This window comes from Pinus tabuliformis, chromosome 3_1 (assembly GCF_031772625.1).
Source record: "Pinus tabuliformis cultivar Carrire ecotype Pingquan chromosome 3_1, CPIR1, whole genome shotgun sequence".
NCBI classification, from domain to species: Eukaryota; Viridiplantae; Streptophyta; class Pinopsida; order Pinales; family Pinaceae; genus Pinus; species Pinus tabuliformis.
The window spans coordinates 318,213,766-318,502,123 of NC_142301.1; the positions used below are offsets into that span (position 1 = coordinate 318,213,766).

Below are 288,358 nucleotides of genomic sequence, written 5' to 3' on the forward strand. Positions count from 1 at the left end.
TGCAAGAGACCCCTGGATTCACTCTAATATATATAAACTTGATTACAGAGGATTGTTTCAGGACTCCATGGAAATGAAACACAATCGACCTCCTACCCTCTCTGTAGGTGCCTTTATTAATATATAACCACAAAAAGAATTACATAATTTATTTGGTTAAAATCCAAAAGAGTAGGATCTAATCTACTAAGAATAGAAAAGAAATCATAATTTACTAAAGATACACAATAGTTAGCTCTTTGATCCTCCTTGTGATTTTGAGCAAGCCATTTATTACACACATTCATCACTCTTCAACAAACTCAACTTTTCTAGAAATTACAAGGGGATTTTTTTTTAATTATGCCCCTGAAATATATATATATATATATATATATATATATATATATATATATATATATATACTCTCTTTGGAAAAATAATTACATTTTATGAGGTGAAATACCACTGGTAAATTATAACAAACAATTAAAAACCACGAATACCAATATTTAAAGTTTATTCTCTATTTATTTATCATACACAACGAGGTAAATTTACAATGAAGTGCTATAAATGGATATGAAACTTGCATGCAATAACATCTTCTAGCTTGGAAAAGAGAGAATGAAATTGCCTTCCTGTGTAAGAATGAAATTGCATTCTTGATGGAGCTAAAAATGAAGATTCTATTTTTCAAGCTTGAAAAGGAAAAAATGGATATGGGTGACCACTTTTCCTCCAGATCTGACACAAAATTGCAAGCTAAAAAATTGAAAACTACAAGCCTATAAGAAAGCCAAGCTATGAATCCATATACTTGGGTTTCTTGGCTTACATAGAAATATGACAATAAAAGAGTAGCAAGCGATAAAGAATAATTTGTTGGACATTGGGTTTAGCGCTCCCCGTGTGTTTCACAACATGGACTAACTGCCTCTAGTGGATCCTAACTCTAGCGATTGTAACAATGACTAATTCTTGTGAGTTTTGGTTTAACGACAATCGTGATTCCACCAAGTGGTATCAAAGTGACAGGTAACGAGTTCAAAACTCACCCAACTCGCTCTAGGGGGGACATTGTTGGACATTGGGTTCAACGCTCCCCATGTGTTTCACAACATGGACTAACCGCCTCTTGTGGATGCTAACTCTAGTGATTGTAACAAAGAGTAATGCCTCTGGGTTTTGGTCTAACGACAATCGTGATTCCAACATAATCAAGCATGAACATACATAAGACCAAATATAACTTAATGGTCAAATATTCTTTTGTTGAAGAAAAAGAACCTATGAACAAAGAACTCAACTAGTAAACAAATAGATGATCCTTTGCAAAATGACACTGAACAATAAGATTTGAGGCTTTGGTGGGTTGAATACTCAGTGCATTACTAGAAAAGATCTCTACACACAATTACACGATGGAAGGACTATTACATTGTTTCCCACACAGTAGATTAATTCAATTCAAGTATTCACAAGGGCTTTTACCCCACCCTTGAAACATCAATTCAACCCATTATTATTACAATATTCCAACATCCTCACAAGATATTTTTGCAGCTAAAGAACCATAACATAAAAAATGAATCAATTTTTTTATAATTGCAAGTAATCATGCAAAATGTAATCAAATTACCATCACGAAGATAAAAAATGACACTTATATGAAGTCTCAAGCTACTAAAATTACTGGGAGTGGACCTTCTCTAACCAACCATACGCTCAACTACAAATAGGGCTTTATATAGATGGCCACCCCCTAAATAGGTTATGATACCACAAGGGGAAATTTTAATCACTTAAGGAATGGTAAATGCAAAGGTCACTTTCCCTCATAGGCAATTAAACCAGCAGAGGGTTGCCACAAAGTTTTTAATGCCTCCTTAGTTGGCTTGCACAACACTAGGAAACCTTTTCACTACTTAAACACTCCCTTAACAATTTCCTTCTCACTCGTGCTTGTTAAATGATGATCGATTTTGTAGCCCTCTCTCAACTCGACTAAGTCTTGAGCTCCTCTGCATTGAATTCTAGTAGTCTAGCATAGGTCTTATTAACGTAAAATACCCAACAAGTTAGCTAGCACTCGAATGGCACCTCTCTGCACAATTTCTAACAACCAATTTGATTTCTACTTGCCTTGAATGATCAAGCAATGATTCAACTCTGGAAACGGTTGCTTCTTTGCTCATAATTTCTTCTCCTAAGACCACTCTTACCCCCCCGCACTCATAGTCACAACCCTACTTGTGATTCCTCCATCCTTGGCTCGGGAATTTGTGGGTCAATGGAAAAATCAAGGTGGGTACTTTCCCATACCTTTGATGGACACTTCCAACTATTTAAACTACTTATGAATTCCTTAATTGTTATGGGAGAATGGCTCTTGAACCACTAAACCTTCCTAATTAACTGTTTTTTAGGTAAAACAAAAGAAGAGAGTATTTTTCAAATTCAATTATAATGACATGGCTTTTAGAAATAGTAAACAATATTGTAGGTAAGGGAAACCCCACAACCCCCTTACGAGTTACCAGTTAGTTACTTGTGTTAGCATTTTTCATCGAGTTCAACTTGTCACAATGATATATAAACATTCTTAAAACAATTAATTACAATAATACTCAAAATGAAGATGTATACATTAATGCAATGAATGGGTGAGTCATGCATGAAAAAACACAACTACATCACTTCCAAATAGATAAATATATGTGAGTATTAGAATACGGATTCTATTTACTATAAAATAGGGAATTTTTTAAAGATTCCCACTTACTTTTAAAACGTACAAATATTACTATTTTACTAATTATTAAAATATCAATAATAAAATATTTTATAAAAATATTATATATATATATATATATATATATTTCCATAAAATTTTGATTTATTTAAAAATAAAATACTAATACTATAATATAAAATTTGAGAAAAATGTTAAAAAAATTAAATCTACAATTTTTTAATATAAAAAATCAACTCATGAATTCAACATTTTTTTAATGGTGGTCGTATAAGTTGTAAAGGAATTTTAAGTTTCCTAATAATTTAATAAATCTTTATGACATAATAAGAGAGATGAAAATATTAAAAAAAATAAGGGATATGTTTAGAAAAGTTATATATATATATATAAAGGTTCTGCTCCACTTGAGCTTTGTGTCTCGTTCTTATGTTGACCATTCGCATCATTCTAGTTTTGGAAATGCCTTTGTTAATATATATTTGTAATGAATGTGCACCAAGGTGCACAGCATTTAATGTTGAACATATTGTGTATTGAATGTCCGTACCCTGCCCCCTGTGGGAAATTTATTGGCACCGCCTCAAAATGTAGGTTTGTTGGATGTTGAATCTCATATTTAATAGCTTTTATGCGCTTTACAGTGGTATTTATGAGTTAATTATAAATTAGATATAATTATTTTGATGTATTTTGTTATGTTATTGTGGAAGTGTTTAAATATTACTAATTTTTTTTCGAGGAAGGAAATCTATTTTTTTCTAAGTTAGCATTGGTATTTACGAATTAATTTTAAATTAAATATATCTAGCATTTGCATCTTATGTTGCAAAGAAAACGCCGTAAGGCATAGAGTGGGGAAGAATAGAGACATGTATAGAGTGGGGAAGAATAGGGACATGTGAATGGACATTGTTGAAAGCAAGGGTGGATGATAATGAGTTACAATTGCAATAGTTAGTTATGTGTATTCCGAAAATAAATATTTTGTAAATAATAATAGTTTGTGGAAGAATTTATAAAAAGTATGCCATCAACTACACAATTGATATCTACAGAAATAGAAGGCTAGAAAACAAGAATTTTAATTTATAAGATCCAATTTACATGGTTGGTCAACATGTAGAAACCCCTTGTGTCATTGCTCTATCCAAGTGGGGAATAATAATATGACAATGGAATCACTGTTGTGAATATGCAGAGACATAATGCTATGGCATGTTTATAGATCGTTGTTGGTTGAATGACTTGCAATTGGCTTTCAAGCTGCTGGTTCACCATAAGTTGGATCTGAAGAACAAATAAAGCTAGGACAAAAGGTCCAAATTTATGAAATTATTAGTTTCTTCCTTCCCCACCTTTCCATTATTGCTATTATTATTATAATACTAATAATAATATTATTATTATTACCAGATAGCTCCCTGGATGCTGTCAAACAATTAATATTTATTTTATTAGAACAAATCAAGGTACGGATAGAAAGCTAAAATTTCTGAAATTATTAGTTTCTTCCTTCCCCTCTTTTTCGCTCTTAGCATTATGACACTTCCTTTCACATCCTACAGTGGATTGAACTTGCAAGAAAATTTGAGGTGAACCTTATACCTCTGCCTCTTCTGTTCATTTTTGTACAGAAGGAGGTATATACATCTTCAGTTCATATTTCTAGCCATTATCAACACCTAATACATGCTTTTGTATACAGGGAATTAAATTTTCATCATGTTTGAACTCAACTATTTGCCTTCCAAGGCTGGCTAAAATGGTTGTTGGGCTGAGGGCCTCCACTGCAAATATTTTTATTGACAATGGCCCTTACAGAGAGTTTATTTTCAAGCATTTTCAAGTGGCTTCTGTGGATGAAGAAAGTGCAGCAGTAGTTCTAGTAAGTTGATCAGTCTATAAAAGAAATTCCCATCTGAAGCCCTGAGTAGGCTATGAGTGAGACTTTTTGCCTCTACATAAGAGTTCATTAGATAATGTGTTCTACAAACCCCTCTCACATACTCAACTGCATGACTGCCCTATTCAAGAAGCCAGCTATTCCAATAAGCATGTGAATGAAAATCACCTATACAATTTACCAATTACAACAACAACCAAGCAACAAAAAAAAATGTACTCAGCAGACTAAGGCAACAAAGGGCCAATATACTGGGACTCTCCATTCAACTAGGTATTACCACCTATATTTTATCTTGATTTAAGTATATTTCCAGTAACAATTCACCAAACTGTAGTTAGCCTATCTGATGAAACAATATCACCAAAAGTTCAAACTACACATGTTACCAATAAAACTGTTGGCTAAACCTATAAACAATCTTAATCATCCACTTCTACCTGCCTTCTTAGTATTAGGCTTTTACCAACACGTGTGTGATTAAGTTGTTTCTCATCTTCTATCAGCTACCAGGCTTGACAGAAAAGAAGTGCAAATTTCCTGCCTCCATTATCTAATAGATCTGCTAATTTCTGAATCATTCAAAACTTGAACAGGGCCAATATATTGAAATAACACCATGAGAGCCTCAGAACTTATGCCTCCATTTATAAGCTATCTTAACTAAGCTATTTCTTTTGGTAATCCAAATAACAAAAAAACCATTCCATTTCTTGCCTTTAAAACATATATTTTCATCCAAAAAATTCTAGTGGTACGCAGAGGCAGATTCAGTGAATTTTACAATTCACGCTAGTCTTGGTATGCAGAGGGAGATTCATTGAAATCAGATATTTCTTTCAGCAAAATATCGCAGTGTGATGAATATGTTGGCAACGATTAAATGACCCCTGGTCCACTGCAACGAGGAGAACATGATTCAATAACTATTCGAAGGCTCTGCATGTACAAATGTAGTACATTGTTTTCTTCTGCCCAAGCAGCATTTATGGTTGTGATTATCACAGTCTTGTTAGGCATTGAAGTTTTTTCTAGATCACTCCCTAAATCAAAGGCAGTTACAGATGAATTCAACTCTGAACTCTGCAAGAGATTGGCTCTTAATTGAACCGTAATAGCCATGGAAATTTATTTATAAAAAGTATGCCATCACCTACACAATTGATATATATAGAAAATAGAAGGCTAGAAAACAAGAATTATAATTTATAAGATCCAATTTACATGGTTGGTCAACATGTAGAAACCCCCTCCACTACAAATATTTTTATTGACAATGGCCCTTATAGAGAGTTTATTTTCAAGCATTTTCAAGTGGCTTCTGTTGATGAAGAAAGTGCAGTAGTAGTTCTAGTAAGTTGATCAATCTATAAAATAAATTCCCATCTGAAGCCTTGAGTAGGCTATGAGTGAGGCTTTTTTCCTCTACATAAGAGTTCATTAGATAATGCGTTCTACAAACCCCTCTCACATACTCAACTGCATGACTGCCCTATTCAAGAGCCAGCTATTCCAATAAGCATGTGAATGAAAATCACCTATACAATTTACCAATTACAACAACAACCAACCAACAAAAACAAAAAAAATGTACTCAGCAGACTAAGGCAACAAACTGGTCAAGTAATAATCCTCAAAAGGGCCAATATACTGGGACTCTCCATTCAACTAGGTATTACCACCTATATTTTATCTTGATTTAAGTATATTTCCAGTAACAATTCACCAAACCGTAGTCAGCCTATGTGATGAAACAATATCACCAAAAGTTCAAACTAAGCATGTTACCAATAAAACTGTTGGCTAAACCTATAAACAATCTTAATCATCCACTTCTACTTGCCTTCTTAGTATTAGGCCTTTACCAACAGGCGTGTGATTAAGTTGTTTCTCATCTTTTATCAGCTACCAGGTTTGATAGAAAAGAAGTGCAAATTCCTGCCTCCACTACCTAACAGATCTGCTAATTTCTAAATCATTCAAAACTTGAACAGGGCCAATATATTGAAATAACATTTCGTTTGCTCGAAATTGTTTCAATCTATGATTGTTTATATAATCGTCTTACAACTTGTATACTTTTATAGAGGAGTGTGGTTTCCTAGCATGCTTATGTATGAAATTAGGTCCAAATAAATGGCAGGAATTTGACTGATTTTAACGTTTGAGCATTTTCAAAGCATTTCATGTTCAGCTTGTTAGTGTCAGTCTTTCCAGCCTTCCTACAGTGATCAAATATGCTCTTACAAAGTGGTCTCAGAGTGTCAAGGTCAAATTTTGTTATTTCAGTGAGTCTTCAAGCAAAATTTGGTCACTACGCATTAGGTCTAGGGTTTGCCCAAATGTCAGTCCATGTCATCATTCAGCTGAGCCTATCATCATTCAGAGGGTTTTCATTATCATCTCAGTGTCTAATGAGTCTTTTTACAACTTATTCATGCTTCAGTTGTGCCTAGGCAAGGTCATTTCCCTCTCCTAGGGTTTTGAAGGCAATTTCTCTTGGGCGGCTAAATAATCGGCAAAACTTGTTTCCTGATGTTCATACACCTTCCCCTATCCTTAAAATACCTTATCAAACACTTCCCATCCCTTAGATCCGCCAAATTCCTCATTTTTGCGCAAACCCTAGTTTCTAGCTACAACTTGGCAATTTTCTAGGTTTGGCCTGTGTTTTGCCCTTTTGGACCCCTTCCCCTTGCTCAATCTCTGAGATTCCACTTTCCTCTGCTCCCTAACATCCCTCCCTACTCCCAAAAATTTCCCCAAGAATTTAGAAGCCCCCTATCCCCTTCATTTCGCTCCATTTCGACAAAATTCCTTGTTTCACACATCGGGACAAGTTGCACTCAAATGATGTTTCAGAGCAATAAAAGATGAATTTTCGAAAACTGAGAGAGGTTTTTTTCCACAACATGCCAAAGAAGAAAAACCTCCTTCACTTTTTGCACAGGTGTCATGGTTTTAGAGAAATGTCAAAATTACAATCGCCGGATCCAAGGCGGTTGGCCAAGGCACAAAAAAGGAGAAAGAGGCCAAATCCCCTCCGTATCTTGGCTGAGGCTTCACTCAAGGATCATGGCACTCAATAGCCTAGCCACAGCTCAAATCCCAAAATTTTTTGAGAATTTTGGGTAATTTTGGCAATTTTTGGAAATTTACAGGTTTTGGCTCCTCAACGGGTCTCACCCCCGGTGAGACCCTTTGTCATGGCAACTCCTTTTCACAAAAACTCAGCATTTCCTGATTTTTTATGCAAAGTTACATATGCCCATGGATGGACTTGAGTTTTTATGGAGTTTTGGGCCTCCAGAAGGTCAAAATACATGAAAAATTTGACTTTCTGCCACTTTTTTGAACTGCAGAAAGCTGTCTTGGGAGAATTGATTTTTGACAGGGCAAATGAACTCCAAATTGAAAAATTATAGTTGGGTTGGAAAGTAGACTCAAAGACCTTTCCAACGAGCTATCCTGCACCTGATTCTGACACCGGGAAGTGCCTCAAACAGAGCTCCCAATGTGCGCGACCCGTTGAGAAAATGTGCGCGACCCGTTGAGCAGACTTTGCCAGATTTCACTGTACAGCTCGGAAAAGCACAGTTTGACTTGGTTTGACTTTTTGGGGTTGAAGATGATTATCTTTGATGTAATAATTGTAACTCTAAGACACTTTTACTCTTGTTTAACACTTCTAGAAGATTCATTCATGTCAAGGGTAAATATTTAATGAATGGATTGGTTTCCTAGCTTATAGAGGCAAGTTGTTTTGACTGCCTAGATTTTAGTGCTCAGTTTAGAATTAGTTGAAACAGCTCCTAGAAGGATGAGCTCGACCCCTAGAGGCAAGGGAAGAGGTTGGCTTGCCTATATTATGTATTTTCTTAATCATTTTCAGAGGTTGGAAGGTTGGACTCTTGAGGGAGAAGCTATCACTGTATTATTTCACTTGTATCTCTGCAATTTTTGGCTAAGGAAGACCAGGGTTTTGCAGTCATCTTTGGGATTCTTGTGGACTCATGTGTTGATGGTGTGTTTCTTCATGTTCTTGTAAGCTTTGTTATGTGATTCATTTCCTTTCTATACTGCTGCATATTAAACAAATGAAGTGATAAAGTTAGAATTCATGCTTGCCATGCTCTACTTTTAAATTTGTTTAATTTCTATGTTTTCTACTGTCTAAAGAGAATTCAAATTCATTGTTTTCTCTCTTTAGCCTTCTTATCTTTCTTCCTAATCATCCACCTCAGTCATAGGCATCAATACGGTCTCCTACCTCGCCCAAAGAACCCCCTGCAGAAACTGTGTCAAATCCCCGCACCCAAAATTGCAATTCCTCAATTTGCCACCAAAAACCCAAAAAACCCCAAATCAACCTTTTTCATCAGTTTACTAGCCTAATATCAGTGTTACCTTGTTGGTCATCTCATCCCATTGAAGATATACCGAGATTGACCGGAGAGAGCCTTCTCCTGCCCCGTAGGGCTAGCTACGAGGCTGAATGGTTTGATGTAGCTTTGAGGTTTGCCTTTTCAGCCTGAGGTGAAATTTCAAGTGCTAACACAGCTAAATAAAATACTTAGCTTGTTGTTTGTCTACTTTACAGTTTCCAGCAGCAAACATAATTTACTTTTATACTGGAGTCTAGCCTTGAACTCTTAAATAGAACTCTACACATGTATCCTTTCTATTAAGAGTGTTGATTTTTTTTTTTTTTTTTTCCTGTTCATTTTCTTTTCGACTGTGACTGATGCTTGTTCAAAACAATGTTTTCAGACTCTTTTCGGACTCCTGAATCTTGCCAAGTCCACTGAGTCGCCGCTGAAAAGAGTAACTCCTAGACACTCTTCTGTCATAATCCCCACTTTCCAGACTCCTCTGAAACTTGCCAACACATATTCTGAGTATTTTTTTTTTCTCTTTGCCAAGTCTGAAAGATTCTGCTGAGTCTTCCTGAGTCACAGCCCAACCGAGTCTTAGAAGAGTCCAAGTCTGACAACATTGGTTTGAAACAATTTCTTTTTCAAGTCAGGTCAGCACATCTTCCTGTCCTTCCCACAATATTTATGTATGTGTCCATGTGTGTAGGATGTGTATGTGGATCTATTGCCCACTTTATTTCATTTGAGTGAATCAATCATTGTTAAGATGAACTTTACAACAAACCAGTTTGTAAGTGAGGTGTCATGAACATACCTCTCCACAAAAAAACTGAACTCTTGTGCAATACAAAATTTGTTTCATCTATGGAATGAAAATTTTGTTTGATACTACCAAATTCAAACTGGATCGAGAGAAGTTTTTGTCCAATGTTTATTGAGAGTAAAATTAGTCTTTTAACTAGATGTTCTGTATAGGCAATTGTTAAAAATGGTCAACTAAGGTCAAATTCCAGTATGGACGGCTCCTTTGTATGAGATGATGATGGCATTGGATTCCTCTTCTCGAGAGGACCAATTTGACCTAAAGCACAATGGATTTTGACATGCAGAAATGTATATTTGAAGTCAAGTCCACAATGTTGGTTTTGGTCAAGGTCAGCCCCACAGTCATGTAGGCTCATGAAGCCCAAAAGACATGACCTTTGACCCACATTTAATTGTACAAATATAAGATGAGTTCACTCCATTTTGGCATCAACACACATGATTTTCTCTTTCCTCTCATGATGGATTCTACTTTCTTTGAGAAACTATCTCTCTCCCATACGTGAAAATTTTTGGAGGACGGATTTCCTGTGATTTTCTGCGGGTGACTTTTCCAGTACACAGAGCAGCATGGACTAGACATTTTGACCAACTGTTTGACTGCGACTTTGATGGATTATTACTCTGCCAGCTAGGCCACACTTGTGAGTAGAGGAATCGAGCACAAACTAAGGTGTTTGACCACAGGTCTGAGGCTGGTTTAACCGTAGACTGTTGACCAAGTTTTGACCAGACTTTTGAAGGCTGCCTTGACTGTGTTTTGACTTCCTAGAGAGGGTGAATTTCTCTCTCCTTTTACCAAATAGATTGGGCTGATTTGACTGAGTTGTTAACCGTTGATTGCTGTATGGTTAGGATAGCTTTGACTGTTGTTGACTTCTGCATATGTGACTTTGACTTTTGGACATTTGATTGGGATCATCTATGGCAAGTCAATATATTGAGTTTGACTAATGTATCATTGTACTTATGGATTTCTCTCTCTGTGAACATTTGATATTATCAAGAAGAAAAGATCTGTGGGTTTTCCCCCTTGTCGGGTTTTGCCCTAGCTTTAAGTCTAAATCATGGTGTCCTCTTGTCTTGGCTTGTCTTTTGCATTTATGTTTGATGTTTTTTCATCAGTTACTGTCATGTGATAATGGTCAACGTGATTGCTAATGGATTAATGGAATTAATAATGGGCTAATGGATTAATGAAGTAACTGACCTCTGACCTAAGCAAAGAACATGTTAACTAAAAAATTAACATGGTATTAGAGCTAGCTGAGGTCAAGCCCAAGCAAGAGGAGGAATGAAATCTCAAGAGATGAAGCAGTGGACTGTTAATGTATTTGAAGTATCTTGTTGCAAGCCTTAGAAAACATGAGAGGTCTCGAAAAATAATACAAGTCTAGGTATATGCAAGAGCTGGGCTAAATAGCTCATGAAGGCCATTAATCAAATCTGAAGATGCTAAAGTCCTCCTTCAACAGCTAAACCACGTGTCATGATAAGAAGTCAATGAAGAGTTTTGTTTTAAGAATTTGTTGATCCGAGTCCAATCTTCTCATTGGATAAAGCAGTCAACAGTATGTTTGAAGATCTGATCCCTTTGGCACCTTTGCATCAGAATTCTGAAGCTAGCAGCCCTTCCATCCAGTCACCTGTGCTCACATAAATTCAAGTCTTGTAAACAAAGATGTCCGACAAGCAAATTTATTGAGGATCAAATAAGTGACTCTAGGGATACATATATTTATTTGGATTTGATCAATGAATTAAAGAGAGTCCTATGGAGCAATGAAGAACCGAGTTGTTGGCCTAGTTCTCTGAACCATTAAGAAGGAGCCAAGTGTTCCTATTGTTCTGAGCACAAGAAAAAATAAAGGTCTGCTATGCAATGGAGCTATCTCTCTTTTACATTCTGGGCATAAGTATGCTTTTGGATAAGTATTTTGAAAAGAAATTTATTCTCCTAAGAGGCCAAGAAAAGTGCAAGAACACAAGAATATGCCAAAGGTCATTTCATGAAGCCAACCTTGGAGAAAGGATTACTCTGTTCTCGATCTTGTGGTATGGAGGCAGAAATGTTATGGCTCGGTGAACTCTGTCTTATATTCTCTCTCGCTCTTCAATTCAGACAGTGAATCCGACCTATTCATGCCTCTTTGTTCTCTGAGTTATTGAAGAGAAAAAGTTTTGTTAATGTCGATTGTTTTATCTAAGAAGATGCCTACTTATTCCTTGTGCTTGTAATAAGGCCAAGAAGCCTATGTCACATAAAGCACTGCTATATACTATCATGCTCTGTGAATTTGGCTGACCAATATAGGTCATTGGGGTTGTGATTTCTTGATCTCTGGGCTATAAAAGAAGAAAGGCGGTGGACTTCTCATTCCACATATTTGTAAGGAAGCGGAGAATCTTTTAAAGGACAGTTCTAATGCCCTTCATAATTTAAGGAAGTCAAGATTTTGAATGCATATATTTGCAAGCCTTGAAAAGACAATCAGTGGGCATCCTATGTCATCTATATTAGTAAAATCAAGGAACCCTATTTTGTGTATTGAAGAAGAGGCCAAGTCCTTATCACTGTTACAAGCGCATATATATATATATATATATATATATATATATATATATATACATATACAAGTGTTAAAAGCCTGTTCCATTCAAGCCAACTTGCAAATCAATAAGGAATATATATTCATGTCTTTGAAACCTTCATAAGAGGTGCCCTGAAGCCAATAAAAATAGAGGATGCAGTTATGAGAAGGGATGGTCCCCTTAGACATCAATCTGAAAATGATTTTTGAAGAATAGTAAAAGCCCTCCATAATGTCATTATATAGCAGTTGATGTGATTTTGTTAATAAGGTTTAGTGGCAGCCCTCCATGTGATCCTATTTTTGGCTAGCAGCTGAAGCAAAGGAAGTTCATCCAAGAAAAGTATGCAGCTCCTTTGTGTTGGCACCATTGGATAAGGGTGACAGTACCCTTGGAAGTCTGGAAGATAGAAGAAGTGCGAGGCACTTTGGAGCAAACCCCTGTAGCAACCTGTGTGAACATAAAATCAGAGGTATGGTACCTCTCAAGGTGCCTCATGAAGAACACATTGGAAGAAGGATGTGCATGGTTGATACTATGTCTTGGCGACCACGATGAGTAGAGGGAACTATGAGGACCCTGATTTTGGCATCTTGATTAGGTCATTGGGCAATTTGATGCGTTGAGCCAGGATCTTATGAAAGACGGTCTTATGAAAGACGGTCTTATGAATATGGATGCCCAGATGCGAAGGACCCCTCCTCATCATGGATTGGGTAATTTAATGCATATTACCCATTTAATGCAGTAATTTAATTTTTTTAGGTACTTTTGATATGCTATTTGTGGAGGTAATATTTCAATGTTCTTACAATAGGAAACATCTAAACATTCAAGTGTGTTGATGTTTCTGTCCAACATATTCAGTCGAAGAGTAGTCGTATAGCATTCAAAACTTCTGTCAAGGTGATTCGAACATCAAATGAATTTCTCAAAGGAGCTTGCGACAGGATGCCCCACCCACAGGTCTGCGCTTCGACTCTCGCAGGCTTCTCCGCTGAATCCACGCAAGCAAATCCTCCTCAGGTCATCAATGTTATGGTGAAGGCATTGATTGGCATAGTGGAGAGGACATTCATGGTCAGTTCAAAGCTGACAGGGGAAGTGGCCCTTGGATTAGAATGGGATGCTCTCGAGTACTATCTCGAATTACTGGATATGACAGTCGATGATCTCTCCCCAAGCCCTCTCCAAGTTCAGCTCAAACACTCTTGGCGATGTGAAGACATTTCTCAACGTAGGTCTCACCAATCAAGACACCTGCATGGAAGGATTCGCCACTGTAAATAAAAAACAATATGACTTCCCATGCCCTAGATCCACCATCCGCCAGGTTTCAGAATGCTTTCGTAGCACAGGCACCTGGTGAAGGCCAGGACAAGAGCCTGTCTCACCGGAAGAAATAGAAACGCTGATGTCTGAAATGTACACCCAGAAAGGTGCGTCGTTGTACTCGTCGGGCATCACAACTCTAGTTTTCCTCCTGCGCTCTGCAGCCACTGCTCTCCTCTTGCGCTCTGCAGACACTGCGAAGCCAAAAGTAATGAGATTGATACCATGCTGTAATCGGTTATGCTGACCATTGCACAAACCATTTCCCAAACGAATTTGTAACCATTTTGTAACCATTCTGATCGAATGGTTGAAACTTTTGCAATCGTCTAACATAGGATCCTATGGCGTACAAGGATGACAGGTGGGCAGAGAGGGGAATTAATTTCAGAGGGAATGCCTTACGGCGTAATTAAGAGTTTAAATGCATGTTGAATAGTGATGGTCTAATCCCACGACCTCAACCTAGTTATCATGTCATGATTTGGCATGAACGACAATCCTCAACAATTTTCATGCCTACCAAAGTCTATTAAACCAACTTTTCTTCCCATTCTATTTGGTCAACTGTTAAACAATAAGCATGAAGTATACACACATGCATTACAATAAGCATGAAGTATACACACATGCATTATGTTATGTCTCTGAGCCATGGGTTTTGTACTTCGAAGTGAACCAAAAGGGGTTAAGATTTTGCTGGATTATCCAAAACGTAAGAAATGCACTACAACATTGGATTGTTTCCATTCATAGAGATGGAACATTTACTTGAACATCTAGGGGAACAAATCATAAGATGGGAATTCCAAAGAGCTTCATGAAGAAGAAGCCATGGGTTTTGTAGTTCGAAGTGAGCCAAAAGGGGCTAAGATTTTGCTGGATTATCCAAAATGTAAGAAATGCACGTAAGAAATGCACTACAACGTTGGATGGTTTCCATTCATAGAGATGGAACATTTACTTCAACATCTAGGGGAATAAATCATAAGATGGGAATTCCAAGGTTGTAGATGTATATGGAAAGTACAAAGAAACTTATCCTTCTATTTTATTTTCATATAAGTTTAAAGAAAACCCTGGAAATCCAAAATTAAATTTTCCATTATGGGTTAGTGAAAATTTTATTTTATTTTCATATTAGTTTAAAGAAAACACGAGAAATCTAAAATCAAGTTTGCCATTATGGGTTAGTGAAAACTCTATTTTATTTTCATATTAGTTTAAATAAAACCCTGGAAATCTAAAATTAAGTTTGCCATTATGGGTTAGCGAAAATTCTAGGTGATCTGGTGATCTCATAGAACTTTAAAGAAAACCCCGAAAATCCAAAATTAAGTTTTCCATTATGGATTAGTGAAATTTTTGGGTGAGCATGAGTTAAAAAGTAAAGGAGAAATTATTATGGATTAGTGAAAATTTTGGGTGAGCATGAGTTAAAAAGAAAAGGAGAAATTTGGGACTATTCAAAGGGAAAAACGACCACAAAAGAGAAGAAAATGAAGCAAAAAAAGAGCAATCCTATTGTTAAAAAGCAACCCTAATTCACTTGGGAACAATATTGAGGTGGAAGACTTAGAGGAAGAACAAAGTGATGATGATATATGTATCAAAAGCTTGGTAAAACACTTTAAAAAGTATTACACTTCAAACACGAGTAAAAACAACGAAGTCTTATAAAGTGTTTACCAACAAAGACCATGTTATAGAATCAATAAATTCCACAATTTCAGAATTTGAGGACAATCTCTTGAATAAGGAACGGGTCAAGTTGGAATCCGTTTCGGTTTTCATATTTTTAACCTTTGAAAAAGGTTAGGTGCCATGTCCTCTCACATTCGATGAAGTTTAAAATCATAAACAAAGTTTTCAATGATATCAACGTTCTAAAATATCTCCATTTTATCATTCTATTCCTTTTCATCATTTTTAACCCTTCAAAAAAATTAATTAATTATTTACAACATATAACTTTAAAATTTTCTAATAAAACCATTGGAAAATATATCTAAGATATATAATATCATAATATTATTTTTGGAAAACGAGTTCCAGAGCAATAGTTCATGAACACATCACAAACCATCATAAAATTAACCCACAAAGTTTTAATTTTTATTGAAAGTTCTCTTCATAAGAGTGCCACATAACAACATACTAAAAATAACCAGTAGAACATATTTGACAGTGTATTTAATTGCCAGCTAGCTAAGAATTCAATGAAATGCGTGTTTAGACCCTATTCATTAAAATATATGTCGAGAATTTCGACACTGACCACGCAGACGCAAAACAAGGTGAAGTGTAGACTCCTTCTCGATGTTATAGTGGGCCAGAGTTCGCCCATCCTCCAGCTATTTACCAGCAAATATGAGCCTCTGTTGATCAGGAGGAATCCCTTCCTTGTCCTGAATTTTCGCTTTTACGTTATCAATCGTATCGGAGCTCTCAACCTCTAGTGTGATCGTCTTGCCTGTCAACGTCTTCACAAATATCTGCATACCACCACGGAGCCGAAGGACAAGATGCAGGGTTGTCTCCTTCTGAATGTTGTAATCCGCCAGAGTCCTCCCATCTTCAAGTTGCTTCCTAGCAAAGATCAATCTCTGCTGATGGTCTTGCCGGTCAGGGTTTTCACAAAGATTTGTATCCCACCTCTGAGGCGGAGGACAAGGTGAAGAGTCGACTCCTTCTGGATGTTGTAATCGGCAAGAGTGCATCCGTCCTCAAGTTTCTTTCCAGCAAAGATCAACCTCTGCTGATCCGGTGGAATCCCCTCCTTGTCCATGATCTTGGCCTTGACATTGTCAATTGTGTCAGAACTCTCAACTTCCAGGGTAATTGTCTTCCTGGTCAGGGTCTTGACAAAGATTTGCATCCCACCTATAAGATGGAGGACAAGGTGAGGAGTGGATTCCTTCTGGATGTTGTAGTCGGAGAGAGTGCGTCCATCTTCCAACTGCTTACCGACAAAGATGAGATGCTGCTGGTCTGGTGGAATTCCCTCTTTGTCCCGAATCTTGGCCTTTACATTGTCGATGGTATCAAATCTCTCCACCTCAAGGGTTATGGTCTTACCGGTCAAGGTCTTCACAAATATCTGCATCTTTAAACGAAATCAACACAATACACAACCTGCGTAATCACGGAGCATAATTAGAAACCCTGATTAACATTTAAAGGCGTAAATAAGCCAAAAAAGCTCCCGAATTTCACAATCTACACTCGTAGCCGAAATCATCTTTTATAGATCTCGAGCAAGTTAAATAATTTAAAGCCAAAAACAAAAGAGCAAAATGAATCCTCATGGGATACAAAGACAAGTTAACAGAAAGAGCATAACCTGACAACATCTATATGTCTAAAATCTGGAAGAAAAAGTGGAAGACAACAGGGAAAGGATTCAAAACAAAGATCAAAGATAGACAGAATGGTCAACTGCATGAAAGACGAAAAAGATAGAGAAAACTGATACCTGAAGGAAATCAAACGGAAGAGAGCACAGCGATCGCGTTCGGAAAATCAGCCAATACTGTAAAATGCAATGAAGAAGAAGAGGCGTGTCGCCATATTTAAATGGCAACAAGGGTAAGATGGTTCGTTCGTAAAGGGACACGTGTAGTCGTTCCAAACAGTTTGTTCTGGAATATCTATTATTAGTGTTGGTGGGAGAAACTACGAGGAACGTGGGGCCGTTGAGAAAGAGGAGTGGAAGAGTCGATACAGAGCAGAAGGAGCATCCATGTAACCGTATCGATCTTCGCCGCATAATTGCTGGGGAGTTATTAACTGCGTGGAGTATCAATCTTCGTCACGCAATTGTTGGGGAGTTAGTAACCACGTGGAGGTATCCATCTTCGCTGTATAGTTGCTGGGAGTTAGTAACTGTTTTTAGCTATCGATCTGGCGGTAGAAGATGCTTCTATCATCTAACATAGATAATCAATTGTCCATAATCGCACACTGTAGCAGCTTGGGGTGTTGATTTTAGAGGGGAACGCCTTACGGCGTAATTATTTTCATGTATTTTGTTATTTTATTTCTGAGAGTGTGGCAGAAGGTTCAAACGTCACCAATTCATTTTTTTGAGGAAAGAAATCCGCAATCGTGGTATTTATGAGTTAATTATAAACCAGAAGTAATTATTTTATGTATTTTGTTATATTATTTCTATTTATTATTATTATTTTGGTCTATCAAGTGACCTAAGACTTGACCTAAGCTTAGATATCTTGATTTTACTGTAAAGCATTGTAATTAAGTGGAAGAATATTTTTTTTATAAGTTTATTGAAGTTGTTGATATCAAACCAGCCCACAGGGATACTCATTTAAGAGTTCAGAAAACTCTAGGCTAAAACTATTACAACAATATTTATCAAAACAATATAGCTCATTATACCACTCACATAACTTTAAAATCAACCACTAAAAATAAACCCAATTAACAAATGTCAACAATTCTATGCGAACACATCCAAAATTCAATAAAAATATTTATAAATCCACTGCACAAACACAATCAACTATATTCAAACACACCTCATCAGACATTGAGCTCCAAATCTACCAAACAATAAATTCCAAATCCAAATACATATACAAGTGTTAAAAGCCTGTTCCATTCAATCCAACTTGCAAATCAATAAGGAATATATATTCATGTCTTTGAAACCTTCATAAGAGGTGCCCTGAAGCCAATAAAAATAGAGGATGCAGTTATGAGAAGGGATGGTCCCCTTAGACATCAATCTGAAAATGATTTTTGAAGAATAGTAAAAGCCCTCCATAATGTCATTATCTAGCAGTTGATGTGATTTTGTTAAGAAGGTTTAGTGGCAGCCCTCCATGTGATCCTATTTTTGGCTAGCAGTTGAAGCAAAGGAAGTTCATCCAAGAAAAGTATGTAGCTCCTTTGTGTTGGCACCATTGGATAAGGGTGACAGTACCCTTGGAAGTCTGGAAGATAGAAGAAGTGCGAGGCACTTTGGAGCAAACCCCTGTAGCAGCCTCTGTGAACATAAAATCAGAGGTATGGTATATCTCAAGGTGCCTCATGAATAACACATTGGAAGAAGGATGTGCATGGTTGATCCTATGTCTTGGCGACCACGATGAGTAGAGGGAACTATGAGGACCCTGATTTTGGCATCTTGATTAGGTCATTGGGCACTTTGATGCGTTGAGCCAGGATCTTATGAAAGACGGTCTTATGAATATGGATGCCCGGATGCGAAGGACCCCTCCTCATCATGGATTGGGTAATTTAATGCATATTACCCATTTAATGCAGTAATTTTTTTTTTTAGGTACTTTTGATATGCTATTTGTGGAGGTAATATTTCAATGTTCTTACAATAGGAAACATCTAAACATTCAAGTGTGTTGATGTTTCTGTCCAACATATTCAATCGAAGAGTAGTTGTATAGCATTCAAAACTTCTGTCAAGGTGATTCGAACATCAAATGAATTTCTCAAAGGAGCTTGCGACAGGATGCCCCACCCACAGGTTTGTGCTTCGACTCTCGCAGGATTCTCCGCTGAATCCACGCAAGTAAATCCTCCTCAGGTCATCAATGTTATGGTGAAGGCATTGATTGGCATAGTGGAGAGGACATCCATGGTCAGTTCAAAGCTGACTGGGGAAGTGGCCCTTGGATTAGAATGGGATTCTCTCGAGTACTATCTCGAATTACTGGATATGACAGTCGATGATCTCTCCCCAAGTCCTCTCCAAGTTCAGCTCAAACACTCCTGGCGATGTGAAGACATTTCTCAACGTAGGTCTCACCAATCAAGACACCTGCATGGAAGGATTCACCACTGTAAATAAAAAACAATATGACTGCCCATGCCTTAGATCCGCCATCCACCAGGTTTCAGAATGCTTTTGTAGCACAGGCACCCGGTGAAGGCCAGGACAAGAGCCTGTCTCACCGGAAGAAACAGAAACACTGATGTCTGAAATGTACACCCAGAAAGGTGCGTCGTTGTACTCATCGGGCATCACAACTCTAGTTTTCCTCCTGCGCTCTGCAGCCACTGCTCTCCTCTTGCGCTCTGCAGACACTGCGAAGCCAAAAGTAATGAGATTGATACCATGCTGTAATCGGTTATGCTGACCATTGCACAAACCGTTTCCCAAACGAATTTGTAACCATTTTGTAACCATTCTGATCGAATGGTTGAAACTTTTGCAATCGTCTAACATAGGATCCTATGGCGTACAAGGATGACAGGTGGGCAGAGAGGGGAATTAATTTCAGAAGGAATGCCTTACAGTGTAATTAAGAGTTTAAATGCATGTTGAATAGTGATGGTCTAATCCCACGACCTCAACCTAGTTATCATGTCATGATTTGGCATGAATGACAATCCTCAACAATTTTCATGCCTACCAAAGTCTATTAAACCAACTTTTCTTCCCATTCTATTTGGTCAATTGTTAAACAATAAGCATGAAGTATACACACATGCATTATGTTATGTCTCTGAGCCATGGGTTTTCTACTTCGAAGTGAACCAAAAGGGGTTAAGATTTTGCTGGATTATCCAAAACGTAAGAAATGCACTACAACGTTGGATTGTTTCCATTCATAGAGATGGAACATTTACTTGAACATCTAGGGGAACAAATCATAAGATGGGAATTCCAAAGAGCTTCATGAAGAAGAGCCATGGGTTTTGTAGTTCGAAGTGAGCCAAAAGGGGCTAAGATTTTGCTGGATTATCCAAAATGTAAGAAATGCACTACAACATTGGATGGTTTCCATTCATAGAGATGGAACATTTACTTCAACATCTAGGGGAATAAATCATAAGATGGGAATTCCAAGGTTGTAGATGTATATGGAAAGTACAAAGAAACTTATCCTTCTATTTTATTTTCATAGAAGTTTAAAGAAAACCCTGGAAATCCAAAATTAAATTTGCCATTATGGGTTAGTGAAAATTTTATTTTATTTTCATATTAGTTTAAAGAAAACCCAGGAAATTTAAAATCAAGTTTGCCATTATGGGTTAGTGAAAATTTTAGGTGATCTCATAGAACTTTAAAGAAAACCCCAGAAATCCAAAATTAAGTTTGCCATTATGGATTAGTGAAAATTTTGGGTGAGCATGAGTTAAAAAGTAAAGGAGAAATTTGGGACTATTCAAAAATTTGCCATTATGGGTTAGTGAAAATTCTATTTTATTTTCATATTAGTTTAAAGAAAACCCTGGAAATCTAAAATTAAGTTTGCCATTATGGGTTAGTGAAAATTCTAGGTGATCTGGTGATCTCATAGAACTTTAAAGAAAACCCCGAAAATCCAAAATTAAGTTTTCCATTATGGATTAGTGAAAATTTTGGGTGAGCATGAGTTAAAAAGTAAAGGAGAAATTATTATGGATTAGTGAAAATTTTGGGTGAGCATGAGTTAAAAAGCAAAGGAGAAATTTGGGACTATTCAAAGGGAAAAACGACCACAAAAGAGAAGAAAATGAAGCAAAAAAAGAGCAATCCTATTGTTAAAAAGCAACCCTAATTCACTTGGGAACAATATTGAGGTGGAAGACTTAGAGGAAGAACAAAGTGATGATGATATATTTATCAAAAGCTTGGTAAAACACTTTAAAAAGTCTTACACTTCAAAAACGAGTAAAAACAACGAAGTCTTATAAAGTGTTTACCAACAAAGACCATGTTATAGAATCAATAAATTCCGCAATTTCGGAATTTGAGGACAATCTCTTGAATAAGGAACAGGTCAAGTTGGAATCGGTTTCGGTTTTCATATTTTTAACCTTTGAAAAAGGTTAGGTGCCATGTCCTCTCACATTCGATGAAGTTTAAAATCATAAACAGAGTTTTCAATGATATCAATGTTCTAAACTATCTCCGTTTTATCATTCTATTCCTTTTCATCATTTTTAACCCTTCAAAAAAATTAATTAATTATTTACAACATATAACTTTAAAATTTTCTAATAAAACCGTTGGAAAATATATCTAAGATATATAATATCATAATATTATTTTTGGAAAACGAGTTCCAGAGCAATAGTTCATGAACACATCACAAACCATCATAAAATTAACCTGCAAAGCTTTAATTTTTATTGAAAGTTCTCTTCATAAGAGTGCCACATAACAACATACTAAAAATAACCAGTAGAACAAATTTGACAGTGTATTTAATTGCCAGCTAGCTAAGAATTCGATGAAATGCGTGTTTAGACCCTATTCATTAAAATATATGTCGAGAATTTCGACACCCACCACGCAGACGCAAAACAAGGTGAAGTGTAGACTCCTTCTGGATGTTATAGTCGGCTAGAGTTCGCCCATCCTCCAGCTGTTTACCAGCAAATATGAGCCTCTGCTGATCAGGAGGAATCCCTTCCTTGTCCTGAATTTTCGCTTTTACGTTATCAATCATATCGGAGCTCTCAACCTCTAGTGTGATCGTCTTGCCTGTCAACGTCTTCAAAAATATCTGCATACCACCACGGAGCCGAAGGACAAGATGCAGGGTTGACTCCTTCTGAATGTTGTAATCCGCCAAAGTCCTTCCATCTTCAAGTTGCTTCCTAGCAAAGATCAATCTCTGCTGATGGTCTTGCCGGTCAGGGTTTTCACAAAGATTTGCATCCCGCCTCTGAGGCGGAGGACAAGGTGAAGAGTCGACTCCTTCTGGATGTTGTAATCGGCAAGAGTTCATCCGTCCTCAAGTTACTTTCCAGCAAAGATCAACCTCTGCTGATCCGGTGGAATCCCCTCCTTGTCTTGGATCTTAGCCTTGACATTGTCAATTGTGTCAGAACTCTCAACTTCCAGGGTAATTGTCTTCCCGGTCAGGGTCTTGACAAAGATCTGCATCCCACCTCTAAGATGGAGGACAAGGTGAAGAGTGGATTCCTTCTGGATGTTGTAGTCAGCGAGAGTGCGTCCATCTTCCAACTGCTTACCGGCAAATATGAGACGCTGCTGGACTGGTGGAATTCCCTCTTTGTCCTGAATCTTGGCCTTTACATTGTCGATGGTATCAGAGCTCTCCACCTCAAGGGTTATGGTCTTACCGGTCAAGGTCTTCACGAACGATGGGGAATAAATCATAAGATGGGAATTCCAAGGTTGTAGATGTATATGGAAAGTACAAAGAAACTTATCCTTCTATTTTATTTTCATAGAAGTTTAAAGAAAACCCTGGAAATCCAAAATTAAATTTGCCATTATGGGTTAGTGAAAATTTTATTTTATTTTCATATTAGTTTAAAGAAAACCCGGGAAATCTAAAATCAAGTTTGCCATTATGGGTTAGTGAAAATTCTAGGTGATCTCATAGAACTTTAAAGAAAACCCCAGAAATCCAAAATTAAGTTTGCCATTATGGATTAGTGAAAATTTTGGGTGAGCATGAGTTAAAAAGTAAAGGAGAAATTTGGGACTATTAAAAAATTTGCCATTATGGGTTAGTGAAAATTCTATTTTATTTTCATATTAGTTTAAAGAAAACCTTGCAAATCTAAAATTAAGTTTGCCATTATGGGTTAGTGAAAATTCTAGGTGATCTGGTGATCTCATAGAACTTTAAAGAAAACCCCGGAAATCCAAAATTAAGTTTTCCATTATGGATTAGTGAAAATTTTGGGTGAGCATGAGTTAAAAAGCAAAGGAGAAATTTGGGACTATTCAAAGGGAAAAATGACCACAAAAGAGAAGAAAATGAAGCAAAAAAAGAGCAATCCTATTGTTAAAAAGCAACCCTAATTCACTTGGGAACAATATTGAGGTGGAAGACTTAGAGGAAGAACAAAGTGATGATGATATATTTATCAAAAGCTTGGTAAAACACTTTAAAAAGTCTTACACTTCAAACACGAGTAAAAACAACGAAGTCTTATAAAGTGTTTACCAACAAAGACCATGTTATAGAATCAATAAATTCCGCAATTTCAGAATTTGAGGACAATCTCTTGAATAAGGAACGGGTCAAGTTGGAATCCGTTTCGGTTTTCATATTTTTAACCTTTGAAAAAGGTTAGGTGCCATGTCCTCTCACATTATGGATTAGTGAAAATTTTGGGTGAGCATGAGTTAAAAAGTAAAGGAGAAATTATTATGGATTAGTGAAAATTTTGGGTGAGCATGAGTTAAAAAGCAAAGGAGAAATTTGGGACTATTCAAAGAGAAAAACGACCACAAAAGAGAAGAAAATGAAGCAAAAAAAGAGCAATCATATTGTTAAAAAGCAACCCTAATTCACTTGGGAACAATATTGAGGTGGAAGACTTAGAGGAAGAACAAAGTGATGATGATATATTTATCAAAAGCTTGGTAAAACACTTTAAAAAGTCTTACACTTCAAACATGAGTAAAAACAACAAAGTCTTATAAAGTGTTTACCAACAAAGACCATGTTATAGAATCAATAAATTCCGCAATTTCAGAATTTGAGGACAATCTCTTGAATAAGGAACGGGTCAAGTTGGAATCCGTTTCGGTTTTCATATTTTTAACCTTTGAAAAAGGTTAGGTGCCATGTCCTTCACAAATATTTGCATACCACCATGGAGCTGAAGGACAAGATGCAGGGTTGACTCCTTCTAAATGTTGTAATCCGCCAGAGTCCTCCCATGGTCTTGCCGGTCAGGGTTTTCACAAAGATTTGCATCCCGCCTCTGAGTCGGAGGACAAGGTGAAGAGTCGACTCCTTCTGGATGTTGTAATCGGTAAGAGTGCATCCGTCCTCAAGTTGCTTTCCAGCAAAGATCAACCTCTGCTGATCTGGTGGAATCCCCTCCTTGTCTTGGATCTTGGCCTTGACATTGTCAATTGTGTCAGAACTCTCAACTTCCAGGGTAATTGTCTTCTCGGTCAGGGTCTTGACAAAGATCTGCATCCCATCTCTAAGATGGAGGACAAGGTGAAGAGTGGATTCCTTCTGGATGTTGTAGTCGGCGAGAGTGCGTCCATCTTCCAACTGCTTACCGGCAAAGATGAGACACTGTTGGTCTGGTGGAATTCCCTCTTTGTCCTAAATCTTGGCCTTTACATTGTCGATGGTATCAGAGCTCTCCACCTCAAGGGTTATGGTCTTACCGATCAGGGTCTTCACGAATATCTGCATCTTTAAACGAAATCAACACAATACACAACTTGCGTAATCACGGAGCATAATTAGAAACCCTGATTAACATTTAAAGGCGTAAATAAGCCAAAAAAGCTCCCGAATTTCGCAATCTACACTTGTAGCCGAAATCATCTTTTACAGATCTCGAGCAAGTTAAATAATTTAAAACCAAAAACAAAAGAGCAAAATGAATCCTCATGGGATACAAAGACAAGTTAACAGAAAGAGCATAACCTGACAACATCTATATGTCTAAAATCTGGAAGAAAAAGCGGAAGACAACAGGGAAAGGATTCAAAACAAAGATCAAAGATAGACAGAATGGTCAACTGCATGAAAGACGAAAAAGATAGAGAAAACTAATACCTGAAGGAAATCAAACGGAAGAGAGCACAACGATCGTGTTCGGAAAATCAGCCAATACTGTAAAATGCAGTGAAGAAGAAGAGGCGTGTCGCCATATTTAAATGGCAGCAAGGGTAAGATGGTCCGTTCGTAAAGGGACACGTGTAGTCGTTCCAAACCATTCGTTCTGGAATATCTATTATTAGTGTTGGTGGGAGAAACTGCGAGGAACGTGGGGCCGTTGAGAAAGAGGAGTGGAAGAGTCGATACAGAGCAGAAGGAGCGTCCATGTAACCGTATCGATCTTCGCCGCGCAATTGCTGGGGAGTTATTAACCGCGTGGAGTATCAATCTTCGTCGCGCAATTGCTGGGGAGTTAGTAACCACGTGGAGGTATCCATCTTCGCTGTATAGTTGCTGGGAGTTAGTAACTGTTTTTAGCTATTAATCTGATGGTAGAAGATGCTTCTATCATCTAACATAGATAATCAATGGTCCATAATCGCACACCGTAGCAGCTGGGGGTGTTGATTTCAGAGGGGAACGCCTTACGGCGTAATTATTTTCATGTATTTTGTTATTTTATTTCTGAGAGTGTGGCAGAAGGTTCAAACGTCACCAATTCATTTTTTTGAGGAAAGAAATCCTCAGCTGTAGTATTTATGAGTTAATTATAAACCAAAAGTAATTATTTTATGTATTTTGTTATATTATTTCTATTTATTATTATTATTTTGGTCTATCAAGTGACCTAAGACTGGACCTAAGCTTAGATATCTTGATTTTACTGTAAAACATTGTAATTAAGTGGAAGAATATTTTTTTTTATAAGTTTATTGAAGTTGTTGATATCAAACCAACCCACAGAGATACTCATTTAAAAGTTCAGAAAACTCTAGGCTAAAACTATTACAACAATATTTATCGAACAATATAGCTCATTATACCACTCACATAACTTTAAAATCAACCACTAAAAATAAACCCAACCCAATTAACAAATGTCAACAATTCTATACGAACACATCCCAAATTCAATAAAAATATTTATAAATCCACTGCGCAAACACAATCAACTATATTCAAACACACCTCATCAGACATTGAGCTCCAAATCTATTAAACAATAAATTCCAAATCCAAATCCAAGAATCTGTATGACACGCATCCCAGATTCAACAATGATATTTATGAATTGCTTTGACACAAGCGGTTCTATTCAAACACGCCTCATCAAATATTAAACTCCAGATGCAACAATCTCTATAAACTCTGTGTTGACATTAGCAATCTCTAAGACACTATTTTGAGATTTAATATTCTGCCACTGGGTACTAAGACAAGACATCACATAACTTGGTAAGCCTCCCTGGCCGCTCGCCATAGCTTACCATGCACGCCATTTTAATGACGATGGGGACTCGCCAACTATCCATTAGATGTTTTGCGAGCTTGGTCAACCTCCTCGCCATGGCTTACTATACACGCTATTTTAATGGAGATACGGACATGGCCAACCATTCATTTGATATTTTCTGCAATTGAATCCTCATTCCATTATTCATGATTACAGAGAACATCTCGATATGCGGTCTTGGGGTCCAATCATATAAAATTGATGCATTATTCCTGCTTTAAAGGATGGTCCAGAAGTTTATGCAACCAGAAATCACTATAAGTAAAATAGACCAAATGTTGAAAGTCTAAAGATGTCCATTGAGCACATCCGAGCACATCTGCAAGGTACATAACAAAACTGCTGCTGAATTATCGGAAAATGGATTTCAAGCCATAGAAGAAAGTATGCACATTATGATGAAAACGGGACCAGATGGAACAGAAGTAGAAAATCTAAAGGTGTCAGGGTAAATCACTGATGGGCGCTTAAAAAGCAGAACTTCATCGGTGATAAGTCCATATAAAATTCTTGTTTCTTTTTGTTTAAATTTTGCATCTAATTTTGTATAGAAATCATATAAGGAAAGAGCACATTAATATTGTGATTTACAGAAAATGTAAATGATCTGAACCACATATTAGTCGCTGTGTAAATTACAAATGTGGCTGAGAGTAAATAGTATCATCAATGTTGTAATTCTTAAATAACAGTTCAAATGGATGTAAATGGAGAAGTTTCTCCCTAATGTAATCATGCTATGAATATCTTAAAGTTTATGAGGAGAATATGTCCATCATAAATATGCACTGGTTTAACCATAATATAAAACAGACTATTTTTTTTAGCTGAAAAATAAAATATCTCATGCTTTGGGTCCCTTGATTGAGGCCAACATAGTATAATTCCCTTGAATCAGTCGAAGTTGCCTTTTACAGGTGACCAAACCTGGGTTACAGAATATTGAGATGGCCAGAAATAACTAAAGATTACTGGGAATGCCTTAATAAATTTTGAATATGGTATTGTCTATTGAATTTACAAATTTGTGGGATTGATAATTGTTTTGTTTGGATTTGGTAAAAGAAATTTCAAAAATTTAGAATGTTGGAATGTTTGAATAGTTTTCGATAGTGGAAATAGATTTAGCATTATTAAAAATTTACAAAATCCTTAAAATTTGACACAAATAATTTAGGTTTTCAAAATTTTTACTAAATTTTACTATAACTACAAAAATTTCCATTATTTTCTAAACTATTTTATAGATTTTTTAAACTACCCTATGAACCGTCTTCTTTATTTGTTGTGCTGTGGTACGTGGGACTCCGCTTGCGAATCCCCGCAAGATGTAAAGCAAAGTGCCGTGTCTGCCGGAATATGCTAATTCGAAATGTGTGGCGGTGGGATTGAAAATATTACATGATAGGTTTATATTGGTCAGAAAATATGGCATTGTTTGTGGAGCCTCTATTCCACTACTGAATTTTCTTTTTCTTTTTTTGGAGTTGTGAGTTACTGAATTTTCAGTTTCTTTTTTTCTGGAGTTGTGAGTGGGAGTGCGCTGCCTCCATTGTTATTTTTGTTATTTTTATGGAGGGTGTAAGGATTAGTTGTCAAGAAAATCATGGAGGCTGTTGTTGTGACCAGAGCTGGAGCCACTGCGAACCAGACACCCCAGAGGTGTGTAAAACTGATGAAGACAACTTCCAATGGGGAATGGCAAGGCGATAATCCCATTGATTTTGCATTCCCGCTGTTCGTAATGCAGATCTGTATTGCGCTGGTCGTCACCAGAACGCTCGCTTTTCTGCTCAAGCCATTGAGAAGCCTCGCGACATAGCGGAAATCATTGTAAGCTCCCTGCTAATAGTTTTATTTTCCAATTTGTATGGCTACAAATCCCAGATACACTGGAAACAATCTCAGAGCAATAGCTCGTCTGTGAACGTCATGACCATAGGAATTTAGCCTGTGACCATAGGAATTTAGCCTGTATCAGCAGTTATTCTTACAACAAAATATATACATATTTATGTGATTGATGCGTTTAATGAGTTAACTTCTTTGAAAATAAACTAGTGCACTAAGTTTCAGAAGTCTATTTTTTAACCTAAAAAAATCGATTTTAATTAAAGTCTATTATGCAGAAAATAGAGAAAAAAAAATAAAAGCTCTTACATACACTTATAAGACACAAGATATGCTATGGGAAACCCTTTCAGGAGAAAACCTAGCTGGAAAGGAGCTAGAAAGGGAGGTCACTCCTCTTTGTCTGTGTGGAAATATGGCTGCAAGTACAAAGAAGTATGGCTTGTGGCTCGTGGGCTACTACAATGCATTGCTCCTCTCTGTGTGCTCTAGCTCTTATCCTTCTTTGCTATTTTTGCTCATATATGGAACAAATGAACTCGAAAAAATGAAATTCCTCTTCCTCTTAGTGGCCCAGTTATAACACAACACCCTGATAGTAGTTGAGTTTGACTACCTCGACACTTAAACCAAAGTTACGATATAGACTCTTCTAGAGTCTTTTACATCACAATCATGTGGCTAGCCCATTTTCCATGAATAATGGGGGCTCGGGCAACATCATCTCGAACCATGGTGGTGAAAAACAGGGAGGTCAACTTTTGAGTGGCATGACTTTCACATACGATGATGTGCTTCTTGCGTCGTTGGAAAGATCCGTGTGTGTAGAATAACATAAAAATATACAATGCTAAAGAGCCAAAGTTTTACCCCCAAAAAACCTCATTTGATGCCTCAAAACACTCCCAGAAGGTTTTAGACCATGTTTTGCCAAACTGGGTCCCGCTAGTAAAAACGGTCCTGTGACCTGATTCCTCCACTTTTTCCACTCTGAATGCATCAAGATGGATGACAAACAATATAATGATCCAATTCATATTATGAATGCCGGGAGAGGAGAAGACAAAAATACAAATTTGTCATGAATCATAAGAACATTAATAAAAATGCAAGAACTAAAATACATCACAAAAATATGAATAGATGTTATAGACATTTTTGTGCCTTACAGCTATAAGCATGAAATGTCCATAATCTAAGGGATCCAAAGTCCCTAAACATGTTGTTCCTACCCCTAGAGGAACAAGGCTAACAAACCACAACAATTCACAGAAGTTCTCCACCAAAAACTGCTCAAAAACAAGTCAATTCAGGATCAGTTCAGAGGCTCCACTAGCTGTCTGCGCTGAAATGCAAAGTCTGAACTGGCTACCTGCACTGCAACGCAGGTAGAAGCACTACCAGGGTGCGCTGAGCGAGAGTTGACAAATGGCAAGTTCATTCAACAAGGTGTCAAGACCCAGGAAGCTTCCAGAATCTTCCTCAATGACACTTGCCTCAGTGAATTCGACTAGTGATGAGTAAGAGGTTCTCAATCTCCAAGTGGAAGCAAGAACCTCCAAGTGGAAACAAGAACTGACAGAGGGAGAGGACACTAGTCAGATCTCAAGCTGACTCATCCTCTCTCCAAACATCTATATATGGATCTCTCCTCCATGAGATCTAGAGGCTGGAATTTTGTTATTGCAAAGAATTGCTGTTGGTTTGAGACTGGAATCATTGGGTGCTTAATGCTTTGAAGGGAGGTGAAGATAGGAATTCCATTTGCTGGGAAGGAGATGCTGGATTGGAGCCTTCTTGGTTGTATCTCTTCCTGAACCTTGTTATTCATCAATAAAGCTATCTTGGTTTCTCCTATATACTGATGTATCTTTGATGTATGAATGCATTAGTATGTTTAGTTTACTCCTAATCCTGAACTAGTTATGAATATGAATCTATGTCTTTGTGTAGTGTTCTCTTCTTGTGATCTTGCAGAGACCTGTTGAAGCTGGGTGAGCGAGAAGGCAAGTAGCTGGGAACTCTCAAAGAGAAGAGAAACCGAATCGAGGGACAAACGGAAGACACCGGTTAGTCCATCCATCTCTCTTCATTCTTAATTCATAAAGGAAGAATACTAGAATAGCTGTTTCTGTTTGTTGCTAAGGCACTGTCACACCTTAGGTGGATAGGATCGTCCTGTATAGGCATTTTTCCCCACAACAAATTGGCGACTCCGCTGGGGAAATCTATTTAGTCATTTTATTTGTGTCTCTATCATTGTTTGTTTCATAGACTCAACAGCAACAATTGAACTGCATCTGCTATTCTCAGATGCAAAGTAGACAGTTGCTGCTTTGATCCAATCACTGGATTTGTCTATGATCTGAACAATGGACTCACAAATGATTTGATGATCCTTTGTGATAGATCTTAGTACTCCCTCAAGGCATCCCTTTGATTGTACCTTGCTTGTTGCTTTTATTTGGCCTGAAACCATAGATTAATCAGCAATCTGTGACCCAGAACCCAGTGAGAAACTCTCGTTTCTCCTTCAGCGCAGACCCTGTGAAGAGGTTCTGCATTTCAACGCAGGTCCCGTGAAGGCCACCTGCGCTGAATGTCAAAACCCCTGTGTTGAGGTTGCGCTGATCCAATTAGGCCTTGTGCAGCTGGGGTTCTCTGCTCTGTTTTGCCTTGTTTTGATCTCTGATTTTTGCAGCCTGTAACCAGCATAGGTACCAGTCTGATAACTCCTTTTCTCTGCTTAAATTCCACCTCCTTTTGTACAAAAAGACTGTGAGTGTTTTTATGTGTTTGTGGCGTCATTTACAGTTTTCCTTTGCATGAGTGAAATAATCATCCTGTAGCCCTTGATTCAGATCTGTTGATTGTGATCTTAGGAGAGAGTTCATTGGCTGTTTACAGTTGATTATACATTTACTTTTGCTTTTGGTTTGAGTTTGTCTCTTTTAAGTGTCGAAACAAGTGTTCATTTCGAAAGTCGTAAAGTGTTGTATTCTCTTCTACCCTTTCTGATTTCGAAAAAGTAAACTTGTTTGTATTTGTCATTTAAAAGCAAATTCAAAGTTGTACAAAAAGCTTTCTTTTTAGGCATCAATATTAAGAAAGCAGAAAACAAACACCTGCATTGTGCATTTGCATTTTGATAGTTTGCATGCTTGATTTAGGAAAAGTGCATTAGAGTGTGCTGATTGCTCTTTGAGAAAAGATGGTGTCTTTCTTTTCCCTTTGTAGCTAGGATTTTCATAGTTGAAAAGATATAAAGCTTGCTTATCATCTTTAGACTGCATTTAGGAATTGTATCATACATCTCGTGGTGATCCAGAAAGGCAAACTTCTAAAAAGATCAACCTTAAAATAAATTGAATGAACTTAACAACGCTTTGCAACATAACGCACAACATAGAGGTCTAGGCTAGAGACGTGTTCCGGCGTCGTAAAGCCTGGTGACTGTCGATCTCGTTGATGGTGGGTGATTCCTCCTGAGGGACGATAGCGCCAATACGGATTGTGCTCCCACGTACCGTCGCGTATATATTGGGAGACCCCTATAGGAATATAACCTTTATCCTTAGGAAGCCGTGTTGGCCGCCCTACTTATCGCAATGCACTGAACACAGCATTCAGAAAGATCGACCGCCCGTACCCTAAAAAGTATTCTGCGGTTTTGCGAAAAGTTTGGCACACCCTCTGCCTAGAACTCCAGAGCAGTTCCTTTTGGCCTTTTTCAGACTCTATAACGGAAAAAGTCCATCCGAGCATTTGTCACTTCGGGCTCGTTAAAACATCGAAGGAGACTAGAGTCATCTTTAGCTTTTCCTCGACTCTTTAAAATTGAAAAAGCAAGTTGTGTCTAAGCGTCGTTAAAAATTTATTTTAAACGAAACAATCACCCTTTATTCCTGCGTTGATCTTTAGGTTGAAAAAATGGAGCCCACCAACCAAGGAATTCCCCTTGGTGGAAATCCTAGTCCCTTCTCCTCTTGGGGAGATGTTGGTGCGCCCCATATGGCCACATTGTCGCTTCCAGGACTGACAATTGGCCTGCCGGTCTGGCTCTTTTCAACCAATGTCGTTTAGAACACCACTATTCCTGAACAGTCGAATCAACAGTTAGACCAGACCAGAGTTACCCACCAGCCTTCTACTTCATCTAATTCTTCCTCTCCTCCTTCCTCTTCGCTTGACGGAACTGGTAAAACAAAAAACCAAGTTCCTAAGGAGAAGAAGGAAAAGAAGAAGAAAGAGAAGAAGAAGAAGGAGGCAAAAGCGATTGGGGGCAAACAAGCGTCGTCTGACAAAAATCCACACACAGCACTGACTAGGCCTAAATCGCCATGTGTCATATGCAAGGGAGACCACTTCTACAGAGATTTTCCCTACATCCCTCGGATACTAAGGGACTGATCTCCCCGTTTGCACAATTCGGTGGCGTCAACCTATGATAGCCATGTTGACAGCACACCGTCAACTAGTGGAAGTGAAGCCACAGGACAGAGAGGGAAAGCTAGATTTCCCTGCAAACTGTGTGAAGGCAACCATGCCATCCACCGTTGTCCCTTCTTAGACGAGGCTAAAAGAGTTTTGGAAGATCGCCTGATTTTACGAGCGCAACTTCCTCCTGGATATCAAAAACTCCTGCCAAGTCCTTCACTAGTTGAGAACCCGGCTGGCCCGCTCAGATGGTCAGCCGAAGCACCTATCATTGAAGATGAACCGTCTGAATCCATACCTGACGAAATTCAAAAGGTTGAGGCAGCAGTTGACCCGGTTTTGCCTTCAGAGGCTCTATCTTCGAATGATACCATCACAGAGGAGAATAAAGACGACACCGTCCAAATTCTCTTCATTAACACAGACTCCGACGAACAAGGGGGCAATTTGCCCATTCCTTTATCGCAGGAAGGAACTTCGTCAGAGTCATACCCGGCCGTCTATTCGGTCCCACCACCAAGCAACCTAGTTGTATCCTTCGACTGGAATCAACTAGGCAGACCCCGCTTGCCAGCTAGCATACCATTCAGAATTATCGTTCAAATATACAGAATGGTAATGGCTGGCACAATCATTGATGAGGGGGCATCTGTGAGTATCCTTTCCTCTATTGCTTGGAAAGCGCTTGGTTCGCCAGCGCTTTTGCCTGAAATGAGAAATCTATCAGGCTTTGATAAAGGAACCAGTCGACCTTTAGGGATCCTCCCCAATGTGCCTATCACATTGAAAGGGAAGACCGTTCAAATGAACGTGATGGTCGTTCAAGGACCCTTGGATTATAACCTACTCCTTGGACGAGACTATATATATTGCATGGGAGCCATCATCTCCTCACTCTTTAGAGTAATGTGTTTTCTACATGAAGGAAGAGTGGTCAAGCTCGTGGACCAACTTTCATTTCCCGGATCACGCATCGCAAATAGTCATGTGCCATCCCTAAATGGTCTCTTCATGCAAGAAGTGTCTCAACCCACGGTCCGTCCTCCTGATGAGCGCGAGTAATCCGGGAGGATATGACTGGAACCCAGGGGGCATGCATCCTGGTCTGCTTCGGCAGGAAAACATTGGGTATAGAGTAGGTTTCCGCGGGAGAATATGACTAGTCTGTACCCCGTCCGTCTAGGAAGAGGGGTTATTCTAGAATAAGATTCTTTTGTCAAAGTTATGTGAGTTGGCGGGCATCGTCGCTCACCTTTGTTTATCTCGGTAGACATCGCCGAAGAAATGTTCTGTTTGAAAGATTAATGGAACAATCTTTGGGTAACCTAAAAGAGGTAGGCCTCTCTCGGTAAAACAAATGTTTTATTGGACTAAAGTAGGGGTAACCTTGAAACTCTATTTTATACCTGGGGGCATGCAAACCTTTTGGAGTGCAAGCAAGGGGCGGCTATTTATTTTTTAAATTTTTAGGACCTCTAACCCTTTAAACTCGTAGGATTAGTCGTTTCCGAACTTGCATAACGAAAGGATCCGGAGCAAAGCTTTGTAAGATCTAAGCTCCCTAAAAAATAATATCTTCAATGAGACATTCTTATCATATGACTGGGTTAATCGAGCAGTTTTAGCACACAGTTCATGCTCGTTAAAAAATAAACGCAAGATCCGAGCAGTTTTAGCACATAGTTCATGCTCGTTAAAAAATAAACATAAGATCGAGCAAGTGTTTCAATCCGCGTTTAAGCTCGTTAAAAAATGAACTACCCGGTAAATAACCGCTATGAATGTAACATTATCAGCCATTAAAGCCTTGGTCGTGTTTGCACCATCACCTCCACTTTTCCATTGGCCGATCGTTCACCTCCATCTGATTGTTTACCCATTTTGAGGAACAGCTGCGAAGAGTGATTTCACTAGCCATCATTGTGACACTGTCGTGATTGGAAAATTCCAACCTGTACCTGGAATCAGCTGCTAACCCGTTTAATCACTCGTTCCTCAAAAGACGAGTCTTCTTTAAGCTCTTTTCATCTGACTCGTAAAATATGAAAAGATTGCCGAGTTTTGGCCTTCCAGCTCGTTAAAGCAACCGGAAGTGCTATCTCTCCTCTAGATTTTAATCTTTTTGGACCTGAGGGATTATTGCACAAAAAGATCGAGCGCTTGTTTTGTTCGGCTCGTTAAAACTATCAAAAACTCATCCCTTCTGTATTGTTTTATACTTTTTCGGACTTAAGGGATTAGATGACGAAAAATGACTTTTGGAGTTAACTTTATGTACCTTTTCAGACTCTCTAAAAATGAAAAGGACCGAGTTATCTTTGTCGTTAGACTCGTTAAAATCATTAAATAGCGACAAACTTGTCTTTAGACGAGAACGAGTTTCACTATCGCTAGGCTCGTTAAAACATAGCGATGGGCTTGCCCGAAGGGCAAGTTATAGAACAAGCATATGTTATCCTCCTCAAGCTTGACAAAAATAAAGAGGTACTGGTCAGCAATGACTGGGGAAAAATTGGGAGAAACTCAAGAAAACTTTAATGGTAGCAAGTCGCTCTTGAACATGACACTTTTCCTCCGTACCACAATCGGGTTGGGTTGTTTCATTCACCGGTCACATCACCATGGTTTCGCCATACCATCCATATTTGGGGTAATGCTACCAATCCATCGCATCAGTGTCGCCATATGTTCAAGAGAAGTCATTCAGAGAAGTCAACCGTGTCCCATCCACTGCCGTACATTATCCTTCATCCTTTCATGACCGCCACCCTGAATCATATGTCACAGATCGTTTTCACCTCCATCAAAATCATTAGCTCCGTTCCGTGTCATTGATGTGGGATTCATTAAGGCCCTCCTTTGATGGATCGCTTCTTGTCGATATCAGCTCATTATCCAAGAAGTTGATCTAGGAACACCCCCTTCAGTACTTTGAAGCTTGCATGCCTCAATGGCAAGTTCTCACTTCCGGCGACAGGTATACATCAATGACCTTCGACCGAAAGATTTTGCGTGGTGTTCGACGCCAAGTCCTTTATTCACACCACGTGAATTGTACTGCAGTACCTTGAGGGTCATTATCATTATCGGTGATTCCTCTTGCGCTTGTTAACGGTTTACCTCATTGACCGGTAATCAAGCGATGTCTTTCCATGTTCGACTTCAGAACATTTCTCACATGGATCGACTTGTACTTAGAGTGAAGATCGAACGAGTTTGAAGACCCCAGATCTAGTTTCATCCATCCGGGCTGCGATATATATTCAGGAAAGATAAAGACTTTGACATGTACATCATTGCAGCAGATAATCATCCTACCCAAAGGATGATAATTTCATCAAAATTATCAGTCTACCATCAGACGATTGTCTGTTCTATGTACAGAAAAATGAATTTATAAAGCTGAGCATGGGAATGCCCGCCTCAGCTAGATCATGAAAGCAGTGTGAAAAATAATGTATTGTATTGTATCTTATTACAGGTCTCCTCCCAGCATTGGATGAACTTCGGATCCTCCTGATAAAGCATTTCACCCGATAAACGGCCTCATACTTTAGGGGGCAACTGTTATAGACATTTTTGTGCCTTACAGCTATAAGCATGAAATGTCCATAATCTAAGGGATCCAAAGTCCCTAAACATGTTGTTCCTACCCCTAGAGGAACAAGGCTAACAAACCACAGGAATTCACAGAAGTTCTCCACCAGAAACTGCTAAAAAGCAAGTCAATTCAGGATCAGTTCAGAGGCTCCACTAGCTGTCTGCGCTGAAATGCAAAGTCTGAACTGGCTACCTGCACTGCAACGCAGGTAGAAGCACTACCAGGGTGCGCTGAGCGAGAGTTGACAAATGGCAAGTTCATTCAACAAGGTGTCAAGACCCAGGAAGCTTCCAGAATCTTCCTCAATGACACTTGCCTCAGTGAATTCGACTAGTGATGAGTAAGAGGTTCTCAATCTCCAAGTGGAAGCAAGAACCTCCAAGTGGAAACAAGAACTGAAAGAGGGAGAGGACACTAGTCAGATCTCAAGCTGACTCATCCTCTCTCCAAACATCTATATATGGATCTCTCCTCCATGAGATCTAGAGGTTGGAATTTTGTTATTGCAAAGAATTGATGTTGGTTTGAGACTGCAATCATTGGGTGCTTAATGCTTTGAAGGGAGGTGAAGATAGGAATTCCATTTGCTGGGAAGGAGATGCTGGATTGGAGCCTTCTTGGTTGTATCTCTTCCTGAACCTTGTTATTCATCAATAAAGCTATCTTGGTTTCTCCTATATACTGATGTATCTTTGATGTATGAATGCATTAGTATGTTTAGTTTACTCCTAATCCTGAACTAGTTATGAATATGAATCTATGTCTTTGTGTAGTGTTCTCTTCTTGTGATCTTGCAGAGCCCTGTTGAAGCTGGGCGAGCGAGAAGGCAAGTAGCTGGGAACTCTCAAAGAGAAGAGAAACCGGATCGAGGGACAAACGGAAGACGCCGGTTAGTCCATCCATCTCTCTTCATTCTTAATTCATAAAGGAAGAATACTAGAATAGCTGTCTCTGTTTGTTGCTAAGGCACTGTCACACCTTAGGTGGATAGGATCGTCCTGTATAGGCATTTTCCCCCACAACAATAGAGAAAGACAGTGAGAATTAGAGAAGAAAAATTTCATTAAGAAGAACCGTTACATGCAATGAGGCCAACTTTGGGACCTCTCTTTCTCGACCTTCACTCTCTTCCTATTGCCTTCTTATATTATGTCTTGTTGATTGATTCAAATTTGGTTCAGTTTGAACCCATTAGTGGCATATCAATTAAGTTCCTTTTTACACACAAATATGAATTTATAATTTATACATCCAAAATTAGGTTATAAGCCCCCCTAAGATCCAGATCAATCCTCCCCCTTAGATAATGATGGTTCCCATCTTTAAAAATGATAACAAAGAGGGACTCCATTATTTTTAATGTACCATGATGATTATACTATGCCATGAGCCATTGAACATAAAGGTTTTGTGTGGTTAACCCATAACCATCATCATTACAATGTGCCAAGTGCCAATGAAGAAAACCTAGGCTTTGTGTGGTTAACCCATAATCATGTGTTTGTGGATGATCCATAATTGAGTTGGCAATCACAAGTTTGGAGAAATGCGTTGTGTTGTTTAGGCATAACTATGGGTTTGTGGATGACCCAAAACCATGGTTTTTGTTCTTTTGTTTTTTTTTTTTTAAATTTTTCTGGAAATGAACCTCTTATTGCAACTACAAATAATGAAATCAAATTATGTCGAAGACCCATTTGAGGTATTGAAGAGATATTTCCATTGATATAAGAAACTTGCATTTTGATGATATTTGGTGTGATAAAATCATTCTTGAAACTCAAGGTACGCATGATCGCATAAATTTACAAACATTTGTGACTTCTATAGATGATATCTTTCAAACCAGGAAGCCGAATCAAATTATTTAAATAATCAATTTGAGCTAATGGAAAATCCTTTAAAATTAGCTAGTGTGCACCCTTTGAAGTGCTCTGTAGAGGTCACAACATCTGCATGAACTTCATTGAATATTGTTGCCTTGCATTCCATCCATTTTTATGCTTCTATGGAAGCCATACCACCATGGACAAGATGAGAAATGGCTGAGATGAGGCCATTTAAGATTCTATGTGTTGCATACAAATTTTTAAGCTATGTCATGGCTGTATAAATCTAACAACAATGAATGCAATAATACCAAGTGTAAAGAGCCACAAAGGATGCGAAGGGTTTGTAGAGTAACATGGGTTGCTATAGAGATCATGGAACCTGCGTGTTGTAGACAATAGATGTAGTGAATCCATGTAAGAATGCTCCTGTAATAGTGAATGAAGATTTGAGGATAGAAAACCCTGTAATTTTTACAAATCAACTGTGATACTTACAATGTATGGCCAAATAAATGGACTCCAAAAGTATCAAAAGGAGATTAAAGATTGTTTCAAAACATTGAAACAGAAATATGCTTCAAACGCTCATTCCCATGGAGTTGTAACATGCTCTAATACCACTGATCTAGATCTTGGGGGCTAAGATCCAGAAGGCTTGAATGCCGAGAGAAGAGGAGAGAAGCATACACATATTCCATGAAACTAATCATAAGAACATTGATAAAAATGCAAGAACTAAAATACATCACAAAATTATGAAGAGAGAGAGAAAGTGAGAGTGTGAATTGGAGAATAAGAATTCCATTAAGAAGAACCATTACATGCAATGTAACCAATTTTGGGACCTCTCCTTCTTGATGTTAACTCTCTTCCTATTTCCTTCTTATAAGGTTCCTTGTTCATAGATTTAACTTTGGTTAGGTATGAAACCATTAGATACATATTGATTAAGTTCTCGTTTACATAAAAATATGACTTTATGACTTATACATCTGAACTTAAGTTATGAGCCCCCTTAAGATCCAGATCATGAAATTTCTGATGTATTCAATTGAAAAAATGGATAGAAACTAGTGTAATGAACAAAATTAATAACAAAATGTCATGGAAAGGATTAATGATTCTACTAATTATGGATAGGGATATGTGATTATGAAAAAATTGTTAGAATCTTGTAGAAAATTGTGGAAATGAAGCAAAGAAAATGAGATAAATTTGATCATTAATGAGTTATTTATGTATGGATGGCATAAACTTGAAATAGGTTGGTGTAGGTGTTCTTATGGATCACTCAAATTCTTGGACATGAGAGTTCAAGAAGAATTTTTGGTAGGAAATTTTCTCAGTAATTTGAAATTGTATATCTCCAAAGAGATCATAATCTTAAGAGTTTGATACCAATTGATATGTGAGTAATACTAGTGATGAAAAAGAGATTTTCATGCAGCAAAATATCATAAGAGTTCAAATATTGTTAGTAAGGGCTTGGTTGATTGGTAAGGGTGTTGTTATTCTCCAGACCAAATGTTCAAATTGTTGAAAATGCAACAAGATGATGGAGCTTAGTGAAAAGAAGTCGCCTTCACTAAGTGGGCCCGCAGGCTATTTTTGGCGCAAAGTCTATTTTTAGACATATGGATCATGGTCTATGAGTTGCATGATACTATTTGTGGATGATTGGTCATGTTGGTAAAAATAGATGGAATTCTATTTTTAGACATATGGGCGGAGTCTATTTTTAGACTGCCAGGATAAAAATAGAACAGTGGAATATTATTAGCTCTTAATAATATTTGGACTATAAACAATATCTTATCCTCTTGGAGCACTTCAGTTCAAGCTACGGATGTGGCACATGCAACTGCCAGAAGGAAATACGCTTTTCTTATGGGTTAGTTGAGCTATTTCATGATGGAATTCAGTTATAACTCAAGTGATTGAGTTTGGTGGAGTTGATTGAGGAGTTGATGGAGTTGTGTTCAGTTTGACTTAGTTGAACTAGTTGTAATTAGTCTAACTGCAGAATACACTAGTGATGAGTGATGTGAATTAATTATTAATTAATTCACTAATTATTAACTCATAAATCAACTAAAGAATACATCAGTTAACTTAGTGCATGGACAATTCAGTGGAGACAAGTGTTAGAGGTGGGTGAAAGAGTGAGACTGCTATCAGTTGTGACTATAGCTGTGCATGGGATTTGCACAATCATTGATTGAGATTACCAATGAGGATTGCGTAGTACAACAAAAGGGAATTCGAACTTGGATCATTCCTATTCTCACATTGGATTGCGCAGTAGAGGCCCTTGCAGACAGCGGAGGAGATTTGAACCTGTGACTTGATTCAGATCTGAGCTAGTTTATGTGTAGCAGGTGGAGATAGTACTGAGTACTTATGAGGAGTATTGTACTATGTATTGTTACATGTTCTCTATCATTATAATATACAGAGTTTGGGGTTTTCAGCGGTATGCTTTCCCCATTACATACTGTGTTAATGTGCACATGTGATTGATGTTTCATTGTTTTTAATTCCGCAAATTGATGATCAACGTAGAGGAGGTTATGTATTATGCATGCATTCTGCAAATAGTGTATAATCAGGATAATCTCTGTGAATAAGTGTTATATTATTCAAAATTTCTACATGGTATCAGAGTGAAGTTGATCATCAGATCTATTATTCAGAAAGTGGTTACATTTTATTTCTTCAGGCAGAGTCTGTAATCAGGCCAGGTAGCCTCTGGATTCATCCTTCTTTTGGAAGGTGAGATATCCGGTGAATGCCCATATAGTCAATCTCTGTACGAGAAATACTCTGTTCTCGCGAATTTTTAGATCAGAAGCGGTTGAGTTTTTGAGCTGGTGGAATTCGAATTTGCAGCAGTGTTTTCTTGGTGTCAAAGTTGAAATGTCTTTCAATGGATTGCGATTGGAGTATTCTCTTGAAGGCAACTCGAATTATATTGCATGGAAAGACATGATGGAGGTGGTGTTAGATGACAATGGGTTGAAGGAGTTCATAGATGTTGAGGTCCCAAAACCTACTGATGCTGCTCATGTTGAGGTTTGGAAAAAGAAGACAGCAAAGTGTCGAAGGATTTTGTTGGAGGGTGTGAAGGATCACATTGTATCCATCCTGCATGGAAAGGCTTCTCCATAATTGATGTGGAAAGCGTTGACAGATTTATTCCAAAGCAAGAGCGACCAGAGGAAGTTGGCGCTCAAGGATAAACTCAGAAACATTAAGTGTGAGAACGGAGATAGTATGCCCAAGTATCTCACGAAGTTCACTCAATGCTGGGATGAGCTGGGAAGTGTGGGGGTGACTGTCAATGATGAGGACTTGGTGAGCTTGGCTCTCTGTGGTCTTCCGAAGAGTTGGCATTCCTATCAAGACTCTGTCAATGGTCGGGAGAAATTGCCAGGATGGGAGAGACTTTTGTCGGATCTTGTGCAAGAGGAGATTGGGCGGAATACCAGGGACGGATCTTCATCAAAGGCATATGATGAAGAAAATTGCGCTTTGGCTGCCAAAGCAAAGAAGGGGAAGGAGAAGGGTTCTATTTCTGAATCCAATTCTTCCAATGATGGGAAGAAGGTTGACAAATCGAAAGTGCGATGTTTTCTTTGTCATGAGGTGGGCCATTATGCTGCAAATTGTCCACGGAGAAAATCCAGGAAGGGATCCGGGGAAGGATCTAAAGGTGAGGCACTTGCTTCACAGTTTGAGTTGGATTTCACACTCTTTGCATGCATGGTTTCATCCATGGTGGGAAGTGGTTAGTTTCTTGATAGTGGAGCTTCTTTCCACATGACCGGTGACAAGAGTTTGTTCAGTACTTTGGAGGAGAAAGATCTCCAGATACTCATAGTGATGGGTAATGATGAAAAGTGTAGTGTCTCAGGTGTAGGCATGGTTATTTTTCAGAGGGAGCATGGAGCTCGCCTTACCTTGACCGATGTCAAGTATGTACCAGGACTGGAGAGAAACTTGGTGTCAATCGCGATGCTAGAAGACAGAGGCTATGGTTTAGTCTTCAGTAAGGGAAAGGTTTTCCTTAGACACATCATCACTAGACAGGTGAAGCAGATTGGTTCACGGGTCAAGAACCTGTATGCTCTTGAGGTTCAAGATACATGCAAAGCCTTGAGCAGCGAGGCAACTGATGGAGACTTGGTGGTTGAGAGGGAGCGTATATTACCTCTCAACATGCAGATCTAGAAGAAGTCTCAGACGACTATGGAGGAGCCACGATTGGTGCAGCAGCTTCAGGAGGTTGTGGAGTAGCCACAATAAGGGAAGCTGAGAGGAGATCGAGTAGAGACATCTACTCATGCAAAGACCTCCAGTAGGGGGAAACTTCGAGCCAGGTGGGCTGAGGGATCACATGCAGCCATACCTCCAAGTAGGAGGTGAGGCGATATAGAGTGATCGTCCCAAGGAGGAGGGGCAGGATCCTTGAGGTACCCAACTTCTTGGATGAGACCTTGCTACAGGAGCCCCGATGTGGAGTAGCAGGAACTGACTGATTGGGTAGAGACAGATGCGGATGGAGCGACAGAGAGAGCGACAGTGTAGGGAATCCCAGGACAACGCATAACTAGCAGGCTACAGCAATGCGAGAGGCACAAGTGTTTTTCACAGTGCTAGGTGGCACAGAGAAGTGTGCAATGGTGCGAGATGCATGGAGATGTTGCAGTAGCACAGATGTCAGAGAGGGAGCACTTGTCAGTAGCAGGTAGAGCTTCAACATCAGAGTATGTTCCTAGCCCAATAGAGTGGTCAGTTGGGAGTGTTTTTGTTCCAGAGTTGTAGGATAGGGGTTGCAGATAATCCATATCTTGTTGAGAGGGAGTGTTGAAAATGCAACAAGATGATGGAACTTAGTGAAAAGAAGTCGCCTTCAATAAGTGGGCCCGCAGGCTATTTTTGGCGCAAAGTCTATTTTTAGACTATGTCTATTTTTAAACATATGGATCATGGTCTATGAGTTGCAGGATGCTATTTGTGGATGATTGGTCATGTTGGTAAAAATATATGGACTTCTATTTTTAGACATATGGGCGGAGTCTATTTTTAGACTGCCAGGCTAAAAATAGAACAGTCGAATATTATTAGCTCTTAATAATATTTGGACTATAAACATTATCTTATCCTCTTGGAGCACTTCAGTTCGAGCTACGGATGTGGCACATACAACTGCCAGAAGGAAATACACTTTTCTTATGGGTTAGTTGAGCTATTGCATGATGGACTTCAGTTAGAACTCAAGTGATTGAGTTTGGTGGAGTTGATTGAGGAGTTGATGGAGTTGTGTTCAATTTGACTTAGTTGAACTAGTTGTATTTAGTCTAACTACAAAATACACTAGTGATGAGTGATGTGAATTAAGTATTAATTAATTCACTAATTATTAACTCATAAATCAACTAAAGAATACATCAGTTAACTCAGTGCATGGGCAGTTCAGTGGAGACAAGTGTTAGAGGTGGGTGAAAGAGTGAGACTACTATCAGTTGTGACTATAGCTGTGCATGAGATTTGCACAATCATTGATTGAGATTGCCAATGAGGATTGCGTAGTACAAAAAAAGGGAATTCGAACTTGGATCATTCCTATTCTCACGTTAGATTGCGCAGTAGAGGCAGGCAGACAACGGAGGAGATTTAAACCTGTGACTTGATTCAAATTTGAGCTAGTTTGTGTGTAACAGGTGGAGATAGTACTGAGTACTTGTGAGGAGTATTGTACTATGTATTTTTACATGTTCTCTATCATTATAATATACAGATAGTTCGGGGTTTCAGCTGTATGCTTTCCCCATTACATACTGTGTTAATGTGCGCATGCGATTGATGTTTCATTGTTTTTAATTCCGCAAATTGATGATCAACGTAGAGGAGGTTATGTATTATGCATGCATTCCGCAAATAGTGTATAATCAGGATAATATCTGTGAATAAGTGTTATACTATTCAAAATTTCTACACAAATCACCCTAGAGACATATTCAACCCTCATGGGGATACTACACCATTTATTATGGTTGTAGTTAGGGGAACACCTTGAAAAATTTGACATAATAGATACCCCTCATTCATCACTACTTAGGTAAAATATAGTTGTTGTGACCTTGTAAGATGTATTCACTTTATTTTAATAAGTTTTCATATTAGTAAAAATACGTTTTCTTGCTTGTGGCGATGATTGTTTTTATAAAAAAGTAATATGACAAGTATATACACACTATATTGTATTATGATAAATTTGACAATGTCTATTCACGTGACAATCTTTTACTCATATATATATATATATATAATGCATGATTAATATAAGCATTGTTTTATACAATTGTTATTTTGTATCTTTATATCTTTCCCTATAAAACCTACGGAGATCCTTAATATGTGAGCCAATGATTCAAATGTACTAAATTAAAACTACAAGATTCATACAATCATTAAATAACTTTCAATTGCCATAAAACATGGCTTTCAAAATATTGAAATTACATATTAGTATGAGTCTCTCTTTCTCTCTCTCTCTCTCTCTCTCTCTATATATATATATATATATATTATGCATGATTAGTATAAGCATTGTTTTATACCATTGTTATCTTGTATCTTTATATCTTTCCCTATAAAACCTATGGAGATCCTTAATATGTGAGCCAATGATTCAAATGTACTAAATTAAAACTACAAGATTCATACAATCATTAAATAACTTTCAGTTGACATAAAACATGGCTTTCAAAATATTGGAATTACATATTAGTATGAGTCTCAACCATGCTTATAAAATAAGAATATTACCAACATTTACTCACTAACTTAGCCCTTCTATTCTATCATGTATGAGCTCTCCTTTTTCATCCACTTCTAGAAGTATTATTCCTTTCTCTTCCTTTGTGAATGTAAAAATTAATGTTAGTTCCTTTCCATGTCATGCTCCCCAATTTTATTTTATGCATATTTTTTTTGAAACTACTACCAACCATAATAAAATTTTAATGAATAATTAATGTATGGTTTTTTTAGTTTGTTTTTGAGCTCATGGAACACATTGTTTTTGTGGTCCCCTTGGTCTAACCTTCATCCCGTGTTTTAATGATATTCACCTCCTATTTGCATCATTTATCAGGAGGGAGATTGAATAACATGCAATGCTCATCTGACATCGTCCTTGTAAAAAATATACTATGTGCATTTTTTCAATCACTCAATGGCATGAGAATTGGAAATTTCCATCTCCAACACTACTAATATCCTATCCAATGTGGACTAGAAGAAAAATGCACCATATCATGTCTCTTAGCTAACAGGGAGATTGTTCTTGCAGAATATTTCCCAGATAAGAAGAAAAGTGAGCTCATGATCACACAATTAGAATAATGTCTAAGAATTGGATGCATGACTTGGTCCATTTATTCCTCTAAAATCCATGTGGCTTCTTCTAACCCTTTACCTTCCAAAGAACCATGTAACCTTTGGTTTTATGACTTTTATTTTTACCTACAAATCTTTCCTCCAAAATATCTTTCCAACTTCTTCTCTTTATCACTCTAGAATATTCTCTTCATATGTTTATAGTAAAAAGTATTGTTCTCTTCATCCAAAACACTTTCATTTTACTCATACAAATATGCCACATGAATTTTAGAAAAATATCCAACCCCTTAGGAAATTCAAGTGCATAAATTCTTATTTTATTTTTCAAGATCACATACAGTCTTATCTTATTTATATTAATCTTGATATATGTTCTTGTTATGGATCTCTCATTTATCTAGTGTGCTAACACTAGGTAATTTGTTCATATTTATTTGATGTTCTTATCTTATCAACAATCTAGTTATAACATTGCCTACATTGTTGTAGCTACTACTTTATCTTCTCATGCACTTCCTTCATATGCTCAACAAATTATACATCTACACTTCCCTATTTTGCTTCAGGAAAAATTGCTAAATTCACAACTCATTATCTTGACCTACCATTCACAATAAAAAAGTTTTCCTACTCATATACGTGTTCACTTAGTTGTTCTATAAAAAATCTACTTGTGCCAACACCACATCCCATTACCCCAACTTTCTCCTACCATATATCATCTCAAAAAATTTCCAAGGCTCATGTTCACTACCTTAGTGTGGCCCATGGATCTATGAATGTTATCCATAACTAAACTACACTTATATATAGCTTAGACTTCCACAAGTGTTGAAAATAGCAACAAGACATGTTAAAAATAACATAGAGAAAAATCCTAATTTAATTTTGTCCTTGAATTAAATTAGGAATAAAATTATAACTGCACATCTCATGACAAGTTGTAATAGTTAACTAAGTTAATTTGACTTAGTTAGCTCAATTAATTTGAGTTGAGGGTCTAACTAGAGTCACGTAGAGTGTCTCCTACAATTAGGAGCACTAGTTGAGTTTATTTTGGGTTGTGATTATTTAATTCAGTCCAACTGAGTTAAAGTCAGTTAAACTAGTTCCAACTGATGGAGGAATTAGTGGGAGGTCTAGTAGTGGCGTGTAACCTGTAGCAATGGGGTGTAACCTGTCGAACAGTGGGGTGCTGCCTATAGTGATCAACCAGTAAACTGAATATTCACTCATAATTAACTCATGCATGTTAGATTAGAGAAAGACTCAGTTGAGGTTGGAGTTCAAGGACAATGTATTATCAGTTGTAAAATCATCTAAATTAAACAGATGGGGCATGCAATAAGAGGAATGCCTAGGAGGATTGTGTAATTCATAATTGAGGAATTTATCCATTAAATAGGAGACAATTCCTTGAGGAACAAAGCAGGAAGTAGGAGCTTGGAAGGCTAGAAATTTGGCTAAGTATTGGCTAAAGGTAGTTAGTCAGGCAGAGGATAGAAAATATTTGTGCAGGTCGAGCTCAAGTTTGAGAAGAGCATATTGTATTCATCCAAGGCTTGCCTAGGAAGAAGTGAGACAAATATAGATAATGCAGAGGTTGCTCGGGCTTGAGCAAAGCATTGTAATCTTCTCATATTTTCTGATTGATGCAATATTAAATACAGATAACATGGATTTTTAGCTGTGGATTTCCCCAGGAAATCATTGTGCTATGCGTTGATTCAATTTGTTCTCTTGTATGATTTGTGATTTCGTGATCGTTTAATTGTTTCCGTTGATGAGTAGAGTAGATTCAAATCTATTGTTTTAGCATATTACAATTAGCAATTTGAATCTACAAGGAATTTCTACATGGTATCATATCTAAAATCACAATAGAAGATAATAATTCGAACTTTTTCTTGCATATTGATGGAGCTCTAGTTCAGGGTAGATCTAGAAGACCCTATGTGTAGAGTTCTTAATGGAGCAAGAAGGTTGCTAGTGGGAAGTTCAATAAGCCAATGTTTGGTGACACAAAAGGATTTGTGATAATTGATATTGGCATAATAAGGAGCAAAGGGATTTCTCACTGGGAGATGGAGACTCAGAGGGAGTCTAGTTTCAGAGGGGAAAGCCCTATGGAAGCTAGTACTTCAGGATCTGGGGAGATCAAACTCATTATTGCAGTGATTGTAGCAGCAATGTGGAAGTAGCAACAAAGCAGTAGCAACAACAAGATGCATAGATAAAATTTATCTCATGTATGCAAAGTCTTGAGGAGCAAGGAAAATACTAGAGACTTGGTGGTTGATAGGGATCATGAATTACCTCTCAACATGCATCCTCAAAAGCAACCTCATCAAGTTGTGGAGCAACCACAATTGGAGAGCAGAGAGGAGATAGGGTGCAACCAACCAATCAAGTAGAGGCATCGAGTAGGGGGAAATTTCGAGCCAAGTGGGCAGAGGGAGTACATGTAGCCATACCTCCAAGTGAGAGGTGACATGATGTGAAGCAATAGTCCCAAGAGTGTAGAAATTTGGGTAGGGTCCATTGAGGTGCTTTTTTGCCTCATGGATCATTACCTTGCTACAGGATCCCACAATATTCAGTAGTAGGAGGATCAATGTCAATTAGATGCTGAGGAGTGCATAACAGTGTTGACAACATAGCAGGAGGCTCAGTAGCAAAGTCAACAACAACACAATTTTCCTAGTAGACAGTTGTAGACATAGTTGGTTCAGTTTATTTTTTTTGTATGTTTTTTTAGTTGCAGATGTTGCAGTAGCAACAACAATTGTGACAAGAGTTTCATGCAAAACATTCCAAAATTTCTAGATCGGGATAGAGTTGAATTCCTTTCTTGTTGAGAGGGAGTGTTGAAAATAACAACAAGAAATGTTAAGAATAACATCAAGAAAAATCCTAATTTAATTTTGTCCTTGAATTAAAATGGGAATAAAATTGTAACTCCACATCTCATGACACAAATATTTGTTTTCTACAATCATTGAAACATAAAATTACACCTATGAGTACATGCAACTAGACCAAACTTATTATGCTCGCTTGCACAAGTAATTAAATCCTACATAATTGGTCACTATAAAATTGTTTCCAACAACAACCCCCTTTTTTTCATGATAGTTTTAGACGATGAAAGCAACAACTGGCCTACTGAAATTTTCTCTATTTACACTTCAACAACATTATTAAATTCATTTTCACATTCATACAAAAATTTGCAGATGTAGGAAGCTATATCTATTGAAATTTCTAGTGCATAAAAGCTACAATCATTAAGACATTTAGTCTAAGGATTATTGTGCATAAAAGCTACAATCATTAATACATTTAATCTAAGGATTTATGTGCATAAAAGCTACAACCATTGAGGCCTTTTGACAAACACTTTGCAACACATGCAATCTACAACCATTAAGGCATTTTAACATATAGTTTGCAAGCATGCAATGTACAACCATTGAGGCATTTTTCCAAACATTCGACAACCATAATACCTTAAGGCAATTTCACAACAATTAGCTAACATGAATCTAAGATTACATCACCTCATTTTTCATTGTCTCATAGTAATATCAATAATTATTGAATTGAATTTAACACATAAGTAAAACTACCAGCCATCCTCATTGATGCATTTCTACAAACACTTTAGGGACACGAAAGAATTATAGGTATTGGGAAAATTTTAAAAATAACATGCATTGATGTAACTACAACCATTGGGGATTTTTGACAAACAATTAGCACACATGAAGTAATTTATCATAAAAATGTTGAATTGTGTGAGTATCAACCATTGAGACATTAAATAATAGTTTCAAGAGCATTAATTGTATTCGTATACTTAATATAAACCGACTTTTATATCATAGATGGTAATATTACTACAAAATCAACAATAAGTTGTCCATATAAAGTAGCAACAATTATGAGAAATCAACTAGATTCCAAAATCAAAGTCTGAAAACATGATTTTTGGAATCAAAATGGGGGTTACATGGTCATATCACATGGATACCCCCTGATGTTGATTTGAATAACAAAAAAGCGCTCAGGGATACGATTATTTAAAACAACAAAAGAAATAAATCCCTACTATATCATTTACAACTTTTGTTAAAAGCTTAGTATGAAAACTTTATCTACGACTGTACATGGAGAAAGAAAACCCAAATTTATGCTAATATGATATTTTCATCAAACTCATGGGAGCCTAAATGCTTAAGCCATTAAGACCTTATGTCAATTCATTTGCAACAAAATCGTACAAAAAAAACTGACATAAAATGAACAACAACTATTGTGAAATTTCTTTAATCATTTAGTGTGCATCATTTTATATACATCTAAGTCTCAACCAACAACCTAATTCACAGTAAGAAAAAACCATGCTATCAAATGTAGAAAGTGAATTTAGATACTAGATATGACCTGGTATGGACAAAAATTCATTATAGACTGAACTTGAAAACTTTGACAACACATTCTTGTTTTAATCCCCTGCATGTACATTCTCAAGTATAACTACCATTCATTATTGGTTAGCTCAGAAATAACTCTCTAAATATATCATAAGCATTCACAAGTATCAATTTGCAATAAATTGAAATTTCTACAAAGTTTTAAACTAATAATAAACTAAAATTTCAAGAATAGTTATGAATATACCTAATAGTATATATATGCAACTCCAAAAAGATGATGGTATGCTGCAACTCCAATATCTGTACCAACTCATTGTGAACCATCCAGTTTTCCACCAAACCATATATAGGGAGAACTTCTCCCCTTGGAACCCCCGAGATGTAAGAGCTCACAAACAATACCAAAATATAGCATTAGAGAGATATACAAGGTAATTTGAGGAAGAGAAGTTTCACTTCCTCCCAATACCACTCATGGTCAGCTCTACCAGGTAGAGCTACTTAGTAATTTAGTTTAGGAATTTCAAATTCATTTTAAATACATTTGGATGCTCTCCAAGTCTCTCCCTCTCACAATTTTTTTTTTAAATATCTCCAACTCTTGGTATCACAATGCACCTCCCTCCAAGTAAGAATACATGAGGCACATATATAGGAGGAGCAAAAAAAATTTGTCATAAAGGAGGAGTAATATGCATGCCTTGTGTTCCATTTAGAGGAGTGTAACTCATGCCATTAAGGAGAGGTATGAATGCCTTAGTTAAGGAGAGTGTAACATATGGATTAAATAGAGCATACGAGGAATCTTTTATGACATGACTTTAATGAGTGTAAGAAGAATATGCCAATCTTTGATGAGTGCATAAAAAATAGTGTAATGTATTGTTAAAAGAGAGGGAGTTACATAGAGCCATGCGAGTCATAATGGAGAGAGGCATGAAGTGATTGAGGAGATGAAAGTGACTTGTAATCCCCTTTTAATAATAATATCATAGTCTCATAAAAGATAATAGTAATATTAATAATATTTAGGATTAAGTCGAGATTTAACTATTAGAACTGATTAATGATAAATTAAGTGATTTTCCTTCAACTATGCTTGATTACCCATTGATTAAAGGTGGTTTAATATTTTTGGAAAGTCATACTTGAGATGATAGATATGACTTTATATTTTTAGAAAGTCACTCCAAAATTGTTAGAAATGATATTTTGTTAAGGTAATTCATCCCTGAGCTACCCATAAGTGGTATTTTTATCCCAGAGAATAGGGATTTTGCATCCCCATTGCATGCATCTACGTGCCTTAGTAGATTGAGGACTAGGCGCGCTAATCTACTCCAAGGATCCAAGATTCCACACCTTGATATTTTAAATATTTAGGAATCCACATCTCAATCCTTTTATTATAGATCCAAGACTCCACATATTTATCTTTCATGGATTTAGGACTCTACGCCCCATTCCTTTTATTATAGATCCAAGACTCCACGTCTTTATCTTTCATGGATTTAGGACTTCGTGCCCTAATTTTCATGGCTTCTCATCTAATCTTCTTTGAAACTTTGCGCTTCACCTTAAGGTATTGATTGTGATCTCATACCGATCTAATGGTTCGTTGGTAAGATCTAGTTCCAAGACTAAGAATTCTACATGACTTCTGCAATCATTTATAATTTGAACATCCTTGTTTACAAATAACCACGTGCCCTGTCACATAATTCTCAATACAAGATTAGGCATATATAATCATACAAATCATGTATCATGACTTACACAATCATTTCTAATTTGAGCATCCTTGTTTGCAAATAACCAAGTCCCCTGCCACATCCTGCTTAGTACAAGATTAAGCATATATAAACATACAAATAATGTATAATCCATAAATCATAATTAACCACATGTTCCGCATAACCATGATCATCCATGGATCTATGTGTCTCAATCCTGGATCACCATCTATGTCATACATCTATGTCCAAACTAGGATACCAAAAGAGAAAACATCGATAATATGCTCTTAATCAAAATCAATTCTTATACACACAACCATAGATATTATCATAAGCACACAACAATGAGGTGACCCAAACTAGGTCTATAGCATATAAGCATGTACATAAGTCTGACATGCATAATCTTATATCACTGCATCAAAATCACCCTCTCTAAGTGTCATCAAAGTTATCTCCCCAAGAAGGGACACTACACTCGCATCAAAATCCACATGGAACACTTTGACAATATCAATTAAAGCCAAAATCAACTTCTTTATCACCTTCTTATTTAGTAGTGAAAATCCTCATTGTTTTTTTGTGTTCCATTGGAACTCTTCCTTCCTATTGCATGTTTTAATCAAGATAAATTCCACTGAAATTTTGATAAACTTTGTGTACAATATTTCCTTGTGAATTTTTCTTACCTAAAATATGTTTTTAAGTGTAGGTCGCTCCATAACAGTTCTCACCTTCTCGATATCATTTTAAAATTATATTGAAATATTAAAAGTTCCAAGTACATAAGTTCTTATTTGATGAAAGAACACTCATACTTATCAACAATGTTTACTACTTTAGATATTCTAGTACCTGAATCAAATTCATTCTATGCTCTTCTTTTCTCTCAGCGAAAAAAATATATCATCGATATATATAACCTACACAAAATTTTCCAAGCATGGTTTCAACGTATCATTCATAAAATTTATGAAAGAGTTGGGTGTGTTTATCAACCTAAATGGCGTGATCGTCCATGCATGAAATCCTTCCTTTTCCTTAATGGTTGTCTTCCACTATCACCTCCTTAGATTTAGATTTGGTCATATAGACTCTTTGAATCAATCTTGGTGAAGCACTTCACTGCACTTACATTGTCCATAAAATCAACCACCATTAGAAATATGAACCAATACTTGATGGTAATCTTGTTGGTGACCTTTGAATCAATTCATATCCTCCAATCTCCTCCTTTATTTGGTGCTAGTACACATATGGGATTGCGCAATGACTCAATATTTGTTAAATTATTTCTTTATCCAAAAAAGGCTTGGATTTCTCTATGAATTTCCTCATTCTTTGTTCTATTCAATGTATAGGGTGCCTTATTTGGAAAAATCAAACCTAGGATGGAATCTAATGGATTTGGAACACTCCTTGGGGTTGGTAATCCATTCAAAAGTTCATTTGAAATAAATTCCTTAGAATCAGTCAAAAACTCTTTCACAATACTGTGGATAATCCAGATCATGCTACTCCAGTAAAAAACTCTTTCACCTCTACTAAAAACTTCACTTTTCTTCAACTCAAATTTGACATCTTTGGGAAAAGATGTGAAACAATACTTTGGTCACTTCTCTTGAAAACCTCCTTCAACATGCATAGAATCACCCTATTACTACTTATTTTATTGGCTTGTTTTACCTCCATGGGAAATAATATAATTTCACCTTTCTTAACCAAAAAATTATTCTTTGATCCATTATGGAAAAAATTATTGTCAAATCACCAAGTTCGTCCCAACAAGAAACCAATAGACAACATCACAAAGAAATTGGTCATGGTATTTTCTCAAGTGGAAATTTGTCAAGCATTATTCCTACATAGTACTTTGGTGTCCCTTTTGCAACCAAGAGGCTCTAAATTAATTTGGGTGGTTTTCATTTTAAATTCAAGTTTTGAATCACCTTGCTAGAAACGAAGTCTCAATTCTACCTCTATCAACAATAAGAAGGAAACAAATTTACCTCCAAAATTGTATTTGGTTTTGAAGATAGCAATTCATTGCTCAAAATTTTTCTCCTCAAGTTGTCTCTTTAGCTCAAAAACACTATGTGGATCATGAGGTTATCTTCATGATCTTGTTGAGCTTCATTAACATATCTCCAACTATAGACTAGACATAATCTAACCTCCTTGAGTAATGTGCATTCTACCTTTTCAACCTGGACTATTTTTATTTAAATTCCTTGAATGCTTGACATAAACCCAATGCCTTTTTTTCTCCATAATTGAAGCACATTTTATTGAATCTTCCTCCTGTTCCTCAAAGATATCCTCTCCCCCTAGAGGCTTTATAATTATTCTAAATAATTAACTTTTAACACTCTCGTTGGTCTCCTTTGCATTACTTGCACTTGTTTTTCCTCTTCTAGACACTATTTTGCCTCTACATTCCATCCTCTACCATTAGAATTTTGTTTCTTTCTTGACAACTTCTCTTCGACTTTTAAGGAAATATGGGATGCCTCTCTGACATGCCAAATTTTCAACATGTTGAGATTATGTAACATGCATATTTGATATGGTTAATGTTTCTATCCCCTTCCACTCTACACTTTAACAACAATATTCTCTTGAATCACTCTCCTCTTCCTCTAGGAGATCCTTCGCTGCTAGGTCGTTCATAATTGCCTCCAAATTTTTGACCCAAAAAACTCATGTTGGTATCCTCTAACTTACTTCCACATGTTCATCCTTTGCTAGAAATCATATTGTCTCCAAGTTTTGTTCCTTTTCCTCAAGGCACTTTATTGATTTATTAATAAAATTTGTTTTCAATCAAGAGAAGTTGGTATGACTCCATGATAAACTCAATGTCACCATAATGAGCTCATATTGGATAACATATATGAAACCATCAATGCATCTATCCCTTGCATTGACCCACACTTGAAGCATGTTTTGTTGAATCTTTCTCTTTTTTCCTGTAGTATATACTTAGCTTCTAGGAACTCCATAATCCTCTAGAGATTTCATTCACAACACTCATAATTTTACCTTTTTCCTTAGTTCCAGTTGTTTGTCTCATATCAAACATGATTATGTTGAATCCATTTTTGTTCTTTTTTCTCACGAACTTTCTGACTTTTTTTACAACTTCTCTTTAACCTTCCAAGCAAGTGGGGATGCCATTCTCAACATATTGAATTCTCATGATGTTGAGTTTATATTGAATATCATATGTAATACCATAAATGCATCTAATAAGAGTCTCATCATGACCTTTATCATTTTATTCAAATATAATAAAAAAACTTATAAAATTCCTCAATGTATTTGTTCACCAACATTTCTTTTTCACTTATATCCCACAAAATTCTAAATAGATTCAACAAGATAAACATTTTCTTTTTACTTAAATCATACAATTTTTTTTATAGATAGTACACCCATAGTAACCTACCCTTCAACTTGCAAAAGATCATATCCAAATCTCATGTAAGAAGTTGTTTAGATGTTTTAAAAAATGTATCTTACACTATCAAAATTATTAACATCATAACAAAAAAGTCAATATAAAATTACTCTAAATCATAGAACATTTAGACCATTCTATGCTATAAATATGTTATTTGATATTTGGTTTGAGCAAGATTACATTTTCAACTTGACCAAATAGTTATTATAAAGAAGATTATAAAACAAATCTCCTTTTCCTAATTTTTTAAAATTATATTACAATATATTTATGCCGAAGGCATGGTTTATATTGGAATTGGGCTTGAGGAATTTATATTTTCAATAAAATGAATGGTTGAGATTGCAATCCAAGTGAATATTCTTCGTCTAATACATGATCCAATGGAAAATATGAAAATTTTTCCAATCGTTTTTCAATTTCTTAAGTATGCTCCTCTCTTTAATTTATTAAAAAATAATTTGTGAAACATGGCTATCATTGTAATTTATTAAAAAATTATTTATGAAAAGTGGTGTCGTCATTTGATTTTTGTTTGATTCATTTGATATGGCTATTGAAATGTGGGTTGGACCACTTCTTTTAGTTTCACACACTCGCTGCTTCTTAGCATTACCTTCCACACGACATAGTATTACCCTCCACGCAACATAGTATTACCCTGTGATCACTGCACATAGTAAAACCTAAATAAACCTACCTAAATATGGAACTGTGTATGATGTTTGTTATTTGTGATTGCAAAGGTACAAAGAAAATAAAAAAACCCAAAGGATTAGAGACATTTGACTAGATAAATTTCAGCCTTGCTAATTCATCTTTATTCATATATGGCCTCAAATTTATTCATGTACTACCTCATGTTGTAGGGAAAAGTATCCGACTCGGATGACCCTAACCCACTCTAAGGGTGACAGTTCCTTAGCAACAACTGTAAAACAAACTACTGAAGGTTTACTTCTTTATGAAAGCAAAAGAGGATGGAGAAAACACTAACCGTTGCCTTGCGCTTAATGTCGAATCCAAACTCTCCTCTTTGGCCGCTTGCTCCTAGCTCTTTGTCCTTCTGCTCGCCCAGCTGCAATGAGATCCTGCACAATGACAAAGAAGGAAACTACAAGAGGCATGCAATCATAACTGGTTCATGGATTAGTGTAAACCAAACATGCAATCATCAAAATACATAATTGAAACAAGAGCACATAGAAGAACCTCAATAGCTTTTATTAATGAAGAAATAAAGGTTCTGAGAGGATTACAACCATTGCAGGCTCCAACCCAGCAACACCTCCCAGCAGAAAGAATTGCTCTTCTTCACCTCTCTCAAACAATCACCCAATAACTCAAGAATGAAACCAACAGCATATCATTACTTTGCACAAAATTCCAGCCTCCTGAGCTCATAGGAGAGAGCTCAATATATAGATGAATTGAGAAAGGATGAGTCAGCTTGCAACTGATGTGTAGCTGCCTTGTGTCCTCTCTCTCTTCAGTTAATCTTTAGTTGATCTTCAGTTCTTGAGTCCACTTGGTGAACCTTGCTTCCACTTGGAGAAACAAAGCCTCTGACTCATCACAAGGCGAAATACCTGATCCAAGTGTCAATTTTGGAAGATTCCAAAGCTATGACTCACTCTGCCACATGTCCAAACTCGCCCAACGCAGGTGGGCTTTGTTCTGCCTTCTTTGCAACGCAGGTACACCATGGAGCAGTTGTGTTTCAGCGCAGAAACCCAGTGGAGCACCTGCTTTGATTTCAGGATTGCTTGTTTTTGAGTGTTTTCAGGTGGAGAACTGATCTGAGAGCTGTTGGTTTGCTGACCTTGTTCCTCTAGGGGTAGGAACATCATGTTTAGGGAACTTTGGATCCCTTGGATTATTGACAATTCATGCTTGTTGCTGCAAGGCACAAAATTGTCTATAACAGATGCCCCCTAAAGTATGAGGTCGTTTATCGGGTGAAATGCTTTATTGAGAGGATCCGAAGTTCATTCAATCTGCTGAGAAGTGTCCTGTAATAAGATACAATACAATACATTATTTTTCATACATTTTTCATGATCTAGCTGAGGCGGGCATTCCCATGCTCAACTTTATAAATACATTTTGGTACATAGAACAGACGATCGTCTGATGCTAGACTGATAATTCTCTGCCGAATTTATCATCCTTCACTGATAATTCTCTGCCGAATTTATCATCTTTTGAGAAGGATAATCATCTGTTGCAATGATGTACATATCAAATGTCTTTATGTCCTGAATATATATCGCAGCCCGGATGGATGAAACTAGATCCGGGGTCTTCAATCTCTTCCGATCTTCACTCGATGTACAAGTCGATCCATGTGAGAATTTCTTGAAGTCGAACATGGAAAGACATCGCTTGATTACCGGTCAATAATGTAAACCGTTAACAAGCGCGAGAGGAATCACCGATAAGGATGATGACCCTCAAGGTACGGCAGTACAATCTACATGGTGGGAATAAAGGACTTGGCGTCGACCACCATGCAAAATCTTCTGGTCGAAGGTCATTAATGTATACCTGTCGCCGGAAGTGAGAAACTTGCCATTGAGGCATGCAAGCTTCAAAGTACTGAGGGGGGTGTTCCTAGATCAACTCCTTGGATAATGAGCTGATGTCGACAAGGAGCGATCCGTCAAAGGAGGGCCTTAATGAATCCCACATCAGTGACACGGAACGGAGCTAGTGATAATGATGAGGTGAAAACAAACTGTGATGTATGATTCAGGGTGGCGGTCATGAAGTGGATGAAGGATAATGTATGGCAGTGGGTGGAACAGGGTTGACTCTTTACAGAACCACATCTCTTGAACATATAACGACACTGATGTGATGGATTGGTAGCATTACCCCAATTGTGGATGGTGTGGCGAGGACCATGATTCTGCGATCGGTGAATGAAACAACCCAACCCGAAGCGGACGGAGGACAAAGTGTCATGTTCAAGAGCGACTTGCTACCATTAATACTGTGAGGTTCTCCCAATTTTTCCCCAGTCATTGCTGACCAGTACCTCTTTATTTTTGTCAAGCTTGAGGAGGATAACATATGCTTGTTCTATAACCTGCCCTTCGGGCAAGCCCATCGCTATGTTTTAACGAGCCTAGCGATAGGGAAACTCGTTCTCGTCTAAAGACAAGTTTGTCGCTATTTAATCATTTTAACGAGTCTAACGACAAGGAAAACTCGGTCCTTTTCATTTTTAGAGAGTCTGAAAAGGCACGAAAAGTTAACTCCAAAATTCCTTTTTCGTCATCTAATCCCTTAAGTCCGAAAAAGTATAAAACAATACAGAAGGGATGAATTTTCGGTTGCTTTAACGAGCCAAACAAAACAAGCGCTCGATCTTTTTGTGCAATAATCCCTCAGGTCCAAAAAGATTAAAATCTAGAGGAGGGATAGCTTTCCGGTCGCTTTAACGAGCTGGAAGGCCAAAACTCGGCAAACTTTTCATATTTTACGAGTCAGTGAAAAGAGCTCAAAGAAGACTCGTCTTTTGAGGAACGAGTGATGAACAGGGATAGCAGCAGATTCCAGGTACAGGTTGGAATTCTCCAATCACGGCAGTGTCACAAGGATGGCTAAGTGAAATCACTCTTCGCAGCTGTTCCTCAAAATGGGTAAACAAACATATGGAGGTGAACGATTGGCCAAATGAACAGATGGAGGTGATGGCATATAAACACGACCAAGGGCTTTTAATATGGCTTTCAAAGGTTACATTTCTCGAGGTTGTTTACCGGTTCATTTTTTATGCGTGAGCTTGAACTGCTAGGGAAAGATTGCTCACAATCTACGTTTATTTTTTAACGAGCATGAACTTCTGCACAAAAACTGCTCGATTCTTGCGTTTATTTTTTAACGAGCATGAACATTGCTAAAACTGCTCGATGATATGTTTGCATGCCCCCAGCATAATAACGCAAATCGAGGTGCATGCCCCCCAAGCTTCATTGCATTCAACTTTGTTGGTTGGAATGAAGGTTTACCATTGAGATCTGGAAAGGGGATCGTTTCATTTTTTAATGAGGTTGACATAGATGAGGAATGATGCAATCATAACTGGTTCATGGATTAGTGTAAACCAAACATGCAATCATCACAATATATAATTGAACAAAAGCACATAGAAGAACCTCAATAGCTTTTATTAATGAAGAAATAAAGGTTCTGAGAGGATTACAACCATTGCAGGCTCCAACCCAGCAACACCTCCCAGCAGAAAGAATTGCTCTTCTTCACCTCTCTCAAACAATCACCCAATAACTCAAGAATGAAACCAACAACATATCATTACTTTGCCCAAAATTCCAGCCTCCTGAGCTCATAGGAGAGAGCTCAATATATAGATGAATTGAGAAAGGATGAGTCAGCTTGCAACTGATGTGTAGCTGCCTTGTGTCCTCTCTCTCTTCAGTTAATCTTTAGTTGATCTTCAGTTCTTGAGTCCACTTGGTGAACCTTGCTTCCACTTGGAGAAACAAAGCCTCTGACTCATCACAAGGCGAAATACCTGATCCAAGTGTCAATTTTGGAAGATTCCAAAGCTATGACTCACTCTGCCACATGTCCAAACTCGCCCAACGCAGGTGGGCTTTGTTCTGCCTGCTTTGCAACGCAGGTACACCATGGAGCAGTTGTGTTTCAGCGCAGAAACCCAGTGGAGCACCTGCTTTGATTTCAGGATTGCTTGTTTTTGAGTGTTTTCAGGTGGAGAACTGATCTGAGAGCTGTTGGTTTGCTGACCTTGTTCCTCTAGGGGTAGGAACATCATGTTTAGGGAACTTTGGATCCCTTGGATTATTGACAATTCATGCTTGTTGCTGCAAGGCACAAAATTGTCTATAACAGATGCCCCCTAAAGTATGAGGTCGTTTATCGGGTGAAATGCTTTATTGAGAGGATCCGAAGTTCATTCAATCTGCCGAGAAGTGTCCTGTAATAAGATACAATACAATACATTATTTTTCATACATTTTTCATGATCTAGCTGAGGCGGGCATTCCCATGCTCAGCTTTATAAATACATTTTGGTACATAGAACAGACGATCTTCTGATGCTAGACTGATAATTCTCTGCCGAATTTATCATCCTTCACTGATAATTCTCTGCCGAATTTATCATCTTTTGAGAAGGATAATCATCTGTTGCAATGATGTACATATCAAATGTCTTTATGTCCTGAATATATATCGCAGCTCGGATGGATGAAACTAGATCCGGGGTCTTCAATCTCTTCCGATCTTCACTCGATGTACAAGTCGATCCATGTGAGAAGGCAAATATATATAGTTTTCACCATCCTACGACGACGTCGCCACTCATGTATATGATCAGATATGTGAGTGGCCGTTGTTTGTTTGAAGTTGGTAAGGAGTTCTGTTCCTGTTTCATACCTTATCGGTAATTGAAAATGGGTTAAGAAAGTCGTGGCTAAGGAGCAGAAATTGTCGAAAGAGGCTCTTGGCAATTCAATATACCATTTAGCCGCTGGACCTGTCAATGTCCTCTGGAAGAGGCGAAGTCTTATCGAATCATCATTCAGGGTGTTTGATGAACACCATAGGTGGAATGTCATCACATGATTCGACGGGTCTTCACCTGGATTTCCATTGAATTTAGGAATGTCCGATGGAAGTTTATGCGGAATCGCTGGCCACCAAGAGGCATAAGCAATTGGATCATTAGTCAGCCGGTTTAGATCTGGCAATTCTAGAGTTGCTAAAAAGGGCAACTGTTGGTTCAGGTTAGGCGAAGCATATCTAGGATAAGATGGTATCACCTGAGCAATGGGTCTTTGCAGACCAGCATAATGCTGACAACTTTGACAAAGTTGATGGGCATAACCATTATAGCATGGTTGCCCATTACTTACAAAGACTTGTTGCTCAGGTCCTTGAGATGATTGCTGGAATGGCGGTCGTTGAGATTGAACCAGCTCTGGTTGTTGGACCATTTGCTGTTGACCAATACTGGATGGTTGACCAAGATGAGGAGTCACAGTACTTGTTTGAGCCTGAGTCGCTCCAGATAAGGAGGCACTACCCTGAGATTGTGATTGAGCCGCTGAGACAAGAGGTTGTTTTATTACAACAGGTAGCGCTTGTACTTGCGACGCATTCGCCATAGCAGGTGTGGTGGGAATATTCGACACAGGGTGTACTGGTTGCATTGAATATGCAACTCCTGATTGTTGAGGCAGCATTGGTACCCGACCGCTGGATGTAATTCCAGTTTGACCTGATCCTTGTTGTAAACTCTCATATGGTTGTTCAATAGGAGGGAACAATGAAAGAGCATACTGCCCTCCACATGGTGGAAATCCAGTACTTAAAGGGTAAAATGGCCTTTGAAGACACACTGGATCAATTTGTTGAGTTTCAACATAAGAAGTACCAGATGATAATCCGGATGAAGAAAAAGGAACTAACCATATTGTCGTCCCTGATGGGACTCCGGCTTGTTGTTGACAATTTGCCGGGACAGATGGTATACCAGCGAACATCGTTGGAGTAGCAGCAGGAGGTTCTGCTGCTGCTGTGTCGGACGACACAGTCCTAGATGTCGACGGTTGTTCAGACATATCTAGTCTATCCAAAAGATTTCTTAGCGATTCTACAGGAACTTCCACTTGTGGTGGACTAACTTCGAAGATCAACGAGGGAAGGGTGATGATTATTCCACTTAAAATAAATTTTATAACGACGCTTTAGACACAACTTGCTTTTTCAGTTTTAAAGAGTCGAGAAAAAGCTAAAGATGACTCTAGTCTCCTTCGATGTTTTAACGAGCCCGAAGTGACAAATGCTCGGATGGACCTTTTCAGTTATAGAGTTTGAAAAAGGCCAAAATAAACTGCTCTGGAGATCTAGGCAGAGGGTGTGCCAAACCTTTCGCGAAACCACAGAATACATTTTACGGTACGGGTGGTCGATCTTCGTGAATGCTGTGTTCACTGCATCGCGATCAGTAGGGCGGCCGACACGGCTTCCTAAGGATAAAGGATAAATGCCTATAGGGGTCTCCCAATATATACGCGACGGTACGTGGGAGCACAAGTCCGTATTAGTGCCACCGACTCTCAGGAGGAATCACCCACCTTCGTCGAGATCGACAGTCACTATGTTTAACGACGCCGGAACACGTCTCTACCTAGACCTCTATGTGTTTGCGTTATGTTGCAAAGCGTTGTTATGTTCATTTAGTATATTTTAAGTTGATCTTTTTTAAAGTTTGCCTTTCAAGGTTCACCACGAGATGTATATGACAAATTCCTAAATGCAGCCTAAGATGAGAAGCAAGCTTTTTCAAATCTTTTTGACTGATGAAAATCTTAACTACTGAGGGAGAAGAAAGGCAAATCTTTTCACACAGTTCATACAGCACAAACTAATGCACTTTCTCCTAAATCATCATGCAAACAGTCAAATGCAAAATGCACAATGCATGTATTTTCTTTTCCCTTTCTTAATGTTGATGTGTTACAAAAAGAAAGTTGCTATATAACTTTGATTTCGATTTAAAGCGAAAACAAACAAGTTTGTCCAAAATCAAAAGACACCTTAAGATTCACTTGTTTAATCACTGGAAATACATGAAATCAAACCATAATGACGAAAGTAAAAAGACTAATCAGCTATGGACAGCAAACAAGCTAACTCTTTAGACCAGCAAAATGCCTAACACAGGTTCAGATATAAGAGGCCAAAAGCAATACTAGTTTACTCTTCGTTATGGGAAATTGTAAATGATTAAGAAATACAAAGAAAAAGTACAATTTCGTTATATAACAGAGGCAGAATGATGGCAAGTAATATTGGTTTCAGAACAGGCACAAGACTGACACCTAGCAGCAAAATCTAAGTGAAAACAGGCAAGAGAAAGGAGGAAACCCCAGTAGCACTAGGCAAAACTGGATCAAAGCAGGTAGTACACTGCCTGTTTGACATTCAGCGCAGGTCCCGAAGGGACTACCTGCGTTGCAAAGCAGGTAGCCTGTGTACAGCCTGCTTTGGAAAACGAGACTTACGTTTTCTCAGTTTCCGGGTCACAGTTTTCTAAAAAATGCACGGTTTTTGCTCAAATCAGAAGCAATCAGTCAAGCATACTCAAAGGGATGATTAGGAAGGTGAAAAGCTATCACTAAGAGCTTACAAGGATCCTTGTAGATCAGCTCTTAAAATCATGAACTTGCTCAGAAATGAGCAAGAGTAGCTGCCCTCTACTTCGCTTTTGATATAGTCAAAAGCTTTTCGATTTGGTACTCTTTTGTTCAGGAAATGAATAGAAAAATACTACAAACACAATCAAACGGATACGATCCCCAGCGGAGTCGCCAGTTTGTTGTAGGGAAAAGTATCCGACTCGGATGACCCTAACCCACTCTAAGGGTGACAGTTCCTTAGCAACAACTGTAAAACAAACTACTGAAGGTTTACTTCTTTATGAAAGCAAAAGAGGATGTAGAAAACACTAACCATTGCCTTGCGCTTAATGTCGAATCCAAACTCTCCTCTTTGGCCGCTTGCTCCTAGCTCTTTGTCCTTCTGCTCGCCCAGCTGCAATGAGATCCTGCACAATGACAAAGAAGGAAACTACAAGAGGCATGCAATCATAACTGGTTCATGGATTAGTGTAAACCAAACATGCAATCATCAAAATACATAATTGAAACAAGAGCACATAGAAGAACCTCAATAGCTTTTATTAATGAAGAAATAAAGGTTCTGAGAGGATTGAAACCATTGCAGGCTCCAACCCAGCAACACCTCCCAGCAGAAAGAATTGCTCTTCTTCACCTCTCTCAAACAATCACCCAATAACTCAAGAATGAAACCAACAACATATCATTACTTTGCACAAAATTCCAGCCTCCTGAGCTCATAGGAGAGAGCTCAATATATAGATGAATTGAGAAAGGATGAGTCAGCTTGCAACTGATGTGTAGCTGCCTTGTGTCCTCTCTCTCTTCAGTTAATCTTTAGTTGATCTTCAGTTCTTGAGTCCACTTGGTGAACCTTGCTTCCACTTGGAGAAACAAAGCCTCTGACTCATCACAAGGCGAAATACCTGATCCAAGTGTCAATTTTGGAAGATTCCAAAGCTATGACTCACTCTGCCACATGTCCAAACTCGCCCAACGCAGGTGGGCTTTGTTCTGCCTGCTTTGCAACGCAGGTACACCATGGAGCAGTTGTGTTTCAGCGCAGAAACCCAGTGGAGCACCTGCTTTGATTTCAGGATTGCTTGTTTTTGAGTGTTTTCAGGTGGAGAACTGATCTGAGAGCTGTTGGTTTGCTGACCTTGTTCCTCTAGGGGTAGGAACATCATGTTTAGGGAACTTTGGATCCCTTGGATTATTGACAATTCATGCTTGTTGCTGCAAGGCACAAAATTGTCTATAACACCTCACCCATTTTTCCTTATTCACATACAACCTCAAATTGTGCTAAACATAAGGTTTTGCATACGACCTCACCCATTTCTCTTTATTCACATACGACCTTCAATTGTGCAGAAAATAAGGTTTTTATTTCACAATATGTGTAAAATCTTATGCACTTCCAAGGATTTCCAATGAACACAATAGTTGTTTAAGACCTAATCATACTTTCATACTTATCATGTCAACAAATTTCAAATCCTTGGTTGTACAAAAAACACTGATACTCATAAACTAATATGCCATATTTGGGTAACTTTATGTAGGTTTTAAGTTTTATTATTTTAGGATTTTAAAGCACATGCAAGATCTATCAATAAGTCACAAAGGAAGAAGTGAAAAGAGAAGCCTAACAATGACACATCATCCTAAAGTTCCATGTCATTAGTTCCAAGTTATGTCTTATCCAAATGTTATCTAAGGAGTCTTATGAATCATCCCGTTGCCACATAATTTGTGGATATAATTATGTGATTTAAAGAAAATGAGAAATGTAAAGTGTGTGGAAGTCCAAAGGTCACTCTTAGAATGTGAAATGTCATGTGGAAGTGTTGTGCCCTACAACAACCCCCCATTTCATATCATTTATATTTACAAAATTATTATATGGAATGGGTCCCTTTAGAAATTAATTGGTATCAATAGCGCATTCTTTTTAAGAGGTCCGCAAACTAAATGAAGACATTATTTAAAACCTTTTGAAAAACCCATTTTTGATCAAATAAAACAATCTTTTATTATTGCGATAAAGCGATCGCAAGATCGCATATCGCAATAACATAGAAAACACAAATAGGTGGCACATTGGTCTCCGCCGATGCGATTTCGCTATCGGCTATCGGTTGATTCTCTATACACATTTTAAAACGCCCATGACATAAGCCCCGATGCAATGCGCAATCGGCGATTGGCTATCGGCGATACTTTATATGCAGGCTAAGCACCTTAAATCATTCACCCCGGTCCGATGCGATTTCGCAATTGGCAATCGGCAACATCCCATGTATAATAATAAGGCGCCCAGATTTTACCCCCGATGCGATGCGATATCGGCAATCGAGCAATCAGCGATACACTATGTATGCACATTGTTATGCCTTTTCACGACGATGCGATGCGATTTCGCTATCGGCGGTCGAGGGTATGCTATCCATATGTTTATATAACACTTATTCTCCCGATGCGATGTGATATCGCTATCGGCGATCGGCGTTTCAAAATTGTCAACATAAAGATTTAAAGTGTTCCCGATGCTCGGTTATGATATAGTGCGTATTTCGAAAAAGCCGTTAAATGGAGGGATATTGTGATCCATTCGTATTTAAAGTTTGATCTCTTAAATAATCCATCACCTGCACTCAACTACCAAAATATCCATAGCACGCTTAAGCGAGCCATTCAGCCGAATAATGGTGTAGTGAGCATTTAAGGGGTGGCAGGCCTTAAACGGCCATTTAATGTATCTGTAAGATCTTCCCATCGATTGGATCCGTAGCCATTTTTAAGAGTTAATCTCTCAGCACGCTTTAATCAATATATCTTTCCCGTATTGGATTTTCATTAGCATATTTCTGTGTTACTGTTATTTTCGCCTCCGTGTAGAATTCATCCATAGAAGGAAGCTTGAGCAAGATGGGGAAGAAATCCAAGAAGACAGCGGGCGCTTCCGCTACACCAGTTGCAGGACAAGCTGTCATAGACAAAAAGAAGGGCTTAATATCTGATACTACGTGTACGGGTCTCACCAGAGTTACTTGGCAAGGCACTTACAATCTGATTGAAGTCGAGCAACCAGTAAAGACAGTAACAGAAGCTAGTGTGGATTTACTTCGGAAGTCTGAGAGTACTCTCAAGGATTTAGCCGACTCTTTCCTTCACAGGATAGCAGCCAGGGAGCAAATTCTCCCATACACAGACGTCGTGCGATGGGCGATTGAAGAAATCCCAATCTTGGACAGAACTTTCAGCACCAGAGATGGGAGGATTTTCGGATCATTCAAGGCAGATGATCTAAGGCAAATGTATCATTTGCCCGAGCCAGAGAAGGTATATAACAAGGCGTTCCTGGAGAAGTTTGCAAGCGATAATGAAGTTGAATCTGAACCCATCCGGGATTGGAGACAGAATCCAGCCAAACATAAACACGAATCTTCCGGTAAGTACTCGGTTGATTCTCTGGCTTCTCCTTATTGCTATGCAGGGATAATGATGTGTAGATTATGGGGATTGCATGACTCTGCTAATTTTACCATAGAAATGGTTCCTCTAATGGAGGCAACAGTAAACAGTATAATTATGGATTGGGCCACTATCCTTTCTGACAAACTAGCACAAGCTGTGCTTGAGTTTAGAAGCAAGACCCGGATTTCTGAAAGAATAATTCCCCCATTTTACTACAGTGCCTATATTCTAGATACCCTCTGTTATAATTCTGAATTCCCCGTACTCGGCTGGAGGTGGACTGCGCAAGACCCCTCACCCATTCATATATATCACCAGAAATTGTGGAAGTCTTCTTATAAACATCATCTATACCAAGTCTGTAATGGTTTTATGTTGCCTATTCATTATTCCATTTTTGATAGACCTGCTCCCAAGATTTCTTATCAAGCCGGAATTGATTTAACCGGAATAGGTAGTTGGTCTGGAGAGGAAAGGTTTACCTACATAAGAGTTTTCGGCAGCCAAGCCAGACCCCATGTCCTCCCTCTGTACATACCAGATAAACTTCTAGCAAGGGAAATTTCTTACCAAATCATTTCCGAGAGTGTTACACAAACACTCAAGAAGAATAAGAAGCAAGGCTGGCCCTCTTTTCCTTTGAGGTGTGGTGTATATACCCTGCATGACCTCAAACATGCAGAAAAGGAAGCCACAAAAATTCAATCCTTGACTCTAGCGACTCTCCCAAATAGGCATTTCGATCCAAGAAAAGTTGCCTATAATGCATTAGAACAGGCCAAACTGACAAGATTTGATCATAAGGAAGATATATTTGATGACCTGTTCTCCTCAGCCGAGTCAATAAGCCAGGTTAGGCAATTCGCCCTAGCAAAGTATAATGATGAAGGGTTGACTGAATTTAATAAACTTAGAGAACAGAGGTTGCAAACTCTGCCTCTATATTTACTAGCAACAACCCCAACAACATCATCAAGCGAGCCTGGTCGGAAACAGTCAAGCGAACCTCCTGTTACAACAAAAGATCATAAAAAGGAACAGGAGGAAAGGCAAAGGAAAGAATAGGTAGAAAAGCAGCGGAGAGCACAAGAGGAAAGATAGAGGAAAGAGATAGAGGAACAACAGAGGAAAGAGATAGAGGAACAGCAGATGAAAGAACAAGAGGAAAGACAGAGGAAAGAACAAGAAGAGCAACAGAAGAAACAACAGGAAGAAGTGCAGAAGGAGTCTGAAGCCGAAAAGCAGAAACAAACCACCATTGATGTCAATATAGATACTCGTATTGACCCCAAATTGCTCCAGGAATGGAAGCAATTTGACTCTATCATCAGTGGGTTGGAATGTTCCAAAGATACAGACACTTCCAAGACAAACGATACACAGGACATCACTTCACCTCAGGTTCTAAGTGGAACCAGCGGCCCACCCATTTCTAAGGATGTTGAAGTAATACCAAAAGACCCCTCCGACCAAATCATTCTACAAGTAGAAGATATTCCTCCCCTGGATGTTTTCTACAGCCCGAGGCATAGAGCAGTGGTAAAACGACAAAGGAAAAGAAGGAAGATTGATCAACCTTCCCTTTTCCCAGAACAAACTGTTACGGGCAGCGTGGTTTGGAAAGAGGAATTCGACCCCTCCGATGACCTAACAAAACTGTCGCAGTATGCAGGAGCCTATTCGGCAGCGACAATCGACAAGGCATCGGAGGTAAGTCTTCTACTGAAGACTAAGGACCAAGAAATTTTCGCATTACAGGCAGAGTTGGCTGAATCAAAGCAGAAGGCAGAGCAGGCGGAACAACAATTGTTGACACAGCAACAAATGAATAGTCAATTAACTCAGAAATTGCAGGCAGAGAGGCAAAGGATCGACCAAAGCACGATCCAGAAACAGAAGGAATTATCGGAGGCATTGGCACAATTGAGGGCAGCAAATGAGCAAATGATGAAACGAAAGATGAGCAAATCGCTCAATTGTCATCGCAGCTCGAAATAATAAAGGGCGCTCCACAAGTGGATGAGTTCAGAGCAGAAGCATTGCAAATAAACACTGCATTAATATCACAAATTAGGCTCCTGTGTCAACAACTCACTGAGGCAGAGCCATTGTGTGAACTAACTTCATCCATAAATTAGCAGGTAGAGAAGGCCAGGAATGAGCTAGACCAAGCCGAAGAGATCATAATCGCATATCTTGACTGGCAAGATTATGATCAAGGGAAAGCAGCAAATTTGCCCAGGATCCTAGAAACATATAAGGATATACTCTTCACACAATGGCAAACTCAGGTGATGAAAGCAGAGAGGGCGGCTTCAAGATGTAAATCAACTTCCAGCAATATAGTTGATCTAGTTAACAACACTCTCTACTTAGCAAATATGATTTCCCAATGTACACCAGGAAAGATGACAACAACAAACATGTTGGAGCAATCATGTTATCCTGACTTGGAGGAAAAGGGGAGATTAATCGCCGGGATTAACAGTTTAACCTTCGATGCGTATTGGCTCTTCCTGATTAAGCCGCACACACATAGAGCCGCCCTTAAGTGTTTAACAGATGCAATCGGGTGTATAATTCCCGATATTTAGGATGCCACCTATGCTGCTCAGCTCAGTTCGCGCCTCAACAAACCTCCTGAAGTAGAGCCAATGCTTGCGATAAGTCAGCTCAGATTTAAAGGCAAGCAGCCTACTTGATGAATCATGCCGCCGATTGCCAGATCGCTGAGGAAAATAGGATCAATATTTATTGATACCAATTTAGTAGGATTTCAGTTTAATAGATATTTAGGTTAATTTAGTATTTATAGACCCTTTCATGTTTTTAGAAAGGGTCGTAAAGTTTTGTATCAGACTTAAAAGACTGAAGTTTGCACTTTTGTGCTTCAGTCAATATTCTTTTATAAAACTGGACCAATTGTTCTTAATTCGACAAGGAAGCTTTTTATGCAATTGTGCACTATTGTCTTTGTTGAGAATGTTTTTGCATTGAAGGAAGAACTACAAGTAGCGATTTGATATTGGGAGTGTCACGCAGCTCATATGGTATTTCTATCTATGTCTGAATTCATTCCTTTCATGTGAATTGCTATGTGATTATTCTTGCTATTATTGATTATATGCATGCGCTGTAACAACAGATCTAGATTCATTCCACTATTGGATGTTTTATGATGTGTTTCTTTTCTAATCATGTATATGTCAATGATATAAATGATAAGTGTGGTAATATCGCTTTAATCGCTTTGCTTAACTATTTAAGCATAGTAATCATGAATGAAATAATGTCTATGTCTGTTAAATAGAGTCATCTATATGCCTGTTTATAGACACAGATCATCAAGCGCTGCACTTTAAAGCTCAAATAAGTTCCCGAGATAGATTATAGTTTAAGTATTCTTGTTGATAGTTTAGTTATTCGCTCACCGTTAGCTTAGTTTATAAATCATCCATTCATCCCGTTTATCTACTTTTGGGAAACTGGTCCCATTATCCCTAGTCGGAGCCACTATTCCAAACGGAAAAGGAGCTGTACTAAGGTCCGGACCGGGTGGTTATCCCCAATGTTGTTGCAGCGATTTTCGAGGCTTCAACATTTTTGGCGCTAGAAGGAGGGCCGACTGTGAATGGCAAACAAACCCAAATCTGCAAGCCATTCTAAGAGTAATTCTCCCTCCAAATCCCCTCAAACTTCTCATTCGCATGCTGGTTCGCCAGTATCCGAACAAGAAGAAGAGGAATCAACTACCACTGCTCAAACCCATCATACTCCAGAACAATTAAGTCTTGAATCACCTGAAGTTCAGTCTCTTATCCATAAACTTCAGAGCTTCTCGATTTCGCCACAGAAATCTGAGGTATCACAAAGCAGTGCGACTTCGCAGTTCAATTTACCTCATCCTCTCACCAGACTTCAGAGCGAAAAGATCGGTATAGAACCCACTGAGTTCCCTTTACCGAAAAGGAAAAAGGCGAAGAAAACTACTGAAGGATCTGACAGTGAAGAGCTTTCATCTGCATCCTCCATTTCAGCTTCTTATGTGCAAAGTCAACCACCCACTTCCCCATTACATATTGTCATTCACCAGGGATTAGGAGCTTTAGCATCCCAACCTGCACATTCCTCAACATTATTTCCTTCCCAGACATCTGGAGTTACAGCGGTAGTATCAACCACTACTGCTATTTTAATGGCAGATCCATGGACCAGACCTGGTGCAGTCAATATGCCTGCACCATTACATCCATTACCAGATCTTCCTGAAAAATGGCTACCCAAGTTTAATCCAGATAATGGGACCCAGGCTGAGGAACACATCAATAATTTCATGTTGGCAGTCAACTTGAAAGGAGTAACAGAAGAAGATGTTGTTGTTAGGCTTTTCCCTTATACCTTGCAAGGATCAGCGGGATCCTGGTATTTTTCCCTACCACCTGGTTCCATTACCAGTTGGAACACTTGCCAAGAGCAGTTTCTTACCAAATATGGAGATGATATGTCTTTGGCTACCCTAATAAATGACCTCTCCAATTTGAGAATAGAGCATAGGGAGCCAATTAAGGAATTTAATGCCCGTTTCAATAAACTCCTAAATAAAATCCCCACAGCCTCCAAACCAAGTGAACAAATTCGGAGCGAATGGTATATAACAGCTCTGCCTGCCAATATAGCCATCTTTGTAGACAGGGCTGGGAAACCTACCTTAGCCGAAAACATGAAAGAAGTGCTTGCTGTGGAGAAACGCATCAATGCCCTGGAAAAGAAAACTGCCTTGGAAGACAGAAAAGCCAAAAAGGTCTCTTTTAAAGATGACTCAAGAAAGAAAACCTCTAAAGACCCCTATGACATGGAAGGTTTGCAAAAGGTTCTAAAAACTTTATCAAATGAAATGGTTGAAATAAAGAAACAGGTAGCTGAAACATCAACCAAAAGGCCCTTTAGAACTTTTAAGAAAAATGAATCAAAGCCACCAAATGTCATATCTAATGCTGATTCAGAACAAGAAGAAGAGGAAGAGGAATCGATTTCACAAACTAGCGATGAAGAAGAAGTAGTAGAATGTCACGGAATGTGGGATTTTATACTCCCCAACTCTGATACCGAAAACGAAGAAGAAGCATTTCCGGTCACTACTAGAAGCAAAAGTATTTCTGAACCTGTTCAGATAACGTCAAAGAAAAGGAGTGCTGGTGCTGCTACAACCAAAGAAAGAACACCTGCAAAGAAATCACCTGTGGCAGTTCCCCAAAACCAGCCTTCAACTTCTAATACTCCTTCAACATCTAAAACATTAGTGGTATCAGATTCAATGGAGTATAATATTGTTGATGATATGAAGAAAACTAAAGCAAACATTACTATGTTTGAACTTAGTAAATTAAAGCATCAACAGAAATTACTTCTTAAAGAATTGAATGCTGTTCCTTCTACACCTCTTCCCAGTGCAAAAGCTGCTAATGATTCAGGCCAACCTCCTCCAGGAATGGTTGAAGCTACCGATTCAGTTCTGATTGGAGACAGGTCAAATTCTCACACCCCACCCTTCCTTTTAACCTATGAGATTTACAATAGAAACTTGCACAACTGTTTAATTGACTCAGGGGCATCATCTAACATAATGCCAGCTTCAGTTTGTTCTAAACTGAACATAGAACCCCAAAAGTCTGCTATTCATATTGTACAGTTGGACAGGACCAAAGTACAGGTGTTAGGAGAAATTAACTCTGTAACCATTAGGTTATCCGCTGATGCAAGAATAGTGCAGAGGATTGATATCCTAATAGCTGATATACCTGAGTTTTACGGTTTAATTTTGAGTAGGGATTGGTCTGAGAAATTGCATGGGTATATTTCCACTGATTGGTCACATATGTGGCTTCCCTACAAGGGCAAGCCAAATCAAATAAAGATCGATCGGGAGAAACATATGACCCATACGGTTACTGAATTCGAACAAGAAAACCAGCCGGTAGCATTCAACAACAACATTTTGGGGAATTATTCATCAGAGTCATTCTTTGGTAACTTTGTTGCCCCACCATCCCCTTTCTCTGTTAATCATTTTACATCTCAGATTGAGAATTTTTCACAAACAGATAGGTCTAGATGTTTCAAGGATGATGAGAAAACTATAAATAAATTTGTTAATACCTCTTTATTTTGGTCTTTATATTTCGATGGGTCCAAGTCTAACGAGGGATCAGGAGCAGGGTGTATTTTGGTTAGCCCACAAGGAGAAAAGACAATGCTGTCCTGTAGGCTAGAATTTGAATGCACTAATAATACAGCCGAATATGAAGCTTTAGTTCAGGGATTATATAAAGCAATCGGCCTTAAAGTGCAATATCTAAAAGTATTTGGTGATTCTGAAATTATTGTGAAACAAGTAAGAAATGTAATTCATTGTCTTTCGAATCACCTCAAACATTATCAATCGCTAGTATAGGAACTTACCTCACACTTTGCTGCATTCAACATTTCTTCCATTCCCAGGTCTCAAAACTCGGCAGCCGATCTCCTAGCTAATGTAGCTTCCAAGCTCTTACCTTCTGAAGACTACAACCCAGATAGATTTTCTGTAGAATTGCTTTTTAGGCCTTCAGTGCCTGACAATGTCACTAATTGGAGAGTATTCAATCATGATGAGGATGTTTTACAATTCTTAATTTCCGAAAAGTCCTATGATAATCAAATCATTGAGGAAGATGAACATGACTCCCAAATGAGAGAAACACCTCAGGAAAATGCAATTCCTAAGCTTGTGGTAAAGCTGGAAGATCTTTATGATATTAAAGACAGGTTTAAACCTGTAACTAATGCAAAGCTCCAAAGCTCTACCCTTAGGTTTGAATTGATCAATCTAGGTACTGAACAAGCTCCTCAAAATATTAATTTAGGATTAGGACTTTCCTTTGAAGAAAAAGAGGCATTCATTAGATTGTTAAAGAAAAAAAAACAGGTCTTTTCTTGGAAGTATGATGATTTGAAGACTTATGATACATCCATTATCCAGCACACCATTCCAATGCTGCCCGACCAGAAACCGATTCAGCAGAAGTTAAAGAAAATACATCCAAACTTAGAGAGCCAGATAAAATCAAAACTTAACAAACTCTTGAAAGCTAAGATTATTTTTCCTGTCCGACACTCAAACTGGGTCTCTAATATGGTACCAGTCAGAAAGAAAAATGGCGACATTCGAATTTGTATTGATTTCAGAAATTTGAACAAAGCGAGCTTGAAAGACAATTTCCCATTACCTACTATGGAGAAAATTCTTCAGTCGATAGCTGGCTCCGAATTAATGTCCTTTCTAGATGGTTTCTCAGGATATAACGAAGTACTGGTTCATCCTGATGACCGGCTTAAAACTACATTCAGAACAAAATGGGGAACATATGCTTATCAGAAAATGCCTTTCGGACTTATAAATGCAGGAGCGACTTTTCAAAGAGCTATGGATATAGCTTTTAGGGGGTTGATTAATAGAACAGTAGTCGTCTATTTGGATGATATTACTGTATTCTCAAAAGAAAGATATAATCATTTGCATGATCTAAATCAAAATTTTCAGCGTTGCAAAAGATATGGTATTTCTCTTAACCCTAAAAAGTCTTTCTTCGCTCTTGATCAAGGAAAGCTCTTGGGATTTATTGTGTCCAAAGATGGCATTTATATTGATCCTGATCAGATCAAAGCAATCTCTGAAATCCCTTTCCCACACAGTAAAAAGTCGATGCAGTCATTTTTAGGCCAGATCAATTTTGTTAAAAGATTTGTTCTAGATTTTTCTCAAATTATATTGCCACTTCAAACAATGATTAAGAAAAGTTCAGTCTTTAAGTGGGGATCAGCAGAAAAGGAAGCTTTTGATCTAATCAAGCAATCAATAATCAATGCCCGAGCCTTGAATACTCCAAATTTTTCTAATCATTTTACATTGTATACCATTGCATCCGACTTGTCTTATGCTGCAGTACTCACGCAACTAAATGATCACAATTTGGAAGCACCCATTTCATTTTTTAGTTCTAATCTTCAGGGTGCTGAATTGAATTACTCCGATGTAGAAAAACAAGCCTTTGCTGTATTTAAAGCAGTCAAGCATTATAGACCCTTCCTTTTGAAAACCCACACAAAAGTTATAGTTCCTTTCCCCACAGTTAGGCAACTATTAATCCAAAAAGAACTGGGTGAAAAAGGGCAAATTAGGTCACAACGCTTCAAGAATATGACTTAGAAATTAAACCAGCAAAGATTGTTAGGGGTCAAGGTTTTTGCAGGATATTGGCAGGAGCATCCAACATTCCAGAATCAGGCGATACAAGTCAAACTGAAGAAATCAATCAGATAAGTGCCACTGATTCTCAATCTCAATATGCAGATTTAATCTTTTACTTAAAAAATGGTTATGCCCCTCCACACCTGTCTTATAAAAACAAAAGGGCCCTTAGGTTAAAAGCAAATAATTTCACAATTATCGATGACGTGCTTTTTAAGCAGAATTATGATTCTATCTTGTTAAGATGCCTTGAGAAACCTGAAGCCCAAAAGGTTTTGCAGGAGTTACATGATGGACCAGCAGGAGGACATTTTGGAGCTGACACAACAGCTCACAAAGTTATTCATGCTGGGTACTATTGGCCTACTCTGTTTAGAGATTCCCACGAATATGTAAGGAAATGCTTCAAATGCCAGACTTCTAGTGGAAGACAACGTAAATCAGCTTTCCCTCTGCAACCAGTCAACATTGAACAACCATTTGAGCAATGGGGATTGGATATCATTGGGGAAATTACTCCACCATCTTCCAAACAACATAGGTATATCCTTACTGCTACTGATTATTTTACTAAGTGGGTGGAGGCCATTCCTTTGAAGATAGCAAATTCCGAAGCAATCATTGAGTTCATAGACCAATTCATCATTACCAGGTTTGGTGTCCCGAATGCTCTTGTATTTGATAATGCATCTTATTTCTCAGGCAATGCTATGTTTGATTTCGCTATTAAAAGAGGGTTTAAATTGAAGTATTCTGCTAATTACTATCCCCAGGGTAATGGCTTAGCCGAATCTACTAATAAGAATCTGATCAAAATCATTAAGCGAACTATAGAGCAAAATCATAAAAACTGGCACAAATCTTTAATGTTTGCATTATGGGCTGATAGGATAACACAAAAGGCTTCTATAGGATCTTCCCCATTCAATCTTGTGTATGGAAAAGAAGCAGTATTGCCCACAAATCTTGTTCTTCCTTCTTTAGCCCTAGTACAGTACATTGAGGAAACTCCTTCTTCTTCTATTCAGCTTAGACATGATCAAATTCTAAAATTAGAAGAGGAAAGAGAAAAAGCTAGAGTTACTCATGCCAAACATCAGCAAATCATCAAAGCAGCTTTCGATTCAGTCTCATCCGGTTCAAAACAATTTCAAGTCGGTGATTTAGTTCTGAAATGGGACAAAGCCCATGAGGATAAGGGAAAACACACCAAGTTCCAGAAGATGTGGCTTGGACCATTTCAGATCTGTGAAAAGGTGGGCCATTCGACCTTTATATTGCAAGACTTATCAGGGTTGAGAGATTCTCTCCCTGTTAATGGCTTGATCTTGAAGAAATTCTTTAATTGAGGAGGTAACCCCTTCTCCTTTTAGTTTGGTAAATTTTTATAGTTTGTAGGATTTGTAGAAAATAATGTTGTAAGGTATCTACTATTGACCTTTGCTGTGTTTGAAAGTTTGATCTACAGAAGTACTCTGATATTTGCTTTTAAAATAATGGAACTCATAACCAAAAGGGATAATTTCTAGGAAAATAGGTATCATTGTATTCTGAAACCACATTTCAAGTTTTGTGAACTCCTCTCAGAAGTTTAAAAGTATTGTAAATCATTTTCTGTTTTCAAATCGGTCCCAAAAGGTTATCAATATTAAGATAGAAGCTAATCCAATTTCAGCATCTTCAACTCTTAACCTGTCATCCATTTGCTCTTAAGGAGAAGATTGTTCATCCCATTCACTAAAGTTTATGATTACTCAGAGTGTAATTCTAAAATATTTGATATTAAAGATAAGAGGTCTTATTACAAGCCTGCTTACCATGTTCATAGGGAAATAGTTTAACCGACATTACCAATACTGCATACCAAAACAGGGTAATGGCTTGAAATTAAAAGACAAGGGGTCTCATCACGAGCCAGCTTGTTCGGTTAGATTACTACCAGTGAATGGCATTGTCAATAGCTGGCCACCAAACCAGGACAATGGCTTTTTATCTTATCAACAACAGAAAAAGAAAATGAAATACAAAATATGAAAACATGTTTTGAATTCATTCTGTTAGTGACTCTCTTAATTGAATGGAACAATGGACAATAGCATGGTTAAAAGGTATCCCTGTCGAAACTACAAATGTTTGCTGGCAGCAGAGGCTCTACCTATGACAGAGGAGTTCATTTTAAAAGCTGATTTGGAAAAATATTCTGTTTTATCATTATAAACCCATAGAGGACTATTTAAAACTTAGAATGTATCTATTTTCTTAAAAAAGAGAGGAAATTAGCAAAAATAGATTCATTTTGGAATGCATATATACCTAGTTATATTAGAATTTTCCCCTTTGGTTAGAATTCTATTTTGCAAAAGTTTAAGTATTTCCTTACTTTTCAGAGATAACTGGTTCTTCCAGCGAATCGCCAATTGTTGTGCCCTACAACAACCCCCCATTTCATATCATTTATATTTACAAAATTATTATATGAAATGGGTCCCTTTAGAAATTAATTGGTATCAATAGCGCATTCTTTTTAAGAGGTCCGCAAACTAAATGAAGACATTATTTAAAACCTTTTGAAAAACCCATTTTTGATCAAATAAAACAATCTTTTATTATTGTGATAAAGCGATCGAAAGATCGCATATCGCAATAACATAGAAAACACAAATAGGTGGCACATTGGTCTCCGCCGAAGCGATTTCGCTATCGGCTATCGGTTGATTCTCTATACACATTTTAAAACGCCCATGACATAAGCCCTGATGCGATGCGCAATCGGCGATTGGCTATCGACGATACTTTATATGCAGGCTAAGCACCTTAAATCATTCACCCCGGTCCGATGCGATTTCGCAATCGGCAATCGGCAATATCCCATGTATAATAATAAGGCGCCCAGATTTTACCCCCGATGCGATGCGATATCGGCAATCGGGCAATCGGCGATACACTATGTATGCACATTGTTATGCCTTTTCACGATGATGCGATGCGATTTCGCTATCGGCGGTCGAGGGTATGCTATCCATATGTTTATATAACACCTATTCTCCCGATGCGATGTGATATCGCTATAGACGATCGGCGTTTCAAAATTGTCAACATAAAGATTTAAAGTGTTCCCGATGCCCGGTCATGATATAGCGCGTATTTCGAAAAAGCCGTTAAATGGAGGGATATTGTGATCCATTCGTATTTAAAGTTTGATCTCTTAAATAATCCATCACCTGCACTCAACTACCAAAATATCCATAGCACGCTTAAGCGAGCCATTCAGCCGAATAATGGTGTAATGAGCATTTAAGGGGTGGCAGGCCTTAAACGGCCATTTAATGTATCTGTAAGATCTTCCCATCGATTGGATCTGCAGCCATTTTTAAGAGTTAATCTCTCAGCACGCTTTAATCAATATATCTTTCCCGTATTGGATTTTCATTAGCATTTTTCTGTGTTACGGTTATTTTCGCCTCTGTGCAGAATTCATCCATAGAAGGAAGCTTGAGCAAGATGGGGAAGAAATCCAAGAAGACAGTGGGCGCTTCCGCTACACCAATTGCAGGACAAGCTGTCATAGACAAAAAGAAGGGCTTAATATCTGATACTACGTGTACGGGTCTCACCAGAGTTACTTGGCAAGGCACTTACAATCTGATTGAAGCCGAGCAACCAGTAAAGACAGTAACAGAAGCTAGTGTGGATTTACTTCGGAAGTCTGAGAGTACTCTCAAGGATTTAGCCGACTCTTTCCTTCACAGGATAGCAGCCAGGGAGCAAATTCTCCCATACACAGACGTCGTGCGATGGGCGATTGAAGAAATCCCAATCTTGGACAGAACTTTCAGCACCAGAGATGGGAGGATTTTCGGATCATTCAAGGCAGATGATCTAAGGCAAATGTATCATTTGCCCGAGCCAGAGAAGGTATATAACAAGGCGTTCCTGGAGAAGTTTGCAAGCGATAATGAAGTTGAATCTGAACCCATCCGGGATTGGAGACTGAATCCAGCCAAACATAAACACGAATCTTCCGGTAAGTACTCGGTTGATTCTCTGGCTTCTCCTTATTGCTATGCAGGGATAATGATGTGTAGATTATGGGGATTGCATGACTCTGCTAATTTTACCATAGAAATGGTTCCTCTAATGGAGGCAGCAGTAAACAGTATAATTATGGATTGGGCCACTATCCTTTCTGACAAACTAGCACAAGCTATGCTTGAGTTTAGAAGCAAGACCCGGATTTCAGAAAGAATAATTCCCCCATTTTACTATAGTGCCTATATTCTAGATACCCTCTGTTATAATTCTGAATTCCCCGTACTCGGCTGGAGGTGGACTGCGCAAGACCCCTCACCCATTCACATATATCACCAGAAATTGTGGAAGTCTTCTTATAAACATCATCTATACCAAGTCTGTAATGGTTTTATGTTGCCTATTCATTATTCCATTTTTGATAGACCTGCTCCCAAGATTTCTTATCAAGCCGGAATTGATTTAACCGGAATAGGTAGTTGGTTTGGAGAGGAAAAGTTTACCTACATAAGAGTTTTCGGCAGCCAAGCCAGACCCCATGTCCTCCCTCTGTACATACCAGATAAACTTCTAGCAAGGGAAATTTCTTACCAAATCATTTCCGAGAGTGTTACACAAACACTCAAGGAGAATAAGAAGCAAGGCTGGCCCTCTTTTCCTTTGAGGTGTGGTGTATATACCCTGCATGACCTCAAACATGCAGAAAAGGAAGCCACAAAAATTCAATCCTTGACTCTAGCGACTCTCCCAAATAGGCATTTCGATCCAAGAAAAGTTGCCTATAATGCATTAGAACAGGCCAAACTGACAAGATTTGATCATAAGGAAGATATCTTTGATGACCTGTTCTCCTCAGCCGAGTCAATAAGCCAGGTTAGGCAATTCGCCCTAGCAAAGTATAATGATGAAGGGTTGACTGAATTTAATAAACTTAGAGAACAGAGGTTGCAAACTCTGCCTCTAGATTTACTAGCAACAACCCCAGCAACATCATCAAGCGAGCCTGGTCGGCAACAGTCAAGCGAACCTCCTGTTACAACAAAAGATCATAAAAAGGAACAGGAGGAAAGGCAGAGGAAAGAACAGGTAGAAAAGCAGCGGAGAGCACAAGAGGAAAGACAGAGGAAAGAGATAGAGGAACAACAGATGAAAGAACAAGAGGAAAGACAAAGGAAAGAACAAGAAGAGCAACAGAAGAAACAGAAGGAAGAAGTGCAGAAGGAGTCTGAAGCCGAAAAGCAGAAACAAACCACCATTGATGTCAATATAGATACTCGTATTGACCCCAAATTGCTCCAGGAATGGAAGCAATTTGACTCTATCATCAGTGGGTTGGAAGGTTCCAAAGATACAGACACTTCCAAGACAAACGATACACAGGACATCACTTCACCTCAGATTCTAAGTGGAACCAGCGGCCCACCCATTTCTAAGGATGTTGAAGTAATACCAAAAGACCCCTCCGACCAAATCATTCTACAAGTAGAAGATATTCCTCCCCTGGATGTTTTCTACAGCCCGAGGCATAGAGCAGTGGTAAAACGACAAAGGAAAAGAAGGAAGATTGATCAACCTTCCCTTTTCCCAGAACAAAATGTTACGGGAAGCATGGTTTGGAAAGAGGAATTCGACCCCTCCGATGACCTAACAAAACTGTCGCAGTATGCAGGAGCCTATTCGGCAGCGACAATCGACAAGGCATCGGAGGTAAGTATTCTACTGAATACTAAGGACCAAGAAATTTTCGCATTACAGGCAGAGTTGGCTGAATCAAAGCAGAAGGCAGAGCAGGCGGAACAACAATTGTTGACACAGCAACAAATGAATAGTCAATTAACTCAGCGATTGCAGGCAGAGAAGCAAAGGATCGACCAAAGCGCGATCCAGAAACAAAAGGAACTATCGGAGGCATTGGCACAATTGAGGGCAACAAATGAGCAAATGATGAAAACGAAAGATGAGCAAATCGCTCAATTGTCATCGCAACTCGAAATAATAAAGGGCGCTCCACAAGTGGATGAGTTCAGAGCAGAAGCATTGCAAATAAACACTGCATTAATATCACAAATTAGGCTCCTGTGTCAACAACTCACTGAGGCAGAGCCATTGTGTGAACTAACTTCATCCATAAATCAGCAGGTAGAGAAGGCCAGGAATGAGCTAGACCAAGCCGAAGAGATCATAACCGCATATCTTGACTGGCAAGATTCTGATCAAGGGAAAGCAACAAATTTGCCCAGGATCCTAGAAACATATAAGGATATACTCTTCACAGAATGGCAAACTCAGGTGATGAAAGCAGAGAGGGCGGCTTCAAGATGTAAATCAACTTCCAGCAATCTAGTTGATCTGGTTAACAACACTCTCTACTTAGCAAATATGATTTCCCAATGTACACCAGGAAAGATGACAACAACAAACATGTTGGAGCAATCATGTTATCCTGACTTGGAGGAAAAGGGGAGATTAATCGCCGGCATTAACAGTTTAACCTTCGATGCATATTGGCTCTTCCTGATTAAGCCACACACACAAAGAGCCACCCTTAAGTGTTTAACAGATGCAATTGGGTGTATAATTCCCGATATTCAGGATGCCACCTATGCTGCTCAGTTCAGTTCGCGCCTCAACAAACCTCCTGAAGTAGAGCCAATGCTTGCGATAAGTTAGCTCAGATTTAAAGGCAAGCAACCTATTTGATGAATCATGCCGCTGATTGCCAGATCGCCGAGGAAAATAGGATCAATATTTATTGATACCAATTTAGTAGGATTTCAGTTTAATAGATATTTAGATTAATTTAGTATTTATAGACCCTTTCATGTTTTTAGAAAGGGTCGTAAAGTTTTGTATCAGACTTAAAAGACTGAAGTTTGCACTTTTGTGCTTCAGTCAATATTCTTTTATAAAACTGGACCAGTTGTTCTTAATTCGACAAGGAAGCTTTTTATGCAATTGTGCACTATTGTCTTTGTTGAGAATGTTTTTGCGTTGAAGGAAGAACTACAAGCAGCGATTTGATATTGGGAGTGTCACGCAGCTCATATGGTATTTCTATCTATGTCTGAATTCATTCCTTTCATGTGAATTGCTATGTGATTATTCTTGCTATTATTGATTATATGCATGCGCTGTAACAGCAGATCTAGATTCATTCCACTATTGGATGTTTTATGATGTGTTTCTTTTCTAATCATGTATGTGTCAATGATATAAATGATAAGTGTGGTAATATCGCTTTAATCGCTTTGCTTAACTGTTTAAGCATAGTAATCATGAATGAAATAATGTCTATGTCTATTAAATAGAGTCATATATATGCCTGTTTATAGACACAGATAATCAAGCGCTGCACTTTAAAGCTCAAATAAGTTCCCGGGATAGATTATAGTTTAAGTATTCTTGTTGATAATTTAGTTATTCGCTCACCGTTAGCTTAGTTTATAAATCATCCATTCATCCCATTTATCTACTTTTGGGAAACTGGTCCCATTATCCCCAGTCGGAGCCACTATTCCAAATGGAAAAGGAGTTGTACTAAGGTCCGGACCGGGTGGTTATCCCCAATGTTGTTGCAGCGATTTTCGAGGCTTCAACAGGAAGTCAAACGGTCTCATGAGAATTTGAAAAGTCACAAGGAAGATCAAGAGTCATGATGGGAGATCAAGAGTCATAAGGGAGGTGGAGAGTCACCTCATTCGTTATATATTGACCCTCATAGCTCAAGGAAAGGACTTTTAACCTTGGCTTATCAAGTTAGGCATAGGAGAGAAGATTAGGATTTTGAGAAGCAAGTAGTTACTTAAAGTTCCAATATTTGAATAATTATTGTATCATTGTAATGGTGTATCTTGGAACTTTCACTAAATAATTTGAAGCTCTTAGAGCCAACACATTTTTTATGAATATTTCGTGAATGATTGGAAGACTATTCTTTCATTTTTTACGGTATATGTGTATGTTAATTCATACTAATGAAAATTAACTATTTCCTTGGGTTTAATATGCTTCTTTGAATCATGTGACTTATATTCCATGATCATGGTTTCTTTGTGAACTATTTCGTAATATTACTTACGATTCTCTCTCTCTCTCTATATATATGTGTGTGTGTGTGTGTGTATTTGCTAGGATATTACTATTACTTTTATTTCAAAGGATCACTTCCTTTTATGTTTCATGAAAGAATCATTATACATTGTGCAATTGAATACTCACACTGCTAACTTACTTGCTCATCTTGAAAGTGCATTATCTTTCTCTTGTGTCGTTCATTGTAATGGAAAATCTATAAGATAATGGAAACCAATCATACTTTCCAGTTGGGGCTTCGACTACAAATGATTGAATTCTAATTGGGACTTATACTGGGGAGACCCCTTTACTATTGGTGACCTCCAACACCATCAAGATTTCTAGCTCTAGAAGGAGGGAAACCCTTTTATGGCTAACGATTCACCACATTTTAACAAAGATCCTTTCATACAAGGCAATAACTGTATGAGTTCAAGTCCAACTCACACCCTTGAGAGAGGATATCCCTCTCATCTAGGTATGGAACGTGCTTTTGAAGTCACTTACGATCAACTCTAGAAAATTAAGCCTATTACTTGTCAATTTTCTAGAGCTCTTGGATTACTTCCTATCACTGCTATCCTTCCTCATAAGCCAATAAAGAAAGAGACAACTCACCATGGTGTATTGTTTTCATCAATTGAAGATTTGGTTATTGCAACCCTTCAAGAGTTGGTTGATCCTAATGAAAGAATACATCAATAAGGGGATCTTCCACCTATCGAATAAAATTTGGATGGGGATAGGGAGGGTTTTTCATTTTTTGACGAAGAACAATCGAGAGAAGAAGAAAATACTGATAATAATGAAGATTTGAAGGGTGAAGGAGAAGACTTTTCAAAATTAGAGAGTAAAGAGGAGGAGGAGAACGAAGGCATGACAGATGACCAATTGGATTGGATGGCCCAAGGGCCTCTCGCTCTTCCAGGAAATATCCATCGCATGTCTAAGCACTTGGAAAATATGCTCTCGAAGTATGATCTAGATAAGCAACCGAAGGTTGAGGACCATATTAATGACTTCTACTTGCATCTATGGATGTTAGATGTACATTTCGATGATTTTTCTTGTAGATTGTTTCTGTATAATATATAAGGGAGAGAATTAGTTTGGTACCATATCCTCCCACCTATTTCAATCCACAATTGGAGGAAGTTCAAAAATTTATTCTTAGAAAAGTTTTCTGATGATAAAACTCCAACCATGCTATTAAAAGAACTCAAAAATATTAAGACGGGGGGAAAATAAAAGGTTAAATATTTTAATCAAATATTTAGTCATATCTTGAAAAAATTCCACACTGATGTTACACTGCATGATTCCATTATAAAATATTATTATACTATTGCCTTGCCTACTAGCATTTTAGTTTTTTCCAAGCGTGCTACAAAGAAACTTTAGATCTTAACTTTGTAGAAGAAATTACTGTAGAGAAGGACTTGAGTTATATTGGGGTCATTCTTGATCAAGAGGATTCAAAAGAATCCAAAAGCACTTCTAAGAAGTCCCAAGACTCTTCCGCCAAAGCTAAAGAGAAAGATACTTTTGACATGGACAACTTGAATAAATCTCTAAAGTTGTTAACCAACAAAGCACTAGAGCTTAAGAGGAAGTCAAGTGAGGCTTCTAATGGTAAAATGCCTTTTAAGTTGTTCCTTAAGAAGAATTTCAATCAACCCACTAAGTCTACATAGAGATACAATGTTTTATTAAATGTATAATATCTGGGTATGGATAATTACTGCATATTTCATCAAGATGATAATTTAGAGAAGACATGCCCTTAGTGGAAACACAACATGAACACTGTGTTTGAAAATGTTATTAAAATCTTGACAGCAGAAGAGAAATCTACGTAGACACAAGTAACTGATGAACCTACCTTGATAGAGGAAAAAAAATGTCAGTGATTCAATTTTAACTTTTGACCTTATTCTCAATAATGATCGACAAGGTGCTGGTGAGCCCTCAACAGGTGATGCTCCTCCTCAACAACATGCAAAGAAATACAACTTAAGGAGAAAAGGACCAATGCTAGAGTAAGATGTAAGAAAGAAATTGTTGAGAAATATTTTACCTCCTAGCAATCATGCTCAATATACTTAAAATAAGTCCGGGGGTACACAGTCACCAAAAAGTGCTTCTAGGAACAACAAAAATAAGTCCACCACCTATCACATCAGCACACCCTTCTCATGATGAGGATATTGATTACAACATTATTTAAGATATGAAGAAGGTTTACGCAAATCTCCATATATCAACTAGCAAAAATAACAAGGAAAAATGAATTGATCATTTGAGTATTTGCTTCTTAGCCTTCGTTAGGTAGAGAAGTTTCTGCTTCTCAAGCTTCATCCGGTAAGATTTCAACCATTCTCGAATTTGTTGTCAATGCAACTAATGTAAATGCTAGATTTATTTGCCCCCCTTTTCTGTTAAATTTTGAGATCTTCAACTATAACGTCCATAATTTTCTAATTGATTTTGGTGCATCTGCTAATGTCATGCCCCTATCTGTTGCGAAGAAAATTAATTCTAAATGGGAAAATATTGATGCCATAATTATTCAATTAGATAGATATCTATCACATGTAGTTGGTGAAATTAATAATGTTAATTCATTTATCATCAGATCATAGAGGTCACCAGTGTATTGATATTGTCATTGTGGACATTCTGGAGGCTTATGGTTTATTGTTGAGTAGAGACTGGTCCAGTAAATTACATGGATATTTGCTATTGACTGGTTGCATTTATGGATTTTTATAAGGGAAAGAGCAACCAAATTTGAGTCGAGAGTGAATCAATTATGAAGCATACCGTCACGACATTTGAAGTGCCTAATGATCCTATTAGTTACACGCAGATGATTTTTGGAATTTGTTTTCTAGAGGTTGATCATAGATGTTATCTAGCGCAACCTTCGTCTGAACCACTAGATACAAAGTTGGAACTCATTCCTTGCAATACAATTGGTGCAAATGATTGTTTTATTATAGATGTAATTAGTGCTAGTGTAGGAACTAACCCTAGTGTTGCTAAAATTTGGACTTTGAATTTTGATGATTCAAAAAAGCAAGAGGGTTCTGGAGCTAGTTGTATTTTAATAGACCCACAACAGAACAAACGTCTGATCTCATGTCGCTTGGAATTTTAGTGCACTAACAACGTTTCTAAATATGAGGAACTTATTCTCAGTTTAAAGAAAACCATATTCCTAAAAGTGGAAGCACTTAAAATAATAGGTGACTCAGAAATTATTGCATGGCAAGTACGGAAAACAATTCATTGTGTGTCACCTGATCTTAGAAATTATCAGCAAGAGGTATGACATCTCATCTCACATTTCCAATATTTTAACATAAATATTTTTCCTAGAATTCAAGGGATGCTGCAGATACATTAGCTATGATGCTACTAGGTTGTCACCATTAAGAGATGGATTTTTAGTTGAGGTTATTTATAGGCCGTCCGTGCTTGATAAAATTACTAATTTTTATATTTTTAATGACGACCAACAAACACTAGACTTCATGGTGAATGTTGACATGTTCAAAGATGTGACCATTGATGAAGATAAGCATGAAAAAGAATTGTAGGGATCAACTTATGAAAATAGAGGAAACCCCATGCCTAAGGATGTGGTATATTTCGAAGATATGTATGACCTACAAAACCGTTTTAAGGACCAGTTAATGCAAAGACTCATAGTTCCACTTTTTCACATGAATAGGTGAAACTTGGCATGAAGGAAGATCCATAATATGTGAATCTTGGGACATGTTGTACGCCTCAGGAGTGACAAGCTTTTATACGTATTTTCAAACAATATTGAGATGTGTTTGCATGGACATAAAATGAATTGAAAACTTATCACACACAAATAATCCAACATGTGATACCTCTCAAAGAAGGGAAAAAGTGTTTCCAACAAAAATTGAGAAAAGTTCATCCTATGCTTAAACCCCTCATTTAGAAAGAACTAAGAAAATTGTTGCATGATTGGATCATATTGAAAGTTTGTCATTCTACATGGGTCTCTAATTTGGTTCTCATAAGGAAGAAGTCCAAAGAGATACACCTTTGTGTTGATTTCAGCAATTTGAACTGGGATTTTGAAAAGTACAATTATCCCATGTTGTCTATGGAACAAATTCTTCAAACAATATCTGGGTCAGAGATGTTCTCATTAGTAGATGATTTTTTTCAGGATATAATCAAGTTCTAGTAGTAGAACTTGACAAACACAAAATTACTTTTAGTACAAAGTGGGGTAGCTTTGCTTTCAAGCGAATGCATTTTGGACTCATTAATGTAGGAGATACCTTCCAATCGATGATGGAAATCATGTTCAAAAACTTAATTTGATAGAGCATAGTGATATATTTGGATGATGTTACAATGTTTTCAAAGAATATATCTGATCACTTGGATCCTTTGAGGTAGATTTTCGAGCGATGTCGGAAATACAGAATATATTTACATCCTAATAAGAGCCTATTTGGAGTGTCAGAGGGAAATATATTAGGCCATATCATATTAGCTAAGAGTAGGATTAAAGTGGAACCAGAGTGGGTCAAGACTATCACTCATATTTCCTTTCTAGTGAACAAAAAATCCATGCAATCCTTCTGGGGGAAAATCAACTTCCTCCGTAAGTTCATCTCAGATTATGCTCATATTGTTAAACCATTGTAGGAGATGATTAAGAAGGATGTAGTTTATAAGTGGGATAAGAGGGAAAAGGATGCCTTCGCTCGTATTAAGGATGTAATTGTTGAATCTCTAGCTGTACAATCCAGATTTTGGAAAATATTTCTTGTTATATACTTTTGCCTCTGATACATCTCTCACATTCATTCTCACAGAAAAGGATGATCAAGAAAATGAGCGGCCTATCTCATTTATGGGCACTAGCTTATATGGGTCTACATTGAACTACCTCACCATTAATAAGAAAACTTATCCTATATACAAGGCAGTAACACATTTTAGGCCTTACCTTCTAAAGAGTCATGTCATTATCTTTATGCCTCACTCCGCGGTTAGATCGCTTTTCATACAACAAGATTTGGGTGAGATAAGGGTGAACTAGATCACAAGCTTGCAAGAGTACGATCTTAAATTCAAACTAGTTCATACAATAAAAAACCATGGTCTCTGTTAGCTAGCCGAGAAAGCGGTTAATGCACTCGAAGAGGAAGCCTCTAGATGGGACCAAGAAATTGAAATGTATAATATCGAACAAGCTACCGCCACTAACGCAGGCATGTCTTGGTATACAGATGTGCAATATTATCTTGAGCATGGTATCTTTCCCTCGCACTTATCAACAATACAGAAGAGGACCATTCAACTTAAAGCTTTATCATACCAGCTTGTACATGGTTTTCTTTTTCGGAAGCATCATAATGGTGTCCTGCTCAGATGTCTAGAAGAATCGAACTCAAAAAGGGTGCTAAAATATCTTCACGATGATCCAGGTGGAGGACACTTCACGAATTATACTACTGCTCACAAATTCATGCGGGTTGGTTATTAGTGACCCACATTATTCAAGGATGCTCATGCATATGTTGTAAGTACCCAGTTTGTCAAAGATGTGTTGTCAAAGAAAGTTGCAAAGTGGAAAAGCTACATTAGACTATTGTCCTCAAATTTCATTTGTTCGAGGGAGGACTAGATGATGACCTAGTCTAGTTAAAGAACCCTAACAATCGGGACTACACAACCAACTACGATATAAAAGACGCGTTGAACAATAGTTCTTAGACATTAAAAGATGGTGGTGGCATTCTCTTTGGAAGTCACACTCTTTGCTGAAAAGAAAACTTACCCTATCACTGACTCTTTCAAACAAAATTCTCACATCGGAAAATATAAAAAGAAGAAGATGATATGGACCTAGCCACTATCCACTATGTAAATCATCAATTGATAACGTCTCTCACCCTTTTTTCTCTTGTTCTTGTGCAGGGCAGGTCACATAAACCATTCTTCATGAATTGGACATCAAAGACACCTGGTCAAGAACATATTTGGAAGACATTCTCAAGGCCTAGATAAACAATTAAGATACTGATTTTTTCAAAGGATTGCCCTATATTCTTATAACTGCCTCAAGTGGGCTAGAAATAAAAACATTTTCAGTTTATGGGACATTCTTGTAGAGGTTACTGTAATTTTAATTGTCATATCTTGTTAGAAATTTCAAGTTCCAATAGTGTCTCCATTCACTCCAAGCATTCCATGGAGCTTTTTTGACATTGCAACCTATGGGAATCCACCCAAGTGTGGAGTGGGAGTGGTCCTTTTTCTCTGTTGGGAAAAATGCTGAGAGGTGGGGGGGGGGGGGTGAATCAAGATTTTAACTTTCACAATAATCATTTTCCTTTTCAAACTGTATATGCTATTTTTCTGAAACCAACCTGTGTATGTCAACGCCTATAAAGAATGAAACCAATGTATATATAATAAACTTTGATAAACAACTAATTCATTGTCTTAAATCAGAGTGTGATGCATTTACTAAGTAGTAAATAGATGCAGTAAGAACAAAATAAATCAACACACATAAGCAACACACATGAACACCAAGATTTTTCAGGTGGAAACCCAATGTGGGAAAAAACCATTGTTGCTTTCATCTCAGTCTTCAATCTTCTTATAATAAAATGTGTTTACAAGTTTTGTACTGGTGCAGATTTTTCCAGTACGCAGGCATATACCTGCTGAAGGATACAACCTTCACTCATTTTCCAGCTTCTACTAGAAGGGAGCTCCAACCCCCTAGCTCTTGTACTGGCTGATATGTTTACCAGTACGTAGGTGATGGCCTACAAAAGGCTACTACCTTCAATCTTCCTCCAGGGACCACGTTTCATAAATTTTTAGACTAGATACTCCTGGTACACAATAATACAATATGAAGGCCATGCTTCATCAAATTTTCATACTGGACCCATCAATAACATCAATCACCACTGCAATACAATCATCAAATACAACTGTATCTATCAACACTCTGTCAATCTGAACAATTATATTACTGTCACCAAAACACAGAGCTGAACCCGAAACACTGCATCAACAACCAGAACCAATTGCAACTTCAAAAATCACATGTCAGAATGTATACACTACTTCAGTGAAGCCCACCTTCATGTATATGCTACATCCTTTAACCCAACTTGCGTATACCTCTAAAGATACTGAATCATAAAACCTATGAACCATAAACTATACCAATCAGTGACATTCTGAAGATATACTGTCAATTTACAAAGTTCTAAATAGATAGCAACAAAGATCACCCTTCTCATTTAATCAATTAATCAATCAAACTCAATCTCCTTATACAATCAGACTTACTTTCAGATCTTATGAAGATTTCATTGGAAAACAACAGTAAAACAACAACACTGATAAGATAGATCAATCATCTTTGAACAACAAGGTTTTCTTCTGCATATGCTACTTGGAAGTGCCAAATCAACGTGTATATGCGCCTTCAGCAAGGCGAACCAGTGTATAAATCTACAAATAATAACTTATAACTTCGCAGCTATTCCAGACTTCAGACATACCCAGATCATAACATATAAAGGAAAAAACATGCGTTAGCATTCAGATCTAGCCCATCCATTATCAGATCATACAATGATAAGTCATTTTAGGTCTCATGATCCTGATACAACATTGTATCCAATGGTGCACAAGATATTTTAGATCAGATCATAACCATAACCTTTACAACATAAAATATACTTCAGATATATGTATTCATGAACAACCCTTTCACTTGCACACTTAGCCCTTTGATCTTCTCCTCCTTATGTACTTAGAGCCTTTTCAATACCTCTGACCAAAACAACACTTAGAACCTGTGGTATTCTTAGATGAGATCAAATAACTATTATTCAGCTCAATATTGTGGGCTAATACCATGGTATGGACCCTTGGTATTTATTAATCTTAATTTTCCATCCCATACACTCTTTTCCTCTTATGAAAGTGCGTGCATACATATATGCTCCTTTTGTTCTGTGAACCTGCTTGTATACACTACCTGGACTAGGTGAACTATTGTATGCCACTTAATGTAACTTAAAACATTCTTTTTCTTTAATTGCTTAATTCTTATCTGAAATCCTTTGTCCCATCATCCTGTTCTTCTGTGCCATTACTCTGCTACCAATGAATAGACCTGTTACAATGTGACTTTCCCTTTATCAATTCTGAACTGATCTGTGAGTGGGTTTCCATCAAGGACAACACATCTACCATAATGCCAAAAATCTCCCCCTTTGGACTTGATGGAAACCATGTTGGTGTTGATCACTTTAGGCTGGAAAACGTGTTAGGTATATCAAGCAACACCAAGATACTCTCACCCTTTGACATCAAGGGCAAAGGGCGGAGCAAGATATTCTCCCCCTTAGTACATGATAAGATGCACTATACTATCCATGCTCCCCTTGAGCACATGCAGAGTCTACAGAAATATTTTTCAAAAGAATAACATGACTCTATAACTCAACTATGTGAGTATGATTTTCCCATCACCAATGACTCATACATACATCAATCACCCAACCAAGTGGGGATATACCAAATGTTCATACATGACAGAAAATTTCAATTATTACATCATCCTTCCCATGCATAGTGGGGGTACAAATTACATCTTATGTCCAAATGACTCATTCATGATAGACTATGATAGAAAGAGACATATTATTACACCATAGGTTGTTACATGACCTTTACAACAAATGATATTAATATCTAAGACTGTAGATGAATTCAACGACTATGTTGCCAACAATGCATAATGTTTTTGAAGGCTAATGCTCCCCCTTAACCTATGCTACCTATGCATTGTCATCACTTCATTCATCAAGGCATCTTCATAAATCAAATAAACAACAATGAACAAAGCATATTAGCAGACTGTAACCATCAATATCAAACTAAACACCCATGTCAAAAACTGATTTTGTGTTCGACCCACTATTTATCTATTAGAAAAACACATACGCTACTGAAGGCACAGAAACTCGCGTATATACGTGACTCTGCTTCATGAAATCTGTGTATAGGAAACATTCCTCTGAACACTGGTTTAACAACGGGATGAGGTAGAAACAACTCCTAGATTTTGTCTGAGATATTCAAATGCTTCACTGGGAAGAGGTTTGGTAAATATATCAACAACCTGTTCTTTGGAAGGAACATACTCCAACTTAACCTTTTGTTCAAGCACTTGTTCTCGTAGAAAGTGGTATTAATGGTTATGTGCTTGGTCCTAGAGTGCATGACTAAATTTGTCAAAATACTAATAGCACTTGTATTATCACATAGAATGGAGATGGGTGGAGAACATGTGATTTGAATATCTTATAATGCTTGCCTCATCTAGAGTGGTTGTGTGCAACAAGATGCAACAACCACATATTCTGCTTCAGCTGTAGATAAGGCAATCGAACTTTGTTTCTTGCTGAACCAAGATACTAATCGTGATCCCATATAGAATGCACCTCCACTAGTGATTTTTGGTCATCAACATTTCCAGCCCAATCTGCATCTGTATAGGCATGAAGAATGATATCTGTATCTTTAGGATACCATAGACCAAAGCCTTGAGTTCCTTGGAGATATTTGAATATTCTTTTTATAGCCTGAAGATGTGATTCCTTTGGATTTGCTTGGAATCTTCCAACAATTCCTACTGCATGCATGATATCCGGTCTAGTACCTGTTAGATAAAGTAGACTTCCAATCATAGATCTGTATGCTGGTTGATTCACTGTAGGAGATTCATCATTAGAACTGAGACTACATCCTGTTACCATTGGAGTACATATTGGTTTTGAATCTTCCATTCCGTACTTCTTCAGAATCTGCTTGAGATATTTAGTTTGTGAAAGAAAGATGCCATCTTTTGTTTGTTGTACTTATAGACCAAGAAAATAATTTAGTTCTCCAAGTGAATACATTTCAAATTCTTGCTGCATAACTAAAGCAAAGTTTTGACTCATAAATTCTTCATTATTGCCAAAGATGATATCATCACCATAACCAACAATAATTAGCAGTTTATCATTTTCAATTTTTGTATATAAGTTGTTGTCTGCAAATCCTTTTGTGAAACCTTATTGTTGAAGATCTTTGTTAAGCCGATAATACCATGCCCTTGGAGCTTATTTTAGTCCATATAAATCCTTTTTTAGTTTACATACAAGCTTTGAATCATTTCCTAGAATGAATCCTTCTAGTTGTTCAACATATACTTTTTCTAAATCTCCATTGAGAAATGCAAATTTTACATCCATTTGATACACTTTGAATTTTCAAAAACTTCAAAGAGCAAGAAAAATTCTTATGGCTTCAAGTCTAGCAATAGGTGCAAAAGTTTCTTCAAAGTCTATACCTTCTTGTTGAGCATACCATTTACAAACAAGCCTTTCTTTATTTCTAATAACCTCTCCATTTCATTTAATTATTCTTGAATATCCATTTTGTTTCTATAATATTTTTATCATGAGGTCTAGGAACTAATTCCCAAGTATCATTCTTTTCAATTTGGTCAAGTTCTTCATCCATGGCCTTAACCCAACATTCATCTCTGCTAGCTTCATTGAAATTTTGTGGTTCTATGGAGGATAATAATGCTAGATAACTAGAAGCTCCTACAAGAGTTCTTCTTGTCTATACTCCAGACCCTTTTTCTCCTAGAATTTGAGATTCTGGATGATTCTTTTGAACATACCTGGATGGAGCCTTTTCCTTGTTAGATGTATCTTCTTTTGATGCTTCATTGGTTTCTTCCTCTATATCATTTCGATTTGATACAAGAAAGCATTCACCGTCTTCATCATTATCATCTTCCTTTGTTGATGTCACCTATTCCATATTTCTGCATGCTTCATTGATTACAACATTAATGCATTCAACATCTTTTCTAAGTCTCTTATTATAACATTTGTATCCTTTAATTCTAGATTAATAATCAAGAAATATTCCTTCATCTGCTTTGGGTTCAAAATTACCAAGTTTTTCATCAGTATTTTTGATGAAACATTTCCTTCCAAAAACTCTAAAATGTTTTACAGTAGGAGGCTTACCGCACCAAAGTTCATATGGAGTTTGATCACTATTTACATGTACACAATATTTTTTGAGAATATTTACTGCAGTATGTGCAGCTTCACTCCATAAGGTGTCAGGAGTTCTAGACTCATCAAGAATATCTCGAGCCATTTGTTGCACTGTTTTATTCATTCTTTCCACGACGCCATTTTGTTGAGGATTTATGGCAACAAAAAAGTGTCTCTTTATTCCATGTCGTTCACAAAATTCAAAAAATTCATCTGATATGAATTCTCCTCTCCGATAAGATCAGAGACATTTGATTTTTAGATCTAATTCTTTTTCAACTAAAGCTTTGAAGACTTTAAAATTTTCAAATGCTTCATGCACATTCTAGAAAAATCATCAATGAATAAAATGTAGTATTCTTCTCCACGTGGTGAATTTTTCCTTGTTGGCCCACACAAATCAGTATGAATGAGTTCATTAGGCTTTCTTTCTGATCCTTCTTTGACATTGAATTGAACTCTAGTTTTCTTACCAAATTGACATGGTTTGCAAATGATATTTTTTGGGATGATGATATCTGGAAGATCATGAACCACCTTGAGCCTGCATGCTTTTCTTATTTGAGAAAATCTTAGATGCCCCAATCTTTTGTGCCATAACCAGTTCTCTTCTATTTTTCTTAAATAACATTGTTCTTGACCTCATTTTAGAATATATAGATTGCTTGTAGTTCTTGTACCTTTGATTATGGTCTTTCTTGTGTCAAGATCACGAACCACACATTCTTTTGATCGAAACACAAATTCATTTCCTTGATCACACATTTGACTAACACTCAAAAAATTATGCTTGAAACCATCAACATACATAACATTTCTAGCTTTAACCTTTTCTTCTAAATAAGCAGAACCTTTACCCTTAATGACAACCGGTGTATTATTTCCAAAAGAGACATTCTTTTCCTTTTCTAAAGCTTTGTATGTAAGAAGTTTATCTTTATGACTTGTCATGTGTTTAGAGCATACACTATCAATGTACCACTGATTTTCTTGTCCTTCTGCAAACAAAGCTATGGCACATCTTTCTGACAAAAATTCCTTCTTTTTCCATACCTTGGAATTTGATGATGTTTGCTCCTTTTGAATTGTTGGCTGAAATTTTCTCCTGCATTCTGATTATTCATTACAAAATGAACATTCAATTTCATATTCAAGAGGAGAAAAGTTATTATAAGACATTTTCTTGATTCCTGTCATGCACCTTTATTTTCTTGCTTCTCTAGTCATGATAGTGTTGTAAGAAACACATTGATCATCTTTATGACCAAAGTTATGGCATGAAAAACATTGTCCATTAAAGAAAAAGTTTTTATGATCATAAAATATTTTCGTATTGTTCACCTTTTGGTTGGTTCTTCTATTGATGTTCACCCTTGGAGTAAAATGAGCATGATTTACCTGGTGAGTACCTTTTGGCTTTTGCTGAGGATTGTAGCATTGTTCACTAGTTTTTGCTGCATCAAGATAGCTTTTGGTTATGGTTGAAGGCTTTTCTGGTTGGGATGTTTCTCCAGTGTATCCAAGACCAGTGTTTATAAGAGGAGAGTGTCGAACCTTGATGATTTCATCAAAGGTTTATGATCCTTTAGCAAATCTAAGATTCAAAGATTTTGTCTTCTCAAGTTCTTTTCTTAGACCCACTGCTTCACATTCTAATTTTTCATTGTGATTTTCCCTTTCAGTGAGTTGATGTGTCAAAGTGTCTATGACCATATTAGTTTCTTCCAAACAGATTTTAAGTTGAGTGATTTCTTCAAGAAAATCTTCTTCTTCTAAGGCATCCATAAAATCATCATTTTCATAAGCCATGAGTAGTTTAATATCTTGTTTAGATTCATCTTCATCACTATTAGACAATCCATCACTATCTTCATGCGTACAATAACTTCTTCTATTAACAAATTGTTTCCTATTACCTTTTGCAGAATCATTTCCTTTGTCATGATTATCTTTATGAGGAAATTTAGCAGCATAATGACCAACTCTACCACAAACAAAAAATTTGAAGGGAAGCTTACCTTTGAATCTTCTGGAACCCCATTGAAGTTTCTTTACAAAGTTTACCTCATCTTCTTCTGAAATATATCCCGATTCCTTAAGATCTTCCTTTTCTTTTCCTTTGCCGAGGCTATGAAAATGACTTCTCTGATATATGATGGACCTCCTTCCTCATTTCAAAGGCAGTTAAAATTCCATGAAGTTGAACAATAGTAATAGATTTTAGATCTTGTTTCTCTTCAATGGCAGATACTTTTGACTCAAATTTAGAAGATAGATATCTGAAAATTTTCTCTACTAAAGTAGTCTCCTTTATTTCTTCACCCAGATTTGAATATCTTATAATCTTTGCCTCATCTAGAGTGGTTTTGTGCAACAAGATGCAACAACCACATATTCTGCTTCAGCTGTAGATAAGGAAATCGAACTTTGTGTCCTGCTAAACCAAGATACTAATCATGATCCCATATAGAATGCACCTCCACTAGTGATTTTTCAGTCATCGACATTTCCAGCCCAATCTACATCTGTATAGGCATGAAGAATGATATCTGTATCTTTAGGATACCATAGACCAAAGCCTTGAGTTCCTTGGAGATATTTGAATATTCTTTTTACAGCCTGAAGATGTGATTCCTTTGGATTTGCTTGGAATCTTCCAACAATTCCTACTGCATGGATGATATCCGGTCTAGTACCTGTTAGATAAAGTACACTTCCAATCATAGATCTGTATGCTCGTTGATTCACTGTAGGAGATTCATCATTAGAACTAAGACTACATCCTGTTACCATTGGAGTACATATTGGTTTTGAATCTTCCATTTCGTACTTCTTCAGAATCTGATTGAGATATTTAGTTTGTGAAAGAAAGATGCCATATTTTGTTTGTTGTACTTGTAGACCAAGAAAATAATTTAGTTCTCCAAGTGAAGACATTTCAAATTCTTGTTGCATAACTAAAGCAAAGTTTTGACTCATAGATTCTTCATTACTGCCAAAGATGATATCATCAACATAACCAACAATAATTAGCAGTTTCTCATTTTCAATTTTTGTATATAAGTTGTTGTCTGCAGATCCTTTTGTGAAACCTTATTGTTGAAGATATTTGTCGAGCCGATAATACCATGCCATTGGAGCTTGTTTTAGTCCATATAAATCCTTTTTTAGTTTATATACAAGCTTTGAATCATTTCCCAGAATGAATCCTTCTAGTTGTTCAACATATACTTTTTCTAAATCCCCATTGAGAAATGCAGATTTTACATCCATTTGATACACTTTGAATTTTAAAAAACTTCAAAGAGCAAGAAAATTTTTTATGGCTTCAAGTCTAGCAACAGGTGCAAAATTTTCTTCAAAGTCTATACCTTCTTGTTGAGCATACCATTTACAAACAAGCCTTTCTTTAATTCTAATAACCTCTCCATTTTCATTCAAATTATTCTTGAATATCCATTTTGTTTCTATAATATTTTTATCATGAGGTCTAGGAACTAATTCCCAAGTATCATTCTTTTCAATTTGGTCAAGTTCTTCATCCATGGCGTTAACCCAAAATTCATTTATACTAGCTTCATTGAAATTTTGTGGTTCTATGGAGGATAATAATGCTAGATAACTAGAAGCTCCTATAACTCTTGTCTGTACTGCAGACCCTTTTTCTCCTAGAATTTGAGATTCTGGATGATTCTTTTGAACATACCTGGATGGAGCCTTTTTCCTGTTAGATGTATCTTCTTCTGACGTTTCATTGGTTTCTTCCTCTATATCATTTCGATTTGATACAGGAAAACATTCACCATCTTCATCATTATCATCTTCCTTTGTTGATGTCACCCGTTCCGTATTTCTGCATGCTTCATCGATTACAACATTAATGCATTCAACAATTTTTCTAAGTCCCTTATTATAACATTTGTATCCTTTAATTCTAGATGAATAATCAAGAAATATTCCTTCTGCTCTGGGTTCAAACTTACCAAGTTTTTCATTAGTGTTTTTTATGAAACATTCCTTCCAAAAACTCTGATGTGTTTTATATTAGGAGGCTTACCGCACCAAAGTTCATATGGAGTTTGATCACTATTTACATGTACATGATATTTGTTGAGAATATTTACTGTAGTATGTGCAGCTTCACCCCATAAGGTGTCAGGAGTTCCAAACTCATCAAGAATAGCTCAAGCCATTTGTTGCACTGTTCTATTCATTCTTTCCACCACGCCATTTTTTTGAGGATTTTTGGCAACAAAAAAGTGTCTCTTTATTCCATGTTGTTCACAAAATTCAAAAAATTCATCTGATATGAATTCTCCTCTCTGATTAGATCTGAGACATTTGATTTTTAGATCTAATTCATTTTCAACTAAAGCTTTGAAGACTTTAAACTTTTCAAATGCTTCATGCACATTCAGAAAAATCATTAATGAATAACATGTAGTATTCTTCTCCACGTGGTGAATTTTTCCTTGTTGGCCCACACAAATCAGTATGAATGAGTTCAATAGGCTTTCTTTCTGATCCTTCTTTGGCATTGAATTGAACTCTAGTTTTCTTACCGAATTGACATGGTTTGCAAATGATATTTACTGGGATGATGATATCTAGAAGATCATGAACTGCCTTGAGCCTGCATGCTTTTCTTATTTGAGAAAATCTTAGATGCCCCAATCTTCTGTGCCATAACCAATTCTCTTCTGTTTTTCTGAAATAACATTGTTCTTGACCTCCTTTTAGTATATATAGATTGCTTGGAGTTCTTGTACCTTTGATTATGGTCTTTCTTGTGTCAAGATCACGAACCACACATTCTTTTGATTGAAACACAACTTCATTTCCTTGATCACAAATTTGACTAACACTCAAAAAATTATGCTTTAAACCATCAACATACATAACATTTCCATCTTTAACCTTTTCTTTTAAATAAGCAGAACCTTTACCCTTAATGACAGCTGGTGTATTATTTCCAAAAGAGACATTCTTTTCCTTTTCTAAAGCTTTGTATGTAAGAAGTTTATCTTTATGACTTGTCATGTGTTTAGAGCATCCACTATCAATGTACCACTGATTTTCTTGTCCTTTTGCAAAAAAAGTTATGGCACATCTTTCTGACAGAAATTCCTTCTTTTTCCATACCTTGGAATTTGATGATGTTTGCTCCTTTTGAATTATTGGCTGAAATTTGCTCCTGCATTCAGATTATTCATGACCAAAGTGATTGCAAAATGAACATTCAATTTCATATTAAAGAGGAGAAAAGTTATTATAAGATATTTTCTTGATTCCCATCATGCACCTTTGTTTTCTTGCTTCTCTAGTCATGATAGTGTTATAAGCAACACATTGAGCATCTTTATGACCAAAGTTATGGCATGAAAAACATTTTCCATTAAAGAATAAGTTTTTGTGATCATAAAATCTTTTCGTATTGTTCACCTTTTGGTTGGTGCTTCTATTGATGTTCACCCTTGGAGTAAAATGAGCATGATTTACCTGGGGAGTACCTTTTGGCTTTTGCTGAGGATTGAAGCATTGTTCACTAGTTTTTGCTGCATCAAGATAGCTTCTGGTGATGGTTGAAGGCTTTTTTGGTTGGGATGTTTCTCCAATGTATCCAAGACCAGTCTTTATAAGAGGAGAATGTTGAACCTTGATGATTTCATCTAAGGTTTCTGATCCTTTAGAAAATCTAAGATTCAAAGATTTTTTCTTCTCAAGTTCTTTTCTTAGACCCACTACTTCACATTCTAATTTTTCATTGTGATTTTCCCTTTCAGTGAGTTGATGTGTCAAAGTGTCTATGACCATATTATTTTCTTCCAAACAGATTTTAAGTTGAGTGATTTCTTCAAGAAAATCTTCTTCTTCTAAGGCATCCATAAAATCATCATTTTCATAAGCCATGAGTAGTTTAATATCTTGTTCAGATTCATCTTCATCACTATTAGACAATCCATCACTATCTTCATGTGTATAATAACTTCTTCTATTAACAAATTGTTTCCTATTACCTTTTGCAGAATCATTTCCTTTGTCATGATTATCTTTATGAGGAAATTTAGCAGCATAATGACCAACTCTACCACAAGCAAAACATTTGAAGGGAAGCTTACCTCTGAATCTTCCGGAACCCCGTTGAAGTTTCTTTACAAAGTTTACCTCATCTTCTTCTGAAATATATCTTGATTCCTTGATATCTTCCTTTTCTTTTCCCTTTGTCGAGGCTTTGAAAACGACTTCTCTGATATATGATGGACCTCCTTTCCTCATTTCAAAGGCAGTTAAAATTCCATGAAGTTGAACAACAGTAATAGATTGTAGATCTTGTTTCTCTTCAATGGTAGATACTTTTGACTCAAATTTAGAAGATAGATATCTCAAAATTTTCTCTACTAAAGTAGCCTCCTTTATTTCTTCACCTAGATTCTTCATACAATTTACAATCTCATCTACTCGTAAAAAGTATCTAGCAATACTTTCATCACTATGCATCTTGAGAGTTTCATATTGAATTCTGAGCATTTTGAGCTTAGCATGTTTTACTTGGGAGTCTCCTTCGTAGCTCTAAAAGATTTTGTCCCCTATTGATTTGGTTGTGTTGAGCTGCATGACTTTGACAAATTCTGATTTTGATAGACTTCCCAATAATGTATTGATGGCTTTGGCATTGTTTTCATATGCTTTCTTTCTGTTGGATCTGTGGGGACTGCTGCCAGATATTGGTATCCTCCTTCCACAATTGCCCAAACATTAGCTTCAAGTGATTAAATATAGGCTTTGGTTCTAATCTTCCAATATGCTAAGTTATTTCCATTGAAGATTGGTGGTCTTATAAATCCCATTCCTTCATGATTGTTCATCTTGAGAAATCTCCCTTCAAGCGATCAAGCTTCTTCTAAAGGACCCACTCTGATACCAATTGTTGGAAAAAATGCTGAGAGGGGGGGTGAATCAGTGTTTTAACTTTCAAAATAATGATTTTCCTTTTCAAACTGTATATGCTATTTTTCTAAAACCAGCGAGCGTATGTCCGCACCTATAAGGAATGAAACCAACGTATATATAATAAACTTTGATAAAAAATTAATTCATTGTCTTAAATCAAAGTGTAATGCATTTACTAAGCAGTAAACAGATGCAGTAAGAACATAATAAATAAACACACATAAACACCAGGATTTTTCAGGTGGAAACCCAATGTGGGAAAAAACCACCGTTGTTGTCATTTCAATCTTCAATCTTCTTATAATAAAAAGTGTTAACAAGTTTTGTACTGGTGCAAACTTTTCCAATACATAGGCATCTACCTGATGAAGGCTACAACCTTCACTCGTTTTCCAGCTTCTACTGGAAGGGAGCTCCAACCCACTAGCTCTTGCACTGGCTAATATGTTTACCAGTACGTAGGCGGCGACCTACAGAGGGCTACTACCTTCACTCTTCCTATAGGGACCATGTTTCATAAATTTTTAGACTGGATACTCCTGGTACACAATAATACAATATGAAGGCCACATTTCATCAAATTTTCATATTGGACCCATTAGTAACATCAATCACCACTGCAATACAATCATCAAATACAACTGAATCTATCAACAATCAGTCAATCTGAACAATCAAATTATTGTCACCAGAACACAGAGTTGAACCCTGAACACTGCATCAACAACCAAAAACCAACTACAACTTCAAAAATCACATGTCATAATGTATACGCTACTTCAATGAAGCCCACCTACATGTATATGCTACATCCTTTAACCCAACCTGCATATACCTCTAAAGATACTGAATTATAAAACCTCTGAACCACAAACTGTACCAAGTAGTGACATTCTAAATATATACTGTCAATTTACAGAGTTCTAAACAAATAGCAACAAAGATCACCCTTCTCATTTAATCAATCAATCAACTAGACTCAATTTCCTTATACAATCAGTTTTACTTCCAGATCTTATGAAGACATCATTGGCAAACAACAGTAAAACAACAACACTGATCGGATAAATCAGTCATCTCTGAACAACAAGTTTTTCTTCTGCATATGCTACTTGGAAGTGCCAAATCAACGTGTATACGCACCTTCAGCAAGGAAAACCAACGTATAGATTTGCAAATAATAACTTATAACTTCGCAGCTATTCCAGACTTCAGACATACCCAAATCATAACATATAAAGGAAAAAACATGTGTTAGCATTCAGATCTAGCCCATACATTATCAGATCATACAATGATAAGTCATTAAGGTCTCATGATCATGATCCGACATTGTATCCAATGGTGCACAAGATTTTTCAGATCATATCATAACCATAGCCTTTACAACATAAAATATACTTCAGATAGATGTATTCATGAAAAACCCTTTCACTTGCACACTTAGCCCTTTGATCTTCTCCTCCTTATATACTTAGAGCCTTTTTCAATACCTCGGACCAAAACAACACTTAGAACCTGTGGTATTCTTACACAGGATCAAATAACCATTACTCCGCTCAATATTGTGGGCTAATACCATGGTATCGACCCTTGGTATTTATTAATCTTAATTTTCCATCCCATACACACTTTTCCTCTTGTGAAAGTGTGTGCATACATATATGCTCCTTTTGTTCTGTGAACTCGCTTGTATATGCTACTTGGACTAGGTGAACCAATGTATACCACTTATTGTAACTTAAAACATTCTTTTTCTTCAATTGCTTGGTCCTGATTTGAAATCCTTTGTCCTATCATCCTGTTCTTTCGTGCCATTGCTCTGTTACCTCTGAATAAACCTGTTACAATGTGAGTTTCCCTTTATCAATTCTAAACTGACTTGTGGGTGGGTTGTCATCAAGGACAACACATGTACCATAATACTAACATTCTCACACAATATTCTCGCGTTTTGGTAATATATGCCCCTACAAGGGGCACAAAAAAAGAGCTGAGTTCATAGCCCTTCGCACTCTCCTAGAAGTGGCAACTCTTAAAAAAGTCAAAACACTACAAATTATGGGAGACTCAAAGTTCGTGATTGACTACGCAAATAACAAGATATCCATAGAAAACATCTACTTAAAACTAATTCTACTTGATATCAAAAATCCTCTTTCCACATTCAAATGATTATCCTTCACACACATTCTTCAAGAGCTAAACAACATTGTTGATAAATTCTCCAAAAAGCATTTGCGCTGCCTGTACGCAAATTTGTGGTCTTTGACTTTATGGGATGAATGGAGCATGAAAAAATGATCATCCACGGTTGACATTCTTCACTATAACGCACAACTCAATACATTTTTCTAGTTGAATACACATTTTTCTTAGACATGACACTTTAACGCTTTGATTCCAACACACTAACGTGATAACTCAATATGTAAGAAAGATTGAAGGTATGATGTGGTAAAGTCAAAATAACAATAATATATATATATATATATTTTTTTTAAAAGGACATTTTATGCATTTAAAAAATTCCTGTATCATTTCATTTTGTATATAATTTTTATTTTATAATTAAAAAAATCATATGACACTCGATTTCATTTATCTTCATTTCATTTTGTATATAATTTTTATTTTATAATTAAAAAAATCATATGACACTCGATTTCATTTGTCTTCACCTCATAATTCCGGTGAAAGTATTCTTCTATGGTTACGATCCACATATGGTTTCTACTTACGTAGCATCTCTTCCTAAAAGTCAAAAAAGGATATTTAATAAACGCATCAAGATTGAACCATTACCTTCTATACATCAATATCCAGCGAAATATTTAGTCAACTACACTATAATCTCTATATAAAAAATACATGGTTCTTATGTTATATTTGAATTTCTATAATGTAAACTTAATGTTTATTATTTATAATATGTTAGTGTATAGACCTTTATAATCATTATGTTATTTAAATTTGTTAAAAATAAATAATGCAAAAAATAATGAAAGATTCCACATTCTGAATGGACACTTCATCATCATTAAAATTAAAACAAGTGAAACATAAATATTAAAAAACAACTATATTATATATATTTTAATGTCCAATAATTATTTTGTAGAAAAATTAATATAATATATGCATAATTATTTTAATAATTATAATTTATATTTTAATATTTATTAATTTAATTAGTTAATATTAAAAAACAATTATATATATATATATATATAATTATAATAATTATTGATAAATAAATAAATACAATATAGATAATTATGAGTCTAGAACAACATCATGCACACAGTGATGACTTTGTATTACATGTTTTTTTACCAATTATACTATCGCATGAAGACAATTTATCATAAATTAATTATTAATAAATAATAATAATAAAGAGTAAAATTATTATTTACCATTATTTATAAATGTAAGTTGATTTTTCATTTTATATATATATATATATATATATATATATATATATATATATATAGATATAGATATATATATATAATTAATGTTATTATAATAAACATATCTATAATACACTTAAATTTTTGCGATATAAAATAATTATATTTTAAAGAGTGGAAAACAATTATGTAATGTTTGATTTTTTTTGGAAATAAATTCTCCATAAGATTTTTTTAGTGTCTTACCTTTAGAGTGGATATTCCACCCATATTTATAAACATAAAAAAATAAAATTTAAGTTGAAATTTTGTAAAGTAAAAATAATGAATAAGCACTATGAAAACAAAGTAAAATAATCATAAACCATGGTAAAATATGAATAAATAGACAAAGAACAATTATATAAAATAAAAGTCCATAGAAAAATAAATAAAAGAATGAAAACATATTGAAATATAATTAGTGCAACCATATAAATTAAATGGTTGGTAAACATCTATAAGTATCAAAACTCTTACCTGCATAAGTAAAACACATATGCATTTTAAATAAAACACATACGTTAGGAAAAAAATGTATAAGAAGATTCTTAACCATAGGGATTTACCCCATGTTCATGGAGATTTTTAATTTGTAAATAGGCTTTGTTAAAATACTATGGATCAATATGATGGCTTACTAATACCACATGCCTAGAAAACCATAACTCACATTCATATGATATTTTTTTAATTAATCAATTTAATTAAAAACACTAAAATGACATAACTACTTTTAAGATAAATTTCAAACTATGATATGTGACTACTACTAAGGATATTATAGAATAGTTCATTGACGTTAAATACCTATAATTATTGACCAACATAGATCCATCTTAAGCATGGATCTATCAAGCGCGTAGAGGTTCCGGTCCAGTGAGCAGTTCTAGTATTCAAGCGCGTAGAGGTTCCGGTCCAGTGAGCAGTTCTAGTATATATATATATATATATAGAAGCTGGAACTACTGACTCGATTGGTCCACCTAATAAATTGGGTTTCAAACCGGCGCTGGTTAGATCTCAATGAACCAATTTAAAAAAAAAACACATGAAATAATTAATTTTTAATGAAAAAACTATTTTTAAGATTTAAAACCATGATTCCAAACCAATAGACACAAAATATGCAAATTTTGCTCATATATATACCCATGTAAAGGTGAATATATCAAAATGGCACCAAGTGCAATACATATCAACAACAAAATATATAATCAATGAGACTCTAAATGACCTCTAGAGTTCAAAAATAAAGCCTACAAATTATGGGGCCATTAGCCTACCTACTTGTTGTGGTATTCAACAACCCCCCATTTGTTAATGATAATAGTTAATATTACATTAACTAAATGGGGACCCTTTAAAAAATTTCATTCAATAAACAAAACTTAGCATTTAGTCATTTTCTTTTATTTATTTTTAATAAAGTAAAGATAACAATCAAAACCTTTTTGGGAACTACTAAAGACTTACATTTTCAAATATAGCATGTCTAAAACCCAACAACGGACCTTTCTAAAAAACCTCCAAAATCAAGCAAAGTGATTAAATAAGGGCTCCATGGTCTAAATTACTATAAAATCAGACGAAAACAAAAGTCATTAAGCTTTTCTAGGCTTAAGTCTCGCATCGCATATCACGACTCATAAAGAACTCTCTCTTAAAAACAATATAGCAAGATTTGCGAGTTGCGAAACCACGATGGCGCTTTGACTTTTATCGCATCGCATTTCAGGTATTCAAGCAAAGGCTTTGCACTTACCTTAAGCCAATATTGCGAAATGCAATTCGCGCCCAGACCCACACCTTATGATATTAAAAGTAAATATTTCGAGTCTGTCAAGTCTATTGCATAGGATAAACCTAGCGATTAACTATACGTGAAACATTGAATGGGCAGTTCGCATCTTGATTCTCGCAGATACACAGTAGGAGGTAAGAATGCTAAAAGGCACATCTTGCGATATTGTGATCTGTGATATTGCTTCGCAAATCGCACAATCACTATCATCGTAGTACAATGGCTCGCCACCCTAGAAGCTTTCATCCCGTTTTACGATGCAAACATTTATGAGCAATAAAGCTAAGGGATAACGAATCATTAGTGGGCATTAGTGGGAAATAACTGCATTTATGTGTGAAAATCCATTCAACTAGATATCATATCTTATTACGTGTGTCCAAATAATGCTTCTTTTACCACCTTTACAAGTTGTCTGCATTATTTCATTTTACGTTCATCTTTGCGTGTCCGATAGATGTTTTTCTTCATTTCAAGAAAAACCTGCAGAGTAGAGCGTTGAGAACAATGGGGAAGAAAGGCAGGGTTGTTGCCTCTGAGAAGACTGAGATGACTCCCCTATTCATAGATACCATGCAGCAGAGAGGGAGGAACCTCTACATGGGAGACTATGTATAACATACTGGAGGAGGAAAAACTGAGGATTATGGGAACAAATGTTACAGTTGACGGACGAGATTCCTCAGACTCTTCCATGCTAGAGACGGCTTGCTCATTTTTTCACCGTATTGCTACTTGGTCAAAAATAATCCCTTATACCGACAAGGTAAAATGGGTTATCAATGAAGTAGACATCTCAGACAGAGAATTCAAGACGAGAAGCCAAGGGGTCATTGGATCTTTTACCTCGGACAACCTACGGCTTATGTACCACCTACCCAAGCCACAGGTCATCTACAACAAGCAATTCATAGAGAAGTTGCTAAAGAGAACAACGACCCAACAGATTGCACCCATGCCTAGTCGAATAATGAAGAGAAAATCAAGAAAGACAAAAATGGTATGTACACTACTGCAACTATTTGTCCCCCTTATATTTTTGTTACGGCTATGTTATGTAGATTGTTTAGCAGACCTGATACTAAGTTCTCCCTAGAGTGGTTGCTATTAATAGATGTAGTCGTTAACGCAACTATAATGAATTGGGCCCAAATCTTGTCAGACAATAAAGCAAAAATAATTATCGAGTATAGAAGGAGAAGAAGTATTGCTTCGAGGGTTTACCCTCCATGTTTTATGAGCACCTATGTTATGGATGCTATTTGTTTTAGTTCAAAGTTCCCCATTATGAGATGGAAATGGATTGTTCGAAATCCACTTCCCATTCACGTGTACCACAAGGTCATGTGGGAATCCAATTTTCAACCACATTTTTTCAAAATTTTCCATGGAGTTATGCTCCTTATTCACAAGCGGCTTTATAATCGAGATGCCCCTAGGTTTTCCCAAGAAGCTGAAGTTGACATCCTCCCAGTGGCCAGATGGTTCGGGGAGGAATTATTTACATATATCAGAGTTTTTTGCAACATCACCTCCCCCCATATCCTCCATACTATGTTCCAGATAAGTTAATGGCTAGGGAGATAGCCTATCAGACAGCTAGTGAGGGAGGAATGAGCCATACACTGAAAGAGTCAACGAAGGCCATTTGGCATGCATTACTTGTACAATGCGGAGAATTTGCACTACATGACTTGGGACACGCATTCAAAGAAGCATAGAACATGTTATCTCTGCAATTACCCAAATTCCTTGGACGACAGTATGACCCGTTTGACACTATCAAGAATTTCACGACTATGGTGAAAATAAAAGTATTCACTAATGAGGAGGAAGTTTTTGATGATATCTTTTTGCAGAAAAACACCTTTGCAGAGGTGAAGCATATGGCAAAACTACTTTTTGACCAAGAAGATCTGGAAAAGTTTTATAGTTATAGAGAAAGAAGGCTGGCAATGGTCCCACTGGACCAATTATTAATTGAACCAATAAGGGAACCTACTCCCAGTGTGACTATAGAAGGTGACTCCAAAGAAAATTCCAAATCCGACTCTGAGGCAGAGTCTCAAGAAAAATCTATTATGGAATTATGACAGTCATCACAAAATGGCAAAAGCAGAAGCATCGAGGATACGACCCAATCTACACAGAAGATAGTTGAACAAGCTTCATCTAGCAAGCATGTTTAAATCCGTACTACCTCTGCACAACCAATAAAACCCACGGTAATTGACTTAGAGGAAGAGTGGGATAATTTTAATAAAAATCCATCTGCCAACTTAACTAGACTCTTGCAGTTTGCAGGTGCTTATGCTATATCGACCATAGACAAAGCAACAGAAGTCCAAATGTTGCTTACAGAAAAGGAAAATAAAATGACATCGCTTGAGCAACAATTACAACAAGTCAAATCCGACCAATAGGCAGAGATACAGTTGGCCAGGCTTCAACAAGCTTTTCAGCTTAGCCGAGAAGGAAGCACAAGTGTAGGCAATAACTGATCTACATAAAGACAATCCAAAAATTGATCAGTTTATTACTGAAGCACTCAGACTTAATTCCCAGTTGACACATCAGAAAGAATTATCGTGCCAGAATATTTCACACTGGAAATCTTATTGCGAAACAAGTGATAACTGATAATTCAAGTCGTAGAAATGCAACTTGAATATGATGAGATCTTTAAAAAGGTCTCTGATTTCATCGCCTGGAAAAATACAGAGGAGGGGAGAAAAGATGACTTGCCCAAGCTAGAGGAATCACATAAGGAAATTATGTTTGCAAGCTGGGATTCTTAGCTTAAGGAAGCAGAACAGGAAACAACGGACGCAATGGCAACATCAAACATTATCATAGAAAATCAATGAGAATTTGCATGGTGCCAATATAGTAGTAGAGTCCATTCCAGGGTTCCTTCTAGATGCGAAACAACTCTAACAACAATGGAAACAGGCAGCGGAAGAAAAAGTAGAAGTGATAAGGCAAATGACCAGGCTAGACTGGGAGGCATATTGGCAATATTTGGTCAAGCCTCACAGCCAATGGATGACCCTACGATGCGTAACCACTTCTGCCGAGAAAATGGTGCTAGCACTGACCAATGTCGTATTCGATGGACAATTGAAAGTTGAAGTCGGCCAGCCTTCAACATAGTTGGTCACCCTGTTTACTAATTTTGATTTAATTTTTGCATAAATTGAGGTAGGTCGTTTAAACCTCCTCAAATATTTTTGTAATAATCTATTTTTAGTTTTATAGTTTTAGTATTTAAACCCCTCTCATGCATTTAGAGAGGGGTCCAGAATTTTATCAAAAACTCTCTTCAAAATATGCACTTCTGTCCCTTTGAGGAAATTCTGGTGAAATATATGGAATAGGATTTATTTTTATCTGACTTAGCATCTTCTACTGAAATTTCACTTTTGTACTCTTAGATGATGTTGAATGGATTGAAGATAGATCAATATTGCTGAAACACATGAGTAGGACGTATTATAAAAGGTACTTTTATCTCGTAATCATGTTTACTTATGTATTAAGCAATCATTTCTTTTTCGAATTGTTTATGTATGAAAGTCTGAATTTTGATTGTCATTATTGCACTTATGTATGATGATGATATTTATTTTATGATGAATATATGAATAAATCTTTATGCTATATATTTCTCACAATTGTTTCAGCTAAATTTTAAACGAAATGATTATTGTTAAAACAGATTCACTTCTAATCATAATTGAATGATATTTATTACCAATTTCTTTTAGAAATTATTGTAGATCGCATACATCAAGTTTATCAAGGGTATATTATGATTAGATAGTTTTTTATAAATTAGAAGTTAAATGCATTTGTGATTGATTGGTTTAGACTAGATTACCATTAGCTTAAAACATTAGTCTAAACACATCACACATCACCCCATTTAGCACAAGCATTAAACAGATTGGGAAACTGGTCTCATTATCCCTAGTCGGAGTCACTACTCCAAACATAAAAGGAGCTATCAACCAAGGTCTGGACCGGGTGGTTTTCCCCCATGTTGAGGCAACGATTTTCGAGGCTTCAACGTTTTGGCACTAGAAGGAGGGTTTAAACTATGAATGGTAATTAAATCCAAGTTAACAGGCCATTCTAAGAGTAAAACTCCCTCACCCTCACCTCCAACTTCTAGAAAGTCTTTTAAATCCCTTGACCCTAAGTGAGAAGTTGCACAGGATATTATACAACCCATTGCTAAAAACCCAGTCGATCCAGAGCTTTCTTCTCTTACTGAAGCCCCTGAAGTTCAATCTTTGATTCACAAATTACAGGGGATTTTGCTATCACAAGAAGAATCTGGGATATCTAGGGATATTGTTACTTCTTAGTTCACTCCTTCTCGACCGTTAGCTAGAGCACAGAGCGAAAAGTTCAGAATACCTTTGTTCGAATTTCCTCTTCCAAGTCGGAAGAAAGCTAAGAAGACACCATCCGAATCTCACAACGAGGTTTTATCATCATCTTCATTCATCTCATTTATACCCTCTCAAGATCAATCATCCATCCCACCACTCCAGATCGTGATCCGCACAAGTACATGAGCTATATCTTCCTCTATCCAATCACCTTCAAACCCTACTACAACACCTTCCCCTACCCAAATACCAGCAATGGCACATAATCCCCCACAAAATCCTCCAAGGCCATGGACAAACCTAGGGGCTGTTAGGATGGCTGCTCCTTTACATTAATTACCAGCACATCCATAAAAATGGCTACCCAAATTCAATCCTGATAATGGCCTATTGGCTAAGGAACATATAAATAATTATATGTTGTCCATTAACTTGAATCAAGTGGAGGAGGAAGACGCAGTTGTAAGACTATTCCCATATACTTTGCAGGGAGCAACAGGATCATGGTACTTTTCTTTACCATCACATTCTATTAACAGTTGGGATGCTTTTCAAGAGAATTTTTTAACAAATTTTGGATATGATAGATCTACAACTACCTTAATTAGTGATCTCTCCAATTTGAAAGTTGAGCCAAGAGAACCTATCAAGGACTTCAACTTCACTTCAATAAACTATTGAATAAAATACCAGTGGCATCTAAGCCTAGCGATGAGGTCCAAAATGAGTGGTACATCTCTGCTCTTGCATCAGACATAGCTATATTTGTTGATAGAGCTGTCAAACCAACCTTTGCAGAAAATATGAAAGAGGCAATAGCTATAGAAAAACGCATCCTAGCTGTCGCAAAAAGAAACGCATTAGAAGAACATAAATTTAACAAAGTAACCTTCAGAGATGACTCTAAGAAGAAACCACCGAAAGATCCTTTTGATATTGAAGGGTTACAGAAAGTCCTCAAAACCATGTCTAATGAAATGGTTGATATTAAGAAACAAGTAGCAAAGACTTCCTCTAAATCATTCAACCATTCAAAAGGAATTCCCTTGCTAGTCCTAAGTCTCCAAATTCCATATCAAATGCCGAGTCAGATGAGGACGAAGTTTCACCTAGTGAAGAACAAATGGACGAGGAGGAAATAACAAAGTTACAAGGGATGTGGGATTTTATACTTCCCCATGAAGAAACTCAAGAAGCCTTACCTGTCACTACCCAAAGTAAAAATCCTATCAAATTGTCACAAACAAATCTCAAACAGAAGGCTTCAATGCCACCCCTAGGGATAAAGCAATAGGTAATAAATTTGTACCAAAATCCACTCAGACAACACCTACTCAATTAGATCCTTCTCCTTCATCTAAAACTTGGATAGTTTTTGATGAAATGGAATATAATATTATCGATGATATGAAGAAAACTAGGGCAAACATTACATTGCATGAGCTTAGCAAATTGAAACATCAGTAGAAATTACTTCTGAAAGAACTTAAAGAAGTACCTACAACACCACTTCCTGCTGTCGTAATCTCACAAGCTGCCCAAGAAATGGGAAGACCCCCTAGTGCTTCTTTGAATAAAATAGATCCAACTGATATAGCTTTAATTGGAGGAAGATCAAAGTCCCACACTCCACTGTTTCTTCTTACTTTTGAAATATTTAACAAAAACTTACACAATTGTTTGGTTGATTCTGGAGCTTCATCTAACATATTGCCCAGAATAGTTTGTGAGAAGTTGAATGTTCAGTCTCAGAAATCTGGTGTACGGATAGTTTAGTTAGATCGCTCTCAAGTGGAAGTCGTCGAGGAACTTAATCAAGTAACCATCAGACTTTCATCAAACCCCAAAGTTTGCCAAGTCATCAACATACTTATAGCTGACATTCCCGAGTTCTATGGTTTAATCCTTAGTAGAGACTGGCCAGAAAAACTTCATGGTTATTTTGCAACTAACTGGTCTCACATGTGGCTTCCCTATAATGGTAAACCAAATCAAATAAGGGTTGATCATGAGAAACATCAAAAGTTCATAGTGACTTTAGAAGGAGAAAATGAACTAATGAGCCCCGAATTGGGTAACTTATTGGGCTCATTTTTCCTAATTGTCCTTTTTCAATCCTCCATTTTTCATAGATTATACATGTTTTTCTAGTATGTTTATGTTATTTGAACGAATAAGGGTGGTCACTCTACCAAGGAGGCTAATACGTGGTCATTTCAGGTTTTTTGGACAAATTTTGGAGCAAAACCAAGCAATTATGGCCCAGGTGACAGCCAAGCTTGAGGTGAGGATTCATAGGGAGGTTGTCTTTGGCATTAAATGACCCTTCCTCGAAATCTCCACCCTCAACTCCGAGCTCAACAGGCCACCAAAACGAGTTCTAAAGGTAGCCAAGAAGCTTTGGGAAGAGTGACTGTTTACTAGCAGTTGGAACAACCGAGTCCCTTGAATCTAGGAGGGCTGCTAGCCCCCTCATATTGTATAAATAGGAAGGCCTTAGCCTTCGTAGTTTACTTTTTGAACTGTTGGTATTTGCACTATAGTGCTGTCCTTTTCAGCTCGTTTTTCTTAGCTACTGCTGTACAACTTTCTTGTGATGATTATTTTTGAGTAATGAGAAGCAACTTTACTTGGCATCATATCTGAGTTCTTTATAGGAGCCTGCAACTCTTGGGGTTGGGCCCAACCCGAGTGCTAAGGCCTCCTTTATGTATTGTTATTTTTTCTTTATGTATTTGCAAAATCAATTCTGTTAAAGTAAACTTAATCTTGCTGATTAACTAGGTCACTGTTGATGATTAGAAAGACTGTTGATGTTAAAATTTAGTTGATAGGTTGTTAACATGGAAAAGCGTCAAAAAAGGGCCATCAAACACCTCTGATTTCACCTCTCCCTCAGTGGGATCAGGAGCTGGGATCAGGGTGACCTTGTTGCCCGCAAAAACACTGACTTTGCTTTGCCATGCAATCACTAGTGTTTGATTTTCATTTGTAGAAGTTGGTTACATGTTCACATTTTTTCTTGCTTAGTTGCATAAGTTAGTATACATGGTTTCATTGCAGTTCAAACTTCTGTTCATTCTCTTCACTGACAGCTAGATCAGATTAGGTCAACGTAACTAGGTCTTTGATTTTACAAGTCTTCATTGGTTTAGTTGGAAAAACGACTTGCAGAGCACCTGTACCACTTCTCTACTTGCCCATACTCCATCAAACCCATCTGCTCCATCCCTCATCTCAGCTTCTTGCCTTACGTTTCCCATTTGCTCACATAACCCTAGTTTTTGTGCATCATTGGTTCAGTCCTCCTTGAACAAACCCAACCATCTACATCTGTCCTCAACTCCATCCACCAAGTCCTGGACCACCTCCAACCCTTATCCCACCTCCATGCCCACTCCTTCATCTTTCTCCTTCCATCCATCCTACAAAATCCCATTTCTGAACAACCTGTAGAAAAATTACAGACATCCTGTAGAAAATCACAGACATCTTGTAGAACCCCTGCAGACTTCCTGTAGAAGCTCACGAATGAGGTTTCTTGATAGCCAAACTCTGTGAAACTCTCTGGAAGGGTGTTAGGGACCCCTTAGGCCTTCTTTGAACCTTCCTGACCTCCTCCAAGCATTTCCTCTCGCTAATCCACCTCTGCATAGTCAAATCGCATGCATGATAATTCTGGCAACTTATTCAAAAATACAAAAAGATGTTTTTTTTTTTTTTTTTTTTTTTTTTCAGATGTTACTGTAGAAGTAGCTTAGATACATGTATTTACCTTCCTAGAAGTCAATGTCATTTCTTTCAGTAGCTTGCATCCTCTTTCTTGCATCGGTAGGGATAGCTGGTAAAATTAGGGTTTGCTAGGGTTTACGTTTCCTTTAAGCTTTCCAGTTTCTTTCTGCAAGTAGATCAGCCTTCTTTGAGTTAGCTTTCTTCCATCAGTTAAAAATCTTCTTCTCAGAGCTCATAGAAGTTGGCTTAAGCTCCTAGCGGACTTGTGCCAGCTGACCAAGTGACAGCTGCGGCAAGAGCTAGTACTTGTGCATACAACACCGTCGCTTCCAAGTTTGTTACAAACTACCGGGTTGATAAAAGTAAGGAAAGGAGTCCCAGGAGTTGCAGCATTATTGCTGCAATACTGGAGCTCACCATGAACCAGTTGCATATAGAAACAATGTCATCAGAAATTATTCTGTAGAATCATTTTTAGGGAATTACAATGCTCATACTTCACCTTTCTTAGAAAACTTTGTTGTCTCTCAAATTGAAATTTTTTCCCAAACAGACACTTCTAAATGTGTAAATTTTGTAGATAAACCTGTAGTTAAATATTTATTTTGGAAATTATTTTTTGATGGATCCAAATCCAATGATGGAGCAGGAGCAGGTTACATCTTAGTTAGCCCAGAGGGGGAGAAAAATATGCTAGCATGCAGACTTGAATTTGATTGCACCAACAATACTGTTGAATATGAGGTACTAGTTAAAGACAGATTTAAACGATCTACTAATTCAAAACTTCAGAGTTCAACTCTGAGATTTTAATTGATCAATCTTGGGACTGATTTAAAGCCTCAAAACATTAACTTAAGTCTAGGTCTTACGTCAGATGAAAAAACAGCTTTTATAAGTTTGTTGAAAAGATATAAGAATATCTTTGCATGGAACTATGAACATCTCAAAACATATGACACCTATATTATCCAACACACTATTCCTATGATATTTGACGAAAGACCTATTCATCAGAAATTGAGGAAAATCCATCCTAATTTAAAAATTCAAATTAAATCTGAGTTGAATAAACTGTTGAAAGGAAAAATTGTTTTTCCTGTCAGACATTCCCGATGGGTTTCCAATGTTGCCCCAGTCAGGAAAAAGAACGTTGATATTTGGATATGTATAGATTTCCACAACCTCAATAAAGCTTGCATAAATGACAATTTCCCATTACCTCCTATGGAATAGATTTTGCAATCAGTAGTCGGCTATGAACTAATGTCTTTCCTAGATGGGTTCTCAGGTTATAACCAAATCTTAGTACATCTAGATGACCAGCTGGAAACTACATTTAGGAAAAAATAGGGCACTTATGCTTATCAAAAGATGCTATTTGGACTGATCAACGTTGGTGCTACTTTCCAGAGAGCCATGGATATAGCCTTCAAAGGTTTGGTAAATAAGTCAGTAGTGATCTAATTATATGATATAACAGTATACTCCAAAAAGCGCAGTAATCATCTAAGACACTTGAAACAAATCTTTGAATGTTTCCAAAGGTATGGAATTTCTATGAACCCTCAAAAGTCTTTTTTCACGTTAAGTGAAGGAAATCTCCTTGGATTCATTGTTTCCAAAGTAGGAATTCATATCGACCCTGATAGAATTAGAGAAATTTCTAAAATACCTTTACCACATAACAAGAAATCAATGCAACCTTTCCTAGGTCAAATAAATTTTGTTAAAAGATTTGTCCCTGACTTCTCAAGAATTGTTTTACCTCTTCAATCCATGATAAAGAAAACTTCTTTGTTTAAATGGGGACATTCAGGCTGTCAACGATGTACTTTTCAGAAGAAATTATGATTATGTTTTACTTAGATATCTTGAAAAATATGACGTAGAGAAGGTGTTACAGGAACTACATGATGGACCAGCTAGTGGTCACTTTGGAGGTGACACTACGACACATAAAATCCCGCATGTCGGCTATTATTGGCCAACTCTGTTCAAAGATGCACACAGTTATGCAAGTATATGTAAGGTTTGTCAAACAGTTGTTGGAAGACAGAGAAAACCTGTGCTACCATTACAACCTTTCAACATCGACCAACCATTTGAACAATGGGGATTGGATGTAATAGGTGAGATCGTTCCTCATTCTTCTAAACATCATAGATACATTTACAGCCATTGATTATTTCACCAAATGGGTAGAGGCAATCCCACTGAAGGTAGCCAATTCAGAAAATATTATTGAATTTATAGATCAATTTATCATCACCAGATTTGGCATACCATCTGCTTTAATATTTGATAATGAATCTTATTTTTCAGGCAATGCTATGACATAATTTTCTCTTAAAAGAGGTTTTAAGCTTAAGTATTCGGAAAATTATTATTCGCAAGGAAATGGACTTACCGAATCCACAAACAAAAATCTCATCAAGATATTAAATGTACTGTTGACCAAGGCCAAAAGAACTGGCATAAATCTTTAGTGTTTGCTTTACGGGCAGACCGAATAACTCAGAAAGCCTCCATCGGCACTTCTCCTTTTAATTTGGTCTATGGGAAATAAGAAGTCTTACCAACGAATGTAGCAATTCCCTCCTTAGCCTTAGTTCAATTCATTGGAGAAACTCCTTCCTCATCTATGCAGGTTAGACAATTATAAATTCTTAAGCATGAAGAGGAAAGAGAAAAATCCAAGACCAGACATGCACATCATCAACAGTTAGTCAAAACATCCTTTTATTCAAATTTTGTAGCTTCAAAATTTTTCCAACTCGGAGACCTAGTATTAAAATGGGATAAAGCCCATGAAGAGAAAGGTAACCATACCAAGTTCCAACAAATCTGGCATGGCCCATTTCAGATTGTGGAACAGTTAGGCCCATCAACTTTTCTACTACAGGATTTATCAGGTAAGAGAGAATCTCTACCTGTTAATGGACAAGTCCTAAAGAAATACTTTCCATAGAAGATCATCTCTTCTGTTCACTGTATATTATTGCCCATAGTTAAAAAGTTTCCATTAGAAATAATAATACCATTTCAAAAGCATTCCCTTTTGGTTTTACCAAGGATAGTCTCTTTTCAATTTTGACTTTTCGCTTGTATAAGTAAAGATTTTTATGAAAGTAATCTTCACATATGAAATGTATAGTTAAGTTTGATTGCTCTTAAATTGACTGTCTTCCTCCTTGACTATCTTATTTTGATGAAGCTTAACTTAAAAGAGAAACTTCTCCTTTATATCAGTCTAGAAAAGAATCTATACAAACCAAAGTCTCTCTCCTGAAAGGCATCTCTAAAAATCTCTACAACTATTGTCCAGAGGCTCTTAGGGGGCCAATGATCCTCCCCACTTTGTCAGTTTTCATTTTTAGAGTGTAATTCTAAAATATACCTAAACTTAAAGAATAAGAGGTCTCATCAAGAGCTGACTTACCATGATCATAATATTATAACTGAACTGACATTACCAAAACTGCATATCAAAACAAGGTAATGGCTTATGATTATAATAATCAAAAGGCAAAGGGTCTCATCACGAGCCAGCTTGTTCAGTTAAGTTACGAATAAAGTGAATGGAATTGTCAATGTTTGTCACCAAACCAAGACATTGTCCTTTAGGAAATACAGATGAAAAGCTGAAGCAACAAATGAATTACTTTAGAAAATAAATAAAGAAATAAGTATAGTTACGAGTTTCTCTTTAAAATTGCATTCTGATTTAAGTGGAATAATAGGTCATTGCTGGTTAAAAGGTAACCCTGTCGAGGCTATGAATGCCTGCTGGAAACATAGGCTTTACCTACGACAACGGAGTAAACCAAAAGCCAATCTGGGGAGAGACTTATGGCTTTTATCTTTAAAAGCCAAGTAAAGACTGATGTAGACAATGTTACTTTTTATAAGAAAAGAATAATCAAAAGAATGGTAGTTAGGCAGATGATTGTTTATCACGAAATCAATATTTCTTACCTTATATTCCATATAATTTGTTTTATTTTCAAAACTATCTTTATTTTGGAAGTTTTAGAAATTTCAAAAAACTCTCAGAGATAACTAGTTCTTCCAAGTAAATTGCCAATTGTTGTGGTATTCAACAACCCCCCAATTTGTTAATGATAATAGTTAATATTACATTAACTAAATGAGGACCCTCTAAAATAGTTCATCCAAAAAGCAAAAATTAGCATTTAGTCATTTTTTAATTTTTATTTTAATAAAGCAAATATAACAATCAAAACCTTTTTGGGAACTACTAAAGACTTACCTTTTCATATATAGCATGTCTAAAACCCACCAAAGGACCTTTCTAAAAAACCTCCAAAATAAAGAAAAGTGATTAAATAAGGGCTCCATGGTCTAAATTATCATAAAATCTGACGAAAACAGAAGTCCTTAAGATTTTTTAGGCTTAAGTCTCACATCGCATATCACGACTAATAAAGAACTGTCTGTTAAAAATGATATGGCAAGATTTGCGAGTTGCAAAACCAAGATGGCGATTTGACTTTTATTGCATCGCATTTTAGATATTCAAGCAAACGCTTTGCACTTATCATAAGCCGATATTGCAAAATGCGATTTGTTCCCGGACCCACACCTTAGAATATTAAAAGTAAATATTTCAAGTCCATCAAGTCTATTGCATAGGCTAAACCTAGAGATTAACTATACGTGAAATAGCTAATGGATGGCTCACATCTCGCAACTCACAGACACACAGTAGGAGGTAAGAATGCTAAAAGGCACATCTTGCAATATTGCTTCACAAACCGCACAATTGTTATCATCGCAGTACAATGGCTCGCCACCCTAGAAGCTTTCATTCTGTTTTATGATGCAAACATTTATGAGCAATAAAACTAAGGGATAATGAATCATTAGTGGGCATTAGTGGGAAATAACTGCATTTATGTGTGAAAATCCATTCAGCTTGATACGGTATCTTGTTACGTGCGTTCAAATAATGCTTCTTTTAGCACCTTTACAAGCTATCTGCATTATTTCATTTTTACGTTCATTTTTACGTGTCCGATAGCTGTTGTTCTTCATTTCAGGAAAAACTCGCAGAGCAGAGCGTTGAGAAAAATGGGGAAGAAAGGAAAGGCTATTGCCTCTGAGAAGATTGAGATGACTCCCCTATTCACAGATACCACATGCTGCAGAGAGGGAGGAACCTCTACGTGGGAGACTATGTACAACATACTAGAGGAGGAACAATCGAGGATTATGGACACAAATGTTACAGTTGACAGAAGATATTCCTCAGACTCTTCCATGCTAAAGACGGCTTTCTCATTTTTGCACCACATAGCCGCTCAGCCGAAGATAATCCCTTATACAAACATGGTAAAATGGGTTATCGATGAATCAGACATCTCAGACAGAGAATTCAAGACGAGAAGCCAAGGGGTCATCGGATCTTTTACCCTGGACAAACTACTGCTTATGTACCACCTACCCGAGCCACAAGTCATCTACAACAGGCAATTCATAGAGACGTTTGCTAAAGAGAACAGTGACCCAGTGGATTGCACCCGCACCTGGTCTAATGATGAAGAGAAAATAAAGAAAGATAAAAATGGTATGTACACTACTACATCTATTTGTCCCCCTTATAGTTTTGCTGCGGCTATGTTATGTAGGATGTTTGGCAGACCTGATAGTACTAGGTTCTCCCCAGAGTGGTTGTCGTTAATAGACGTAGTCGTTAACACAACTATAATGAATTGGGCCTAAATCTTGTCAGATAATTTAGCAAAAATAATTATCGAGTATAGAAGGAGAAGAAGAATTGCTTTGAGGGTTTACCCTCAATTTTTTATGAGCGCCTATTTTATGGATGCTATTTGTTTTATTTCAAAGTTCCCCATTATGGGATGGAAATGGATTGTTCGAAATCCACTTCCCATTTATGTGTGCCACAAGGTCATGTGGGAATCCAATTTTCAACCACATTTTTTCAAAATTTGCCATGGAGTTATGCTCCCTATTCACAAGCGGCTTTATAATCGAGATGCCCCTAGGTTTTCCCAAGAAGCTGAAGTTGACATCCTCCCAGTGGCCAGATGGTTCAGGGAGGAAACATTTGCATATATCAGAGTTTTTGGCAACGTCACCTCCCCCCACATCCTCCCATGCTATGTTCCAGATAAGTTAATGGCTAGGGAGATAGCCTATCAGATAGCTAGTGAGGGAGGAAAGAGCCATACACTAAAAGAGTCAAAGAAGGCCATTTGGCTTGCATTCCCTATACAGTGCAGAGCATTTGCACTACACGACTTGGGACATGCATTCAAAGAAGCAGAGAACATGCTATCTCTGCAATTACCCAAATTCCTTGGATGACAGTGTTACAGGGAAAAGTGTCTATTTAGAATTGCTCTATCCCACTAAGGTGTGACAACTGCCTTAGAAACAAACAGAGAAAAACTACTTTTGTATTTCCTTTATGAATTCTAGATAGAGAGGAATAGAAAGAACCAACCTGTGTCTTGCACTGATCCTTTGATCCAATCCCTCTCTTCTTTGATAGTCTCCAGCTACCGGCTCCCTTGCATGCCAAACTTCACAAAGTACCTGTAAGATCACAGAAGAAGAGCACTATACAAAGACATGGATCTATATTCATAAACAACTTAGGATCAGATTTAAGTTAACCATACAAATGTCACAAGCATCAATGATACAAAAGCATGGAGGAGAACTCAAATAGTTTTTATTGATAAACAAGAAAAGATCCAGGAGGAGTTACAACCAGTGGTTCTGACCCAGCATCAACCTCCCAGCAAAGAAGCCCCTCTTCACCTCAAAAAAAGCATAAATCACCCAACAATCTGATGTTTGTCTCTAGAAACCAACAGAAATTCCTTACAAGATGCAAAATTCCAGCCTCTGGATCTCTGGGATGAGGGATCCATATATAGATATCTGTAAGGAGGATGAGTCAGCTTGTGATTTGATTAGTGTCTTCTCTCTGTCAGTTCTTGCTTCCACTTGGAGACTGAGGGCCTCTTACTCATCCTTGGTCGAATTCAGTGAGGCAAGTGTCACAGGAGAAGATTCTGGAAGCTTCCATTGCCTCTCCACCTCGCGGAATGACACTTCCATTTGTCATTTCTCGCCCATCGCACCCTACAGAAGGGAGTTTTGAAATGCAACGCACCCTCACAGTGCATTTGGGTGAGATGCAACGCACCTAGCCAGTGGAGTAGCTGCAATGATCCTGTTTTGGCCAATTCTGAGCAGTTTCTGGTGGAGAACTTCTGGGAGAAGCTGTACTCTGTTGACCTTGTTCCTTTAGGGGTTAGAACAACACTTTTAGGGACTTAGGAGCCCTTGGTTTATGGACATTTCATGCTTGGAGTTGTAGGGCACAAAAATGTCTATAACAATTGCCCCCTAAAGTATGAGGCCGTTAACCTTTTAGTGTCGGGTGAAATGCTTTATTATGAGGATTCGAAGTTCTTTCAATGCTGGGAGGAGACCTGTAATAAGATACAATACAATACATTATCTTCATACTATTTTCATGATCTAGCTGAGGCGGGCATTCCCATGCTCAACTTTATAAATTCATTTTCATGTACATAGGACAGACAATCGTCTGAGTGTAGACTGATGATTATGATAGAGCCATCATCCTTTTGGTAGGATGATTATCTGTTCTGCAATGCTGTACACTTAATGTCTTCATTTCCCTGAATATATATCGTAGCCCGGATGGATGAAACTAGATCCGGGGTCTTCAATCTCGTTCGATCTTCACTCGAAGTACAAGTCGATCCATGTGAGAAATGTTCTGAAGTCGAACATGGAAAGACATCGCTTGATTACCAGTCGATGATCTAAACTGTTAACAAGCGCGAGAGGAATAACCGATAATAATAATGATCCTCAAGGTACTGCAGTACAATTCACGTGGTGTGAATAAAGGACTTGGCGTCGAACACCATGCAAAATCTTTCGGTCGAAGGCCATTGATGTAAACCTGTCGCCGGAAGTGAGAAACTTTCCATTGAGGCATGCAAGCTTCAAAGTACTGAATGGGGTGTTTGTAGGTCAACTTCTTGGATAATGAGCTGATGTCGACAAGAAGTGATCTGTCACAGGAGGGCCTTAATGAATCCCACATCAATGACACGGAACGGAGCAAATGATTTTGATGGAGGTGAAAACGATCTGGTGATATAAGGTTCAGGGTGACGGTCATGAAAGAATGGAGTATAATGTATGGTAGTGGGTGAGACACAGGTGACTTCTCTGGATGACTTCTCTTGAACATATCGGCGACACTGATGTGATGGATTGGTAGCATTAACCCCAAATATGGATGGTATGGCATGACCATGGTGATGTGACCGGTGAATGAAACAACCCAACTCGACTCGGACACGGAGTGGAAGTGTCATGTTCAAGAGCGACTTGCTACCAACAAAGTTTCTTTGAGTTTTCTTCCCAATTTTTCCCCAGTCATTGCTGACCAGTACCTCTTTATTTTTGTCAAGCTTGAGGAGGATAACATATGCTTGTTCTATAATATTCCCTTCGGGCAAACCCATCGCTATGTTTTAACGAGCCTAGCGATAGTGAAACTCGTTCTCGTCTAAAGACAAGTTTGTCGCTATTAATATTTTTAACGAGTTTAACGACAAAGATAACTCGGTCCTTTTCAATTTTAGAGAGTCTGAAAAGGAACATAAAGGTAACTCCAAAATTTCTTTTTCGTCATCTAATCCCTTAAGTCCAAAAGAGTATAAAACAATACAGAAGGGATGAATTTTCGATAGTTTTAACGAGCCGAACAAAACAAGCGCTCGATATTTTTGTGTAATAATCCCTCAGGTCCAAAAAGATTAAAATCTAGAGGAGGGATAGCACTTCCTGTCCCTTTAACGAGCTGGAGAGGCCAATGGCTCGGCAATCTTTTCATATTTTACGAGTCAGTTGAAAAGAGCTTAAAGGAGACTCGTCTTTTGAGGAAAAGTGATAAAACGAGTAGCAGCTGATTCCAGGTAAGGTTTGGAATTTTCCAATCACGGTAGTGTCACAAGGATGGCTAGTGAAATCACTCTTCGCAGCTGTTACTCAAAATGGGTAAACAATCAAATGGATGTGAATGATCGGCCAATGAAAAGTGGAGGTGATGGTGCAAACACGACCAAGGCTCTAACGGCTAAAGTACTACATTCACGATGGTTATTTACCGGGGAATAGTTCATTTTTAATGAGCTTAAACGCGGGTGGAAACATTTGCTCATGTCTTATGTTTGTTTTTTAACGAGCTTGAACTATGTGCTAAAACTGCTCGATTAGATGGTCTTGTTTCGATTTTACCATAAATAGCTTTGTCCTTTCAAAGATCGTACTGTATTTTCAACTGCTTCATCAAACTAGTCAGAAATGAACAATATTTGCTTGAAAACGAGTTAGAACACTAATATTTTACTTTGAACTACGTAAAAGTAATGAAAAAGTGTTTTTACCTCTCATTTTACCATTTCATTTGAACTTGGTTTGTTGGAGCTTTGGAGGTGCAGTACTTCTTGTGATGAAAGAACAATTGACCAAGATAAAGAGCGGGAGGTTGAAGAACTTTGGGTATGGTTCTATTTTGACCGCCTTTGCCTTGGAGAAGATACCACTGATGCAGCCACAGTACATTGCACTCAATTTACCTTCTCCTACTGAACCACGCATGCAGAGATGGGTTGACCATATGTCTAGGCATGCTGGCCAGTCTCAGATTTCATTTTCTGATACCTTCTTCAGGTGGTTTGATCGTCAGGAGATGGTTTATTCTGAGTATCCATACGCTGGCATGGACTTCCGGGGTGATCCAGATTTAGTACTGCCGGATAGCGAGCAGTGGGGCGCCATTGGTAAAATCTTTGACCATATTCTTGTTTATCGTTTTTTGTTTATAATGTCCTTGTGCTTTATTCTATCAAGACTTTAATCAAACTCATGCGTACATGCAGATGTTGGTCCTGTTCGTCTAGTAGTTCGCCTGAGAGTACCAGCTGCTGCCCCAACAGGAGAGGCCGTCGGAAGGGCTATTCTTCATGACCTCGATGTGGCCGAGACTCTCACAGCATTACAGGAGCAGGTTGAGGGCCTCACTCTCGGTATTCCAGACGTGAGGACTGACGAGCTACCTTTGCGGTTACAGCGGCATACTACTGGTGTGCCTAGACGATGGACTCGTCTCTTACGCATGATTGCATAGGTTGTGACTTGCTATCACGAGCATCATTAGACTAGGGTGCCCCCTAGCATTTTGAGTTTTTGGGTTATTTAACCGATTTTTTCTTGGTTACAGAACATTATGTGTAAACCATAAACAATTATATATATTTTTGATTTTCGGAGTTTTATTTTGGTTGAGCTACATGATCCACATGTAAAACATTGATGATGTGTTTCTTTTTATAAATGTTGCAAATGTCTATCTAACACATAGTTTGCTAATGAGTCAGTTAATGTGTTTAAGTTTTTGGAAATATGTTGATATTGAATAAGATCAAATTGTCTTTCTAAAATCTTAACCCTTAGGAACATGCGATAAATAGCTGGGTTTCGGACAGAATATATACCATTGAGTTGTAGTATTACGAGTTGTGAGTCTAGCCTGACAATTAGTCAGCATATACCATGTGTGATGGCATCAGAGAGAAGTTCTATCAACGCGCTATATTCAGCGATGTTATTCGTTGATCGACCAATACATACACCTCTGAAACTTACTAACTTGCCGCTTGGATAAAAAATGGCCCAGGCTGCGGCGGATAGTTTCCGCGAACTACGACTCGCTCCGTCGGCATATCCAACACATGACTCCAATAGGTTTGACATCTGCAACAAATGTAAAAAGTGGATTACTTGACCAAAATAAACACTTTAGCGAAAACAAAAATATAACAAAAGCACACAGGTTACCATTACGCATAGTAATGCTTGAGGTACAACCCATTACGAGGTTGTGCCAGCGGAATTCCGTCATAATCCATTAACTCGTAGGCTCCTTTTGCTAACACTCATTTAACAATATAGGGGCCCATCCATAGAGACTTAAATTTCCCTGCTCCCAATTTATCGGATTCTTGGTCGTAAAGCAAGACCAAGTCACCTTCTGAGAAGACACGGGGTTTGACATTTTTGTCGAACTGCGCCTTGACTCATTTCTTATGGGCTTCGTTAGCCAAAGCGGCATCACGAAGGGTTTCATCCAATTGGATTAATTCCAAGAAACGAGCTTCTTCTTATGAAGTTCCGGGGAGAAGATCAATTGCGAGTTTGAGAGACGAGATTTCACACTGGATTGGTAAGACTGCTTCCAGGCCATATACTAGTTGGAAAGGTGTGAACCCGGTTGCATTCCTTACCGATGTTCGGTAAGCCCACAAAGCTGAGTACAGGATTAGGTGCCATCTTCTTTTGTGAACTCCAATCATCCTTTGCAGCATGCGTTTGAGGACCTTGTTGATTGCTTCAACTTGTCAGTTGGCTTGCGGATAATATGGAGTAGAGCTATCGTGAGACAACCCTAGTTTGGCGGCTAATTCGACCATCATGTGATTGCGAAAATGCGATCCATGATCTGTGACTATAGCCTGCGGCACGCCGAATCTGGCGACTACATGATTAAAAAAGAAGAGGGCAGCTGTTTCACCGGTATTATCTAATGTAGGCATCGCCTCGGTCCATTTGGTAAAATAGTCAACTGCGACTATGATGTACCCATGCCCCTCGGTCGAGGTGGGGTTACATGTCATGAAATCGATGCCCCATTTGGCGAATGGCCCAATAGAAACTATTGGTTGTAGAGGTGCGGTTGGTCTGCTAGTTTTGCTATCGAAAATTTGACAAGCATGGCAACTTCTGACTGTGGTTATGCAAACTTTGAACATTGTTGGCCAGAAGTATCCTGCTCGTAAGATTTTTTGTGCCGTAGCATATCCAGATTGATGTCCCCCACACGTGCCTGAATGACAATCATTCAGGACTTTTTCGGCCTCCTCATGGGTGAGGTACCGTCTCAAAACTGTATCGATACCACGACGGTAGAGCGTATCACCGACGATCATGTAGTCTTTTGCTTGGTATCGAATACGTTTTTGTTCGGAGTGGGAGGTGTTTGGCCTGTATTTTTGAGTTTGGAGATAAATGATATATCTCCATACCACTCATTGCTTGCAGATATCAGAAATAAACTTTCATCCACAATTGTTTCTTCTGATGTGTCATCGTTGGACGACGATGGGAGATTGCACAATAATTCTGCGAAAACTGGAGCTTTCTTTGAATTGGATTTTATAAATTCCAGATCAAACTCTTGTAGGATTGCTATCCATTTTGAATATTTGCCCCCCAGCAACTGTCGCGACAGTATATAAGTCACGGGGTTACAATTTTACAGAATGGTAGTTTTCCGAAAGAGGATATAGTGTCGAAATCTCTGTATCGCTTGAACAGCTGCGAGTGCTAGCTTTTCAACGTAAGAATATTTGCTTTCTGTATCATTTAAGTTTTTACTTAAATAATATATAGGATGTTCAATTCCATCGACTTCTTGAACTAAAACCATTGCGATGGTCATATTCGCTGCAGCCAGATACAGGTTAAAATCTTTTTGATAATCAGGGGCATACATTAATGATGCTTTCATTAGGGAATCTTTTAAAGCATCAAAGGAAGCTTGTGCAACCTGATCCCAGACAAAGGGTACCTCCTTTTTCAAAAGACGTGTATAACCTTTAGCAAGTTCGGCGTAATTTGGAAAGAACCTCCTCAGAAAGTTCGCTTTCCCTTGGAGTTTCTGAATCTGAAGCAAATTCGAAGGTGAAGGCAAATTTATGATTGCCTGGACCTTACATGGGTCGAGACAAATCCCGTCCTTCGAGACTACAAAGCCAAGTAAACGACCAGAATTGACGCAAAATACACATTTGTGTGGATTGAGTCGTATCTTGTAGTGTCGGCAATTTAGAAATATCGCTCTTAAATGCTGTGGGTGATCAGTCCGCTTTCGCGAATGAGTCGGAAGGTCGTCGAGGTATGGTTGAACGATGTTTTTGATGTCATGGAAGGCATAATTCATTTCCCTCTGAAATGTCGCCCCTGCGTTCTTTAAACCAAAGGGTAATTTTCGATATGCGAATGTGCCCCACGGACAAATAAATGCAGTCTTTGACTGGTCTTGTGGGCGGATATTTATTTGATTATATCCGGAGAATCCATCCATGAATGAAAAGGTTTCACATCCGGCGCATTCATCAATTATCTGGTCAATGAAGGGTGTTGGGTAGTTGTCCTTTGGACAAGCTTGATTTACATCCCCGACGCACACTCTAATTGTTCCTTGCTTTTTCATAACAGGGACAATATTCAATACCCAATCGGTTAGAGGAACCGAGTAGATGAAACCAGCATGGAGAAGTTTTTCAACTTCTGCTTTAATGACAGCGGCTTTCTTGGGGTGCACCTTCCGTAGCCGTTGTCGTACTGGTTTGACATCTGGATACATCTTAATTTCGTGTTCAACGATACTCGAGTCAATGCTTGGCATTTCATTGTATGACCAAGCAAAGACATCTCTGAATTCGGGAAAAAGAGCGTTATATATCTCTAGTTCTGAAGGAGAACAAAATTTGCTGACATGAATATTCTCTACAACATCTGTTTTGGTCAAGATATTTATGGCGATAGTCTCTTCAATATTGGACAAGTTTTTCTCGGAATCCACCGTGTTTATAATATTTGATAGGAATTCAAAAACTGAAGGATGATACAGGCCATCTTGATTATCTTCTCCACAATCCGGAAGAAGGGAACGATGGTGGGAATCATTCCATGGTGTCCCTTCAATTACCATAGATTGGACAATTCCTTCGTCGGTGACATGCACTCGCGACCAAGGATCTGAAGGGGTACCATATTCTCTAGACCTATCTATCCAAACACTTGATGAGCGTTGATGTGGGTTTGCCTCCCATGCTAGGAACATTGATTGCTACAATATTTCCGTTGGGCTTGGGGGAAAAACCATTGCATGATCCATGTCGATATCATTTTCTGAGATCTTTTTAGAAGATATCATGTTGCAGGTTCCTATCGACGCTACTTCTGCCAGATTGATTGGAGGTGGAAGAGCGAAAGTTCCCATTAGTATAGGATTTTTTAGTAGGCCTACTCCGATATCCTGAAGCGAATGGGGGCTTCCATGGATCATGGGAATGCTTCCAGTAACTTGAGAACCATTGGGGAGGAAGTTTTGTTGATCGGCGATTGTAATCCCTCCTTGAAAGGGAAATGCAATCTTTCTAAAATAGGTCGACACAACAGCTGCCATGGCATATATCCATGGTCTTCCTAGTAGTATGTTGTAATCAAGATTCCCTCCTAGTTCAACTTTCAAGTTACTTAGGATACCATATGGGGTATATGTCCTTCTGTCGAATGCTTTTAATGTCGTCGAAGATCGCGACAAGGTTGGAGATCCTAAAGTTTTCCAGCAACTCATCGACATAATGCATGTAGATGCTCCCTCATCAATAATCGTTCGATGAACAGTTTTGTTGAGGTCTTTCACTTGAACAAGGAAAGCTAGTTGAGCTGGAAATTGAGGATCGTATCCTTTATGGTCGAAGGATACTAGATTGGAATCCTTTGGGTCTATCCCACCAATGGCTGATAATAAAGCCTGCCTTTGGGATGGGCAATTTTGTAGTACTTCAAGAGTCGACATAGCGGACGGCGATTGGGACAAATCTTCCACTATATTATAATGTTGTGCCGCTCTAGTACGGGGATTAAATGTCGACTTGTGTACTACTCCCTTTGGCGGTTTTATCGTCAATTCAGGAATGGTGGGTGGCACAACTTATGTCGAAGTTGTTGTCGAACTACTTGGTTGATCTTTATCCTTGTTGTTCGACAGCTGTGGATTCCCATAATCCTTGTTCCTTGTCGATATCAAAGCATCATTTTGCTATTTTGAAACCGACAACATTAGCACTTGAGACGGGGAATCATTTTCACTTTCAACCAGATTTGTTCCTGGATTTGGAAACGGATCAGTTAACACTACGGAGGTTTTCGAATTCTTGAAGAATTTTTTAACCTCAGCTCTGTGTGGAAGACTTGTGGTCCAATGATCCTCATTGCATATCAAGCATGGATTTTTTGGTTTCCTATCTCCAGGAGGGTTTGAAGAAGATTTTCCAGGTGACGTTTCCTCCTGTTTCTTCTTCTTCCCTTTGCCTTTCTTCTTGCTTCTTGGTTGTTTGGTTTCTTTGCCTTTGTCTGTCGACACGGCATTTACTTCCGAAGCAAGAAGTTCATCTTTTGCATTTTGACCTGAAAGCTTACGGGCCTTTTTGGATGTAGCCTTTTTTGATCTCGTGTCTGTTGTGCCAATCACGCCATCACCGACATGAGAGTCATTGTTCGATTTAGGAGGAGGAGGAATTGAGAATTCCGGTCTAGGGGCGTCAGGTATTTTATCGCAGAGCGTGCCGGACTGAGTGTAAATCAAATCCAGATATTGCGCACGAGCGATAACTTGCTCTTCTATTACAATTCCCCCCTTTGCCACATCTTCCATGATGGAAGGAAGTAATGACTTGATAAACCATTCAGCTAAGAGTTGATCGGGGACATACGTTTTTACCATTCTACGACGACGTCGCCATTCATGTATATGATCAGATATGTGAGTGGTCGTCGTCTGTTTGAAATTGGTAAGAAGTTCTGTTCCTGTTTCGTACATTATTGGTAACTGAAAATGGGTTAAAAAGGTTGTGGCTAAGGTGCTGAAATTGTCGAACGAAGGTGTAGGCAATTTGATGTACCATTTTACCGCCAAACCCGTCAATGTCCTCTGAAAGAGGCGAAGTCTTATCGAATCATCATTTAGAGTGTTTGATGAACACCATAGATGAAAGGTCATCACATGATTCGATGGATCTTCACCCGGATTTCCATTAAATTTAGGAATATCCGATGGAATTTTATGCGGAATTGCTGGCCACCAAGGGGCGTAAGCAATTGGATCGTTGGTTAACCGGTTTAAATCAAGTAACTCCAAAGTTACCACAAACGGTAACTGCTTATTCAGGTTAGGTGAAGCATACCCAGGGTAAGATGGGATTGCCTGAGCAGTTGGTCTTTGCATACCGGCATAATGCATTTGATGCTGGTATGTTTGGTAAGGTTGGTGGACATGACCATTGAAAAATGGTTGATTTTGACCGTTTTGAATGTACGGATGTCCACTGTTAGCAAATATTTATTGCTCAGAACCTTGGTATACTTGTTGGAATTGCGGTTGTTGGTATTGCACCAGCCATGGTTGTGAAGCCACGTGCTGTTGCCCGATACTAATAGTTTGACCAAGATGAGGGGTAATTGTACCCGTCTGAACCTGTGTCGTTCCACTAGTCGGCGATTGTGGTTGAGTCGCAGGGTCAAGGGGCTGTTGCATTACAACCTGAGAAACCTGAGGTTGGCATACAACATGCAGCGCTTGAACTTGCGACACCGTCACAATAGCTGGCGTAGTCAGGATATTCGATAGGTACGCATTGTTGCATTGAGTATACAACTCTTGGTTGTTGAGGTAGTATAGGTACCCAACCACTTGAGGTAATTCCAGTATAACCTGAATGTTGTTGTGAACTCCCGTATGGATATCCTCCCTGAGGGGATAATGAAAGGGTATACTGCCCCCCATACGGTGGTAATCCAGAACCCAAGGGAATTGTTTGCCCTTGGGGGCCAGACTGCCCAAATTGACCTCCAAATGGATCAATCTGTTGAGACTCAACATAAGAGTTTCTGGATATTATTCCAGATGAAAAAACAGGAACGGACCATACTGTCGAAATAGCCCCTGAGTGGGCTCCTTCTAGCGGCTGAGAGCTAGTCGGGACAGATGGTATACCGGCAAACATTGTCGGAGTGATAGCAGGGAGTTTTGCCGTCGCTGTGTCAGACGACACAGTCCTAGATGTTGACGGTTGTTCAGACATTTGTAGTCTATCCAAAAGATTACCTAGCGATTCTACAGGAGCTTCCGCCGGTGGTAGACTAACTTCCGACGAAGAAGGATATAGAGTGATCCCGACTCCAAATTGTGCTGGAGTACTTGTTTGAGGATCTTCTACAATTTATTCTATGGCAATCAGACCAGGTGGAAGGGGAAGACCGTCAGGTCCGTAAAATATTTCTGGTGCCGAAGAAGGTGTAAAATCGGCAGCGACAGATGTTTGAAGAGTAAGACTCTCCGAACCGGTTGTAGATGGAACTGGTTCGGTAACACAAGTGTTTACTCTCAGACTAGGATCAGTATCACTGTCCTTCTGTGGTTGCTGAACTTCTTCTGTAGAGGCAGGGATTCCAGAAATGTTTGGAGTAACCGGAGTCTCTGATGTCGTTGGAACACTTGTTCTAACTTTAATAGGAGATTTGGAACCGGTTAAACAAGTTCGCTTTGTCCGTACTGGTTTCGATTCCGGAGACAAAGACGGTTGACTCGTAAGCCTCCGTGAACGACGGGGTTTCAATTGACTTTATTCCACGATTGCGGATTACTCGATCAACTAAAATAAAGTGGAAGTATGTTTCCGAATTAAATGAATTTTAGATGCTTTGACACAACTTGTTTTTTCAGTTTTTAAGAGTCGAGAAAAAACAAAAGATGACTCTAGTCGCCTTCGATTTTTAATGAGCCTGAAGTGACAAGTGCTCAGATGGACCTTTTCCGTTAAGGAGTCTAAAAAGGAACGAAAGGGACTACTCTGGAGATCTAGGTAGAGGGAGTACCAAACCAATCGCAAAACTGCAGAATACTTTTTATGGTACGACAGTCAATCTTCCCGAATGCTGTGTTCAGTGCATTGCGATCGATAGGGCAGCAGACACAACTTCCTAAGGATAAAGGATTTAAGCCTATAGGGGTCTCCCAAAATATACTCGACGGTACGTGGGAGCACAAGTCCGTACTAGCACTTATCGTCTCAAAGTGGAGGAATCACCCAACCATCAGTGAGGACAACAGTTACCAGGCTTTACGACGCCGGAATACGTCTCTAGCCTAGACCTCTAAATGTTGTGCGTTAAGTTCCAAAGCGTTGTTAGATTCATTGAATTTATTTTAAGTTGATCTTGTTTATGAAGTTTGCCTTTCGGGTTCACCACGAGATGTAGATGTAATTCCTAAAATGCAATCTAAAGATGATAAACAAACTTTTATCTCTTTTGTGCAATGAAAATCCTAGCTACTAGGGAAAAGGAAAGACAAAATCTTTTCACAAAGAGCAAAGAGCACACTGTAAATGCACTTTCCTAAATCAAGCCAAACAGACTGTCTATATGCAAATGCACATGCATGTATTTGTTTTCGACTTTCTTAGTATTGTTGCTAAAAATAAAGTTGATTTACAAATCTGAATTTCTTTTCAAGCAACAAATATAAACAAGTTCTTTTTCGAAATAAAAAACAGAGATGATTACGACACCTTACGATTTTGAAATGAACACTCGTTGTTGACACTAGAAAATTACAAATTCAGACCAAAGGCAATAGTAACAGGATAATCGACCATCAACAGCAATCAAACTTTCTCCTATGATCGAAATCGACACTTGCGACAGATTCAAATCAAAGGACGACAGTACGACTATTCTACTTTTGCAATGGAAAACTGTAAATGACTCAACAAACACACAAAAACATCTACAGTTCTTTTGTACAAAGGAGGCGGAATAACATCAAGGAAAAGAGGTTTCAAACAGACATATACTGATCACTGGCAGCAAAATTCAGGGATAGAACTGGAAAGAATGAAGCACAAGAACCACAACTGCACAGAGCTAGTCTAATCAGCGCACCTGTAACACAAAGAATCTGAAATGCAGCGCAGGTTGCCCCTTCGGGAAGTGCGCTGAAATTCAGGATCTCTGAACAGTACATGCGCTGGGCCAGAAACGAGACTCTGTCTGGGTTCAGGGTCACAGTTTGAAGTTCAGTCCTTGGTTTTTGGCCGAGTAAAAAGCAATCAGTAATGCAACAATCAGGGGTAGATCTAAGGAGGATCTAAGAGCTATCACAAGGGCAATCAGATAGTTTGTGAATCAGCTGTTTAAATCATAAACAGATCCAGTAAATGGATTGAAGTAACATTTATCTACTTTGCATTTGTTATGGCAAATGCAGTTCAAAAGCTACTTATAAGTTTATGAAACAAACAACAAAGAATGATACACAAACAAACTAATTAGACACTCCCCAGTGGAGTCGCCATTTTGTTACAGGGAAAAGTGTCTATTTAGAACTGCTCTATCCCACTAAGGTGTGACAGCTGCCTTAGAAACAAACAGAGAAAAAATACTTTTGTATTTCCTTTATGAATTCTAGATAGAGAGGAATAGAAAGAACCAACCTGTGTCTTGCGCTGATCCTTTGATCCAATCCCTCTCTTCTTTGATAGTCTCCAGCTACCTGCTCCCTTGCATGCCCAACTTCACAAAGTACCTGTAAGATCACAGAAGAATAGCACTATACAAAGACATGGATCTATATTCATAAACAACTTAGGATCAGATTTAAGTTAACCATACAAATGTCACAAGCATCGATGATAAAAAAGCATGGAGGAGAACTCAAATAGTTTTTATTGATAAACAAGAAAAGATCCAGGAGGAGTTACAACTAGTGGTTCCGACCCAACATCAACCTCCCAGCAAAGAAGCCCCTCTTCACCTCAAACAAAGCATAAATCACCCAACAATCTGATGTTTGTCTCTAGAAACCAACAACAATTCCTTACAATATGCAAAATTCCAGCCTCTGGATCTCTGGGATGAGGGATCCATATATAGATATCTGTAAGGAGGATGAGTCAGCTTGTGATTTTATTAGTGTCTTCTCTCTGTCAGTTCTTGCTTCCACTTGGAGACTAAGGGCCCCTTACTCATCCTTGGTTGAATTCAGTGAGGCAAGTGTCACAGGAGAAGATTCTGGAAGCTTGCATTGCCTCTCCACCTCGCGGAATGACACTGCCATTTGTCATTTCTCGCCCATCGCACCCTACAGAAGGGATTTTTGAAATGCAACGCACCCTCACAGTGCATTTGGGTGAGATGCAACACACCTAGCTAGTGGAGCAGCTGCAATGATCTTGTTTTGACCAATTCTGAGCAGTTTATGGTGGAGAACTTCTGGGAGAAGCTGTAATCTGTTGACCTTGTTCCTTTAGGGGTTAGAACAACACTTTTAGGGACTTAGGAGCCCTTGGTTTATGGACATTTCATGCTTGGAGTTGTAGGGCACAAAAATGTCTATAACAGACAGTATGACCCGTTTGGCACTGTCAAGAATTTCACCACTATGGTGAAAATAAAAGTATTCACTAATGAGGAGGATGTTTTTGATGATATCTTTTTGCATAAAAACACCTTTGTAGAGGTGAAGCATATGGCACAACTACTTTTTGACCAAGGAGATATGGAAACATTTTACAGTTACAGAGAAAGAAGGTTGGAAATGGTCCCATTGGACCAACTATTAATTGAACCAATAAGGGAGCCTACTCCCAGTGTGACTATAGAAAGTGACTCCAAAGAAAATTCCAAATCTGACTCTGGGGCAGAGTCTCAAGAAAAATCTATTGGGGAATCGCGACAGTCATCATAAAATGGAAAAAGTAGAAGCATCAAGGATACGACCCAATCTACACAGAAGATAGTTGAACAAGCTTCAGCTAGCAAGCATGTTTAAATCCCTACTATCTCTGCACAACCAATAAAACCCACGGTAATTAACTTAGAGGAAGAGTGGGATAATTTTAATAAAAGTTTCAATATAGAGGAATAGGTGCCATAGTTGCAAACTCCACAACAAAAGACAGATTTGGAAATTACAGTGGAAGAAACTGCAAATGAACCAGAAGTAGAGCATATCCCTGTTACCCCCACCTCCGAAATAATTTTGAAGATTGAAGAAATACCCCCTCTGGATGTATTCTATAGCCCACAGCATAAGGCCATGGTGAAAATGCAAAGAAAGAAAAGAAAATTGGACTCTATAGCTGTTACTACCCCTGAAAATGAATTAATGGATGTTCTATGGAAGGACTCACTTGTCGATCCATCCACCAACTTAACTAGACTCTCGTAGTTTGCAGGTGCTTATGCTACAACGACCACAGAAAAAGCAACAGAAGTCCAAATGTTTCTTAGAGAAAAGGAAAATAAAATAACATCGCTTGAGCAACAATTATAGCATGTCAAATCTGACCAGCAGGCAGAGATACAGTTGGCCAAACTTCAATAGGAATTTGAACAGATGCAAATAGAACATCGAATCAGCTTAATCGAGAAGGAAGCACAAGTGCAGGCAATAAATGATCTACATAAAGATGATCCAAAAATTGATTAGTTTATTACCGAAGCAATCAGACTTAAGTCCCAGTTGACACATCAAAAAGAATTACTGTGCTAGAAGATTTCACATTGGAAATCTTATTACGAAACAAGTGATAAAATGACAAGCCAATTCGTAGAAATGCAACTTGAATATGATGATATCTTTAAAAAGGTCTTTGATTTCATCGCCTGGCAAAATACAGAGGAGGGGAGAAAATCTAACCTGCCCAAGCTAGAAGAATTACATAAGGAAATTATGTTTGCAAGCTAGCATTCTCGGCTTAAGGAAGCAGAACAGGCAATAGCGGACATGGCGGAAGTAACAAACATTATCATAGAAAATATCAATGAGAATTTTCATGGTGCCAATCTAGTAGCAGAGTCCATTCTAGGGTTCTTTCCAGATGCGAAATAGCTCAAACAAAAATGGAAACAGGTAGCGGAAGAAAAAGTAGAAGTGATAAGGCAAATGACTAGGCTAGACTGAGAGGCATATTGGCAACTTTTGGTCAAGCCTCACAGCCAATGGATGACCCTGTGATGCCTAACCATTTCTGCCGAGAAAATGGTGCCAAAACTGACCAATTCCATATTCGATGGACAGTTGAAAGCTGAAGTCGGCCAACCTACACAGCTGAAGCCTATGGTGGATATTTTCAATCTGAAGGATCGAATGCAACATAGTTATTCACCCTGTTTACTTTAATTTTGATTTTATTTTTACATAAATTGAGGCAAGTTGTTTAAACCTCCTCAACTATTTTTGTAATAATCTATTTTTAGTTTTATAGTTTTAGTATTTAAACCCCTCTCATGCATTTAGAGAGGGGTCTAGAATTTTATCAGAAACTCTCTTCAAAACATGCACTTCTATCCCTTTGAGGAAGTTCTCGTGAAATATATGGAACATGATTTATTTTTACCTGAATTAGCATCTTCTATTGAAATTTCACTTTTGTACTCTTAGATGATGTTGAATGGATTGGAGATAGATCAATATTACTAAAACACATGAGTAGGAAATATTATAAATGGTACTTTTATCTCGTAATCATTTTTACTTATGTATTAAGCCATCATTTCTTTTTAGAATTATTTATGTATGAAAGTTTGAATTTCGATTATCGTTATTGCACTTCTGTATGATGATCATCTTTATTTTATGCTGAATATATGAATAACTCTTTATGCGATATATTTCTCACAATAATTTTGGCTAACTTTTTATATGAAACAATTATTATTAAAATGGATTCATTTATAGCTGTAATTGAATGATATTTATTACCAATTGCTTTTAGAAATTATGGTAGATCGCATACATCAAGTTTATCCCCGGTATATTATGATTAGATAGTCTTTTATAAATTAGAAGTTAAATGCATTTATGATTGATTAGTTTAGACTAGATTACCATTAACTTAAAACATTACTCTAAACACATCACACATCACCCCATTTAGCACAAGCATTAAATAGATTGGGAAACTAGTCCCATTATCCCCAGTCGGAGCCACTACTCCAAATGGAAAAGGAGCTGCCAACCAAGGTCCGGACTGGGTGGTTTTCCCCCATGTTGAGGCAACGGTTTTTGAGGCTTCAACACTACTACAAGTCTACATATATGATGTTAGTGATCAGCATTATCACTTGAAACTTCTCATCATGATTAAACTCAGTTGGTTGAGTCTCGACTCCCAAACTTTGCAACTTCTTGAGTCACAAACTTCTCTACTGGTTTAGTGACTTGAGTCTCAAACTTATGAAGATATTATGCCCCAATATTCCATATTACTTCATTTGGTGCTCCACATGGCTTTACATGACCTCTTATCCTAGCCAAATGTTGCTTGTACATGTTGATACCCCCTCATTCAATAGATTTTTCGCAATATTTGCATATCATTTTGCCATCAATTATATCACAATGAGCCCTTGCAGTATCATTGGATTTTGGAGGCATGATGACTACTACTTAGCTCAAACTCTATGTTGTTCCATTACTTTAGCAAAAACTCAACACTCTCCAAGCTCCCAATCAAACTCACAAAAAATCCAAAGGAGATGTGTGAGGTAAATGAGGGAAGCGATCTCATTTTAAAGGCTTGGAGAAGGTGTTTTTGGAGGGAAACAACCCTTAATTTCCCTCCAAAACACCCAAGAAGCTCCCAAAAAGACTCTGTGCAGGTTTGTTACGACCTTGGCAATGAAATGATAAGTTTATGATGGAACTGACTGGTTTGATCATAAACTAGCCAGTTCCGTCATAAACCAACCGATTTGGTCTGGTTTTTGTGTTTTTTTGGCTAAGTTGGACCTTAAATTGGGTTTTTTTCCCAATTCGACCTGGTTTCCTAATGAACCAGCCGGTTTGACTGATTTTTGGTTCATGTCGATCAATTTTTACAACCATATATCTATATCTATATCTATATATATATATATATACACACACACACACACACACACAAACTTTGATGGGTACAAAAGGAATTCTACATCTCCTTGATTTTCAACAATATAACAAGAAAATGTGTTAAACATACGAACATTTACTCAATATGGCCATTGAAATATTTTATTGATGGCTCATTTTTTTTTTTTTTTAACTTTGGAATTGATGAGGCTACATCATGGTCATGTCCAAGAATAACACTAGAATAGGGTGGGGAATTGAACCGATGACTTAACATCTAAGAGTGCCTTAACAGTACACACAATCATCGTCTATCGAAGACCCCATGGATTGTTGATGGTTCACATTATCCACATTAAAATATTCTTTATTATTAATATATTTTTAAATAGATGCCTCCCTAGCATTGTGAAGTAGAAAGCATATATCCATAGAATAAGATCTCTCTCTCTCTCTCTCTCTATCTATCTATATATATATATATATATATAAAACTTAATGTGCATATTGAAATACACATCACCAACATATTAAGAAGTAAGAAGTAATTAAACTTTTCAGTGAAAGGATTTCACATCTCGCTCATACTAAAAAGAAAAAATCACTTATTTACAAAATTAGAATTTTTTTATTATCAATTTTTTTATATCTATAAATATATAATTTATGTAAAACTATGTTATTCACTATGGACATTGAATTATTTTATTTATGGTATATAATGAAAGATTTTTTTTGTTAATAATATTTATGTTCAATATTCAAAGGTTTTGCCATTATCAACATTTATTTTTCCAATGTAAACTTTATTTTATTTCATTTAATGTAACATTATGGGACAATATCTCTCCGATAGTGGGATATAGATGGTGCAATAATTAAATGAAAATTATGTAAGCCCTATTCCAAAATAGACATGCCAAAGAACCATTTTTTAAAAATAAAAGAATAATAATAATAATAAAAGAGATAAAAGAAAAAAGCACATTGAAAGACATAATTTTTAATAATAATACAAAGGCTAGGTTGGAAAAATAGAGAGAATTAAAAAGTTGGAAAGGAAACCAAAAAAATTGGAAGATAGAAGTCAAAATAAATAAATAAATATATATATATATATATATCTATCTATATATATATATATATATATATATATATATATAAACAAGAAACTAATGAAGGGAGAAGACTTATCCAATAAAGCGAGGAGACTTAATTAACAAGCAAATGTATGATAGGTTTTCAAGATTGGCCAAGTTTGTGACCCTCTTCATGGTTAAACTAGTACAACCATAAAAAGTTAATGGTTGGTAAACTCTGATATACATCAATTTGTAGGAGGCATTGAGACACTTACTTCATGATACATCTCACATTGCCAAAGATAGAAAAAAAAACATAAAAATTAAATGAATTATAACTTTATTTTAAATTATTACTATTATTAATTATTAAAAAAATTAATTATGAGTTAAACATATATACATGTAAAAAATAATTTAACAAGAAAAACATAATAAAGAAACAATAAACAATAAGAATTCAATGACACTTATAAACATGGTATTTTTTTAAATTAAATTGAGAAGTGAAAGGGGAATAACTACCTTTCAAATAGATCTCAACCCTCTATCTTGATTACTACTAAAAATATTCCATAGATATTCAATGGAAGTTAAATCCCTACCATCCACCTAATAATTAATGATAATCAAAGTAAAATCGTTGAAGCCCTATTCCAAAATATACAAGGATTATTGACATAATTATTAGGATATTTTTCAATTTCTAGTGCTTCTCAAGTATATAAGAGGAGAGAAAGGGAGTTGATGCAATAATTTTGGTTTGGTAAAACCAAATAAGTTGTTTATAATTGTGGTAGTTTTCAAAGATAGCTAATTTGGAGATATGGTTTTGGAAAATTTCTTCTATATGTTCCTTGAGACATGCTTTGAAAGATGTCCTACTTTGGGTAATGTATTAGTTTCCACAAGAGAAAGGAATTTCATAAAATCCTTGGCAAGTAAATGGGTCTAACTTATCCTTAGTAGTTCTATAAAACTACTTAAGAGTTTATAAATAGTTATTTTTTCGTCAAAATCTAAGAAATATGAGCTATAATGCCCTAGATATGGAAGAGAAATGAGAGTTAGGGGCGTAGAAGAGGAAGGAGAGTTTTTGGATTTAGAATAGTGGGATAAGTGAAAGGCTTTGTTGATTTTAGAGATTGAATAAGTTTTGGTCACAATGGCCTTTCTAAGGTGGGATATTTAATTTTCAAGGAAATGGGGAGAAAAGATTTGAACAACTCAAGTAATTAGTGTTCTAGAATGACACTGCTAGACTGGATGGTGGTGAGAATGGACATGAAGATGTCAGTTGGTGTATGTATTTTTTTATAAATGGGTGGCTAAGTATGCCATTAGTTTGAAGAGAGATGAGCACATATATAAAGGTAAGAGGGGTTTCTTTTCACATTTCCATAGTGAATTGGATGTGGGGTAAAATGCTATTAATATGGTTAAAGAAATAAATGAAAGAGGAATGAACATGGGGCTAAATAAGAATGGTGCCTAAAAATCAAAAGTAGTAAGTTTGCACTTGAGATGAAAGTTGTTTAAGACTAAACCCTTGAAATGTTTCATAAAAATATTTATGACCTTTTGGATAAGTAAGACCCAATGTTTGTACCTTTGGTTTGTTCATAGAAAATATTTTTGCAGTTAAAGAAAGTCTAGGTGAGTTAGATTTTAGAAAGGTTAAGGGATTATAGGTCAATTAGTTTAGAGATAAAGTCAATGGATTTCAAAGAAACAATTTTGAAAACAACAATAGAATTGACCATGGTATCTTGTGTATCTAGGTAATAATGTTGAGTTTTAAAAATAAAATTAGATGAGTCTTTAATAAAAGAGGGATTTTTTCCAAAGAAAATTTAAAGTTTATCAGCTAGGGCATAAGTAGGAGCTCCTATAGTGTTTATGATTATTTGAGTATAATTATAACAAATTAATGTTAATTGCAATGTATAACACAAAATTAATAATTTCAAATTTTATTATTAATTTAAGAATGAGCACCTACTAATAAGTAATATATGTATAGATAAAGTGGCACTGAAATTACCTATACCTATCGGTGTAAAATATTCCCAAATAAATTTACACTAAAGCTACCTATACATATTGTTTTATATATGAATATAGAGTATATATTAATATATTAATTATAAAATATAAATTTATTTAAGTAGACTATACACTTGGATGGGGTGACACATGAGAGTCAAGAGGTTGGCCATGTGGATGAGTGATGTGATGGGGGTCATGTAGGCAAGTTATGGAATATTATAGTGTCTAGTGTGATGGAAGAAAGACCAACTGAGGGAGGATGACAAGATTCATGGTTTTGTCATGGATCATTCATCATGAATTGAGCCCATTCTTAAAAAATGATGGGATGGAAGGTTGGAAATCATGGCAAAAGGAAGGAACTTGAGTTTTTTAAAGGTGGGAGAACTAGCCTACTTAGTCATGGGTCCCTTTCACATGGACTAATTTTAGATAGGTTGAGGGGTTTGGCCATTTGGATGATGTTGAGAATTTCACTAGCTTATGGTTCAAATATTGTTCATGGTTTTTATTATGAGGGGTATTATAATATTGTCAATTGGGGGTTTTGTTACATATATAATATTTGTTAGCCCAAGTAGGTCAAGAGGATTTGTTAATTTATGAAGGTAAATTATGGGTTAAGGTTCTTCCTCACTATGTGCTTTGGTTGGAAATATGGAATTCATGGAGGTCAGAATGTGGTTGTCCACCTTTCCATTTTAATAAATCTATGTCATTTCACATTTGTTCCTAGTTATTTTAGGTGATATGATAAACTACTATGATGACAAAGCATCAAAATCTAGTGCATAGGGTTAGTGAAGGTGGAATGAAGGCATCAAATGAGCTACTCTTGGTGGGACCTTAGCTCCTTCGATGACCCATATTGAGAGGTTGGCTAGGAGAGTTGAGAATACATTTCATATTATGTACTTCGATGTGTTGAAGATGGAGATTGAAGATTTGGAAGAAATTATGTTGGAAAAATGAAAAGAGGTGGCCAATGAGAAAATTGAGGAGTTTAAGGGATATTTATCTGAATTGGGGTTCTTAAGGAGAAAAAATACCAAGGGTTCCAAAGAAACTAAGAACTATTAGGCTCACTAAATTCATCATCACCCAAGTGCTTCAAGATCAAGGTGTTCAACATACAGAGTTTCTAAAAAGGTTTATGCTATTCGATACCAAGTTCGAGGGGACTTGCAAGTTGGTATTTGAAATCAAAATTGAAGTGGTAAATGAGTAAGTTGATGGAAATTATTATCCTAGGAAATCTCAAGATACTTTCTTAAATACTATCATCATAGGAAGATATAAGAAAGGTGATTAGCAAGGCTACTAATCCCCTTAAGCTCAAATTGATAAGTCTCAATTAGTCCTTTTCTGGACATCATATGTTGTGACTATTATAGTCATTCTTATCTAGTTTATGTTATTTTTATATATCTTACCCTCTTACTTATGTTTTAGATTTTCTAAGGTTTTGAACTTGCATTAGCTGATTAGACTTGAACATGAAAACTCTAACATATCTAATTACTATTTCAAAGATTTATGTGGCTTGATTTCCTTTTTAGAAAGCCACATAATTCCTTGAAAAACTTTTACCGCTATAATAATGTAAATAATACTTGCTTAGCCTATATAAAAGAAGAATATATCTAATAAACATACATAATTTATCTCAAAATTAAGTAGAATATATCACACACACACAATTTATTTATCTTAAAATTATGTGTGTGTATGTGTCATTATATAGTACTATCAGAAAGATTTCATTTTACCATATTATGTAGTAATTATAAGTATAAATGTAAACATTGTTATAAACTAAGACAATACTGAGAGGGGGTGAATCAATATTGTAGTAATTTTAAACTTTCTTTTCACTAGTAACATTATGAGGACACTAACGCAGACATCAACAATAAATTCACATGAGTATTTCAATGTTGACACCTAATCCTTGGGATTGGGTGAATATGTGTAAAATAATGTAAATAGAAAATAAGGAGAGTTGGAATATGAGGAGACTGTTGGGTCCCTATAATACTAGTGATTACCCCGTTACTATTGTAGTTATACCCCTTATTTATATTGTTGTGCCCCTATTACCCCCATATTTTTATTTTTGTGCCCCTTAGAATCCCTCTATTGTTATTTTTGTGGCTTCATATTATTATTGTTAGGTCGGCTGGATTATATTGTGACTCCTTAGACTCCTATATATAGAAAGGAGGTTTTGTCATTTGTATCATCCAAGAATTGTTCATTTATGTAATGTAAAGGAGGTTTCCCCCTCGAAGAGGCTGAATTCTAAGGCGTGGATTTATCTTTTCTATCTTTTCTTGAGCTGGTTTCATAACATTTGGTATCGGAGCTTTGGATTCTAGGGTTTCGCTGCTCCAAACAGGTCATCGTGGCATTTTCGCTATAACTTTTTTTCTGTGACGTTTCAGAAGTCGCAAAAAAAAACCCATTGAGAAGAATTGGCGCTGAACCTTGGGTCCAAATTTCAGGCCAAATTTCAGAGCTTTTCGCGTGATATTTTCGGAGATATGATCTGAGGAAGTTGGCCTTTTTGCAGACTCCTGAATTACATTCAAAACAGGTGACCTGGGGAAAATCGTCATAACTCTCTCTCTGAGGATCGGATTGAAATTTCGTAAAAAGGTACAGAAAGAGAACGGACTGTAGTTTCTTGTATATGTGTTTCAGATTCAAAGGTTGAAACAGTGACTCGTGGCATGTCGTACAAGGTCGCTCTACTGAACCAGTCTAAAAGCAAGTCACTGTGGGAGATTTCACATAACTCTTCCTTGGAGAATCCGATTTGGCTCAGACTTCTGGCATTGGAAAGAGGACGCAGAGGGCGACTGCAGGTAGCAATTTCAGAACTGGATGATTCGAAATTACAGAGATACATCAGATTCAATATCAGGCTTCTATAAAGTGAAAAAAGGTGTGTAGTTTTTTTTTTTAATTTTTGTGTAAGCTTGGTTTAACGGAATTCAAAGGGCATAGTAAAGCATTATTATCGGTAACTGATGCCCCGAGGAAAGAAAATGCAAACACCTAGTAAGGAACCTGAAAGCTCTAGCATGACTCATGAAGAAGAAGAAGAAATGCTACATGATATATCAAAATTACAAGAACAAGTGCAACAAATGTCACGCTCACAAAAGCTAACAGAAGCTAAGATAAGTGGCGTGGAATCTAAGATAAAGGGCATGGAAGCTAAGATGGATGATTTGAAGACAGATTTGAAGAGAGACATGGCAGATTTGAAGATAGATTTGAAGACAGATATGGAAGAATTGAAGAAGTTGCTACAAGAAAGTGTCACTAATGGTGAAAAGGTAGTAAAGGAAACTCATGATGAGAACAAAAGAAATGTTAATCATGATACCATAGACGCTAATGTTGGATCGAAGACTCACCATGTTCCAAAAATCGATATGAGGAAGTTTGATGGCAAGGATCCCGCCACATGGATATTACAGATGGAGCAATTCTTCGATCTCAATAATGTGCAAAACACACAAAAGGTACGTATGGCAACTTTATATTTGGAACCAAATCAGTTTGTATGGTATCAATGGCTTTGTTCTCGTAAACAATTTATCACTTGGGCAATTTTTACGGAAGAATTGATAGCACATTATGAGGATACAAAAAGCAACACTTTTTTTAGCCAATTGATAAGTCTCAAACAAAAGGTTCAATAATGGAGCACATTGAGGAGTTCCAAAAATTGAACATAAGGGTAAAAGATATTCCAGAGGAGCATAGGATTGATGTGTTCATAGGGTCTTTAAAGGATAATATCCAACATGATGTGCGCCTTTGGGAACCTGATTCATTAGAGAAGGCATTCAGGTTAGCAAGAAAAATGGAAAGCAAAATTATGGCAACTAGGAAGCATACCATTCACAACTATAAAGACGGAAGTGTTGTTGCCCATAGTCTTCCACAACCTACAAGGTTGACACTGCAACAATTGGAAGAAAAAAGAGCAAAAGGGCTTTGTTACAATTGTGATAGCAAATACACAAAAGGTCATAAGTGTGCTGAGAAGAAATTATTCTACATAGATTGTGAAGAGGAAGAAGAAAAGGAGCAAGAAAGGTCAAAAGAAGAGGATATATTCCAGGAACAAAGCCTAGATGAAGAACAAATAAATCCGACCATATCTTGTAATGCATTGGTGGGAATTACCACTCCTCAAACCATCAAGATAGAAGGACAAATCAAGAAGAAAAAGGTAATAGTGTTGATTGATTCAGGAAGCACCCACAATTTTATTCATTGTAGGGTAGCAAAAGAATTGAATTGCTTCCTATATCCAGCACCAGAGTGTCAAGTGATGATTGCAAATGGAGGAACAATAAATTGCTTTGGAAAGTGCCATAATATCAAGCTATCCATGGGAGAATATGTATTGACTAGCCCAATGCTTTCCATTCCAATGGGAGGTGCTGATGTTGTACTAGGAGTCCAATGGCTACAATCCTTGGGTACAATAGCTTTTAATTTTCAAGAACTTTTCATGAAATTTTCTGTGGAAGGAAAGGAAGTTGAATTAAGGGGTATTGCAGGGAAACCAGGAAAGATAATCAGCTCTAATGGCATGACAAAGCTTCTAAAAAAGGAGCAAAGAGGTGTAATTGCACAATTATGTTCGCTAGATGTTTCCACATTGGAATCATCTATTTCTCCAGATCTCCAAAAAGTCTTGGACAATCATTCCAAGGTATTTGAGACTCCCAAAGGTCTCCCACCTATGCGTGATCATGATCATGCTATTCATCTGATTCCAGGAAGTGTTCCTCCAAACATCAGGCCGTACAGATATCCATATGTCCAAAAAAGTGAAATTGAACGTATGGTTGCAGAAATGCTAGAGGCTGGTATAATTCAACCGAGTCAAAGTTCTTTCTCAGCTCCAGTAGTATTGGTGCACAAGAAGGATGGATCATGGCGCATGTGTCCAGATTATAGGGAGCTCAACAAGCTCACTATTAAAGATAAGTTCCCCATTCCTGTCATTGATGAATTACTGGATGAATTGCATGGATCAATTTACTTCACCAAGTTGGATCTTCGTTCGGGATATCATCAAATCAGAATGAAGATTGAAGACATTCCGAAAACAACATTTAGAACTCATGAGGGTCATTATGAATTTTTGGTCATGCCTTTTGGCCTTACCAATGCACCTTCAACATTTCAAGGTTTGATGAATTCAATTTTCAAACCATTCCTTAGAAAATTTGTGTTAGTATTTTTTGATGATATACTAATCTACAACAAGTCTTGGAAGGATCATGTTGAACATGTTGACAAGGTGCTACAACTATTGGAGGAGAAACAATATATGCAAAAAGATCCAAATGTTTCTTTGGAGTCCAGGAGGTGGAATATTTGGGTCATATTGTATCTCATGAAGGAGTTAAGGTAGACCCTAGCAAAATTAAAGCCATTAAGGAATGGAAAATTCCCACATCCATAAAGCATCTGCGAGGATTTCTTGGGTTGACAGGGTATTATCGCAAGTTTGTTAAGAATTATGGGAGAATAGCAGCACCTCTAACAACATTATTGAAGAAAGATTCATTTTCATGGACTCCGGAAGCAACAAAGGCCTTTAAACATCTTAAAGAGGCAATGTGCCAAGCACCAGTCTTAGCTACACCGGACTTCACAAAAACTTTTATTGTGGAATGTGATGCTTCAGGAAATGGAATTGGTGCTGTTTTAATGCAAGATGAAAGACCCATTGCTTTTGAAAGTCGTCCAATCAAGGGAAAGTTTTTAAGCAAAGCTATTTATGAGAAGGAAATGTTGGCAATACTCCATGCACTTAAGAAATGGCGACCCTACCTAATGGGAAGACACTTCAAGGTAAAAACGGATCATGATAGCCTTAAATACTTTTTAGAACAAAGATTATCCTTTGAAGAGCAACAAAAGTGGGTCACAAAGATGTTGGGTTATGACTTTGAAATCATCTACAAAAAAGGGAAGCAAAATGTGGTGGCAGATGCACTCTCAAGAAAGGATGAGGATATGGAAGCATTGTTGTGTGCCATTTCTATTATCCAACCAGATTGGATAAACGAAGCAAAGGAGGAATGGAAGAATGACGAAGAAGTGTGGGCACTTATTCAAAAGCTACAACAAGATTCCAGTACTTCTGATACATTTAGCTGGCAAAATGATTCGTTATGGTACAAAGATCGCTTATACCTCTGTAAGAATTCCCAGCTAAAACAAAATATTCTTATGGAATTGCACACTTCTCCCTTAGGAGGGCACTCAGGATTTTTAAAAACTTACCACAGGGTTAAGAAGGAATTTTTTTGGGATGGCCTTAAATCAGATATTCAAAAGTTTGTGGCGGAATGTTTGGTTTGCCAACAAAATAAAGTTGAAACAATTAAGACACCGGGTCTATTACAACCTTTATCCATTCCAAGCCAATGTTGGGAGGAGGTTTCAATGGATTTTATCACAGGTTTACCCAAGTTTGAGGGAAAGAGTGTCATCATGGTGGTAGTTGACAGACTTACCAAGTATGCACACTTTTGTGCATTATCACATCCATTTAAAGCCAGTACAGTTTCTACTGCATTTATGGAAACAGTTCAAAAGCTACATGGAAACCCAAAGATTATTGTAAGTGACAGAGATCCCATTTTCACTGGAAATTTTTGGACATAATTATTTTCTTGTCTTGGTACTCAGTTAGCTCATAGCTCATCTTATCATCCTCAATCTGATGGGAAAACTGAGATAGTAAACAAATGTTTGGAAGGATATCTTCGTTGCTTTGTATCTGATAAACAGACACAATGGGTCAAATGGTTGCCTCTGGCTGAATGGTGGTATAACACTTCCTTCCATACAGCAACAAAAATGACCCCATTTATGGCACTTTATGGGTACCAACCACCATCAATCACATCATATTTAAGAGAAAATTCTAAGGTTCAGGCAGTGGAACATCACATCGAACATCAACAACAAGTCCTCCAACTCTTAAAGGATAACCTCGTGTTGGCACAAAATAGAATGAAACAACAGGCAGATCAACATCTCAGTGAAAGAAGTTTTGATGTAGGTGATTGGGTATTCCTATGGCTACAACCATATAAGCAAATGTCCCTAAAGCAAGCTAAGAAGGATAATAAATTATCACCAAAGTATTATGGTCCGTACAAGGTGTTGGAAAAGATTGGTACTATAGCATACAAATTTGAGCTTCTGCAACTTCTCGATTGCACCCAGTTTTCCATGTTTCATGTTTAAAGAAGGTTATAGGCGACAAGCTCCCAGTTCAAACAATATTGCCAGAACTTGACGAGGAAGGAAAAATTATATTGGAACCGGAAGCAGTCACAGAAACAAGAACTCGACAGCTACGAAATCGATCAATTTCAGAGTATCTTATCAAGTGGAAGAACTTATCCGCTGAAGATTCCACATGGGAGGATGAGAATTTTATGTAGAAGTATCCAGAACTGCTCAAGCGTTGAGGACAACACTTTTTTGAATGAGAGGGGCATGTTGGGTCCCTATAATACTAGTGATTACCCCATTACTATTGTAGTTATACCCCTTATTTATATTGTTGTGCCCCTATTACCCCCATATTTTTATTTTTGTGCCCCTTAGAATCCCTCTATTGTTATTTTTGTGGCTTTATATTATTATTGTTAGGTCGCCTGGATTATATTGTGACTCCTTAGACTCCTATATATAGAAAGGAGGTTTTTTCATTTGTATCATCCAAGAATTATTCATTTATGTAATGTAAAGGGGGTTGCCCCCTCGAATAGGCTGAATTCTAAGGCGTGGATTTATCTTTTCTATCTTTTCTTGAGCTGGTTTCATAACAGAGACACTGGGAGATGAAGCCCAAGAATCTCTCTCTCCATTTATATATATATATATATATATATATATATCATCAACCTGAATGAAAAATCACAATTCAATTTGAGGAGTTACCTCTTGGCCTAACATGGTCTCAAAGCTCGGGTCTCAACCACTATTTGTCGCTCCCTACTACCCTTGTAAATCCCTCCTGCCCACGTTCTGCATATTTCCTTCGTCCTGCAATTTAAAACAAAATTATTGTGTTTGTTGTCTCCTCATTGGATTTTCTGGGGTTGTCTTCTTTGTTTTGGGAGACTACAGGGAAAGAATTACTGGTTTTTGCGCTGCCTGGAAGCACTATGTTGTATCAAGACTTTTGCAAAGTGGAAGAGTGGTAAGCCTGAAGTTTATTTTATGGTACAAGCGTGAATGCGACTATGTTATTGATACATTGGAATGATATGCTGGTTTGTTACTGTGTTGAATCAGTTTGTATTTCATTGAGTTATGTATTATATATAGTTTGAACATTGTGGATGAGCCCCGAATCCTGGTTGTCTTAGCTTCGGTCAATGGTATAACACCTCCACAATACCAATTGACTCCCACATTGTTGAATGGTTTATACCTCGCCATATCACCACATACTACCTCTCTATTGTGTTGACTATGGTTGTAGTGGGGTTGCTCCCATACCACAGGTCCAAAAGGCCTCCTCATGCATCGAACATTGAATGGTTTCCCCATATGTTGTCGACTCTGCATATCCTATGGTGTGCATATATTACACCTTCGCTTCTGGGGTTTTTTAATACCTTTTCCACTTAAACCCTCCTCCACACTTCGATACATATATTACGTTGAGCATTGTCCATTAATGTGATCCGCAATACTCCACGCTGTGGTTTTTAATATAAATATGGTATAACCCCGACATACCATGGTCCTCTACCACCGGTTCGTATAATATAACACCACAGTCACACATACCACAATCACCTCCCCTTGTCGCTAGTTCATATCACTCTCCATATCACAGTTCATACCTCTCTCCATATCATAGTTAATACCTCTCCATATCACAGTTAGTATGTTGTTCTGACACCTTCATTTTTTAATGTATACAACGCCTCGTTTGTGATTCATTTGTAAAGAAATCCTACCCTCATACATTACCTCCCTCAAATTCTCTCTTCCCCATATAAACCTCTCCCACAACGCCTCATTTGTGATTCATTTGTAAAGAAATCCTACCCTCATACATTACTCCCTAATATTCTCTCTTCCCCATATAACCCTCTCCCATATACTCCCTCCCCCAAATATTACCTCTATCATATATTACCAATCAAAATTCTATTTTTCACAATATTGCTACTAGAGTGCAGTATTTTACACCGGAAGTGCAAATTTTTTATATTGGAAGCAGAGTACATTTTTACAAAGTACACATATTTAAAATTCATTCATTGATATCTATTATTTGATTATTTCTCTTGGGAAAAGAGAACTATCCTAAATGTTCAAGCAAGATCTAACACACTCTCATTTTCAATGAGTTGTGGAAAGGAGTTTGTGTAGGAGAACGAGATAATGAACCTGCAAAGCCCACTTTGGATAAGGAGATTTCCATTTGGGAAAATAAGAACAGAAATGCCTATGCCTTGATTGAAGCATCTGTAAATGAAGAGGTGAGTCACTATATTTCACCATTCTCAAATTCTTTTGAAGCCTTACAAAAGTTGAAGGAACTCTAGGACTCACACTTTGAACTTGAAGTTGTCTAATTGATGATTGAATTGTTCAGTCTTGAATTGAAAAATGATGACCCTCTTGCTTTAGCACAAAAGTAATATCTATTAGCACAAAAGTAATATCTATTATGCATGATATCAAAACCACTGGTGTTCAAATAGACATTCCTCTCATAGTTGATGTTAAGCCACTATATCCCACTTATTCATATTATTTTGAGTCATTGCAAGCAAGTGGAAACCTCAAGGAGATTACCTTTGACTCCCTTGAGAATTACTTTGTTGAGAGAGAGAAGGCTTCTGCTAAGAAGAAAACTCCTTGGTCTTCTGAAGAAGTTGTGTGTCTTTCACATAAAGAGACAAATCATGCACAATATTCTTCTAGAGGAATAGGTGGCCAAAGAGGTAGAGGAAGAAGGAATTTTAGAGGCAGGGGGGGTAGACAGTTCTAATGAGAAAAGTCTGATCTTCACTACATATGTTGCAATAGATATGGAAATGATGCATCCACACGTAAGTTTCTTTGGGACAGAATTGAGCAAGAAAAAAATGAATCCAAAGGTAAAACCAATGACAAATGTAAATTTAAAGCACCTGAATCCGCTCACTATGTTGTGGCACATTGTAATATTGGAGTAATTAAAGTCTTGTTTAATGCTTCTTTCTTCTTGGAAAAATGATTGGTTTCTTGATCCAGGAGAAACTTGCCACATGAATTTTAGAAGATATTTTTTTGAAGAATTTACTGATAATGTTAATGGAGAAGTATATTTTCCAGACAATTCAAAACTCAAGTCATCAAGGCTTCGCACAATTAGGCTCAAACTTCCTAGTCTTCCAGAATTTATTTTGCATGATGTTTTATTTCTCCCAAAGGTGAGGAGAAACTTGTTGTCTTTGGTCCACATCAGCCAACAAGGAAACTCCATTCATATGTTTGATATAAAGGTTGAGGTCATAAAAGCATCATATCACTCACTTGTCATGATGGGGATAGAAGAAGAAAGACTTATGAAGTTGTAAGGTACCTCCAATTGTGCACATAACTTCTCATACAATTCTCATTATAATGAAGGTACATTTCCATCAAGTCTTTTCTGGAATGCTAGATTTGGACACTTGAATTATGACAACCTTTGTATGTTGAATAAAAGTGGTGTTATTGGTTTGCCTAGAATTCCTAGGAAAATTAAGCAATGTGATTCTTGTAACTTAGGAAATCACAACAAACAATCTATTCATGATTCACATTCCAGAGCACATAGAAAACTTGAACTTATTAATTCAGACTTAATATTAGAAACCTATTATTACTGGAATTTTGTATAATCACTCCAGGAGGTAGGGATGTCCACCATGCTTCTATAGGTATGGATCCATGCGATTCTCAAGATTTTGTAGCTCTTTATCTGATCTTCAACTACTACTTCCATTGAGATGATCTAGGATAGGGTACAACCACAGACGAAAGAATTCTTGAACATTTAAACAAAGAATAAACAAGGCTTTCTTGCAACAAAATTCATCTTAATATTTTGCATAGACTTGGAGGTTTAATTCTTGTTCTTCCCGCTCAACTCTAAGATATTTTCCATCACTAGATTTGATTACTTTTATGTAGTTTATTCTTTTAGGAGAATATATATTTTTAGTTTGACACCCACTTGACCACAATTGAAACTCAAACCATATGTTATTTTGTATTTCACCATCATGTCAGCCTATAAATGGAGTATAAATTCACTCCATTGATCCCATTATTTTTCAGGATAAAATTTCTCTGAGAAAATATCTAGCTATCTTGTCTATTCATGTCTTATCATATTTTTAAGGTCTACACAAATTATGACATAATTACTCTTTGTCTAATTGGAGGGCCACAATATATGATTGCCATGTCATTGTTCCTGAATTAATATCATAGAACAAATCTTCTCTATCATATTCTAAGTAGATATCATGTCCACCTCTAATTTGAGTTGTTATGCATCTTTGTCTAGGCCAAAATAGGCCTATTTTTTCCATTTCTCTAGGATTTATATTTGGGGAGGAGAATAACTAATAATCATGCATATATCTATGTGTTCTTTCTCTAGTGACTAAGTTTACTAGTCCTTTACTACTATTTCTAGATACATTTTTTATTCTTTTAGTTTGGCTTGTAGGTAACATATAAAGTTGAGGAGAAGATTCCCTTGTAAGAATATCACCAAAAAAAATTCAATAAACTGGTTTATACTCAATATCAAAAATCAAATTTCTCAAGCCAATTGAACCCACTTTTTGACTCTAGCATGACTATTATTTTGGTCCTCTTATGATCTTAGCATAGCTAAAAAAAATCTTCAAGTCTATCTTATTCATAAATATAGAAGGTTTCAAATAAGTGATAAATTTTAAATCACTTTCTTGATTACTAAATCTTTTTGAATTGAAGGGTATATTTATTCTAATCATCTAAAACAACCTAAAGAAAACCCACATATTTCTTCTTTTCCTCCATGCTTTTCAAGTGACAATCCTCCCACATCCTTGGTATATGCATTAGTTCTATAATATAAAAACCTTGTTCAGTGAGAGGGAATGGGGATATTTTTTCACCTTTTCTTTTATTCTCTTAGCTAATATAGTCATAAATTCATTCAATAGAAGGTGGGGTTGTGACATGAAAATATCACTAGCCTATCCTTTGTAAAAGGGTTGAACATAATTATAGCTTCCAAAAAATCATTGCATCCAATTTTTGTCAATATTATTATTAGGAAAAATTCCAAACCATTTTAATATATGGTCTTGGAGAAGAACTCCCCCTTTATTGATTTTAAAGTCTAGAAACTCAATATTAGTTTTCCCAATCTCCATTTTTTTATGAAGATAGAACCAATCCATGTTTATAGACTAATTGATAAAAATATTAGAGATGTTTCGTATTCACTCGGATATTCTTAAAGTAGACTAGGATATTGTGAATGTAAATAATGACCCAACAAGATGTTCTAAAAATATATTCCTTTATTTTTTGGAACTCTCTTGGTTTATTCTTCAAATTGAAGAGCAATAGCTTCCGCTAGTAATGTCTAGGAGGTATGAAAAACTTAATTTTGTTCCTATCTCTAGTACAATCCCTATTTTTAAGAATATAAATCTCAAAATGAGCTTCTCTATTATTTCTTCCTTCTTATCCTCTATAATAATGAAGTTTCATTAGGGAGAGGGAATTTGATGGGTTGCAATACCTTATTCAATGAATTATAGTTGACTAGAAGCCTTGATTTTTCTCTTTTTCTTTCTCTAAATATTTGTTCACATAGAAACCTTGACACACCAATGAGATTTTGGTTGGATCAATCAACCATTCCTCCAAAATAATTAAGTCTCCATGCAACTGGGCATGCCATATGCTTCTCTACATTTTATTCAATGCACTAGTAGAGATATTATTTCTACATAATTTGGATTTTTCAGATCTTATCTTGCTTTTTCTTTGCATATCCCTTCATTAGAAAAAGGGAATGTATATGATGAGCTTATTTTCTATAGAATTGCTAGTGACTAGGGATACTAACTACAAAATTTCTACTACTAATGTTCCTTAATATTGTCTAAACCATGGAAAAATATAGAAAATGAAATAGTATTTATTTGGAGAGGGAATTTGTTGATCTTTCCAAATATATCAACTTTACATCCATCAATGGATTTTCTTATAGAGGATGTTTGATGCCAACAATAGGAAGATATGCATTTATTTCTTAACAAATTCAACTAATAAAAGGAATTGGTGATGCAATCAATTTCATAAATGGTAGTATCATGAGCACAAATCCAATATTTTGTACAAATATGGTGATAGAATTGCAACCACTCAAGAAGTTTAATCTAAAATCAAGAGACAAACTTCTACTCTACTGCTCTGTGGAATTCAATTCACAATTTAGAAAAACATTCATAAACATGCAATAAGAAAAACCACACATGCACAATATTTTTCTAGGGGAACCCAATTGGGTAAAACCCCTTAAGCCTCTTTGCATTAATCAGAAGAATATAAAACGTATTACAATTTCTTGCCCACTTGGAGCACAATCTATAAGTGAATAACCTCTCTCTACTCAATGAGAAGAGATGACATACACTTAGTCAATTTATGCCTCTGATTGAGCCCTTGTTGCCTTAATTCTTGAAGAATTAGCCCCTATTTTTTAGGAATTTTCCTCCAATTGATTGTGCAATTCCCAAGGATTGAACACCTAATTGCATGCAACACTTGCACACTCAAACTAGTTTATAGTTGTTTATTACACTTCCTTGGAATCTCCACCACAATTTGGGAACTCGAATTCTCTGCATGCATTAGCTATTTTGAGCTAATTGATATGTTAATTGGATGATCACTGAGTTAGACTATTGTCCCACTGCACAACTAACCTTCCACTAGTTCTACCACTAGTTAGAACTAGTTTAACTAAATACGTCTGGAAATAATTGACCTCGATTGCTACAAATTATAAATCACATATGCTTAATTGAACTCCAAGCCCTCTAGCTTGAATTTACTGAGTAAATTGAGTGACACAAGCCATGTCACACAAGTTAACTGCCTCCAAGTTGTCTGTTGACATGGAAATTCAAATTTTCCTCAATTTGACCAAGGCAAAGTCAAATTGAGCTTTCTTGCTACATTTTTTCAACAACTTTAATGTAAAATTTAGCTACAACAAATGCAAGAAAATATATTAGGGTTTCTTCTTGTTGCAATAGCCTCTTGTCCCTTTGTCTCCTTCTTGTTTTTCACTTTCTTCTCCATGCTTAATTCATCTTCTCTTGTAACCTTTTATGAAATCTATGACTTCTTGTGCTTTTTCAAATAATTTGGCCATATCTTCATCAAAAGAGTTGTCCCTTTCTATTCTTATGGCTTCAAGAAACCATTTTACTTTTTTGATGTTCTTCATTGCAACCTTCATAAGTTATTATTGTTCTTTATTTCATAGAAATAGCATTTCGTTGTTGATCATTGGGATTGGAAAAATCACAATGTTAACATTTGAGGGAACTAATCACCCAGACTTAGTCAATTTTAGCCTCTTCTTAAGCCCTTATTTCCTTACACAATTCTTGAATAATTAGCCCCTATTTTTTAGGATTTTTAATCCAATTGATTGCACAATTCCTAAGGATTGAACACCTAACTTCTTGCAAGACGTGTACACTCAAACTAGTTTACAATTGCTTGTTACACTTCCTTGGAATCTCCACCATATTTGGGCAACTCGAATTCTCTGCATGCACTAGCTATTTTGAGCTAATTGATATGTTAACTGGATGATCATTGAGTTAGACTAATGTCCCACTGTACAACTGACCTTCCAATAGTTCTACCAATAGTTAGAATTAGTTTAACTAAATACAACTGGACATAACTGACCTTGATTGCTATGTCAAATTATAAATCACACATGCTTAATTGAACTCCAAGTCCTGTAACTCAAATTTACTAAGTAAACTGAGTGACACAGGCCATTTCACACAAGTTAGCAACCTCCAAGTTGTCTGTTGATGTGGAAATTCGAATTTTCCTCAATTTGACCAAGGCAAAGTCAAATTGAGCTTTCTTGCTGCATTTTTTCATCAACTTTAATGTAATATTTAGCTGCAACAAATGCAAGAAAATATATTGGGATTTGTTCTTGTTGCAATAGTCTTGTCCCTTCGTCTCATTCTTCCTTTGTACTTTCTTCTCCTTTCTCAATTCATCTTCTCTTGTAACCTTTTTATGAAATCTATGACTTCTTTTGATTTTTCAAATAATTTGGCCATATCTTCAACAAAAGAGTTGTCCCTTTCTATTCTTATGGCTTCAGGAAACCCTTTTACTTTTTTGATCTTCTTCATTGCAACCTTCATAAGTTGTTATTGTTCTTTATTTTATAAGCCTGGCATTTCCTTGTCGATCATTGGGATTGGCAAAATCACAATGTTAATATTTGAGGGAACTAATCACCCACCCCTCCCCACTCCCATTTTTATAGAGGTGGCACTCCTCTTTCGAAAATAATTATTACATAAATGAAGAATAAATAGGAAAAAAAAGGCTTGAAATAGGATATGACTCAAATATTTACAACAATATGGTACACATTTACAGACATAAAAAAATATATAAACCATGAATTTCCACATAAAAAAATATAAACATTTATAAGTAAATAATTGCACAATTTGGTATATGAAATTCATATTATACCCCCTTTTCAAACAACTTTAAAAGATAATTGCATTCGTGCTCACCAGGATGAAAGTGTTACACCCTTGTAGTGCTCACCTGCAATCTTGATAGTTCTCTATGGAATCTTTAAAAAATATACAAGTATTTAATTAAAGTTTGTAATATTCAAGAAATATAAAATTGCTCATGTCCATTTAAGGATAAGGATTGGGCTCTCCTAAACCATATAACAAGGACAAGACTTGGTTGAGAAAATAAACCATAATTAGGAATCAACTTTAATAATCAGAAAACTCCATAGTAAATGAGGTTGAACGATTATTCTATGAGGATAAAAGGGCGGAGGAAGAAATTGAAAATTTACTTATAGTGTTGGGAAAAATCCTTTGTGTTGAATATTTCTCTCAATTTAAGTTGTTGGATGTGACTAAAAAAAATAACTATGGGAACTATTAATTGGTTATCTGGAATCTGCTACCTTTTTTAACATACCTTTGAACCATTTCTCAATGTAATCGCATAAATGTGCCATGGTGACTTCTTGATTTACTCATATCTCAAATAACTCATCTTTAAAATATTTCAATGTGTAACCAACTATATGTATTGTGTAAAAGTGATCTTATTTTTGCTAAAAATAAAAAATGAATTAACCATTTCTCAATTTGCTCCCTGAGGAAATAAACAAGTTTTTTGAAGTCATTTCCCCATGTGATCCTTAGTACATCCACATATTCCAACATATTCTCTGGGTTTAATAACATCACGTCCACAATTAAATTGGGACCCTCTAATTGTCTTGCCACCTCGACTAATTTGACAAATAAATCACTCTATTTTTTCTTTATATTAATTACCACACTAGAAAATAATTCTTGAAGGGTCTTAGTTTTCTTTTTCCGACAAGCCTTCAAGTGCTTGATTCTTCCTTGGGAAGGAATATTTTGTTCTTTTCTTTGAGCCTCATTCATATATGTCACCTTCATAATAAAAATAGTTAGGGCTTATTTATAAAACATGTCACCATTTTTCAAATCCTTTTTTGAATATTCAATAAGGGATTAATTTTAATAGATATATTGGCCAAAGTTGTTGCTACTTCCCATATTTCAAAGATTATATCAATTTTCATATTAATATTGTTGGCGACATAATGCTGGAATTCAATTGGTAAATTTGATGCCACCCTAATATTTGAACTACTTTTTGGGGTGTCTTTTTCAAATTAGGTTTGTCTCACGGTTACACAAATAATGGATTTGGTATCAAAGCCATATCTAGTTGTTTATTATTTTTTTTAGCACTATGTTATCTATTTCTTGTTCAAAAATTAAATATGCTAAACCATCTGTTTTTTATTGATGGAATTCAAAAGACTTAAAAGGATTTATTCCCTTAATGTATATTTCTAAATTGACCTTGTCAATAACTTGATCATTTTTTACATTCGTATTCTAAAACTATAACTTCTTTGAATTTTTATCATAAATTGTGTGGTACAATGCCACCAAATCAACCTCAAAATCAACTGACTCTTGTTGATCCAATTCCTTAGTAATTGACTAACTTTCTAGTTTCTGCCTTTGAGCCTAATATGGAATTCCAAGTGTCTCATCAATATCCTTAACCTGAACATCCATATATTTTGGTTTTTCATGGGTGTTACTTCTTTTCCTCTTTGAACTTACTCCAACAATGTGAGTCTTTTCCCAATTAAATTTCGAATATCTCCATAATCACCTTCTCAAACAACATTGCTAGCATTCTTTGCCAATTCTTTCCTTTGAGACTCACTCCTTAATCTAGAGGTGCTCTTTTGTGACTATGGTGGGTTGGAATGGCCACTTGTAGAAAATTTTTAATGTTTCACTAAAAATGCTTTGAATCTCATGGGGCTAAGTGAGATAATGGGAACCAACCCTGGTTTTATAATTCCCTTGTCTAATTCCTACTATAATATATTACAAATTTATGAATATTTATAATCAACATGAATTATAATTGAAAAAAGTAATTAAAATCCATCACATGTATGCTAAAGTAACATAATATATAGGCATATTTACAAGTGTACATCAATAGCCTAAAAATACTATGCATGTGTTAAGTATTATGACACATGACAACTAAAGAACAACAAACAAATGTCATAGAACAACTTAATTATTTAAAAGCAGTATTCTTAGAAAGCTAAAGAGATGTATGAAAATTATAAAAGAGCCAAGAAACATATTGTACTTCATAAAAATTGGGTGTACAACCAAATATCGTTTCAAATTTTTGCTACAAATTGGACCATAAATTGACTTTAGAAGCCAATGATGTTAAATATCCATAGAAAGGCAACTAAGTGAGATGAAAGAAGGGAGATAATGAAAATTTATGGTTTGGATCCTTCTACCAAGACCATCTCAGTCAGTGCTTTGCAAAATGTGCACTAATTAGCACTGAAAAACTCAGACCTTCTACAAAGGGGAAAAAGTTGTAGAAAGACTAAAACAACGTTGTTGGCACAAACACCAAAATGATGAAATCATCCCTTCCTTGTCACTCCTTAGGAAATTTTTATTCTCTTTACTTCAAATGGTCCATTCCTCAATAGCCTCTTCCCCTTTTATAATCTCCTTTAATCAGTTAGAAGGTAATTTCTTTCCTTTCCTTTCCTTTTATTTATTTATTTTAGGAGAAGAGGACTTTTGGTGGAAACTTTTATGATTTTTAGAATTTATTTTAAGTAGGTGGGGTCCCACTAGGTTCGTTTCCATTCAAATATATCATTTAAAATATCATCTTGTGACTCCCACAAAAATGAAATATAAATAGTAGCATGTGTTGGCATTATGATTTTGGTTTGGCTTTATGGTACAGGTGTTGTACTTGATGGAAACTCACTCAAGTGGCAAAACTCTATTCAGGCTCTTAAAATAATGGAAAATAATAGGTTCGCAGGTGCATCGTTCAAAAGGTGTGGACCCGCAGGTTCGCCGTCCAGGGAGTGCGGACATACCTGCAGGTTCACCGTTCATAAGGTGCGGTCCCCCAGTTCACTCACTCCAATGCAGAGAAGCGCGCTCACGTGGGGTATCCTATGTTTGGCCCTTGGTTTTTAGCCCGTCTTTTACGATCCTATGGTTTTGGCTCATGGTATATGATCTAATTTATTGAACCCCGGTTTGGAACGCTTGTATTGGTTTTTGATGGTTTTGTCCCATGGTGTGGATAAGGGTTTGACTATAAAAAGGGGAAGGAGGTCACTTGGCAAAACACTTGTGAAGATTGAATATCTTAAGATCTGAAATTTTGGGTGTTTGGTTTTACAAAGCTAGATCTAAATCAAGGAGAAATATTAAGGCGAATCTATTGAAAAGTCATGAACTCTCAGGCGCATGATCAGATCTGTGGATCTGACTGACTGTGGCACATGGAAGACTGTTAATTTGGCCCTAATCAGAGGTTCACAGGCGATCCACGGCATTGGTGCAGGGGTACGTAGTGCAGGAGAAGACGCAGTGCGGGGGTACGCAGCGCAACAGAAGGCGCAGTGCGAGGTACGCAGCGCAGAAGAAAGCAAAGTGCGGAGATACGCAGAGGCACAGAAGGAACAGTGCGGAGGTACGCGGTCAGACAGACAGTGCAGTGCATATCTGAGTTGAGGTACGCAGTTGAGCAGAAAGGGAAGGTGCGGTGGTACGCAGAGAAGCAGAAGGATACATTGCGGATCAGTGCAGTTCAGGCACAGAAAGACTGCAGATATCCGCAAGGTTATATCGGTGAAGTTGCGGACTTGTCTTGAATCATATGTTGGCTGTCTTTTATCCTTTGCTGTAGAGTTCTGGGTTTAGGTTTTTGGTATTACTTTTCTGTTTACAGCATTATGAGAAGTTGGGTGATTCATTGGTTGATTGTATAAGGAGATTGGGTGATTTGCATGTACTTGATGATTATTTGATCTTCTTGGATCCAATCTGAAAATTAATGAAACGTGGTCCTTAAAGAAGTAGAAGAGCAAAGGGGGTTGTAGCTCCCTTCTAGGTGAGGCTGGAAAACGAGAGAGAGTTGTAGCTCTCTGCAGGTTGCAGCCTGCGTATTCGTAAAGGACTGCACCAGTACACAATCCTTGTAAAAGAAGTTTCTAATTGAAAGAAGATAGAGACATATTGCAGCAGGTGGTTTTCACCCACATTGGGTTTCCACCATATATCTGGTGTTCTTTGGTGTGCTTATCTATTTTTCTTGTTCTTGTTCATTATTATATGGCACTGACATACAAATTAATGATCAATATCTGAAGAATAAATTAAAGTATAAAACTGGAAGGCATATTGAAAAGAATTTGATAATACTGAATCACCCCCCCTCTCGGTATTATTTCCAACAATTGGTATCAGAGCAGGTTCGTTAGAAGAAGCTTGATCGCTTGAAGAGAGATCTTGCATCATGAGCAACTACGAGAGGGAAGCATCAATCAGGCCACAAATTTTTGATGGGACAAACTTCGTTTATTGGAAGGTAAGAGTTACTGCCTATCTTCAATCTCTTGGTACAGAAGTCTGGGATATCATAGATACAGGGTATACTTTTCCATTGGCAACTCCTACAGATCCGGATGAGAAGAAGAAATATGAAACAAATGCAAAGGCGGTCAATACTCTATTAGGATGCCTATCTCAATCAAAATTTGTCAAGGTAATGCAGTTTAAATCTACAAAAGAGATATGGGACAAGATTGTTCTGAGCTATGAAGGAGATGATCAGGTAAAAAGAGCAAAACTTCAAACCCTCAGGATTCAGTATGAAAATCTCAGGATGTATAATGATGAAAGTGTGGCTAGCTATTTTCTTTGTGTAGACGAGATTGCTAATTGTATGAAAAAATTGGGTGAAGAAATAAAAGAGGCTGTTGTGGTTGAAAAAGTTCTAAGATCTTTGTCCCCTAGGTTTGAATCTAAAGTTTCTGCTATAGAAGAAAAAGAGAATCTACAAAGACTTAAAATGTCACAGCTGTATGGAATTCTAATTGCTTATGAAATGAGGAAAGGAGGTCCATCAGACATGAGAGAAGCTGCCTTCAAGGCTTCAGGCAAAGGCGAGTACTACGAGTCAGGACACGTGCCAGAAGAAGAAGAAGAATCAAATTTTGTCAGAAATCTTCAACGGGGTACTAGACAGTTCCGAGGTAAGTTACCTTTCAAATGCTTTGCTTGTGGAAGAGTCGGTCACTATGCTGCCAAATGTCCTCACAAGGATAAGATTGACAAAGGGAAGGAACCTGTTAGATGGAACAAGAAACATAATGCAACTAAGAAAAGTTACTATACTCATGAAGACAGTGATGGCCTATCAAACAGTGACGAAGATGAACAAGGTAATGATTATAAACTTTTAATGGCTTTTGAAGATGATGATTACATGGATGCTATAGATGTGGATGAATTTTATGAAGCGATTTCTAGACTTAAGACATGTTTAGAAGAAAAGAATGTGATCATTGATACTCTGCAATTTCAACTTGATGAAAAAGAAAAATCTCTTGAAAAGCTAGAATGTGAAATTGTTGGCCTTAGAAAAGAAATTGAGAAAACAAAGGTTCTTAATCTTAAGTTTGTTAAAGGATCTGAAACTCTGGATGAGATTATCAATGTACAACGTTCTCCTCTAATTAAGACAAGTCTGGGTTATAATGGAGAAACATCTCAAGCATCCACCTTAAAGAGTTATCTTGATGCAGCAAGGAGGAATGAGAAAAAGCTCGATGGAGATCATCAGGTAAAGTAGGGACGAATTACATCAAGAACAAACAGAGACTACCATGTAAACCAGGGGAAATCCATCTTAAGGGTGAACAAAAGCTACAACCAACCACAGGTAAAAACTTCTCAATTTGCTTCAAGAATGGATGACAGTAAAAATTACAATCATTTGGTTGGTAGATTTGACAACCGCAGAAGTTTCTTCAATGTCCAATGTTTCTCTTGCCATAACTTTGGTCACAAAGCAGCTCAATGTGTTGCCTATAAGACAATCATGACTAGAGAAGCTCAAAAACAAAGAAGTATGACCGGGATTACGAAAAGGACCTATAACAACTTTTTGGCCCTTGAAAATGAAATTGAATGTTCTATTTGTAATAACTTCGGTTATGAAGATTCTGAATGTAGGAGCAGGGTTCGACAGACAAAGGAACAAGCCTCAAACACCCGAACATGGAGAATAAAGGAACCACAACCAGAAAGATGTGGGATAGCCTTTTATGTAGAAGGACAGGAAAATCTATGGTACATCGACAGCGGATGTTCGAAGCATATGATAGGTGATAAAGAAAAACTTGAATCATATACTGCTTTAGAAAAGGGTAAGAAAGTCTCTTTTGGAAATGATACCTCTGCAGCCATAAAAGGAAAAGGCACTGCTCATTTGAAAGAAAAGGTCAAAGCTGGAAATGTTTTATATGTTGATGGCTTGAAGCATAATCTACTGAGTGTCAGTCAGATGTGCGATCAAGGAACCGAGGTAATATTTCGATCAAATGGATGTAGCGTTCGTGATCTTGATACAGGAAAAACAGTGATCAAAGGCAGAAGAATTCCAAATAATCTATAGATATTTGAAGAAGGACAACAACAATACTATTTGAGCAAGGATGATGAACATTGGTTATGGCACCGAAGGTTGGGGCATCTAAGCTTTTCACAAATAAGGAAAGCATGCAAATACCAGGCAATTCGTGGTCTTCCAGATATCAAAATTCCAGACAACACCATATGTAAATCATGTCAGTTTGGTAAGCAAACTAGAACTAACTTACCTGAGAAGGAAGGATCAGCCAGAAGGCCTATTGAACTAGTCCATACAGATGTATGTGGTCCTTTTAGGACAAGGTCACCTCGAGGAGAAGAATATTTTATATTATTTATTGACGACTTCTCCAGGATGGTTTGGTTGGGACTTATGAAACACAAGGACGAAGCATTCGAAAAATTCAAATCTTTCAAAGCCTTGGCTGAAAATGAATCAGATCACAAAATTAAGTGCCTCAGGTCCGACAGAGGTGGGGAGTTTACCTCAAATGAATTTTTCGATTTTTGTGAGGAACATGGAATAAGAAGGAAATTCTCTACAACTAGGACTCCTCAGAAAAATGGAGTGGTGGAAAGGATGAACAGAACGGTCCAACAAATGGCTCACGCTATGCTTGATGAATCTGGGACTCCCGCAACCTTCTGGGGTGAAGCTGCATTTGCTGCGGTTGTTATTCTCAACAAAGAAAATGTCCAAGTGAACAGGACTCAAACTCCTCATGATCTCTGGTATGGTGAGACTCCTTCGGTAAAGCATTTCAAAATTTTTGGGAGCAAATGCTATATCAAGAACACTGATGAACAGCTTGGCAAACTTGAACCTATAGCAGATGAAGGCATTCTCCTTGGTTATTCTCCCCACAGCAAAGCATATACGTGTTACAATAAAAGACTTGGAAGAATTGTTGATAGCATTGATGTAGTGGTTGATGAAAAAGGATACATCCCTAGGCAAGTAAATCATGAAAATATCGAAGAAGATGAAGACTACTCTCCAGATTAGACAAATGATGAAGAAGAACCTCAAGAGGCACTTGAGGAGAAAATAAGGATAGAAGAGAAGACTCCATCCAGGTATGTTCAGAAGAATCATCCAGAATCTCAGATTTTGGGGCAGAAAGAAGCAGGTGTACAAACAAGAAGAACAATTGCAGAAGCCTCAAGCTATTTGGCATTGCTCTCCTCCACTGAACCACAAAATGTAAAAGAGGCATGCAAAGATGAATGCTGGGTCAAGGCGATGGATGAAGAACTTGAGCAGATCGGAAAGAAAAACACTTGGGAGTTGGTTCCTAGACCAAAAGATAAGAATGCCATAGGGACAAAATGGATCTTCAAAAATAAGTTGAATGAAAATGGAGAAGTAATTAGAAACAAGGCCAGACTTGTGTGTAAAGGGTATGCTCAACAAGAAGGAATAGACTTCGAAGAAACTTTTGCTCCCGTTGCTAGACTTGAGGCCATCCAAATGTTCCTTGCTCTCTCAAGCTTTCAGAAGTTCAAAGTTTTTCAAATGGACGTGAAATCAACCTTTCTGAATGGGGACTTAGAAGAAGAAGTGTACATTGAGCAACCGGATGGTTTCATACTTGGGAATGATCCAAATCTTGTATGCAGACTAAAGAAGGCTCTCTATGGTCTTAAACAGGCTCCAAGGGCTTGGTACTACCGTCTGGACAAATATCTTCATCAACAAGGTTTTTCAAAGGGATCAACAGATAGCAATCTTTACATAAAAATTGAAAATGACAAATTACTAATACTTGTTGTGTATGTAGATGATATTATCTTTGGCAGCAATGAAGAAGCTATGAGTCAAAGCTTTGCCTTGGTGATGCAGAAAGAATTCAAAATGTCTTTGCTTTGAGAACTGACATATTTTCTTGGATTGAAAATCCAACAAAATGAGGGCGGGATTTTCTTGTCTCAAACCAAGTATCTTAAGAAGATTTTGAAGAAATATGGCATGGAAGATGCAAAACCAGTATGTACCCCCATGGTCACAGGATGTACCCTCAGTGCAAATGATGAATCAGCAGCAGTGCATCAACCAACCTACAGATCTATGATTGGAAGTCTACTTTAATAAATAGGTACTTGACCAGACATCATGCATGCAGTGGGAATAGTTGGAATATTTCAGGCAAATCCAAAGGAAACTCATCTTCAGGCAGTGAAGAGAATTTTCAAGTACCTTCAAGGAACTCAAAACTATGGCTTATGGTATCCTAGAGATATAGATCTCACACTTCATGCTTATACAGATGCAGATTGGGCCGGAAGCGTGGATGACAGGAAGAGCACAAGTGGTGGTGCATTCTTTATGGTTTCCAGATTAGTATCTTGGTTCAGCAAGAAACAGAGTTCGATTGCTTTATCTACAGCTGAAGCGGAATATGTGGCTGCTGCATCTTGTTGCACTCAACTCCTTTGGATGATGTAGACCTTTCAGGATTTTCAAATCACTTATATTCCATCTATCTCCATATTATGTGATAATACAAGTGCAATGAGCATTTCAAAGAACCCAGTCATGCATTCAAAGACCAAGCACATACCAATCAAGTATCACTTTCTTAGGGAACAAGTGATTGAACAAAAGGTCAAGTTGGAGTATGTTCCTTCTAAGGAACAAGTTGCTGATATACTCACCAAACCATTGCCTAGGGAGACCTTTGAATACCTCAGGCAAAAGCTGGGGGTAGTTGATGCATCATCTTGTTGTTGAATCTCATCTATTGTTGGTTGTACGTGAGGTTCATTTGGGGTATACGTATACATTTGCTGGCTCATGGATTGGTCGAAGATTGAATGGCACAGGTTCAGGGGGAGCACATATAATGCATTGTTGGCATTATGGTAGCACAGAAGGAGAACATGGATGCTGATCTAAATATTGCTGCAATATGTCTCTATCTCTTTCTCTTCTGGTATATGGAGGATTATGGTTTGTAGATCTGGTTTACCATCAGGGGGAGCATGATTAAAGATTTAAGCATGGTCTCAGGGGGAGCATAACCCTTTGCGCTTGATGTCAAAGGGGGAGAATGACGATGAGGATCTTAAGGTTGCCATCAAGTCCAAAGGGGGAGATTGTTGGCATTATGGTTCTGGTTTGGCTCCATGGTACAGGTGTTGTACTTGATTGCAACTCACTTAAGTGGCAAAACTCTATTCAGGCTCTTAAAATAATGGAAAATAAGAGGTTCGCAGGTGCATCGTTCAAAAGGTGCAGACCCACAGGTTCGCCGTCCAGGGAGTGTGGACATACCTGCAGGTTCACCGTTCATAAGGTACGGTCCCCCAGTTCACTCACTCCAATGCAGAGAAGCGCGCTCACGTGGGGTATCCTATGTTTGGCCCTTGGTTTTTAGCCTGTCTTTTACGATCCTATGGTTTTGGCCCGTGGTATAGGATCTAATTTATTGAACCCCGGTTTGGAACCCTTGTATTGGTTTTTGATGGTTTTGTCCCATGGTGTGGATAAGGGTTTGACTATAAAAAGGGGAAGGAGGTCACTTGGCAAAACACTTGTGAAGATTGAATATCTTAAGATCTAAAATTTTGAGTGTTTGGTTTTACAAAGATAGATCTAAATCAAGGAGAAACCTTAAGGCGAATCTATTGATAAGTCGTCAACTCTCGGGTGCATGATCAGATCTGTGGATCTGACTGACTGTGGCACATGGAAGACTGTTAATTTGGCCCTAATCAGAGGTTCACAGGCGATCCACGACGTTGGTGTGGGGGTACGCAGTGCAGGAGAAGACGCAGTGCGGGGGTACGCAGCGCAACAGAAGGTGCAGTGCGAGGTACGTAGTGCAGAAGAAAGCAAAGTGCGGAGATACGCAGAGGCACAGAAAGAATAGTGCAGAGGTATGCGATCAGACAGACAGTGCAGTGCGTATCTGAGTTGAGGTACGCAGTTCAGTAGAAAGGGAAGGTGCGGTGGTACGCAGAGAAGCAGAAGGATATAGTGCGGATCTGCTCAGTTCAGGCACAAAAAGACTGCGGATATCCGCAAGGTTATATCGGTGAAGTTGCGGACCTGTCTTGAATCATTTGTTGGCTGTCTTTTATCTTTTGCTGCAGAGTTCTGGGTTTAGATTTCTGGTATTACTTTTCTGTTTACAGCATTCTGAGAAGTTGGGTGATTCATTGGTTGATTGTATAAGGAGATTGGGTGATTTGCATGTACTTGATAATTATTTGATCTTCTTGGATCCAGTCTGAAAATTAATGAAACGTGGTCCTTAAAGAAGTAGAAAAGCAAAGGGGGTTGTAGCTCCCTTCCAGGAGAGACTGGAAAACGAGAGAGAGTTGTAGCTCTATGAAGGTTGCAGCCTGCGTACTGGTAAAGGACTGCACCAGTACAAAATCCTTGTAAAAGAAGTTTCTAATTGAAAGAAGATAGAGACATATTGCAGCAGGTGGTTTTCACCCACATTGGGTTTCCACCTTATATCTGGCGTTCTTTGGTGTGCTTATCTATTTTTCTTGTTCTTGTTCATTATTATATGGCACTGACATACAAATTAATGATCAATATCTGAAGAATAAATTAAAGTATAAATCTCGAAGGCATATTGAAAAGAATTTGATAATACTAATTCACCCCCCCTCTCAGTATTATTTCCAACAGCATGATAAAACTTTCAGCCTCATCCATAATCATTTATCACATCATTTTAACACATAATTAAACAATATATACCATTATCATAAAATAGGACATGTAAATTTATGAAAAATTCCAAAATGGAATATATTACAAAAACCTTGTGTCTCCCTTATGCCAAAAGATAGCAATACAACCAAAAATAAATATTATTGTCATAAAACATGTCCAAAATCTGAAGAGCGGGAAGTCATAGAGTCAAATAAATGTCATTGTAAAAAAAACCCTAGATACATATCTAAAATAGTACTGTCCCTTTTTCTTCACTTTTACTTTCTTCACATGTCTCATGATGCATTTATATGAAGGAAATATCTCTTCCTCCATTTTTAGTCTTGGGTGTTCTGGCATGTCAATGAGTTGAAGTTGCCTAAGTGGAAGAGAGAATAGGTGAGGCAATTATGGGTTATTTTCCCTTTTTAGTATAGGAAAGGGAAACCAGAGGCTCTTGTCCAGATAAATGTTGAGTATAAGAGAAAGTTGATGGAATATGGGGGACAAAAATGGGTGATGGAATAACATGTTGTGAATTGGATGGCCAATGTGAAATTTTGGAGGCAAGTCTAACAAGGTTTGGCTCCCATCCATCATACCACTGAAGTTTTTGTTATGGTGGTGTACGTGGCTCGAGAATCTCCATAATGTTAGGGTGTGGCTTAGGATATTTATGTGACATATAATGATCAAGGGAGGTCCTCCTAGATACACATGTCTTGTCTGAGTCAACTGATTGAATTCACCATAATTAGCATAAAAATGGGCGGAAATCTTATTATTTTATTTTTATTTTAATGCCATGATACATTTTTTCTCCTACACTATCCCCTTCTATTCCAACTAGAACCCTTGCTGAAGAAACTCATCTATGGTAGAGAATATTTTTTTTTCTTTTCATTTCATCACATATTTCAATCACATGATAACCAAAAAATTCAATAGTTATCTACATATCTCTTTCCTAATGTAATAGTTTGGGTACTTGAAACAACATATGATTAATGAAAAAATTAGAGAAGGGAAGAAAACTTGTGACAAAGTGGGTTTAATCATGCATGTGTATCAAAACAAATTGAATTATTAATTTCCATTTATTGTGAAGAATAACAATTTATATAGAGTTTATTATAGCTACAATAGTATAAATATTAACATCTTGTTGATCTTCTTTGAACAATTGAAGGGTGGCTAAGTAGCACAAGTCAGAAAACAACCCACATTAAAATAATATTTTAGTTTTGAACTGTGAGAATAAGTTTGTTTTTTTTCATATCATTTCCCACATATTGTTAAAGGCCAACAAAGGGGTGCATGAATTACATGAAGAAGTGAAAACTAATATGGAATAATAATATTTAGATGGCTGAAAGATGGTGAGTGCAAATATACAAAAATGGATTCAAGTACACCATTCAAAATAGGGGCTGGTTATAACAAATGCTTGGGTCCATTGCGTTAGACAAGTTAAACATTTTGTTCAATAGAGTCTTGAAATTCCCCATTCTATGATATGATTAGCATAAGAAAGAACCTCAATGCTTATAGAGAGAGGAATCAAATGCATGGTTATGGGAGCCAAGGGGGGTTTTAACAAATCACAAACGACTTTGAGGAAACACTTAATTTAACCACAAAAAAGCATAATGAAGATGGCTATTATGCTAATAGAAATATGGAATTTAGCTCAAGAAATATATCATTTGCAATACATTCAAAATGAGCAGGTTGGGGTAAGAGTATCATTGTGGATTGGTGTATAGGAATTATACGTTTGGCATTACAGATTTGTGGTATCGATAATGGCTTGAAGAAAAAACATTTTCAACCAAGAGCTTTAATATTAAAAACTATGGCTTGTATATACAACAGTAAGCTCAACCCAAGTAAACAAGTGATGTATATTATCCAATTAAATGGATTCATATAGTGGTGTGTTTATCTAGAATATGAATACAAGTTTGTGGGTTTTTATGTAGTAGAGAGGTAGTTGTCCATAGAACAAAAGAATGGATCACATGTTGGAATTGTGGGTTTACTCAAAGGCATTCAAGTAAATGCACGGGGAGAAGGGTTAGGGTGATTACTTAATATGTTAGTAATTCTCTGAAGTGTATTTTTAGTAGTGGAAATTTTCACGTAGGAGATGGGTAGTATCTACCTCCAAAGTAGGTGAAAATAATCGGCCTAGAAATACAACGAAAAGGGGTGCACTAAAACGGAAAAAGTGAGGTGTAATTATTATTTCTCATATTTCATATCATTATAGGATTCCATGTTCATCCCCTTCATCAACATTTGTTTGTCTTGGAGAATGGCTTAAAAAAATTAACTTTATATTATGCCATAGGCCATGTCACAATGTTTCAGAAAAAGAGAACTTGTGAAACACTACCTTACATAAAGCACGTGAAACATTGTGCATGCATGGAAAGTATAAGTTGAATGTTGTTTAAATAAAATATAGGGAGGTAAAATGGAGTAGAAATAAGCAATGGAGGGGATTAACCCAAAAATGTCACATAGACAAAGCCATATTTGATACACTACTCAATCAGCTAGCTTTCAATAAAAAAATCTCTTCCAAGGGGTTGAAACTATGGATACTTGGGTTGTTGAGCTCTTATACTATTTTACAATAACCCCAAGACTGCTACATTGTAGTTTCCAACCACAGTTTTTCACATTTTTTCCTTAATACATCGGGTTCTTAGTAGAGAATAAAGGAAAATATTTAATTGTAGTGTTAAAATAATGAGGAGGTGGGTTGGCGACCTTCCTCCATGGTTCACCATCATCCATATATGAGGCAGACATCCAAAGGCATGCCTCGGGATGTACATTAATAGTCATATTGAAACATTCACCACTTTAATAGTATCCTTATTTACCAATGAAGTATGGATTCCCCTTTCCTCTTTATCTGGCATCCAAATATCAAGATGTACCTCATATAACATAGCCAAGTTTAATCATATACCGCCAATCATATCATATGTATATCTAGCCACAAATGGTATGGTTCCCAAATCATATGCCCAAATATATTCATGTCAAAATCCTTAAGGTATTATTGTTACTTCTATTTGAAATAGATAGGGAAAGAATTCATAACACATAATAAAAAACATTAATATATAAAATCCCAACATGTAATAAATGAAAAGTGCTTCACCTATGTCATACAAAACTAACTCAATTATCATGCTTCAAGACATGTTCTTTTAAAGAAATGGGGCTTGCCATGAATAAATTTGTTATGTACCAGTGACATCAAAATGAAATACTTGTGTGAATTCATAATCAAATAGAAAGGGAAACATGATTGCTTTCCATTCATTAGAAGATCCATTTTTCTAGGTGAAGTTAAACATGAAGCCAACAACGAAGCCAACACATCGGATTTGATTTTCTTTTTCCAATCTACTATCATAAGAATTATAAATCATAACACATATTAAAAATCATAGCAATCATAAATTCATGAACATTCAAACCAATCTGAGAGCCACATCCTCTTATTTTCTATGGGGACCCCACCTATTCAAGAGTTTCTTTATTTTATTATATTAATTTTTCTAGAAAAGAGTTAGTTTGCAATGGCTGGTACATTTTTTTTGTAAAGTGATTCATTCAAGTGTCAACATCTCGCAATTATAAGGGGAGTGTTGTTTGAAACAAGATATAATCTAGAATCTTTGGTTTGTGATAAAGAATGACATGTCAAAGTGACAGAGTGTATGCCAAGTTGTCATCCTAGGGAATGAAGAAAGGGATGAAAGAAAATGGGAATAATGTTATTTGTAAAGTTCTCAAGCAATGAAAATCCCATAGAAGAGATCAATACTAAAGTGATTAGAAATCGATGAACACTCAAATATAGTCAATTTTTTTATGCTTCAAATCTTTAAACAATCAACTATTAGTAAGTAATTTGCAAATAAAAAAAAACACATTGTAACTGTCTTATCAAAAGTGGTCCAAAATTAGGTAAAAGCGACACTCATGAATGATAACAAAATCTAAAAGATAAAAATACTTGAACTATAAATGTAGAGAATGAAATAAAGAAAACAAATAAGAAAATTTTCACTAAAAATATATATACAATAAAAAAATATTTGAAACAGATCAACCTTTATTTGCCTCTGTGAAACACTTGAAATGGGAACCATTAGTGGTATAGGAAAACAACTTGCCATTTTCATTCTTCAGCAAGTATTAATTACTTCAAATAGAAGCATCAATTACGAAAGGTCTGATCAACAACTTTTGAAACTTAATATGCTTCCATTTCTCTACATAAGTAGAGTCCCATAACAACACTTTCTTTCCGACTTGAAAACTAATATTTTTGTCTTTTTTATCAAAGTAAATTTTTACAGTTTGGTGCCTTCATTTTAGGTTATTTAAAGAATTATTTCTCTATTCCTCTAAAGCTAACACAACATGTATCCTATGTGGAATTTTAGTCGATTTTATCTCTTATGCTTGCAATGCTAACCGAAGAGAAGTCAACTCTAATTCTACAGGCATGATGGCCTCTTGACCATTCAACAGTTGGAATGGGAAGAGTCTTGTGTTAGACTTAGCAGTGGTAGGGAAAAATTTAAAAGTGTATGCCATTGCCTAGGCTTGTCATTAATTATTTTTTTTAATATTTTGACCAGATTCGTATGTAGTCTCAGCTTGACCGTTGCCCTAGGGTAATAAGTTGATAAAGTAAGATTCTTGAATCCATACTTTGCGAAAAATTGAGTAAGCTTTCTGGACATAAATGCTGGTCCATTTTCAAAAATAATTTCAACAGGTAAACCAAATCTGGAAAAGATAGTGTTTGCAATAAAAGCAATGACATGCTCATATTTATCATTTTTGAGAGGGACCGCCTACACCCACTTTGTAAAGTAGTAAGCGTCAGTAAGAACAAAATATGTCTAGAAGATGAGGGAGGACTGATATGCCCAATAAAATCTAGACCCCATTTTGAAAGGGAAAATAAGGTATGACAGGCTACTAAGGTAAGGAATGGAACTTTTCTCTACATAAAGCCTTTTGACATTCATCACAACCTATTATCACTGCTACAACACCCTCCAAAAATTTGACTACATTCAAATTTTGGAGCCTACTATCACTGTTGCCTTGATCATCAATTGTTGTCCCATGTTATTCTATATGTTTCAAGTGCCTTCCCATGGTCCCAAGTGTCTTCACATTGGTTAGAACATATTTAGGTTCATTTCATGGTTGTAACATCTTTGATGTGGTAAAACGACACTTTTGGGTCATAGTCATACACACTTTATTCATTGTATTTTGGGAATGCGTACAAAGTGTCATTTTGATGTATATTTGTCATTTTTTTATATTTTTAAGGTTTTCTTGATGATTTGGTATGTGTCGCACATGGTTTTATGTCCAAATCTCATCATGATCGCCCCTTTTCCTATGTTTCACACTTAGACAAACTTTGGCTTCAAAGAAAACCCATTAAGGCCAAGAGCACATGAGCACACTCTAAAGCCTTGATAAGGAATCCAAAATGCTTCAAAAGTGTGCCATGGGCCCTCCAAGAGTGAAAATCACACTCCTTAAGCATCTTACACTTCCATGTTGCGAACTGTTCCCATAAAGAATACCAAGTATTCCTTTGAGCGCACTCCTTAGAATCAAAGAAGTGTGCCCTCCTTGAGCACATGAGTGCACTCTAAAGGCCTTAAGACCAAACCTTTAGCCTTCTATAATGCACCATTCACCCTCCCGGACCATTTGAGCACATGAGTGCACTTTGAAGGCATGAAGCATCAACCTTCATCCTTCAAGACTGGCCCTGTACCTTCCTGAGCCTCTTTGGCACATGAGTGCACCCTAGAGGCCTAAATCCTTCCTCCTTTAGCCTTTAGGAGTATGCTCTGCACCCTCTCTCTCTCCCTTGGGTGCACTACACACTTGGGAAGCCTGAAGACTTCCCCTTTGTCTTTCAGACTTGTGCCATGTGCTTTGCCTCGACCACCCCCCTCTCTTGAGTGCATGAGCACATGAAAAATTCTTGAAGCCTTTTCCTTTAGCTCTTCATCATTTCAAAGTACGTCCATGTAACTATTTCAATGACTTCAGTGCTCCAATTATTGAAATTGTTTTGTAATGTTTATAAGGATCATCGCATCTATGTGAACTATTTTGCTTGATGTTATACGAGCCTTTCTCTTTCTATGTGTGTCTCCATTAGGGTAGTAATATTACTTATCTCTTAGAGTCTCAATTTATTTCCCCTCTGCAATGAGAGAACCTAGATACAGTTGCATTCAGACATCACAAGGCACACTTGCTTGCTCATTCGAAAGGACATTTTCTCTTCTCTCTCTTGTTGATAGTTAAAGCCAAATAATATGTTTAAGTAAACAATAATCGGGTCGTATTTTGGATGGGAATCCTACACCAAATGATGTAAGGTCTAATTGGGACCTTATATTGGGGATATGTCTTGTATGTTGGTAGTTTCTAGCATCATCAACATTCTGGCGCTAGAAGGAGGGTCGTCAATTTTTTATGGCTGATAACTCCACACACCGTGACTATTCATCTTCTTGACAAGGTAGCAAAATTTCGAGAAACATCCCAATTGTTATTCCCGAAGTAGTAGGATCTTCTCAGACTGGTCCAAAGTTGACATATGAGGTTACTTATGAAAAAATCTAGGCACTTCGACCTATAACTCGTTAGTTTTCAAAGGCCATTAGTTTAATTCTAGGAGCACAAGATATCTTGCATTTCATGAAGAAGAAAGAAGAAAATATTACTGATATATTAGTTTCGACAGTGGAAGATTTGGTCTTTAATACTCTTGGAGATTTAGCAAATTATGCAGAAGATATAGAGTAGCCAAATTAGATTCCACCCATTAACAGCGGGTATGGGGATGATGATGTTCCCTCTGATGATATTTTTGATGGTTTAGATTGTGAAGGAGAAGAATCCTCAGACTCTGAAAAGGAAGAGGAGAAAAGAGATGAAGACATGACCAAAAAGGACTTAGACTAAATGGCCTAAGAGCCTCTTACTCTTCCATAAATTGTTCATAAAATGCCAAGACATCCAGAAAAGTTGTTATCAAAGTTTGATCCAGATAAGAAGAAAAAAACACAAGATCACATCAATGACTTCTACATGCATCTACAGATATTGGAAGTAAGGTACTATGATTTTTCTTGTAGTCTCTTTCCTTATACATTAGAAGGTAGAGAAACAACATGGTACCATATTCTTCCTGCCAATTTAGTCCATATTCGGAGGGTGTTTAAAAATTTATTTCTAGATAAATTTGTTGATGAAAAAACTCTTGCCATGTTACTGAAAGACCTCATAATTAGTAAAATGGGGGATGTAGGTTTTAACCCTGTACAGAAATTACCTGCATACGAATTCTTAAACAAAGAAAATAAACAATGCGAGAGCATAACCCATAAAACACATATGCACAGAGATTTTTCCCTGGATCCCAAAACCGGGACTACCAGCTTGATTTTTCATTATGCTCCTTTCAATGCTACAATACATATTTATACATGCCGAAGCATCCAATACCATGGACCAAAAACCATCGCGTCCAATACCATGGACCGAAAACCATTGCGTCCAAAAAACATGTGCGAAAATCATGCACAAAACCATAGGTGGGTCCGCCCAACCTAACATATGGTCCAAAACCAAAATTTTCCGGGGCGCTGCCCCGGACCCCATAAAGTGGGGTTACGGGTGCCCTTCAAACCCCCTATTAACTACGTGGAAAGAATATAACACAACCCAACAATCTCCCACTTGTTGTTTTCTTTCCACAGGGGGCCACAGGAGAGCTTAGTCAATTTTTCAGCCCTGAGATTCCCATTGCTTCTCTACACCAAGAGAACTTCTCAGAGCTCACAGATTTTGTCAATGCATCTGCAATATTCTTCAAAGTGTCCACCTTTACTAGCAACACCTTTCTGTCTTCTATCATATCCCTCACAAAGTGATACTAAACATCAATGTGCTTTTTCTTTGAATGATAAGCAGGGTTCTTTGCCAAGAAAATTGCACTTTGGCTGTCACAGTCTATTATTATAGCTCCCTGTACTAACCCCATACTTGAACACAATCTTTGCAACCAAACTGCTTCCTTGCTTGCATGAGTGGCTGCCATGTATTCTGCCTCTGTAGTTGATAGTGCCACTACAGATTGTTTCTTACTCATCCAACTGACTGCAACTCCAAATAGGTTAAACACATACCCACTTGTAGATCTTCTCTGATCCAGATCTCTAGCCCAGTCTGCATCAACAAAGCCATGAATATCCAACACTCTGTCCAATCCTGGTCTTCCTTGGTAGCACAAACCATAATCACTAGTGCCACGCAAATACCTGAAAACCCGCTTCACTGCTGTCCAGTGCTCCTTCCCAGGTTTTGACATAAACCCGCTCAATACTCCCACTACATGTGCAATGTCTGGTCTAGTACAGACCATTGCATACATCAGGCTACCCACTACACTTGCATATGGAACACGGGACATGTCCTCTTCCTCTTCTTGTGTCTTGGGACACTGTTCAGCAGATAACCTCACACCTACAGGAATAGGAACCTTCACCGGTTTACTATCCTGCATATTAAACCTCTGGAGTATTGTATCGACATACTTCCTCTGGTTTAACCAGAGCTTCCTCTTTGACCGGTCTCTTTTAATTTCCATGCCCAAAATATAGTTTGCAGCACCAAGATCTTTCATGTCGAATTTGGAGGACAATTGGGTCTTCAAATCCTGGATAATTTCTTTGTCATTTACAACCAGCAACATATCATCCACATACAAGACCAGATAAATAATACGGTCACCAATTAATTTAAAATACACACAATGATCTGCTTTGCTTCTGGTGAAGCCAAGTCCCCGTATAAATGTATCAAATTTCTGATACCACATCCTTGGTGACTGTTTTAACCCATACAGAGACTTCTTTAACTTGCATACCATTTCTTTCTTACCCTTCACCGCAAAGCCTTCAGGTTGCTTCATGTAGATTTCCTCTTCCAAATCCCCGTGAAGAAATGCTGTCTTCACATCCATCTGTTCTACCTCAAAATCAAAAGCAGCAGCAACAGATAAAAGTAATCTAATAGAAGTTACCTTGGCAACAGGAGAAAAAATATCACCAAAATCAATTCCCGGCACCTGGGAATAACCTTTTGCTACCAACCAAGATTTGTATTTCTCCACCTTTCCTTCTGCATTTGTCTTCTTCTTGAACACCCATTTGCTGCCAATGGGTTTCCTTCCAGCCGGCAACTCCACCGGATCCCAAGCCTCATTTTTGTGCAAAGATGCCATTTCATCGACCATGGCCTCTTTCCAGAGTTTTCCATCCTCTGAATCCACTGCTTCCTTCACAGTTCTGGGATCATTATCAGTAACAGACAAAGCAAAATTTGAACTGAAAGCAGATGGACTATACCTTTCTGGCTGCCTTCTTTCTCGAACTGATCTTCTCACAGCCGGAGTTTGTGGCTCTTCATCTTCTGATTCCTCCTCTTCTATAGAGTCTGATTCTTCCTCCTTTGGCTCAAACTATATCTTCTCAGGTTCCTTTGGTTGGACTTCATGTTGAATAACATCTTTTACCTCTCTGAACAACACATCTCAGCTGTACACAACCTTCCATGTGACTGGGTTCCAAAGATTATAACCCTTTAAACCATCCTTATACCCAATAAAGATGCACTTTTCAGATTTACTATCCAACTTGGTTCGTTTCTCCTTTGGAACATGTACATATGCATCACATCCAAATACCCTTAGATGTGAAAGAGAGGGTTTCTTACCAGTCCATACTTCTTGTGGAGTCTTATCCTCCAACGCTGATGAAGGTGATCTGTTGATCAGGTAACATGCAGTATCCACCGCCTCTACCTAGAATTCCTGTCCTAACCCGACACCACTGAGCATGCTTCTTGCCCTTTCCATCAACGTCTTGTTCATTCTTTCTACGACTCCATTTTGCTGAGGTGTATATGGAGTAGTCTTCTGCCGTGCTATACCACACTTCTTACAAAATTCTTCAAATTCCTTGCTGCAAAATTCTCCACCATTATCTGTCCTCAGCACCTTTATCTTCTTCTCTGTCTGATTTTCCACCAGAGCCTTAAATTCTTTAAACCTGTCAAAGACTTTAGATTTATTCTTAAGAAAATATATCCATGTATTCCTTGAGAAGTCATCTATGAATGATACATAGTACACAGACTTACCCAGTGATGGAACCTTCACAGGTCCAAACACATCACTGTGCACAAGCTCTAATATCTGTTTCGTCCTCTTACCACCAGAGGGGAAACTCACCCGATTCTGCTTCCGATATACACAATTTTCACAGAAATCAAAATCCAGAGAGCTATTATTCATACCTTCTACCATACCTTTACCATGAAGTATTCGAAGGCCCTTCTCTCCAATATGTCCAAGCCTTTGATGCCACAACATGGTCTTCTCTCTAGAGACCACTAAATTCTCTACTCCATTTTCAAGAACCATAGAACTATTGCACCCATCAACAACAGTGCTACCTTGCAGCTTGTACAGAGTTCCAATCCGAACTCCCCGCATTAATATCAGTGCTCCTCGAACCATCTTGCAGGTATCTTTCTCGAACACTGTCTTTACACCTGCATCATCCAACTTGCTTACAGAAATTAGATTTCTGGCCAATGAAGGAATATGTAGAACACCCGGAAGTGTTCTAACCCTTCCACCTTGCAACTTCAACTTTACTTTTCCCCAACCAATGATTCTAGCCTTCCTATCATCTCCTAAGAAGACATCACCACCATCGTATTTCTCATACTCGCAGAACCACTCTCTATGGGGAGTGAAGTGAAAGGATGCACCTGAGTCAATCAACCATGCCTCATGATCTACATGTGTACTTGAAGAAGCCAAGTACACATCCCCACCTTCATCTGAGGTGGTTTTGGCCTCTGCAAAAGGAGCATCATTAGATCCCTTTCCTTTATCAGGAGCTTTAGATTTACAATCCCTTCTGAAGTGCCCTTCCTTTCCACATTTCCAGCACACCACCTTTGTAGGTTTTCCTGGAGATTTAGATCTCCCTCTAGATTTAGATCTCCCACTCGATGACTTATTTTTGTTTCTATTCTGGGACCGTCCTCGTACAGACAAGGCATCACCATTCTGGTTGTCCATATTTTTCCGTCTCATCTCCTTCGTCAGCAAGGCTGAGACTATTTCATCAAACTGCAAAGCAGTTGCATTGCTACCTATTGCAATAACCAGACTATCCCACGAATTTGGTAGAGAACACAACAGACTGATGCACTTATCTTCATCTCAAATTTTAATATCAACAGGTAATAACTGACTTACCACAGTATTAAACGCATTCAGATGCTCTGTCACCGAGTCTCCATCTTTCATCCTCAGGTTATACAGCTTTTTCGGCAGGAACAGTTTATTCACCAGAGACTTAGATTGGTACAAAGTCCCTAACTTGACCCACAAAGCCTTTGCCGTAGCTTCCCCTGATACATTCAACAATACTGAATCCGAGACACACAATCGTATTGTGCTCTTTGCCTTCTGATCCAACTTCTTCCATTCTTCATCGGTCACTCCCGATGGTTTAGTACCCGGATCTACCACGATCCACTGATCTTTATCCACCAACAGATCCTCCATATTGAGTTTCCACAACTTAAAATTCTGACCATTGAACTTCTCAATCTCTATCTTTCCACTGCTCGCCATCTTCTTTCACCACCAGAATCGATCTCGCAGATCTCCCACTGAACAGGGTCTACCACAGGCCCGAGCAAAACCCCTCAGCAACAAAGGCGTCCCCTTGAAGCCAAAACAGCTCCGATACCAAATGTAGGTTTTAACCCTGTACAGAAATTACCTGCATACGAATTCTTAAACAAAGAAAATAAACAAAGCGAGAGCATAACCCATAAAACACATATGCACAGAGATTTTTCCCTAGATCCCAAAACCGGGACTACCAACTTGATTTTTCATTATGTTCCTTTCAATGTTACAATACATATTTATACATGCCGAAGCATCCAATACCATGGACCGAAAACCATCGCGTCCAATACCATGGACCGAAAACCATCGCGTCCAAAAAACATGTGTGAAAATCATGCACAAAACCATAGGTGGGTTCGCCCACCCTAACATATGGTCCAAAACCAAAATTTTCCGGGGCGCTGCCCCGGACCCCATAAAGTGGGGTTACGGGTGCCCTTCAAAGCCCCTATTAACTACGTGGAAAGAATATAACACAACCCAACAGGGGAAAAGGAAAAAGTGAAAGACTTTAATCATAGGTTCAATCTTATATTGAATAAGTTTCCCCCGACCATGCAAGCGTATGGTTCCATCACTATTGATTATTATACAACTGCCTTTATCGCTAACCTTTCCAAATTTGTTAAAAGGGTTGCAAAGGCGACATTGGCATTAAAATTTGCAGAGGCTATTGTTGTTGAGGACTTGTGTGTTATTGGATTTATTACTGATGATGATGAATCAAAGGACTCCAAAGAAACTAGTAGGAAGTCTCAACCTTCTTCTAGTAAGGCTAAAGAAAAGGAATCATCTGATATTAAAAACTTGACCAAGATGGTGAAAACACTTACCAATGAAATTTTAGAGTTGAAGAAAAGGTCAAGCGAGACTTCTACTAGTAGTAATCCTCCCAAGTCCTTCCCTTTTCAAAGGAATAATAATAAAAACAAAAATCAATCCACTAAGTCTGAGAGCTCCAATGTGGTGACAAATATAGATATCGACATGGATAATTATTTTTCTTTCCACTAGGAATATTACTTAGAGAAGACATGCCCACAGTGGAACCACACCATGAATGCTCTAGCTACACACATTATGGATTCCTTATTGGCATATGAGTAGGAAGAACAAATAGAAGAAACAAACAATCTTGCAACGGATGAAGAAAGAAAAGGTAATGGAGATGCAGTGAATACATTTGATTGTATCTACCACACTGATAAGAATAATGTTGAAGAACCACCATAAAGTGAGTCTCCTATTTCAAAGAATAATGGTCAATATGATTTGAGTAGTAAAGGGCTCATTTCTGACCAGGAGGTGATGAGACAAGAACTAAAGGAGTATTTTTTAAGAAGAATCTCACCATCAACCAATCTTTCTCAAAATACACAGAGTAAGTCAGGAAATACAACTAATTCCAAGAACACTTCCTCCAGCAAGGAAAGAAATTCTACCACTCTGGAAGTGGAAAATAAAGCTACTCCTCCAAAGAGTTTAGCACAACCTACTAGAGGTGAAACAACTGAGTATCAAATTACTAAATATTTGAAGAGAGCGTGCACCAATATTTCCATCTATGATATCGCAAGGATTGTAGGCTAACATGAATTAATTGTCTAATCCTTTTCACAACCTCCATTAGGTGATAAATATTCTTCCTCTCAAAAGGTGTCTGGTAAGTCATCTGGTCCCCTCAAATCTATAGTTAATGCTGTAAAATTAGAAGCTAACAATTTTTTTCCTCCATTTTATTAAAATTTGAAAACTTCAATTATATTATCCATAATTGTTTAGTCGATTCTAGTGCATCTGTAAACGTAATGCCATTATCTGTTACAAAGAAAATAAATGCTAAATGGGATAAAATCGATGCATAAATTATCCAGGTGGACAGATCTCTTGTTCAAGCTATTGGTGAACTCAAGAATGTACTTATTATATTATCAAAAGATGATCGAGTTCATCAATGTAGAAATATTGTGATTGTGGATGTTCCAGAAGCCTATAGTGTACTCCTCAGCAAATACTGGTCTAGAAAATTACAAGGGTATTTTGCAATAAACTAGTCACATGTATAGCTTCCATACAAGGGAAAGAATAACCATATTCGGGTGGAAACTGATCCATACATGAAACACACTGTGACACCACTTGAGGGCCATAATGAGACTATTGCTTTCACTAACCTGATCTTTGGGAATTGTTTCCTGGAAACTAACCTTGGGTGTTATCAAGCACAAACATCACCTGTTCCACTAGATACACAATTGGAGCTCCTTCCTTGTTCTCCAGATGGTGCAAGTGAATCATGTAATATAGATGTATATAATAATAGTAGTAATAATAGTATGGGAAGTAGCTTCGTAGCTCATAATATTTGGACTTTATATTTTGATGGTTAAAAGATGCAGGATGGCTCTAGAGTTTGTTGTGTACTTACAGACCCATGCAATAAGAAGTATATCCTTTCATGTCGTTTAGCAGTCGAGTGTACTAATAATACGACTGAATATGAAGCACTCGTACTCATATTAAAGAAAGATATTGATCCGAAGGTAGAAATTCTTAAGGGAATCAGTGAATCAGAGGTGGTCACCCATCAGGTACGAGACATTATACACTTTGTTTCACCACATCTTAAAGAATACCAACATGAGGTATGGATTCTGATCAATCATTTCAAATATTTCAATGTTATTTTTTTTTCTTAGAGTTAGAAATGCTGCATCATATGCATTAGCAAAGGCAGTCGCTAGGATGTCACTATTGAAAAATGGGTTTTCTATTGAAATTATATATAAAACATCTGTTTCTAACAACATCACTAACTTACATGTTTTCAATGGCAACCAACAGATACTGCACTTTATGGCTAATGTTGACGTATTCAAATATGTTGTTGTAGAGGAGGATGAGCATGATCAGGCTTTAAAAGATGCATCCAATGCAACAAAAGGAAACATTATGCATAAAGATATGGTGTCCTATAAGAATTTATATGACCTGTAGAACCGGTTTATAGGACCAATCAATGCTAATATTCAAAGATCAAAGTTATCATATGAACAAGTCAATATGGGAACACAAGAATATATGAAATATGTAAACCATGGTATGTGTGACTCTAAATAGGAGTGAAAAATATTTATTTGTTTATTAAAATAGTATCATGGTGTATTTTAATGGAAATGTGACGATTTAAAGACACATGACACTTGAATTATCCTACATGTTGTTCCTATAAAAGAAGGGGTAAACCCTTTCTAGCAGAAATTACGAAAAAATCATCCAACACTAGAACCTCTCATACAAAAGGAACTGAGAAAGTTGTTGGATGCTCGGATCATCTTTAAGGTTATACATTCCACTTGGGTTTCCAACTTGGTCCTAGTTAGAAATAAGTTTGGTGAAATAAGGTTATGTGTTGATTTCCAAAATCTCAACTGGGCTTTTGATAAAGACAATTAACCAGTGGCATCCATGGAACAGATCCTTCCGACAGTATCTGGGTCTAAGATGTTTTCACTATTGGATGGTTTCTCTGGTTATAATTAAGTGCTAGTAGTGGAACTAGACAGATTGAAAACTACCTTCCGGACCAAATGGGGAAAATTCTCCTTTGAGAGGATGCCTTTTGGGCTTATCAACATCGATGCACCTTTCCAAAGAGCAATGGACATCACCTTCCATGGCATTATAGGTCAGGTCATTGTTGTTTATTTAGACAATGTTATTGTGTTCTCCAAGAAAATATGATATCATGTATGTCATCTGAAAAAGCTATTTGAGCGGTGTCTAAATTATGGGATTTCTCTCAATCCACGAAGAGTGTCTTTCATGTGTTCGAAAAGATTATCTCGGGGCACATCATTGTTAATAGCATAATAAAAATTGATATTGAGAGGGTCAAATCCATCACACAAATCCCATTTACAATTAACAAGAAGGTTATGCAGTCTTTCTTAGGAAAGATTAATTTCTTAGAAAATTCATCTCTGATTATGCTCAGATAGTCAAGCCTATACATGAGATGATCAAGAAGAATGTAGTATACAAATGGAATGAAAAAGAGAAGGAATATTTCCCTTAGATCAATAAGAATATTGTTTATGCACCTACGTTATTTAGTCTAGACCATGGAAAATATTTCCTGCTCTATATGTTTGCTTTGGATTCATCATTTACGGTCATGTTGACTCAGAAGGATATTGAAGGAAATGAATGGCCTATCTTTTTTATGAGCACTGGCCTACAAGGGTCAAAACTAAGTTACCCTACCATTGACAAACAAGTATATGTTGTTTATAAGACAGTTAAGTATTTCAAGCCCTATCTATTTAAAGTTCACACAATCATATTTGTACTTCATCCAGTAGTAACAACAATGTTCATGCAATAAGACCTAGGTGAGAAGAGGGAAAACTGGATGAACTATCTTCAAGAATATGATTTAGAGTTCAAATGATTTCATACCATAAAGGGTCATGGCCTATGTAAGCTAGCAGTCGAATCAAGAGATGCTTTCGAGCAAGATCTGTCAGGATGGGAGCAGGAGATAGAAATGTACAACATTGAACATGTTTCTCAATCTGCATCTATAGTGCCATGGTAGTAGATTTATGGAAATTTTTGGAGCATGGCACCTTGCCCATACACTTATAGAATAAAAAAAGTGGGAAATATGTTTAAAATCTCTATCTTATCGGATAGTCCATGGAGTGATTTATATAAAGCACCACAATGGTGTCCTGCTAAGGTGCCTTGAGCCGCAAGATACAGAGAAGGTCCTTAAAGATTTACACGATGGAGCAGTAGGTGGCCATTATGTAGGTGACACAACAACACATAAAATTATGAGGCTTGGTTAATATTGGCTCACTCTATTTAAGGATGCCCATGCATATGTATGCAACTTCCAAGCTTGTTAGAGATGCGTCGGTCGTGATCAGAGGTTAGTCGCTCCACTACTACCAATAGTAGTTGAGGAAACATTCAAACAATGGGGCTTCGATGTTATCAGAGAAATATTTCCTCACTCGTAAAAGAAACAATGGTATATCCTAACGGAAACAGATTATTTTACTGAGTGGTTAGAAAAATTTCCCCTTAGACAAGTAAATAACCAGGAAGTCCTCTGTTTCTTACAAAAGAAAATTATAACCAGGTTTGGAATTCCTACATCACTTGTCTTTAATAATGTGACTTACTTTTCATATTTAAAACTTTATGAATTCGAATTAGAAAATGGGATTGTATTGAAACATGAATCTAATTATTACCTATAGGGAAATGGTTTGGTTGAGTCAATAAATAAGAATATTATATGCGTAATAAAGAAAACCATCTTTTCTGAGCAAAGGAACTAGCATAAATCTTTGACCAATGCACTTTAGGGAAACCGTGTAACTCCAAATCCTTCCCTTAAAACCTTGTCGTACTTTCTGGTTTACGCTAAAGAAGTTATGCTGCCTCCAAACCTGGATCATCTAGCCTTACAACTCTCCCAAGAGTTAGAAGGTAGACCTTGTCTTCTGGTTAAAAACAAGATAGACACTTTGCTCAAACTTGAGGAAGAAAGGGTCAAATCCAAGGAAAAATTTGTCCTACATCAAAACTGTGTAAAGCGTTTGTTTGATAAGAAGTCTACAGGGGAAAAGAGCTTTGATATGGGTGACCTAGTGCTAAAGTGGAATAAACCGCATGAAGTCAAAGTTAAACACACAAATTTCAAAACTTTGTGGATTGGACCATTCACTATTGATGAAAATCTCAATCTCAATACTTTCAAGCTCAAATCCTTAGATGGGAGGATGACCCCCTTCCCGTTAATGGCTAAGATTTAAAATATTACTTCCAGTAGCAGCTACAAGTTTCACTTCCTGTACAATTATTTTGTTTCCATTCCTTTAGTTTGTCTTAGTCTTATGTGTGTTATGTTTGTCATGCCTTGTCTTATCATATTTGTTGGTTTTTGTACATAAATAAGACCCTTGTGTAAAATTTCACGGCTCAAAAGACTTTGTGGTATGATAAAGGATGAGTGTGACGACCACAATGCTTAGATTTTTGTTGTTCTCCTTCTATTCTTGGGAAATTTTCCATAGTTTGAGCTAAGTCTGGATGGAAAATACAATTTGTTTAGTAGGAGAACATTGAGGGAACCTTTTAGGCCCGTGCCTATGCTTGTGTCTAAACTACTCCACTTGGTGTTAATATACTCATGTTTTAACGCTTGTCTAATCTAGTAGAGAAGGGATGTGGGGAAATCCTAAAGTGAGAAAACCAATATTAGATGTCTTAAAATAATTCTCTGAAGGGGAAACCTCCTATACTCTCAATAAGTTAGGATCCCTATTCGACCCATTGAAAGCAATAAGTGTCGATGCAAATTCTATTAAATAAATAAATAAAGGGTGAAAGAAGAGAAAGACTTCCTGCATAGGGAGGTGAAGCACACAAATTCTTCGGGGTAATGTCCGGGCTCATTGGCAGCGAAGAAATGTTTGTGTACTTGTAGTGAATCTATTGGGGTATTGTCTAGGCTTGCTAGCAACAAAGCAACACCAGAGATGAAAAATCATACTCTGAATATCATAAACTCATCATGCACATTACCCTTTCTCGGATTGAAACAATAGTGAGATGGTGTATCTTTGTGTGTGTTCAACCAAGTATATAAAAGTGAGAGGTTATGTATAAAAGTGGGTTGAAAATGGGAAATAAAGGCAATCAATAATTCTTGAAGGTGTAACCCTTAACCAAAATCTATTCTTAGACAAAGAAGTTGAAGTCCACCCAATGTGTCTCCAAGTGTTTTCTTTGTTACAACACCCTCCAAAAATTTTACTACATTCAAATTTTGGAGCCTACTATCACCGTTTCCTTAATTGTCAAGTGTCGTCTCATGTTATTCTATATGTTTCAAGTGTCCTTCCATGGTATCAAGTGTCATCAAATTGGTTTAACATCTTTAGGTGCATTTCATGGTCGTAACATCTTTGTTGTGGTAAAACGACACTTTCGGGCCATAGTTGCACACACTTCGTTCATTGTATTTGGTGAATGTGTACAAAGTGGCATTTTGATGTATATTTTTCAATGTTCAAGTTTTTCTAGGTTCTCCTGATGAGTTGGTATGCGTTTCACATGTTTTTATGTCCAAAGCTCATGATGATCACACCTTTTCCTCTCTTTCACACTTAGAGAAACTTTGGTTTCAAGGAAAACCCATTAAGGCCAAGAGTGCATGAGCACACTCTGAAGCCTTAATTTGGAATCCTTTTTTGTTTGGAAGTGTTCCATGTGCCCTCCAAGAGCACAACATGCACTCCTTAAGCCTCTTCCCCTTCCTTGTTTTGAATTACACCCATGAAGAAGACCAAGTCTTCCTTTGAGCACACTCTTTTGACTCAAAGAAGTGTGCGCTCCTTGAGTGCATGAGCACAAGTTGAAGGCCTTAATCCCAACCCTTGAACCTTCCATAATGTTCCATGTTCCCTCCTAGACCCTTTGTGTGCATGAGCACACTTTGCAGGCACGAAGCATCAACCTTCATCCTTCAAGAGTGCGCCTTGCATCCTACTGGGCCTATTGAGTGAATGAGCACACCACAAAGGCCTAAAGACTTCCTCCTTCAACCTTCAAGGGTGCACCATGTTCCCTCCCTCTCTCCCTTGGGCACACTGTGCAATTCAGAATCCTGAAGCCTTCCCTTTTGTCCTTCATACTTGCACCATGTGCCTTGCCTCGACTGCCTCCCTCTCTTGCGTGCATGAGCTCATGATGAAGCCCTGAAGCCTTCTTGCTTTAGCCCTTTAGCCTTGCACCATGTGCCTTGCCTTGACTTCCTCCCTCTCTTGAGTGCATGAGTGCATGATGAAGCCCTGAAACCTTCTTCCTTTAGCCCTTCAACCTTTCAAAGTGCGCACATGTGCCTAGAAGCTCATTTTGTCTCCCTTCAGTGCACTAAAATGCATGAACATAGAAATATGAATAACACATGGTATAATGGGATATTTTCAGGCTAATCATTTATTTTCATAAGTGATTGTAGATATAGGTATTCCAGGAACAATATGGCAAGAACACACAAGGAAGATAAGGAAAATGGAACAAAAAAGGGAAACATGAAAAGAATGAAGAACACACTTGAATATTGATGATCGTAACACCTTGAAAACTCTATCAGATCAAAGACCCTTTTGAGGGTAGAGACATCAACGAGTGATGTTGCACAAAGAATGAAGATACAAGTGGTAGCCATGTCACCAATGTAGAAATTCCATGTCATCAGTTACTATTAGTCCCATTCATAAAAGATAATGACATTCCAAGTCTTATCATATGATGATGTGGAAGTCGTGATGTATTTTTGTAATCATTGTAAAGACAAATAAGTGGAATTCCAAGAGTCATGTATGGATTAAAGAGCCATGGAAGTCCAAAATACATGAAATACCAAAACTAATATGTAATTCCAAAGGTCATTTGGAAGTCTAAAGGTTGTAGAAGTACAAAGGTCATTAGGAATTGGAAAGTCAAGAGTCATGGGGATGTGAAAAGTCATGCATCATGTAAAGAACTTTTAATCTCGGCTTCTCCAAAAATTCATTAGAGAGATAGAGTTAGTACTTTTGGGGAGAAAGTAGTAGCTCTAGCACTCCAAAATTTGAGCTAGTGATGTCCATTTTATTTATGTATCTTGGAACGTTTTCTTAATATTGAAGCCTTTTCAGGCCAACACAGTTTCATTCATGGATTGTGAAGGTTTCTAATACTATTCTTTGAATTTTTATGGTTCATGATTTCTTTCACATGTACTTGAGTAGTTGAACTATTTCGGTGACTTTAGTGCTCAAATTATTAGAATTATGTTGTAATATTTATAATAACCGTCACGTCTATGTGAACTATTTCGCTTGATGTTAGACGAGTCTTTCTCTTTCTATGTGTGTCTCCATTAGAGTAGTACTATTACTTCTCTCTTAAAGGCTCACTTTATTTCCCCTCTGTAGTGAAAGAATCTAGATACATTTGCAATTAGAATCTCACAAGGCACACTCACTTGCTCATTCGAAAGGAAATTTGTGCTTCTCTCTCTTGCTGGTAGTTAAAGCCAAGGCACATCTTTAAGTAAATAGCATCCAAGTCGTATTTCATATGGGACTCCTACGCCAAATAGTATAAGGTCTAATTGGGACCTTATATCAGGGAGATCCCCTATATATTGACGGTTTCTAGCATCATCAACACGACCTTGAAAAAACTTGTAGAAATATTTAAATATTGATGTCCAATAGTAACTAACCCTTAAAATTTTATGAATGGTAGTCTTAGTAGAAAAATGACCACCAACATGAATGGAAGACTCAATAGAACCATGGAATTATCTTAGTAACTTATTAGCAATGATGTGATCAACACACCACAAAAATAATCCATCAAAAGATATGTAAAACATAAGCTTGTCAAGAACTAGTAAGCTTGTCAAGAACTAGATATTTAGATGCTTGCAATCACAATATTTTCCATTCATATTTTCAAGGTTATCAAGAAAACGTTCATTATAAAGGTAGTAAACAATATTCTTCTACCATGGGTGCCCTGTAACCTCCACATGATCAAAATTAATCAAGAATAAAGTAGATAAAGAATAAAAAATTTCAAATATTAGACTTGGCTCAGCATGTTGTGCCAAATGTAAAGCAAGGTCGCATCCTTTAATTTTCTTTGTTGTTAAGATAGTCCAATCATGTTCCCAGATTTTAGCAAGCCAATGAGATAATTTTCCTGACAATAAAGTATATAATAAAAAACAAATTTACAATAGGTAAAGGGATTCTATGCTTGCTTAATATGTAGTGAAAAAAAAACTTGGTAGCCTTGACAAGAACATAATTATGCTTCGCAATCAGTGAATAATTTAGTTCATCATTAAACAAAATTTGGCTCATGAAATCTATTGGATGCTCTATTCTGTGATCATGTTTCTAGAGAAGAATTCTGAAAAATGGTTTTTTAGTGGTGTTTTGTATAGATGATAAAATCATTGGTGAAATTTAGTTTTTCTAAGATTAGAGCAGAGCTAGTAGCATCTTTAATGGCCAAAAAATATTTTTGTGTAGTATCGTTCGAGTGAAATTATTGATCTTACTTAAGAAGATTATGTATAGGTTTAACAATTTTAGTAAAATCACAATTGAATCCTTGGAAAAATTTAATTGTACCCATGAAGGAGTGAATTTCCTTTTTTGAATTGGAGATTGGGAATAGCTTTAGTCTGGTATAGATCAATATTGATGCTAGCCTCTAAAACTACATGACCAAGCAACTTTCCTGTAGTAACACCAAAGATTGAATTTTTTGGATTTAAATATATACCAAATTTTACGTAGCATTGAAATAATTGCCATAGATTATAAAAATGATCTACACTTAGAATACATGATTAAATGGTTGAGATAAATTTGAATAATTTTTGCAACAAGGTCGTCGAAAGCTACTTACATAACTATTTGAAAAGTGGCACTACATTTATTAACCCAAAAGGCACGTGTTCAAAAGTAAAGGTACCCCAGCAATAAATGAAGTTGGTTTTATATTTGTCAAGGTTCCTAAGATGTATTTGATTGTAGCCTAAGAAATCGTTAAGAAGTGATGTCATTTGAGATCCCATAGCCTATTGCAAGTTAAAGTCCATATTAGGAAGAGGAAAATTATCTTTTATACTTGCCTTATTTAAAGCATGAAATTAAAAACACATATGTATGTCATCATTCTTCTTCCTAACAACCGCAATGATTTGTACCCACTAAGAATATTTAATTGGAAAATTAATGTGAGAAGCTAATAACTTTTCCTAACTCTTTCCTGATTATTTCTTCAAGTACAAGATTGATCCTTATTTGCCTTTGCCAAACAAGCTTAGCGATTTTTTTAATAGGAAACATGTGCTGAAAGATATTGGTGTAAAAACCTCATAGATCCTTATAGGACTAGGAAAATACATCTTTGAATTGAAAGGACAAATAAAAAACATTTTCTTTTCATTTTCAAAACATTGGGACCCAATTTGTTAAATCTTTGGGTCTCTGGGTGCGCCAATATTCATAGGGTATCGTTTCACCTATCTTTTTATTTGAATCCTCCCTATTTTCCCCCTTCCTATTAGGAACATCACTAGACAAAAATGAGTTCTCTAAAGGGGAAAGCCATTTCGGGCACCTATTTTCATTAAGGGAGATAATCTCCTTTTTACTCAAAGGTTCATTAAAGAAATTTTGAGGTCTAAAATGGGCATCCTAAGGAACATAATAAAATAAGAGTTATGAATTTTTAAAAGAAAACAAATAAAACCACATTTTCTATTGTATTTTCAACTTATCGCCTTGTAGTTTTACTCAAATTTCAAGTGTGTACACTCATTGGATGTGGAATTAGATTTTGCATCCAACGAGTACCCAATCTACATACCTTTGAGTATATATCTACATTAAGAAAAAATTAAAATACATGAAAACATCTTCGAACATGTTTTTTTCATGTATTTTGAATTTTTATTATTGTATATCTACTCAAAATTATGCAGAGAGGGTACTCATTGGATGCAAATCTAAATCCACATCCAACGAGTGTACACACTTGAAATTTGAGTAAACCTACATGGAGATAAGTGAAAAATATGACTGAAAAAAGTAGTTGTCTTCATTTCCCTCGAAAATTATTCTCCCCTTGGGATGAAATCATCATCTTGAATCCCATTGGTTCTCTTAAAGTTGATTTTTTTAGTAAATTTTTCATTTTAAGGCCCATTTTTAACGTCAAAATTCCCCTAATGCATTTTGCAAAGAAACCGAAAATGCTTTCATTATTTGAGAAGTATTTTTAGTCTTCTTCATTATTTGGAAAGTGAAGCTGATATAAAGATTGAAAAATACAATTAAACCTTTTAGAAATAATCTACCTTTTTGGGTTCATTACAAATACAATTAGATGATTAGTTAAAGTATTTAATTCCCTACATACATGTATGATATTGAATGAATGCAATCTATAAATCATGTTCCATGCAACTTGTATATATCATTTAATGAGATTATTTGAAGGAGGATAAAATTTCTTGATTAAATTTATGATAAGATTAGAGTTTAAAAATGCTATGATATGACTAAAACCTAATCCCAAAGCACATTCAATACTAATAAATAAAGAATTGAATTCAGCTATATTATTCATATATCCAAACTCAAGTATGTAAGAGTACTCATACACCTTTCCAAGGGGGAAATATAAGACAATTACTGCACCATTTCCCTCGCTTGAACATGCACCATAAAAGTGTAAATTCTAGACTTAGTTGTAATGATCAATAGGAGAAGAAGGTGAGTACTCTTCATTTGTGAATAAAGAATGCACTCCCAAATCTTCTTCAACATAGTTAACATGAGGGTCAGGAACATTTTCAATGTATGGTGAGATCCTTCCTTCTCTAAGGATAATGCTATTCTTTCCATCCTTAGGTACAGACATATGTATCATGTCCATTGACATGTAACCACCAATTTTGACCTTCTAATATATTCCTAGAAGAGTCGAATAATTACTAATAGGCATGTCAAGCACTTGGATATTGCATGTGGTTCTTATTTCAAGGTTTATGCATAATACCAATGTAATATATTTAACCTTGCCTATTGTTTCCTGTTGGGTATTATGATAGGTCATCATCTTCTTATATTTTTCCTTAGTACAATAAAGGCATAAATCCTTCATTATGATTTTAGACATTACATTCGGGCCTAATCCACCATCTATCAAAAAACAATGGGTGATTTTATCACAAATTTTGATTGACATGTAAAAAGGAGGATTTCTAGGTCATTTTTAGGATTATTTATAACAAAAAAATTATCTTCAAAAAACTTTTCTTTGTGATTTACCTCAAGTAAGGTTCGAGGAGAATAATTTTTAGCTTCCAAGAATGTTCCAAATTCTATTACAGCTCCGGGATAGTGGCCATATCAAGTGATGAAGCATCAAAATTAATACTATCCATATGCTTTAAAATATGAAAATGAGACAAAGTTGAAGAAGAGGTGGTACTTGAATTCAAACGAGACTATATAGTGGTGTTTGTATTGGAATATTTCCTATTGTCCAATTCTTTAGTTGACAAATTTTTGGCTAGAGATTTTTTTAAGGAAACATTCTTGCCTAGATGAGCTTCTTTCTTTTTCCATCATAACCTCATCCTCTGCTACCCAATCCAAAGTTGTGAAAACAAATCTTACCTTTTACTAAAATTATTTTCTCATGCATTCTTCTTAAGTTCACAAGTTTTTTAATCATGGTAATCTTCATAGAAGCTACACAATGGGTAAGAGAGGAGAGAATCTGGTTGGAAAGTTTGAGGCATATTTATCGTGAGAGATACATATGAACTTTCAACAAGTGGTTGGGATATCATTTCTTTTTCAAAAGAGATCATGTAATTTCTCATATCCTACACAAATTGAAGTAAAAAATAAATATTGGCATGCTTACTTGTGTCTTCTAAAGGAAGACCAATCCTATGAAATTTGTCTTCATACTCGAGACCGATCTGCAAATCAAAGCCCATATTATCCACACTCTTCTCTTCTAACCTATGGTGATAAGGAGGAGGTAAGTGTAACACCCTCCTCCCATGTCCACCCAAGTAACCATGCCAACTGGGGTAAACATGAGATGAGAGGCTACTATGATCAAATTCGACCTCCTATGTGACCTTAAGGAAGTGGAATCGATGGAACATCACACACAACCATCCAACATCATCAACAGAACCCTTAGGAGACAAGTCAACCACTTAGATAGCCTGTCCCTAGGTCCCACTGTTGTTCTGGATCTCTTACGCCATAGTCGCTCTCATGCTATGGGCAAGGGAGTGAACAACAACCTACATTCACTCTCATAGGCTTGCCTATCGCTCGACTAGAGGCCAAAATTGCCAATTCTATGCCAATGACCCCGTGATATAAGCCACTTTTTTAGGCCCACAGCCCTAGCCACTGCCCAGAATGGAGTGATAGCTTAGAATCAGAAAAAATCTAGGGAAGAAATGATGCAAAAGAAATAAATTGAACAATACCATAACCAGACCCACACTATCCATGACAGGCATTTCGTCAAACACATAATCAACATGTAACCTATAGTTATAAACAACATAATTAAGAGTAGGGATCTCATACTTATCTAAGGATCACTATGAACCATTGTTCCCTCATGTCAATTTCTACATTATCCTCTATTAGGTCATAGACACATTATCCATTCATATACAAGTAAAAACATGTTGAGAGCCATACATAGCAACTTTCATAAAATTTACATATAAACATCATAATAGGAACAAAAATACCATAAACATATCAGTCATCAAAATCCACATATACATCAATACATTTACACATAAAAATCAAGGGAATTAATTTCTCATTAATGAATGTAATGAACCAACCGAAGATGGGACTACCATGTTCCACCCGACCATAGATTGGTTGAGCCAAGTCTCTCTTCAGCCAATCACCGTCATGCCATATTCCAAGCATGAATGTGGGACTCATAGAATACATCAAAACACAAATCAACATGGATGCCACCAGAGTTATCCACCTACACTGTGAGGAATTTGAGTGCCTCCTAGTCTCTCAAGCTTTATCGTGCCTCCACAGTCCGATCTAGGGATCACTAGGCCCTATACCGAGACATACTATCTAGGATTTACCTTGCATCCCATTCGGAGACCACTAGGCCCAACAGAAAGAAAATCCACCTCTTGGCTTTACTGTATATCCCGCCATTCACTGGCAAAGATTCCTAGGCCCACCGAGGCACACAATTTGGCTTTACCACAACCCAAAGTTTGGTTCATGGGTTACTAGGCCAGTGGATTCATGATCCTCAGTCTAGTTCAGAGACCACTTAGACCATGTGTTTGTTAATTCAGAGATCCACCCCACTCGGCTTCGAATCCAATTTGGACATCCCACATAAATCGAATAAGAGAACCCATCTCATAACAACTATCAAGAAATGACAAGGCTAGGCTAAAAAGACTGTCACACCTGGAAAAACGCATGCCATGGTAGAAAATAAACACATGAAATCCCATGCATGTAAAATCTAGCAAGAAAAAAACACATGCGATTCCATACCTGCAATGAAGCTTGTCGTAGCTTCTTGATCTTTCTTTTCCCTTCTTGATCTTTTCTTTCTCTTGCCTTCTTTTCCTTTCTTGCTCCAATGCCAAAGTGCTCCAAGAAACTAAGGGTCCAAGAGTGAGAGAGAGAGAGAATAATGAGAGGGCTCCAAAACTCAATTGATCAAGCCCTGTCCAATGATCCTAGAAGCATTTTTAATAATGAGGCCTCTATTTTCTTCATTTTCCATTATTTTCCTTCATTTTCCTCCTCACATGCAACCTGTGACCTTACACCTTACTTTTCTCCTAATTTCCATTATTTTCATAAATAAATTGGAAATAAATGCCTCATGCATCTCCAAAACCTTAGCCATTGCCTTTGCCAATTTCCTTAGCCATAAACAACCAAATGAAAAAACCCTAGGACGTCTTGCCCAACATTCATCTTGGAATACATGTCCCATCAACAGTGGCCATTAATTTTCGCCAAGGCTATTACATAACCCTCCCCCTTGGGGGAACACCGTCCTCGGTATTGAATGACACCTATAACAAACAAGACTGCTGAAAATAAAACATACTGCCCATGGAGATTTATAACACCACTCATTGCAATTTTTACTTGAATGACCTACTCAAAAGAAAAAAAATCATGACAACATGACCAAATAACAATTGTATTGCATACTAGAGCTTTATAACATAGCTCATTACAGTATTTACAATAACCATATATACACATATGGAAATTTCCTAAACCAGCAAATAAAGGATATGATGACTGCATCTGCAACAAGGTAATCCAAAGGATCACACCTCCACCCTCAAAGTAATACCAGGATTCACCTCCTTCCTAGGAAGACCAAAATCCACTGTAAAGTCAAATCTGAATCTAATGTCTAGTGCTACAATCCTACACCGCTTTTTCTCTCAACGAACAGTTACCGACTCATTGTTCTGGGGTGCACTCCCAATGTGCATATGATTCCATCAGGAAATTCTCATGACCAAAACAAATATATCCTCGACCTTCTCTTCTCTGCTACATAGTCCCTCGGGAAATCCGGTCACCCCTTATGTGTAGTCACTCACCTTCCAAGTTTTTTGGAACCCCCATTTCGGGAAGTCCATCCCTTGGCAAGGCTTCCTCGCAGTAGAAAATCCTATAGATTCACAAGCTCATGGAATCTACTAAAACAAGAGACAAGAATATACTTCTACTCTTTACAACGGAAGTACATAAAGCTCGAGAAAACAATAATAGACAAGAGGAAGAACATCAATGGCACATAACACAATAAATATCTAGGGAAAGCCACAACTCAAAACCCCACTACTATATTTTATTAATCCAGAATCCATGATGAAATTACAATGATTTTTCTCTCAATAAGAATCCCATCACTTAGCAAATTCAATCTCCAACTCATAAGCAAGCATAAGGCAAAATTTTAGCCTCTTCACAAGCTCTCCAAGTCTCTATTCCAATTCCCTTGGTCAAAGAATTCAGATGAATACAATATTATCTACTCAACCTTGAGCTTAAACTACACAAGTATTTCCCTGATTGATGACTTCCTTTGGCTAATACTTAGCCAAATTTCCAAGCCTCTAAGCTTCTAATTCTTTGCGCAATTCCTAATAGAATTAGCCCATATTTAAAGGAAAATTCCTCATCCATAATTGTGCAACCCCTTCTAGGTTTAGTTCATGATTGCATGCATTATCAGTGCAACTTAGAAAAATCTAGAGAAAATAGTACAATGTCATTGCACTCTAGTCTCAACTGGGTCTTTCTCAGAATCAACATGCATGAGTTTCGGATGAGGGAATCTTCAATTAACTGGAGTAGCACTAGTTGAGTGCATTAATGCATCAACTAACTGTTAACTCACTATTAGTTCCTCAAATATTTTGGAACTCATTTAACTGGACTTAACTCAATAAACTGAGTTAACTAATTACAAGTCATACTTAACTCATCTTGGACCCTGATAATATAGGAAGAACATATGCATGGCTTCAGAAAGACTTCCAACTCAAAATTCCCAAGTTAATTAAGTTAATTAAACTTAATTAACTTACAAGTTCCTATGAGAAAATAATTATAATTTAATTCAAGGAAAAATTAAATTGGAATTTCTGGATTCTATTTTTAACATTTCTTGTTGCTATTTTCAACACTTCCACCCAACAGGAAAGGAATTCAACTCGATCCCATTCTTGAACCTTTGGAATGTTCTACATACAACACTTCTCTTGGGTGTTGTAGCTCCAGAAACTCCAGAAACAAAACACATCCAACCTGAATCAGAATGATGCCTCTGTTATCAAAGTCTCTGACTACTATTGCCTTTTTCGACTAACAACTTTGCGATTCTATTGACTCTTCCTTTCTACACTTGTTTTCAACCCTCTCTACACTCTTCAATATCTGACTGCTCTATCCTTTGTCGCTTGTATCTCTGACTTCATCAATCCAACTGATTCCTCCCTCTACTATGTACTTTGGGCTCTTGTAGCAAGGTATGATCCATGAGATAAAACCACTCAATGGACCCTACCCAATTTCAGCCCTCTTGGGACTATCACTTCAAATCACCCACCTCACACCTGGAGGTATGGCTGCATGTGATCCCTTTCCCACTTCGCTTAAAATTTCCCTCTACTGGAGATCTCTACATGAATGGATGCCTCCATTTGGTCTCCTCTCGGCTTCTCTAATTGTGTCTGCTCTATAATTGACTGAGACAACTTCTGAGACTCCTTCTTTGTTATGCTCTTAACCTACAAAAAGACACCCAAATACAGAATATGCGAAGAAAGATACCCAGAACATAGATTAATGAGAGACAACAACAAAGATTTTATTATTCAGAAAGCAATGTTCACTGGCCTCTTCGAGGGGGTAACCTCCAATAGAGCAGAGCTCGATTCAAAAATAAGACACGATGCTCCTCACAGGGAGTCTCTATCCTTTATATATGACTCATATATGCAATACCAAGGATCAATACCATGGGTTTTATTAATACCATCTATCTAATACTACAACCCATTTGCAACTAACTGTGGTCCCATCATTAATTGCGGGTTAACCACTTACAATTATTAATATGGGCTTTATTGACTCTTGACTATGACTCGATCCCATTACATAAATAAGGGGGTTAGGGTGGGACCCTAACATGCCCTCCCCCTTCAGACTAGCCTTGTCCTCAAGGCTGAAGCTGCTGTTGTGGGGAAAAATGCCTATGTAGGACGATCCTATCCACCTAAGGTGTGACAGTGCCTTAGCAACAAACAGAAACAGCTATTCTAGTATTCTTCCTTTATGAATTAAGAATGAAGAGAGATGGATGGACTTACCGGTGTCTTCCGTTTGTCCCTCGATCCAGTTTCTCTTCTCTTTGAGAGTTCCCAGCTACTTGCCTTCTCGCTCGCCCAGCTTCAACAGGTTTCTGCAAGATCACAAGGAGAGAACACTACACAAAGACATAGATTCATATTCATAACTAGTTCAGGATTAGAAATAAACTAAATACACTAATGCAATCATACATCAAAGACACATCAGCATATAGGAGAAACCAAGATAGCTTTATTGATGAATAACAAGGTTCAGGAAGAGATACAACCCAGAGGGCTCCAATCCAGCATCTCCTTCCCAGCAAATGAAATTCCTATCTTCACCTTCCTTCAAAGCATTAAGCACCCAATGATTCCAATCTCAAACCAATAGCAATTCTTTGCAATAACAAAATTACAGCCTCTAGATCTCATGGAGGAGAGATCCATATATAGATGTTTGGAGAGAGGATGAGTCAACTTGAGATCTGACTAGTGTCCTCTCCCTCTGTCAGTTCTTGCTTCCACTTGGAGACTAAGAGCCTCTTACTCATCACAAGTCGAATCTTTCCACCTCGTTGAATGAACTTGCCATTTGTCACTTCCCGCTCAGCGCACCCTGGTAGTGCTTCTACCTGCGTTGCAGTGCACCTAGCCAGTGCAATCTCTGCATTTCAGCGCAGACAGCTAGTGGAGCCTCTGAATTGATCCTGAATTGACTTGTTTTTGAGCAGTTTCTGGTGGAGAACTTCTGTGAATTGCTGTGGTTTGTTAGCCTTGTTCCTCTAGGGGTAGGAACAACATGTTTAGGGACTTTGGATCCCTTAGATTATGGACATTTCATGCTTATAGCTGTAAGGCACAAAAATGTCTATAACAGTTGCCCCCTAAAGTATGAGGCCGTTTATCGGGTGAAATGCTTTATTAGGAGGATCTGAAGTTCTTTCATTGCTGGGAGGAGACCTGTAATACAATACAATACAATACATTATTTTTCATACTACTTTCATGATCTAGCTGAGGCGGGCATTCCCATGCTCAGCTTTATAAATTCATTTTTCTGTACATAGAACAGACAATCGTCTGATGGTAGACTGATAATTATGATGAAATTATCATCCTTTGGGTAGGATGATTATCTGCTGCAATGATGTACATGTCAATGTCTTTATCTTTCCTGAATATATATCGCAGCCCGGATGGATGAAACTAGATCCGGGGTCTTCAAACTCATTCGATCTTTACTCTAAGTACAAGTCGATCCATGTGAGAAATGTTCTGAAGTCAAACATGGAAAGACATCGCTTGATTACTAGTCAATGAGGTAAACCGTTAACAAGCGCGAGAGGAATCACCGATAATGATAATGACCCTCAAGGTACTGCAGTACAATTCACGTGGTGTGAATAAAGGACTTGGCGTCGAACACCACGCAAAATATTTCGGTCGAAGGTCATTGATGTATACCTGTCGCCGGAAGTGAAAAACTTGCCATTGAGGCATGCAAGCTTCAAAGTACTGAAGGGGTTGTTCCTAGATCAACTTCTTGGATAATGAGCTGATGTCGACAAGAAGCGATCCATCAAAGGAGGGCCTTAATGTATCCCACATCAGTGACACGGAACGGAGAAAATGATTTTGATGGAAGTGAAAACGATCTGATGACATATGATTCAGGGTGGCGGTCATGAAAGGATGAAGGATAATGTATGGCAGTGGATGGGACACGGTTGACTTCTCTGAACGACTTCTCTTGAACATATGGCGACACTTATGCGATGGATCGGTAGCATTACCCCAAATATGGATGGTATGGTGAGACCATGGTGATGTGACCGGTGAATGAAACAACCCAACCCGATTGTGGTACGGAGGAAAAGTGTCATGTTCAAGAGCGACCTGCTACCATCAAAGTTTTCTTGAGTTTCTCCCAATTTTTCCGCAGTCATTGCTGACCAGTACCTCTTTATTTTTGTCAAGCTTGAGGAGGATAACATATGCTTGTTCTATAACTTGCCCTTCGGGCAAGCCCATCGCTATGTTTTAACGAGCCTAGCGATAGTGAAACTCGTTCTCGTCTAAAGACAAGTTTGTCGCTATTTAATGTTTTTAACGAGTCTAACGACAAAGATAACTCGGTCCTTTTCATTTTTAGAGAGTCTGAAAAGGTACGTAAAGTCAATTCCGAAAGTCCTTTTTCATCATCTAATCCCTTAAGTCCGAAAAAGTATAAAACAATACAGAAGGGATGAGTTTTCGATAGTTTTAACGAGCCGAACAAAACAAGCGCTCGATCTTTTTGTGCAATAATCCCTCAGGTCCAAAAAGATTAAAATCTAGAGGAGGGATAGAACTTCCGGTCGCTTTAACGAGCTGGAAGGCCAAAACTCGGCAATCTTTTCATATTTTACGAGTCAGATGAAAAGAGCTTAAAGAAGACTCGTCTTTTGAGGAACGAGTGATAAAACGGGTTAGCAGCTGATTCCAGGTACGGGTTGGAATTTTCCAATCACGGAAATGTCACAAGGATGGCTAGTGAAATCACTCTTCGCAGCTGTTCCTCAAAATGGGTAAACAATCATATGGAGGTGAATGATCGGCCAATGGAAAAGTGGAGGTGACGGTGCAAACACGACCAAGGCTTTAATGGCTGATAATGTTACATTCACGGTGGTTATTTACCGGAAGATAGTTCATTTTTTAACGAGCTTAAATGCGGAAAAATACTGCTCAGTCTTATGTTTATTTTTTAACGAGCATGAACTATGTGCTAAAACTGCTCGGATCTTGCGTTTATCTTTTAACGAGCATGAACTGTGTGCTAAAACTGCTTGATAGCATGGTCTAATTTTGATTTTTTACCATAACTAGCTTTTCCCTTTTCAAAGATAGTACTGTACCTTCAATTGCTGCATCAAACTAGTTAGAAATGAATAACATTGGCTTGAAAATGAGATTAAAACCCTAATATTTTGCTTTGAACTACGTAAAAAACAATTAAAAAGTGTTTTTACCTCTCATTTTACTATTTCATTTGAACTTGGTTTGTTGGAGCTTTGGAGGTGCCTCTTCCCCCTTGATTTTCACCAGCTGATTTCGGGAGATTCTGTGGACGATTCTCGGCGCCGTCTGGACCAGGTAGGAGCTAAACCCTAGCTCTTTCTTTTCATGGTTTCCTTTTTGCATTTTGTGCCTCTTTTCTTGTTTTTCTGAGCCCCTGGGGTTTCATGAGCTCGTTTTCCCATCAACGCACCCTGTGCCTAGCGAAACCTGCGCTGAATGTCAGTCAGTATGAAGGCAGTTTGACATTCAACGCAGGTGAACCACTCCTACAGGTGCGTTGGGCAAAAAGGAGGAACTTGTTGCACATTTTTTGATGAAAATTTTGCCTGTTTTGCATCAAAATCAGGATCTTACTCCTTCTCTTGTTTGTTTTGCAGGGATCTTTGAGCAAAATGACCCTTACATGGCGAGAACGAGAGCATGAAGAAGAGGACATGATTGCTTTACATGATCCTGTCACGGTGAACGCGCTGCGGAACTGTGGCCTGCTGAAGTTCTTCCGTATCTCTAGCATGAGACAACAGATCTCTCTACTGCAGTATTTGCTCGACGCTTGGGATCCTATCAACCAAGTATTTCAGATTAGGGGCAAATCTATCCCCCTGACCGTAGTAGACATTTACTTCTTGACTGGCTTGTCGAGGCGGGGTGCCCCCATTTCTTTGTCAGGTTCGGCCCGAGGGAGTGACTCTGTGAGAGATTATGTCCGCCAGTATTGCAGGGAAGGATCTCAGCCGAGCAGAGACGGCAAGATCGTTATCCGTGAGATCGCTGACAGGTCCCTCAGGTCTATCTTGTATACTATTGGTAGGATGGCCGGTAGCGCGTCTCTTCACGTAGCCAACAGATCCTATGTGCAGCATGCCTTGGAGTGTCTCCAACCGAAAATATTCAACTGGTGTGATGTAGTACTTCTTCAGATGAAAAGTCAGTTAACCAAGGTAAAGGACGGGAAGCTGAAGAACTTTGGATTTGGTTCTATTTTGACCGCCTTTGCTTTGGAGAAGATACCACTGATGCAGCCACAGTATATTGCACTCGACTTGCCTTCTCCTACTGAACCACGCATGCAGAGATGGGTTGATCACATGTCTAGGCATGCCGGTCAATCTCAGATTTCTTTCACTGATACCTTCTTCAGGTGGTTCGAGCGTCAGGAGATGGTCTATTCCGAGTATCCATATGTTGGCATGGATTTCCGGGGCGATCCGGATTTGGTACTGCTGGGCGGCGAGCAGTGGGGCGCTATTGGTAAAATTTTCGACCATATCACTGTTTACTGTTTTTATTTATAATGTCCTTGTGCTTTATTCTATCAAGACTTTAATCAAACTCATGTGTGCATGCAGATGTTGGTCTTGTTCGTCCAGCAGTTCGCCCGAGAGCGCCAGCCGTTGCCCCAGCAGGGGAGACTGCTGGGAGGGTTATTCTTCGTGACCTTGATGTGGCCGAGACCCTTACAGCTGTGCAGGAGCAGGTTGAGAGCCTTACTCTCGGCATTCCAGATGTGAGGATCGACGAGTTACCTTTATAGTTGCAGCGACATACTACTGGTGTGCCTAGACGATGGACTTGTCTCTTACGCATGATCGCACAGGCTGTGACGTGGTATCATGAGCATCACTAGACTAGGGTGCCCCCTAGCATTTTTGAGTTTTTGGGTCATGTGACTGATTTTGTCTTGGTTACAGAACCTTATATGTAAACCATAAACAGCTTATATATATATATATATTTTGATTTTCGGGGTTTTATTCTGGTTGAGTTATGTGATCCATATGTACAACATTGATGATGTGTTTCTTTTTATAAATGTCGCAAATGTCTATCTAACACATAGTTTGCTAATGAGTTGGTTAATATGTTTAAGTTTCTGGAAATATGTTGGTATTGAATTAAATCAAACTGTCTTTCCAAAATCTTAACCCTTAGAAACATACGATAAATAGCTGGATTGCGGACGGAATATATACCATTGAGTTGTAGTATTATGAGTAGTGAGTCTAGCCTGACGATTAGTCGGCGTATACCATGGGTGATGGCATTAGATAGTAGTTCTATCAACGCGTTATACTCAGCGATGTTATTCGTTGATTGCCCAATACATACACCTCTGAAACTTACTAACTCGCCGCTTGGATCAAAAATGGCCAAGGCTGCGGAGGACAGGTTCCGCGAACTACGACTCGCTCCGTCGGCATATCCAACACATATCTCCAAAAGGTTTGACATCTGCAATAAATGTAAAAAGGTGGATTACTCGACCAAAACAAACACTTTAGCGAAAACAAAATACAACAAAAGCATACAGGTTACTATTTAAGCATAGTAACGCTTGAGGTACAACCCATTACGGGGCTGCGCAAGTGGAATTCCGTCATAATCCATTAACTCGTAGGCTCCTTTTGCTAACACTCGTTTAACAATATAGGGGCCCATCCATAAAGAATTAAATTTACCCGCTCCCAATTTGTCGGATTCTTGGTCATAAAGCAAGACCAAGTCACCTTCTGAGAAGACACGGGGTTTGACATTTTTGTCGAACTGCGCCTTGACTCGTTTCTTATGGGCTTCGTTAGCCAAAGCGGCATCACGACGGGTTTCATCCAATTGGATTAATTCCAAGAAATGGGCCTCTTCTTCTGAAGTTCCGGGGAGGAGATCAATTGCGAGTTTAAGAGACGAGATTTCACACTGGACTGGCAAGACTGCCTCTAGGCCATACACCAGTTGGAAAGGTGTGAACCCGGTAGCATTCCTTACCGATGTTCGGTAAGCCCACAAGGCTGAGTACAGGATTAGGTGCCACCTTCTTTTGTGAACTCCGATCATCCTTTGCAACATACGCTTCAGGACTTTGTTGATCGCTTCAACCTGTCCGTTGGCTTGTGGATAATACGGGGTAGAGCTGTCGTGAGATAGCCCTAGCTTGGCAGCTAATTCCACCATCATGTGATTGCGAAAATGTGATCCATGATCCTTAACTATAGCCTGTGGTACGCCGAATCTGGCGACTACATGATTGAAAAAGAATAGGGCAGCTATTTCACCAGTGTTATCTAATGTAGGCATCGCCTCGGCCCATTTGGTAAAATAGTCAACGGCGACTATAATATACCCATGCCCCCCGGTCGAGGTGGGGTTACATGTCATGAAATCGATGCCCCGTTTGGCGAAAGGCCCAACAGCTACTATTGGCTGTAAAGGTGCGGGTGGTCTTCTGGTTTTGCTATAAAAAATTTGACAAGCATGGCAACTTCTGACTGCGGTTATGCAATCTTTAAACATGGTTGGCCAGAAGTATCCTGCTCGTAAGATTTTCTTTGCTGTAGCATATCCAGATTGATGCCCCCCACACGCGCCTGAATGACACTCATTCAGGGCTTTTTCGGCCTCCTCATGGGTGAGGCACCTTCTCACAACTGTATCGATACCATGACGGTAAAGCGTATCACCGATGATCATGTAGTCTTTTGCTTGGTATCGTATACGTTTTTGTTCTGAGTGAGAGGTGTTAGGCCTGAACTTTTGGGTTTGGAGATAAACGATTATATCTCCATACCACTCATCGCTTGTGGATATCAGAACAAACTTTCATCCACGATTGATTCTTGGGATGTTTCATCGTTGGACGATGATGGGAGATCGCATAATAATTCTACGAAAACCAAAGCTTTCTTTGATTTGGATTTTACAAATTCCAGATCAAACTCTTGAAGGATCGCTATCCATTTTGAATATTTGCCCCCCAACAACTGTCGCGACAATATATAAGTCATGGGGTTGCAATCTGATAGAATGATTGTCTTCCGAAAGAGGACATAATGTCGAAATCTTTGTATTGCTTGAACAACAGCGAGTGCTAGCTTTTCAATGTAAGAATATTTGCTTTCTGTATCATTCAAGTTTTTACTTAAATAATATATAGGATTTTCAATTCCATCGACTTCTTGAACTAAAACCATCGCAATTGTCGTATCCGCTGCAGCCAGATACAGGTTAAAATCTCTTTGATAGTCCGGGGCATACATTAATGATGCTTTTACTAGAGAATCTTTCAGAGCGTCAAAAGAGGCTTGCGCCACCTGATCCCAGACAAAAGGTACATCCTTTTTCAAAAGACGAGTATAACCTTTAGCAAGTTCTGTGTAATTTGGAATGAACCTCCTCAGAAAGTTTGCTTTCCCTTGGAGTTTCTGAATCTGAAGCAAATTTGAAGGTGGAGGCAAATTTATGATTGCCTGAACCTTACAGGGGTCGAGACGAATCCCGTCCTTGGAGACTACAAAGCCAAGTAAACGACCATAGCTGACGCAAAATACACATTTGTGTGGATTGAGTCGTATCTTGTAGTGTCGACAACGTAGAAATATCGCTCTTAAATGCTGCGGATGATTAGTCCGCTTTCGCGAATGAGCCGGAAGGTCGTCAAGGTATGGTTGAACGATGTTCTTGATGTCATGGAAGGCATAATTCATTGCCCTCTGAAACGTCGTCCCAGCGTTCTTTAAACCAAAGGGTAATTTTTGATATGCGAATGTGCCCCACGGACAAATGAAAGCAGTCTTTGACTGGTCCTGTGGGCGGATATTTATTTGATTATACCCGGAGAATCCATCCATAAATGAAAAGATTTCACATCCGGCACATTCATCAATTATCTAGTCGATGAAGGGTGTAGGGTAGTTGTCTTTTGGACAAGCTTGATTTACATCCCTATAATCGACGCACACTCTAATTGTTCCTTGTTTTTTCATAACAGGGACAATATTCGATACCCAATCGGTTAGAGGAACCGGGTAGATGAAACCAGCATGGAGAAGTTTTTCAACTTCTGCCTTAATTGCAGCGGCTTTCTTGGGGTGCACCTGCCGAAGCCGTTGTCTTACTGGTTTGACATCAGGATACATCTTAATTTCATGTTCAACGATACTCAAGTCGATGCCTGGCATTTCATCATATGACCAAGCAAAGACATCTCTGAATTCGCGGAAAAGAGCGTTATATATTTCCAGTTCTGAAGGAGAACAACATTTGCCAACATAAATATTCTCTACAACATCTGCTTTGGTTGAGATATTTATGGCTATAGTCTCTTCAATATTGGATAGGTTCCGCTTGGAATCCACCGTATTTACAATATTTGATAGGAATTCAAAGACTGAAGGATGATAAAGGTCATCCTGAGTATCTTCTTCACAATCCGGAAGAAGGGAACGATGGTGGCTATCATTCCATGGTGCCCCCTCAATCAACATTGAATGTAGAATTCCTTCGTCGGTTCCATGCACTCGCGACCAAGGATCTAAAGGGGTACCATATTCTCTAGACCTATCTACCCAAACGCTTGATGAGCGTTGATTTGGGTTCGCCTCCCATGCCAGAAACATTGATTGCTACAAAATTTCTATTGGGCTTGGGGGCAAAACCATTGCATGATCCATGTCGATATCGTCTTCTGAGATCTTCGTGGAAGATATCATATTGCAGGCTCCTACTAACGCTACTTCTCCTATATAGATTGGAGGTGGAAGTGCGAAAGTTCCCATTAATGTGGGGTCTTTCAGTAGGCCTACTCCAATATCTTGAAGCGAATGGTTGCTACCATGGATCATAGGAATGCTTCCTGTAACTTGTGAACCATTAGGGAGGAAGTTTTGTTGGTCGACGATTGTAATCCCCCCTTGAAAGGGGAATGCAATCTTTCTAAAATAGGTCGACACAACAGCTGCCATGGCGTAGATCCACGGTCTTCCTAGTAGGATGTTGTAATCAAGATTCCCATCGATGACTTCAACATCTATTTCTACTGTTTTTCCCCCTAGTTCAACCTTCAAGTTATTTAGGATACCATATGGGGTATATGTCCTTCCGTCGAATGCTTTTAATGTTGTCGAAGATCGCGACAAGGTTGGAGATCCTAAAGTTTTCCAGCAACTCATCGACATAATACATGTAGATGCCCCCTCATCAATAATTGTTCGGTGAACAGTTTTGTTGAGGGCTTTCACTTGGATAAGGAAAGCTAGTTGAGCTGGTAACTGAGGATCGTATCCTTTGTGGTCAAAGGATACAAGATTGGAATCCTTAGGATCAACCCCACCAATGGCTGATAACAAAGCCTGCCTTTGGGATGGGCAATTTTGTAGTACTTCAAGAGTCGACATAGCGGATGGCGATTGGGCCAAATCTTCCACTATGTTATAATGATGCGCTGCTCTGGCGCGAGGATTAAATGTCGACTTGTGTACTACTCCCTTTGGCGGTTTTATTGTTAATTCAGGAATGATGGGTGGTACAACTTCTATCGAAGTTGTTGTCGAACTGCCTGGTTGATCTTTTTCCTTGCCATTCGAGAGTTGCGGATTCCCGTAATCTTTGTTTCTTGTCGAAATCAAAGCATCATTTTGTTGCTTGGAAATCGACAACATAAGCACTTGCGACGGGGAAGCATTTCCACTATCAACCAGATTTTGACCTGGATTTGGAAACGGATCAGTTAATACAGCTGAGGTTTGCGAACTCTTGAAGAACCTTTTAAGCTCAGCTTTGTATGGACATTCTTTCGTCCAATGATCCTCATCACATATCTGACACCCCCAGGGGGGAGGTTTCCTATTTCCAGGAGGGTTTGAAGAAGTTTTTTCAGGGGATGACTCACCCTGTTTCTTCTTCTTCCCTTTGTTTTGATTTTTCTTGCTCCATGGTTGTTTGGTTTCTTTGCCTTTATCTGCTGATACGACATTTACTTCCGAAGCAAGAATTTCGTCTTTTGCATTTTGATCCCAAATCTTACGGGCCTTCTTGGAGTTGGCCTTTGTTGATTTCGCGTTTGTCGTGCCAATCACGCCATCACCGGCATGAGAGTCATTGTTTGATTTAGGAGGAGGAGGAATTGAGAATTCCGGTCTAGGGGCGTCAGGTATTTTGTCGTAGAGCGTGCCAGACTGAGTATAGACTAAGTCTAGATACTGTGCACGAGCGATAACTTGCTCTTCCGTTACGACTCCCCCCTTTGCCACATCTTCCGTTATAGCAGGAAGTAACAACTTGATAAACCATTCAGCTAATAACTGATCGGGAACGTACGTTTTTACCATCCTACGACGACGTCGCCACTCATGTATATGATCAGATATGTGAGTGGCCGTTGTCTGTTTGAAGTTGGTTAAGATTTCCGTTCCCGTTTCATACCTTATTGGTAATTGAAAATGGGTTAAGAATGTCATGGCTAAGGTGCTGATATTGTCGAACGAAGCTCTAGGCAATTCAATATACCATTTTACCGCTGGACCCGTTAACGTCCTCTGAAAAAGGCGAAGCCTTATCGAATCATCGTTCAGGGTGTTTAATGAACACCATAGATGAAATGTCATCACGTGATTCGATGGATCTTCACCTGGATTTCCATTAAATTTAGGAATGTCTGAAGGAAGTTTGTGAGGAATCGCTGGCCACCAAGGGGCGTAAGCAATTGGATCGTTTGTCAACCGGTGTAAATCGGGTAACTCTAAAGTTGCCACGAATGGTAACTGTTGATTTAGGTTAGGTGAAGCATACCCAGGATATGATGGAATTGCCTGAGCAGTTGGTCTTTGCATACCAGCATAATGTAATTGATGTTGGTATGACTGATACGGTTGGTGGACATGACCACCGTAAAGTGGTTGATTTTGACCGTTTTGAATGTACGGTTGTCCACTGTCCGCAAGGTTCTGCTGCTCAGAACCTTGGTATACTTGTTGGAATTGTGGTTTTTGGTATTGCACCAACCATGGTTGCGAAGCCATGTTCTGTTGCGCTATACTAACCGTTGGACCAAGGTGTGGGGTAATTGTACCCGTTTGGACCTGTGTCACCCCACCAGTAGGCGATTGTGGTTGAGTCACAGGGTCAAGGGGCTGTTGCATTACAACCTGAGAAATCTGAGGTTGACATACAACAGGCAACGTTTGAACTTGCGACACTGTCACAATAGCCGGTGTGGTCGGGATGCTCGACATAGGTACACATTGTTGCATAGAATACACAACCCTTGGTTGTTGAGGTAGCATAGGTACCCAACCACTTGATGTAACTCCAGTATAACCTGAATACTATTGTGAACTCCCGTATGGATACCCTCCCGGAGGGGGTAATGAAAGGGCATACTTCCCCCCATACAGTGGCAATCCGGAACTCAAGGGGATTGTTTGTCCTTGGGGACTGGATTGCCAAAATTGACCTCCAAATGGATCAATCTGGCGAGTTTCAACATAAGAGTTGCCGGATATTATTCCGGAGGAACAAACTGGAACGGACCACACTGTCGAAATAGTCCCTGGGTGGACTCCTTCTAGCGGTTGAGAGCTAGTCGGGACAGATGGTATGCCGACAAACATTGTTGGAGTGACGACAGGGAGTTCTGCTGTCGCTGTGTCATTCGACATAGTTCTAGATGTTGACAGTTGTTCAGACATTTTGAGTCTATCCAAGAGATTACCTAGTGATTCTACAGGAACTTCCACTGGTGGTAGACTAACTTCTGATGTCGAAGGAAATAGAGTGACCCCGACTCCAAAATGTGTTGGAGTGCTTGCTTGCGGATCTTCTACAATTTCCTCTATCGCAATCAAACCAGGTGGAAGGGGAAGACCGTCAGGTCCGTAAAATATTTCTGGTGCCGAAGAAGGGGTTGAATCAACAGCGACAGATGTTTGAAGAACAAGACTCTCTGAACCGGTTACAGATGGAACTGGTTCAGTAACACAAGTGTTTGTTCTCAGACTAGGATCAGTATCACTGTCCCTCTGTGGCTGTTGAACTTCTTCTGTAGAGGCAGGGTTTCCAGAAATGTTTGGAGTAACCGGAATCTCAGATGTTGTTGGAACACTTGTTCTAACTTTGATAGGAGATTTCGAACCGGTTAAACGAGTTCGCTTTGTCCGTACTGTTTTCGATTCCGGAGACAAAGACGGTTGACTCGTAAGCCTCCGTGAACGACAGGGTTTCAATTGACTTTCTTCCACGATTGCGGATTACTCGATCAACCAAAATACAAAAAGGGGAAAGTGCGTTTCCGAATTAAATGAATTTTTAGACGCTTTAGACACAACTTTCTTTTTCACTTTTAAAGAGTCGAGAAAAAGCTAAAGATGACTCTAGTCTCCTTCGATGTTTTAACGAGCCCGAAGTGACAAATCCTCGGATGGACTTTTTCCGTTATAGAGTTTGAAAAAGGCCAAAAGGAACTGCTCTGGAGTTCTAGGTAGAGGGTGTGCCAAACTTTTCGCAAAACTGCAGAATACTATTTAAGGTACGGGCGGTCAATCTTCCTGAATGATGTGTTCAGTGCATTGCGATCAGTAGGGCGGCCGACACGGCTTCCTAAGGATAAAGGTTTTATGCCTATAGGGGTCTCCCAATATATACTCGACGGTACACGGGAGCACAATCCATACTGGCGCTATCGTCCCTCAGGAGGAATCACCCACCATCAGTGAGATCGACAGTCACCAGGCTTTACGACGCCGGAACACGTCTCTAGCCTAGACCTCTATGTTGTGCGTTAAGTTACAAAGTGTTGTTAAGTTCATTCAATTTATTTTAGGTGGATATTTTTAGAAGTTTTCCTTTTGAGGTTCACCACGAGATGTATGATACATTTCCTAAATGCAGTCTAAAGATGATAAGCAAGATTTATCTCTTTTTCAACAATGAAAATCCTAGCTACAAAGGGAAAAGAAAGACACCATCTTTTCTCAAAGAGCAATCAGCACACTCTAAATTCACTTTTCCTAAATCAAGCATGCAAACTATCAAGATGCAAATGCACAATGCAGGTGTTTGTTTTCCGCTCTCTTAATATTGATGCCTAAAAAGAAAGCTTTTTGTACAACTTTGAATTTGCTTTTAAATGACAAATACAAACAAGTTTACTTTTTCGGAATCAGAAAGGGTAGAAGAGATTACAACACTTAACGATTTTCGAAATGAATACTTGTTTTAACACTCAAAAGAGACAAACTCAAACCAAAAGCAAAAGTAAATGTATAATCAACTGTAAACAGCCAATGAACTCTCTCCTAAGATCACAATCAACAGATCTGAATCAAGGGCTACAGGATGACTATTTCACTCTTGCAAAGGAAAACTACAAATGACGCCACAAACACATAAAAACACTCACAGTCTTTTTGTACAAAAGGAGGCGGAATTTAAGCAGAGAAAAGGAGTTATCAGACAGGTACCTATGCTGGTTACAGGCTGCAAAAATCAGAGATCAAAACAAGGCAAAACAGAGCAGAGAACCCCAGCTGCACAAGGCCTAACTGGATCAACGCACCCTCAACACAGAGGTTTTGACATTCAGCGCAGGTAGCCTTCACGGGACCTACGTTGAAATGCAGAACCTCTTCACAGAGTCTGCGCTGAAGGAGAAACGAGCGTTCCTCACTGGGTTCTGGGTCACAGTTTGCTAATTAATCTACGGTTTCAGTCCAAATCAAAGCAACAAGCAAGGTACAATCAAAAGGATGCTTTGAGGGAGGACTAAGATCTATCAAAAAGGATCATCAAATCATTTGTGAGTCCATTGTTCAGATCATAGACAAATCCAGTGATTGGATCAAAGCAACAGCTGTCTACTTTGCATATGAGAATAGCAGATGCAGTTCGATTTTTGCTGTTGAGTATATGAAACAAACAATGATAGAGACACAAATAAAATGACTAAATAGATGTCCCCAGCGGAGTCGCCAATTTGTTGTGGGGAAAAATGCCTATGCAGGACGATCCTATCCACCTAAGGTGTGACAGTGCCTTAGCAACAAACAGAAACAGCTATTCTAGTATTCTTCCTTTATGAATTAAGAATGAAGAGAGATGGATGGACTTACCGGTGTCTTCCGTTTGTCCCTCGATCCAGTTTCTCTTCTCTTTGAGAGTTCCCAGCTACTTGCCTTCTCACTCGCCCAACTTCAACAGGTTTCTGCAAGATCACAAGGAGAGAACACTACACAAAGACATAGATTCATATTCATAACTAGTTCAGGATTAGAAATAAACTAAATACACTAATGCAATCATACACCAAAGACACATCAGCATATAGGAGAAACCAAGATAGCTTTATTGATGAATAACAAGGTTCAGGAAGAGATACAACCCAGAGGGCTCCAATCCAGCATCTCCTTCCCAGCAAATGAAATTCCTATCTTCACCTTCCTTCAAAGCATTAAGCACCCAATGATTCCAATCTCAAACCAACAACAATTATTTGCAATACCAAAATTCCAGCCTCTATATCTCATGGAGGAGAGATCCATATATAGATGTTTGGAGAGAGGATGAGTCAGCTTGAGATCTGACTAGTGTCCTCTCCCTCTGTCAGTTCTTGCTTCCACTTGGAGACTAAGAGCCTCTTACTCATCACTAGTCGAATATTTCCACCTCGTTGAATGAACTTGCCATTTGTCACTTCCCGCTCAGCGCACCCTGGTAGTGCTTCTACCTGCGTTGCAGTGCACCTAGCCAGTGCAATCTCTGCATTTCAGCGCAGACAACTAGTGGAGCCTCTGAATTGATCCTGAATTGACTTATTTTTGAGCAGTTTCTGGTGGAGAACTTCTATGAATTGCTGTGGTTTGTTAGCCTTGTTCCTCTAGGGGTAGGAACAACATGTTTAGGGACTTTGGATCCCTTAGATTATGGACATTTCATGCTTATAGCTGTAAGGCACAAAAATGTCTATAACAGCTGCGGAAACTGCTGAAGAATAGCGGTTGGTTCCCAAGTTGCATCTTCCGGAGAGGTGTCTTTCCACTTGACGAGGACTTCCCTAATCATGCGGCCCTGCAGGTGCCTGTCTCATGTGTCTAGGACCTGTTCAGGTTGGAGTCAGATTGACCCTTCTTCGTCCAATTCAGGTAGACTGATTTGAATTCTGCAATTGTTCCCAATCACTTTCTTGAGGCACGAGACATGGAAAACTGGATGGATTTTTGCAGTAGGTGGCAAAGCCAACTTGTAAGCCACTTCTCCAATGCGCTGAAGTACTTGATATGGTCCGTAGAATTTTGGAGATAGTTTTTGACAACCCTTGTCTTTGAGAGATGTTTGCTTATATGGTTGCAACCTCAAAAAGACATGATCCCCTTCTTGAAATTGGCACTCTGAGCGATGCTGGTCTACCTGTTGCTTCATGCGGTTTGATCTTGATGAAGATTCCCTCTAAGATGGGCAAGCATGGTTGCGCGGTGTTGTAGGAGTTGATCCACTGCTTGTACTTTTGAGCAACCCTTGATATAAGAAGTAGGGGAAGGAGGGAGTTGACGATATACTGCTTCATAGGGAGTCATTTTGGTGGTGGCATGATAGTTGGTGTTATACCACCATTCAGCTAGAGGTAACCACTATACCCAAAGATGTTGCTTTTCTGAAGTGAAACACCTAAGGTAGGTTTCCAAACATTTGTTGACGGCTTCAGTTTGACCATCCATTTGCGGATGATAGGAAGTACTGAATTTTAGTTGAGTGCCTTGTATCCTGAAAAGTTCCTGCCAAAAATTGCCGGTGAAGATTGGGTCGCGATCGGACACAATAGAAGTGGGCATGCCATGCAATTTGAAGATCTTATCCATGAAAGATTGAGCGACCAAAGTTGGTGTAAATGGGTGGGGTAGGGCGCAGAAATGAGCATAATTTGAAAGTCTGTCCACAACCACCATGATGACTGACTTGTTTCCTGACTTTGGAAGACTTGTAATGAAATCCATAGAAACCTCCGTCCAAATTGATGCTGGGATGGGCAACGGTCGTAATGTGCCTAGTGTGTTGACTGTCTCCCCTTTGTGGTGTTGACAGACATCACATTCTGCTACGAAAGTAAGGATGTCCTTTGTAATGCCTGTCCAAAAAAATGATCTTCTGGTGCGAGCATACGTCTTCTGAAAGCCTGAATGTCCTGCAATGGGGGATGAGTGAAATTCTGACAAAATGCGACTTTTGAGGGTGGATGTGGGTGATATTACGACTCTGTCCCTGTAGCGAAGAATCTCATCCTACCACGAGTAGCCCTTGGTGGAATTTGGATCTACTTGCAATTGAGAAATGAGTTGGGAGAGCTCGGGATGTGAAAACCATTCCCCGCGAGCCTCTTCAATCCATTCTGGAATGGGGAGGGAAATTGCTAGCAGAGTACTTTCCTCCTCAAATTGGCGAGATAATGCATCTGCTACACTATTGTCTTTCCCTTTCTTGTAAATGATCTCATAATCATATCCCAGAATTTTGGCGAGCCATTTATTTTGTTGTGGGGAGGATAGGTGTTGCTCCAAAAAATATTTAAGACTGTGATGATCTGTGCAGATTTGGAAACGTCGCCCCAATAAGTAAGGTCGCCAGGTCTCTATTGCATGTAAGATGGCCATCATTTCCTTCTCGTAGGTAGATTAGCCCAGATTCTTCCCACTTAGTTGTTGGCTTGTGAAGGCCAAAGGTCGCCCTTCCTGCATTAAGACCACCCCAATACCTGTACCCGAAGCATCACATTCAATGACAAAAGATTTGGTGAAGTCAGGTAGTGCTAAGACTGGAGTGGAACACATGGCATTTTTGAGAGCTGTAAATGCCTATTGCTTCCTCATTCCAGAAGAATGAATTTTTCTTTAGGAGTTGAGTGAGGGGCTTCGCTATGTGACCATAGTTGCGGAAAAAATTACGGTAATAGCCTGTGAGACCCAAAAATCCTCTCAAGCTCTTCAAGGTCTTAGGTTGAGGCCAATCTTGCATTGCCTGGATCTTTTTGGGGTCCACCTTGACACCTTCACGCCCCACAATGTGGCCCAAATACGCGACTTCTTCCATGACAAATGAACACTTGGACATCTTGACAAATAATTTATGCTTGCGGAGTAGTTGCAAGAGTAGATCTACATGCTGAAGATGTGCGGCCCAAGTGCAACTATAAATGAGGATGTCATCAAAGAAGACAAGGAAAAATTTCCTGAGATATGGTTTGAGAATGTGGTTCATAAGGCTCTGAAAAGTAGAGGGGGCATTACAAAGACCAAATGGCATGACCAGGAACTCATAATGGCCTTCATGATTTCTGAAAGCAGTCTTTGGAATGTCGACTTCCTTCATGCGAATTTGGTGGTAGCCCGAGCGAAGATCCAACGTAGTGAAGAATTGAGCACCATTGAGTTCATCCAGCAAATCGTCAACCACTGGGATGGGAAATTTATCTTTGACTGTCAACTTATTGAGGGCCCTGAAGTCTGGACACAGCCGTCACTCCCCATCTTTCTTGAGCACCATGACCACCGGTGATGAATAAGGAATAATGCTGGGATGAATGACACCTGCTTCCAAAAGTTCCTTGATTATTTTTTCTATTTCATTCTTTTGGGTGAACGTATATCTGTATGGGCGCACATTTGGGGGTTGGGCCCCTGGAACTAAGGTGATGCTATGATCATGTTACCCTCTCGAGGGTGGAAACTCATGAGGCTTGTCAAAGACCGGCAGATGGTTATTTAAAATCTGTTGCATCTCAGGATGAATCGGCAGAGACTTGGTGTCGACTGCCTGGATGGCATTAAATTGAGCTATAACTCCATGATGGCCCTTTTTTAGCAATTTTTCCATCCTATGCGAGCTGATGATAGAGGTAGCTCCCGCCTGGAGTCCACAGAGGGTATGTGTGGAGTTGTTCTTCTTAAAACTCATATATAACTCTTGGAAATCCATTGTGATTGGCCCAAGAGTGCGGAGCCATTCAGCACCAAGGACAATGCTCCATCCTCCCATGTGTATGGAAAACATGTGGGTTTTCAACTGATAATCCCCCATTTGAAGTTTGACATTTTCACAGCGGCTTTCACATTTCATTGTGCCCCCATCCGCAATTTGGACTTGGAAGTTAGAAACTGCTCGTACAAAACAATGCATTGCTTCCGCGACTTTTTGATGGATGAAATTATGTGTACTTCCACTATCAATCAAGACTACTACTAGGCGATGTTTAATAAAAACTCTGATTTTGAGAGTTTGAGGTGAAGAAATCCCTGCCAAAGCATGCAACGAAATAACTGGTTCGTCAGAGACATTGTCCTTTTGGTTGTCCTCTTCTAGCGCCTCATGTTCCTCAAGTGCTGGATCTTCCTTTGTTGAGCTGTAGTCAGTGGCATCAATTTGAAAAAATTTGGGCTCCTTGCATTTATGACCTGGGGAGTATTTTTCATCACAGTAGTAACATAATCATTGCTTTCTTCTTTCGACCATTTCCGCAGGTCACACCTTTTAGACCTTAAGTGTTTGAGTCATGTTGTGAGCCTGTGGGGGGCGACATTTAGCGGAGAAATTTGGGCAACTGTACTGGGCTGCTAATGCACGTTCCACGTTATGAGCTACCTTGCAAGCCTCCGTCCATGTGGGAGAGTGGTGCAGTAGCACTTGGGCTTTGATGGCTTCTTTAAGACCGCTGATAAAACATTCCGTGTAGAACACATCTGAGAGACCCCAAGTGCGGAAGGCTAAGGCTTAAAAGGCTGTAATATATTCATCCACTGTGCCAGTCTGTCGGAGCTTAGTAAGACGACCCAAAAAAGAAGATTCCTGGTCAAAGCAGTCTGTAAGAGCTTTTTTGAATTTGGTCCAAGCCCGAAAAGGTCCATTGCAACATTGATGCCATTCCCACCATTGCCACCTTTCATTGTCCAAGTACATGCTCCCCACCATAAGCTGAGTCTCATCATTTAAGATGTTATTCAGATTGAAATACTGCTCCATTTGTGCTATCCATGCTGCCAGGTGAGAACCATCAAATTTATGCATATCCAACTTGGGAGGTCGCTGACGGGATTGTTGGTGGGTGCGCGAGACGTGAGGAGAGTGGCTAGACTCATCCTCACTGTGTCCATTGCGATTATACGCCTCCTTGTGGGCTTCCTCCTTGCTTTTCGGTATTAGGAGAGATATTAAGTATGGGGGATTTACGCAGTGCATTATATTAGATATCATTTTTGGGATTCAACTGCGTTAAGTAAGTCATTCAAACGTATGACCAATTTCCATGAGAGGTAGTCGTAACTGACTAATTTCTCATGATTTTTGAATAGTTCACTTAGCACTCATTGCATCGGGTGATGCTCACAGGGGTGAAGAAGTGGGATTGAAACTAGTGAAATGTGGAGAACGAATCACATAGCATCAATCATCACTTCCGGGGCTTGCACCCGGTAACCAGGACTTCCCAGGAGGTCACCCATCCCAGAACTCCTCTGGCTCAAGCGCGCTTAACTGTGGAGTTTTTCCCACAATCAAGCCCACTTAGCTTGCTACCCCATTTGCAAAACCTTAGCAAGTATTGTGCCTCATGAACCATTCAAGTAGAGATCCCTTGACTCTTTTTGAATTTAAGTATGGGGGATTTACGCAGTGCATTATATTAGATATCATTTTTGGGATTCAACTGCGTTAAGTAAGTCATTCAAACGTATGACCAATTTCCATGAGAGGTAGTCGTAACTGACTAATTTCTCATGATTTTTGAATAGTTCACTTAGCACTCATTGCATCGGGTGATGCTCACAGGGGTGAAGAAGTGGGATTGAAACTAGTGAAATGTGGAGAACGAATCACATAGCATCAATCATCAGAGGCACAATACTTGCTAAGGTTTTGCAAATGGGGTAGCAAGCTAAGTGGGCTTGATTGTGGGAAAAACTCCACAGTTAAGCGCGCTTGAGCCAGAGGAGTTCTGGGATGGGTGACCTCCTGGGAAGTCCTGGTTACCGGGTGCAAGCCCCGGAAGTGATGATTGATGCTATGTGATTCGTTCTCCACATTTCACTAGTTTCAATCCCACTTCTTCACCCCTGTGAGCATCACCCGATGCAATGAGTGCTAAGTGAACTATTCAAAAATCATGAGAAATTAGTCAGTTACGACTACCTCTCATGGAAATTGGTCATACGTTTGAATGACTTACTTAACGCAGTTGAATCCCAAAAATGATATCTAATATTAGGAGAGATAGTCTGTCAAGTTGACTCTTGATGGATTGCAAGGTTTGTTCAAGTTTGTCAATCTTCTCATTGGCCATAGCTTGAGCTCTAGTTTCTACCATGCACCGATCAGATGTTCTTGAGATTTGGGACCGCCCAATTTTTTCTTTTTCAGTAAGAATTGAATGGTACCACCTTGAATTGAATGGTACGACCTTGCTCAGCTTGTCATCCTGATTCTGATGGGCTAGATCACCAATAAGCGCCCCGGGAGATCTCCGACCCTTTTTTTTTTTTTTTTTCTGAAAACTCCTAACGGAGTTTTACTCCTTCCTTATGAATATTGCAGTCGCCAAATCCTCAAAATGTAAATGTTGCCAAAAGCCTTGCGAAAATTATGCCCAGGTATAGGAACCCCACACAACTACTCAGATCTGGTGGATCTGAGAGATCTGAATGGCGGATTGGATAGCTCTAGGTGGCAGAACAGACTGTTGCTGCGGATTTGATGGATCAAATAGATCGGAATGGCTGGTCTACTAACCCGGAACTGTGGGACTGATGTCTGTTGCTGCTGTACCCCTTTGCATGAGCGGATCTGGCAGAGATGATGCTTGATCCCAAGATAGAAAATGGAGCTATGGTCTCGAGGAGTGATAGGTGCTACAAATCGCAATATACATAAGGGTCTGGTAGTAGTACTCGGCCCAATGTTTCAGGGCTTTAACTAAGGAGGATCAATCATACCCTTAGTCGTACAACCCGAATACCCTATCGTACGGGCGAGTAATCTCTCCGAGTGCTATTCTCGGTGTACTGTAGTAGTAAGACGGCCGACGGTTTATCTATGGCGAGGTTGCAGAGGAGCTAAGGGGCTTCCGATATACCCATAAGGTACTTGGAAGACAGTTCGTACGCAGTTCTATCTAATTGGCTACTACTCGAAGGGGTACCCACAGGGGTTACAAGGGAGTCCAACAAGCGTGACCACCTCTTGTATTTCCTGCATGCATGCCTCCCCAAATCCATAGGTTTATGCGCTCAACGACAGATCCCGTGGTTTAAAGACGCCGGAACATGTCTCTAGCCAATTTTTTTTTTGCTAAGAAGTGGAGATCCCACCGGCCCTGGAAAGTGCTCTGATACCACTTGTTATGCTCTTAACCTACAAAAAGATACCCAAATACAGAATATGCGAAGAAAGATACCCAGAACATAGATTAATGAGAGACAACAACAAATATTTTATTATTCAGAAAGCAATGTTCACTCGCCTCTTCAAGGGGGCAACCTCCAATAGAGCAGAGCTCGATTCAAAAATAAGACATGATGCTCCTCGCAGGGAGTCTCTATCCTTTATATATGACTCATATATGCAATACCAAGGATCAATACCATGGGTTTTATTAATACCATCTATCTAATACTACGACCCATTTGCAACTAACTGTGGTCCCATCATTAATTGCGGGTTAACCACTTATAATTATTAATATGGGCTTTATTGACTTTTGACTATGACTCAATCCCATTACATAAATAAGGGGGTTAGGGTGGGACCCTAACATTCTTTGCTTGAATGGATCTCTCCACTTGGTCTCCTCTCAGCTTCTCTAGTTATGGCTGCTCCACAACTTCATGCAGCTGCTTTTGAGGCTTCTTATGGGGTTGCATGTTGAGAGCTAATTTAATCTCCCTCTCAATCACCAAGTCTCTAACCTTTTCATTGCTCCTCAAGGCTTTGGATGCATCTTGAACCTCAAGAGAATACAGGTACTTGACCTGTGCACTGATCTGTTTCACCCGTCCCATGGTGTCTAAGGAAAACCATTCCCTTACAAAAAACCACATCATAGCCATGGTCTTCCAATACTGTGACTAAAACAAGATTCTTCTTTAGTCCTAGAACATACATCACATTTGTGATCCTGAGAGGGGATCCAGACTCCCTCTGAAAGGTAACTGTACCGATCCCAATAGCTTTATACCTATCGTCATCTCCAAACTCTATGCTCTATTTTAGGTATTTCTCCTCAAAATCACTAAAGTGATCTCTATTCTCTGTCATATGGAATGAGGTACCACTATTAATACACCACACGCTTCCCATGGCAGTGCCAACCATTCATAAAATGAGAGTGAAATCAAGTTTGAACTTTGAAGTTAGAGCCTCACCTATTGTCGCTACTATCAGCTCCTTTATTGCTTTCTTTTGTGGGTAGTTCTTGGAATAGTGCTTGTGCTCGTGACAGTGAAAAAACTTGACATTTTTCAAGTTCATCTTCTTTCCATCCTCCTCACCTTTGGACATATTTCCCTTGGCCTTCTTTTCGTTACTCGCGAAGGAAAACTCCTCTTCCACTTCCTTGGAAGAGGTCCCATCTTTGGTGTTCTTCTTGATCTCCTCCTGCATCAAATCCGATACAGTCGTTCTCAATCTGGTAGCTTCTCCCGACCATTGACAGAGTCCTCATAACTATGCCAACTCTTTGGGAGTCCAAGAATAGCAAGGCTCACCATATCTTCCTCTGTCCTGCCATCACAGAATTTTCTAGAAAAAGAGCTCATTTAAATCATTGATATCTCCCTCCTTTGAACTTTGATTGAGCTAATTTGTTTTTTGAATTTGGGTATTTTTTTGCAAGGAACCCAGATATGCTATTATTTTTTCGAAAGTTTTGCACAAAAATTTTGAGATCTTCTTTGCAAAATTGCGGCCCAAAAAACAATCCAGCTCCGATACCATGTAGAAATTTCTACAAATCTAGCTCTGATACCATGTAGAAAATTTATACAAATCTAGCTTTGATACCATGTAGAAAATCCTATAGATTCACAAGATAATGCAATCTAATAAAACAAGAGATAAGAATCTAGTTCTACTCTTTACAATGGAAGAACATAAATATCGAGCAAACAATAATTGACAAGAGGAATAACATCAATGGAAGATAACACAATAAATATATGGGGGAAGCCACAGCTCAAAACCCCACTACTATATTGTATTAATCTAGAATCCAGGATGAAATTACAATGCTTGTTCTCTCAAGAACAATCCTAACACTCAGCAAATTTAATCTCCAACTCATAAGCAAGAACAAGGCCAAAGCTTAGCCTCTTCACAAGCTCTCCAAGTCTCTATTCCAATGCCCTTGGTCAAAGAATTCAGATGAATACAATATGCTCTGCTCAACCTTGAGCTTAACCTGCACAAGTATTTCCTATCCTCCACTTGATGACTTCCTTTGGCCAATACTTAGCCAAATTTCCAAGCCTCCAAGCTTCTAATTCTTTACACAATTCCTGAGAGAATTAGCCTATATTTAAAGGGAAATTCCTCATCCATAACTGTGCAATCCCTTCTAGGTTCAGTTCCTAATTTCATGCACTATCAATGAAACTCAGAAAAATTTAGAACAAATAATACGCTGTCCCTACACTCTAGTCTCAACTTGGTCTTTCTCAAAATCGACATGCATGAGTTTCTATTGAGGGAATCTTAAATTAACTAGAGTAGCACTAGTTGACTGCACTAATGCATAAACTGACTATTAACTCACTATTAGTTCCTCAAATAGTTTAGAACTAATTTAACTGGACTTAACTCAATAAAATGAGTTACCTAATTGCAAGTCATACTTAACTCATCCCGGACCCCTATAATACAGGGAGAACATATACATGTTATCGGGAAATCTAGTGTCCACTTGGAGCTGCTAGTCCCACTAAGACTGGTAGCTATCTTAGAAACAAACAAACTAAAACTACTTTCACTTTCCTTTATGAGAAGTAGATAAGAGGGGAACAAAGGACACCAACCTCATTCTTGCACTTGGTTCCTTGCTTGGTTCCTCTCCCTTCTGACAGATCCTTTCCACTTTTCCTTCGTCTACCCAGCTTCAAAGAGCACCTGTGGAATCAAAGCAGCATAATACTATCGAAGAACAGAGATCTACAATCATAAACAATATAGGACCAGATATATATTGACCACACAAATGCATATATCATCAAACATACAAGAATGTGGAGGAAAACTTGAATAGCTTTATTAATATCAAGAATAGCAAAGAGGATTACAACCAATTGTTCTGACCCAGTGTCATCCTCCCAGCATGAAAGCCCTTCTTCACCTCATGAAAAATCTTAGATCACCCAACACTATGATGTTGCACCAAGAAACCAACAACACTTCCTTAAAAGATACAAAATTCCAGCCTCTGGATCTCTGGGATGAGGGATCCATATATAGATGATTGTAGGGGGGTGAGTTAGCTTCTGGGATTTTGATTAGTGTCCTCTCTCTGATAGTTCTTGATTCCACTTGGAGATTGATGATCTCTTACTCATCCCTAGGCGAATTCAGAGAGGCAAGTGTCACATGAGAAGTTTCTGGAAGATTCCATAACTATCCACCTTTAAAACTGTCTCTGCCATTTGTATACTCTTGCCCATCGCATCGTGCAGAAGGGATTTCCAGTATGCCTCGCACCCTTTTCATTGAGCAGGTGAGATGCATCGCAGCCTCTGCACTGGGCAGTCTGTATGGTCCAGCTTTTACCAGTTTTGAGCAGTTTTCTGTGGAGAACTTCTGGTAGATGATGTAATCAGCTGACCTTGTTCCTTTAGGGTGTGAAGCAACACTTTTTAAGGGACTTAGGAGCCCTTGGTTTATCGACATGTATGATTGGGGTTGTAGTGCCCAAAAATGTCTATAACAGTTGCCCCCTAAAGCATGAGGTCGTTAATATTTTGATGTCGGGTGAAATGCTTTATCATGAGGATCCAAAGTTTTTTCGAGCTGGAAGGCAACCTGTAATAAGATACAATAAAATACATTGTTTCCATAATATTTTCATGATCTAGCTGAGGCGGGCATTCCCATGCTCAGCTTTATAAATTCATTTTCATGTACATGAGACAGACAACCGTCTGTGTGGTAGACTGATGATTCTGATAGAGCCATCATCCTTTGATTCGGATGATCATCTGTGCAACAATGATGTACATTTGATGTCTTTATTTTCCTTAATATATCATAGCTCGGATGGATGAAACTAGATCCGGGGTCTTCAAACTCGTTCAATCTTCACTTAGAGTACAATTCGATCCATGTGAAAGATGTTCTGGAGTCGAACATGGAAAGACATCGCCTGATTACCAGCCAATGATGTAAGCTGTTAACAGACACGAGAGGAATCAACGATACTGATGATGACCCTCAAGGTACTACAGTACAATTCACGTGGTGTGAAAAAGGGACTTGGCGTCGAACACCATGCAAAAATCTTTCGGTCGAAGGCCATTGATGTAAACCTGTCGCTGGAAGTGAGAAACTTGCCATTGAGGCATGCAAGCTTCAAAGTACTGAAAGGGTTGTTCCTAAGTCAAATTCTTGGATAATGATCTGATGTCGACAAGAAGCAACCCGTCGTAGGAGGGCCTTAATGAATCCCACATCTACGACATGGAACAAAGTAAATGATTTTGGAGGTGAAAACGATCTGATGATACCGGGTTTAGGGTGGCGGTCATGAATGAATGGAGCATGAATGTATTGCAGCGGATGAGACACAGGTGAATTTTGTGAGTGACTTCTCTTGAACATAACAACGACACTGACATGGATTGGTAGCGTTAACCCCAAATATGGATGGTGCGATGGACCAATGGTGACATGATCGGTGAACGGAATAACCCAACCCGACTCGGACGCAGAGTGAAAGTGTCATGTTCAAGAGCAACTTTGCTACCAATAAAGTTTCTTCAAGTTTTCTTCCCAATTTTTCTCCAGTCATTGCTGACCAGTACCTCTTTATTTTTATCAAGCTTGAGGAGGATAACATATGCTTGTTCTATAATTTTCCCTTCGGGAAAACCCGTTGCTATGTTTTAACGAGCCTAGCGACAGTGAAACTCGTTCTTGTCTATATGGACAAGCTTGTCGCTATTGGTTTTTAACGAGTTTAATGACAAAGATAACTAGGTCCTTTTCAATTTTAGATATTCTGAAAGGGACGTAAAGGAAACTCCAATAACCGTTTTTCGTCATATAGTCCCTTAAGTCCGAAAAAGGTATAAAATAATATGAAAAGGATGAATTTTCGATAATTTTAACAAGCTGAACAAAACAAGCGCTTGATCTTTTTGTGTGATAATCCCTCAGGTCCAAAAAGATTAAGATTTAGAGGAGGGATAACACTCTTGGTAGCTTTAACGAGCTGGAGAGGCCAACTGCTGAGCAATCTTTTCATATTTTACGAGTTAGATGAAAAGAGCTTAAAGGAGACTCATTTTTTGAGGAACGAGTGATAATCAGGTAGCAGCTGATTCTAGGTAAGGTTTGGAATTTTCCAATCACGACAGTGTGACAAGGATGGGTATCGGACTCCTGGTTGTAAAGTAAGACCAGGTCACCTTCTGAGAAGACACAGAGTTTCACATTCTTGTTGAACTGCGCCTTGACTCATTTTTTATGGGCTTCGTTAGCCAAAGTGGCATCACGACGGGTTTCATCCAATTAGATTAGTTCCAAGAAACGAACCTCCTCTTCTGAAGTTCGGGGAGAAGGTCGACCGCGAGTTTGAGGGACGAGATTTCACTGAACTGGTAAGATTGTTTCCAGGCCATACACCAGTTGAAAGGGTGTAAACCTGGTTGCATTCCTCACCGATGTCCGGTATGCCCACAAGGCTGAGTACAGGATCAGTTGCCAAATCCTTTTATGGACTCTGATCATCCTTTGCAGCATCTGCTTCAGGACCTTGTTGATTGCCTCAACTTTTCCATTAGCCTACGAATAATATGGAGTAGAGCTATCGTGGTACAACCCTAATTTGGAAGCCAACTCAACCATCATGTGATTGCGAAAATGCGATCCATGATCTGTGACTATGGCTTGTGGAATGCCGAACCTGGAGACTACATGATTGAAAAAGAAGAGGGCAGCCGTGTCGCCGCTATTGTTTAATGTAGGCATCACCTCAGCCCATTTGGTAAAATAGTCTACTGCGACTATGATATACCCATGCCCCCCGGCTGAGGTGGGTTTACATGTCATGAAATCTATGCCCCATTTGGCGAATGGTCCAACAAAAACTACTGGTTGCAGAGGTGCGGGTGGTATTCTAGTTTTGCGATATAAGATTTGACATGCATGGCAACTTCTGATTGCGGTTATGCAATCTTTGAACATTGTTCGCCAGAAGTATCCTGCTCGTAAAATATTTTGCATCGTGGCGTAACCAGATTGATTCCCCGCACATGCGCCTGAATGGCAATCATTTAGGACCTTTTCAGCCTCCTCATGGGTGAGGCACCTCCTCAGAACTGTATTGACACCACGACGGTAAAGTGCATCACCGATGATCATGCAGTCTTTTGCTTGGTATCGAATGCGTCATTGTTTCGAGTTGGAGGTATTAGACCTATATGTTTGGGTTTGGAGATAGATTATTATGTCTCCATACCATGGATTGCTTGAAGATATCATAAACAAAGATTCGTCCATGATCGCTTCTTTTGAGGTTGCATTGTTGGACGACAATGGGAGATCGCATAGTAACTCTGCGAAAACCAGGGATTTCTTCGATTTGGATTTTATAAATTCCAGATCAAAATCCTATAGAATTGCTATCCTTTTTGAATATTTGCCCCCCAGCAACTGTCGCGACAATATATAAGTCATGGGGTTGCAATCTGACAAAATGGAAGTTTTTCGAAAGAGGACATAGTGTCAAAATCTTTGTATTGCTTGAACAGCTGCGAGAGCTAGCTTTTTAATGTAGGAGTACTTTCTTTCCGTTTCATTTAAGTTTCTACTATAATAATATATAGGATGTTCAATTCCATTGTCTTCTTGAACTAAAACCATTGCGATGGTCATATCCGCTGCAGCCAGATACAGGTTAAAGTCTTTTTGATAATCAGGAGCGTACATTAATGATGCTTTTATTAGGGATTCCTTTAAAGCATCAAAGGAAGCTTGCACGACCTGATCCCAGACGAAGGGTACTTCTTTTTTCAATAGACGAGTATAACCTTTAGCAAGTTCGGCGTAATTTGGAATGAACCTCCTTAGAAAGTTTTCTTTCCCTTGGAGTTTCTGAATCTGAAGCAAATTTGAAGGTGGAGGCAAATTAATGATTGCCTGAACCTTACATGGGTCAAGACGAATCTCGTCCTTTGAGACCACAAAGCCAAGTAAACGACCAGAACTGACACAGAACACACATTTGTGTGGATTGAGACGTATCTTGTAGTGTTGGCAACGTAGAAATATCACTCTTAAATGCTGTGGATGATTGGTCCGCTTTCGCGAATGAGCCGGAAGATCATCGAGATATGGCTGAACGATGTTTTTGATGTCATGGAAGGCATAATTCATTGCCCTTTGAAATGTTGCCCCTGCGTTCTTTAAACCAAAGGGTAGCTTGTGATATGCAAATGTGCCCCACGGACAAATAAATGTAGTCTTTGACTGGTCCTGTGGGCGGATATTTATTTGATTATACCCAGAAAATCCATCCATAAATGAAAAGATTTCACATCCGGCGCATTCATCAATTATCTAGTCAATGAAGGGTGTAGGATAGTTGTCTTTCGGACAAGCTTGATTTACATCCCTATAATCGATGCACACTCTAATCGTTCCTTGATTTTTCATTACAAGAACAATATTTGATACCCAATCGGTTAGAGGAACTGGGTAAATAAAACCAGCATGGAGAAGTTTTTCAACTTCTGCCTTGATGGCATCGACTTTCTTGGGGTGCACCTGCCGTAGCCATTGTCGTACCGGTTTGACATCTGGATACATCTTAATTTCGTGTTCAACTATGCTCGAGTCAATGCTTGTCATTTCATCATACGACCAAGCAAAGACATCTCTGAACTCACGAAAAAGAGCGTAATATATTTCCAGTTCTGAAGGAGAACAAGATTTTCCGACATGAATATTCTCTACAACATCTGTTTTGGTCGAGATATTTATGGCGATAGTCTCTTCAATATTGGACAAGTTTCGCCCGGAATCCACTATGTTTACAGTATTTGATAGAAAATAAAAAACTGAGGGATGACGAATTTCACTAGGAGTATCTTCCTTGTAATCCGGAGGATGGGAACAATGGTGGTATTCTTCCCATGGTGCCTCGTCAATCATCATTGATTGAACAATTCCTTCGTCTGTAGAATGTACTTGCAACCAAGGATCTGAAGGGGTACCATATTCCTCAGACCTATCTATCCAAACACTTGATGAGCATTGATTTTGGTTTGCCTCCCATGCCGAAAACATTGATTGCTACAATATTTCTACTGGGTTTGGAGGCAATACATGCAGATGATCCATGTTAATATCGTTTTCAGAGATCTTTTGAATAGAAGATATCATATTGCAGGTTCCCACCATTTCCACTTCCGCTACGTTTATTGGAGGTGGTAGGGCAAAAGTCCCCATTACTATAGGGTCTTTTAATAGGCCTACTTTGATATTTTGAAGTGAATGAGGGCTTCCATGGATCATCGGAATGCTTCCCGTAACTTGTGAACTATTGGGGATAAATGTTTGCTGGTCGACGATTGTAATACCTCCTTGGAAGGGAAATGAAATCTTCCTGAAGTAGGTTGACACAACGGCAGCCATAGCATATATCCAGGGCCTTCCCAGTAGGATGTTGTAATTGAGGTTTTTGTCTATTACTTCAACATCAATTTCTACCGTTTTGCCCCCCACTTCGACTTGCAAGTTACTTAAAATCCCATATGGGGTGTATGTTCATCCATCAAATGCTTTTAATGTTGTCGAAGATCGTGACAAGGGTGGAGATCCTAAAGTTTTCCAGCAACTCATTGACATAATACATGTAGATGCCCCCGCATCAATAATTGTCCGATGAATAGTTTTGTTGAGGGCTTTCACTTGAATAAGGAAAGCTAGTTGAGCTGGTAACTGAGGGTCATATCCTTTGTGATTAAAGGACACAAGATTGGAATCCGTAGGGTCAATCCCACCTATCGCCGATAATAAAGCCTTCTTTTGGGAGGGGAAATTTTGCAGTACTTCAAGTGTCGACATAGCGGATGGCGATTGGGCCAGATCCTCCACTATATTATAATATCGTGCTGCACTGGCACGAGGATTAAATGTCGATTTGTGTACTACTCCCTTTGGTGGCTTTATCATTAGTTCAAGAATGGTGGGTGGCACAACTTCGGTCGAAGTTGTTGTCGAACTACTTGGTTGATCATTAGCCTTGTTTTATGACAACTGTTGATTCCCGTAATCTTTATTCCTTGTCGATATCAAATCATCATTTTACTGCTTCGAAACCGACAACATTAGCACTTGGTATGGGGAAGAATTGTCACTAGCAACCAGATTTGTTCCTGGATTTGGAAACAGATCAGTTAATACTGCCGAAGATTCTGAATTCTTGAAGAATTTTCTAAGCTCAGATTTATATGGACACTCTCTTGTCCAATGATCCTCATCACATATAAGGAATGGAAGAATTGGTTTCCTATCTCCAGAAGGGTTTGCAGAAGATTTTTCAGGGGATGACTCCTCCTGTTTCTTCTTCTTCCCTTTCTTTTTCTTCTTGCCTCCTGGTTGCTTGGTTTCTTTTCCTTTGTCGGTCGATACGACATTTACTTCCAAGGTGAGAGGTTCTTCATTTTCATTTTGACCTGAAACCATACGGGCTTTCTTTGACTTAGCCTTTACGGTTTTCGTGTTGGTCGTTCCTATCATGCCATCCCCGACATGAGAGTATTTTTTTGATTTAGGAGAGGGAGGAACGAAAAATTCCAGTCTAGGAGCATCAGGGATTTTATCGTAGAGCGTCCCAGATTGAGTATAGATCAAATCTAAATATTGCGCACAAGCAATTACTTGCTCTTCAGTGATGACTCCTCCCTTTGCCACATCTTCTGTAATAGAAGGTAACAATGACTTAATAAACCATTCAGCCAACAGTTGATCAGGAACATATGCTTTTACCATTCTATGACGACGTCGCCACTCATGAATATGATCAGATATGTGAGTGGCTGTCATTTTCTTGAAATTGGTAAGAAGCTCTGTTCCTGTTTCGTACCTTATGGGTAACTGAAAATGGGTTAAAAAGGTTGTGGCTAGGGTACTGAAGTTATCAAACAAAGCTCTAGTCAATTCGATATACCATTTTGCTGCCAGACCAGTTAACGTTCCCTAAAAAAGGCGAATCATAATCGAATCATCATTTAGAGTGTTAGATGAACACCACAGATGAAAGGTCATCACCTAATTCAACGGGTCTTCACCCAGATTTCCATTAAATTTAGGAATATCTGACAAAAGTTTATAAGGAATCGCTGGCCACCAAGGGGCGTATGCGATTGGATCGTTTGTTAGCCGATTTAGATCTGGTAACTCTAAAGTTACCACGGAGGGCAGCTATTGATTCAGGTTCGGCGAAGCATACCCAGGATAAGATGGGATTTCTTGAGCAGTGGGTCTTTGCATACCAGCACAGTGTATTTGATGCTGATAACTTTGGTAAGGTTGATGGGCATAACCACTATGAAATGGTTGATGTTGACCATTTTGAATATACGACTGCCCATTACTTGCAAATATTTGGTGCTCGGATCCTTGTTAAACTTATTAGAATTGCGGTTGTTGATATTGCACTAGCCATGGTGTGAGACCATTTGCTGTTGTCCAATACTGGCTGTTTGACCAAGATGAGGGGTAATGGTACTCGTTTGAGCCTGGGTCACTCCAGTTAAGGAGCCACTAATCGACGATTGTGGCAGCATCATAAAGACAAGGGGTTGTTGGATTGCGACCTGAGAGACTTGAGGTTGGCATACAACATGCAACGCTTGTACTTGCGATACCGTCACAATAGCAGTATAGTGGGGATATTTGACATAGGTAGATTTTGTTGCATTGAGTATACAACTCTTGGTTTCGGAGGCAGTATTGGTACCCAACCACTGGATGTAATTCCAACATAACCTGAATTCTGTTGTGAACTCTCGTATGTTTGTTCTCCCGGAGGAGACAATGAAAGGGCATATTGCCCCCCATATGGCAGTAATCCAGTGCTTAAGGAATGATTTGGCTTTGAGGACTGGATTGCCCAAATTAACACTATGAAGAATCAATTTGCTGAGACTCAACATAAGAGATTCCAGATATTATTTCGACCGAACAAACGGGAATAGACCATACTGTCGAAACAGCCCTTGGATGGATTCCATCCAGTGATTGAGAGCTACTTGTGACAGAAGGTATGCCGACGAACATTGTTGGAGTGGCAGTAGTAAGTTCTGCCACTGCTGTGTCGGATGACACATTCCTAGATGTCAACGGTTGTTTAGACATATCTAGTCTATCCAAAAGATTTCCTAGTGATTCTATAGTAACTTTTGATACGGTAGACTAATTTCTGACGAAGAAGGATATAGGGTGATCCCAACTCCAAAATACGATGGAGTACTAGATGGGGGATCCTCCACAATCTCTTCTATAGCAATCAATCCAGGTGGAAGAGGTAGACCATCAGGTTCGTAAAATATTTCTGGTGCCGAAGAAGTTATAGATTTTGCAGCGATAGTTGTTTGGGTAATAACACCTTCTAAATCAGCTGTGGATGGAGCCGGTTCAGGAATAGAAGTGTTTACCTTCACACTAGGATCAGTTCTACTGTCCTCTAGTGGCTGCGGAACTTCTTCTGTAAAAGCAGGGATACCAGAAATATTTGGAGTAATCGGAGTCTCCGAGGGTGTCGAAACACTTGTTCCAACTAGACCAGGGGACTTTGAACCAGTTAAATGAGTTCGCTTTGTCCGGAATAGTTTTGATTCTGGAGACAAAGACGGTTGACTTGTAAGTCTCCGTGAACGACGGGGTTTTTATTGATTTTCTTCCACGATTGTGGATTACTCAATCAGCTAAAAATAAAGGGGAAAATGATTTCGAATTAAATGAATTTTAGACGCTTTGACACAACTTGTTTTTTCAATTTTTAAGAGTCGAGAAAAAACAAAAGATGACTCTAGTCGCCTTCGATTTTTAATGAGCTTGAAGTGACAAGTTCTTAGATGGACCTTTTCCTTTAAGGAGTCTGAAAAAGAATGAAAGAGACTACTCTGGAAATCTAGACAGAGGGATTACCAAACCAATCCTAAAACTGTAGAATACTTTTTACAGTACGGCAGTCAATCTTCCCGAATGCTGTTTTCAGTGCATTGCGATCGATAGGGTGGCAGATACAACTTCATATGGATAAAGGATATAGCCTATTGTGGTATCCTAATATATACTTGATGGTACGTGGGAGCACAAGTATTTACTAGAACTTGTCATCTCAAAGAGGAGGAATCACCCAACCAACAATGAAAGCGATAGTTACCAGGCTTTACGACGCCGGAATATGTCTCTAGCCTAGATTTCTAGATGTTGTGCATTAGGTTCCAAAGTGTTTTTATGTTCATTAAATTTATTTTACAGTTGATATTTCTTAAGAAATTTTCCTTTCAGGTTCACCACGAGATGTAGATATACAATTCATAAAATGCAATCTAAGATGATAAGCAATCGTTTAATCTTCTTTTTGCAATGAAAATCTTAGCTACTAAAGAAAGAGAGATGATATTCTTTCAACATAGAGCAGAGAGCACACATTAGATGCACTGTCCAAAATCAAACCAACAAGCAGTCTAAATGCAAATGCACATGAAAGTATATGTTTTCATCTTTCTTAATGTGTGAATGACAAGAAGAATGCTAAGTACAAATCTGAATTATCTTTTCAAAGCGACAGTACTAACAAATTTCTCTTCAAAAACGAAAGGAAGATAATGATGACACTTTGCTATTTTGAATTGAAAACTGCTTTTGACACTTGAAAAACTACTAATTCAATTCAAATACAAGAGTAACTATATAATCGAACATCAAGAACAATAGAATTCTTTTCCTTGACTGAAAATGACACTTTCAAATCAAAAGACGATAATTTGATTATGCTACTTCTTTGTAAAAGAGAACTGAAAATGGCGCAGAATACATAAAAACATTCACAGTTCTTTGCACAATGTAGGCGGAATGATGGAAAGGAAGGGGGTTTCCATAGTGGTATAATGATCACAGACAACAAAACTCCTGAATAGAGCTGAAGAGAGTGAAGAAAAACCAAAGTCTGAAGGCAAAATTAGCCTTTTCTGACCATCACACCTGTTACACAGGGAAACCAGTATGCATCCCACCTACTGCACATGGGAGGTGCGATGCATACAGACTTCCTTGAAGAGAGGGTGTGATGGTACCAGTGCGAGACTTTTACTTGGGCTTTGATCACAGTTTGCAGCTAAGTTCAGGGATTTAGGCCGAGCAAGTGATGTTCAGTAAATATAAATCATAGGGGTTGATCTAATGAGGTTACTAGAGCCACCACTAGGGCAATTAGAAGGTTTGCAAATCAATTGTTCAGTTTATAAACAAAACCCGGAGATAGACTGAAGCAGCATTGATCTACTTTGTACCTTCATAGAAAATGCAGTTCGAAGGCTAGTTGGTTTAACTTTAGGCTTCGTCTATAAGTTTATAAAGCAAAAAAATATAGACAAGCAAACAATCTATTCGTTCCCCAGAGGAGTCACCATTTTTTTATCAGGAAATCAAGTGTCCACTCGGAGCTGCTAGTCCCACTAAGACTGGTAGCTATCTTAGAAACAAACAAACTAAAACTACTTTCGCTTTCCTTTATGAGAAGTAGATAAGAGGGGAACAAAGGACACCAACCTCAGTCTTGTGCTTGGTTCCTTGCATGGTTCCTCTCCCTTCTGACAGATCCTTGCTGATTTTCCTTCATCTACCCAGCTTCAAAGAGCACCTGTGGAATCAAAGCAACATAACATTATTGAAGAATAGAGATCTACAATCATAAACAATATAGGACCAGATATATATTGACCACACAAATGCATATATCATCAAACGTACAAGAATGTGGAGGAAAACTTGAATAACTTTATTAATATCAAGAATAGAAAAGAGGATTACAACCAATTGTTCTGAACCAGTGTCATCCTCCCAGCATGAAAGCCCTTCTTCACCTCATGATAAAGCTTAGATCACCCAACACTATGATGTTGCACCAAGAAACCAACAACACTTCCTTACAAGATACAAAATTCCAGCCTCTGGATCTCTAGGATGAGGGATCCATATATAGATGATTGTAGGGGGTGAATTAGCTTCTGGGATTTTGATTAGTGTCCTCTCTCTGATATTTCTTGATTCCACTTGGAGATTGATGATCTCTTACTCATCCCTGGGCGAATTGAGAGAGGCAAGTGTCACAGGAGAAGTTTCTGGAAGATTCCATGACGACCCACCTTGCAAACTGTCTCTGACATTTGTATACTCTCGCCCATCGCACCGTACAGAAGGGCTTTCTACTATGCATCGCACCCTTTTCATTGAGCAGGTGAGATGCATTGCACCCTCCGCACTGGGCAGTCCGTATGGTCCAGCTTTGACCAATTCTGAGCAGTTTTCTGTAGAGAACTTCTGGGAGATGATGTAATCAGCTGCCCTTGTTCCTTTAGGGCGTGAAGCAAAAATTTTAGGGACATAGGAGCCCTTCGTTTATGGACATGTATGATTGGGGTTTTAGTTCCAAAAAATGTCTATAATAATACATGACTTCAGAAAGACTTCCAACTTGAAATTATTAAGTTAATTAAACTAAATTAAGTATTTACAAGTTGCTTTGAGAAAAAAATTACAATTTAATTCAAGGAAAAGTTAAATTGGAATTTCTGGATTCTATTTTTAACATTTCTTATTGCTATTTTCAAAACTCGAATCAGAAGATACAAAACCAAGGCATATACCAGTTGTTGGTGTTCAGTTATGAATCACACAATTCTCACAATTCCACATTAATTGTCAATCCAGGGCTCGAATGGTTATTTCAAGGCTACCATGCAAGGTATATGCAAGCCACAAGTTCCCTACCCAACATTGAACATTCAGTCATAACATAACAATGTGTAACAACAAGTTATAACTATAACAACAATTATGAGTAGTAACAATTTAAAACTCACAACAACACACTAAAATCATTATGCAACAAAGAGATAACACAACAAAAATAAACATAAACACACATGCATCTAATCCAACAACACCTGGTTAGGAGAGTGGGCACAACTCCCTGATCAGGGCTGTGGAAATATCGAGATCTATATAATATTCAAAGGATCAACAATTGTATTAATCAAAATATATCATTAAAGACGTCTATTGTTACAACTCGAAAATATCGTATATCTCCTTGTGGTGGCTTTCCTAGCCTTTTAATTAATACTTATACATTGCATAAATCAATTGACAGTGCCTAAGATTATGGAAACTGTTTGCCTACAAATACACATTGGTTTCTTGAGATACAAAAGAATTCAAATATAGCACTTGTGTTGGTTGAGAGGTTGATCCACCACTTGCAGCTGATAGCCATAGATATCATTTCCAGCTCAATAGTCATCATACACTGAATCATGCCTTTGTTCATCATTCCTCCAAATCTGCATGAAAACTTAAGTTAACACGTCTCTTTAGGATATAAGCCCCTATGAGTATGTTTCAATGATTAAAAATTCACAAAGACATGACAATAGGTGTACCTTCGCTGTTTAGAATGCAAATCGACCAACAAGGGCATGAAATGAGTTCAACAAAAGGATAAAAAGGTGGGTAAAAATAGGCAAAATTAGCAACCAACATTTCCCCCTCAACTAGCCTTTCTGCATGTCCTCATGCAATCAGTGTCTTGCGTAGATATGTGTTAGAGCCACTTTGGTCAACATGGCACTGTGCAAGGTCATACTTCATAGTCATTTATGTTCTAGGAACCTTATATCCATCTGTGTGAAGGAATTACTTCCACCAATCCTTGTGTACCACATACGTTGGTGTGCACTCTTTAGCTGGCAACCAAACATTGGGAAAATGAAATATCGGACCCATCCAACGAGTCCCACAGGTCTGAATGCATGTAATATACTATGGTACTTTGTCCAAAGCCTGAACAAAGTTAGGGGCCCCAAAAGGTTCGTGTATTCTTACTACAGTTGATGAAAACACCCATCATTTCTGACAACCAGCCCAAGCCTCCTCCTGACAAGTAAAACTTTTCTTTATACACATGTCAACACATCACTTCTCCATTGCCAGCATCTAACCCCTCCATCCTTCTACTCCCAAGAAGCTACGATGTTTGTTAAAAATATGCACATCTTGACAATGCTCTCCCCGAACTAAAAGTGGCTTGTTCACTTGGTTCTCTTCGAATGTGTCGAAGGCTTTCTTCCACTTAAATTGTTTAAGCATGAAGGAGGTGAAGGTTCTTAACTAAATATCTGCCACATATGGCACTAGATTGAACGATTAATCGATCCCTAGAAAATAATCATGCATGTAGAGTTCACACATCAAGTGTTGGTTCAGAATATTGTGTCCCTTCAGGATCCGTAGAAACTCTATCGAATCTTCGATTTCATGACTTATCCCATGATGGATGCTCTCTAAATAGAAGAACATGTATTGCTCATGGAGTAACAGAGAATAAATATGAGCAGGAGGTTGGAATGCCATTACCTGCTATTGGCCGGATAAATTGATCTTGCAGACAAGGCCGGTCTCCCTAGTATCAGAAGATAGTCTAGCAACAAACGGACAAACAAACCTATCTTTCTCTATACATATGTGATTTATAAATAAATACTATAAAGGTGTTAAGATCCTACCTTAGATCCAATTCTTGTTCGTAATAGTCATCCCCTGGTCGTTCGAAAGAGTTACCTTTGAGGACCTGCAATCACAAACAAGCAAACATTAAATATCACCTGCATAGCAAGTATCATAAATCATGTCTATTATGGTGATCAAGGGATCCATAAAATAAACCATAAATGAACATCTTATTGAGAAAAATGAATTTATTTGTATTAACTTTGAAGTAGAAGAACCTTACAACCTTTTCAACCTTGATGTTGAACAAGCACTTCCTGGGGTCTGAGACAGGAATTTCCTTTACTTTGACAAGCCTTTCACTCTTCCAAATGAGATCTTAGAGGTATGTAATCTCTCCTCATAAAAACTCAACTAAAGAAGACTAAGTTCTAGCAGCTTTTCACCTCAAAAATATTCAGCTTCTAACCTCCCAAGTAACCAGCCCAATGGTTCATTTTATAGTGCAGAGGAGGTGGTTACAGGTCCATCTATGAAGGGATAGAATCCTCCTTCAAAGGGATAAGCTCCTCACATCAAGGGGTTAGCTCCTTAAGGTATGGGATGCATGAACCTTAAGAGAGTGAACTTGCCACCTCAAGATTCCTTCCAGAAGCTTCTAGAAATGACTAAAAGTGAGTTTTTTCAGAATGTATTCGTGCCTTTTTAATTTTTACAGGGGTCCGCACCCATAACACAGAGACAGTGCGGTCAGGTGCACAGGGGACATGACCATTAGGTGTGGGACCACAGGTAAGACTAAGAGAAAGTGTGGAACCAGAGTTTTAAAGACTTTTCAGACTTGTAGAGGAGGCAAGTATGAGTGGTAATGAACTCACACAAATAGCAGGATGTCAAGTTGACAATTTTTAGTGCAACAGATTGCCCCCTAAAGTGCGAAGTCTGTAATAGATGAAGATAGAGTTTGTCATTTATGAAGAGTGAAGTACTTTATCATTTCAAGGATCATCTTGTGGACACCCCAGTCGGAACCTGTAAAAAAATTCAATGCAAAATATATATATGTAGACATATCATCACTGAGGTAGGCATTCCCATACTCAGATCAAAACTGACTAGAAAATTGACTAAACTGTTCTGATACAGGAATGATTTTGTAATACATCAAGAGTATATACATGTGTAGACATAGTATGGATGCAACCATATGTTTATGAATAGTCCACTGTATAATGAATAACAAAATTCCTTGTAGCCTGGATGGTAGAAACTAGATCTAGGGTCTTGATTTCCACTTCCCGAACTAGTATGATTCTATCCATGTGAATGAATGTGTCGAAGTCGAACATGATAGAAGCAACTTGATTACCAATCAATGATTGGATTATTAACAAGTGTAAGAGAAACCACCAGTAATGTTAATGGCTCTGAAAGTACCCAGTACAATCCATGAATTGTGAATAAATGAGATGATGATGAACATGTCATAGAATCATTCGTCTGAAGGTCAATGATGCAACCTATCATCGAAGGCAAGAAAACTGCCATTAGGGCATGTAACTTTCAAGGTACTGACGATTTCTAGATAAACTTCCTAGATAATGAGCTGAAGTTGATAGAAAGCGATCCTTCGTAGGCAAGCCCACAACACAAAATCATAGATCAAGTTTTGAAGAAATATATTGGCAAGCACTGACTGAGGGATGGTCAAAATGGATAACAGATATTTTCAAGATGAATGGTTTTTTTGAACTGTTCTCTTGAACACATAACGAAACTGCAGATGGCTTGGTGACAATTGACCCAAAGCTAATACCCAGAAACCCGCTGAAGACTTTCAATGTGGTTTGATTAAATGTTAAGCAAAGGATTTTCCCAACCTAGGTGAACAAAAAGTGTCATGTTCAAGAGTGGTTGATTGCTTTTTTTATAAAACAAAGTGTAACAAACAAGTTCATTTTTCTCTCTTTTCCCCCACCATTTCTGGCAAGTACCTCTTTATTTTTGACAAGCTTGAGGAGGATAACATTTGCTTGTTTATAAGCTCATCCTTTGGATGAATCCAACTTAGTTTAAAATTCAAACCCTAAGAAGGAGTGGTTTGTTCCTGTTTGAAATTGAATAGGTCCTTTACTGTTAAATTTTAACGAGTCCAGTATAGGAAAAACTCGGTGTTTTTCAATTTTAGGGAGTCAGAAGAAAAACTTAAGAAAAATCCATGGAGGTAATTTTTCGTAAAATAATCATTCAGGTCCGAAAAAGGATAAAATAATACAAAAGGGATGACATTTCCAATACTTTAATGAGCTGGAAAAGACAAGCACTCGATAATATTTTCATATTTAATGAGTTTGAAAATGGTTTAAAGAGGACTCTATTGACCGTAATTAGTCAATGTGTAACTTTTTCGTAAATAGTCCATTTCAGTTTGTAAAAGGGGTAAACTTATATTGAAGGGATGATTATTCATTTATTTTAACGAGTTCAAACAATCAATTGCTTGGCAATATTTTCAATTTTCAAGAATCTTAAAAAGAGCTTAAAGAGGACTCCAATGCTTCACTTTTTCGTAAAATTTTGAAAGAGTCCCAAAAAGTGATAAAAGTATTCTCTTTGTTGAAAAATGATAAATTTTCCCGAAAAATCCAATATTTTGCACAAAAACTCAAAACATTACACGTACCTGTTTAAGATAAATAAAAATGATTTAAAAATTTACCTTTTTAAAGTGAAAAATAAAAAAATAAAAAATTCATTTATTCGAAAAAACTTATAAAAAGGGCTTTTCTAACTTCATTTTTACCATTTGAGTTTAGAGTGAGAAGTGAGAGTTTTTGGGTAAGAAAGTTCTTGTGAAGATTCTGGAAAATCTGTCCGTTGGAATCGAAAACCGTCAGCTCCAGGTAATCCACGTCCTCCTTAACTTGTATTTCATCTGTTTACATTTCGTTTTTAGGCTTTAAATTTGATTTTTGAGGGAAAAATAGGTTTATAAATTCACTCACTAGGGTCCGCAGGTGCAACACACAGCCCCTGTGGACCCCGAATTTTTTCTACAAAGAAAAATTTCATGGGTCCATGCCTATTGCTCACAACTCGTGTGGACCTATGCACTGTTTGTGAGCAGCAGGTGTGGACCCCGCAAAATGAGTTTTAAAAACTTAAATTTCTCCATTTTTGCCCAAAATTTTCTGAACAAGGTTGTTCTAATATGTCTTTTTATGCATTGTAGGACATTCAAAATGCTTATTTGGCGAGAATGCGAGCATGAGGATGTATATTTTGCCAAATTGAATCATATGTCCACATTACAGGCATTGAGCGCATGCAAATTGCTTAAGTTTTGGGGCATACAGGGTATGAGGGCCCAAGTAGAAATCTTGCAATGGTTGGTAGACAGATGGAACACACATGACCAATGTTTCATGATTGGTGGCTTTTGGCTCGAAATTGAGCTAGAGGACATATACTTTTTGACTAGTTGGTCGAAAAGGGGCTAACAATTATCTCTTTTTGGGACTAGGCTAGGTGGCTAGTTTGTCGCTAGTCTCCGATTAGAGTTTTGTGATGATCAAACAAAGGACAAATGGATTGATATTAAAACTATCAACCGTCTTGAGCTTAAGGTTATTGCATTCACTGTTACCAGGCTATGTGGGAGTGCAAAATTGCATGTGGCTATTGGATCCCAGATGCAGATGGTTGTAGATTGTTTTTGAGGCACCATATTCAACTGGTGCGAGGCTGTGTTGGGAAATGTGAAAGGCCAACTAACCAGAGCAAAGAATGGACAGCTAAAATTTTTTGGATATGGATTCATCGTAGTTAGCTTTGCTCTATAGAGGATCCCCATGTTAGCCCCGTAGCATATTTTTATTGATGTTGTTCTTCCTCGAGAGCCTAGGATGGTTTGTTGGGTTGCTTTGATGGCCCGTCATAGTGAGGAGGGCACAGAAGTTGTTCGATTTCCGCCTGAGTATTTTCGTTGGTTGAACAACCAACTTTTTGTGATTCAGGATTTTCCATATGCCAGTATGTATTATCGCGGCGACCCAGACATGATTCTTCCACCAGGAGAACAAAGGGATGATTCAGGTAAAAACCATTTTCAACACTTTTTAAGTTTTAATAATTTTTTTTATTATTTTTTAAATCATCCAAAACTGATAATCAAAAGTTTAAATGTAGATGTGGGTCCACAACAACTAGCCTCTCTCCAGCCTTTCAAGATGAGACAACCAGCTGCAGCAGCACCAGCCCCACAGGACTAATCAACAGAGATCTTGACCGACTTGGAGCATCATATAGAACACTTGACACTAGATATTCCAGAGGCTGATATAGATGATATTCCACTTAGGTTACAGAGATATGTGATTGGGGTCCCAGTACCTTTTAGGAGGTTCCTATGTAGGGTGGCCCGACTAGTAGCTTCTTATCGTGATCATCGCGAGGGATAGGATGATCGATTTTGTAGATTCATGACATCTTTGACTTTTTGTATTATCATTTTTGCCGATCATAAGGTGTTTTTCAACCTATGATTGAAGACGGTGTATATTTTGAAACACACTTCTATGCTATGATATATCATTATTATCGGCTATCTCGTGTAACATGTTATCAAATGTTATTGAATTTACTGTTTTGATGATTGCAAATGTCTATTTATCATACTAGAAGCAACTGCATCTGCTAATGTATTTAAATGTCTTGGAATATGATGATATTCAACGTAATCAAATTCATGTTCCAAGAGACGAACTCTCAAAAATAACCTTAATAACACTGGATTTCTAATGGCATAAACCCTGTTAGGCTGTAATACAATGAGTTCAGAATCCAACCTAACAATCAAACTCCGAATCCCAAATGAGATGGATTCAGATAATAACTCAATCACTGCACTATACTCTGCAATGTTATTCGTTGTTTGACCGAGGCTTACCCCATGCATAGACACTAACTCATCAGAGGGTGAATAGATAACCTAAGTTGCAGAAGAAATGTTCCATGTACTACGACTAGCACCATCAGCAAAACCAATGTATGTTTGAAGAGACGTCAACATCTACAATATCAAGAGTAAAATCAAGACAAGCAAGAATAATGATAAGAGCACTCTCTAAACTAGGCACATTTTTCTAATCTAAAACACACCAGTTGTAAAGAAACTAATCTAACAAAAAATCTCCACACAAAATTTAAGCATAATATCTCTTCAGATAAAGTCCATTTCTGGGTTTACCCAAAGAGACACCATCAAAATCTATCAATTCATAAGCCCCTTTTGCCAGCTTTCGCTTAACAATGTAAGGACCATGCCACATAGGTACAAATTTTCTAGCCCCTAGCTTATCGTTTTCTTGATCATATAGTAAAATTAGGTCTCCTTCTGAAAAATTACGAGGTGTAACATTTCTGTTGTACTGAGCTTTTATTCGTTTCACATGAGTCTCATTTGCTATTGCAGTAGTGCATCGATTCTCATCTAGCTAAGCTACATACAAAAAACGTTTCTCTTCTTCAGAAGTAGCTGGGAGTAATTCTATGGCTAATTTTAATGACGAAATTTTGCATTCAATAGGTAACACTGCTTCCAAACCGTAGACCAGTTGAAAAGGAGTGAAACCAGTCGATGTTTTTACTGAGGTCCGATATGCTCAATGTGTTGAAAATAGCATGGTATGCCAATTCAACTTATGAATACCAATGGTTCGTTTGATCATAGTGACTAAAAATTTATTGACAGCTTCAACCAGACCATTAGCCTGCAGGTAATACGGAGTAGAACTATTGTGGCACAGGCCAAGTTGATCTGTCAATTCAGTCATCATGATATTTCGAAAGTGACTTCCATGATTAGTAATAATAGCTTGAGGAACACTGAATCTAGCAATTATATGATTGAATATGAAAGTTGCAGCAGTCTTGCCATCTGCCAAAAATGTAGGCATCTCCTCGGCCCACTTAGTAAAATAATCTACTGCTAGGATAATATACGCATGCCCCCAGGCCAAGTGAGGGTTACATGTAATAAAGTCAATACCCCATTTGTGAAAGGACCGAAAGTGATTATAGGGTGAAGATCAGTTTCGGTTGAATAGGAATCATAAAATGACTGTACAACCTGATATGAAATTTCAAAGGGACTCAGAGGCATCGTGCCACCAAATGAATCCACATTAGAATCGGAAGGTATGATCCAAGGATCATCAAAAGTAACAGTATTCGATGAAATCATATGAATAGTTGCACTAGAAGGCAATACGTTAGGAGGGAAGGAAAAAGTTCCCAGTAAACCAGAATCTCAAATCAAACCTACGCCAACATCCTTGTAAGTGATAGTCGTTTTACTGATGTGATGGATATTATCTGTAGAGGTTGGGTCACATGAAAAATAAGTTAGCTGGTTTATCGTAACGATATTTCCGTTATGAGGAAACTTGATAAGCCGAAAAACTGATGAAACAATAGCAATCATAGCATAAGACCAACTGCGACCCAGGAGAAGGTTGTAATCTAGAGGGGAATCAACCACTTCCACATCTAGATTTACGGTTTTGCCTTCGACCCCTATAGTTAAATCCAACAAAATACCAAAAGGATGGAACCCTCGGCCATCAAAAGCCTTTAGAATTTTCGGAGACTGATTGAGTGTGTGAGAACCAAGCGATATCCAACATTGGATCGACATAATACATGTAGAAGCCCCTTCATCAATCATAGTCCGAAAGCAAGTTCTGGTTTTGACTAAAACTGGAATCTAGAAAGCCATTTGATGAGGGAGGCAGGGTGTACTATTCTCTAAATCGAATATTATTAGGTTTGAATCCTGAATATCAACAGCTCCTACAGTAGACAATAGTAATTTACACTGTGCTAGGCACGATTGCAACACTTCCAAAGACGACATTGCTGAAGGGGAAATAGCTAAGTCTTCAACAATGTTGTAATTCTGAGTAGCTCTCGCATATGGATTGAACGCTAATTTTCGAAGTATACCTTTAGTAGGCGGTTTGATTACTAAGTCAAGGTTGGGTTTCTCGATCTGTACTGGACTGGAACTAGGTGGAGGTGTAGTTGATGTATTTGAATTAGAAGATTCTGCTTCTTTACCACCAACAGGATTTTTACTACCATAATCTTGCGATCACGTCATAATATTGACATGAGACATCATCATAATGGGTTCTTCTGAGGCATTCGAGGAAGAACCAATCATCTTACTATCTTGACTAGGAAAAGGATCCTTCAAGACAACAGGCATTTGAGAAACCTTAACGAATTTCAAAACCTCTACTCGATGTGGGTAGTCTTTGATAAAATGATCCTCATCACAAATGAAATAAGGATAGTGAGGTTTCTGTTTTTTGTTAGTTGATTCACTTTTATTGTTTTATCTTTTGAATTTTGTTTGTTTTTCTTCTTCCCCTTATTTTTACTACCGGATTTTGATTTGGTTGTAGATGATTCCATGACATCGATGTCGACAGAAATTTCAGCGGAAGAATCTCCTGTCGGGGAATCAGGTAAAGTTATTACAAGAGAAGAATTCTTTGAAGATTTCTTCTTACTTTTATTACTAATTGTACCAATCATACCATCAGCGGCACGAGACCCTGAAGGAGCTGCAGTTATTTGACCGTGTTTTGGAAGATCATTCATTTTTTCATGTAAAGTACCTGATTGCGTATAAACGAGGTCAAGGTACTGAGCTTGATCAATGACTTGCTCTTCAGTAACAACTCTTCCCTTAGCTACATCTTCAGTGATTTTGGGTAACAATGATTTAATGAACCATTCCACTAAAATTTGATCCGGAATGAGAACTTTCACTAAACACCTTCTACGTCACCATTCATGAATATGATCAGAAATATATGTGGACGTGGATTGTTTCAGTGAAGTTAACAGTTTTGTGCCATTGTCATATTTGACAGGAAACTGAAAATGAGTTAAGAAAGCAGTGGCTAACTGATTGAAATTATAAAAAGAGGCTCATGGTAACTCAATGTACCATTTGGTGACAAGACTAATAAGAGTTCATTGAAAAAGATGCAATCGAATTGAATCATCAATGGTTGAATTAGATGTACCAGAGGTGATAAGTCATAACGTGATTTAATGGATCCTCTCCTGACTTACCCTCGAATTTTGGGATATCACTAGGCAACTTACTGGGCATTGGCGGCCAATATGGAAGATAGTAAATTAGATCGTTCGCAAGGTGCAATAAATTAGCTAAATCCAAAGTTGCAATAAATGGTAACTGACGGTTAGGGTCGTGAAAACGTTGAGTAATGAGACCAACTCCAGGAGGAGGATATCTAGGATAACCTGGAATCAGATTTGCATTAGGAATGTTATAACCTCTTGGAAAACCAGGATTAATTGGACCAAAATAGGGTTGTTGAGGCTGTTGATAAGTATAGCCAGGATATGGTTGATACTGATAAACTGGGTTTTGTACAGTAGCCCCGAATTGATATTGTCCCTGGTACGGTTGATATGTGAATTGTGGTTGACTTGTGGCAATTGTAGCAATCACACTAGCTTGTCCTGTAGGCATTTGGACCGAAGTCTAAACTATAGGTCTTGATTGTGGCATAGAGACTTGAGGGATTTGCACTGATGCAGGGGTAGTAGAAACCCGAGTTGCAGATACTCCCAAAATAGGTGTTGTAGGTTGAATAGAGGTTGCAGTAATTACAGCAGTTTGAGGCAGAGTACAAGGTGAGCTAGGTCCAGGCTGCTGAACTATACCAGATGCAGGGATTTGAACAGTAGGTTGGACAGGTTGTTGGGTTGGACCAGAAACCAAAGGTTGTCCAGGTTGATTAAGTAACTACACATTAGGTTGCAAAGTCTGTTGAGTTTGAGACGGATCCCACACCATGTTCATTCCAGAGTATGGACCCATAAAAGGTTGTGCATATGGAGGACCATAACCTGGTTGAATGTAGGGCTGATAATTAAGCGGTACATTTCCAGCTCCTTGAAAAAATGATTGACCAGAAGGTGGTTGGAAACCTTGAGTTGGGTACTGACCTTGAGGTTGATAACCCTGAGGCACGTACTGAAACTGGGGTTGACCTTGAGGTATGTACTGAAACTGGGGTTGACCTTGAGGTATGTACTGAGTCTGAGGTTGACCTTGGGGTATGTACTGTCCTGAAGGTTGAAAAAATGGAGGAAGCCCTTTCGGCGATAACTGACTACCTTGGGGTTGCCCCCTAGGCGGTAACTGACTACATTTGGGTTTCCCCCGAGGCGGTAACTAACTACCTTGAGGTTTCCCCCCAGGTGGTAATTGACTACCTTGAGGTTGAGGACATGGAATACTACCAGACATCATAAGGATTTGTTCTGCATTCAACATTTGAGTTCCATTACTACCAGATGATAACACTTGTTCAATCGATTGAGGAGTTGCTCCTGAAAAATTACCAGAGAGTGACTGGTACCCCGAAGGAATAGAAGGACCATCATATAAAAATGTTTCTGGTGATTGGGAAAACATAGATGACTGCCTTGACATGATCGATGAAGGATAATAACCTCTTGGTGTAGGATGAAAAGGAATTCGAGGTGGTGAAAAATTAAGACTCGGGTTTTCTAAGATTTTTTTCAATGATAAATACCAAGTGTCACTCCTAAAAGGACTGTAGAATATTGATTCATGCTCCCTAAGATTTAAAGTCTGTTGGTTTTCGGGAAGAGTTACGTCTTCGTTTAGACTAACAAGTTCTTCAGTAGAAATGAGGCCAGAAGGAATATTTTGAGTAATGATATTTCTTACCCTAGGTGAACCAGGATCACTAGAAGTTGGAGTAACAAATCCTGAAGATGGTTCCAAAACAACAGGTTCAATGTTAGGCTCAGAAATTTCATGTTCTTTGGCGAATTCATTGGAAGGAGAAATACTACCAGTAACTTCGGAAAATGAAATTGGATCTTGAATATATTCTGTTGTTCGAATTTGATAATCAGGATGAACAATTAAAGATGACTCTCTGGCTTCTGGTGATCCAACTCTACTACCACTAGGAGATACGAGAGCTTGTATCCCTTCAAGTTGGCTTGGTGTATACTCAGGAGGTTTCCCCTGAAGTCTACAAGATTGTCTCGGTAATTCGGCCACGATTAAATATTAATTAATCACATGCAAACAAAGTAAATTTCAATAAAAACACCTAAAGTCTCTAAAGAAACAAATAGCTGAATCACACGCCTAAAAAATCTAAGAGTTCAAACCACAGACAAATAGTAACTACCCGTACTAGAAACACTAGTTGGTGATGAAATCCAACTTAGTAGAAGTTTAATACAAAAAGGGCAGTTTGAACAGTTACCCCGACAAATTGCTTAATGAAACAGACTGGCACAAGTTTCTTCAAAAAACCATCTCAAGTGAAGAGAACCCCCTAGAGAGTCCAAGTGAGTCTAGTCAATGTCTGCTCCAGGTACAGTGATATCCTTCATTCACTGTCACCTTAGGAAATAATCTTAAGTTTATGGAAACTAAGGTTACCAACAACAATAAATACAACTGGGGGAACGGTCTACGGTCCAATCTACGCGCAAGGGCAGAGTAACAAAGCTCAATCCCCTTGAAGGCTCCTTGACATGGTTAATCTGAGGTTTACCAACAAGTGACCCCAGGCTCCTCGACAATGGTTAATCTGAGGTTTACTGTTTATAATACGTGCAAATCTTCTATCTTTCCCAATGAAACAGAATTGATTGTCTCAAAGGTTCGGACGTGATCTCGTGATTAATGCCTTTAAGAGAAGCTTCCCAGAGTGTATCAATTACAATTGGATTTATTTCCTACAGCAAGATGTATCTACTTGTTTGTTTTAACTCTCTTGGAGAGTTAACTACTCCCTACTCCAAGATACTAACCTAAGCTATATTGGTGATAAAAGCCCTAGAAATAAAAAAGATTACTAGATCAATTTTAATTAAGCATTGCTTTTATGGGTTGTTCTTTAAGTAAATAGGTATGGAAATGAAAATTTGATGGTGTGAAGAATCGACTCCAAAAACACTAAAAAATGCACCTAAAATGATAAGCAATTCATTTTTCTTTTAATGAAATTCTAGCTAAAAGAAAGAGTTCGAGAATGCAATTCTTTAAGAAACAATTCTTTCTTTCAACATGGAAATGGAAAGAAAATCTTTTTGTCTTTTTCAATAAGAACTCAAAATGAGACTAATAATTAATGCTCACAATAAATCCCTTTCCCTTTTCAAAACTCGAAACTACAAAAACAACAATTTGCTTCAAAAGAGATCTACAAGTTCTAGAAAAACACTCAAAACTACAAAAACTAATTTTGAGATCTAAAAACTTTAAAAATCTAATTGAATAAAAGCTTCAATTCTTTTTGAGGACATTTTACTTAGTTGTTCAGTAAACTAAGGATTCATTTGCTCAGAATAACAAACCAATCAAAAAACATCCAGATATGTTTTCTTTTGTAAAAATGAAATTCAGAACTTATAACAAAGTTTGTTCAAAGATTTGCAACAAGAAAATTGGATCTATTTCTCACAAAGGATAGATTTCACAACCAAGTCAGACTCATCAAGAAGACAAAAAGACACCAGGGTGATCTAAGGTTTCTCAGGATTCTAATCTTTGAGTCACTACAGAGACAAAGTGAAAACCACTCGAAGCATGCAAAACTTATAGAAAATCATCTAAAACAAAAATACTATTGGAACTCGCTCACAAGAGATTTTTGACAGGAAAAATATAGATCTGGGTAGACACTAAAAATCCTAAATCAAACCTAAACCTAACTAGAAGAAGATATTTTAGGTTTTTCAAAAAATTTTATAGGGTTCGAAGGCTCTAGAAGTAATAGGTGTAGTTCCACTCTATGTACTAAAGGAAAAGTGTGGAGATGCCCGCACTGTCTGTAAAGAGAAAGTGCGGTCCCCCGAAAACTTAAGAAAAAAAAAATATTTCCAGATTCTAAAAAGTACCCAAGCTAGTATACATCAATCAAAAAACCGAAACGAAAACAATTTTCTCAAGTCAAAACAAAGGAAAACCAAAAAACAAATTCATTCCCCAGTCGAGTCGCCAATTTGTTGGCCGGATAAATTGATCTTGCAGACAAGGTTGATCTCCCTAGTATCAAAAGATAGTCTAGCAACAAACAGACAAACAAACCTATCTTTCTCTAGACATATGCGATTTATAAATAAATACTATAAAGGTGTTAAGATCCTACCTTAGATTGAATGCTTGTTCGTAGTAGTCCTCCCCTGGTCATTCGAAAGAGTTACCTTTGAGGACCTGCAATCACAAATAAGAAAACATTAAATAGCACCTGCATAGAAAATATCATAAATCATGTCTATTATGGTGATCAAGGAATCCATAAAATAAACCATAAATGAAAAGCTTATTGAGAAAAACGAATTTATTTATATTAACTTTGAAGTAGAAGAACCTTACAACCTTTTCAGCCTTGATGTTGAACAAGCTCTTCCTAGGGTCTGAGATAAGAATTTCCTTTACTTTGACAAGCCTTGCGCTCTTCCAGATGAGATCTTAGAGGTATGTAATCTCTCCTCATAAAAACTCAACTAAAGAAGACTAAGTTCCAGCAGCATTTCACCTCAAAAATATTTAGCTTCTAACCTCCCAAGTAACCAGCCTAATGGTTAATTTTATAGTGCAGAGGAGGAGGTTATAGGTCCATCTATGAAGGGGTAGAATCCTCCTTCAAAGGGATAAACTCCTCACATCAAGGGGTTATCTCCTTAACATATGGGATGCATGAACCTTAAGAGAGAGAACCTGCCACCTCAAGATTCCTTCCAGAAGCTTCTAGAAATGACTGAAAGTAAGTTTTCAGAATGTACTCATGCCTTTTTAAATTTTATGGGGGTCCGCACCCATAACACAGAGACAGTGCGGTCAAGTGCACAGGGGACATGACCATTAGGTGCGAGACCATAGGTAATACTAAGAGAAAGTGTGGAACCAGAGTTTTAAATGCTTTTGAGGGATTTCTCTTATTTTCAAGGCTTGATAAGAGGAACTGATGTTTCAGACTTGCAGAGGAGGCAAGTATGAGTGGTAATGAACTCACACAGATAGCAGGATGTCAATGTGACAATTTTTAGTGCAACGCCTACTGTGTTAGAGAAAAAATTTCACCTTTGTCAGCCTTTAGTAGCTGCACTTATTCTTCTAGTTCCTCAATTCTTTTCTTCTGCATTTCCTATTGTTGCTTGGATTTAAGCATCTGAGTCATGTAATCGGTCACTACTCTCACATATTTTTATCGAATCCATCGTAGTCTTTCCTGGTGGGCTTCGAAAGGGATAGACCCCCATTGAAGACGAGATGCAGTAGCCTGCCATTTTTGGATTTCAGAGTGAACGAGAATTCCTACGACTCAAACATATGTGACAATGGTTCGGTCTGTACTACTACTGAAGTGGTTTCAGTTCCAAGATTTGCAGTAGCCTAACCGACATTTTTCTTGTGCTTCTTCACTTGTCTTAGTAAGCGTAAAAACTTCCTCCTTAACTTAATAATCTCCAATTTACATTGCATATTTTCTTTGAATTGCAATTGGTAGATTTCTTGGATGGGGGCCTTTATTTTTGCGCAATGTTCAATAAATTCTTCCTTGATAACGACCTCCTCCACTAGTCTCACAGTCGGTGTTGGATTTGGCAGGTTGATGTCCGGAAATTCATCCACCGGTTCCTGCTTCACCCTTATTTCTTCTCTTTGATCCTCAACTCGGGGGGTGGACCCAACATTTCCTCCACGGGTCTTGAAGCTTCTATGTTTTCTCTGAGTGACTCTGGAGCCTTTGCAGGCCCTTGTGGAGCAGCATTTTCGACACCTTTTTCCTATGGCTTCTCTGTTTTTCGGTTATCCTACTCCATTTTCTCCAGAATCGGTATTGGCCCTTGCAGGTTGATACCAAAAACAACATTCTCTTCCAATAGATCTATGGGAATAGCACCAGCCATTATTTCTCCAATTATTTGCTCAAAAATTGGTTCGAACCCTTGTGAGTCGATACCAACAACAATGTTTTCTTCTAATGACTTTGTGTGAACAACACCAACCATGGTTTCTTCATCTTACCCTTCAGTTGACACTGGTACTTATGTAATAGTTTCGACCACTAGTCCTTCTATTTCCTAATTTTTCCACCAATTGACATTGGTTCTTGTGTGACAGTGTCGATAATGGTGCCTCTAGTTGTCGCTACAAAGTTTAGTATCAGGGGAGAGATCTTTTCTTTCACCGAGCATCTAGGGGTGAAAAATTTCCTTGCCCCTCTTGGTAGGGAGGCAGAAAGAAGATAACGAGAGATTTCCTCCTTGATTTCCATCCTTTCTACACCTGCTTCTTTAATTGCTTCTCCTTCCCCTAGATTTTCTGCACTTTCCTTCTCCTTTTCCTATGCCACCTGCTTTTCCAGTCCAACCACTTGTTCGACAGTTGATGCTGGTTCTTGTGAACAACGTTGACCACACTTCCACTTCCATTACTCATGTTTCATGGTTCTTGTGTAGTAGCGCCGTCTTCACCCCCTTCTACCTCCATTTATTCTTCTTCTAGGTCAGTAGTCGATGCTGGTTCTTGTGTAACAACATTGTCTGCGGCCCCTTTCTCAATTGGTGATTCTGCTGTAGCCTGCTACATCACCAAGAGTTTCACTTATTCAACAATCGACGTTGGTTCTTGTGTAACAACATTGGCTATAGCTTCTTCTTTTGTCACTAATACTTGTTCGGTAGCTGACGTTGGTTCTTGTGTAACGTCATCTGCAGCTTCTTCTTTTGCCATTAATCCCTCTTCCTCTCTTGCTGGCATCATGGTCACAAGTTCTTCTTCTGGAATTTCAGTGAATTGTGGCCAAGCCATATATGTTTGTAATAGAGCATGCACCACCAACATCTTGACAAGCCCATGGTTTATGAGAATCGCCAATGGTTGTCATGACCGATGAGCAGACTGTGCCATTAGCTGCAGATTATTCCATAAGAAATGTGGCATGTATAGAGAATGCACACGAGATAACTGAAGGCATGCAAGAAGTTTGAAATGGTATTTGAATAGGGTAGCAATCTACCCTTCGGAAGTGATGTATCACACCACAAAATACGTGACCTCATCCCATGGATGTGGGAAAGACTTTTGATCATATACCCTTCCCTTTTGAATGACAATCTTCCTTACCTGCAAGAATATTTCTAGAAATTATAGTAGAGGCGATTTCTAAGCAAACCATTTCTTCACACCTTTCGGCAATCCCCTAATAGTCGAAATAACTTCCTTTGTGATAGGAATGTCCAGCCCACGAACTCTGGAATAATTCCCATCCAAGTTCAACGCAAATTCAACTGTAATGGCTTCATCGAATCCCTGCAACCTCTCAAAATAGGTATGCCACCCTGCATTATGAAAAACCTACCATACATCCGGATGGCGTAGGACCTGTGCTTTGTCTTCAGGTTCATGCCTAACAACTTTCCCACCCATTCGGAAAATTTCTATGTAGTAGCACTCAGAGTAGCAACACAACTGTTGAAGAGAGAATTAGCTGGTAAGGTTGTGATGGCAAGGGTTGTGGTTGCAAGGGATGTGGTGAAAGCGAAATTGGGAGAATATTATGGAAATATCCATGGTAGATTATGGTAAATAATGGTAATTATTACATTGCATTGGAAAGGACCATAATTCAATTCAATCGTACATAGTTCAAGTTCCAATGCATATAGATACACAAGTACAAAATGGCTAGTTAGTTACTAAAAAGATGACTAAAATTTGCATATAAGTGACCACTTTTTAGTTGGTGAGCAGTAGTAGCTAATTTACAATATCTTATAATGCAACCAACTTTTAGTCGTTTTTAGCTTAGTCATTAATTGGCTGTCTCAATTTTATCGTCTACTAGTATATTTAGTCATATATTTGGTCATTAATTTAGTCATTGATTTAGTTATTAATTGTCACAATCAAATGACCAAATATACAACAAAATATACTACTATATGATCATCATAGAAAATCAATTAATTACCAAAGAAATATGACCAAAATGTTGGTCGTGTTATAAGATACTGCAAATTAACTACTAATAGTCATATATGCAAAATTTAATTATCTCTTAAAACCAATTAATGACCAAAGAAATATGAATAAATTTCGGTTGTGTTATAAGATACTGTAAATTAGCTACTAGTAGTCGTATATATGCAAAATGTAGTCGTAATTTGTAATCACAAATTTATCAGTTGTAGTAGTCATTTATTTTTTCTTGGTAGTTTCATATTCATTATATAAACAAATAATTTAGTAAATTAGAATATATAAACCACAGATGTCTTAAATCCAGAACTAATTTAGTAGTTTGTATTCATTTCATTTACTTTCATTAATAATCATTATAAATGACTAATTTAGTGATATATTCATTTTACTTGTTTTCATCATTAATCAGTATAAACTATTAATTTAGTAGTTTTAGATTAATTTTCTATTCATTATTAATCAACATAAATTAATTAGTATGACTTTGTGGCTAAATTAAAAAAAATCATACAATGTGCATGTTCATCTAATATGAAAATGCAAAGTTACATATGTTAATTACAATACTAAACAATATCAAGTGCAACTATAAATAATTTCAACCACAAAAATATATTATATGAAATGTTAAGTATTACAATATGAGTTTCCAACTTAATATTAGTTGGACTACAATTTACGCATGAAATATTGTTTCATCGCTTAAAAACATTATCATTATGTTGCCACGGAAATATTGCACGTGAATTCACCAACTATGAAGACTTGACCATTAGTCTCTATGTGCGCGCCTTGTGTGGGATATTGTCTCTAAGGGTATCACTAGATCAATTTTATTCTCTCCTGTTTTGCATTTGTCGCTCTAGCGTTACTGTTCTCCTCTTTCTTCAATTTTTGCTTCTTAACATCAATACTAAGTTCATTTTCTGAAAACAAAAGAATATACAATAAAAGAGTATAAGACATGAAAGACAATGAACACTAGAATATAAACTAAATTAGACTATAAAAGAGGTATACAACATATACCTCAACATCAACAATGTCAAAGCCATTTTCTCCCATCAAAGCAAGAAACTCGAACAAGTTTTCTTCACTTGGGCAATAATGGCCACTATGTGGCCAGATGACCTGTATAAACAAAGAAAATAAAACATCACCATAGAAAATAACACCTAAGTAACTTAGTATTCAACCTTCAGGGAAAGCTTAGGTGCATTCATGTCAACTATGTTACATGCTAAAAATATCAAGTTGTGGAAAACTTGTGAAAACTAATAATTTGAGCTATGATGTCTAATCCTTGTTGTTTTATTTGCAAAAACATTTCATTATTTAACACATGAACTTGGTCAAGTATATAAACAACATGTGCTCAAATAACAACATGAAAATAAACTTTTCTAATAGCCATGAAAACATGTTAACAAAAAACAACTAAAAAGATTTCAATCAATGAAGTGTAATACTAATTTCATCTTCAAACTTTATTTGTTGTTTAAATGGACATGATACCAAGTATTTTCAATTTCATATTTAAAAGACAAAACAAAATAAAAAGAAACATTCAAAATACAATCAAACAATAAAGAGAAGATATCATGCAATGGACATTACAATTATAAAAAAAATTGTTTACCTATCCATTGATGTCTTGTTTGGCATTTCTAAAACATTTTCTTGCCCAAAATAACCATGAGGTGAAAGAATCACAACATTAAAAACCATAGGAATCCCTACTAGAAACTCAAACAAGTTTTCTTTAATTGGGAGATAGTGGCCACCATGTGGCTAGATGACTTGTATAAAGAAAGTAAATAAAACGTCACTATAGTAAAGAACACCTTAGGAACTTTGTATTCAACCTTCAGGAAAAAACTTAGGCATAATCATGGAATCTAAGTTACATTTTTTAAGAGCCAAGTGGTGAATTAGCATACCATATTTTCAACCCTCCATTTTTTATTGCACCAAACCTACTAACATCTAATACAAAAAAAATCATTATAGTGGATCAAGAAAGTTTCTACAAGAAACTTCTTAAGAATTACCTTCTCTACTCTCCACTCAAGAGGAAAATTCAATTCCCAGTTGTTACACAGTAATTTGTCACCATCCCTGTTACTCCTCTTGTCGTACCTTGGAGGACCCATCCCGGGAGTTATAAGGAGTGACAAAGTCTAAAAAACACCTGCATTATGTTCCCTTGAGTATGTACTCCATGTTCCCTGAAGACACCTTCTGCAGATCATCCCTAAAAAATGCTCTTTTTCCATTGGCGCAAGTCCACAGTATCCTACCCGCGCCAATGATGGAGATCCTCAAAAGGGGGCGCGACCATTGGCGCTCTATCTTAGAGAAATAGTCGCGCCAACCAAATTTAGTCGTGCTTTTTGCCTTAATGCACGTCCGACTGTTGTTTCCTTCATTACATGGAGCTTTTCTGAGGATAGAAAATCAGTTTTTTGTCGAGCTTTATCCATCTTTATGGCTTTTGCTAATTCCACAAAAGGTGTCCCGGTTCATCGCATCCTCCTCCCTTCTCCATCTATATAAGCTTGTCATTATGCATTGGACAAGCTAGTGCTAGAGAGAGTGTTGGTGTTAGTGTTATGCTAGTGATTTGGTAATTGAGTTATAGTAGTGATGATTATTGGTCATGGAGAGAATGCTAATGAGTGCTAGAGAGGTTATGCTGCCGGAGAGGAGATGCATGTCAAGACACATATAGTTACTCACCCAGCCAGGAGAAGGGTCGACGTCAGAACAATGGTTGTAACTTTTCCTGTTTATTAATTGATGAGCGACTGCTATTATAGTTCCAATCTCATTATCTGTCATGGTGATATGTTGATTTATTTCCTTTCTGACTGAAATATAGTTGTGCCTTGGTAGTTTTTATGTTGGTATCTGTCTCTTCCTTTGTATGTGCAGGTATTCGTTATGATCTGTTGGAGCAAGGGAACGAGGATATCAACTCTGCTTCAATCATAGCGTTGGACTCCAGGTTAGTCTTCTTGATTCACCTTTGAGGCATAACTAGGAACTTGTGTAGCAGCGTGGTTTGTTTGTGGCTAGTTCTGTCATAGGCTAGTGGGATCGCCTCTGTCCGCAGAGGGGATTTACCTTACCAACAAATTGGCGACTTCGCTGGGGATTAACTCTTTGTTTTCTATCTTGCATGTTAATTTTCTTCTGCTTGCTTGAGTGCATGAGCTTCCTGAGTCAGTTCTGAGTTGATTCTTTACTGTTTGACCCATCTGAGCACTGTCAACCCGACCTGAGGTCGTATCATTTGTCTTTTTAGTTGGCAAGCTTAATTGGCGCGGTTATTTCTCTGACAGTCGCGCCAGTTGGCGCACGTTGCTCAAAAGCAACTCGCGCCAATTCTGTGGTAGCGCAACTTGCAGGCTGACAGTCGCGCCATCTCTGTAAATTTTGCCTGTGTGTGGGTGGAAAGCTCATTCAGTCTCTTTATATATCTCTTTCAGCCTCTGGAACTGTGTTGAACCTCTGCTTGACTGGTTTTAGCCTGTATCCCTCAGCTGTTTGCTTATTTCCAGTGACTTTGCATGTCTAGCCTTCTGTGGGAAGTTTCGGTCTCTTGATCATCCAGTCAGCTTGTTGATTGTTCTACACCTATCCAGTGCTTTGTTAAAGCTTGATCTTCTATACTCTGAATACTTCACTTCTAGCCTCTTTGGAGTTCACTAGTTTTTGTGTTTTTTCCTTGCTTGCATGGTTCATTTTGTGTTTTAGAATTGGTTCTATTTCATTGACTGAACTTGGATTGTACATATCTCTTAGAATTTGTTTACATGCATCATGCCATCTTAAAGGAAAGAAAAACAAAAAATCTCTTGCATTATAGTAGTTAGCATTTATTGTCATTTGTTGCTATTAAAAGGAAAAAGACAAAATTTCGTTTCTTGTTATTAGCTGCATTAGGATCTTTGTTCTTTGTTGAAGCGATCATTTCGTTTGTGAAAAAAGATCTCAACCCTCCTGTAGATAGGATTCATCGAATCAAATGATTTAATTTCGGCATATAGTTTGCATGTAAGAAGTTTTCGAGATATCACATACGGTAGGACCAAAAAACTGAAACATAATCAAAGATAAACTTTAAAATGAACTCAATGAACATAACAACGCATTGGAACCTAACGCAAACACTCTAGAGGTCTAGGTTAGAGACGTGTTCCGGCATCGTTAAACCTGGTAGTTTATCGTCGAGTGGTTGGGTGATTCCTCCACGGTGAAACGGTAGCTGCCAATACGGACTGTGCTCCCACGTACCGTCGAGTATATATTGGGAGACCCCTATAGGAATAAAGCCTTTATCCATAGGAATCCGTGTCAGCCACCCTACGATTCGCAATGCAGTGAACACAGCATTCACGAAGATCGACCACCCGTACCCTAAAAAGTATTCTGTGGTTTTGCGAAAAGTTTGGCACACCCTCTACCTAGAATTCCAGAGCAGTCACTTTTGATCCTTTTCGGACTCCCTAAACGAAAAGGTGCCTATGAGCGTCTTGTCACTTCGTGCTCATTAAATATTCGAAGGAGACTAGAGTCATCTTTTACCCTTTTCTCGACTCTTAAAAAATGAAAAGGTTAAGTTCAGTGTCTTAAAATTTATTGGCCACAATAACATCTACCCAATTAGATTTCGCGTGCGTTAGCTTGAGTAGGGTTAATTCTCGTTCAATGGCGGCCTTTCCGGTGCCCACCGGCCAAGGCATTGCTCCTGATGGGTACCCTCGCCCATTTCCTTCTTTTGGAAATGTTGGTGTTCAGTATATCGCAACATTGTCTTTGCCTGGGTTGACCATTGGTTTACCCGTATGGTTGTTTTCAAACTCGGTGGTCTCAAGTGTGATGAATCTTGTCCCACCACCACCTCCTCCACCCGAACAACACCATGTTGATTCTAAGGTGGACCCCTTCCCTTCTTCGCCTATTGCTGCGTCCTCATCTTCTACTTCGCCTGGTGAAACCTTGGATTTCGCTAACCAGGTGGCTAAGAAGAAGAAGAAGAAGACCAAAAAGAAGAAGTCTCCTAAGTGAAAGGTCGTATCTACCACGAAGCTATCAGAAGTGGAACCACCTTCTGCTCCTCCGCGGAAGCTTCGGTCTCCTTGTCGATTATGCAAAGGGGATCATTTTCTTTCTGATTGTCCTGGCATTCCCAGGATCCTAGATATATGGTCCCGTGACCCGACTCGCCCCTTGCTATCGCAAATTGACGATACCTTACTAGTTGGTAACAGGAAAGGGAAGGTTCGTTTCCCTTGTCGACTTTGTGAAGGTAATCATCTCCTTCGACTTTGTCCACTGATGGATGAAGCTTCCCGTCTTTTGGCAAGTCTGTCGGTTTCCTTACCCCAACTACCCGCTGGATATCAGCGTCTTGTTACACCTGCAGAGTGTCTCTCCACTAACCAAGAGATCAAGCATGATTCCTCTTTGGTCCAACTTTCTCTTCCTGAACCTACCTGTGCTCAGCCTTTTCCAGACCAGTACCTGGTCGGAAAGAGTGTTGCTCAGCCTATTCCAGACCAGTACCTGGTCGGAAAGAATGTTGCTCAGCCTGTTCCAGACCAGTACCTGGTCGGAACAAGTGATTTATGTTCATCATCTACGCACTACTTGATCATCAAAGATGAACCTCCTGAGTCCAAACCGACCGAAAGTCCACAGTTCAAGCTTACAAGTAACCCGGTCTTTCAACAGGTCCAGCTTACAAGTGACCCGGTTTTGCCTACAGAAGTTCCATCTTTAGCTGCTCTTACATCTGAATCTAAACCAGACGAAAGTCAAAAGGTCCGGCTTACAAGTGACCCGGTTTTGCTTTCAGAACTTCCACCCCTAGATGATCCTACATCTGAATCCAAACCAGACAACAGTCAAACGGTCCGGATTACAAGTGACCCGGTTTCGCCTTCAGAAATTACCTCCTCAGATGATGTTATCACTGCCAAGAATGACGAACCCACCGTCCAAATTCTATTCATTGACATAGACGTTAATGATCAAGTGAGCATCCCTCTCATTTCTTCACAACAGGAAGAAAGTCCATTAGAGGCATATCCGGCTGTTTATCCAGTCCCACCTCCGAGCAACCTAGTTATTTCCTTTAATTGGGATCAACTGGTCAATCCTCGGTTACCAGCCTCCATACCATTTCGAATTATAGTTCAAGTCTATCGCATGGTTATGGCTGGTACAATTATTGATGAAGGATCTCCTGTTAGTATCCTTTCTTCAACAGCTTGGGAAGCACTTGGTTCCCCACTGCTTCTGCCTGAGATGAGAAGCCTTGTAGGTTTCCATCGAGAAATCACTCGACCTTTAGGAATTCTTCCCAATGTACCTATCACGTTAGAAGGGAAGACTATCCAAATGGGTCTCATGGTAGTCCAAGGTCCGTTAGATTACAATTTACTCCTTGGACGAGATTATATTTATCGCATACGTGCTATTGTGTCCTCACTCTTCAGAGTGATGTGTTTTCCGCATGAAGGAAGAACGATCAAAGTCGTAGACCAACTTTCATTCCCCGGTTCACACTTCACATATAGCCATTTGCCATTCTTAAATGGTCTTATTTCCACAGGAAATGCCCCAGCACCCACCCCGTCATTCTGATGACGACAGCTCACCCGGGTGCGTGACTGAAGCCCGGGGGGCATCCTCCAATCGAGTCTTTCCAAGTAAACCTTCATTCCATCCACTCCGTGAATGCCATGAAGCTTGGTGGGGCATGTATCTAGATTGGTATAATCATGCTGGGGGCATGCAACAATTTTTTTTTTTTTAACAAGCATAGTTTTTCGTTTCAAGCTTGTGTAAACATGAAACCGAACCCAAGCATAGTTTTTCGTTTCAAGCTTGTGTAAACATGAAACCAAACCCAAGCATAGTTTTTCGTTTCAAGCTTGTGTAAACATGAAACCGAACCCAAGCATAGTTTTTCGTTTCAAGCTTGTGTAAAAATGAAACCGAATCCAAGCAAAGTTCTTCATGGTTCAAGCTTGTGTAAAAATGAACCCAGTTACATCCCGTGATTGCCTTTTATCCGCTAAAATTCTGCTAGATGAGCCTTGGTTGTTTCATTCCATCGCCACCATCTTTTTGGCCGATCATGTGCTTTCACTTGGTTGTTTCTCCTTTCCTGAGGAACCGCAGCGATGAGTGGTCTTGTTAGCCAGCCTCTTAACCTTTACGTGTTTCAAGTAAAGTTCCACCATTACCGGAACCAGTTGCTATCCCTTATACCACTCGTTCCTTCAGGACGAGTCGCCTTTACGCTCTTTTCTGACTCGTAAAATATGAAAAGATTGCCGAGTATTTTTCCCTTTTTTACTCGTTAAAGAAAATAAAAATGAAGGTCCGCTTTCAGCTCTTTTCTGACCATTTAAAGAGGAAAAGATTGCCGAGTCGCTCCTCTTGACTCGTTAAATGGTGATAAGGGGCGGTCGTTTTAAGTTCTTTTTGTCGACCGTTAAAACATAAAAAGATTACCGGGTTTTTGTCGTTTCAAACTCGTTAGTGGTTACGAAACGACGTGGTTTTGACCGCTTTTTTACTTTTTCAGGTCGAAATCACTAATCATGAAAAGTACTCCTCGATCGTAATGATCGGGCGATTCTTTCGGGTATTATTTTATACTTTTTCGGGCCCGAGAGACACAACTTTACGAAAAAGGACATCCCTGGAGTTTCCTTTTCCGCTGTCTTTTCAAACTCTCTAAACAAGAAAAGACGTCGAGTTCTTCCTTTGTCAGACTCGTTAAAACTTAATGACATCGGATTTTGTCACAACGCAAGCATATGCTATCCCCATCAAGCTTGTTAAAAATAACTGGGGTACTCGCCAGAAATGGTGGGGGAAAATAAAATTTTTTGAACCATAATTATTACCGTAACGGCAGTATGTCGCTCTTGAACATGGCACTTTTTGCTTTCGTGTCCAGGGTGGGGATATTTCATCTCATATCTTTCACTTGCTTCCATGGATTTGGGTACCCTATTTGACCTCTCATTCACTCATTGCCTCGTCATAATGACCTTTGATACATTGATGTCAAATACTGCCAATTCCGTTAATGTGCCGCCGATATGTTCAAGAGAAGTTGACCGCTGCAAATAAACAACCTCCCTCTGATAGTTCGCACAATCTTGATTCACAACATTATCTCTCTGTCTCGTGTCGATGATGTGGGAAACATTATGGCCCACCTTCGATCAAGGTCACTCCCTGTCGACTTCAGCTCACTATCCAGGAAGTTGACCTAGAGACTCCCTTCCGGTGCCTTGGAGCCTGCATGCCTCAATGGCAGGTTCTTCGTGTTCGACGTGAGGTTTTCATCATTGGCCTCCGATCGAATGATTCTACGGGTGTTCGACTTCAGCTCATTAATTCACACGCCGTAGATTGTACCTATAGTACCTTGAGGGCCATTGTCATTATTGGTGGTACCTCTCGCGTCTGTTAACAGTTTCCATTATTGACTGGTAATCAGGTGATGTTCATGCATGTTCGACTTCAGCTCATATATTCACATGCTTGGACTTGTACTCTTGTTCGGGTCGAGATGGAGCGCAAGACCCTGGATTGTGTCTGTTGTAATCCAGGCGTGTTTCTTGATACTTGACTCATTCACTGGATGGCTGCGACCATACCTGAGTCAAATCATTGATCCTAACCAGATGGCTGCGCCCATACTATGGATCTAGATTATTTATGTACTCTCTTATGGATGGCTGCGACCATACCACGTACATCTTGTAATTGAACTATCAGTCATGTCTCTTAATACAGCTCCTCGGCGGCAGTAACTATATGTGCTCTTGTGTGCTCTTATGTGTGTGTTCTTGTAAAGCATTTCACCCCTCTCCACCTCTCGGACTTCATGCTTTAGGGGACATCTGTTACACAGTAATTTGTCACCATCCCTGTTACTCCTCTTGTCGTACCTTGGAGGACCCATCCCGGGAGTTATAAGGAGTGACAAAGTCTAAAAAACACCTGCATTATGTTCCCCTGAGTATGTACTCCATGTTCCCTGAAGACACCTTCTGCAGATCATCCCTAAAAAATGCTCTTTTTCCATTGGCGCAAGTCCACAGTATCCTACCCACGCCAATGATGGAGATCCTCAAAAGGGGGCGCAACCATTGGCGCTCTATCTTAGAGCAACAGTCGCGCCAACCAAATTTAGTCGTGCTTTTTGCCTTAATGCACGTCCGACTGTTGTTTCCTTCATTACATGGAGCTTTTCTGAGGATAGAAAATCAATTTTTTGTCGAGCTTTATCCATCTTTATGGCTTTTGCTAATTCCACAAAAGGTGTCCCGGTTCATCACATCCTCCTCCCTTCTCCATCTATATAAGCTTGTCATTATGCATTGGACAAGCTAGTGCTAGAGAGAGTGTTGGTGTTAGTGTTATGCTAGTGATTTGGTAATTGAGTTATAGTAGTGATGATTATTGGTCATGGAGAGAATGCTAATGAGTGCTAGAGAGGTTATGCTATCGGAGAGGAGATGCATGTCAAGACACATATAGTTACTCACCCAGCCAGGAGAAGGGTCGACGTCAAAACAATGGTTGTAACTTTTCCTGTTTATTAATTGATGAGCGACTGTTATTATAGTTCCAATCTCATTATCTGTCATGGTGATATGTTGATTTATTTCCTTTCTGACTGAAATATAGTTGTGCCTTGGTAGTTTTTATGTTGGTATCTGTCTCTTCCTTTGTATGTGCAGGTATTCGTTATGATCTGTTGGAGCAAGGGAACGAGGATATCAACTCTGCTTCAATCATAGCGTTGGACTCCAGGTTAGTCTTCTTGATTCACCTTTGAGGCATAACTAGGAACTTGCGTAGCAGCGTGGTTTGTTTGTGGCTAGTTCTGGCATAGGCTAGTGGGATCGCCTCTGTCCGCAGAGGGGATTTACCTTACCAACACCAGTAAAGATGAAGATCCCCTTTTTGGCTACTCTCCAGAATCATGTATATCTACATATACAAAACAACAGTGTAAGAGGAAAGTGTGCAGAAAAAATATCTATAAAATTGAAATAGATGACAACGATGACATAATGAGAAAAAGGAATGAAAATTGAGAAACCTAATTTATTTTCATAAGGAAAAAGTCAAGTAGAAATCATAAACAAATCTCAAAATTTACATAAGAAAAATGTCACACTTATTACCATTTTGTTCGTATCGGTGCTCCTAAACATCATCAAAAGTGTTGTTATTTTAAAGTGTACCCTCATGAGGATGATAAAGGGAGAAATGCACATGATTTCAAACTAGCACATTTAAAACAAGCAAAAAAATAATGTTGATCTTTCTAGGTTCTAGAAGCATTCTTTAAATATTAACAACCTTCTTTACAAATAAAAGATGCATTAACCAAAAGCCCAAGGAATGGATTTGTTCTTTCATAGCACCACAATTTTCTACTATAAAATTTTACCAATTAATCCTAACGTCACTCAAAATTTTCACAAAACCATTTACTAAAGAAATTGTCTCATTTATATTTGACAAGATGAAGTTTGAAAAGTGCAAATTGATTTTGATTTGGAGTTGGTGAGACTCAGAGCTTGAACATAATTTTGTGCTTATTATGCACCCATGTTCTCATCATGGCTTATGAAGTTCATGCTAAACACTTAGATAACTATATATTGCAATCACCATGACCTGGGACATTGCCATGATTATAATGGGGAGGGTGAATGGTAAAACCCCATTAGCTGACATATACGTACCTTGAGGAGAGTACATGTCTTACCCATTTAGGTATTGGCTCATTGAGCATGTAAATATCAATAACATAGAAGAGAGAATGCAGAAAATGGTAGTAAGAAATGCATGTATCAATAAGAATCTTATACTTAAAGTGAGATAATAATTGTATAGAAGTTACCTAGATTTCAAGAAGTCAACTTTTAGTTCTAATTAAACAAGAACCCCAATGAAACATCCTTCACTTCGAAACATATGTTTATGAAATCACATTAATAAGATATATATTTACTCACCTACCTATCATAGTGAAAAACATAAGGATAAGAAAGATGAAACTCTTCATCTAAACTAATGCCTAAATGTTGCCAGGTGGTTCTTGATTAATTTTTTTTCCACACCAATGTCTCTTGACATTGTGATAGAATTCTTTGTCTCAAGGAATAGGTACAAAAATCTCCCTATACATCAGCACCATATGAATTATTTTTATGTTGAACAATCTAACTACCATATTAAGTAATTTGATTGAAAAAATTCAATCCTGAGCTAACTATCTAGAACCCATAATAACAATTTGTAGTTTTAGTATTCTAACACAACTAGCCAAACAAAAAAATAGAAAATCATCGAAACATGGTGAGCTATTATGACCCAATCCATTAACTTCAAGAAATATAAAAAATATATAATTGAAACATTTTCACAAAGCATCAAATTTTGATCCTACATACCGTATTGAGTTATTCTTCCATTTATTGAAGGTCTTCTGTGAAAATGTAAAACCTAGAAAGTAAGATGGCAATTATAAGAGCATCGGAGATACAATTTTCATTTTATTATAAATTTGGAAAAATGAATGCATGTGAACAACAGAAAAAACAAACAACTTAAATGGAAAACCGTAGAAACATGGTCCACCACCGTCCCAATCCATCAAACTCCAAGAAATAGAAAGAATAAATAATTGATTCATTTTCACAAAGCCTCAAAGTTTGATCCTACATATTTTATTGATGTGTGCTTCCATTTATTGAAGGTCTTAAGTGAAAATGGAAAAATCATAAGATAAGATGGAAGTTTTAATAGAACCCGAGATATATTTCCATATCCCTTTTATTATACTTTATAAATTTGAAAAAATGAATGAATGGAAAATAAAGGGGCAAGGAAGATGCGAGGTAAACTAGTAACTAGAGAAATTTTGCATGGTCAACCCAAGGAGAAAATCAAGGGAGGAAAATAAAATGATGTAAACTTTCAAATGATAAGTGGGAAAAAGGGGGAAATCTCTGATTTTTGAATAAATTAATACATTGCATACAAAATCCTACAACTTATGAACAACTTAGGCTATTTTGCATGGTGTTTTAGGGATGGGGGTGAGGGGAAGGGTTTCAAGGATGGCTAGAATTTAACCCCAAATTTCAATTGGACAACCAAAAATATTTTTAAAAGATAAAATTTTAAAGAAATATAAAATTTAAAAACAAAGATTTTAGAACATGGTGTTATAATATAAGTTAATAAAAGTAACCTCCATAGATAATAGGTCTAATATAACTCAGAAAAAGTACAAAGTCTTAGATAATAGATCTTAAAGATCTTGTCTACATGGATGTTATAACTCTCACAAAAGAAAGAGTAGATATAGGATACACAAACCTACCAAATATGGGAGTCAAAACTGTGAAGGCAATTAGTTCTAGTTACAAAAACATACTACATAATATTCACGCATGCAATGCATAGATAAACTTTGTCCAGGTTTGAATGTAGAACCACTTGGTGAATATTTTTATTTGAGAATTGGAACCAAATGGGAACTATTTTCGATAGTGGGTATCCAAATGTCCTCAAAACCATCCCAACAGATCTCCCAAAACTCCCTGTTTTTGGTAAGAACCATCTAGAGGATCTGGGATAAGTCCCCAAAACCATCATAAGACATCTCCCAAACATCCTATTTTATGGCAAGAAACATTTAGACAATGTGGGAGAGGATCGCACATCCTCAAAGATGGAAAAATCCAGAGCATGCATCCCAGAAGTAAGGACAAGTTCTCCTATGCAACATCATCCTCATTGCATAATCCACATGATACAATATAAACTGATCTAAGAGAGTGAAACACTAACATATGAACTCATGACCAAGTGTAGAAATTGACCTATATATCCACAAGTAGAATGTATGTAAGGAAATTATTAAATCATTCCACAAATGCATGGAAGATAACATCTATAATATCTAATTATATTTAAATACTAGCAACGCTACAATTAGAGGGCCTAAATTAAGGAACAATGGAAAATAAAACTTATAATTCGATATATCTATTGTACTTCCTACAAAATGCAAGGAGACTGTTGATTCCAAATTTACAAGCATGATTACATAAGAACTACTTACAGGTTTCAGGCGACCATACCCATGGGCCCCATTGCAGAAATGAAATGTTTTGAAATTCTCACTAATGGCTTGGAGAGCATCCAAAACATTCAGCTGCTCCATTATCATATTCAGACCACTCTTTTGGGTGCTTCTTGCACACTACCAACCTTAGGGATAGTTTGGACAGTGCTTACTTGCATATCCCTATATGCAACACCATATGTTACTTCATCATATCCTAAGGATGAGATGATTAAACTTCACTTTAACGTAGCAACCAGATGTAACCTTGGGTTGGCAAGGGCTGGTGGAGTTCCTAAATATAAAGAGGGTAGAGTCTTTATATCTATTAGGAACTCATTTTCTTTCTACACTACCTCCCACCACTCTTCTTCCAGTAAATTCAAGTTGAAACAACCCTCTACCTGTTTCCTTGCTACCACAATTGCACAAGAATTGATCTTGTGGAAACCAACTTTCAAGAGAGAATTAGTTCTAATAATTATGCAAATTTTGAACCAGAGTTAAACCTTGCATGCATGATATGGTTCTATAATTCCCTAATACATCGACATAACTAGATTGGCACTCGCAGAGTGCAACGACCACAAAAGTAGTGTACTTAAGAAGCCAAAATATACAAATGCTACAAAACTAAATATGATATAATTAATAATGGAAATAACATAAAACAAAAGGACAACCTAACCCCTTATTGAATAATATCTTTATTTGAGCTTGTGAAATGCAATCTGGAGGTTGTAGTCTCTCAACAATTCATACTATTTTAGACTAGCATGATCAAACTGCCAATCAGTCTTAGACTTCCCTAAACATGAGCTGGTATTCATTTTATTCTTCTTCTTTTAGTTCATTGGAGCTGAACCCCTTATTCTATTGTAGAGCTGGAGTTGAACCTTCTATCCTATTTCAGAATTGGAGTTGAACCTTCTATCTTGTTTCAGAATTGGAGTTGAACCTTCTCTTCTCCCATTCAAAATTGTTGGAACTCAACTCTCTTTAGTTAACTCACTAGATTTACAATTGACCCTCAAACTGTTAATTTCACGTGGTAGTCCAACAATCTTAGTGGCACTTCACCTCCTCCTGAGTTGTCTCAATGAATTCCCATGGGTAGTGCATGGTGAATCTCCCTTTGGAAGTCCCAATAACTTCCCATGCATTTGTCTTTAGCAATTCCATAGCAGTGTGTCAATTCTATAGAAATGTGTGAATTTTGTGGCAATGCATGGATGCACAAAAGTTTTGTAGTAGTGGAAAATTCTTTATTACTCCTACTAATAAAATAAACTAAACAAGAAGAAATGAAGATCAGAAGATAATATTTTGATACTTACATGAGCCCAAGGATGCTAACTTTATGTGGGATCAACACCTCTAACAATGATTCTCATATTATCTTGTTCATCTTTCGACTCATCCTACTGGAATTGGGCTTCGATTACCATTCGTCTTCATAGTGATTCATTCACTTCATTCTAAATCCAACATTCCTCATGCTTCTCCTTTCCCAGTTCAAATGGATTTCCCTCTGGGATGTTTTTGGGGTTGCTCTAATATCAAAATTGATGCAATTTTTTTGATTGTACACTAGACAAATCTGGAACTGACTCCAAATGGGTGTGGATCCTATGTCTTCTATAGGCACATATCTACAAAAATGATGAAGACACCTCCTGTCTGCACATGTGTAGATTTACACATCTTGTTCTAGCTCATGGGTAAGTCCAATAATACTTCTCAAGATTTGAAAAAGTGTTATTAGCAACTAAGAAATACACTCTTCCACACAACATTATAATTGGAGGAATCAAGAGAGATTTAATACCTAATTCTAGTAGGTCATAAATGAACATGAATACACAACCTGTGGCATCATAAACACAATCTCTTTATTTATTAGCTCCTCCTTGAATATTTAATGCAACACATAGGTCCAAACCATGGTTTCTAGCTAATAATTAATGCCACATGCATGTTAAGGCTCCTATGAGCACATTATCTCTATCTTTGTTACATAGAGGTAGGCTTGTTCCCTTGTACATAGAGATTACAATCATTATATCCTAAATTTCTTGAAATAAATACATCTAAAGACCCAAACGCCAATGCTGCCACATGTTTTGGGTGTTAGAGACCCACTACAAAATGGATAGGAATATTTCTTCATGGTCTTGTTGTAGTTTCTGTACTTTCTGTTTGGTTCCAAAATCAATTCCTAGCTCCTCATGATTAATAAACCCAACAGCTCCCATAAATGGGTCAATAATTTGGTTGTGTCTTATGCTCTATTGCCCCTACATCAAGAAAAAATATATATAGACCCAAGTCTGAGATGCACTACCCAGTTTGAGAAGATTGAAGTTGCATATCTCCTATTTATATATTTTAGAACTCGGTGATTTGTGTGCATTTGATAGATCCTCAATATTAGGAACCCCTAGGTCAATATCAAACTTTAATATAGATGGGTGTGTGTGGATGTTATGAAACCATCTCAAGAAAAGATAGAAAAGATAGATCAATGACTTAGAATTCAGCCTCTTCGAGGGGGCAACCTCCTTTACATTACATAAATGAACAATTCTTCGACGATACAAATGAAAAGACCTCCTTTCTATATATAGGAGTCTAAGGGGTCATAACATAATCAGAGCCGACATAACAATAATAATGTAAGGGCACAATAATAACAACAATGGGCTTCTATGGGGTACAATAGTAACAATATGGGCACTACATGGGTACATCAATATAATAAGTGGGTTGTACTAATAACAATAAGGGGTTACACTAGTAGTATAGGGGCCTAACATGCCCCTCTCCTTCAAAAAGAGTTGTCCTCAATGCTTGAGTAGTTCTTGATGCTTCTGTATAAAATTCTTGTCCTCCCATGTGGAATATTCAACGGGTAAGTTCTTCCACTTGATGAGATACTCTAAAATTGATCGATTTCATAGCTGTCAGGTTCTTGTTTCTGTGACTGCTCCAGGTTCCAATATGATTTTTCCTTCCTCTTCAATTTCTGGCAATATTGTCTGAATTGGGATCTTTTGCAACTTTTGAATAAGTGGCCATACTTCTTCGTCCTTCTTCCATTCATCCCTTGCTTTGTTTATCCAATCTGGTTGGATAATAGAAATAACACAAAACAATGCTTCCACATCCTCATCCTTGAAGAGTCTTCCCATTCAGTAAGGTCGCCATTTTTTAAGTGCATGTAGTATTGCCAACATTTCCTTCTCATAAATAGCTTGCTTGAGATGTAGCAGTAAAAATACCCAATCACCTACATCAAATTTTTTTTCACTATGATGTTGATCTACTTGTTGTTTCATTTGATTTTGCACCAAAGTGGTGTTATCCTTTAAAATTTGGAGAACTTGTTGTTGATGCTCGATGTGATCTTTCACTGCTTGAACCTTTTTCTTCTTGATATGTCCTTCTATCTCTAGAGTTTGAGGAGTGGTAATTTCTTCCAATCCTTTACAAGATATGGTCGGATTCATTTCTTGATGCTAGATGTGATCTTTCACTTCTTGAACATTTTTCTTCTTGATATGTTCTTCTTTCTTGATAGTTTGAGGAGTGGTAATTTCGACCAATGAATTACAAGATAGGGTTGGATTCATTTCTTCTTTCTCGATGTGATCTTTCACTTCTTGCACCTTTTTCTTCTTGATATGTCCTTCTATCTTGAGAGTTTGAGGAGTGGTAATTCTTGCCAATGCTTTACAAGATATGGTCTGATTCATTTCTTCTTTCTCTGGGGTGGGATCCTAGCATATATCTTCTTCTTTTGATGTTTCTTGATCCTTTTCTTCCTCCTCTTCATATTCTATGTAAAATAATTTCTTCTCAACACACTTATGACCTTTAGTGCATTTTCTATCACAATTGTAACAAAGCCCTCTTTCTCTTTTCTCTTCCAATTGTTGTGGTGTAACCCTTGTAGGTTGTGGAAGGCTAGGAGAAACAACACTTCCATCTTTATAGTTGTGAGGGGTAGGCTTCCTAGTTTCCATAATTTTTCTTTCCACTATGTCACCAAAGCCCTTTTACTCTTTCCAATTGTTGTGGTGTTGCTCTAAAGAAGGTGTTGCGCTTTGTATCCTCATAATGTGTTATCATTTCCTCCGTGAAAATTGACCACGTAACAAGTTGTTTACGAGAACAAAGCCCTTCATACCATAAAAATTGATCTGGTTCTAAATATGAAGATGTAATACATACCTTTTGTAATAGTGGTACAAAATGTAGATCAAAATATTGCTCCATCAGAAGTATCCAATTTACCGGATCCTTTCCATCAAACTTCCTCATCTTGTTTTTTCTTGATTTTAGGAGCTCGATCTTGAAACGATTGTAACTCTGTACTTTCGAATCTTTAAGTTCTGAAATTTCAACCTGTGGTAGCCCTCTTTGTTCTCTTTCCAATGCCACCAGTCTAATCCAAATTGGATTCTCCAAGGAAGAGTTATGCGAAATCTCCCACAGTGACTTGATTATAGACTATTTCAGTAGAGCGAACTTGTACGACGTGCCACGAGTCACTGTTTCGACCTTTGGATCTAAAAAATGCATACAAGAAACTACAGTCCATCATATTCCTGTACCTTCTTACAAAATTTCAATCCGATCCCTAGAGAGAAAGTTATGACAATTTTCCCTAGGTCACCTGTTTGGAATGTAATTCAGGAGTCTGCAAAAAGACCAGCTTCCTCAGATCATATCTCTACAAATATAGCGCAAAAAGATCTGAAACTCAGACTCGAGGTTCAACGTGATTTCTTCTCAAATGGGTTTTGTTTGAAACTTCCGAAACATCGCAGAAAAAAGTTATAGCGAAAATTCCACGATGACCTGTTTGGAGCAGCGAAACCCTAGAATCCAAAGGTCTGATACCAAATGTTATGAAACCAGCTCAAGAAAAGATAGAAAAGATAGATCAATGACTTAGACTTCAACCTCTTCGAGGGGGCAACCTCCTTTACATTACATAAATGAAAAATTTTTCGATGATACAAATGAAAAGACCTCCTTTATATATATAGCAGTCTAAGGTGTCTGTTACACTAAAATTTGTCACCATGACTATTTGCAGTCAGTATGGCTCCATCAATAACCATACTGTCCTCCTTGGCAAGTCTTATACCTCTGCTCCTCATGTCAAACTCCAAAAAAAAAGAGAAAGCCTTTAAAAATTCAATATAACTCTGGTTCCGCACTTTCTCTTACTCTTACCTGCGGGCCCACACCTCAAGTACATAATACCTGCGTACTTGTACGCTCTGTCTGGAAAGGGGTGGGTGCGTACCCCTGTAAAATTCAAAAGGCACAAGTTTTACTTCAAAAAACTTACTTGCGATCGATTCTAGAGCATTCTAGAAGATGGTTTGACGTGGATTGGGCACCTCCAGATGGTTCATGCATCCCAATGAAAGAGGAGCTTATCCCATGAAGAGGGGAGCTATCCCTTTGAAAGAGGGGCTTATCCCATTGATGGTGGACCTGTTTAAATTCCTCCAAAGCATTATAAATACAGGAATTGGGCCAGAGGCAAGGTAGGTTGAAAGCTGAACATTCCTAAGGGTAGATGCTGCTGAAATTAGGACTCCCTTATAGAGCTTGAGAGGAGAGATCACATTACTTTCTTAGCTTCATTTGGAAGTGGGTGAGCTGATCAAAGTAGAGGAGAACTCTTGCTAGACCCTGGGAGGGACCTGCACAACACCAAGGCATTGGTTGTAAGGTTTCTTTTATTTCCAATTAATACAATTAAGTTCATTTTTCTCAACAAGTTATTATATAATTTGTTTCATAAACTCCTTGGTCTTTATGATGAATATGTTTTATTATATGAGTTATTCAGGTGCTTTGTAATCGTTGCTTGTTTTTGTATGCAGGCTTCAAGGAGAGGAGCTCATTTGGATCGAAGAGGCTTGGCCGCTACAAACAGAGTTGGACTAAAGGTAAGCCTTAAACACCTGGTTGCTTTTATTTTAAATGCAAATTTAGGGAAACATAGTGCTTGATTGTTTTGTTTGTCACTAGAAAAGCTTTAGTTTCTAGGGAGGTCGGTTTTGTCCACAAAATTGACTCTTTCCGCATGACAAAATGGCGACTCCACTGGGGAATCCATGGATTTGATTGATTTCTCTTTTGATTGATACTTTGATTTGAGAAACGTTGATTTCTTTATAGTTTTTGACTGATTGACTATGAATTTGGGTAGAATAGCTTAGGATTGAGTTAGTTTTTTATTTTTCTTGTTTTTGAGAGAAGTACGCACCCTATGAGTTAAGCACAGTGCATACCTGTACGCACTTCTGCTTTGCACACAGAGCGGGGCCGCACCTGTGCAAACGGGTTGCCTGCGTACCCTGTCGAAAGTTTAGAAAATTTCAATTTTTGTTTTCCTTTTTTACCTATTAGATCTTGTTTATAGCTTATTTATTGCTGCCTAGATCCACTGGTTACCTGTCAGAAGTTTTCATCTAGGCTTGTTTCATTAGCATCAAGGGTTTTAGTGAAGTTCATAGAAATTCTAGCCCTAGGTTTGATTTTTGTATTGGTCTTGTAGTGACTCTGGATTTAGAAGTTGTAGAAACCTTGGATATCCCTGGTCTTTTCAGTCTTCTTAGGAGTTAGACCATTCGTAAAATCCACCTTTGTTTGAGAAACCTACCGTTGTGTTGTCTCTTTGCAGAATTTCGAGAAGGCTTGTTTGTTAAGCTGTGAATTTCATTCTTAAGAAAAAGAACAAGAGCTTTTTATTTTTGTTTTTGACTGATTTATGATTCTGCATGAATTAGTCCTTGGTTGAATTGTAACTGAGTAAAACAACCTGGAATTATATTTCGTAGGCTTTTACCTCATTGGATTTGCTTTTAGGTAAATTTCTCTTAGATTTTCATCGATCTTAAAATTGATTTTTGTTAAGTAGTTTTACATGCTTTGTTAAAATAGGAAAAATACAAAATCTCTTTTGAATCAATTTTGTTTTAGTAGCGTTTGAAGTCTTTGAAAAAGAGAAAGGAAGTTTTCGTGAAATAATTAGTGGTCTTGTGGTGTGTGCTTTGGAAAAGATAAAGAGATTTTTTCTTTGATTTTCATTGCTAAGGAAGTTGTCTTTATAAATTTTGCATTCTCCAACTCTCTTAGCTAGGGAATTCATTGAAAAGGAAAGATTGTTTTGTTTTTCATCCTAGGTGGATCTTTTCAGTGGATTTGGGTCGAGTCTACACATCATAAGTTTCATCTCTGCTACCTTTTTGTCCTAAAGAAAAGCCATAAAAAATAATGCTTAAAGTAAAATTAACTTAGTAACTTTCTATTTACTAGGGCCCTGATACACCAACATAGATCAGGTTAGTGTCTTGGAGTAGGAGAGTAATTAACTCTCCAAGACAGTAAAAACAAACAAGTAGCTCATCTTGCGGTAGGATAAATCCAATTGTTACATTTATGCTCTGGGAAAGCTCCTCTTAAAGGAGAAGCACGAGATCGTGTCCGAACCAGTGAGGGGATCAATCCTCCTTCATTGGGAACGACAACAGATATGCATGTACTACAAACGGTAAACCTCGGATTAACCATTGTCGAGGAGCCTGGGGTCACTTGTCGGTAAACCTTGGATTATTGTCAAGGAGCCGGCAAGGGGATTGAGCTTGTTACTCTGCCCTTGCGTGCGTATCGGATCGTAGACTGTTCTCCCAGGTATATTTGTTGTTGTTGGTGACCTTAGTGACTATTATCTTTAGGATTCTTCCTAAGGTGACGGTGGAGGGAAGATCCCACTGTACCTGGAGCAGACGTCGGCTAGACTCACTTGGATTTTCTGGGGGGTTCACTTCACTCGAGACGGTTATTAGTGGAGGAACTTGTGCCAGTCTATTCATTAAGCAGGTTGCCGGGGTAACTGTTCCACCCGCCATTTCTGTATTGAACTCTGCGATGTTGGATTTCATCACCAACTAGCGTTTTCAGTACGAAAAGTTACTGTTTGTGTGTGGTTTGACACCCTAGATTCTTTAGGCGTGTGATTCGAATTTGTTTGGTTCTTTAGAGACTTTAGGCGGTTTGCTTTGAGATTTTACTTTGTTTGCGTGTGCAGTAGTTAAAAGTTTTTAGCTGTGGCTGAATTACCAAGACAGTCCCGTAGACTTCGGGGCCAACCTCCTGAAGAAGTCCCGAGCCATTACGAAGGTTTGAAAGTCCTCGTAACTCCTAGTGGCAGTAAAGTTGGATCACCTGAAGAAGGAGAGTCTTCGTTGGTTGTTCATCCTGATTACCAAACTCTAGAAACAGGTTATAATCCTGAAGCTATTTGGGTTTCCGAACTTGCTGATAGCTTTTCATCTACTAGTGATATAGGCGAAGAACCTGAGATATCTGAACCTGTTACTCCAACATCGGGGTTTGTCTCTCCAACTTCTAGTGCTCCTAATTCACCTAGGGTAGAAAGAGTAATCACCGAAAATCTTCCTTCTGGTTTGATAGCTATTGAAGAACTTGCTCCGGAAGAAGAAATAGGCATCCCTATCCCTGAAAATGAACCTGTTATTGATCTAAGGGAGAGTGAATCAATTTTTTACAGTCCACCTAGAAGTACTACTTGGTATCTTTCTTTAACTAATTATTTGGAAAACTCAGTGTTAAGTTTTTCACCACCTCGTGCTCCTTATCAACCTAGGGGTTTTTATACTCCCGTAAATATGTCAGGTCAGTCGTCCATGTTTACTCAATCGCCTGAATCTTTTTTGTACGGCGGTCCTTCTGTTCCCTCTGGGTATTAGTCACTTTCTGGTACTTTTTCGGGAGCATCTCCTCAACCCATTGAACAAGGGTTATTCACTGGAAGCAATGGTGCAAAGCTGTTGAGCGTAGAAGACATTCTTATGATGTCAGGTTCTATTCCCAATTCTCAATCTCAAGGTGGCCAGTTACCGCCTGGGGGGCAGCCTCAATTAACGCCTGGGGGGCAACCTCAAGGTACACAATTTGCATCTGGGGGGCAACCTCAAGGACAGTACGTGCCTGCGGTGCATTACATTCCTCAAGGTCAACCCTAGTCTCAATATGTACCCCAAGGTCAACCCCAGTATCAATTTATACCTCAAGGTCAACCCCAGTATCAGTACATGCCTCAAGGGTATCTACCCCAAGGTCAGTACTCGAACCAAGGTTTCCAACCACCCCAAGGTCAATCTTATGTTCAAGGAACGGGAAATGTACCTTTCAATTATCAATCCTACCCTCAACCCGGTTTTGGATCTCAATATTCTCAACCTGTTATGGGTCAGTACCCCGGAATGAACATAGTGTGGGATCCATCGCAAATTCAACAGGTGTTGTAGCCAAATGTATAGTTGTCATCTCAAACTGGACAACCCCTAGTTTCTGGTTCACCCCAGCAACCAGTCCAGTCTAATATTCAAACTTCTGTACCTTTGGTAGTTTCTCAGTCTGGGCCTACTGCGCCTCGTACTCCATCTCAAACGACTGCTGCAACTGCCGCAACATCTGTTCAATCTACCCCACCTACTTCTGGAGTATCGACAGCTCCGGTTTCTACTGTTCCTGTATCTACTCCTCAGACATCTTTACCATCGTTTGGATCCACGATTCAAACTACGGTTCAGATGCCTGTAGGACAACTTGGTTTAAGTACGGTTGTCACAAGTCAACCACAATTCACTTATCAACCGTACCACGAACAATACCAATTCGGTCCTGCTGTCCAGCAGCCAGTTTATCAGTATCAACCGTATCCTGGGTACACTTATCAACAACCACAACAACCCCAGTACAGTCCGGTTATCCTGCTTTTCCGGGAGGATACAATATCCCGAACGCGATTCCTATTCCTAGTTATCCTGGATATCCTCCTCCTAGGGTTGGTCTCATGACCCAGCGTTTTAGGGATCCTAATCGGCAGCTACCGTTTATCGCAACTTTGGACTTACCAGACTTTTCGCGCCTAACGAACGATCCAATTAATTATCTTCCGTTTTGGCCGCCAATGCCGAATAAGTTGCCCGGTAACATTCCCAAGTTCAAAGGTAAATCTGGAGAGGACCCGTCGAACCATGTGATGACTTACCACCTCTGGTGTGCATCTAACTCCATCACAGATGATTCGATCCGTCTTAGACTTTTCCAGCGCACTTTAATTGGTCTCGCGGCCAAGTGGTACATTGAGTTACCGCGAGGCACTTTTTATAATTTTAGTCAGTTAGCTACCTCGTTTTTAACTCATTTCCAGTTGCCAATCCGATATGACAATGGCACGGAATTATTAACTTTGCTAAAACAATCGACATCCACGTACATTTCAGATCATATTCATGAGTGGAGACGCCAACAACGTTTAGTGAAGGTATTTATTCCGGATCAAATCTTGGCTGAGTGGTTTGTAAAATCTTTGTTGCCAAGGATCACTGAAGATGTTGCTAAAGCCAGAGTTGTTACTGAGGAGCAAGTGATTTCTCAAGCACAGTACCTTGAATTGGTCTATACTCAGTCAGGTACGTTACACGAAAAGATCCCCGATCTTCCCAAGTCAAATCAAATCGCTGCAGCTCCTTCGGGATCTCATGCCGTTGATGGTATGATTGGTACGGTTAACACTAAAAGTAAGAAGAAGTCTTCCAAGAATTCTTCTTCTATCATAACCTTGCCTGATTCCCCGACAGGAGATTCTTCTGCAGAGGTTTCCGCCGATGTTCACGTTGTAGAATCATCTACGACTAAATCAAAATCCGGTGGAAAGAAGAAAGGAAAGAAGAAGAATAAAACAGACAAAACTTCAAAAGAGACATCTGAAAAGTCGGAAACCAATGACGAAAAATGCAAACCTCGATATCCTTGTCTTATTTGTGAAGAGGAACACTTTATAAGAGACTGTCCACATCGAGCAGAGGTTGCGAAGATTGTCAAAGGTTCCCAAACTCCTGCTGCTTTGAAGGATCCATTTCCAAATCAAGATAGCAAGATGATAGGTTCTTCCTCGAGTGCCAATGAAGAACCCATATTGATGATGTCCCATGTAAGGATTGCGACTCGATCGCAAGATTATGGTAGTAAAAGTCCTGTTGATGGCAAAGAAGCAGAATCTTCTCAATCTAATCCATCAACCTCAACTCCCGGTTCCGATCCACTACAGATCGAGAAGCCTAATCCAGACTTAGTAATCAAACCGCCCGCTAAGGGTATACTTCGAAAGTCTGCTTTCAATCCACATGCGAGAGCGGCCCAGAATTATAACATTTTTGAGGACTTAGCTATTTCACCCTCAGCAATGTCGGCTTTGGAAGTGCTGCAATCATGCCCAGCACAGCGTAAATTACTTTTGTCGGCTATAGGAGCTGTTGATGTTCAGGACCCAAACCTAATAATCTTTGATCTAGAAAATAGTACACCGCGTTTGGCTCATCAAATGGCTTTCCAGATCCCAGTGATAGTCAAAAACATGCCTATTCATCGGACTGTAATTGACGAGGGAGCTTCAACGTGTATTATGTCGATACAGTGTTGGAGATCGCTTGGTTCTCCTTCACTAAATCAATCCCCGACAATTCTTAAAGCCTTTGATGGCCGTGGGTTTCATCCTTTTGGCATTCTACAGGATTTGCCTATAGGGGTTGAAGGAAAAACCGTTAGTCTAGATGTGGAGGTGGTTGATGCCCCTCTAGACTACAACCTTCTCTTGGGTCGAAGTTGGTCTTACGCTATGACAGCGGTCGTTTCATCGGTCTTCCGAGTAATAAAGTTCCCACATAATGGAAAGATCGTAACAATAGACCAGCTGGCTTACTTTTCATCCGACCCAGCCTCTTCAGAGAGTATTCAGCATGTCGGTAAAATGACTATCCCATATAAGGATGTTGGAGTAGGATTAGTTAAAGATGTCAATTTACTGGGAACTTTTCCTTTTCCTCCAATCAACGCATCATCTTCATTTGCAACCATTCATATGATTACATCAAACAATATTTTTTATGACGATCCTTGGATCGTTCCTTCTGAATCTGAAATAGACTCATTTGGTAATTTTATGCCATTGAGTCCATATGAAATTGCCTATGAAGCCGTGCAGCCTTTTACCGACCCGTGTTCAACCGAAAAAGACTTAATGAATGTGGTCTGTGAGGAATCACTTTTCACATCAACCTCAGATTTAACTACGTTTTCTGAACTTGTTCACTCTGATGAGAAAATTCGTGAAATCCTATGTGTAGATGATTTACCATGGGAAGATCTCCATCACAAATCTTCGTTTTTACCTGAGGATGATCGTTTTGAAAATGATTTCTCATCAATCTTTACGACTGAATATGTCAAGGAACCTCAGAATCCAATGAAACATCCCGATTCAGAGTTAAATTTGGGAAAAATCTCTCGAACTATTCCCATTGACATTTCGGTTAAGCCTGGAATTGTTGAGAACATTCATATAGGTGCCTCGTGTATATATGATGAAATTCAGACATACAAGGCCCTATTTCAAGAATTCCGTGACGTGTTTGCCTGGTCCTATGAGGAAATGCCAGGAATTGATCCCGCGATTGTTGTTCATGAGATCAAAACTTACCCGGATGCTAAACCCGTCCGGCAACGTTTGCGTCAAATTCACCCACGAAAAGCTGCTGCAATTAAAGCAGAAGTTGAAAAACTGTTGAAAGAAGGTTTCATTTATCCGATCCCGTTAACGGATTGGGTATCGAATATTGTTTCAGTTAACAAAAAACAGGGAACAATAAGAATATGCATCGATTATAGGGACATTAATCGAGCTTGTCCAAAGGACAACTGCCCAACTCCCTATATCGATCAAATCATTGATGATTGTGTTGGCAACGAAATATTTTCCTTTATGGACGGTTTTTCCGGATACAACCAAATCAATATTCTACCTGCCGATCAACCGAAAATGGCTTTCATTTGTCCATGGGGGACATTTTCTTATTGTAAATTACCTTTTGGGCTCAAGAATGCCGGAGCAACTTTTCAAAGGGCGATGTCTTATGCGTTTCATGACATCAAACACATTGTGCAACCGTATCTCGATGATTTGCCCGCTCATTCATTACATCGAGCTGATCACCTCGTCCACTTACGTGCAATCTTCATGAGGTGTAGGCATTATCGTATTCGGTTGAACCCACACAAATGTGTCTTCTGTATAGAAACAGGTCGATTACTGGGATTTGTAGTTTTGAAAGCCGGCATTCGCGTTGATCCCTCAAAGGTCGAAGCTATTATCAATTTGCCTCCTCCTTCGAGTCTTCGCCAACTCCAAAGTTTGCAGGGGAAAGCAAACTTTTTACGACGATTCATTCCTAACTACGCCGAGGTTACAAAGGGTTTTACACGGTTGTTGAAACAGAATGCTCAATTCTCTTGGGATGAGATAGCTCAGAAATCTTTTGATGCACTCAAGCACGCGTTGACCCATGCACCGTTGTTGCATCCTCCCAACTACAACCAGGATTACTTTTTGTATCTCGCCGCCTCCCATTCCACCATTGGAATGGTCTTAGTTCAGGAAGATGAATTCGGAACGGAACATGTGATATATTACCTTAGTCAAACGTTAAATCCAACTGAGCTAAAATACTCACATGTGGAGAAATTGGCATTGGCAGCCGTTCAAGCTGTCCAACGTTTTCGTCACTACATTTTACTACGTAAAACTACAGTCATTTCGGATTGCAACCCTATGATCTACATTTTGACCAAACAATTGCTAGGGGGCAAGTACTCTAAATGGATTGTTATCATGTAGGAGTTCGACTTGGAGTTTGAGAAATCTAAGTCTAAGAAATCTTTAGTTTTTGCAGAGTTAATGTGTGACTTCCCGCATGCTGACACGGAAACTGTGGCAGAGGAGCCCATTGCGGACGAATCTTTGTTTCTAATCAGCCCTTTAGATCCGTGGTATGGGGATATCATCGTCTATCTCCAGACCCAATCCTTTCGGCCCGAAGTTTCAAAGTCGGAACGCCGGAAAATTTGATTCCAGTCCCAACAATACAAAATTATTGGAGATACTCTTTATCGCCGTGGGGTGGACTCTATTTTTCGACATTGCTTAACTCATGAAGAGGCTGAAAGGGTTCTCAAAGACTGTCACTCTGGAGCGTGTGGCGGTCATATGTCTGGGTATGCCACAGCCTAAAAGATATTGCGCGCTGGCTACTTTTGGCCGTCCTTGTTTAAAGATTGTATTATTGCGGTCCGAAAATGCCACAACTGTCAAGTGTTTGATCGAAAGATGCGCGCTCCACCTGCTCCTCTCCATCCTATAATTGTCGTTGGTCCTTTTTCCAAATGGGGTATCGATTTTATTACATGTAACCCTCACTCGGCCAGGGGGCATATGTATATCATCCTTGCGGTAGATTATTTTACTAAGTGGGCCGAGGCGATGCCTACATTCGAGGCAGACGGCAAGACAGCTGCAATTTTCGTGTTCAATCATATAATTGCTAGGTTTGGTGTCTCACAAGCGATAATCACTGACCATGGGCGCCATTTTCGAAACGTTATGATGACAGAACTTACAGGCCAGCTTGGTTTACGTCACGATAATTCAACTCCTTATTATCCACAAGCGAATGGTCTAGTTGAGTCCATCAACAAAGTTCTGGTTATCATGATCCGACGAATCATTGGTATTCATCGGTCGAATTGGCACAACATGTTATTTTCAGCGCTTTGGGCGTACCGAACCTCAGTGAAAACATCAACAAGGTTCACTCCTTTCCAACTAGTTTATGGTTTGGAAGCTGTGCTACCCATTGAATGCGAAATCCCGTCACTGCAAATGGCCATCGAGTTACTTCCAGCTACTTCCGAAGAGGAAAAGCGTTTATTATACTTAGCTCAATTAGATGAGGATCGACATGATGCTACATTGGCGATCGAGACTCACGCAAAACGTATGAAAGCTCAGTATGATCGAAATGTGACCCCTCGAATTTTTCGGAAGGAGACCTAGTGTTATTATATGATCAAGCTAATGATAAATTAGGTGCTGGAAAATTCATTCCTATGTGGCATGGGCCCTATATTGTCAAGCTAAAGCTAGCAAAAGGGGCCTATGAGTTGGTAGACTTTGACGGGGACTCTTTAGGTAAACCCAGAAATGGTCTTTACTTGAAGAGGTATTATGCTTAAAAGAATGGGTATGGAGATTTTTAGTTAGGTTAGTTTTTCTTTCTAGCAAGTGTGTTTTGGTTTAAAAAGTGTGCTTAGCTTAGAGAGTGTTTTTCATCATTATTCTGGCTTATCTTGGTTTTACTCTTGATATTGCAGATATCGATGCCTCTCCAAACATGCATTGGATTTGCTGATGGTGCTTGTCATAGTACACGGAACATTTCTTCCGCAGCTTGGGTTATATATTCTCCCTCTGATGAGTTAGTTTCTATGCATGGGGTAAGCCTCAGTCAAACAACAAACAACATTGCCGAATACAGTGCAATGATTGAGTTATTGTCTGAATCTATTTCATTTGGGATTTGGAGTTTGATAGTAAGGTTAGATTTTGAACTCGTTGTATTACAGCTTAATAGAGTGTATGCCATTAGAAATCCAGTGTTATTAAGGTTATTTTTGAGAGTGCGTCTCTTGGAACGTGAGTTTGATTATATTGAATATCAGCATATTCCAAGGTCTTTAAATACATTAGCAGATGCAATTGCTTCTCGAATGTTAAATAGACATTTGCAATAATCATACATGTAAATTTAAAACCATTCCATAACATGATTTACAAGATAAGCCGGTAATAATGATATATATATATATATATATATATATATATATATATATATACATATACATATACATATACATATACATATACATATACATATACATATACATATATATATAGGAGTGTGTCAAAAAATACATCGTCTTCGATCATAGGTTGAAAAACACCTTATGATCGGCAAAAATGATAAGTACAAAATACCAAAATGTTACATGTGTCTACAAAACAACCATCCAATCACTGGTGATGATCTCTATATGACACCACTGTACGGGACACCCTACACAAGAACCTCCTAAAAGGTCCTGGGACCCCGACTACATAGCGCTGAAGCCTAATTGGAATGTCATCTATGGTAGTCTCCGGTATATCTGCTGTAAGACGCCCCAGGTGACTTTCCAACTCGGCCAAAGTCTTTGTGGCCTCGTCCTGTGGGGCCGGTGCCGCTGCAACTGGTAGTCTCCTCTCGTAAGGCCGGAGATTGGCTGGACATCGTGGGCCTACATCTGCATTTTTAAAATTATTACTATCAGTTTTGAGACGATATAAAACAAACAAAAATAATAGATAGTTTAAAAAACTTGTGAAAAATGAAGTTACCTGTATCATCCCATTGTTCTCCCGGTGGAAGAACCATGTCCGGATCTCCACGAAAATCAACTCCGGCATAAGGAAAATCCTGTATAGCAAAGACCTGGTTTTCTAACCAGCGAAAGTACTCCGGAGTAAATCGGATGACCTCCGTCCCCTCATCAGGATGACAGGCCATAACCGCAACCCATCGCATCAATTTGGGCTCTCGAGGAAGCCCAACCTCAACAGTGAGCTGCTATGGGATCAGCATCGGAATCCTCTCTAAGCCAAAACTCACAACTAAAGCTCCATAACCAAAGGTCTTTAGCTGTCCGTTTTTGGCTCTAGTCAGTTGGCCTTTTACATTAGCCAACACAGCATCACACTAGTTGAAAATGGTACCTCGATAGCAATCAATTGCCATCCGCATCTGGGATCCAGTGGCAATGTGTAAAGCGGTAGCACCGGAAAGTCTAGTAACTGTAAAGGCAATCACCATAATTTCAGGACGGGATATAGTTTTGATTTCTATCCCCTTCTCCTGAGACTGAGTGTTACACCACTCTAGTCGGAGTCTAGCGATAGATTGGCCACCTGGCCTAGTCCCGAACAGAGTCAAGTGTTCGCCTCTCTTGGGCAAACCAGTGATAAAGTAGATATCTGTCGGCTCCATCTCAAGCTGGTGCCCTCCAATATAAAAACATTGGTCCTGAACGTTCCATCTTTCTACCAGCCACTCTAGAAAGCTCACTTGGGCCCTCATGCCAGGTATGGCCCAATATTTATAAAGGCCGCATGCTTTCAAAGCATCAATTGATGGTTGATGATTAATGGCGGCCAAATCAACATCTTCGTGCTCTCTCTTGCGCCAATCGAGCATGATGAACAATCTAAATGCCATGAAACATCCATTAGATTCCATAAAATCAAAAAAATTTGGTCCATTTTGGAGAATTTAGGTTTTAAAAACTCGTTGCGCAGGGTAGGCACCCCGCCTTTAGGAACAGAGCGTAGGTACGCAGGGTCCCTGAAGGCAGGGTGCGGACCCCTGACATTTTTCCAACTGAGAAAATGTCGGGGTCTGCGGGTCCCTAGTATGGCGCCTGCGTACCCCGAGAGGCGGTTTTTGAAACCATAAAACCTCCCAAAAATGAAATCCGGGGCCTTAAAAAGAATTCTAAACAGATAAAATTGAAGAGGAGGATGTTGTAGATTACCTGGAAGAGACGGCGTTCGATTTCGACAGTCGGATTCTCCGCAATGTCCACGGGAAGTTTCTTGCCAAAAGCCCTTTTTCTCTCCTCAAATAGTAAAATGGTAAAAATGAATTGGTAAAAGCCCCTTTTATAGGTTTTTTGGGTAAATAAATGATAAATTTGTTTATTTTTCACCATGAAAAGGTATTTTTCAAATTATTTTTATCTATCTTCAACAGGTATGAGTAATGTGTTGGTTTTTGTGCAGGATAAAGGATTTTCAGGGAAAATTGTCATTTTTTACAAACAAAAACATCAGTCATATTTAAGCTCTTTTCTGACTCCTAAAATGTGAAAAGATTGCCGAGTTTTCTTTTTAGCTCATTAAAACAGAATTAAAAAGATGGTCCTCTTACAGCCCTTTTCTGACCGTAAAAACATGAAAAGATTGCCGGATTTTTGTCGTTTCAAATTCGATATTGGAAATAAAACGACGTGTTCTTGATCGCTTTCTACTTTTCAGATCAGAGACACTAATCATGAAAGTACTCCTTGGTCGTAAAGATCAAGCGGTTCTCTCAAGTATTATTTTATACTTTTTCGGGCTTGGGAGACACAAATTTACGAAAAAGGTCAACCTTGGAGTCTTCTTAAGTTTTTCAGACTCTCTAAAATTGAAAAATGCCGAGTTTCTCCTATACTGGACTCGTTAAAATTTCACAGTAAAGGACTTGTTCGATTACAAACAGGAACGGACCACTCCTTCTTATGGTTTGAATCTAAACTAAGTTGGACTCATCCGAAGGATGAGCTTATAATCAAGCAAATGTTATCCTCCTCAAGCTTGTAAAAAATAAAGAGGTACTTGCCAGAAATGGTGGGGGAAAAGAGAGGAAAATGAGCCTATTTGTTATACTTTGTCTTGGAAAAACCTTATCATCACTCTTGAACACGACACTTTTCATTCACCTGGGTTGGGAAATCCTTTGCCTAATAGTTGATCAAACCACATTGAAAGTCTTCAGCCGGTTTTCGGGTATTAACTTTGGGACAATTGTCACCAAACCATCTGTAGTGCCGTTATGTGTTCAAGAGGAGTCTTGCAAATAAACCATTCATCTGCAAAATATCTGTCATCCATCTTGACCATCCCTGAGTCAGTCCTTACAGCTACATTTCTTCAACTTGATATATGATTTCGTGTTGTGGGCTTGCCTGCAACGGATCGCTTTCTATTGACTTTAGTTCATTATCTAGAAATATGATATAGAAATCATCAGTACCTTGGGATCTGCATGCCTCAATGGCAGGTTTCTTGCCTTTGACGACAGGTTACATCAATGACCTTCAATCAAGGGATTCTGTGACATGTTTGACATCAACACATTCATTCACATCTCATGGATTGTACTGGGTACTTTGAGAGCCATTGACATTACTGGTGGTCTCTCTCACACTTGTTAACAGTTTACATCATTGACTGGTAATCAAGTGGTTTCTACCATGTTCGACATCAACTCATTTATTTGCATGGATAGAATCGTACTATTTCGGGAAGCAGAAATGACGACCCTGGATCTAGTTTCCAACATCCAGGCTGCGAGGAGTTTTGTATTCATTATACAGTAGACTAATTATAAATAGATGGCTGCGTCCATACTGTGTCTATGATTATGATGTATTGTGAAATCATTCCTATATCAGAGCAGTAGTTAGTTTGTTAGTTAAGTTTTTGATCTGAGTATGGGAATGCCTACCTCAGTGATGATATGATCTCATATATGTATTTTGTGTTGAATATTTGCAGGTTCCGACTGGGCTCTCCACAAGATAATCCTCGAAATGATAAAGTGCTTCACCCTTCCTAGATGATATAAAACCCTGATCTACTACAGACCTCGCACTTTAGGGGGCAATATGTTACACTAAAATTTGTCACCATGACTATTTTCAGTCAGTATGGCTCCATCAATAACCATACTATCCTCCTTGGCAAGTCTTATACCTCTGCTCCTCATGTCAAACTCCAAAAAAAAAGAGAAAGCCTTTAAAAAATCAATATAACTCTGGTTCCGCACTTTCTCTTACTCTTACCTGCGGGCCCGCACCTCAAGTACATAATACCTGCGTACTTGTACGCTCCGTCTGTAAAGGGGTGGGTGCGTACCCCTGTAAAAGTCAAAAGGCACAAGTTTTACTTCAAAAAACTTACTTGCGATCGATTCTGGAGCATTCTAGAAGATGGTTTGACGTGGATTGGGCGCCTCCAGATGGTTCATGCATCCTAATGAAAGAGGAACTTATCCCATGAAGAGGGGAGCTATCCCTTTGAAAGAGGGGCTTATCCCATTGATGGTGGACCTGTTTAACTTCCTCCAAAGCATTATAAATACAGGCATTGGGCCAGAGGCAAGGGAGGTTGAAAGCTGAACATTCCTAAGGGTAGATGCTGCTGAAATTAGGACTCCATTATAGAGCTTGAGAGGAGAGATCACATTCCTTTCTTAGCTTCATTTGGAAGTGGGTGAGCTGATCAAAGTAGAGGAGAACTCTTGCTAGACCCTGGGAGGGACCTGCACAACACCAAGGCATTGGTTGTAAGGTTTCTTTTGTTTCCAATTAATACAATTAAGTTCATTTTTCTCAACAAGTTGTTATATAATTTGTTTCATAAACTCCTTGGTCTTTATGATGAATATGTTTTATTATATGAGTTATTCAGGTGCTATGTAATTGTTTGCTTGTTTGTGTATGTAGGCTTCAAGGAGAGGAGCTCATCTGGATTGAAGAGGCTTGGCCACTACAAACAGTGTTGGACTAAAGGTAAGCCTTAAACACCTGGTTGCTTTTATTTTTATTGCATATTTAGGGAAAGATAGTGCTTGATTGTTTTGTTTGTCACTAGAAAAGCCTTAGTTTCTAGGGAGGTCGGTTTTGTCCGCAAAATTGACTCTTTCCGCATGACAGGGTCATAACATAATCAGAGCCGACATAACAATAATAATGTAAGGGCACAATAATAACAATAGTGGGCTTCTATGGGGTACAATAGTAACAATATGGGCACTACATGGGTACATCAATATAATAAGTGGGTTGTACTAATAACAATAAGGGGTTACACTAGTAGTATAGGGGCCTAACAATGAACGTCATATTCATGTAGTCAATGCATTGTTTATATTTAATGTCCCATCACATCGACATACAATCACTACAATGCCCGCCCATGTCTAGGCTATTAGCATGGACCTCAGTGCTTTCTCAATGCAACTAAGGTGGATGTGATCCAATTTTCATCTCTCCAAAAGTATACAGTAAGCATTACATCAAATAAGCTTTACCACTATCCCTGAAAGGATAGACCAATGTTGAAAATATCGTTGAGATATCGGCGATTTTCATTAATACCACGATATTTTCGGGGAGAAGAAATATCGCTGAGAAAATATTTTGATATTTTTTCTCCCCGAAAATATCGCAATATTTCCGAAATATCAGTGATATTTTAGGAAAATATAGCGTGACGATGAAAAAAATTGCCCGAAGACAGTAAAAAATTGCCGCACGGCTATAAAAGTCTGATTTTTTTTTTCATTCATTTTCATTTCTGATTGCTGGAGAAGGAAGGGGAGAGCTATGTGCTTGCTGCCAAGGAGGGTTTGAGCATTAAATAGCTATTATCGCCACCAACAATGAAGATTTTTTTGATCTAATCTTGAAGAACAGTGAGACAATTTCATTTCTTCCATTAAGGTATGTTCAAATAAACCCCTATGTTGATGAATTTTTTGTTAGTTTTAGGATTATTTTTGCTTGCCTATTTGCCTACAATCATTTTGCTTCTTTTTTTTTCCATTTTCTATGATTTTCATGCTCATGAGCAAATGCAAGGGTTTTAAGTTTTAACTTTTATCCATATTTGGAGAGCAAACTCCATTTTTTTTAAACTTTCAAATACACCCTTTTATTGTTATTTATGGTTTTTCATTGAATTCACATCGCAAAATTGCAAATAATGTAGCAAAAAACCTATTTTGTAAAATGATGTGGTTATTACTTATTAATTTATTAATTCTAATTTTTTTTTTTGGTGCCCTAGGTTTGAGTTAGCCCACTACAAAATTCAAATATGCCAAAAGCCTTGGACCCATTTTTGGAATATGGGAACCCTGATGGTGGGACAAATCGGGCATATCTTACATGAAAATTGTGTGGGACCAGGATGACAAGAGGGCTTACACGATTGAAATACCATTTGGCTAGACTCAGTGGACATGATGTTAGGATTTGTATAGTTTCTAGTCCGG

The 288,358-nt window shown here is 38.0% G+C and overlaps 4 pseudogenes; all 4 read right to left on the reverse strand.

Annotated features, from left to right (window-relative positions):
* Positions 1–16,069: 16,069 nt before the first annotated feature.
* On the reverse strand, positions 16,070–17,004 carry LOC149187052 (polyubiquitin pseudogene; annotated as a pseudogene).
* Positions 17,005–21,996: 4,992 nt separating this feature from the next.
* Positions 21,997–22,841, reverse strand: LOC149187053 (uncharacterized; annotated as a pseudogene).
* LOC149187054 (polyubiquitin pseudogene) lies at positions 22,482–22,865 on the reverse strand (annotated as a pseudogene).
* Positions 22,866–24,256: 1,391 nt separating this feature from the next.
* Positions 24,257–24,902, reverse strand: LOC149187055 (polyubiquitin 11-like; annotated as a pseudogene).
* Positions 24,903–288,358: the final 263,456 nt, after the last annotated feature.